At 40.8% G+C, this 269,199-nt stretch overlaps 9 protein-coding genes and 1 pseudogene across 22 annotated transcripts; 4 read left to right on the top strand and 6 right to left on the bottom strand.

Moving 5' to 3' along the window:
• Positions 1–14,484: 14,484 nt before the first annotated feature.
• On the top strand, positions 14,485–39,553 carry LOC133018479 (dual specificity protein phosphatase CDC14AB-like; annotated as a pseudogene).
• A 4,768-nt stretch (positions 39,554–44,321) lies between these two features.
• Positions 44,322–70,795, bottom strand: dnai4 (dynein axonemal intermediate chain 4). The gene is made up of 17 exons (XM_061085030.1): positions 70,737–70,795; positions 70,498–70,606; positions 70,253–70,416; positions 61,182–61,294; positions 60,759–60,924; positions 60,412–60,539; positions 59,803–59,967; positions 58,830–59,015; positions 58,540–58,694; positions 57,791–57,877; positions 57,515–57,669; positions 56,675–56,835; positions 52,161–52,279; positions 51,870–51,968; positions 50,864–51,090; positions 50,625–50,778; positions 44,322–44,366 (listed from the first exon to the last, which is right to left on the bottom strand). The coding sequence occupies exons 1-17, from the start codon at positions 70,793–70,795 to the stop codon at positions 44,322–44,324; spliced, it is 2,292 nt and encodes a 763-aa protein (XP_060941013.1).
• Positions 70,796–74,164: 3,369 nt separating this feature from the next.
• Positions 74,165–87,447, top strand: fam151a (family with sequence similarity 151 member A). The gene is made up of 12 exons (XM_061083701.1): positions 74,165–74,327; positions 77,047–77,196; positions 77,290–77,439; positions 77,645–77,807; positions 78,203–78,260; positions 78,535–78,624; positions 79,922–79,998; positions 80,247–80,383; positions 80,903–81,064; positions 81,334–81,440; positions 85,545–85,724; positions 87,136–87,447. Exons 1-12 carry the CDS (start codon positions 74,165–74,167, stop codon positions 87,445–87,447), a joined length of 1,749 nt encoding a protein of 582 aa, XP_060939684.1.
• On the bottom strand, positions 86,392–112,626 carry LOC133017637 (acyl-coenzyme A thioesterase 11-like). Of its 7 annotated transcripts, XR_009682782.1 has the most exons (18): positions 112,565–112,626; positions 108,629–108,829; positions 108,429–108,498; positions 108,237–108,297; positions 107,030–107,134; positions 106,778–106,913; positions 103,773–103,861; positions 102,637–102,698; positions 100,826–100,945; positions 100,516–100,654; positions 99,003–99,058; positions 97,073–97,139; positions 91,619–91,702; positions 91,398–91,531; positions 90,114–90,281; positions 89,900–90,026; positions 87,421–89,807; positions 86,392–87,298 (listed from the first exon to the last, which is right to left on the bottom strand). XR_009682782.1 is itself a non-coding variant. In XM_061083765.1 (17 exons), exons 2-17 carry the CDS (start codon positions 108,819–108,821, stop codon positions 89,559–89,561), a joined length of 1,860 nt encoding a protein of 619 aa, XP_060939748.1. In that variant the 5' UTR covers positions 108,822–108,829; positions 112,565–112,626; the 3' UTR covers positions 86,392–89,558. The 7 variants fall into 7 exon arrangements, 6 of the variants coding, with proteins under 6 accessions (XP_060939748.1, XP_060939753.1, XP_060939752.1 ...); XM_061083765.1 differs by having other exon boundaries at positions 86,392–89,807; XM_061083770.1 differs by having other exon boundaries at positions 86,392–89,807; positions 100,573–100,654.
• Positions 112,627–114,746: 2,120 nt separating this feature from the next.
• mrpl37 (mitochondrial ribosomal protein L37) lies at positions 114,747–120,635 on the bottom strand. Its single transcript, XM_061084116.1, has 8 exons — positions 120,156–120,635; positions 119,583–119,766; positions 119,056–119,171; positions 118,195–118,383; positions 117,903–118,057; positions 117,542–117,673; positions 115,867–115,941; positions 114,747–115,047 (listed from the first exon to the last, which is right to left on the bottom strand). Exons 1-8 carry the CDS (start codon positions 120,538–120,540, stop codon positions 114,970–114,972), a joined length of 1,314 nt encoding a protein of 437 aa, XP_060940099.1. The 5' UTR covers positions 120,541–120,635; the 3' UTR covers positions 114,747–114,969.
• A 5,937-nt stretch (positions 120,636–126,572) lies between these two features.
• Positions 126,573–150,989, top strand: LOC133017841 (casein kinase I-like). 3 transcript variants are annotated; one of them, XM_061084062.1, is made up of 13 exons: positions 126,573–126,705; positions 129,761–129,868; positions 129,971–131,050; positions 131,285–131,354; positions 131,947–132,095; positions 132,323–132,557; positions 133,880–133,965; positions 134,539–134,623; positions 134,817–134,965; positions 135,639–135,719; positions 137,313–137,414; positions 138,030–138,136; positions 150,079–150,989. In XM_061084062.1, exons 3-13 carry the CDS (start codon positions 130,796–130,798, stop codon positions 150,131–150,133), a joined length of 1,374 nt encoding a protein of 457 aa, XP_060940045.1. In that variant the 5' UTR covers positions 126,573–126,705; positions 129,761–129,868; positions 129,971–130,795; the 3' UTR covers positions 150,134–150,989. The 3 variants fall into 3 exon arrangements, with proteins under 3 accessions (XP_060940045.1, XP_060940044.1, XP_060940043.1); XM_061084061.1 differs by lacking the exon at positions 137,313–137,414 and having other exon boundaries at positions 134,820–134,965; XM_061084060.1 differs by lacking the exon at positions 137,313–137,414.
• Positions 150,990–153,562: 2,573 nt separating this feature from the next.
• Positions 153,563–171,621, top strand: LOC133017663 (major facilitator superfamily domain-containing protein 12-like). Its single transcript, XM_061083803.1, has 11 exons — positions 153,563–154,114; positions 155,821–155,940; positions 160,473–160,683; positions 160,762–160,891; positions 164,800–165,030; positions 165,252–165,344; positions 165,439–165,531; positions 167,763–167,933; positions 168,054–168,148; positions 169,519–169,649; positions 169,921–171,621. The coding sequence occupies exons 1-11, from the start codon at positions 153,967–153,969 to the stop codon at positions 169,977–169,979; spliced, it is 1,482 nt and encodes a 493-aa protein (XP_060939786.1). The 5' UTR covers positions 153,563–153,966; the 3' UTR covers positions 169,980–171,621.
• A 7,435-nt stretch (positions 171,622–179,056) lies between these two features.
• depdc5 (DEP domain containing 5, GATOR1 subcomplex subunit) lies at positions 179,057–214,971 on the bottom strand. Of its 6 annotated transcripts, none has more exons than XM_061083780.1 (43): positions 214,912–214,971; positions 214,280–214,347; positions 214,092–214,179; positions 213,954–214,000; positions 213,460–213,545; positions 213,298–213,381; positions 213,169–213,218; positions 212,672–212,741; positions 212,024–212,102; positions 211,829–211,890; positions 210,069–210,138; positions 209,907–209,979; positions 209,699–209,805; positions 209,541–209,615; positions 209,157–209,291; positions 208,989–209,050; positions 208,833–208,906; positions 208,677–208,746; positions 208,560–208,596; positions 208,352–208,472; positions 208,032–208,273; positions 207,710–207,910; positions 202,817–202,952; positions 202,628–202,716; positions 202,378–202,437; positions 201,184–201,367; positions 200,510–200,670; positions 199,513–199,633; positions 199,161–199,328; positions 198,425–198,647; positions 197,607–197,740; positions 197,411–197,522; positions 197,087–197,149; positions 195,287–195,399; positions 194,962–195,042; positions 192,878–193,010; positions 192,283–192,382; positions 188,209–188,448; positions 183,963–184,132; positions 182,672–182,843; positions 182,527–182,587; positions 179,786–179,868; positions 179,057–179,706 (listed from the first exon to the last, which is right to left on the bottom strand). In XM_061083780.1, the coding sequence occupies exons 2-43, from the start codon at positions 214,335–214,337 to the stop codon at positions 179,408–179,410; spliced, it is 4,794 nt and encodes a 1,597-aa protein (XP_060939763.1). In that variant the 5' UTR covers positions 214,338–214,347; positions 214,912–214,971; the 3' UTR covers positions 179,057–179,407. The 6 variants fall into 6 exon arrangements, with proteins under 6 accessions (XP_060939763.1, XP_060939768.1, XP_060939765.1 ...); XM_061083785.1 differs by having other exon boundaries at positions 201,184–201,340; XM_061083782.1 differs by having other exon boundaries at positions 208,032–208,255.
• A 1,308-nt stretch (positions 214,972–216,279) lies between these two features.
• Positions 216,280–218,044, bottom strand: LOC133017589 (ras-related protein Rab-36-like). The gene is given in 7 exon segments (XM_061083700.1): positions 216,280–216,404; positions 216,511–216,601; positions 216,692–216,773; positions 217,705–217,756; positions 217,810–217,835; positions 217,906–218,038; positions 218,041–218,044. Coding segments are annotated over 7 exon segments (513 nt in total).
• Positions 218,045–221,126: 3,082 nt separating this feature from the next.
• On the bottom strand, positions 221,127–268,776 carry slc44a5a (solute carrier family 44 member 5a). The gene is made up of 27 exons (XM_061083699.1): positions 268,620–268,776; positions 267,671–268,058; positions 267,366–267,587; positions 266,926–267,220; positions 266,695–266,867; positions 265,098–265,519; positions 260,830–260,878; positions 257,123–257,196; positions 235,138–235,222; positions 230,615–230,699; positions 230,255–230,383; positions 229,859–229,919; positions 229,482–229,605; positions 228,443–228,526; positions 227,901–228,013; positions 227,590–227,721; positions 226,558–226,657; positions 226,359–226,451; positions 226,104–226,191; positions 225,172–225,440; positions 224,940–225,034; positions 224,551–224,654; positions 224,373–224,446; positions 223,643–223,713; positions 222,731–222,819; positions 222,293–222,377; positions 221,127–221,224 (listed from the first exon to the last, which is right to left on the bottom strand). Exons 1-27 carry the CDS (start codon positions 268,774–268,776, stop codon positions 221,127–221,129), a joined length of 3,759 nt encoding a protein of 1,252 aa, XP_060939682.1.
• Between the last annotated feature and the right edge of the window lie 423 nt (positions 268,777–269,199).

Genomic DNA, 269,199 nt, shown 5'->3' with positions numbered 1-269,199 from the left:
CAGACTTGGTTATGCTTAGCAGGGGGGTGGTTGTGAGTCAGGACATATAATAATACTGAGAAACAATGAAAATCTCTTGTAGGAAGTGACTGAAATACCATCAGCTGCATAAAGGTTCGCAGCTTTAGAGCATTTAGAATGGAAGGTGGCAAGTCTGGTGACATGGTGAGCAGCTTCAAATTTTTTGGGGTCATCAGTGATGACCTCAGCCGGTCACTAAACACCACCCAGCTGGTCAAGAAACTTCCTGAGGATGCTCAGGAAATTCTGAATGTCACCAATGATCCATGATGAGCAACTTCTACAGCTGCATCACCGTGTGGTATGGGAACACCACTGCGATGCAGCAAACTCCTGCAGAGCGTGGGAAAGACCGCTGAGAGGATTACGAGGACATCACTACCCTCTCTGCAGGACATCTACCACCGCTCCCAATTCGTACAAATGGTGCGCACATCTGTGCGCACCAAAGTTAACCATGGTGTTCCGCAGGGCTCTGTGCTCGGCCCAATTTTATTCTCATTATATATGCTTCCACTAGGAAACATTATCAGGACACACTGTAAATTTTCACTGCTATGCGGATGACACCCAGTTATATTTGTCAATAAAACCTGAACAAAGTAATCAATTAACTAAACTTTGAGCATGTCTCAAGGACATAAAAACCTGGATGACCCGCAATTTTCTCTTATTAAACTCAGACATTATCTAATGATATAGCTGCGCTAGACGACATTGCCCTTGCTTCCAATGAAACAGTCAGGAACTTGGGAGTGATCTTCGATCCTGATTTGTCCTTTAATTGTCACTTAAAACCAATTTCTAGGATCAGACATGTCCTTTCGCAAAAAGATGCAGAAAAACTAGTCCACGCCTTTGTTACATCGAGACTGGACTATTATAAATCATTATTATCAGGCTCCAGCAGTAAGTCGTTAAAGACTCTGCAGCTTGTCCAAAATGCCGCAGTACGTGTCCTGACGAGAACCAAGAAAAGAGAGCACATTTCTCCAGTATTAGCATCGCTACACACACTGGCTTCCTGTTAAATCAAGAATAGAATTTAAAATTCTCCTCCTCACCTTCAATGCCCTTAATAATATGGCGCCTTTTTACCTTAAAGAGATGCTAGTACCTTATCAACCTACAAGAGCACTCTGATCCAAGAACTCAGGCCTACTTGTCGTCCCTAAAGTCTCTAAAAGTAGAGTAGGAGCCAGAGCTTTCAGCCATCAAGTTCCACTCCTGTGGAATAATCTCTTACTTTCAGTTCGGGAAGCAGACACGATCTGTTCGTTTAAGAGTAGGCTTAAAACCTTATCGCACGCAGATGCCGGGCCACAGCTGTGGCCGCACCATGGATTATGATTGTGGATCGCGCATCAGAGTTTGCAATGGTGGATCCAGTTTGGTGGATTCTGTATCGTGCCGGCTGATCATAGTGGGAATGGCGGATCCTTTGTCGCGTTGCCATCGGATGGTGGTGGACCACGACCGAGGCAGCGGCCTCTAACTGGCGACAGTGGACAATGACCTCGGACTAAAGTGGATCCCATCCTGATGCTGGATCGTGATCCTGCTGGCTGCTGACCAGAGACTATGATTGCAGCAGGACTGCTTGACATATAGTATTGAAGTTATCCTTCAAAAATGTTAACCCTCATCGATGCTGCTAAAAACTTTAATCCCCATGATGTTTTCCTACACTTGACATCTATTGCACTTCTGTCCGTCCTGGGAGAGGGATCCCTCACATGTGGCTCTCTCTGAGGTTTCTACGTATTTTTACCTGTTAAAAGGTTTTTTAGTAGTTTTTCCTTGCTCTTGCTGAGGATTAATGACAGAGGATGTCACACTATGTTAAAGCCCTATGAGACGAATTTTGATTTGTGAAAATGGGCTATACAAATAAAATTTGATTGATTGATTGATTGATGGTAGAAGGTACAGAAGTGTGAAATGCAAGACGTCCAGACTGAGGAACAGCTTTTATCCAACTTTTTAATGATCACTGGCCCTTACACCATCCTGGACTAGACCTAAACACAGAGATCCTTCACTACAATGCAATTTACTACTTCATGTACAAATTGTGTACAGCCAATGCTCACTGACCAAAGTCCATCCACACGGAGGCTGCACATACTATTAATACCATTATATTGCACCCAGTTGGAAGATGGGAGGTAATCCCTGACACCTGGTTCTTATCAAAAGGCCCACATTTTACTTTGGCAAACATAGTATCAATTATATATAAAAATGTAAATGAAAAAAAGTAAATACCCCTAAATATTTCTTATATAAAGGGAGGATTTGCCCATGAAACACTAGCATTGAACTAATGCGTGCTGATTGGTCAATAAGGAGTACCAGGAGGAGCTTTGCCAGCAAAATGTAACATTGGTTTTTTCAGCTCTTAATGAGTCGTGGTGACAAAAAAAATAACTATTTGGGTTCTGCCTCTGAACAAGGGCCTTAATACATTTTCTCAAACTGACTAACTGACTAATGTTTTACAAATCTGTCTCATAATACCATTGTGAATACTGTCCTCATATTTATTTATTTACCTCATAGTCATTCACATTTGCTCTCAGTGTTAATCTAAAATACTGTATCTATACATTATGTAGATAGAATCACATAGTAAATAGAAGGGTGACATTTTTTTCATCCAGCATCAAGTTCGGATGCCACTATAGTCCACAGTCATTGTCCACTGCCGCCAATAAGGAGGCATCATCAGCCGCCACCTCGGTCGTGGTCCACCACCACCATCCGATGCCAACGTGACAAAGGATCCGCCATTACCACTACGATCAGCCCGCACGATATAGAATCCGCCATACTGGATCCACCATTGCGACCTCTGATGCGCGATCCACAAATCCTAATCCATGGTGCGGCCACAGCTGTGGCCCTGCATCTGCGGGCGACAAGGCACAGAAACTCCGGGGAAGGGGTCAAGTTAGTAACATGTACTGATGAGATAAGATTTACTTTGATGTGATAAGGATGGAGAAGAGGAAGGAGAAGCTGCTCCGTGTGTCAGGTGTCATAAATTTCCTTTGCGCCTTAGCGTCATCAGGAGTTTTTGCCTTACAATGATACAGGCCACACTTGAGGGTACACTGAGTGTGGCTTATTTCTTGGCACATTTTCCATCCTTGATCCAAGTTTGGGTATACACACAAACAAATAAACAAACAAAGGGGATAGGGGTTTGAAAACATAACCTCCTTGGGGAAGGCCACAATCAGTTGATAGTTTGCATTGCACATATTAGGAGAACCTTATGATACATTTAAATGCGTTCAAGTTTCTATAGAGCTCTAAAATCAACCCCCTGAAACATACATTGTAATACTGTCTTCTCATTCATCTCTTTTCTTGGAAGATAATCTGGATTTCTCAATCCTAATGCTCTTAGTGTATGATAACTAATTTGTTTTATATGCATAATGATACACAGGTTTAACTCATGTGCCTTTGTTTCTAAATTATATTGTAACTAACTGAAGACTCACATCAACTTCAGACTTTAAAATGTACTGTGTTGGCTGCAGTTTCCTTATTTCAAAGTTGCTGCAAATACCCTTTTCTTTCTGATGTTCTCCATTACACGTGGCATCTTTTCCACTTCTGTCCATCCTGGGAGAGGAATCGCTCACATGTGGCTCTATCTGAAGTTTCTACGTTCTTTTTACCCTGTTAAAAGTTTTTTTTAGTAGTTTTTCCTTACTCTTGTTGAGGGTTAAGAGCAGAGGATGTCACACCTTGTTAAAGCCCTATGAGACAAATTGTGATTTGTGAATATGGGCTATACAAATAAAATTTGATTTGATTTGATCATTATTTTGTTACATAAAATGCAATTCAAAATGTGAGCTTAGTGGATGAGTGTAAGCATGTGTATGTGCATACAGCATAACTCTAAACATAACTTTATAGACAGGGCCTGAACACTGATTTAACACAGTGTCTCTGATATGAGCTGCTGCATGTGGAAACATCCAGAGAGGCAGCAGGACTAAATGTAGAGCAGTCATTAGTGAGGATTAACAGCCAGCAAGGGCTAGATTGGGTTGGCTCGCCTTTTATAACAAAGCTGTTCAGATGTTAACTAGCTGTTGTCTGCAGTAAAAAAAAAGAAGGTAAATAGAGTAATTCCCAGGAATTTTCATTTTGTATTGTCATTGTGTGTGTAGGTTGCATTTTCATATTTACTTTTGATTTTTTATTATCTTCTTTTTATATTTTCAGATATTTTCTTTTTCTATTAATTCTGCTTCAAGGTTATTTAAATTTATTACCAACAGTCAAAACTCAGAAGATCCTTGTTGGGACCATTATGTCTTTATTCATTTCCTTTTTGAGGATTATAATCTATTCAGTGTGATTTATGCCCTTCAGCCAACAAAGAAAAATTATTATTGTAATATATCACAAAATGAATTAATTGCACGAATTGGCAAAGGACTGCAAAGATAAAAAATACTGTTAGCTTTGAACATTAAAATTCAATTCTTCAGCAATTCAGCGTTGTATTTCTACAAAACTTGCAAGGGAACTCATTTAAATAATAATAGTCAAAGCAAGAATAGCAGAGGCTGAGATATTTTGCAAGAATGTTGTGCCTTTATTCCTCCTAACAATTCTGTATTAAAGGCATATAATGGGGGCTTTGTTGTTCAAGCATTAAGGAGGCACTGGAGATAGCTACAGAGCCAGATCCGTGTCCATGAAAAAGATCTGGAAAGACGCTGTGTTACACGTTATTCCTCACTGCTCGGATTCCAGAACTTTGGTAGCTACTTATAAAATCACACTGTGGGGCAATACACCAGCTTTGTTTGGTTCAGTATAAAATAGTCAGCAATATAGAGGTATCCCTATTTTAAAGACACTATAAAAGCTTGTTCTTACATTTCCCAAAATGCCACACAAAAGCAACTTCTGTTTGAGTATGGTTGCCTAGTAAACTCTCATTTAGCCTTTCTATACGCCGTACCCCTGATTTGTGATACAATATTTCAAGATCCAGGTCTTCAAGTGCAAGGTGAGATAACCGTAACTACATCACTATGAAATCATCTTCATCGTACGACTCCTCAAGATGAGTAGAAAATAATATTATGAACACATAATAATATATTCAGGTCTTTTCACATATCATTTGGTTGCTTTAACCCAATGATATTCTTTAATCTCTGGTCTTCTTTAAAAGGTCAAGAAACATCACCTCTCAAAATTAATTAATTAATTTATTAATCAGATGAAAACATAGAGTACAGTAAGCGATTTGGTTAATACATTGATAACTGAGTTCAGAAACCATTAAAGAATTAAATTAAGTAAAAATATTTAATCTTGAATGACAAACTGGAAGTAGCACTATACAATGAAGTACTCTGTACGAAGGAGAAGGTCTTGCATTAAAAAAATAAAGGTTCAATAGTATTTACATTAAAGTATATTTTAAGTAGCACAATTAACGATGAAATATGTCATATTAAATAAAGAGATAAATTATATTTATATTTTGATCATGCATAAAAACATTTGTTCTCGGCATAGCAGAGCCTGGTACAGTACAATATATTACATACTTATAACATTCCACAGAGAGGCATTTCAACATTTGTAGCTTTTAGGGTATTCCTACCATTCTGTAGCAGTGAGGCTCCTCTCTTGGCATTCACCGCGTGCCTTAATTGACTGATTTTAAATCAAGAACCACTGTGAACACTTAGAGAGGGAGCCCAGAGTGACAAACAGGGACAATAACCTTGAGGAAGAATGCGATGAGGTTCAACCTACTGTGCATCTATTGAGTTTCTTCTTACTGTGTATTGCTCTGAATACCACTCATCTCTGTGGAATGTCCAAAATAAACAATCTATTCAGGCGTACAGCATGTTTTTCTGAAATTCTTTAGCACTGTCACAAGTACCTCACAGGCATCTAGGAAATTCTTTATAAATGACAAGAGACTTTTTCGAGAAAAGCTGTGACTAAATGGCAAATTGTTTTTGGAAACACTATTCCCGACTGATAATATGTAAAGGTTACACAAATACCTCCAGAACATTTCCTTTTTAATCTGTAATTTATGGCAGTCATAGACTGTTTATACCTTTGCACCCTACACAGTCTGCTTCAGCAATGCAAATTATGCACACATCAACAATATATTCCATCTCTCTTTATCATGACATGTCAAGGACACATCAAGCAGGCAGCCATTACAGAGTGGAGCCCAGTCTGCAGGCGCTAAATGACGACGGATTGTATGAAGCCCCATCAGAATGTCAACAAATGGTAACCAGGGCATTTCAACCATTTTATAATGATGGATAAGAGATTATTAATGAACCAAATTGTGGGGAAATTTGTTTTCATATGGAAATCTCCTCCTCTTTGCTTGTGCCAAATGTTTTTCCTCATAAAACTGAACTATATGCACCGCAGTGAACTCATAGTTTACTACAGACACATTGTCCCTGGTGGAATATTCAGTGAATAAAAAACGCATATATTCAGTTGCCACAAATTCTCGATAAACCTAATGGTGACAAATCCAGACAGACAAAACATTCCTTCTGGGATATAATATTATCATGTCACCCCTCCCAGCATGAGCTGAAGCAGATTATTACAGTGTGTGGTCAGGGCTATGCAGCATTAGCCCATATGCTCCACTAAGGCCTGAACCACCACATTCTGCCAAACAATAGGAATCCACAATATGTTCAATTCAATAGAAAGGAGCTATGGGATATACATGAATATATCAGTTTACAGTGGGAGGAATCCGTCTGATGCAGCAAATGTCAGGCTGTTCTGCACACAAAGCAAACTTCTTATCGTAAAACATGCTTTAAAATAACATGCAGGAATTTGCCTAAGTATGTTGAGCGTCGATATCTGCAGTGAAACATGGAGCTGCTTGTCTTGTCCATGTCGCATGATCTCCTCAAGGATCCATCCCGAAGCCTTCACGCCTTCACATCCTTCCTCTCCTCTCCTCTCCACATCCTGTCATCCTGGAGAAAAAAACAACAACACATGCCAGACGGAAAAATAAAAAGCAGTCTCTTTTGGATGAGGCTCAGTGTCGTATCAGTTTCCTCGTTCCACAGCCTGGATGCTGAGACGTGATCTTGGATAATTGGTTCAATTTTCGAGATAGATTTGTTAAATGAAATCAAAGTGTTTGGATTCATCCTCCCGGACAGTGTGGATTACGCACAGAGGGCTGGGATGAGGCGAGTGACGTCACTATTCAGACAGATGCTCTCTCTCTCTCTCTCTCTCTCTCTCTCTCTCTCTCTCTCTCTCTCTCTCTCTCTCTCTCTCTCTCTCTCTCTCTCTCTCTCTCTCTCTCTCTCTCTCTCTCATTCCCATCCCCCCCTCTTTGCCCTTGACCAAGATATGCCTCATGTACAGTTGATGCTGCCATTTAGATCTGTCACTTTGCACTGTTTTCCAATTATACAGCAGTTTGGTTTGGAGGGACACAATGCAGTGCTCATTGATAAAACCATTACAACTATTAGTCAGAGATAAGCTGTAACAAAGAGCAACGTTGTGAAATGTAAAGAAACACAATTTGCATCTACGATCACTGCTTGCATTGTTGGACTTTGCATTTCTTGGTTTGTGAGACACAGTTTTAGTTTCAGAGTTTGGTCATGACTGTAAATGGAGAAGATTCTCTCTGCTGAGCTCTATTGGTACAATAAATTGTCAACCATGTCCTGCAAAGATAAAGAGCATTTGGCCCAGACAAAAAAGTAGTAAAACAAATGTAAAAATGGAGATGGTGATGTGTTCACTGTCTAACTTTTACCTGCTCAAGGTGGACAAAGGCCCTTCCTCAGATAAGGTAAGAGTTTAGAAGCAAGAGTAAGAAGGGTCTTTACCCACCTTGGATAAGAAAAACATAATGCATGTTGAAAAAACGTTTCTTTTGCAAATGAACACTGCTTTTTTACAAGTCCCCTTCTAGTAACAAACTGTACTTACTGTGAAATAAATATATTTCTTTATGCATACAGACATAAATGCACTTAATTCTTAAAATAAACTTTACTAAACTACATTTAGAAAAGGTATAATTTGCAAATATAAAATATTTCTTAGAAATTGTAGGCTTCTATCGTACAAAGCTACAGTTAACATTGTTAAAGTGTGCATGCTGCTAACAACCACTTCCTTCTTCATTAGCCAAGCATTTTTTTAAATTTGTGGTTCAAACCAATATACGAAAAGTTATTTTGCAGGCTTAAGAGGGACTAAACTTTCAAAGTATTAGATATATAAAGTTGCTGGTGCAACCAAATCTAGGAGGTTTGGAAACACAGCACATAATTCCCTGAAACAGCAAACTAACATTTTACAATATATGTACTGCTACTGTGACCTTTAGACGGATTAACTTGTGTCTTCTTTCTGTTGTCATATACTCATATCTGCATCACAACTTAATCTCACAAAAAGATAGTTTGTCCTTGCATACATCACAGCTCCTTTGACAGCTTTATCTGCGACTAAGATGGAGCAGGCTATTGTTCCTGTCAAATTTAAGTCAAACTCTGCTGTTACAATGCAACAAAGTCACAGTCGTGAATTTGGCTGCAACAGTGATGATTTATTCATTCAAGAGCAAAGGATTATTTTCAGACTGAAGACAGAGCCAGGTAATGGACAGAAACCAGGAGGTGGTTGGAATCAAGTGTGTTCCTCACAGACGCATTTGGACAATGGGAATTTGCCAAATTGTGTCATGTCAGTATGAAAGGCAGCAGCAGTAACATAGAGACTTTGCTGTCCTTCAACTCTTGAAGGGACTTTGTCAGATCACCTAAATTACATAGATTTTCTGTAGAGGACATTCCAGCATAAAATGCTTTGTGAACTGATTCTGACTTCTGATGGTGAAAGCAGTCTTTGACAGCTGCACTGCTTCATGCTGTGAGGTAAGTGCTGTTGGACTGGGAGTCAGTCCAGCATTGACGGACTAGAGTGGCCTCAGGGATGGAGAATCGTGTTTCAGTGATGTTCAGTTCAATTCCGCACACAGACTCAGGTAGATGAAGTTAACTTTCTGGCCAAATGGAAACTTGTTTTACATCAATCAAAAGAGAATCAATAAAAAGTTGTTTTGGCAGCATGGCTGGAGAAGAGCTGATTGGAAAATTTAATGACGCTTCAAACCAACATCACTCTCTCTCTCTCTCCGGAGAGAGAGAGATGTATCAGCTGAAGGCAGCTGAAGGCTGGAGCAGCAAATTTGACCACGTGCTTTTCTCTTCTTTCTTCTAATTGTCCTTCCTTTTCATCCTTCATCTCCTTCACACCCTCATTTTTCATCTTCCCCTCTCCTATCATTCTCTCTTTGGTACCCACGTCATTAACAAAAGTATCTGTTCAACTGATAACTGTCTCTTTCTTAAACAAATGTTTGTTGATCTTTAATCAAGACACATTTTTTGTATGTTGCTACTTCTCATTTCAGAATAAAATGTATTTTCTACTTCAATTTTTTTAGCAGCTATAATTCCCTGTTACTATAACATCTGTTATTTAATTTTCATGCATTTTAGTTTGTCACTTCCTGTTCTATTTGTTTTTCACTCAATCTGTTCATGAACTCCAGCTTCACTTCATCCCATTGTTCAGGTGGTTCACTGCCCTCACCTCACCCGCACCACATCACCATCAGCATACTGTATATACACACCTCCTCATACACCATGTGTGTACTGATCTCTCTCGAAGTTTTCCTAGTGTTGCATCTGAGTGTATGACTTTTGCCTTGTCTCAGTTTTTTGAATTTTGTTGCCTGCTCCCTTTTGATTTGTCTGCTTGGGACCTGAGTGTTGTCTGAGTGTTTTGGTTCCAGCATTGTTACAGTTACCTTTCACACTGAGGTGTTGAAAACATAATACTTCTATACTTTTTCACTCGCCCACTAATCACTTCACAACCACCGACATTCATCATGTGAGCCTTCGGAAAGGTCCTACAGGTTGCGTACCACTTGACTTACTTTACTCTGGGTAAATTGTAATGTCCGTGCTAAGCTCAGAGCACAGTCCTCTGCCTATAACTCTGGTGACCCGGAGGCTTTGAAAAAGTCCAGATGGGACCTACGGAGGGCCATCAGAGATGGAAAAAGAGACTTCAGGGACAAGCTGGAATCCAACTACTGTCACAAGCAACACATCACAGGCTATAAAGGGAGAAATAGCAGTGATGATCAGCCTGCCGCCTCTCTACCTGATGACCTTCACACCTTCTACACATGGTTTGAGGCAACCAACATCCTTCCATCCGCGAGACTGGCCGAGGACCGAGCGACTGCACTCTGTCACTGACTGTGGCTGACGTGAGGCGATAGTTTCAAAGAGTGAACCCTCGAAAGTCATCTGGGCCCGATGGAGTTCCAGGCCGCGTCCTCAGGGGGTGCGCAGACCAGCTAGCAGAGGTATTCACCTCCATATTCAACCTCTCCCTACATCTGTCAATAGTCCCCACCTGCTTCAAGCAGGCCACCATCATCCCCATACCTAAGAAACCATCCATCACCTGTTTAAATGACTACCGCCATGTAGCACCGACCTCCACCATAATGAAGTGCTTCGAGCGGCTGGTCAAAACCCACATCTGCTCGACCCTTCCGAACACCCCTGACCCCTTCCAGTTTGCATACCGCCCAAACAGATCTACGGATGATGCCATCGCCCTGACAACACACACCACCCTTTCCCACCTGGAGAAGGCTTACACATATGTGAGGATGGTGTTCGTGGACTACAGCTCAGCGTTCAACACTATTGTGCCTGCCAAGCTTGTCCCTAAGCTCAGGAGCCTGGGTCTTAAAACCCCCCTGTGTAACTGGATCTTGGATTTCCTGACAAACAGACCCCAGGTGGTGAGAATGGGCAACCACACCTCCTCCTCACTGACCCTGAGTACCGGGGCCCCTCAGGGCTGCGTACTCAATCCCCTCCTGTACTCCCTGTACACGCAGGACTGTGTGGCTCCATATCATCCTTAAATTTGCAGACAACACGACCATCCTGGGTATCATCGCTAACAACTATGAGACCGCCTATAGAGATGAGGTAAGGGGCTTTGCAACATGGTGCCAAGAGAACAGCCCGTCTCTCAACGTCTGCAAGACCAAGGAGATGATCGTGGACTTCAGGAAGCTGCAGAGGGGGGGGTCAAGATCCGATACACATCGACGGAGCTGTAGTGGAGAGAGTCTCCAAGTTCAAATTCCTCGGTGTGTTCATCACGGATGACCTTACCTGGTCCAGACAAGCAGACTCAGCGGTCAAAACTGCACAAAAGCACCTATACTTCCTGAGGAGACTCAAGAAGTTTGGCATGGCTGCAAAAACACTAAACAACTTTTACAGGTGCACCACTGAGAGCATTCTCTCAGGCTGCACTACTGCCTGGAATGGTAGCTGCTCTGCTGCTGATCGCAAGGCCCTGAAGAGGGTGGTGAAGACAGTGGAGCGTATCATCGGCTGCCATCTCCCCTCCGTGCAAGGCATCTACAGCACAAGATGCCTTAGAAAAGCAAGGGACATCATCAAGGACCAACACCCACCCAGGCTGTGGAATTCTCACACGGCTGCAGTCTGGCAGACGTTACCGGAGCATCCGAGCACGGACTACCAGACTCAAAAACAGCTTTTTCCCCCAGGCCGAAAGGCTTTTGAATCAGCAACACTGACCCACTGAACAGTTACCATGTACATTCTTCTCCCCCACTCATACAACTACACTTAGTACTTACTTAATACACATATATTCATATCATTTAATTTAATATTCCTCACTCCTTCACCCTGTACACTGCTGCTTCATTTTAATTTTGTTGTCCTATGTTCTATGTTTCTATGTTACAAGGTTATATGTTATATGTTATATGTTATGTTATTTTTTTATCTTGTAATGCCCGTCTACTGCGTTGATGTTGCTTGCCAGGTCACAAGAATTGCACTGCTCCGATGACATTGTTATTGGTGCATGTGACAATAAACTTGGATTTGATTTGATTTGACTAATACGTGTGCATTTTGCATCAGTGTTAACACTATAATATAGTGATTTGACAGAAAAGATCAGTCACAGGGCACATTTTTGCAGAACCCACCACCATACAATACTCTATAATAAATAAACATATCCTTTCCCTAGCTTCTCCCATCCTTCTTTCTCTATAGTTCTCTATTAAATGCCATTTACAGGACACAGATCAGACTATTCACATCTATCTCAAGTTCTCTGATCACAGCTCTTCCATGTGTGTATGTATATATGAGTGTATATGTGTGTGATATATGAAAAATAGAACAAAATATTTTGTTGATGTGTGTCAGTATTTTGATGGTGGTTACAAATAAAACAATGCATGTGAAACCCTGACAGGTGTAACTGAACAGCCACAGATCCTATTATGTGGATGAACAGCAGAGGGCAGCGTTTCATTAGCAGAATTACAACTTGAGACACATAAACTTTCAACATAACATAACAACTCTTGATTTGATGGAAACCTCAACAAAAGCAGGGCCGTCGATTGGTTTCTATTTCACCCCTGCATTTCAAAATAAAATAAAAAGCTTGAAATTTCCAAAAGTTAAAAAAAAACTTTTGATACATTAATTATAACATTAACTATATATTGTTTGATTCCCCCCATTTTGAGTCTCAGCTCGCAAATCTTTGATGATAAAGCATGACCAGGATCATTAAGTGTCTCGGTATATCTTGTGTGTCATGGTGGGTGTCCCCAGCTATGACCCTGCACACTCCCTTACCCTCTGTTAATCTGATGTCTAATTGGCTAACCAGAAGAGATAAGGCTAAATCCGGGAATAGAACTGCATCCTACAGACAAAGATCTGAGTGCATGTTTGAAGTAAGACAGAATGTAAGGTTGTTGCGTTAAAGATGAAGTCAATATATTATCATTGAGAGACACAAAGTCTTATCTCATGTTGATCCATTCATTCAGGAAGTGCGAAATAAACATGAAACCAAGAACCATTTTCATCTACACTGACATTTTTAATTTCATTTTGGGTAAAAAAGGGATTACTTCAGTATCTTAAGTCCTCACAAACATGCACACCTTATCTCACAGACCATAAGGCTGCTGTGAAACCAAAAGAATGACTGAAATGGAGAAAATCAGGTTTGGTCTGGTTTTACAAAAGCTTTATAAATGTCTCCTGGTGCTCTCTTCTAACGTATAAAGATCACACTGATTGACCATTTGAGGTGTTATTAAATAAGTAAGTTGGCAGCTTTTAAGGCTGTATGACACTGGTAATTTGAATTACAACATTGATTGTGTGTTGTAAATGTATATGTACAGAATAATGCATCCCTAGAGCCATCTTGCTAACACTAATGAAAAGAGAACTCCAACCATTATGTCTGCTATGTATATTTGAAATGATGGAAGACTACCAAAATGTTTTTTTAACATACATAGTATATATTAAATGACTACAGCATACTGACTATTGAGACCCTGCCCAACATGGTAATTCCTACCACATTGTACCACTTCACTGAGAAAATTCTAGGTGCATTAGTGTCTCTACAAATAAGTGACTTTTGTTTCACACTTATTGTATAATCACCATCTCACTGCTGTGTGATGTAACTGCAGATTTAGCTGAAACTCATTGCTCAGTCAGGCTAGCGGGGAGCTCAGACTTTTGGCACATGGGCCTTTGGCTCCACACCCTTGGATAACAGGGGCAAGCTACATTCCTTCGGACAAATGAATCAGCCTTCAGAGTAAGGCATTTAAAATAATTACTGTGGTGTGCCATACCAGATGGAAAAAGTATGTTTTGATAGCAACACTCAAATGTATTATATAAATAACCATAACGTGAAAAGGGGGATTAGAGTCTATAGTTACATGTCTATGGTTGTATGGTTGTGTGTGTGTGTGTGTGTGTGTGTTTGTGTGTGTGTGTGTGTGTGTGGCCACAGACAGAGCATGTGCAACAGAAAGATTAACATGCTCTCCAACATTGCAGACTGCTCCGTGTCCTCAGCTCTTACACAGTGTGCAGGAATGTTTTGAGAAACGTTTTAAGGCACACGTGAAGGGACTCTCAGTTGGAGCAGAGTCTCGAGACGACTGAGTGAGGGGAGCTGGAGGGCGTTGGCTGGATTTCACTTTGGAGACTTTTTTAACACGAGAGTACAGCCTGCTCAGCTGTGGACACAGGACTGGAATTTGTCTGTTAAAGACTTATTTTGACTTTATTTTATGATCATTTTATGACAGACGCGCTGAAGTTGGATAGTGGACCTGGTAATATATGGCCTCAGATAACCCCCCAAAATATGGTTTGACTTCCATATAGACTTGGATAGGACTATTTGTAACTAAATCTAATCTGAACAGTGGAGGAGACAGTGAGGCAAATGGCAGAGGAATATGAGATTTCCTGTGCGTCAGAATTTATTAAAGGTAAGTGACACACACATTTATGGTATCGTATAATGAAAATCACATTAATTGTTTGAACAATATACTGATATATTACTAATAAATTTCATTTAGTACTCAATAATCACACTCTTTTTAGAGTCTAAACTCAGTCAAATCTAAACACAGAGGGATAACATGTCAAGAATAATGGTATTTACGCTGTTTCACAAGTTTACACAACGATGTCATTATCCTCAACATCCATTCAGAAAACAACTCTCAATTTAAATATAACAGTAATAATTGTTTGTACATTCATGCCCAGTACATGATGGGTATACAGATACTGATACAATACTGGTTTTGCTTATATTAAATGAGTTCAGTTTGCCCAAACCTTAACTTAAGGTACTCCACAACTAGCAGGTGATTTGTTGACTTTGTGGGGGACTCAGACTTTGAAATAACTAAGACATGTGTTGTGCAATAATGGTTAGGAATGATACCATAAGCTAGTGGGCCTTTAGGCGTTCAATAAATTTGGTTATCAAAAATAGAAAAATAAAACATTAATATTTAAAATATTAATATTAAATCCTATCTTTAGTTTGACTAAGTTCTCGCGGGGCACCACCCTTCATAGAAGGGAAAAGATAGCCAATTTATTGATTAAGATCAGTCTCATTTAGATCTAGTTCAATTAGAAATCTTAATATTTACTATTAAAGACTATATAATGAACAGTTAAGGTTTATAGAGTTTTTGACAGTGTAGAGGTTGGCAAACTTCACTTATGCAACATTAATGACAGGACAAGGTTAAAAGAAAGCATTTATTATAAACATAATAAGTATAAAACACCAATTACTAAACAATATACTAACTAATAAAGATGTGTGTGTGTGTGTGGGTGTGTGTGTGTGTGTGTGTGTGTGAGGGTCTCGCTGGTGGCTAACAAAGAGAGTCACACCTTCCTGTGATCTTTTAAGATCTCTAAGCTAGCAGGCCCCCCCCCCCTCCTTCTGGTCGGGGGACGTAGCTAAGTAGGTGAAGAGATATGCGGGATCTGTGAGAATGCTAATCAGAAAATGGCAGGGTCTGTGTTGAGCCCGACTTACATTAACCTTGATTTAACTTGTAACACAATATCACCACATATATCAAACTTATAAACACCACACAGAATCAAATAAACAGTCTTGCTTAGCCTAGTAAAATTATTAAGCCCAGATTATGTTACCAGTCCAAGGACAGGGAGAAAGTTGCTGTGCAGTTCGGTTAGCAGTTCAGGCTTTTGAAGTCTCTGGTTCGTGTGGTCTCTGCTTCCGCGGTTCTGTTGAGCTGTGCAGTTCAGTTGCTTATTGAAGCCGTAGTTCTTACCTGCAGGACACCGAGTCGCTGCAAGGAGTTTAGAAGAAGCTTGAGATGCGTGGAGGTTTTCTTGAGAAGATGAGCTGGAAGCTCGACCTTTGACCTCCAGTTGTTGGAAAGAGAATATTTGAGCTGGAGGAATCCGGTTCCTCCACTCGCCGATGCAGGAGGAAAGGCCAGCGGCCTGCTGTCCTCAGTGGTGGTCGGTGGAGAAGAGCGCTGCTGGAGCAGCCTTCGGCCCTCCGAGGGGTTGGAGAAAGAGAGTGACTCTGGGGGAGCCTTGATCTTTTATAGACCCGGTTGCCCCTTGGTCATGGGACCAGACTGACCAATTGGAGTTGACCCTGGTAGATATTCGCACCTATGTGCGAAGATGCTGAAACAAAGGGGACATGTTGCCTCCTGGGAGACGGAGTTATTTGACCTTCTCAGTACAAAGAGAACACATTGCACTCTGGGAGATTGAGTATTCTCCAGCCCATGCGGCTTGTGGCTTTCTCAAGACAAAGGCCATGTGCTCTCAGGTTTTGACTTCCAATACAGGCCTGAAAGAGAGGCCTGCCTTTTTGCACAAAAACCATGTCCCAACATCCCCCTTGCGGCGTCAGGATCGCACCTGACGTGTGTTCCTGAGGGCGTACTTGAACATGTTTAGTGCAAAGCTGGAAAAGTCAATTGTCAGTTCATTTGGACTGTAACATCTGGGCATTTGTATACACTATCTAGTTAGCTAAGCAAGATTCAAATTAGACAAATCATTCAGAGTTACAGTAACAGTACAAAATGAATAACCTGTGCTCTTCACTAGGTTTAAGGAGAAAACAGAAAATGTGACATTTGTAAATTGTAAGATAAGATGTAGAGAGAGACGCGTACAATGATAAGGTCATTTTTGAAATGTCCAAGAGTTTTGTTCACTCATTGGGTCTTACTCAATGTAGTACTCAGTCGTATCTGTTAGATTTAACAATTTTCCTGCGGAAGGATGTCATAATTTTCAAAATCTCAAAATTCAAATGACTGTATCATTGTTTCTGTAATAATATGCTAATGTAATAACCTGTGTGGTATGGACTACATTTATTGAGGAATGAAAGTAGTCGATCCAAACATATTTACAAAGTTGGCAGTGGTATGTAAGTTTTAATCAGAATTAAGGTTTTGAGTTTGCTGCTGTTGCTAACAAAACAGTTTTCCTATTTTAACTGCATTAAACTTACTACTGACTGTCAGTACAGTGTTTAACTGTGTTGGTTATGAGCGTGAGGGTCGAGCTCTGGATCGCCTGTGTCGTGGCTCGGGGCTGTAACGCTCTGCGGGGCCAGACTCTAAGTTGACTTCAGAGGCGCTGTCACTGTGTGCTCGGTCATAACCATATTTTGAGCTGTACTCAGAGATGCTGTCGTCATCTTCTGAGTGGTTGTAATATGTCTGGGCCAGAATGTCAGAGTACGGCTTCCTGCAGCTTCTACTGTGGGAATGCCGATCTCTGGGAAGGTGGTGAACAGAGCGCCTGCACTCTGTGTCCCCACGCTGCTTGCTGTCACCCCCCCTTCTTTTGTTGTGAGGGGGGCGCTTTGAGGCTGCAGACAAATTTGACACCTTGATGTTTGTTCTGACAGGCTCGGTTGCACCAACTGCTGCCTTGACAGAGACAACAGTTTCCCAAGCCACCTGTGACATCTTCCTGATCTGCTGCATTGAAGGTTTTCCTTCCTGTGTCATCAGTACAACGTGTGTGCGTATACATGGATGTAAGTTACGTAAGAAAATAGTCTTGAAGGTGGGATCTTCTTCTAGTCCTGGTGTGTTCTTTCCCTGAAAATAAACATGCCTCAAGCGTTTGAAATAATCCTTGGGATTTTCACGACGTGAGTGTTTAATTTGGGAGGCTGTAACAATGGCTGTTATCACATCAGGAGTAGAAGAGAATTCTTCGACTAGTGCTCGACAGAGCTCTGTGTAGTTACATGCGACGCTGGAAGGAAGTGACTGAATAAACTTGTGAACAGCTGTAGAGCTGGTTTTTAACACAAGTCTAACCTTCTCTCTTTCTGTTGCATTTGGCACATCGCTTAAGCTGAGATCTAGTTCCCTAAAGTAATTATCAATGTTGTTATCACAGTTGTCTGGATCAAATTGTTCAATATCTTTAGCTAGAAACTCAAGCAACTCGAAGCGCGGACACTGTGGGGTCCGGCTGCGTGCATCACCTGCTACAGGTCTCTCTGGTTGAGGGGGAGCTGCTGAAACATTTTGGAATGTTGAAGTCCCCCCTTTCAAGAGTTGTGCACGAAAAAATGTGTCATGCATCAGTGGATGAGAAGTGTATGAGGCACAATGTGTTCTTGAGGATAAACTACATGTGTCAGAGTCAGTGAGATGGGAAGTTAGGAAGCTGTTACCTCTTCCTGTCAGTGGAGGATCAGAAGGTGACTTAATTCCCAAAGACTTCGGGTCAGATGGGATTCTGTCCCATCTTGGGAGTGAAGAGGGAGTTAACCGTACACTATCGGAGGAGTTTGAATCGGAATAACCAGAATCACTTTGGTTCAAAAACTGATGTGAGGCCGCGCCTTCTATTCTAAGTTTTAACAATTCCTCCTTGTGTGAAATTAGATCTGACTCTGCTGAGTGCAGGTCTTCCAAATAGTGCAGAGTTTTCTTACTAGCAGTCTGGACCTCCTGGAGGAGAAAAGCATTTTGTGCTCTCAGGGAATTTACCTCCTGTTCCATGGCTGCTTTGCTCTGACAGGCAAGGTTGATTTGCCTGTGGAAATTTAGGATCATACATCTCAACAATGGGCCCTTTGATGCTGTTTGTGCATCACACCTGTCATTAAGAAGTGAATCTATTTCTTTAATGCACTCATTGAAGTTCAACTTGCTGATGAATTCAGGATAGCCAGGGGTCAGGCTCTGTGCTAGGGAAAAAACAAATTGTTCAACACAGGGGTTCTCCATTGTTGAAACTGAAATTTAAGGATTAGATTTAAGTTTATAAATCAAAAGCGTGTGGTTGGCTTTTGTGTCGCGATGGCAGACACCTTGTAGTGTGGATTCTATCTTACACAAGCCTAACCGAAACTATGGTGTGTTAAATAGTTCACCAAACTTTTAATAGCACTAACTGATATGCAAGGCAGTAAGAGTTAGGGATTCTATAAATTCACAGGGCTGGAAGCACGCTGTGGCTCTTTCTCAGGTTCTCTTTATCCAACTTTGGCTGATATGCTAGGCAGTAGCAGCTAGGTACAAGCTCTGTTACATATGGCCGGTGGCACGATATGTCTTAATTCAAAAGCATTTAATAGTTACAGGAAATTTCGCAGCTTGACCAGTTAACATTGAATATGTGATATTCAAATGTTAAAAGAAATTCTCAAAATTTCAACAACGAACATTCAACTAGAATTATTAGCAACAGGCAATCTTTTAGTGTAACAGTATGGGGACTTAAAATGGTAGTTATTAATAATTAATTATTAATAAACATTTAATTTATGAGTAAATTAAATTTAGACCACAATGCACTTGTTTGTAAATACGGTTGAATGTCTACTCCGGTGGCAGACTAGTGGAATTGAATTCAAACCTTTAGCTTGACTGCAAATTCCAAATTCAGTTCTTTCTGGTGTTGGCCAAAACTGAAAAACACATTAATATTGCATAGTCATGAAGTTTTGCCAACTGTACTCTGCCTCACACGGGGCACCATAAATGTTGTGCAATAATGGTTAGGAATGATACCATAAGCTAGTGGGCCTTTAGGCGTTCAATAAATTTGGTTATCAAAAATAGAAAAATAAAACATTAATATTTAAAATATTAATATTAAATCCTATCTTTAGTTTGACTAAGTTCTCGCGGGGCACCACCCTTCATAGAAGGGAAAAGATAGCCAATTTATTGATTAAGATCAGTCTCATTTAGATCTAGTTCAATTAGAAATCTTAATATTTACTATTAAAGACTATATAATGAACAGTTAAGGTTTATAGAGTTTTTGACAGTGTAGAGGTTGGCAAACTTCACTTATGCAACATTAATGACAGGACAAGGTTAAAAGAAAGCATTTATTATAAACATAATAAGTATAAAACACCAATTACTAAACAATATACTAACTAATAAAGATGTGTGTGTGTGTGTGGGTGTGTGTGTGTGTGTGTGTGTGTGAGGGTCTCGCTGGTGGCTAACAAAGAGAGTCACACCTTCCTGTGATCTTTTAAGATCTCTAAGCTAGCAGGCCCCCCCCCCCTCCTTCTGGTCGGGGGACGTAGCTAAGTAGGTGAAGAGATATGCGGGATCTGTGAGAATGCTAATCAGAAAATGGCAGGGTCTGTGTTGAGCCCGACTTACATTAACCTTGATTTAACTTGTAACACAATATCACCACATATATCAAACTTATAAACACCACACAGAATCAAATAAACAGTCTTGCTTAGCCTAGTAAAATTATTAAGCCCAGATTATGTTACCAGTCCAAGGACAGGGAGAAAGTTGCTGTGCAGTTCGGTTAGCAGTTCAGGCTTTTGAAGTCTCTGGTTCGTGTGGTCTCTGCTTCCGCGGTTCTGTTGAGCTGTGCAGTTCAGTTGCTTATTGAAGCCGTAGTTCTTACCTGCAGGACACCGAGTCGCTGCAAGGAGTTTAGAAGAAGCTTGAGATGCGTGGAGGTTTTCTTGAGAAGATGAGCTGGAAGCTCGACCTTTGACCTCCAGTTGTTGGAAAGAGAATATTTGAGCTGGAGGAATCCGGTTCCTCCACTCGCCGATGCAGGAGGAAAGGCCAGCGGCCTGCTGTCCTCAGTGGTGGTCGGTGGAGAAGAGCGCTGCTGGAGCAGCCTTCGGCCCTCCGAGGGGTTGGAGAAAGAGAGTGACTCTGGGGGAGCCTTGATCTTTTATAGACCCGGTTGCCCCTTGGTCATGGGACCAGACTGACCAATTGGAGTTGACCCTGGTAGATATTCGCACCTATGTGCGAAGATGCTGAAACAAAGGGGACATGTTGCCTCCTGGGAGACGGAGTTATTTGACCTTCTCAGTACAAAGAGAACACATTGCACTCTGGGAGATTGAGTATTCTCCAGCCCATGCGGCTTGTGGCTTTCTCAAGACAAAGGCCATGTGCTCTCAGGTTTTGACTTCCAATACAGGCCTGAAAGAGAGGCCTGCCTTTTTGCACAAAAACCATGTCCCAACACATGTAATAACTGAATATAATTCCGTAATTTTAGTTTTCTATTTTAAAAGGTTGAGATTTAGGTGGCATTATCAACAGAAATGGGAAGTAAAGGAGTCCACCATGTTCCTATTTTAGCCCAAATTAAACACTGGCTCTCACATCTTTGTGTTGCCTAAAGTCTACTATGGCTGATCCACTGCATGGTTTGAAGGGAAGGGCGAGGCCAGTATTTCTGTTTTAAATGATCAAATGTCATTTTTGTGTTTGTCAGTTGATCAAATCTTCTATTGTAAAGTTAATATATGAACTGTGAATCATATGCTTACGGATAATATGTGTAAAAAGAAAAAACAAGTTCACAGTTATTGCAGGATTACTCCGAGAGTTTTAGTGTTGATAGAAACTATAAGAGGTGAGAATTGTACAGTCTTATTGCTGTGGGCAGAAAAGACTTCCTCTATCTGTCATTTGTGGCAGCGGAGCTGAACTAGTCATCAGTTATGTCACTCTACACTATCTGTTAACTCAGTAGTATGATTTGTTTTGGGAAAAAATGGAGCCTGACGCAGCTGAACTCACAAAACCTGTGAACAATGCAATTTCCCCTTTCTGTCTGTCTGTCTGTCTGTCTGTCTGTCTGTCTGTCTGTCTGTCTGTCTGTCTGTCTGTCTGTCTGTCTGTCTGTCTGTCTGTCTGTCTGTCTGTCTGTCTGTCTGTCTGTCTGTCTGTCTGTCTGTCTGTCTGTCTGTCTGTCTGTCTGTCTGTCTGCCTGCCTGCCTTCCTGCCTGCCTGCCTGCCTTCCTGCATGCTGCCTGTCTGTGCCACAGATCGACTGTATTTTTCTACTCTTCACGTCAAACCAAAGAACACAGCCAACACACTCTACTTCAGCACAGATGACGAGTTCATATATGAGAGGTAAGGGTCTGTGATAAGCAGCTGAATCACATTAATGCTTGTCAATCAGCTCAGAGGTTGTGCTTATGCAGCATTATTACATCCTTCATAGAAACCTGACTGAGAATCATCAGGTTATTTCAGCCAACCACTCTTAATAATGCTAAAAACAACCCTACACCTTGTTTTCGAGGGTTATCTTGCCTCTTGAAACGGAGTCACAAGGGGAATTGGTTGAAAACTTCACCTACGAATTGGGACAGCCCTTCTAGATTAAGATTAAGATACATTTATTTGTCCCAAACACATGCACAGACATGCACAAGCACACTCATGCAATTGTAGGGAAATTTAACCTCTGCTTTTAACCAGGGGCGTTTCTAGGATTGAAAGAAAGGGGGGGCTTAGCCCCTAAGGATGTTGAATGTTTGCGCCAATTTTTTTTGAGCTCATATGGGGCTGCGGATATCCATTGTTTCAGACAGTTCATAGATTGGTTCAATCAGAAAGACTGTGATTTTTCTCTGTATCTTTGCTTGCATTCATTCAGTATAAGATAACAGAAGAGACAGAATTTCAGGGTCATTGTGAAATTTTACAACACAAATATGAACTTTTCTCAAATAGAGAGAAATAATTTTCCTGCTTGTTAAGGAAAGACGGATATACTAGTTTTGACTAGCATTAACTGATTATAAACATCAACATTCTATAGGCACTGATATTATTGTTTTAGAATACTAGAGATAGATATTAATGCAAAGAATAGAGAGCTGTCGATAGTTATTTCTTACATTTCAAATTTGCTCGTTCACACTCTTGCTCACTGGAGAAATTTTCTAACAAAATAGCTAGCTAGCTAGCTTAGTGTTAACATAGCTCATTACAATATTCCCTTTCATTTGCCTCAAGTAAACCTAAATTCAAGCAGGTAACAAACGTTAGAAACTACAGATAGCCACATTCTGTAACCACCTGTACTTACAATTTCACTCCGTGCATCATTTACTATGAGCTAAACTCCTTGGCTGTAATCCTGCTGTCTTGATGAGAGACGTTACTTGACAGAGTGAGAAAGCCAGCGCAGCAGCGATACAGACTCCCCAAGGTCCTAGTGCCCGGCCTTTTATTGTTAAGTATGATGAGAGGCTATTGGATTGTAATTTGAAGGGGGAGAAAACATACAAACCAGAAACCCACTCACATATGTAGCATGTTAGAGTTATAAATAACTTGTCCATGTGTAAAACAATAGTTTATTTTTGAAAAAAAATTATTATTATTATTTTTTTTAATCCCAATAATTATTTGGGGGGGCTGAACAACATTTTAGGGGGGCTTCAGCCCCCCTAAAACAGGCCTAACGACGCCCCTGCTTTTAACCCATCTGGTGCAGGACACACAGAGCAGTGAGCAGCCATGTACGGTGCCCGGGGAGCAGATGTTGGGGGAGTAAAGGCCGGCGCATGCTTCTGCGTTTTCACGGGCCCGGAGACGCAGGAGCCCTTCCGGGCCCCTCACGCCCCTTCGTACGTCCTTACGTGCGTCGGCCAATTTTTCTAACTAGACGGCAAAGCTTCGACAAAAAACATTACTCCGCCTAGTGTTCTGGCGTGGAATTGCATGGCAACCCGCGCAACGGTTGGAAAACCATGAATGACAACGAGTCCTGCGTTACAGCTGCGTGCCTGCGGGCCCCTGACAACGCAGAAGCATGCTCCAGCCTTAAGGCGCCTTGCTCAGGGGAACTAGACAGGGTAGGGAGAATCCTCTTGGAGTTTTGGACAGATCAATCCAGGTTCGTCTTTTTGTTGATTCTCCGTGGAGTTGAACCAGAGACGAACCAGAGACCTTTTCTGCCCATAGTCCAAGTTTCTGCCACTAGTCCACCGCCTCATTCAAGAAGCTGTTACATCATTACAACCCTGCTACTTTACGCGGGTTCAATCAAGTGCATTGTGTGTCTTCAAAGTGGGTGGATGCGACCTGAAATTATGTGTTCCTTTTTTAAGGTTGTTGTGAAAAAAATGCCCATATTGAAATTATACTAAGATATTATAATCATTATCATAATTTTTAAATCCTTATTAATGGTGAACATACTACATTTGTGGGTCTCTCTCCCAGCTTGCTGGTGATTCACAAGGCATTCTGGGTACCCCTTGGTTTAAAGTGAGGATCTGAAAAATGTTTGTTTCAAGGGCTGTACAGCCCTTACCCTTTGCCCTACCTCTCCATCCCAACATGTATTGCGACAGCCTACCCCTATACGTGAACGTGTAAAATGAAGGGGAAGGGCTAAGGGCCATACTATGTCCATTTAACCACAAGTTGATATGGTTCCTTGGGGTCTTATTGAAATGTCTGTAACATATTTTAGTCAAAATACCACAAGGATCATTTAAAACAGCACCATTTTTACCCTGTCTAAAAAAAGGCAGGCCCTCCTCAGACTGATCTGTTTTGACTGCCCGATCCTTTAAAAGCTAATGAGCCAGCTCCCCCCTCTTCCCCTCACCCCTCCTCCCTCCTCCACGAGATGCGAGCGCCACGATTTTTGGCTATCCATTAACTTTGTAGAAATATGGCTACTGGAGACGAACATAAAATCTTGCAACCATATGGTTTTGAACCAGAGTCAGGCGGGCCGAAATCTGCCTGCGACAGCCCCAGCCGCAGAGACACGGGGGTCTCTTAGTGAAGGAAAAGCGACCATCAGACAGGCGTAGCCCCCGGAGGAACCCAGAGACTACCGGGGCGCACACCAACAGACTTTTGCCAATTCTTACTGGGACATTACTTGATTTCTTCATTTGCTTCATGCTGCTAGCTAACTATTTAAAGTCAAAGTCAAAGTCAAATTTATATACTGAGGCAATGAAATGCCAGAACGGTTACAGAAAGATTACAGCATAACATGAGGGGAGAGAGGAGAGAAAAAAACACAACCCCCAGACTATGCTCCTAAAGGAGTACAGTGTGGGAACAGGAAAAAAACACCTCAGCACATACAGCAAAGCACATACATTTTAAACATTACTTGCAACGGGGAGGGGGGAGGGGATGGAGGTAAGCCAGTGACTGGGTTTTCTGAACCCAGCCAGTTGGGGGATGGAGGTAAGCCAGCCTGACAAGCAGCCATCCGGTCCTGCAGCCACAGGCGCTGGTCACAGACCCGCCTATCACACTGGGGGTACGGAGCAGACAAGGTGTGGGATGGGGGGTGTAGGGGATGTATATCTGTGTGTGTGTAGTATGTATGTGTAGGCCTGGGTTGTCGCCTTCCCCTAGGCCACATCAGACAGATTCTCATTCGCAAGATTGTCGTTGCCATGGAGACAGCCTTGATAAGGTCCTAGACAGGGACAACAATCCACAGGTGTCTGTGGGAAGGGGGAAGGGAATGTAAGAGAGTCTCAATGCAGCGCTCTTCAGGGTAGTTGTTGTTCCAGCAACGGCCTTGGCCAGGCTCGTGCTGGCTGGGGGGGCCGAATGCAGATAAGATTGGGAGTGTTTGGACTCCAAGTAGCCGCATTCCAATTTGCACGTCTACTCTTTCTCCACTTTCTCCAATTTTTCCAACAGGTCTCCGAATCGATCCAACTTCCTTTGCAGAGCCGTGAGCTTCTCCATGTTGTTATCCATCTGGCGGTTAAAAGCTGCAGTCTGAGTGCCAACAGCTCTGCCCAGCGCATCAATCATCATGGGCATCTTGAGGGGGCTTTTGACAGCTGTCACCGTTTCATTTATTTTTCAATAAACCAGGGCAGCGCCTAATCCAATCAGCAGAAATCCTGTAATCATGGTTCCGAATAGGTCGATGTCTTCAATGTCCTCCACGGAAAGGGCAGCTAGGCACACGACACGCCACTTCTCCCACGCGTCCCTCGAGTAACCAGCTGCGAACGTCCCGGCAGGTAACGAGTGAAGGGAGCGGAGGAGCGGAGTAGTGTGAGTGAATTTAGGACGGGACGGGACGGAACCTTGAGGGACCCCAGTAGTGAAGGGCAAGGTTCAGACACAGATCCTCTCCAAGTTACCTGGCGAGGTAGGATGAGAGCAGGGAGCAAGCAGGGTCTGAGACACCCAGATCGTGAAGGGAGGAAACAAGTAACTGGTCGTTCACTGTGTCAAATGCAGAAGAAAGGTATCGACGAATAAGGACAAAGGAGAGAGATGCTGCTCCAGCACTGTGAAGTTGCTCAGAGACAGCAAGTAGAGCAGTCTCCATTGAGTGACCTGCCTTGAACCCAGACTGGTGAGGATCAGGAAGTTTGTTATGGTGAAGATAGGAGTGGAGTTGATTAAAGATAACTCACTCGAGAGCTTTGGAAAAGAAAGGGAAGAAGAGAGACAGGTCTTTAGTTAAGTACTTCAAACGGGTTGAGGGTGGCTTTCTTCAGGAGAGGGTTCACTCTTGCGGCAGTGTGCAGTAACAGCTGTTCGTGCCATGACCACATCTCCTGGCAGAGGACCCCAAACAAACGGGAGTTAAGTGGACGAGCTTTAATCCTGGCAGCAAGTGCCCCAGCAATGTCTGTGGATTCGTCCAGCTGCAGTGCATAGTAAGGACTGATTTGAATGTAGTGTATTAGTTGCTCTTTGATATCACTAGACATTTCTGATATTTGGCGTGACACAGTGACATTTGACATAGGTATTGCGCTGAGTTTAGCAGCTGCACTCTCTCCTATCATTATTCTAAACATGTCTTGCGCGGCCGGCAAAATCAGTGTTTCAGCAATTGTATGGGTTTTGCCAAGCTTAGCAATTCTATGAGCAACTACATACAATGCCTCCAGACACTGCTTGGAGACAGTGCTATGCTTGGAGATGGTGGTTTGTTGTTGCAGGAGGCCATCACGTTTATGTTTAAAGAAGTCCACAGGCTTCTCTTTCATGTTCGGGTGTTTGGTGTCGAGGTGCCTTTTTAATTTGCACGGCTTCATGCTGTCATTTGCCAGCACCTCGGCACACAAAACACACTGAGGACGTTGCTCAGTTGTGCCAGTGACGGTGAAACCAAACTGCAAATAGCCCCCGTCATATTTGCGAAGTTTTGGCTTCTTCGCAACTGGCGCATCGGTTGCCTGACTTTTACGAATCAGAAACTTGTTCATGGTTGTGTTTGTTTGCTGATACAGTGTATGTGATGTTAATAAAGTTGTAATTGCAACGTCATGGTCTTGTGAGTGTGTTTGTATGTGTGGCTGTGAGCGACTTGCACACGAATAATGAATAAGGCTGTTCTAGGCAATGGTTCCTAACAAAACGAACAGTACACAACGTAGACAGAGACATCACAGAATGGAAAGGAAGGAGTGAGTCTTTAAAAAGACTGTTTATAAAGCAAGGAATATCTGAATAATAGAGGAAACAAGAGCAATCGCACAAGCTCTGAAGGGTGTCGTCTCAGTAAGGGTGAGCGCTGACCATGCCTGCAGTTACTTTTATACTCGGAAGCGTACGTGCAACTTCCATTCAAATTATAACACTCCTTTTGATTGGTGGATCAGGAACGAAACAGTATTTGATTTGTTTGTGTCTGTCCAGCCCCTTGCATTTCGCCACTGAGGGAGCTTTCACTAACCAGGACAGGCCAGTTGACAGGGAAGTGTTGATAAGATGGGTGAGGAAAGGAAGAAGGTCAGGAACAATAGACACGAGAATGTGAGATGGGATGGGGTCAAGGGCCCCCTTGAGTGGCTGGCCGGGCGGAGGTTACCAAGGTAAGAACTTGATGGGGAGACAGGGGGGTGAAAGAGGAGAGCGAAGGGGATGAATTTGAAGATAAAGTAGATGCAAATGTAATTACAGAAGGTGGATTTGAGAATGGGAAGCGTATGTCATCTATCTTTTTTGTAAGGTAGATGACAAAGTGGCTTGGTAGAAGGGTGGAAGGAGGATGGGGACCTGGAGGATCAAGGAGATTGGAAAAGTTGGAGAACAGCTTTTTGGGATATGAAAATGAGGATTGAATTTTAGTTTGGTAAAAAGAGCATTTGGCTGCAGAAATAGATGCAGAGAAAGAGGACAGAAGAGATTGATAAGGGACCAGGACAGCAGGGTGTTTAGATTTTTTCCATTTCCTTTCTGATGCTTGCATAGAGGCTTGGTCAACGCGCACCAAGTCAGACAACCACGGAGCTGGGGAGGAATCAAGAGCGGAGGACAGAGTAGAAAGGAGAGTGTCTGTGGCAGAGTTAGGATGAATGAATGAGAAAGAGTCAGATGACGGGAGGGCTGATAAAACAGAGGAGACCAGAGAGAGGGCAGAGAGGGAGCACATGTTGAGACGGACAGGTACAGAGACTGTTGAAGTGGTAGGGTTGTCATTGTGAGAGTGGGAGTGAGTAAGAGATAAATAAGTGGTCAGAGACATGAAGTATGGTTACAGTGAGGTTAGATGTAAAGCAGTTACTGGGGAAAATAAAGTCAAGGTTGTCACCAGCTTTGTGAGTAGAGGGTCATTTTCCGGGATGTTCAATAGGAGGACGTCTAATTCTTCCAAGAAATCTCCAAAAGGACCTTTTAGGCGGTAGAGAACAACAATTGTTAATTGTACCGGATGAGTAACTGTCACAGCATGAAATTCGAAAGACAATGGGGTAAAATGTGGCAGCGGGTAGAGAGAAAAACTCCATTTGGGGGTGATGAGTAAACCTGTACCACCACCCCTACCAGTGGGTATGGGTGTGTGGGTGAAAGAGAAGGCAGAGGAGAGAGCACCTAGAGTGGATGTAGTAGCAGGTGTGATCCAAATCTCAGTGAGAGCAAGGAAGTCAAGCGATTTATGGGTAGCAAGGCCAGAGATAAAGTCTGTCTTGCAGGTAGCTGACTGGCAGTTCCAGAGCCCCCCTTTGACAAGGTGTTGGATATGTGTGAAACGGGTTGGATAGATAAGAGAGGAAAGATTACGGTAATGTTGTCAATAAGTGCGAGGCCTATAGTTCTACGACAGGGATGGAAAGTTGGAAAAATATTCAAATAAAAGGAAACGGATTAACGTTATACTGTTACATAGAGTCTTCATCTGATGAGTATTCAATCAACAATGGTTGGCTACAGCTGTGCTGACCACATCCCCTGCTAATGAGTCAAATCAAGCACCAGGGGGTAATAGCCTAGCAATAGAAACTCAGCAGAGCTCAACAGCAAGAGAGATTTCTCATCTTAATCGGTGCAGAAGTGAATTTAACAAAAACTCATAATTTACCAACAACTGACTAAGGACAATGTCTATTTACCTCAAAGGTAGAAAGTCAAATACAACTTAGCTCTTGACAGAATTTTAATAAAATTCAAGGACTTTAACTCTAACTGGTTCTCTTTAACTTTCAAACACTTGAGTGAAACAGAATCCAACTCATACAATTCAAGCTAAGACACAACAGTACAAACTAGCAATCTAGTTAACCTAAGACAGCAGATAGTTTTTTAGCAGAGAGGGTTATTTAAGAATATACTTAGCCTAAATCCAAGTAGTCCAGTAGTATGAAACTCTAGAAGTCCAATGCACACTGTATATTATATATATATATTATATTATATAATGTTGCTTGCTTAGTGACCATACACTTCCTTTCACAACGCATTGTGGGATACTATGAGTCCAATATATAACAATTCTCACTAAACATTTAAACAGCAATAAAGAATGATGAAATCACTAGAATAAAATGGCTCTTAATTGTTATCGTTTTAAACAATGAAAATCTGTTTAAGTGGAGCAGTCTTATTAATGTCCTTCACATGATAATTATTGACCACTGTTGATGAGACTCTGCTATCATAGAGTTATTCAAATAAAACATTTCTTAAAAGCCTTGAATATTAATTTCGTCAGGGACAGAGGACAGAATAAGAGAAACATGCAGACATGGCATTTGAGGCAGAGGAACGTGGCTGGAAAGATAGTTTTTCCCTATGGAGGATGTCTGCAGAGGTTTCCTTGCAACATCCAGCATCAGGTTGCTAAAAAATCTGGGGATCCACGGACAAGCCCTTTGCCAGACCATAAAAGAAACATCACACACTGCAGAATGCTGCAGCCAATGGCTCTGTATCAGGAGGAAAGATCCCAACTAGGCCCCAATATGCTAGGGACAAGGACCCAGGTCGGATCAACCTGTGGTGGGCCTGCCTTAAAGGAGGGTCTTTTGTGGTTAAAAGGCCACAACACTTGATGACACTCAGGTTCATAACTGAGGTTATGTCCCTAACATTCACTGCTGGCGGCTAACACCTGGTAACTTAAATTGTCGAAAAGACCTTCACACATACCAGGGATATTCACCATTTTGCCATATGTTCTTAAATGATTCATCACCCCAGCTCTAATTTATATAATAATAAATTATAATAACATTATCATTCATTATCAACAATTATATTTTAAGGGAGTTGAGAAATGAGTGGAGAAATATATAAGATGCAGATTCTTTAACACAGTGCACCATGGGGCTCATTGGATGAAGATGGTGTTAATATACACCATCTCTGCCTAACTGTCTCTGAAGAATGAGGGGCACCCTATTCTGTGTCGAACTCCTGACACTTAGGAGTGTCATGTACAGCAGGCCAAGGATTTGGTCCATTCATGGTTAATCCTACTCTTCCTCTCTTCTGTAGTTCTCAAATATCTTCCTCACACAAGTGAGCCTCAACATCATGACCACTCATATGAATTGAATTGAATAAGACTGATCGTCTTGTGAAACATCTAGTTACGTATTAGGTGGTGAGTGAGTTAAGTGAGCAGCTGTTTCTCATAGTCAAAATGGTGGAATTGGGAGAAATAGGCAGTTGTAAAGACCAAGGTCAAAGGGCCCTTGAGTGACAACTGGTCGGAGCATCTTGTGACCATTCGACAATGTTAACCGATGTGTTTATTTCGCCTGTCACTGGTACACTCTCACCTGTTTTACCCAAAACCTGGGACAACTGGTTAGACTGAAGGGTTGTAAATGATACCACAGGGAACTTTCAGAGGAAGTTTCCTGGCCTCAGTGGGTCAGACCAACAGCATATAGGCAGGTGATCCTAATGTTTAGGCCCATTAGTATACTCTCCCCCTTTTCTATTTTTTCCCCATCCTTAATTATATGACACAGCTACTGCATCTGTAGATCATTCAGAGTAATACTTTTCTTGTTGTTCAAACATTAACTTTGCTTGTGTGGGAAGTAAGCCACTCTCTCTGAATGAATCAGTACATTACAGTACCTTGTACCCTAAATTGGATGAACTAATTTAAATAAACGCAGGCTAATAAGGAAAGGAAGATTTGTTCATTTAAGTATGAGCCTATGACTGAAGCCCATTGAGCTCCAGGCATGTACAGCCAGTGAATGATCACATTGAAAGATGTAGGTCAAGATGAGATCAGTGGCTGTGGCCCCATGATGGAAAGGGATTAGGACAAACACCGAATGACGCAGTCAGACTGGACACCTAATCATGCCATTTTTACCTGCAGGGTCTGTAGCACATAGTGTTTGACCTGGTACTCAAACCATTAGCATCAAATTGATATGACATTAAACGGAAAAGTGATTTATTTTTGAGAAAACATGTAAGCCTAGTGCTTTGATTTTAATAGCTTAAAATCCATGGCTGTCTATTTTCATATTGCTGTGCATTTAAAGCTGCTGTAGGCTTTAGACATATCAGCTGAGTGTGCCAGTAGGATCAAATAGAGAGATCAGCTTTTATCAGGAACACACTTAACCACTGATAAATTATGGAATAAATCTACATGGAAGCACAAGGTTTACATGAAAGCAGGAGGCAGTTTATTCCTTCTGTTTATAAAGTATGTGTATACTCAATTTTAATGAACTTTTCTGGAAGCTGGTGGAAGGCAAACTAAGGCAGCAGCTGATGTCTAATGCAAAAGATTTTAATGTAGACTTTATGCATCAAGGAGGCCAGAAGGTAAAACAATATACAAACGTTAACAGAGTAACATGAGCAATTGTCACCCGCAAGTTTGAAGATGTCTCTCACAGCTTCCCCTTATATCTTCCTCTACTTGCGTCACCCATTCTAACAGCACATCCATGGATGGCTACAATAGCTGTCACTCTATAACTTACATGCATCCTGTTGGATAGTTAAGCCTAAAGTATGCATAACTTAATAACATTGTGTCCTTCCATCTTGCCACTGTAGAAATCTGCAAAAGAGTTACAGTTCGGGTTGATTAATTAATTAATTATTTATTAACACGTCAAATTCAGACTGTCTTTACTGACTTTAGCAGCAGCAGGTTATGAGAAAACACCAGGGCGTATGCTCTACTGTCCTGTGACAATCGCCAGTAAACTAGATGTTTATTTGTGATTGTAGAAGCACATATGGTAGAAATATTCAGATCCTTTAGTCTGCCTTGTTTCAGTCTTGTTTCACATATAGGAGAAGCTTGCTTTTATTACTTACTGCTTAATACTTACTACTTAATTTCACTTCCAGATACAAGAGTTCACAAGCGCCAAACCTAAGTTTTCATCTTCAAATCAAATCAAATCAAAGTTTATTGTCACATGCATCAATGACAGTGTCATTGGAGCAGTGAAATTCTTGGGACATGGCAGGCAGCATCTATGCAGGCAGCATCTACACAGTAGACGGGCTTTACAAAAATTTTAAAAATTGACATACCATACAACATATAACATATAACGTATAACATATTAAAATGAAGCAGCAGTTTACAGGGTGAAAGAGTGGGATATATTTAATTAAATAATATGAATATATGTGAGGTAAGTACCTATTAAGTGTGACCTGTGATCTTGTGACATGGCAGGCCACATCTACTTCTAAAGCAGCAGTTTACCGGATGAAGGAGTGGGGAATATTAAATAAAAAAAAAAATATGAATATATATGTAGTAAGTACGTAGTAAGTGGGACCTGTGATCTTGTGACCTGGCAGGTAAGGGCTTTGCAAATAAAAATAAAATAACATATATAACATATAACCTCTAACATATAACATATAACATAGCAAATCAGTAATCATAATCAAATCATCTTAATGCAATGCAAACATATTACAAGCTCATCTAATGTATTTTTAAAATCTTAATATGAAAATAGTCAACAGGAAAGAGTAGTGCTATAAAATGGACATTTTCTTCAGAAACATGATCATAGTGTGAGACTGAAATATAGAAAATAGAAACTTAGATTATCCTGCCCTAAAGTTAATGTTTGAAGGTATCTGTAAACCATTTGTCTATCGGCCTATACAGCTGAGTGAATAATGTGTGTCTTTATGTTGCAGTTTCTACACTGACTTTGGACCCCTCAACCTGGCCATGCTGTACAGATACTGCTGCAAACTTAACAAGAAGCTTAAGGTAACACAGAACTTTCCTATGCACAGTATTTATTAAGGCAATCTTAGCAGTCTGTAATATGTCGAGGCAGTGACATGTACATAGTGATGTTGTTACTGATTATTGATTTGGCTTTGACTTTGTTCTATCACATCAGTCTTTCACAATGTCCAGGAAGAAGCTGGTTCATTTTACTTGTTATGACCAGAAGAAAAGAGCCAATGCTGCTGTCCTTATTGGTGCCTACGCTGTAAATACATTTCAATTTATCCATCAATAATCACTCTATCCATCTCTCTATGTGTCCATCTACCAATTATTTGTTTTACAGTATAACCTCTTCCCCACAGGTTATCTATTTGAAAATAAGTCCAGAAGAAGCCTACAGAACTCTTATCTCAGGAAACAACACAGAATATCTGCCATTCAGGTACACACACACGCACAAACACACACACACACTATGACTGGACTGTAAAAGGATATTGGTCGTTTGTGGAATACTTACAGCTTGGACACCATATGTAAGACAGGGAGTTATTTTACTTGACCTGAAAAATATGAAATCTGAGATTTTATCTCTTTGCAAACATTTGATGTTAATCATCAGAATTATAGATCACACATAGATAATGGTCTTTGTTTGTTTGTTTATTTGTGTGTGTATATATATGTGCCCAACAGGGATGCAGCAGTAGGAGAGTGCTCCTTCAACCTCTCTGTGCTAGACTGCTTACAAGCAATTCGAAAGGTAAACAACAATGATGTATGACTGACTTAACCACACTAGATCAGTTAGTACATCGAGAAGTATGCAACCCCAACAAACACTGACTCTAACCTAATGAACTATAGCCCACTTTTGTTACAACATATTAAAATGACTTTATCAGAGAAAAAGTACAGCTGACCTGAAAAAGTAATCTCTGTTTGCGCGTAGTTCAGAAGCTAAATACTTTCTTGTTCACTATTATGCGCTTTCTCTAAATCCTTTGCTCATTTAAAAGTTTAAAGAGAAAGAAACACAGGTCATACAGAGAGAAGTAACATCACAGTATCACACTCTATTAACTACCTCCAGTTTCTCTCTCCTCTCCAGGCGTTACAGTATGGTTTCCTTGACTTTGACAGCTTTGATGTTGAGGATTATGAACACTACGAGGTAAGGAGGATGATATCATAAACTGACAGAGCCCATAAAAACATCCAAGTAACTGTGTGCAACAACAGTAATAATAACAATTGACCATATATTGTATTAATATTACATATGATATATTCACAACAAATGTTATTTAGTTATAATTGCAGGTGGTGGCAGAATGAGCTGCAGGTGAGGTGGTGAGTTGTTCCTGGCCATGCCTCCGCAGAGCCCCCTGAATGGCATGAGACACACCTACAGAGGGGAGGGGAAATCATTATGTGTCAATGAAATTGTACACAATGGTAATTTTTGCATCTGTAAAATCATATCAAGAATTTAACTGTGGTATTGGTGTGCAGCATACATGCCATGCACACTACTTTTTAAAATGTCATGTCAAAATTTGACAATGCTAAATCTTACCAAACTGTCTTACATGACTCGAGCACAGTTTTATTGTTAGAAATATGATCAACCTATCATTACAAGTTTTAGTTATACCTGTATTGAATGTTTTAAAATGTTGGCATAATTCTCCCACCCACAATGTCTCCCTCTGTTGTCCCCATGTCTTTAGCGTGTAGAGAACGGGGATATGAACTGGATCATACCAGGGAAGATTTTGGCATTCAGCAGTCCACACCCTCGCAATAAGATAGATAATGGTGAGTTTGAGCCCTTGAAACAACTTCCCTCTAAAGCACAGGTATGTACAATGTCCACCCACGATCAGTCTGATACAAAGTATTTAAATGATCAAACAACTGTAACTGAGTGCCAGTAAATCACAGTCCACCTTGAATGTTGTTCCAGGTTATCCTCTACATGCACCAGAAGCATACTTTGCATACTTTGAGCAAAACTACATCACATCCGTGGTCCGTTTAAACAAGAACTTGTATGACAGCAGGCGGTTTGACGATGCAGGATTTGAACACCATGATCTCTTCTTCCTGGATGGGACCATACCCTCTGATCTCATCATTAGGCACTTTCTGCATGTGTGTGAAAACACTAAAGGGTAGGAGTGGATTTGTGCGTTTATTTTTTTATTTCTCATTTATTTAGATGATTAAAGAAAGTTCTCCTGCATAAAAGATTTAAAGTCTTACAAAATTTGGAAATAGTGTGTTGTAACTTTTGGTGTTAAAGCATTTTTTATTCAACCATAACTTTTAACTTAAACCTTCTCTCTTCAAACACTCCATCAAAACACAGCTGGCCTGGGGCGTACAGGCACTCTCATTGGCTGCCACCTGATGAAGCACTTTCGGTTCACTGCAGCTGAAGCCATTGCTTGGATCAGAATCTGCCGGCCTGGATCCATCATTGGCCCACAACAGAACTTCTTAGAGGAGTGAGTCTCAAGTCAGGTCTCCATTTAAATGTGTCGCCAATTTTAGCCACATCTTCAGAAAATTAGCTGCGGAAAATACAAATTCAGGCACGCATCCATCAATTACTGATATTTGAGTATACATATGTATGGTGTTTTAAGGATTCATGGCCAAAGTAGTAACCACTAAGCGTGAATCTGAGAGACACTGACAAGACAGGGAAGGCCAGGGTATTGAGATATGGACAATATCTCACTGGACCACACGTGTAAATCCATTGAGGAGGGATTGTGACCAAACTCGGCACAAGTCTAAATGTGATGTCAATCCACACACTAAATGGGTGGAAACGATTTTCACGAGCTACTGTTTCCAATCAATGAGATAGCAGGAGCTATTCTTCAAACAAAACACGTAAGTAAGGAGTGAAGACAAGTCCAACTATCTGCTTTTTACCTGGTCTGATAAAAGGATATTGACAGATCTAACGTGAGCTAGACAGAGCGAGCATGTTTCAGTCAGTTCTCCATGTGGATACTGAAGACATTAATACCATGTGTAAATGCAATCAGCGTAAAATTATATCTGGATACAATCTGCATACAAAATGTATTTGAACCCTTGCATTCATGAATTATGACAGCCTCCATCAGGATTTATGACTTATATATTTGTATTCCTCTTAAGGTATTAAAAACAAGATTTAATATGATTTTTTTTTCAACAGAGCTTTTCCAAGGATATTTTATCATGTCCTCTTGAGAAGAAAACATGTTATGATATATAAATAATGAAAACTATAAAATTATATAAACAGAAATTATAATACAGCTTGAATTGTTGCAAACACATATTACTCAAATATATAAGAAATATCATGGTTCCCTTTCCTCAACATTCACTCAAACTGGTTTTCTTTGGTAGACAGATATTTCTGCTTTGTTTTCTGCTTTTTCTCCTCAGCTCTGTTACATCCTCAGCACCCTCATTTTTAGCTCCCAATGCATCCCCTGCTCTCTCTGCATCCTTAGCTCATTTAGCATCGTCAGCTCTTTTTGCATTCTCATCTACTCAACTCCCTCAGCCTCCTGCATCCTCCGCTATCTCTGCATCCTCAGCTCCCTCAGAATCCTCAGCTTCAATGTCACTACTGCTATTTGCCAATCCTTCTTTTTCTTGTAGCCATTCATCATCACTGTCACTAGCATCAACGTCACTTGACCTTTGATGGTATTTGCTCCACAATCATTTTTACTTTCGATCTTTTTGTTGGATTAATAATAACAAAACAAGATGATAACAACAATTTTTTAAATAAACCAATGGATATTCTAAAACGTGGGTCTATATCTCAGATTTATCCGATGTTAAAGCAGCTTTCTAGATCTCTGTTATTTGCTGCAATGTTGGAAGACAAGAGTTTGTCAGGCTGAATGGGCTCTGTATGTGTGTAGGAAACAGCACAGTTTGTGGGTCCAGGGTGACGTCCATCGCTCCAAACTGAAACTGGTTCAGCAGAGGCTGAGCCGGCGGCAGCAGTGTCAGCAGCGTCAGCAGACTCAGGGCCCTGACTCTGAGGAAGGGAAACAGGAAACTATGTCCCGCCTTGTATCAAGCATGGATGACCTGTCAATCAATAACACCCTCTTCAAATGGGAAGTCAGTGGATTTCTATTATTGCACACAGTTAAACTTATAAAGACATTTGATTGATACAGTATATTTATCATTTGATCATGAATTGATTCTACTCTCCCCCCACCCCTCTCTCTGTGTGTGTGTGTAGAATAACTGCAAAGAAAGTAGTCTGACTCAGGGAGACAAACTGAGAGAACTGAAGGGGAAAAGATCAGTTTCTTCCTTCTCAAGGTACACTGCTGTGTGTGTATGTGTCATTGTCTCTCTCTTCTGGTTTCCTCTCAGTCTCTACTGTCTCAACTGTATCAAACAGTAGTATTGTGTTCCTACTATATTGTGGTTAAAAAATTATCGGTTCATGTTATCATATTTTGGGATCATCTCCCAGAATCCATTTCTTCAGGTTGTTATCTTGAATGCTTTGATAGCATCAGATATATTTAATATGAGTATTTTATTTATGTTTTGTGTGTATGCTATTGTGAATAAAAATGTTTTGCTTTCTTTAGTCAGTAAGCATACAGTTAGGTCCATTAATATTTGGACTTTGTCACAATTTTCATCATTTTGGCTCTGTACACCACCACAATGGATTTGAAATGAAGTGCCCTGAGGTGCACCAGTGCTGACTGACCGGGTGCTGGATGTTATTTCACCCAGCCAAACCTGCTGCTTCCTGTCTGTCACGAAGTTTTTGATCCACTGACAGGTGGAGACAGGCACAGTGAGCTGGAGGAGTTTGGTGAGGAGGACTTCTGGGATTATGGTGTTAAACGCCGAGCTGAAGTCCACAAACAGCATCCTTGCATAGGTCCCTGGGGAGTCGAGGTGTTGCAGGTTGAAGTGCAGCCCCATGTTGACAGCATCATCCACTGACCTGTTTGCCCGGTAGGCAAACTGCAGGGGGTCCAGCAGGGGGCCTGTGATGCCCTTCAGATGGGTTAACACCAGAGAGCGGACATTTGCCAGGTGTAACGCCGGGAGCGGAGTTCGGAACCCCCGCTTTCACAGTCTAACAAGCGCTCCAGCGTGCTTCCCTCGCCTGTGTCCCCTCCAAGCTCCACAGAGAGCGGCTGCTCCTCCGACCAAAATCTCCAAAAAAGTGTCTGGGTCTGTAAAGTCCGGTGAAAGGGTTTGAGGAATGGAACGTCGGACGTTCATGAGTTCTTCTCTGGAAAAAGTAATTGTAGAGCGAGTGCTGGAGACGTACAAATAAACAAAAACATGAAAAGCACGAGAGAGCGACACACCGTGGCAGCCATCAGCGGCGCCATCTTGCAATCGGGTCTTTTGGTGTTGCTGAGCTCACTAGTGCGTTCTTTCTTTTTTAGAATGTACCAAACAGATGATCTGGCCACATCTAATGTTTTTGTTATGTTTATCTCTCTGATAGGTTTGTTTCGATTTTTCAGCTGATAGTGACACCTCTTTGGACTTCATATTGAGAGTTGACAGCAACAGATTCCAAACCCAAATGCCACGCTTGAAATGAACTCTAGAACATTTATCTGCTCCTTGTCAATGAAATAACGAGGGAATAACACACACCTGGCCATGGAACAGCTGAGCAGCCAATTGTCCAATTACTTCTGGTCCCTTAAAAAGGGGAGTGCCACATATAAAATGTGCTGTAATTCCTACACCGTTCACCTGATTTGGATGTAAATACCCTCAAATTAAAGCTGAAAGACTGCACTTAAAGCACATCTTGATTGTTTCATTCAAAATCTATTGTGGTGGTGTACAGAGCCAAAATGATGAAAATTGTGTCAATGTCCAAATATTTATGGCCCAAACTGTATGTATTTTTCGTGTGTCATCTTATTTTATTATACTATTAAGCCATTATTCATGATTGTGTTTCTTATTCAGGTTACACCTGTCAAAGGCCTCTCATTGCTCCATCCTCCCACCACCGAAGTCCCCTAAAGTCCCCCTCTCCTTCTCCTCTTCATCCTCCTCGAAGAAGCTTGAGCTAAGCTCCTCCTCCTCTGTCACACATTTTAAGAGGTCAGTGTCTTTTTTTCCAACTTAGTCATCCAGATCAAAAGTGCACAGTGTGACACTTACCTTCTGCCTGCGTCTCTCTCCCCAGCCCCTTCAGTCTCCGTCTGTTCAGCACCAGGCCGGCTGTAATTCACTGACAGATGATTCATGTAAGAAACCCCACCAGTTCTCCACAAACATGCTGTGGCAATCCAGGCCTCGAAAGTCTTATCAGTCGTGCCATGCCTCACGTATATGTTTGGCACGGTAACAGTGTGTTTAATAGTGCAGGGATTCACAGAAAACGGTCAAATTCAAGATGGTGAATGGGTGACATCATGGTTGTGGGTCATTATTCATTTTAACCATGTGATTAAAGGGCTGGCACCATATCCTCTTATCTATTAAAAAAACTTGAGCCTGAGGATGATGTCTGTTATGTAATTACATGCAAGTATTGCAAGCTTTAAAATGAGAACATAAAAACATGATAACAACTTAACTGTCAGGAAGGAGAAACCAGAGAAAGTGAGGGAACTTTGAATTTTTCACATCAGTTGCTTCATAGTTCATACACACTTCACTATCACTCGTTTATCAATCTACTACTCAGTGAGCTTGGCAACATCCAATCATATATGTTCAAGTCCACTGTGTGGCCCCCACAGCAAGAAACTTTTCCTAATACTGTTGAAATGATCATTCATAATAACTTTGCTCCTTGGATTTCTTCAGAGCTCCCTCAAAGAACAGCATCATTACAATAGATTTAGTGTTTGGCGTCTTGGCTCCAACTTAATCACTCCCCCATATGATTACGCAGAATGATGGGAGTGATGAGCAAATACTTGTAACCCCCCCCCCCCCCCCGTTGGAGCCTACAGGTGGATGCTGGGGTGGTGGAGGGACTGAAGCAACAGGTGGCAATACTGCAGCAGCAGTGCGAGCAAGAGGGGTTGATGGGAAATGTCTCTCTAGTTAAACAGACCACCTGATAAGGTGGGTGTCTACTATGGAGGGTTATGGAGAGTGAGGTATGTCACATGATGTATGTCACATGATTGGCGCAGCTCGAGTTGCCTGCCAGAACTAGCTCGCCGGCGTCGCCACATTTCAGTTAGTCAACTCACGTTCGAACATTTATTGCAGCATTACAACAGATTTAGTGTTTGGCGTCTAGGCTCCAACTTAATCACTCCCCCATATGATTACACAGGAATGATGGGAGTGATGAGCAAATACTTGTAACCCCCCAAAACTGCACACATTCGGAGCCCGACGTACGGATCGGTATCTGCTATGTGTGCGCCATTCGCCGCCGCGGCATGGCCATTCTCCATAGGCGCATTGCCTACAGGAGAATATGCTACCTAGTGAACCTGTTTATGTGCGCCATTCACCGCCGCGGTGTGGCCATTCTCCATAGGCGCATTACCTGCAGGAGAATATGCTACCTAGTGAACCTGTTATGTGCGCCATTCGCTGCGGCGGCGTGGCAATTCTCTGTAGGCGCATTACCTGCAGGAGAATATGCTACCTAATGAACCTGTTATGTGCGCCATTCACCACCGCGGTGTGGCCATTCTCCATAGGCGCATGCCTGCAGGAGAATATGCTAACTAGTGAGCCTGTTATGTGCGCCATTCACCGCCGCGGTGTGGCCATTCTCCATAGGCGCATGCCTGCAGGAGAATATGCTACCTAATGAAACTGTTATGTGCGGCATTCACCGCTGGGGTGTTACCATTCTCCATAGGTGCATTGGGTCCCTACATGTCCCTGACAATTCACTGCATCGATGGTAATTTTGCAATGAAGAGTCGATGCTTACAGACGTCATTATTTTATTTATTTATTTATTATTATTTTTCCCCCCCACAAGAACCCACAGGAGAGTCGATTGCCCAGGGACTGAGCAAAGACGTGTGCATTAGCTGGAATGTAGCACAACATGGAAGTGAAAGCAGTGTTCTTGTGCATTTAAACGCGAAAATGCAATAAAAAGATATCGTTCCTAAAATGAATGAATAATCATGATCTTAATATTGATCTAAATAATCGTGTTGCCTGCCAGAACTAGCTCGCCAGCGTCGCCACATTAAACAATTCCTACATTAATGTGACACCTTGTTCAAACAATAGAACAATAACATCAAGAGTGCAGTGGAACAAGGTCATGTGACTCTCAACTCCAACTGCACTTAATTTTAGAAGTTTAATGCACTAAATGTTTCTCAACAAAAAAATTACAATAAATAGTTTATTAGCTAATTGCAGAGTTTGCACAGTTTATATTCAAAACTAATTAATCAAACAAAGCACAGGAACAATAATTATAATATTTTTTTCTGTACAAATGTGTTTTTATTTGTTGCTTGAATGTTTGCTTTGTAAATGCTGGAAAATGACTTAAGCATCACATAAAGTGTATATTCTGAGAGGGGTACGAGGTAGTGAGCAACTGGTAATGCAAGTGAGAAACACGATCCAACTTTCACTTTACATCACAGAACTTTAGTGTAGCAGAAAGTGACCTTTGAAGTTACAGCACCATAAAGCATTAAAACTGTCTCTCTCTTGTCAAGCTCAGTTACAAAATCTTTAAATGTTTGCTTTCAACAGTAACTGATTCAAAATGTCTACTGTGTGTGACTTATGAATGTATACTTTTTAATTTCTCGATATTTATCAGGAACATGCAGACATTTTCGGGGGCAGGGGCTCAAGCGAGAATAAGGGCACTTCTCATAATTATTTATAATTTTTTTTTTTATTAAAGTTGAATATAGTAGAACATCTCTGACGTATTTAACAATTTAGTTTATTACCCTCAAACTCACTCAATTGGTAAAGACATTGGTATCTAGTGGTCTTCTTTGGTATTCACTCTCACAAGATAAACAACAAAGGTAACAATGATGCATCTTGATGTATTTCAATGTATCACATCCAAAATTTCCTGTCACTGCACATTGCTGCTTTTCATCAGTTAATTAGTTAATAAAATCAGTCAAATATGAAATCTCTTTTTATTTGGAGAGTGCTTTAAAACGAATTATAGGCTGTTACTGTTATTACAAGTGTGCTGTAATTTACAGAACAAGGTTTTCAAAAATCTGACAGTAAGTGAATGAGATTGGTCAGTGATCTTCAAAGTGATTTGTCATTCATTCAGTTTGGACTTGTGTGCTACACCTAAGGATTAAATTGACAAACTCTTGTTTGAGCCTTAACTGTATCAATGTGGCCCCGCCTGGCCCCCCTTAGTAGCGCCACTGCACTGAGGTGCATTACTCCGCTACTCAACAAGTGACTGCTCCTCTGATGTCTTCTAATAATTACACTTAGAACTGATCTTTATAAAAACCTGTTGAATTTATATTTATCTTCCTGGAAAAACAGGGCGTCGCTTCTTCTGCAACAATGACGTTAAAACACAGCGTTACGTCTAACCCTTACGTCTGGTGTTGTGTAGCAGGTTAAACATGTGTGTTATAAACTCTAGAGCGATTCAAACAAACAGAAAGTAAACAGCAGTGCTGGTGTTTATTGTTAAAGTGTAAAGTTGTAGCGTAGGTTTTCTAAATTGAAAAAATAAAAGAGTTGGGCTCCAGACATGGATTCTTCATCACCTGTCAAAATTTTTTATATCTCCCGGTACGAGAGTAAACCCGGATAGCTTATTTACCTAACTACAAAAGGCATCAAAGAAAAAGAAATCACAAACAATTAATTCGGTATTCAATATATATTCAATTGAATTATTCAATCAAGTTAACAAACAAATCAAATAGTTATGATGGATAAACAGGCAAAGAACTATTTTTCCTATTTTTCTATTTTTTTTAACCATCCATTCGATAAACATATGAAAGAAGCTTCCATTAAGAGTTCATGATGAGTATAGTTTGAGTTCAGATCACGTGTGAGTTTGTGTGTGTGTGTGGGGTTGTTGGAGAGAGGAGTTAGGGTCCAAGGAAAATGTAAAGTAAGGGAAATGTGTGTTCTTTTTGGTGGTCCTTTAATCTCCAGGTAGAGGGAAGATTAGGGGTGAATTTTCCAGAGGCAAAGAAAACTCGGTGAAGCCAGGAGTTTCAAGAGGGAGACTTAGCTTGATTGGTTCATCAGAGGGACTCACGTTCCAATCCGAGCAGGTTAGATGGGGTTTTAACATCCACTTCCGGCTCTAGGGATCAGCTTTGTTGCCTCATGGTCCAGGACGATCGTGCAATAAATCCAGCCGGTTCTTGGATCAACTTTCCAGAAACTAGTTTATCTGTTTTGTGATCTCCTTCCTACAGTTACTCTCACGTCACATGTTTCCACTCCATGCTGCCTGTGTTTGAGTTTCCCTCCATCTTTTGGCTCACAGGGTGTCACACTTTATCATCTCCCTCGCCCCTCCTTTTCCTGTTGAGAGGTAAGGACCATTCTGTCCTTTTAGTTTTCTTCTTTCTGCTACAAAGTGAGCGCAGGAGTGAGGAGTAACAGAGACTCTGACACACCAGATCTTTAATGAGCGTCTGTCCTGGTGCTGAAGCAGCGGTGTTATAATTATTCAGCGGCAAGACATCACTAAAAAATAATTTGAATCCATTATGTTATCTCTTTGCATGGATGCAGAGTCGTCCGTGTCATGATGCAGAATCAAGAAATATCCACAGCTCTAGTGCTCACCACTGTGCAGGAAACGTGGGAGGGAGGGGAGGTCTAATCTCACAACTTCATATTTGAATTTTTTATTCGATCAATATATTTGTTGACATGGAAGCTGTGTACAAATAAGAGAATTCATTTAAATAAAATTAATAAAATAAAAAAGCATCCCAGAAAAAGGGCAGGGGCTCAAGCCCCCATAGATGTCTATGTGTGCACGTGTATGGTATTAATACATCTATTCCAGGGAGAGAGCCATTTGGTTTCTTCCTATCTGGAAGCTGCAGAGCGGATGAGGTCTTCTAGAATATCCACCTAAAAGAAAAGATGCAAAGACACCTTCAGTTGTCATCAGATATGTGTGTCTCTGACTGACTTCTAAACTGCATTTGACCTCTCAACACTAACTAATGCACATTAACACAAAGCAGAGTGGTAGCATGTCAGTAATATTCAAGGATTACATAGTTTAAAATGCAGATGTGTCACGAATAAATGGACAGAATTTAAACAGCTCTGGAAATAATTAAGACACCACTCCAAATTTTTCTTAAATCAGCATCTCTACGTGTTGGGCAGACATTCCATTCCAGTGTCTGTTGAAGTCCAATAAAGGAAGACCTGATTCTACTTAATGAGGTACTGATTTGGTGATCACCTGAACCAAATCTTATTCAATGACGAAAAATATAAAAAACAGTGTTGTGGTCATCACTATCCTCTTGCAATAGGACCAGCTGGAATGCAGAAATAGGGTTAGTAGTACCTCCAAAGTAATTTGAATAACAAAAACTCTGACAATGTTCCCCAACTCTGAGTGTTTTTTCCAGCAGGACAATGCTCCATGCCACACAGCCAGGTCAGTGAAAGTGTGGATGAAGGACCACCAGATCAGGACCCTGTCAAGGCCAGCCCAATCTCCAGACCTGAATCCCAGTGAAAACCTCTGGAATTTGATCAAAAGGAAGATGGATGGTCACAAACCATCAAACAAAGCAGCGCTGCTGGAATTTTTGCACCAGGAGTGGCATAAAGTCACCAAACAGTCGTGTGAAAGACTGGTGGAGAGCATGCCAAGACGCATGAAAGCTGTGATTGTAAATCAAGGTTATTCCACCAAATATTGAATTCTGAACTCTTCCTAAGTTAAAACATTAGTATTGTGTTGTTTAAACATGATTATTAACTTGTTTTCTTTGCATTATTTGAGATCTGAAAAGACTGCATATTTTTTGTTATTTTGACTAGTTGTCATTTTACTCAAACACATACCAATAAATAGGAAAACCAGAGAAACTGATCATTTTGAAGTGACCTCTTAATTTTTTTCAGAGCTTGTTTATCCAGTCGTATCACCCACTCAAGCTCTTTCCAATATAAGTCACATTCACACATCTCCTATGCCACAGCTGCCACACACCCAGACATTCATTGTAAATTGCCAGAGAAGTGGCCCATTTAAATGTAATTTCATTAAAGATATTGCATAATGATGATGGTGCCGGCGGACGGCTGCCTCGGTGTGTTGGTGCGCAATGTTTTGTCTTGTTTTGTAAGTTAATTCAGTGTTTTGCCTAAGAACCGGGAGCTCTTTCACCAGAGAGATGCTCATGAACATCAGGGACATAACTCCGGAGAATTTATTTCCGACTTTCATTGCCTCACCTGTAAAAATGGATTTGGATATTCTGGTCAAAGGTGCCCTCACATTAGTACACACAGTGAAGCGATGGAGGAGAGGTAAACGTGCCGGCTCGCTTGTGCGTCTCCACTGGCGGGGACTTCACACACCGCTACCAGGAATATTTCTCTCCAACGTCAATCACTGTGCAACAAGCTGGACAAACTCCAGCTACTAGTTGGTAGGAACAGAGACGTCTCCTCATCTTCCATTCTGTGCTTCACGGAGATGTGGCTGTATGGTTCGATACCGGACTCTGCGCTGCAGCTGGCTGGCTTCGAAGTTTTCAGGGAATCTGCTTCTATACTATTTGTGGCTGGTGCAACGATGTGACAGTGATTCAACAACACTGTTCTCCTGATCTGGAATATTTTTTTATCAAATGCAAACCCCTTTGAGTTCGTTTCATTCATTAATTCTGGCCGGTGTTTACATCCCACCGCAGGCTAACGTGCAAGAGGCACAACGAATGCTCGCCGACCAGATAATATGTTTGGAACGGACTAATCCGAACTCCTGAGTTATTGTCCTTGGCGACTTTAACAAAGGAAATCTCACCCGCGAACTCCCCAAATACAAACAATTTATTAAATGCCCGACCAGAGAGGAGAACATTCTGGATCCCTGTTACACCACTGTAAAGAGTGCTTATCACACCGTCGTCCGGGCTGCACTGGGACTCTCGGACCACATCATGGTCCATTTGATTCCTGCATACAGGCAGAAACTAAAACTCTGCAAACCTGTTGTGAAGACTTCAAAGCAGTGGACCAGTGAAGCTGTGGAGGATCTTCAAGCGTGCTTTACAGATTGGGAGGTGTTCAATATTATATATCAAATATTCAAAGTTGGAAACTTTCCATGGGAATTAACGGGAATTAACGGGAACTAAATGGAATATACGGGAATATACAGGAATTAACAGGAATCAGCATGCTAATGTATTTTCCCCAGTAATATCATCGAAACTTACCTGACTAGTCCTGCACACTACAGCAGGCCTCAATAGCCCTGCTGTCGTGTGCAGGATGCTGGGAATTATCTGTGCATGTGATGGAAGAATGCACAGTGGAGGGTTGAAACTCAACGTGCAGCGTGTTATGCATTCCATACATCTTTAAAATAGAGTTTTGAATGATTTTTTTATTGCTCAACTTTTAATTTGTGTAGTTTTTTTTTTTTTTTTTTTAAATTCCCAAAATTCCCGAGCTTTACTTCCCATGGAAAGATTCCGAAAAGTTTCCGGAAATTTACCTGAACTTTCCGCCCCTTTGCAACCCTAGTGAGGACATCACGCACCAGAGTGTGTAACAATAATGACAAACCCTGGTTCACAGCCAAACTCAAAAAGTTAAGGTTGGAGAAGGAAGAGGAGTTCAGTGGAGTCAGAGACAGGTTTATAGAGTCGAAATACAGGTTTAGCAAGGAGGTGAGAGAAGCTAAACGTATGCACTCTGAGAAATTCCAACACCAGTTCACAGCCAATGACTCTGCCTCTGTCTGGAAAGGGCTTAGGCAGAATACAAATTGTAAGCCTAGAGCCCCCCACTCCACTAACGACTCACGCCTGGCCAACGACTTGAATGAGTTTTAAGGCTGGCGCATGCTTCTGTGTTTTCAGAGACACGTAACAGAGAGCCCCTTGCCTGCTTGCGTACGCAAGCACGTGCGTGCGTCGCCCAATTTTTGTAACTATACGACAAAGCTACGCCAGCCTCACGCAGCCCACAAGGCTGTGATTGGTCTGCCACCTACATCCTTTTCGGAGTCACATTTTCGGTTTCATGCCCCATAATACTGGCAGAAACCAAGGAAGATTTAGAAGAATGAATATGGACCAAATAAAAGAGCGTTTGGCAGAAGAGATCCGAAAGTATGACCACTTGAATAACCCGTCATTGACAGAATACAGACAGAATGAAAAAAGCTATGAGGAGCAGCATTGGCGATGTAAATAAACAGTCAACGACGACTGCCACACAAAAAGAAGGCGTCTCTAAAAAACGTTACTCCACTTAGAGAATTAAAACGAGTCCGTCAACACAACTGTTTGTGAACTTCAGCTCTGCCTTCAACACCATCATTCCGGATCTGCTACAGGACAAGCTCTCCCAGCTGAGTGTGCCTGACTCCACCTGCTGGTGGATAACAGACTTCCTGTCTGACACACGTGAGGCAGGGGAAGCATGTCTCTGATTCCAGGACCATAAGCACCGGTTCCCCTCAAGGCTGTGTTCTTTCCCCTCTACTCTTCTCCCTGTATACAAACAGCTGCACCTCCAGTCACCAGTCCGTCAAACTCCTTAAGTTCGCGGCTCTTGTTGGAGATTGACCACCTGGTGACCTGGTGTGATCAGAACAACCTGGAGCTCAATGCTCTGAAAACAGTGGAGACGGTTGTTGACTTCAGAATTGGTACCCAGCCCCACCCAACCCCATCACCCTGAGAGGCTCCCCAGTTGTCACTGCGGAGTCCTTCCGCTTCCATCTGGTACGCTGCTGCCACTTCAAATGACAAAGGCAGACTGCAGCGTATCATCCGTTCTGCTGAGAAGGTGATTGGCTGCAATCTGCCATCTCTACAGGACCTGTTTGCCTCTAGGACCCTGAGGCGTGCAGGTAAGATTGTGGCCGATCCTTCCCACCGGGGTCACAATCTCTTCGAGGTACTTCCCTCGGCTGCGGTCCATCAGGACCAAAACCTCACGCCACAAAACTAGCTTCTTCCCGGTTGCAGTTGGCCTTATCAACAAGGCCTGCGACCCCCACCTGACTTGGACTCTTATCCCTCCCCCACTCCTCAAGTCTTTGTTACATAAACACAGATTACATTACATTGCATATTGCACATTGACATTGCACTCCTGTTTTGCATTTGCATTTGCATTTTATTTTACTTTATTTTATATCTTTTATATCTTTTTATTTTATATATTGTTTTTTTCTTATGTGTAGAACTTATTGTGTTTTTATGTTTCATTTTCATTGTATGCACCTTCAACCAAAACAAATTCCAGGTAGGTCTAAACCTACTTGGCAAATACATTCAAAAGAAAATTCTGATTTATAATACCACACCTGCACCTAATTTTCACTTTATAAATAACAGTCCACCTGGAAACGTTTGTACTTGGATCTGCCTCATACTCCACCCTCTACACAGCCACAGTAATCCATGAATGGTCAATGTAAAGCACCTCATGAATATCAAATCATGCTGCTGACCTATGGGTTACCCATGGTGAGTCATGACAGTTACGGCATCAAGCTATGAGAAGAGGAAGCAAAACTTTAACTGACATCGAGACGTTTGTTAGTGAGGTGGAGGTGAAGTGAGATTTTATGGGTCAGCAGTGATGTCATTAATAAATAAAATAGATGGATACACTGCTGCTGCTGTTAATACTGTGAGTGAGAGTGAGGATGATAGAGAGAAAGGAGCCTGAAATAAGAAAAGATCCAATTCATAGTTGGAGGCAAAAAAAGTCAGAATATGGGGGAACTTGTTGTATCTCATGTTTGTGTTTTAATCATCCAAAACTGCAGGATTATTACATTCAGAGACAGCAGTGATGTCCTCAATCTATAGAATTTAACAGAATTATTATTATATGCTTGTTTGTATTGGGATGGTTTGGTTCCGTCGGTCGATCTGTGTGATACCGGACTCAGTTAAGCACAAAGATCACAGATCACGCATCAATAGAATCTATATCAGCTGATCAGACATAGCTGAACCCTCGTTTCATCCTCATCCTTCCATTCGCGTGCATCCATCATGCGGAATTACGCACCAGTGTCACAGCAGTATTTCTTTATTGATAGCAATCGGACCAATTACCTCACATCAGTGGATTTCAACCTCCACTCTTGAATAGTATTTGGTGAGTGAATGGTTTTTCTTTATGTTTTCTAAGTGATCTCCAGGTCGCTCTGTATGCTCTGTGCGCCTAATGGCAAAGTCAGTGTTAGAAGATATTATTAAAAACTATTAATGACTTGGTTCTGTAACTCCGTTGTTTAATGGAATCTGAACGGAGTTTGCTGTAAGTTTTTTTATATATATTTGCAATTAAAAGGAAGTGTGGAAGGAGCACAATCAAAACTGTTGGTTTTCATGTAAATAATGAAGTGGATAAATAATCTGACTTCAATTAACCACCTCACGTCTGCATCGCCACATTCCCGTCTCCAAAATGTTCGTAACCATGGGTCAGAGGTTGTGTATAAATGTGCACATTTTCTCGTCAAGTTTGTTTTTATAAACCCCAACATGTGCGTGAGACCCCTGGTGCTTTATTTCTGTTCTTTGTAAATTTTGATGACCAAATTATATTGTAGTGATAGGTGAGCCAGTCACTCTGATTGGACAGCATGGGTGCAAAGGCTTATGGGACTGTTAAGTGTTATGGTTACATTTAGTTGGATGTTATTTTAGTAATGAATTAATGTTCTTTCTTAGTTTGTGTGATTTCTATGTTTATGTGTTCAGAATGAGAAGTTGAGTTTATGTTAACTGCTAAATGTAGCCAGAATGACTGTGGGGTATGGTGTCTTTGATTGTGTACATCAGAAAGAGGTGGTAAAAAAAATAATTTACACCATGTAAAATTCAAAAGGTAGGGCTTGGGAATTAATTTGACCTCAAGTCAGATATGTCAGTGTGTTACTGCCACATTGTCATAATAATCCTGGAAAATTCAGAGGACAAGTAACATCTATTGTGGTATAAACTACAGTTATTAAACTGATTCAGTGTAACTGAAAGTTGTTATGATGTCAATCTGATGATTATGATACATCTTGGTGAGACACAAACCTCTGCTCACTGTGTGTACTGGGCAACCCTGAGAATGCACTAGTGTGCCTTGTCACTTGTGTTAGAATTTTACCTGGCTGCTCTCTCCCACACTGAGGTTCTTGAGCTGGTAAACTGTCACTTGTCCATCGCTGTCTCCCACCAGGACACTATCTGTGTGTGAGGCAAACAGCAGGGACCTCATCATCACACTAGTGGCAGCAGGTTGCACAGCAACTGGGTCGAGGCTGAAGGAGAGAAACGGGATATGTCACAGAAACGGAAAAACGGCTTAACGTTAATGAGACTGGTTGTAATTTTGGTCAGACTCACACGCTTGAATTCAGGTCCCAGATCTCGAGCTGTCCCTCATTAACAGCCCCAAATACAGTGGCCCACTTTGGGGACCACTTGATGTCGTACACTGCCCTCTGGGTAGAAGTAAAACCTAACACGGGGTGAAGGTGGTCCTGCTTCCACAGCTGGATGGTCCAGTCAGAGGAGCAGCTCAGAAAAACGTCAGGACTGAGTGGACACCAAGCGACACAGTTCACAGGACACTGATAGGGAGAAAGATGTCAACATTACCGAGCTGCTGAGGTGCTTACAAATCAGAGAAGCCAGGACAAACCAGTGCAGACGTTTGTGTTGTAGTTGTGCACAAAGTGCCTCTGCAAAAACGTTTGTGAATTGAACAACCCACAGTAGTATTGTTGGAGCCATTATATTTAATGAGCATGTTTTGGCTGTGCCTGATGGGCTGGGACTAATAACAGCCAATGATGTAGCAGACGGCCGGCAAGAGGTTAATTGAACCAGGTGTGCAACAAAGAACAAAGGTGCCGCAGAGAAACAGTTTTCAGCCGCATGCCCTAAATTTGTTGATTATCTTGAATTACTGTTTGTTGTTTTGCTACTTTAAACTCGTACATCATTTTACTTACTATACGTAAAGCTACTTTTGATTTGATCTGGACCTAAGACCACCCCATATACACGCATTTAGACTCCATGCAACATTCATCCACCTAATCTGTGCAATGGGACCAGCAAGCAAATCAACTCACGGTAATCAGATGATAAATATATGCATGTCGGAAGTCTCATATTGCGTCTGACTGGTTTTAAAATGAAAAAGGCAAAGAAAGTGGTAATAACTGCGCGCAAACCTAACAAAAAGTCGCAACATCAGGAAACAGATGAGGGGCCACCAACTAAACAAAGCGTTGTGTTATTGAGCATTGATGGATTTTATGAGCACACACTCACAGGAAATAAAATATAATCTTGATTATACAGTTGTTTGGGTAGTACAGCTTTTCAACCCTGAAGGACTCACAAAGTGTTTCCTGAAAGTCTCCAGAAACTGCTGACTGTTGGAACAGGAGCACTTGTGGATGTGACCGTCCCACGTTCCAGCCAAGTAGAGACTGGAGTCCTGATGACATCATGACAACAGTCAAATCATTAATTCATCTATCAGAGTAGGAGAAACACACATCCTGTGCAACTAATAACTGTCACTGCATAAACATGTCAGCAATCAGAAACAATGTTTGTAGTACAGTACACTACTGTAAGCTTGTCTGCTCTAAGACTATAATCTGCTGGATCTCTGCTACAAACTTACAGTTGGATGGAAGTCAAAGCACAGACCAGGAGTCAGTGCTGATAGAACACTTTCTGTCTTGTCTTTGTTCCTTCCAGCCTTCTTCTTCATATTATGAATCCTCTTGAGCTTCATAAGGTCTAAGAAAGAAGATGCACCACTGATTTGGATAATCATGTAAAAACAATACACCAAATTTTATATCATTTGAAGTATTTTTTTTTTCTTTACAGAGAAGCTAAGTATGAATATTAACACATTCTCATAACATGTTTAACAAGACTAACATGTAAAATTATACAAATTCAAATGCAATCAGCTGTTGATTGTATTATATTGTACTTATTCTGAGCATATATGTTTCAATCAATCAAAATATATTTGTATAGCCCATATTTATAAATGACTGTTTTCCTCCCAGGAATAACAATATGTACATGGTTAACAGTGTTAACTATAACTATCAATGGAACTGGTCACTGGTCAGTGGTCAGTGACTCGAACAGAATGATCGGACCACTCTGATCAGCACACACTCTCACATTCGCACCCTACATACGACTATACATATGTACACATTGTATTTGAATCTCGCTCAATAAGCTTATGTAAATACAAATGTATCGCTTTCCAAATATTACAGTATAAATGTTGATAGCTATTTTAAATAATAATTAAAAACCAGACACCTTTGATGTCTGTGCTCGGGCCCTAATAATAATAAATTTTCACCACTTTCTAACTTTCTGCAAATTTTGGTAAGAAGTTGAGCATGTTAAAGCCCTCAAAAAGCCAATTCATTTGCCTGAATAATAATAATAAATAAAGTTTCCTTTGATCTAGGAAGACTGAAATCAAAGGATTCATGGTCCATGTATGTCCGCGTTACAGAACATCATGTTTTAATGGCGTGTAATCAAACTTTGACGCCACGCCACGGTCACACTGTGTGATTAAAAAAAAATCCGTCAGTCAGTTTTTATCTCCATCTTGTCGTGATGACACTCATCTCTATTTGAAGTTGATCCGATGAAAACCCTGGTACAAGTGTATCAAAGAAAAAATGTGGAATATGGCCAAAATGGCCACTAAATGCAATATAGCAGGCTTCCTGTTGTGTTTTTCCAATTGCACCCAGAGACTTTTTTGTTTGTCTGGTCATGATACACCTGTATATCGATTTTTGTGAAGATAGGTCAATGGGAACACCTTCCGGGGGTCTCGGGCTGTCTCGGGGGGCACCATTGAGCCATTTTGCGACGCCTATTGAAAATTCCTTCAGAATACGTAAATTTTCACCACTTTCTAACTTTCTGCAAATTTTGGTAAGAAGTTGAGCATGTTAAAGCCCTCAAAAAGCCAATTCATTTGCCTGAATAATAATAATAATAATAAATATAGTAATCATGGCAGCAGCAACAGTATATATAAATAATAATAATAATTAAAGCCCTCAAAAAGCCAATTCATTTGCCTGAATAATAATAATAATAATAATAATGAAAATATAACATTTTTAGGGCTGCAAAGCAGCACTGGGTGGGCCCGAGCACATCCATTTTGAAGCGTTGCATGCTTTTTGTCTGAAAAAAACAAAAATAACCAGTTCTGAGAGAGAGAGAGACGTAACCTTTGCAAGACATAAAGTTTCCTTTGATCTAGGAAGACTGAAATCAAAGGATTCATGGTCCATGTATGTACGCGTTACAGAACATCATGTTTTAATGGCGTGTAATCAAACTTTGACGCCACGCCACGGTCACACTGTGTGATTAAAAAAAAATCCGTCAGTCAGTTTTTATCTCCATCTTGTCGTGATGACACTCATCTCAATTTGAAGTTGATCCGATGAAAACCCTGGTACAAGTGTATCAAAGAAAAAATGTGGAATATGGCCAAAGTGGCCACTAAATGCAATATAGCAGGCTTCCTGTTGTGTTTTTCCAATTGCACCCAGAGACTTTTTTGTTTGTCTGGTCATGATACACCTGTATATCGATTTTTGTGAAGATAGGTCAATGGGAAGACCTTCCGGGGGTCTCGGGATGTCTCGGGGGGCACCGTTGAGCCATTTTGCGACGCCCATTGAAAATTCCTTCAGAATACGTAAATTTTCACCACTTTCTAACTTTCTGCAAATTTTGGTAAGAAGTTGAGCATGTTAAAGCCCTCAAAAAGCCAATTCATTTGCCTGAATAATAATAATAATAATAATAATAATAATAATAATAATAATAATAATAATAATAATAATAAATAATAATAATAATGAAAATATAACATTTTTAGGGCTGCAAAGCAGCACTGGGTGGGCCCGAGCACATCCATTTTGAAGCGTTGCATGCTTTTTGTCTGAAAAAAACAAAAATAACCAGTTCTGAGAGAGAGAGGACGTAACCTTTGCAAGACATAAAGTTTCCTTTGATCTAGGAAGACTGAAATCAAAGGATTCATGGTCCATGTATGTACGCGTTACAGAACATCATGTTTTAATGGCGTGTAATCAAACTTTGACGCCACGCCACGGTCACACTGTGTGATTAAAAAAAAATCCGTCAGTCAGTTTTTATCTCCATCTTGTCGTGATGACACTCATCTCAATTTGAAGTTGATCCGATGAAAACCCTGGTACAAGTGTATCAAAGAAAAAATGTGGAATATGGCCAAAATGGCCACTAAATGCAATATAGCAGGCTTCCTGTTGTGTTTTTCCAATTGCACCCAGAGACTTTTTTGTTTGTCTGGTCATGATACACCTGTATATCGATTTTTGTGAAGATAGGTCAATGGGAACACCTTCCGGGGGTCTCGGGATGTCTCGGGGGGCACCGTTGAGCCATTTTGCGACGCCCATTGAAAATTCCTTCAGAATACGTAAATTTTCACCACTTTCTAACTTTCTGCAAATTTTGGTAAGAAGTTGAGCATGTTAAAGCCCTCAAAAAGCCAATTCATTTGCCTGAATAATAATAATAATAATAATAATAATAATAATAATAATCCTTACAATTTCAATAGGGTCTCACCAGACACCTTTGATGTCTGTGCTCGGGCCCTAATAATAATAATAATCCTTACAATTTCAATAGGGTCTCACCAGACACCTTTGATGTCTGTGCTCGGGCCCTAATAATCCTTACAATTTCAATAGGGTCTCACCAGACACCTTTGATGTCTGTGCTCGGGCCCTAATAATAATAATAATCCTTACAATTTCAATAGGGTCTCACCAGACACCTTTGATCTCTGTGCTCGGGCCCTAATAATAATGAGGGGCGGGGGGGCATTGAATGACATAGCTAACGATTCGTTTGTCTCATTTGTTCCTATATCCCATATTGTTCATGTCCAAGGTTGTTTGTTTAATGCTGACTTTGCTTTTTCCTCGGTTTTATATCACCCATACAGCATGATCAAAATAATGCTGTATTAAATGGATGTTTTATCAAGCACCAATATTAATGCTGTCAATTACCATCGTTCTCCTTTCTTTACTAAATCTTAATTCCCTGTAAATGCAAAATATTAAATAATAATAAATAATAACATTTTTAGGGCTGCAAAGCAGCACTGGGTGGGCCCGAGCACATCCATTTTGAAGCGTTGCATGCTTTTTGTCTGAAAAAACAAAAATAACCAGTTCTGAGAGAGAGAGAGACGTAACCTTTGCAAGACATAAAGTTTCCTTTGATCTAGGAAGACTGAAATCAAAGGATTCATGGTCCATGTATGTCCGCGTTACAGAACATCGTGTTTTAATGGCGTGTAATCAAACTTTGACGCCACGCCACGGTCACACCGTGTGATTAAAAAAAAATCCGTCAGTCAGTTTTTATCTCCATCTTGTTTTGATGACACTCATTTCAATTTGAAGTTGATCCGATGAAAACCCTGGTACAAGTGTATCAAAGAAAAAATGTGGAATATGGCCAAAATGGCCACTAAATGCAAAATAGCAGGCTTCCTGTTGTGTTTTTCCAATTGCACCAAGAGACTTTTTTGTTTGTCTGGTCATGATACACCTGTATATCGATTTTTGTGAAGATAGGTCAATGGGAACACCTTCCGGGGGTCTCGGGCTGTCTCGGGGGGCACCGTTGAGTCATTTTGCGACGCCCATTGAAAATTCCTTCAGAATACGTAAATTTTCACCACTTTCTAACTTTCTGCAAATTTTGGTAAGAAGTTGAGCATGTTAAAGCCCTCAAAAAGCCAATTCATTTGCCTGAATAATAATAATAATAATAATAATAATAATAATAATAATAATCCTTACAATTTCAATAGGGTCTCACCAGACACCTTTGATGTCTGTGCTCGGGCCCTAAATATAGCAAGTGTATCAATGTATAAGTATTTATGGAAAAAGCTAAAGTGTCCACACGAAAGAGTGAGATCTAAATGAACTCCTTCATCAGGTTAGTGAATGCGTTAAATCTGAATTCATGTAAACTCATTGTCTCATTGTCTATCACCATGTACTCTGAGCTGAACTGACAGTGCTCAAATCACTGCCTGCTGCTCACTACACATACCTATGCAGTCAAGGCCACTGTTGAGGACAAACCAGATGCTGATCCTGCCATCAGCAGCCACAGAGAAGAGCACCTCCACCTTCTCCTCTCCTGTTAAACTCAGCTTTTGTTGAGTCCATCTGAGCTGCCGCACTGGACCCAAGTGCTTTTTGGGACACTCACTGCACAGAGACAAAGACACAAAGAGGACTATTGTACCTACTAGGGATGAGCGAGTACAGCATTATCTGTATCTGTATCTGTATCTGTTAACCATATGAATTATCCGTATCCGTATCCGTACTCGGAGTGGGCGGGGGCTAACCCGGAAGTGGGTGTGATTTAACCCGGAAGTGGGCTGGTTCAACATAACTTTCTTTTTTAACTTTGAATTTTTTTATGATTTTTTTATTTTTATTTTTTTTAAATTTATTTCCACACCAGGTGTGTTTGTGTGTGTGTGTGTGTGTGTGTGTGTGATGCGAGGGACGTTCACTGTCTCCCGGAGAAATGAACACTCTGTGTTTTTAGTATAGAAAGACGTAAATTATATTCGTTCACAAGTCATACAGACTGGTTTTGTTATTTTCACTTTACATTAACACTTAAAGTTTAGTGCAGTGTAATTGTTTACCGTGATAATTAAATGCCAGTGTGATAATAAATGACAATTTCAAACCATACAAACTGTCATGTTGTACTGTATTTAATAGAGGTTTACTTTACTGTAAAGTAAGTGTAAATGTAAAGTGAAAATAACAAAACCAGTCATTATGACTTGTGAACAAATATAATTCACGTCTTTCTATACAAAAAGCTGCACTGAAAACAAACGGAAACACGCACACACACAGTCCTCACCTGCTGCTGATCACATGCCACTTTTTGTCTTGACTCTGTATATTGTAGATAGCGATGCTGCCATCATGCATCCCCACAGCCAGCTGACTGGGGTTGTTAGCTGAAAAGTCCAGAGAGGTAACAGCGCTGTCACAGTGGACAACACGCTCCGGCCACTGTGGATGAGCACATATCACAACTCCCACATCAATTTACTTTACATTGTATGCGGCTGACTGATGTAGTGTGATGCCTGGAAGTCATGGAAAGTAAATAAAGGTAAAAAGAAACACTTACTGTGGGGTTTTTGAGTGACCAGCAGCACACCAGGCCAGGTTTCAGGTCACTGGAAACCAATTCACCATAACCCACGGCTAGGAGGTCCTACCAGAGCACAAGAAGATATCTCTTAATCAGTAGAATAGTAAAAATATTTAACATCCAGGGACAGATGCGATTTACTGTCTCACTTTCTTCTAATAGCATCTCAACCGAATGCTGTTTCTGCAGATGATGAAAAAGTACACTATGTCTGCAAAATGTCATTAGTGTTGTAAAATCTGCCTTTTTACATTCTTCGTGCAACACAATTGACATAACTGCTCCCCAAAAGTCCAGCCAAAGCATATCTATCGCTGCCTTATAGCTGGATGCAATTAAGGTCATAAATCCTGCTTCCTCCATATTAATGAATGGAACATGTATATGAGACTAACTTGTGAGTGGTTGAGCATGTGTACTGACAGGACCTCCCTAACACCATTCCATCCCTGATTACTAATGCACAGAATCTGGCTGCAAATGTGAAAGATGGTGGATATCCAGGATATTTTAGCATAATTTCTAGATAGTGGTAGGAGTGTGGAGACGCGTCATCCCTCTTTACCTATACTACATGACCACAACCCAGTGATTAGGTTAGTTCACTGATTAAATAGGTCTGCTGTGGTCAGTGAAAGCTGTTTGCTCTTGAATAAAACAACATTGATCATCCTCAGACACAGGAACAGGCACATCATCCTCCTACACAGATAGCTAGCCTTTACCGGGTTCTTCTTGTTCCAGGCCATGCTGCTTACACTGCGTCCTCTGCTGAGCTCACAGCTGAAAGTCCACAGACGCTGCAGAGCAGGAGACTGACAACTTTCTGCATCCTCCTTCCTCTGCTCCATGGTCCCAGGCTTCACCGGACTGTCTGGGTCTGAAACAATCAGTGATCACAGTCACAACTGGGTCTGACAACTAAGTAGATTCATTTACTTCCATTGCCACCTGTATACACACGCTTGAGCATCAGTGATTCTAAAGTGGAAGAATGTATGTAAATATGTGTTACCTTCCAGTACAGGCAGCTGTCTGTATACAGCCAGGTTAGGTTGAAAGATATTTCCAAGGATGCCTCTCTCCATTACCAGTAAGGAGTATTGGAATTTCTCTGAATGCATGATAAGCTGCAGGTCTGACTCAGAATTCAAGGTGTTTCCAAACACTTCCACATCCTTCAGTGAGCTAGCAGCACTGGCTGAAGAAAAATTTAAGAAAATTAATACATAACAGTTGTTGCAAATCCTAATCTGAATCATTACAGGATGATTATTCCAACTGGTAGAGGCGGATAGCCCCATTCAGTGGGACTAGAGCAGGGGTCGGCAACCTTTATTATCAAAAGAGACATTTTGCCCCTTCTTCCACCAAATAAAATTTGTCTGCAAAACATATTTGATAACTAACAGCTTATAATGCAAAACTTACAATACATGATTGTGAGTGTATGTGAGTGAGAGGTGCGTCAAGGCGCGCAAACTCCGCTGCTCAAGTGTCAAGCCAGTTTTGAGGATATATGAAGTTGAAAGTACCGAAATTTTTGTTCAAATGTATCGAGTAAAAGTAAAAAGTCGTCAGGAAAATAAATACTCAAGTAAAGTACAGATATGTGAAAAATCAACTTCTGTACAGTAACAAAGTATCTGTAACAAAGTATCTGTACTTTGTTACTTCCCACCACTGGTCTAGAGGTTCTGGAAGTTTCTTCTAGTTTTTTTCTCTCCACAGTTTCCTCGTTAACGGAACTGTTGAATTTCTCTTTAATTCTGTAAGGTCTCAACCTTACTATGTTAAGTGCCTTAAGATGATATTTTTTGTCAATTAGCCTTTCACAAATACAATTTGATTTAATTATGCTTTGTAATGATATAGTGTAAATTATTCTGTACATGTGCACCAGTAAATAATCCACAGTAATATTAATATATAGGCTAGAATTATACATGAAAAAACCCAGACAGAAGCAGAGTGTCTTTGATTGTTACCTATGCTGGCTGTGCTGCCCAATGACATGCCCCTCTCTGCACCTCTGCCGATGTTCACGACAGCATCTGAATAGTTAAGTTTCTCTGGTTCAGGACTGCGCACAGTGTCATCCTGCTCAGGGCTGCACAGAGTGTCATACATGTCCCAGTTGCTGACAGTCGTGGCTTTGTTAACAATAAAGTGTTGATTAAATACAGTACAGATGAAACAGTGAACATCCTCTATTTGTAAGTGTAAGGGAGTAGGCACAAACTTAAGCTGCAAAAACTTCTCAATATCTCAATTCATAATTGGGTAATTGCTTAAGAATAAGTTTGAGTATTATATACTATTTTCATCTTCTCAAATGTGAATATTTACAGATTTAATACTTTTCTGCTATAAAGTACTAAAGATATTTGGGTTTAGTACGAAGCAATGACTGTATCTTAGACACTGGAAAAAGGGTGTTGGACTTTGTTCACCAGCTACTCTCTGACCATAGCTACTTTTAGACATGCACTGAACTCTGATTGAACCAGAGCAGTGATATGTTGGACAAGAAACATCATATTAACACTCAATAACATTAAGATTGTAAACTGTGAGAAAAAAATAATGAGCCTAACCTGTGTCCACTATCACCATGCCATCGATCTGGACATGTTTGTTCTTCACTGATTCGTTCAGTGTCTGCATTGATCGATCATTGCCCATTCTGTTCCTGCAAACTTCAGCATACTGATTGTTTCTCTCTCTGTAATAACAAGGTGAATATGAAACCAACTTTTTTAAACCAAAAGATAAAAACTGATAAATTTGACTCACATAGCCACAGCTATCTGTGTCATCACTTTTAAATACCTAAGTCTCTGCAGTACTGCATTAGTATGTGTCCGATGGTATAAACTCTCTTCTTCAGTCAAAAAAGATTTAAAGTGGTGAGGAAATTCATAAGAAGGACTACTTTGCTTACAGGATAACTTCTGCATCATCAGTATCCACTGACACAACATAGCAGGGTATGTCAAGCAGTGAAATGCTGTCCGTCTCAGAGATGTAGACGTCTATGACTTCTTTTAACATTTCTTCTGTCATCAATTCTTTCACATTGTCTTTCTTCCCTTGCACATCTGGCAAGGGGTAAAACACACAAGAAGGACAAAAAGCACAGCATGTTAAAGCTTCCATAGATAGCTGTGACACTCAGTCATCATAACATGTAACTGTATTATACTGCATTTAGTTTAAATAAACGTAGTGTCATGAAACAATCTAAGGTTAATCTAAAAAAATGTAATAGCAACCAAGACCAACAAACAATAGAACAAAAGCAAGGAAATTGTAAGCATGCATGTTTGTGTGTGTATAATTGCTGTAGACAAAAGTGATTATTGTGTTGAACCTGGGAAGTTGTTAGGCATGTTTCGTTTGGAAAATGTTTCCTCAATGTCCTCATTCATAGAGTCTATTGTAGACTGGCTGGATATCCTGCTACTTCCCAATAGTGACCTAAGAAAAACACGAAAACAACAAGGTGGGACCTTGGTGTAACAAGTTTTTGTTATTCGCCATCAAAACAAAGGGTGGTGTATCTTGGACATATGTGATCCAATTGACTCCAAACTCCAATGTACGACACGAGTCCCAGCCTGACAACGTCTACACAGAAATCATAATTTAAAATCACAGCGCCCCATGGTGGCAACAGGAAATGTCTTTTGTTTTTAGATCTTAAACTTTGATGTACTTCTCCTCAGCCTTTGACCGCAACTATGTTAAACTTAGTAAGAAGGGCCTCAAGACATTGATGATGAAGTCTTATGAGAACTGTGAGTTCTTGTCTAACACCATGTTAATGGGTTGGCGTCAAATTTCAACAAGTCACCGTGAAACACGAAATTGCAGAAATTGCAGTGTACTTTGTTCAATCTCCCTCTTACTACATGTGTGTAACAACAGTCCCCCCGAAGACATTTATATGATTTTAAGGAATGGGCAGGGCAAATAGCTGAATAGTGCCACCTAAAGAGCAGCCCTAAAAACATGATTGAACATGTAAAAGCATTGGTAGGGATATGTGTCATTTCATTACGGACGAGAAACTCTCTTGGGTCGATATGCTAGACCAGGGGTAAGCAACCTTTACTATCAAAAGAGCCAGTTATCAGTGTATCAACCCTCTCTTACTAGTGAACACTAGTGATTTAGTTTTTTAAACTGAGAACTTAAAACCGCTAGCCTGACGTTGTCATACTCATGATTCTAGTCAGAGTATGAGTCTGAGACCGCTCCATTGGGCTGTGATTATGGGGCGTGTTTCAACCGAACCAGGAAAAAAAATGCCTCTTCGCTCAATTGGACAGACCTACAACCAATCAGAGCAACGTAGTATGTGACTTATGTTGAGCGACGCATCGGGGCCAGCTGATAAATTAAACATTTTCCGAATCCCGTAGGAAGGACGGCAAAAACATGCTCTACAAATGCCTTGAACGCGTTTCTCTGTTCCTCTTTCAAAATGAATGCACTGTCGATGTCTTCTAAAACAGACTCAATGGCAGCATCTACACATCTGAGCCCTCCAGCGGCAGGCATGTTTGTGGAAAACAAAGTCAACCCAAGCGCTGTTTGATGACGTAGTTGATTACGAAATGCTGATCACATATCTATGGTTGATCATCTGTCCATCATCGTATAAAGCCCGCCCTGACAATGTGATTGGTCCGAACAGCTTCTGTTTGGATCATAATTTCTCCCCAATGGAGCGACTCCAGACCGAACTTCCCGACCAAAAAATGTTGTGGGCGAGGCTAAGTTCTTCTGGCACCCAGGCTATAAAACCGCAGGAATATAGCCATTTTCAGCCACATGAATTTCCTCTTGTATTTTCTCCCATAATATGATGAATATTGCTTCCCCTTTCCAAAACCCTCCATCATCAGCAAAGAGGGGCCGCCCAATATTAACCTGAACTTGCGAGAACACATCATTCATCATAGTTGAAAACAATATTTGACTAATGACCCTGTCCTGAGGAGTACCATTTTTTCACAATATAGCTTCCTGATAAAGTTGTCCCAATTCTTACCTGAATAAACGTCAAATATTAAGTCTCTAATCCAATATGTCAATCTACTGTCTTCTTCCCCTTCTTCATTGCCTGTTTTTCTTAATGACATATCAAAGACTGTCAAGGTGTCTTTGATATATCCATATAGCCATCTAAGTCTATATGAAGCGATTTAAAGGGGTATATTAATGGATTGATAGATTAAAGGCAATGCCTTTGACCTTGCCTTGGAAGACACACGTTGACGTTGTGGCAACCTAGCGTGACACCACCCGTAGGTTCGTGAACTCCCGTTTTGAAGCCGAGAGTTTCGGAGTTGATCAGCACCATCTTGGCACTTTGGAGCCAGGCTGAGACGTAACAATATTTTGATCAAAGGGATGAGTCGGGTCTCCCCTCTGACCTCCAACTAGAGGAGTTTATACACGCCCACCTACACTGGCTACTGACCACAGACTGCTCTGAGAACTAGCTGCTAACTCAGTTAGCTTTGATTATCTGATGTAAATTTCATGTTTAACAATCAGAAAAGCCAGTGGTAACATGTCAACATATTTCAGAGTTGTAGCTGAAGTTAGTGTGTGAGCTAACGTTAAATAGTGTTGTGTAAAATAATTTCTAACACTGTGTTTTAATCTGCAGAACATGAAGAAACTTCAGAACAGATGTGAACTGCTACAAGAACTGTGATTAATAATGGCTCCTCGACTCTCAATTCTAACTTTTCTCCTGTAAATTCTACTCACTAAATGTTAAGCTCTAAAGAGGAATCTTCCTACAGTGACAATCAGCTTTACCTTGATCCGCCGCAATTGTATTTAATCTTTTGTTGGATTATAAATGTATTAATGTAGTTTAATGTGCAATATAGTTAACTATTTTACATACACGCTTTGAGTGGTCATCAAGACTGTATATAAATACAAAACCATTTAAATGTGCAAATACCAGGCAGGTCATGTGTAGTCGATGGAAAATGTTTTCCATTCTATGGACTGCTCAATAATGATCCTGAGGCTAGCAATTTGGTCACTGCATGATCTTTCATTCCTGAAACCAGCTTGGTTTTCTCTCAGTTCATCATCAACCCGCTGGCGCAGTCTCTCCAAGATGATGCGGCTGAACACTGCCTGTTGTTGATAGCAACATGATCCCTCGGTATGACAGAAATGAGTCCGTCCTTCCAGTCTGTTGGTATTTTTCCTTCTTCAATCCATATGGGCTTTATTAGCTGGTGGAGCATGGTGGTTGAGGTGTCGAGATCCGCTTGTAGAGCCTCTAATGATATGTCATCTGGCCTTGCTGCTTTGCCATGTCGCAATGCCTTGATGGCCTTCCTCACCTCAGATCTTGTTGGGGGGGGACACAGTTAATATCAAGCGTGTGCGTGGCTGGTGGGATCTCTACCTTTTGGGCAGGGGGCTGTCTGTTGAGCAGCTCCCTAAAGTGTTCTGTCCACCTTTGATGTTGTTCTTCCTTGGTGGTGAGGAGTCGTCCCTGATCTGAGTGTTTGTCTGCCCAAACTTTCCAGCTAGTTTCTTGGTGGTCATTTAGAGTTCTTTGAGGTTGTTTTTTCCAGCTGCTTCCTCTGTTTCATATTCTTCGTGAGCGGCTGCCTTTTTTGCTCGGGTTTTGCTTTTGTTTAGTTTGCTTTTTTTGCCCTGCTTTCTTCAATTTTCTTTAATGTGTTTGTTGATAACCAAGGTTTTCCACTACTTCTAGGCATGCCTCCTTCCATATGTTTTTCAGGTTGTTCCAGTGCTCTTCCACTGATTTGTGCTCTTCTTCTAGCAGGGCTTGGAACCTGCTCTGTAAGGTGGTCTGGTACAGTTCAGTTGTTCCTATGTCCTGGAAGAGCTGGATGTTGAACTTAGTTCTTGTGTTGATGGGGTTGTTGCATCGCTTCAGCTTGAGCTGGAGTTTTGAAGCCAGTAGGGGGTGGTCTGACCCAGCGTCTGCCCCCCTCTTCACACGGACATCTAGGAGAGAGCGCCTGAACTTCCTGTTTATACATACACAGGAAGTGTGTGTGGTCGATTTGGTTTTCGGTAGTTGTAATAGAAAATTATATAATCAATCTGTACTAGGGATTATCTCTGTGAAATGTAACCACACCAATATCTCTGCCATGTGTACCATGTGTGACAAGATGGCCTTAACATGTGTGACCTGACAAGATGACCGTACCATGTGTGACCTGACAAGATGACCGTACCATGTGTGACCTGACAAGATGACTGTAACATGTGTGACCTGACAAGATGACTGTACCATGTGTGACCTGACAAGATGACCGTACCATGTGTGACCTGACAAGATGACTGTACCATGTGTGACCTGACAAGATAACCGTTGGTGACCTGCATTATGGCAGATTTATCATGACCTTTATCTACTAGTGTCTCTCCTGCTAGTTTACACACACACACACACCACACTAATATCTCTGCCATGTGTACCATGTGTGACAAGATGGCCTTAACATGTGTGACCTGACAAGATGACCGTACCATATGTGACCTGACAAGATGGTAGTGACCTGACAAGATGACCGTAACATGTGTGACCTGACAAGATGACCGTACCATGTGTGACCTGACAAGATGACCGTACCATGTGTGACCTGACAAGATAACCGTTAGTGACCTGCATTATGGCAGATTTATCATGACCTTTATCTACTAGTGTCTCTGCTGCTAGTTCACACACACACGCACACGCACACACACACACACACACACACAAACACACAAACACACAAACACACACAGACACACACACACACACGCACACACACACTCTCTTTACCTCTTCACTAAATAAATATATTCTGTTCCTCTAACATGTTCTGATAATCAAAGTCGTGAAATTTTCAAACCCTCTTTCCTCATATCAGGGTGTTGTCCTTTTAAATATTATTATGTGTCATCTAGGGATAGGATTAATTTCCACTCCTGACGGCCTGCAAGTTGTAACAAGTTTGATCAACAATCAGCCTTTGTAAAACATGATCCTGACCTCCTGCTTGTGAGTGAGGCCCTTCTGAGAGAAATCCAGGCAATGCACCTCCCCTTCGCTGACACATACTACATGCAAGAGGACTCTCTGCATTGTATATCGCATATCGCATATGAAAAGCAATGGTATAGGGATGGATGCAAAAGTAAGAAACTTTGATAACACATTTATGCTCGGATACACGCCAATGTGTGGGTTTAGTTCGCTTATTAGAAAAACACTATGAAACATTCAAGTGTCAGACTTCATGCCACAAGTGTCACTCGCTAAAGAAGAAAAAAAAAAGAGGCAGAATTTAGGTCTCTTTGTTAAAATAGCTAAAAAAGTCACTTATTGGAAATGTATTAAGGATGAATCTGTACTCTATTCACCCTAATTGAATGCATCATCTGGTACCTTTTATGTCTTCATCTAGCCATTTCTTGTCTCAAGCAGATGTTGCGAATTTTTCTGAGAATACGATGGAGATAGCATGACTTCACCCCTGTGGGTGGGGCCATCCATGTCTGTTTCTATCTGTTGACAAATCCTTACTGCTGTTACAAGTGTGATTTCTAGTAATCAGACTTTTTAGTCTACTTAGTGCTTCTGTTTCTTTAATTCTATAGATAATTAAGATATTCTAAATGGTTTACAGGACTGTTGCCATTTTTGTGATTAATTATATATAATAATTTGTATTCAATTAAAATATTTATTTCGCAGTTTAAATTTTGGTCTGAGCATATCTTTTGTTCAATATCACTTTTAGTGCTCCTGTTTGACTAGTTACTACAGGGTATCAGTTTGTAATTGTCCTAAAAATTTTGTAATTGTACAATATTAGTGTTTAGATTTTAAAGATTCAATTAGAGCAAGGGTGGGGAACGTCCGGCAAGACTGTTTGATCCAACCTGGGGGGCAATTCAAACACCTCTTCTTGGTAGCACTACTGTTGGGAACATCCAACTCTCAGCTGCAGTGTATGCCACTGGGGCCTCTTTATTCAAACTTGAGAAGGTAATTGTTAATTGACTTTACCTTAATTCACAACTTAATTGACTTGTAGTAATTAATTGAACATACAGTAGAATGTTGTCATCTGAATTTGTGGAGTGAAATTATATATATTAGTTCATTAGTATATAAACACGCAATCCGAAAGTAGTACTAAAGAAATGAGTCCTGTGTCTTTTTTAATCTCAGATCTTCCAGGCAATGCAGTTGAGGATGTTTCATTATGACACATTTAGAAGGCACGCCTGGTTGTTCATAGAGCTTGCAATCGTACACAGCTGGAAAACAGTGCAGCATGGCATGTTGGACCAGCTATTTCAGCAACAGAAAGTCATCCTAGGTGGTGACTTGAGGGCTGACTCACCAGGTACGCAATACTGACTGTTACTTTTTTATAAATGGGTAGTTGACAAATAAGGGTGAAACAGTATTTTTTTAATAAATGTCTAATGAGGATTACAGTTATATGAAATTATAATGTTCAAATGCTGAAAAAACAAAGTACCATAATATGCATCACATCCATGTGTTGTTTAAGTGGTTAAATGCATCTAAATAAACATTCACACTTAATTACAGAAAAATAATTCGTCATGTCATGCACCCAAATATGTCTTTGTTTAGACAAAGGGTTACTAAGAAAACAACATATCATACAATAACATGTGAAATGACATATAAAGTAAAATAATTACATGTATTTTTGAAGGACATTGTGCCAGATTTGGCAGTTACACAGTGATGGACCTGACGACCAACACTGTTATTGATCTCCAGCTGGTTCAGGTGAGTAACATAAACTCCAATGTGTAAACTAAACTAAGTTATTGAAAATGTATCATATTTCCATGGCAAATTGAATGGAAAAGTAGTATGTCTTGATTCAGCCTGAATTAGATGAATGTACTGATGGAGTATGCATGGAGCTCATGAACTGCCAACTTTATAAAATCTCAGTAGGTTAGTGCATGCAGAAGAAAGTGCATAGCAATATTGCTTCAACATGATGTTCATGGAAATGTACAACACAGCAATAGCTAACATAACCTATAACTAGTGGGGGATAATAAGCACATCTAAACAATGACATAAAAGATTATCCACAGGAGTCTCTCTGGAGGGTCAGTTTAGGGAATGCAAGGTGTGAACAACAACAATTAGCTATAGTTTTGAAAGGGGTAGGGGGGGTAGGTGTGAATAACACCACAGACAGGAAGTCTGGGCTGCTTACAAAAACCTTCGCATGGTCACAAACAGAGGGAGGAAGATAGTCATGACTACTGAAATAATGAAAATGCAATGAAATAAATTCACTGACATTGTTCACTATGTGAACAAAGTCCAGAAATAAAGCTGTTCAACCATTTCTTTATAATCAGAGCAATGAAGTTGGAGGGAGTTACCACATCGAGAAAGACGGCCTAAAAAGGAGCCTTGCTTTCTTGGAGGCACGTGGTGTGACTCTGGATAGCATTGTCACAGACCGCCACCCTCAAATCCAGAAATTCCTAAGGGGGACCAACATCACACACTACTACGATGTCTGGCACATGGAAAAAGGTATTATTTTCTGTGTCTGTGTACCATGGGGCTCATCAGGCTAAGAAAGTCCCTGTTCACATGTTAAAACTCTATGTTGGTTAGTCTAGGTATGCTTTCTCCACACAGCACTTTTGTTCATTATCAAAGTCATGGAGCACATCAATAATTATCACAAACTGGTGATTTACTTATTCTATAATTAGAGCAGAAATTCGCATTATTGGCAATTTTGTAATTAATTCACTCATTCACACAATACATTGAAGGCATACCCTGTTTGGAATATTATTTAGAGTTTATGTTGGGATTAATTTTGTATTCAATATATACTGTGTCTGTGCATGACTAAATCTTTTTATTTTTAGGAGTGTCCAAGAAATTGGTCAAGATTTCACAGAACAAAGAATGTGAGAAACTGAAGAAGTGGCTTTGCAGCATAAAAAATCACATCTACTGGACAGCCGCTACGTCAACATCAGGGCCAGAGACAGTGGCAAAGTGGACCTCCAACCTTAACCATGTCCAAGACATCCACTCATTACATTACATTACATTTCATTTAGCTGACGCTTTTATCCAAAGCGACTTACAATAAGTGAATTCAACCCGAGGGTACAAACCCAGACAAACAAGAATCAAGAAAGTACAATTTCTTCAAAAATAGTTTCCGGCGGAAAATGTGTAAACTTTCTAATGTCCGGATGTCGATGGGGAGCTCATTCCAACATTTAGGAGCCAGGACAGCAAACAGTCGTGATTTTGATGAGTGTTTAGATCGCAGTGGGGGAGCAACAAGCTGATTGGCCGAAGCAGAGCGGAGTGAACGGACCGTGGGGGTAACGTTTGACCATGTCCTGGATGTAGACTGGACCTGATCCATTCGCAGCACGGTACGCAAGCACTAATGTTTTGAAACGGATGCGGGACGCCACTTGTAGCCAGTGAAGGGAGCGGAGGAGCGGAGTAGTGTGAGTGAATTTAGGCAGGTTAAAAAAAACAGTCGAGCTGCTGGATTCTGAATGAGCTGCAGAGGTCGGATGGCACTAGCAGGTAGACCAGCCAGGAGGGAGTTACAATAGTCTAGGCGTGAGATGCCCAGGGCCTGGACCAGAACCTGCACCGCCTTCTAAGTGAGAAGGGGGCATATTCTCCTGATGTTGTACAGCATGAATCTGCAGGAACTTGTTGTTACAGTAATGTTGGCAGTGTAAATGTAAGAATTTGCATTGTAAATGTAAGGTTTGTGTTTATACATGTACAATATATATGTATATAAATATATGTGTGTAAAACAAACCAAATAACAAATGCCATAATCGCTTTGAATCTATAGTTATGTTTCCCCCCCTTTTTTGACAGGGACACCAGCCTTCTGCAGATTAGACAGGTGTTGAGTTGCAAGAGGGTTCTGAAAGATGTGGGGAACCTGAGCCCTCACTACCTGATCTCGCCGTTGGAGTCTTTCCACAGCGTCATTCTGCGTTTTGCGCCCAAAAATGTTGTCTTTCCTTTTCTTGGAATGTTATGCAGGTAACAATACGATAATTTTTTGAAAGAAATGTACACCTACTATGTATTTTACAAACAATTATACACGCATACACACATGCTCTCATAAGTATTATTTTCTCCCCAAAAACTCTACCTGGCAGCCCTGCATTTCAATGAAAATACTGGGCGTCCCCGAGCAACAAGTTCAGCTGGTGAGCCGCTATTTAGAGTGAGTGTCACAGGCTTTATTTAAAATTCCACAAAGTCAAACAATGTCAAAAATCAGTACGTGAAATATAAATAACAAATAAATACAAAAAAGTGCAAAATGTGTTATGTTGTTGTGGTACCTGGAGAAGGGCCTGGTGAAGCTGCCTGTGGCTGTTATCTGGTCTGATGCTGATTCAGCACAGATTTCCTCCACAAAGAACCTACTGCCTTTAACCTGAACTGCTCCAGGATCAGCCTTGTACAGTGGCTGAGGAGTGACATCATTGTTCTCTTCATCCAACACCTGCAGACAGTTAGCCACCCAGTTAGCTCCGACATCACTGCTTCTACATTAGCCTGCTGCTACAAACATGCGTGAACTTACCCGAGCATCTTGTCTCGGAGTGTGGGTGGCGCTTTTCTCCAGAACTTTGCTCCCGCCGCCAAGACTGAAACTTCTCCTGCTGGACGAACCCAGCACGCTGCTCGTGTGTCTTGTACCTTGGTTGACTCCCGACGCGAAGACATTTACTGCTCGAGAAGAGCTGAAACACGTTAAAATAACTGATTAAAACTACTTTTAGATTGCAATGACTGTCCTGTTGTGAAAACATGTCAACTTACGGCCTCAGCACCAGAGTGCGTCTCTTCTTTCTTTCTTCGTTTTCCACCGACGAAGACATTGTTGTACTGTTGAATATCTTACCCACTACGTTGCCATAACAACGTGAGGCCACCCGACACTGTCGATTTCTTTCCCTACCCAAGGCGGGTGAACACCCGCCCCTTTTCTACCTCTGATTGGTTATATTACGGCATGAAAAGTGATGATTGGTTAGAGTTAAGTTCAGTAAAGTTGGCAAGACATTCACAGATTCGGACTTCCCGGATCAGTAAGTCTTAAGCGAAACGTAGTTAAAGCACAAACGCTGCATAATTCCCACCATAGTAATATGGACAACGGGCAACAGGCCAGTTTTCATCAATATGAGTCGTCCTCCGTGATGGACACATAACATGGGTGTCTATGTACAGCCTGCTGAGAAACGAGTGCGCAGGGACCGTCTACAAAGTGCAACACCGAAAAGAGATATTACAAAAATATTCAGTAACCTCACTGTAATACTGTATATTCTCAGCAAAATCATGTTACAGGTCCAGCGACTGCTGACTATGCTACACTACAAATAAAAAAAAACGTAATTTATCAGAATTTTTGGCAATATTTTTTATGAAGATTATTATATAGCGTCACTGTAATACTGTACATTTTCACCAAAATCACATCTTAGGTCCAAGGAGTCCTGCTGGCTATGCTGCAGTACTATGTTTGGGAAAAAGTGATTGAGCATAATTTTAGGAAATATTTATAATGAATATTATTCAATAACATCGGTCTAATACTGAATATTGTCCCCAAAATCATGTCACAGATCCAGGGTCTCCTGCTGGCTATGCTATAGTACTAAGTTGGGAAAATGTGACTTTGTATAATTTTGGAGAATATTTCTTATGAAAACTATTCAATAACCTCACTGTAATAAAATAATACAAAACACAATTTTTCCAAACTTAGTACTGTAGTATAGCCATCAGGAAATTATTCTCCAAACTTTGTACTGTAGCTAAGCCAGCAGGACATGTGTCGTGATTTTGGTGACAACATACAGTAATAGACTGAAGTTATTGAATATGTTTAATAGAAAATATTGCCCAAAACTATGCTAAATATTTTCTTCCCGAACCTATTACTGTAGCATAGCCAGCAGGACTCCCTGGACATGTGACGTGCTTTTGGTGAGAATAAACAGTATTTCAGGGAAGATATTGAATAGTTTTAGTAAGAAATATTTCCCCAAATCACTTTTTCCTAAACTTAGTACTGTAGCATAGTCAGCAGGACTCCCTGGATCTGTGACACGATTTTGGTGAGAATATACAGTATTACGGTGAGGTTATTGAATATTTTTGTAATATCTCTTTTCATATTGACTCATATTGATGACAACTGGCCTGTTGCCCATTATCCACATTACTATGGTGGGAATTATGCAGCGTTTGTGCTTTAACAACGTTTCGCTTATGACTTATTGATCCAGGAAGTCCCAATCTGTGAATGTCTTGCCAACTTTGCTGAACTTAAGAAGTTAGGTTAGAAAGGTTAGAATACCAGCCCCTGACAGTGCGTACCAACAGATACTGACTTTACAAAACTCAGCATTGATATTAACGATTAACAAATAAAGGAAAATAAAAGAGGGAGAGAAAGAAGGAAAGAAAAAGAGAGAGAGTGTTTGTCTGTGTGAACTAGCAGTTATTGAGGCAAATGGCAGAATGAGATAAGATGTTATTGCCTATAATTATTCAAATCAAAGTGACTAGATCAATGATTAGTGCATAAGTGCTATGATCCTAATCCAGATGTTGCCTACCTCAGCTGTGTGGACACAGTGTAAACAGTGGACATGGAATTACCATGTGTGTTTACATCATAGGAAATCATCTCATGTGAAATGGCAATGTCTGCAGCGTCTCGAAAACATACATAAACTTGTCAACTAAAGGCTGCAGGAAATAATGATGTCCCTTTTTATTTGTATGGCACCAGATCACAAACGTCTCAAAGCACTTCAACTGATTGATAGAGAAAGAGAACAGGATCAGTTGTGTAACAGTTCTATTTAAACACTTTTAGACTAGTTATTATAATGACAATATTATAATTGATTCTCAGAGATATAATGTTTATTTTTATAATAATCATAATAATCATCATAATAATCATCATCATCATTATAACATACTACATACAAAACAATAATAATTGTAATAATGTAGAAGCAGATCATTGTAACAATAATTCAGATAATAGTATTATAATTGTTGTTTTTATGCGATGCAGTAATTTGATAAGAATAAATGGGGGGTAGAGAATTGCTTAGTCCATATAGGTGATAAAAAGTTATCTATCCAATTCATAAGTGTGTGGGTTGAAGATAAGATCTCTCTCGGTCTTTCTCCCTATCTTCACTTAGCCCTTGTATGCAAACTCAGCAGTAAAGTGCTTACACTTCACTGCTTCCATATTTAATTAGAACTCTTGTTTCACGGTTCCAGGGTGGCCTGTGGTCAAGACACATATTATATGCACCAAGGGCTTTTTATTAGAAAATTGCAAAAGTGATGTCAGGCCAAGTCTTAACAGGTGTTATGTGTGAGTAGGATTTGAAATTTTACAGAATAACTGGATAATTACTTGAAGAAAAATCTGTGATGACACCAATTCTTTAAAACGGAATGATTTCAAGAGAGCCTTTTGCATTGGATAGACCAAAACTGTATTCTTGAACATCAGCTGATATCCCGGAAAGAAACCCTCATTTTAATTTCCATGTCAATGTGTACAGTTGTTGTAGTTGTCACAAACATTTTGGACCTCCTAAAAATATCTAATTTAGAGGAAAGTCATTAGATACAGTAGACTCTTGAGAAATATTGATTGTTTCCTCTTTATTGACCTGTTATTCAGCTCATGATCCTCCAGATTTACCTTTGTTACTTTGCATTATCAGAACAGTAAGTGAAAATGATGCAGACTTTAACTTTAATAAATATGTTTTTTTTTAGTTTTTAAAGGGATAATAAAGGCATCAGGACAAAGGACACACACTGCTAATCACTCTTGACCTTAGACCGGAGTTCTGACCGGATTGATCAAGGCTGAAGCGGAAGAGAAGAGACTGAAGTATAAGCATGTGCACCTTGTTATCTCTTCTCTTAAGATAAGGCTCAAATAAATGAAAAGGGGAGAATTACCCTGTCCATTGCCTCTGGTGTCGTTTGATGTAAATCAAGCAGACAGTTCAAGCACCTGACAGGAGAGGATGGAAAAAGGAGAGGAAAGTCGGAGACATGAAATGACTGGCAGAGGCACAGAGCAAAGCCAAAACAAGTAGGTGACAAACAAACACTATTTACTATTAGGCCATGTTCAAAGCTACACAATTTCAAACTTGCTGTTCCTTATTGTTACTTGCTGATTTTCCGCCAGGATGAGGCAGTCTAAACATGAAAGCTCAGGACCAAAGAAACAGCAGGAGCTTTACCTGGCCTTTATCACAAAGAAACAACTGATCATGGGATCTGTGACTGTTGCACTTGTCGTCCTGCTAATTATCATTACTATCGCTGCTGTGGTGCTCACCAAGAAGTCAGGTACATTCTCAAACACATTACGTCAAAAATGATTAGGTGGAAAATAAAGAAGTTCTCAAATATTGTACTCAAGTAAAATTTTACTTAGACAGAACTTGGTATATGCCTTCTATGCTGCTTTGAACTGAGGGAAATATAGTCCAATTTACTTCACTTCATGTATTTGTCTAGCCACTGATGTAATATGCTAGAGAGTGGAAGTTGGTGCCTCTCTGGGAATCTGTATTAGATATAAGAGTCCATGAGCGAAGATACTACAATGTACTGCTAGTTGCCCCTATATCTATAACCTGACCTTGGGTACTGCTGAGAGAGAAGGGAGTAGCTGTGGAATGAGTCTGGCTTTAGACTCTCTCATGGTGAACAGATTTACTGTAGTCAGTAAATCAGTTTCTGTGATGTTTAGCACCAGTCTAGCAATCTTCAGTAACAGTAACTTTGTATAAAGAAATCCCCAAAACACTCGTATTCAGAAATATTGAGCTAATGAATTTCTATTGATTTTACCTCTTTATGTACATTTGTTTCCTAAAAATTTCCCCTGAATTCATTTACAGAGACTATCCTTTAAAAAGAACAGAGGCTTTCGTGCAACAAACAGAGTAGAGCTTGCCATTTGCATGTTGATTTTCTCAGTAATTGTTCAGCCCTGTGGCTCAAGCACACAGACACCTACAGTACATATGGAGATACCTGCTGAGAGAGATGAAGTAGCACCTATTTCTCAAGGTCTGAGTATGTTGTATCATAGAGATGATGTTATATAAATGCCAGACAACTTGGCACAGGGTTCTGCAGCTTTACTTTCCATGATGGTTGCCAGAAAACTACAGGGCACATCAAATTTTACAAATGAAATTCAATTTACTTGCCATAAAGAGTGTAACTCAGCTTCTGAACACAGTATGTAATGCCTGCTACTGAATCAGTATTGCTGTCAGTCGATTCAGGCACTACACCACCCCAGCATCCACCTGAAGGCTCCGACAGGGGGGTTATAAATATTTGCTCATCACTCCCATGATGTCTATGTAATCATATCTGGAGGAATGATGAAGTCGGAGCCAAGCTGCCAAACCTTAACCATGTTCTGCTGCAATAAACATTTCCAAGGTTGCTTTTGTTTTTTTTATTTCTTGTGTTTAATTCTGGCATTTTAGGTAATTTCCTTTAACTGGTTAAGACTTAACACTGTAAATGTCGACCTTCATTTGATCTAATTACTAAATAGGTATTAATTATAGGTTAATAGTTCACTCTTTGATCTATGACTAAATGCAACAGGTTTTGTATAACATTGTACTAATTTGCATTTACATTGAAATGAGCCATATGTCTCATAATTATGTTACATTACATTATATTACATTTCATTTAGCTGACGCTTTTATCCAAAGCGACTTACAATAAGTGCATTCAACCACAAGGGTACAAACCCAGAACAACAAGAATCCAGGAAATACAATTCTTCAAAAAAAAGCAAAACTACAAAGTGCTATAAGTAAGGAGCCTTGAACATGACACAGATTTCAAAGCTGTTATAAGATAGAAATAGGTTATGAGTGAGTGTATCTCACTCACTGCCTGAGTTGAGTTGTATTTATTTTTTTGTTTAAAGATGAGCACTTGAGAGGTCTCTCGCTTTCTCGATGCAGACATAGCAGGTCTCATACTAGTAGATGTGGATTGTTGAAAGCAGCTGATTTCTCCCATGGTGCACTAGAAATAAACACAGTTTATTTATTTATCTGACATTTTTGTTGGCTAAATGTCTGTAAAAGTAATTCTCAAGACAAACTCCTATAATCCCAGTAATGCATCTGACTTAAAATTAACCTGACACAGAAGAGTCTCACATGAAGCACAGAAAGAGTTAGTAGGATAGAAGCATAAAATCTCTTATCTTGTGGTATCAACTAAGATTCATCAAGGTCACACTGGGTCCAATAGCAATTATCTAACCATGTGACCTGCAGTATGCATTGTTCAATGGCAGAATTAATCTCTAAGCTGTAAAAGCTGTAAACCATATTTATATGCACTTAAGTATGAATAAATGCTTATGACACTCAATATAAGTATCAGTTTCATCAATCTATTACCACAGCCACAGCTATAATCAAGAGAGAGGGGGAGGTTACAGTTAAAAAGACTTGTCTCAAAGATTTTTTTTTTATTCTGAAAAGTGCTGAAACCAGGTAGGATGAACGTAACGTTTATAAAAAGCTCTGCACACACCGTCCAGCAAACAAACAATAAAACTTGACAGTATATTGTAGAACAGTTTGAGGAGAGCTCACTAGTGACAAAGAATCATTCTGAAGAGGGTCCAGAGCATTAACACAGGCCAAGCAAGATCAGGCACTGCACTTGTTCCCTATATCAGTGAAGACATCCCAACATTCAGGTAGCACGCAGTACCCTATTTTTTTTAAGTATGAATTAGAAAGATATACCCTTTTTATGGTTCCCTGTGGCGTTTTTAATCTCTTGAATTGTGTAGCTGTGTTTCTATTCGAGAATCTCTTTTTCTCACACACACATGTACACAGGTGAGTTACCTGAAACACAGTTTAACACTGTTCGATTGAAAAACAGGTATTGTATAAATTCCCTTATTTTAATTTATAGAATATGTTGTTTGTAGAAAATATATCAAATTTTTGATGAATGACTAAGCCAAATGATGAACAGTTCACACACATGTGTGTCCAATCAGATTCCTCAGCTCTTCATCCCTCCTTTTCTACTGGTGGAGACATGCTGGAATTTCTACTTCAGACTGGTGAAATTAGCAAACCTGATGGATTGATGGCCACCTGGTTTCACAGAGCCAATAACAAGGAGGAAATGAACGAAGCTTTAGCAAGTAAAGACACACAAACACAACATGAAATGCATGATTTGAAAAAAATGTACCATTTATCTTACATCTTATCTTGCATCTTATGTCAACCCTGAGGTGATGCCATGATCCTGGAGGCTGACGTCACTCTGGAGGGTTATGGGACACCCAGTGAAAAGCCAATCCCTATCATGGCCCACCCCCCTGACCTCTTTAGTGATAACACCCTTAACCAATGGCTGGATGCGGTGTTGGCATCAACAAAAGGTTGTGAACTCAGATATCAGTGCTGTAGACCAGAACCAGTCATTCAGTATGTCTTCTAGATTAGAATTAAAAAATAATTTTAATAATCTGGGGTTTGATACATTTCAGATTTGATGGGTGTACTAAATACATTTGATCTGCTGTGTTTTAATTTGCAACTGAAAACTGTAAAAAGTACAGAATGATGCTTAGAGTCTTTCTGCAGGCGTGAAGTTGGATTTTAAGTCTCTGGAATCAGTGGGTTTGTCATTAGACGTGCTTCTTCAAATGAATAGCAGCCAAGGAATAAACCGGCCTGTGTGGCTTAATGCAGACATCCTCCAAGGTCCCAACGTACCAGACTTTCTGCCTCCAGTTAATGGAACCAGGTAAGAAATAATTTTTTCTTCTTTTCTTAGCACAATTACCTCTATTTGATGGTTAAGAGTTTTATATAGTAAAACATTGGCAAAGAGAGGTGGAGGGGGAGTAAGACATGAATCGTGTGACTTGTGGTATGTGGTGTGGTTTTGTGGTATGTACTAAACACCAGAAAGCCCACGCCTGCTGTTTATCTGCTTATAATCTTCAGAACTGTGCTACTCACAACTTTGTATTATACATATATTACATAAATGATTGCCACACTGCGTAATGGAGTCTAAAGTAGTGAGCAGTGTACAGGCAAAACAACATAAAGCGCCATGGTTTCATTTATTCACTACACCATCATAACTTGCAGTACATTTCTCACCTCTCATCTCTTTCCATCCATCTTTTCCAGATTTCTGCAGTTGATTGAAGAGAAGTTTTCAGACGTGACTTTGTCTCTTGGTTGGAAGGTATCACATGATCACAATCTGATGAGAATTCAACGTATTTACTTTGACCTACTTAGACAAGCATGTGATGTCAGTGAGTTAGTCTGCAGAGGAAAAACTTGTTTGATGTCATCATCAATATGGTCTTTAAATTCACATCAGCCTCAGCAGAGCACAGGCTTAACATCCTTTGCCCCACATGGGGAGTGAACCTAAGAGAAGCAAGGTTACTTTCTTCTGTATAGTTAACATCAATGGTTGTGATTTACAGCTTATGATACATTGTTTCTGATAGGTAGCCTATGGTCCGCAACTTTTCATTGAAACCTACACAAGGTCCATGGTGGAGTATATGAATAATTTGATGAGAGAAGTCCCACAAAAGGTGAGGGTGCATTAAAGTGATATCATCCAGTATTATCAAAGATCAAAGGCTGCTGAAGTCCTGATCAGTCTTTCAGATCAGACACTGAGAGCATGTCCACGAAGATGTAGTGGCTACTTGCAGGGCTTGCTAGCTTAGACATGAACTTCACTACAATATTTTTACCATACTTCATTCAAGTATTTCTATAAAACTAGGCTTGGCCTCTGTCAGCCAATGTGAACTTTCATTCTAATGAATGAATATTCATACTGCTTCTTTAATGTCTTAAGTTTATTATGTTAGTATACATTAAACACATATACAATAATGAACAAAAAAGACCAGTGAAAATACCTGGAATGCCTTCATTTGATCTAGCAGATCCACTTCAGAGGGAAAGTCTGCTGAATTACTTTGCAAGAGGAAACAGAAGAAAAAAAAAACTTTGAATGGAATTAACTATCTCTATAAGAATAAGAATCCGGAATCGGAATGTATTTATTGCCAAGTAGGTTTACACCTACCCTAACTGGAATTTGCTCTGGTTGTTGGTGCATACAATGAACATAAAAACATAAAAACACAACCTAACTAGTGTTTATCCAGCTCACCTGTTAACATTCCTCTGCTGTTGATGACGTATTGTTTACAGAGAAACTTAGAAATTCTCACTGAATTCAAGTAGAGAAACAATTTTGTCACATCACATTTCTGTATGTGTCATACAGTAAAAATTGTCATCTGCCTTCCTCTGCATGTGGATTGAAAGCATGTGGATGGAAGGTAAATGTGCCCCAGACCTTCAGGGGGCCTATGACATCAGTGTCACTGTGTGGCAAGTAGGTTGTGGTCGTTTGATTACTATCAGTTTTGTTTGTTCATATTTTTGGGGACCCCTTAAACATGATATAAACTAAAATGATACAGGCCAATAGGTAACACCTTATCTCCTAATCTAGACGTCTCTTTTTGTAGAGGGGCCTTTGGCTTGCATTGTACTTATATGGTGCACTAATAACAAACTAATGCATATACACTAAATAGGTCCACAGCATATTTTGCCCCTAAAACAGGTGATACCAGCAGTTACACATAGTTACAAAAGCCTACTGTATATTAGAAAAACTGTTCATTATACAATGTTTATATTATAATGATTATGTTTTTTCCAGTTGTTGCTGGTAGGAAGGATATGTAGCAACTTCAGCAACATAGTCTGATTTGTTCACTGGAGTTAGAACAAGGTATCAAATGTGACAATGGCTCACTGTATGTACAGCTGAAAGTCACTGATAGTTCTCTGAACTCTCTTCAGGTGACATTCCCAGTCCATGCCTTGTTGGTCCGCAGTGGCTGGCAGCACATCAGCTGGCTCCTCAGACAGTCACCACGGTAACAGTCTCAATCTGTAATATGCCAACGTCAGAAATCAATCATTTCAAGTGATTCCGTTTTCAAATAAGGAAAAAATAGCTCCTTGTTCAGAAAGCTTTAAAACTTGTTCTTCTGACCCTCAGAAGTAAAAAAAAAAGGTTCATGGATGGTATGACATACCAAATTATGTATGTTCAGTTCCCAGTGACAGTCAACAGGTCTGTGACACTGAGCTTGTGTTGTTGGTGCTGTGACTTTGTCTCTAGGTTCAGTCTGACCTTGTGGCAGGGTTCAATCCATCCAAACATCAGCGACCTGCTGTTCATCCGCGACAACACCCACCCTGCCAAAGTCTACTATGATATATATGAACCAACACTGTCTGCATTTAAACAAGCTGCAAGTAAGACAGGAGCAGTCGACCAGTTTTCAATGGACATTGATATGAAGAGCTGGAACAGAGAAGAATGTCTGGCAACATTCTTTATGGGTTACAAATGTTAATGAATAATATCTCCTATACTTACCGATTTAAACATACGTAGGCCTAATTACTTTTGTTGTACTCTCAGCGTTTAAAAATCACAAGGTGGTCTCTTCATTTATCATGGAGACATCCAAACAGATGTCACATAATTATATCTGCACTTTCATAAAACATAGGTTACGTTGTTTGTGGCATTTACATTTTGTTTATGGTCAAAAAGCTTAAAAAGGGACTGGTTTGTGTGGATAAAAATGTGAAAAATAATGAATAATGAATTATTTATTAATTTAGTATTACTAAGTAAATATCGAAAAAAATGAGGTAATGCTAAGCCAGGATTTGGAATAAAAAATATATATAAAATATAGATCAGAAGAGAAATAACTTACTTTTTTGGTTGCTGTTTACTTACTGATGTGTTGAATGTGTTTGTAGGGCAGCAAGGCAGTCTGAGGAGATTCTACCCTGGGGGAAACTTGATGGATTTCCTCTGTCAAACTCACAACTCAAACACCAAATTGTCCACACAATGCAGCAGCTTGGCTGTCCACTGGTTCACTGTCACTGACCAGAGCTCCCTGATGGCTCAGCTCTCAGGTACAGTTTGTAGATTTCTAATGGGAAATTTTTTTACCTACACATATGCTATCAGATTACCATAATTTGAAAGAGTGGCTTTGGCCTCTGTTATGCTCTAACATCCCATAGCTTCTGTTAACATGACCTTAAGTGCATGTACTCTGGCAATCAAGCTTAAACCTGTGTGCAGTGCTGCTGTTGAACCACACTTCCATTAATGTGACAGTGATGAAGATGTAATTCTGTTCACAATTTCGGTCTGGTTTATACAATGTGTGTGTGTCTAGATGGGGCTGGGGGAATGTTGGTTGTACAGGTGAGTTCTGACAGCAGCCAACTGGGAGTGCCACTGGTGGAAAGTTCTGGAGAGAGCTCAGAGCCCCTCACACTGCAGGTAAATAAACACAAAAGATGGTAAAGACGGGTAAAGCAATGGTTTTTTTGTTGTTGTATTTCTTTAGTTTTTTAGATAAACTAGTGTAGTGCCCGTTCTAAACCTGCCTCTTTGGAATGAGCTGGTTATTTGGTCTGTGTTAATGCTCTAGAGCTATACTCTAGAATTATTCACTGTCATTAGTGACTCCTCCTCAAACAGTTCTACAATACACTGTCCCTTTTTTATTATTTGCCTGCTGGACTTTGTGAGCAGAGCTTTTTTCTGATATGTTGAATGGTTTGCAAGACATGCATTCCACATACAGACAGATAGAAAGACAGACAGACAGACATACATCTGTGGAATTAGTATGTAGTTTGAATTGACACAAGGGCAGCAGGGCTTTGCAGTGGTTAGCGCTGTCGCTGTCGCTCAGTAGCAAGAAGGTTCTGGGTTCGAACCTGATGGCCAACCAGGGCTGTTTTTGTGAAGTTTGAATGTGCCCCATGTCTGTGGGTACTCCAGCTTCTTCCCACAGTCCAAAGACATGCAATTAAGGTCAACTGGAGACTATATTGACCACATATGCGCATGCGAGTGTGAATGGTTGTTTGTCTCTTTATTTCAGTCTTGTGATAAGCTGGTTTCTTGAGACCCTCAAAGGATAAGCAGCATAGATGATGGATGGAATATATTGTGACATTTCATTTGGATTATATAGTAAATTATTTCAATTCAGTTCAATTTAATTTGTATATCGCCAAAATATAATATACATTATCTCAAGGCACTCAAGGTGTAAGGTGCCCAACAGTTCCTACAAAGAGCAAACAACTGAAGAGAGAAAAAACTCCCTATATTAATAACAACAACAAAAACAACAATAACAACACGAATAAAAATCATAATTATAATAGTAGTAATAATAATAACAAGACATAAAGTTTCCTTTGATCTAGGAAGACTGAAATCAAAGGATTCATGGTCCATGTATGTTTGCGTTACAGAACATCGTGTTTTAATGGCGTGTAATCAAACTTTGACACCACGCCACGGTCACACCGTGTGATTAAAAACAAATCTGTCAGTCAGTTTTTATCTCCATCTTGTCGTGATGACACTCATCTCAATTTGAAGTTGATCCGATGAAAACCCTGGTACAAGTGTATCAAAGAAAAAATGTGGAATATGGCCAAAATGGCCACTAAATACAAAATAGCAGGCTTCCTGTTTTGTTTTTACAATTGCACCCAGAGACTTTTTTGTTTGTCTGGTCATGATACACCTGTGTATTGATTTTTGTGAAGATCGGTCAATGGGAACACCTTCCGGGGGTCTCGGGCTGTCTCGGGGGGCACCGTTGAGCCATTTTGCGACGCCCATTGAAAATTCCTTCAAAATACGTAAATTTTCACCACTTTCTAACTTTCTGCAAATTTTGGTAAGAAGTTGAGCATGTTAAAGCCCTCAAAAAGCCAATTCATTTGCCTGAATAATGATAATAATAATAACTATAATCTAAAACATCAAGTAATGGCCCGGTGGTGGTGTCAAAGAGCAACAGCTTGTGAAGTCATCATTTTACTCTGACATTTAGCCACCATAGGAGGAGGACATCGATAACAGACTCGTCCTATAGCAACAGCCTGCAGGGATTGAAATGCACTGCAGCTCCAGAGAGTCAGAAAGACATAGAAACACATTCTACACGTTCTATTTTGACACTGTTTGAAGTTTGAATAAATAAATAAATGCAGAGATAAGACTGTAGACTGTGTAAACCCCCTACCTAATTAACGTAGGGACACAGAAAAAAAAGTGTATGTCGAAATGAATAACTATATATATAAATATAGAATATTAATAGAATACAGAAGTTAATAATTATACAGAAATAAAAAAATGGGAAAATACAGAAATAAAATGCATGCGGCAATACAGAAATAACAAAATGTAGAAATACAGATATAAAAAATATAATAATAACTAAAATATATGAAAATATAACATTTTTAGGGCTGCAAAGCAGCACTGGGTGGGCCCGAGCACATCCATTTTGAAGCGTTGCATGCTTTTTGTCTGAAAAAACAAAAATAACCAGTTCTGAGAGAGAGAGAGACGTAACCTTTGCAAGACATAAAGTTTCCTTTGATCTAGGAAGACTGAAATCAAAGGATTCATGGTCCATGTATGTCCGCGTTACAGAACATCATGTTTTAATGGCGTGTAATCAAACTTTGACGCCACGCTAAGGTCACACTGTGTCATTAAAAAAAAATCCGTCAGTCAGTTTTTATTTCCATCTTGTCATGATGACACTTATCTCAATTTGATGTTGATCCGATGAAAACCCTGGTACAAGTGTATCAAAGAAAAAATGTGGAATTTGGCCAAAATGGCCACTAAATGCAATATAGCAGGCTTCCTGTTGTGTTTTTACAATTGCACCCAGAGACTTTTTTGTTTGTCTGGTCATGATACACCTGTGTATTGATTTTTGTGAAGATCGGTCAATGGGAACACCTTCCGGGGGTCTCGGGCTGTCTCGGGGGGCACCGTTGAGCCATTTTGCGACGCCCATTGAAAATTCCTTCAGAATACGTACATTTTCACCACTTTCTAACTTTCTGCAAATTTTGGAAAGAAGTTGAGCATGTTAAAGCCCTCAAAAAGCCAATTCATTTGCCTGAATAATAATAATAATGAATAAAAAGAAAGGAAGCGAAAAAGGAGGAAACAAGGAAGGAAGATAAGAAGCGATGGAGAAAAGAAGACAATACAACATTAATATTAACTAAAATTTTTAGGGCTGCAAAGCAGCACTGGGTGGGCCCGAGCACATCCATTTTGAAGCGTTGCATGCTTTTTGTCTGAAAAAACAAAAATAACCAGTTCTGAGAGAGAAAGAGACGTGACCTTTGCAAGACATAAAGTTTCCTTTGATCTAGGAAGACTGAAATCAAAGGATTCATGGTCCATGTATGTCCGCGTTACAGAACATCGTGTTTTAATGGCGTGTAATCAAATTTTGACGCCACGCCACGGTCACACCGTGTGATTAAAAAAAAATCCGTCAGTCAGTTTTTATCTCCATCTTGTTGTGATGACACTCATCTCAATTTTAAGTTGATCCGATGAAAACCCTGGTACAAGTGCATCAAAGAAAAAATGTGGAATATGGCCAAAATGGCCACTAAATACAAAATATCAGGCTTCCTGATTTGTTTTTACAATTGCACCCAGAGACTTTTTTGTTTGTTTGGTCATGATACACCTGTATATCGATTTTTGTGAAGATAGGTCAATGGGAACACCTTCCGGGGGTCTCGGGGGGTCTCGGGGGGCACCGTTGAGCCATTTTGCGACGCCGATTGAAAATTCCTTCAGACTACGTAAATTTTCACCACTTTCTAACTTTCTGCAAATTTTGGTAAGAAGTTGAGCATGTTAAAGCCCTCAAAAAGCCAATTCATTTGCCTGAATAATAATAATAATAATAATAATAATAATAATAATAATAATAATAATAATAATAATAATAATAATAATAATAATAATAATAATAATAATCCTTACAATTTCAATAGGGTCTCACCAGACACCTTTGATGTCTGTGCTCGGGCCCTAATAATTATAATAATTGTTTGTGTTGTCTGAATCCTGCAGCTCTGGAGTCAGAGATACCTAGACAGAGAGAGTGACAGAGCAAGAGAGAAAGAGAGACTATGGGAGGGAAAAGCCACACAGTCAGTGACATAAGTAATAAAATAAATAAATGCGTGGGCAGAGAGACAGAAAGAAGTGGAGATGATCTAATTGCATGATGGGAGTCCCCCAGCTGTCTATACCTATACCAGCATAACTAAGGGATGGTTAGGGAGGTCCAATTATTTTAGAGGTACAGTCAACACACTCATGCAGTACAGTAACTGATCCACATACTGTCTGATTTTATGTCAATTCGCAGTGGATGTTTTCTGGGGGATGTGGTATGGCTTCATGGCTTTTTATTTTATCATTTATTAGCACAGTTGTGCAGATGTTACATTTCCATAATGATCACTAGATGTATTGAGGTAAACATGTGGGTAAATGAGGCCTACTGTGTGTGAATGTGTGCAGAATGTCCTGCAGCTGCTTGGGCACAGGACAGATGCACCCTGGGGTGTTCACCTAAAAATCCCCACACAGCAGCTTCTGGAGGCTTCTCTCACACTACTGCATTCAGCTTACAGCAGAGACATGCTCTACAGGCCTGTTTGGATCAGCATGGAGGGTTTACTGGGCAGCGATGGCACAAAGGTATGTACCTTCATGGCTGAATTGTTACCTTCAACATCAACTTCTACTCAAAAGTAATTGTGTTTCAATTTTGACAAATTTTATTCCACAAATGTGAAGAAAATCTTTTTAAATCTCCACAGAAGTTGATTCCTGGGAGAGTTTAAAATCTGTTTTAGAACCAGAGGCTGCCTTTTTTATAGGCTGCATCTGAGGATGAATGACCTCAAATAATATTTGAACATCTATAAGCAAATCTGTGTAAACCATCACAGTAATGTAAGTAATATCTGTGCCAAGTATCCGACAGTACAATTTTGTGGATTCCTCCCCTAGCCTAAATGTTATATACTCTTGAAAGTACAGTTTAGCTATCCACACATTCATACAGTTCATCAATGTGGAGCACTTTGTCTATCAAACATCACTCATACACTGCCAGCACAGCCATCAGGGGCAATTTGGGCTTCAGTATCTTGCCCAAGAACATGTGGCAGGCGGGAGACGGCGATCAAACCACAAATCCTTTTTATTAGTGGACAGCCCGCTTTATCTCCTGAGCCAAAGCTACATGTAATATGTTGTTAAAAGATAACTGTTGTGTTGTGTTTTATACATCTGTAATGGAGAAATGTCCAATGTTTGTCACCTTCGTCTGATAATGTTAGTCTAAAAAAAACTGAATATGGGCTTTACAAATAACATTTTATTGATTGAATTCTCTGCCATCTTTATCAGGTTAGCATCATACAGAAAACACGGGTCATCTCATCACAATCATGACAGAAACAGATACAAAAAGTTGTCTATTCCACCACGCGCTTTCTAAACAAAATGTGATATAGTTTATAGCTGGTGTTGTGATGTGGTGTTCTCTGTTTTTTTCTGACTTCTATTTCCAGTTTCGTTCTTTCTTACAATGATGCTTGTGTCTATTTGTGTTTAATTATTTTGTATGGATGTATGCCTGTATTTCTTAGTTTTTTCACATTTACTCTTATTGACGATTGTTAATTATTGGCCAAACTGCACTTTGGAACAAGAAACATTTAAACAGTTAATCACTGGGGCAGTATAAATGCAGAAAGGGGTGTACTAATACCTCCTGTGAATGGTTTGGTACTGTGGTACTGTGGGGAAATTGATGGAGACCAAGGACTGCCCAACAAAAATACGCACATAAATATATATTAACATGCATTAAAAATGATCTGCAAAATATGAACTACATGGTTGGAAATCAAACTTTTAAAAACACTGAAAGTGTCATTTAAATAGCAACATCTATTATATCAGATGTGGATGATGAAAACTGAAAACTTCTTAATGAGAAAAGTTCAGGTCAATACACAGTATTGATATACTGTATTGTATGCTTCCCCTACATTTTGTTGTTTTTTTTCCCTTTAATCCCTTGTCGCATGTCTTTCAGGAGTATGTGTCCACAGTGGAGAGGATGTTCCCATACATCTCCCTCGTCCTTAAACAGCAGAACTGGCCTCCTCAGATCCCATCAACACTGGCAAACTTGTCTCAGAGGGTGGTGCTGTATCTGAACACAGAATCAGTGCCAAACGGAAAGGAGGAGCTTCACTCTGTCATGGGAATGATGAACAGATGTGACCTCATAGTGGAGAAGGACACAAATAGCAATGCTGAAGCTTTTGTGATCTTGAAAGAACTTTTAGCCCAGCATACAGGGAAAGCAAACACAAACCTGTATGTGATCTCTGACCAGTCTTAACCAAGGATGGATGTGACCTTACGACTGTTGAGAAAAATTCATCCCAAAACTTAACAAACAAAACATGTTTTACAAATTCCCTACCAATCACTTACAGTGTGGTTTGCAAATACAAAACCCCATTGACAAACTAATGGATTTTGTTTTTGCAAATATAAAACGTGCCTGACAAACAATTACACTTCATAGTAAGGGTAAATGGTTTTGTATTTATATAGCGCTTTTCTAGTCTTGATGACCACCCAAAGCTCTTTACAGTACAGTTTTACATTCACTCATTCACACACACATTCATACAGTGCATCTATTAACAGCACTTTGTTGTTCTATGGTAGGCAATTTGGGGTTCAGCATCTTGCCCAAGGACACTTCTCCGTCATCCTCTCGTCCACAATGTCGGATACGGTCTGATAGTGGCGGTTGGATTCAATCGGGTTCAATCTCTTGACTCCTGACTTCCTAGTGCCTGTAAATAGCTCAAAGCGCAACCTACTGTTGTGGCATGGAGAGAGAATTACTAAGGACGTTTGTGAGAAAATCCTCAGTATGACAGCATTTTATCTTTTTGGGTATTTTTGTACACTACATTACATTACTTATCATTTAGTTGACACTTTTATCCAAAGCGACTAACAATTAGTGTATTCAATATGTAAGAACATGAGTATTTTTTAAATTGTTTTTGTGAAACTAAATGTATTACTTTGTTAATGGGTGTTTGTATTTGCAAACCACACTGTTTCCAAATGAAAGGTAGGGAATTTGTAAAACAGGTTTGTTTTTTTCTTAATTTAGCTCTATAGTTTGATTCAGTTACTTTAATATTGTTGCCAGTCTGGATGACCACTAAAAGCACTTTACAGTATAGTTTTACAGTCACCCACTCACACACACATTCATACGGTGCATCTATGTGCAGCACTTTCTCTGTTAGTATGGGGCAAATTGGGATTCAGTATCTTGCTCAAGGACACTTGTAGGCATGCAGACTAGGGAAGACTGGGATTGAACACCCTAATTTCTGATTAGAGGACAACCGTTCTAAGCTCTAAGCCAATTTAACTGTTGAATGATGAAATAAAATGTGTCACAAAAATGTGATTGCAAAAAACAACATGTAATAAAACAAACTCCCAAAAAATGTTTGGTCACTATTATTAATTATTTATACTCAAAGATAAAATACCACAACACAATCAAATGATCATATATTGTTATGTAGTTAACATTAAAAGGGAGATTGGAAGAACAAAGAGAAAACACCTTTTGTTTTAAATCGTTTGAATTCCAATAAAACTCCTATGATAGAAGCTAGCTTGTGCCAACTGCAATCAGCAAATGGAGGCAATTCACCCCATTTAATGCCACTGTAGTGTGTCTCAAAGTAATTCCAATGTTTAAGGGTGCCAGATAGAGTTCATGAGTGACTGCCATATATTACAGAAAGACTGAAAAATGTTTCTGACCCTATGTGATGCATGTGAAAATTCTGTGTCCAAATCAATGTCTGTTTATAAAGATGGACAACACATCTCCACACCATCCCACAGTAAAAAATAAAGTTAAAACATCCCACATACCCATCAATACACCCACCTGATCCATTGCAAGTCAGTTTAATTTGTCAATCATACTGTCACCCAGCTTTATAACATCAAATCATTAAAACAGAACTAATCAGAAACATGAACACACATCAGTGTCATGAGAAGTACCTAAAATGAGAGAAGCATCTTTGGGAATAATGTGGTTCACGTGTACTTTGACCTCTCAGTTCAGTCAACGTGCCACCTGCTACCATTTTTCAAGTTGTGTTGATGACCTGTACTGCAGGAAGCCAACAGGGGTTGATCAAGGTGTTTTGGCTTCATCCCGCCTAACTAAAGAAGTCTTTCAACCAGTTGTGCTTATTAAAAGCATTACGCGCATACAGCATAGTTTTACTTTACTCACTTAATTGTAATCTTTTCTAATTTATCTTTTCCTATGTCTGTTAAAAGTTTTAAGAAAGCAAATATTCTCCTTTGTTCACTAATCATATCATGCTTCAGCAGACTCACCTCACCGTAAAATTTTTAAAGTAAACTGGTCTGACAAGTACCATTGACTGTCTACAGCTGTGTGCTGGGGAGACCCACTGACAGAGCATCTCCATTCTCACGGGGGGGGTCTGCGTTATTCGTGATTTGCTGCACAGACAAATTTGGCTCCGTTTGCTCCTCTGAGGTAAACTGCACCCTGTTCCGAGTAAGGTACTGGCTACACGAGCAGAACGTCTGGTAAAAAGAAAATGAGAGGCCAGCGATATCAGTGGAGATGTAGGGAAGGACCTCTGGAGACGCCTGGCTATAGTATCTGATCTGGAAAAAGAACCACATGATAATGGTTAAATTTGTCAAGTTGATATGTGCAGATATACTTATTTACTGAGATAAATTAATATTTGTCTCACCAGAGACATGTTGTTTTTGGTCTCCAGGATGGTAAATCCAGCACACAGAACCTCCCCTCTGTTATATTCTTCAGTCGGAGGGTGAGTGGGCAGAGTCACTGAACGCAGAGCAATAACGTACGGATCTCTGAGGAGGAAAAACACAAACACTGACATTAGGAGTGTATGATCTTTGACGTGCTACTAGGAATTTACAGACATTCACTCCTCTCACCCACTGCTACACGGCTTCCTCTTGGAAGCCAACAAGATGAAGTCCTGGTGAATTCCTTCTGCCTGATTGATGGAAGTTGGGTAACCTACAGCACCATGATAAACTGATGGAGTAACCACACGATACAGGAAGTCATCATCATCCACTCTTTGAATCAGCTCACATTTCCTGATTTAGGAAAGGACACAGAAGCCACTTTCAGAAATGCAGTAAACTACATATGTTCCACTTAAATTATTCAGAGGGAGGAGTTTTACTGCAATCCCCTGTAAAAGATTAGTGAGCCCATATGAGAATACAGCAGGTTATTTCCCAGAGAATCGTGTGTGAGTGGGTGCCTAGATGACATTTCAACAATCGCAGGATGAAAAAGAGGTGCCATACACAGAGAAGTTGCAGAAGAAGACGTTAACTTGAAAATATATTGAGATTCAATAGCTTTTGGTGATTAGCGCCTATGCTGGTGTCAACGTGCAAACCCAAAAAATACATGATTTCTGCAGCAGAATTTATACAACATGTCCTGCCTCTTGCATGCTCTACCGAGGCACCACTCCTCACCTGAACTCTCTGAAGATTTTTTGTTTTTGTGAAGCCGTCCATGTGATAGGCATATTCCAGATAATTAGTGATGTTGATAGAAAATGCAATATATTTGATATAAAATGAAAGAAAATTAAGCATTTTGTTGAAAGCACAGTTCCACATTTTGGAAAAATACACTAGTATGCATTTTTCCAAGAGCCAAGAGTTAGGATGAGAATATCACCTTCATGTCTGCATTATAAACATGAAGCTATAGTCGATTAGCCTATAAGCTGGTCAGCTTAGCATTGAGACTGGAGACAGGGGGATCACAATATTCACAAACCAAAAACTTGCTCAACAAATAACACATTTTATCTCCTTTGCTTGATCTCTATAAAGGCAGAGCCACCTCAACCCTGGTAGAACATACCTTCGCCCAGAAACTAAACTTATTCTGTTTTCATTAACAAAAACAAAACTATCCCTATATTTGATAATCTCATTGCATTGCAATTGTAGATAAAACGTCTCTCTATAAAGGATCATCTCTCTGCCTGATCACCATCAGTTCAAAACAACTTAGGACTCTGCAGCTCATTACAGTGTTTAAATTATTGATCAGTTGGATTGGACTGATTTCCTGCTCTGAGACACTGACACCTGTTTCCTCTAAAATCCTCCATGATCTTCTACATAACACAAGCCTGCATGCATGCATGTGTTTGTGTGTCTGTGTGTGTGTGTGCAAAGCAGTACTGATAATGTGTGTCCCAGCTCGGTCTTCTGCTTAGCTCAGCCAACAGACCAAAGGCTCTGTGAGCAGGAACATCCACCTCCGACTCCACCCTGAAACTCAGCATGGACTTCTCCTCCAGAGTGTAAAGACAAACCTGGAAAAAAAATATCTTGAATCCTCCAACTCCGCAAACGCCTCACATAGAAAAAACAAATGTATTCAAGTAGTGAAAAGCAGATACCTTGTCTTTCTCAGAACTGAGGCGCCAGTTGTTTCTAGCAGCCAAGATCTTCAGAGCAGACACATTGTTATAGCTCAGATACACCTGGAAAACACAAACAGGTTTACAACAGAGCACACCTCTGCAAGCATCTGGAGCAGAGGACATTACTTTGATACCATCCAATACATTTTCCATCTCCTTCAACCAAGAGCTTTAAAGCAGTGTTTATAAGAAGATGTAAAGGAGAATGAGTACACTATTGCCGAAACACATTTCACCCCTTGGCCCTACCCCTTAGCCCTTCCCCTTCTTTCTGCGTGTTCACATTTAGGGGTAGGCTGTCCCAACACCTGTTGCGACAGAGGGGTAGGGCCAGGTGTTAGTCCTCGAAATGAAGATTTTTCAGACCGATACTTGAAACCAAGGGGTACCCAGAATGCCTTACGAATCAGGGGCAAGGTGGTAGAGAGACCCACAAATGTTGTATTTTCTCTATAAATAAGGATTTAAAAATTAAGATAATGATTGTAATATCTCAATATCTCATCTGAATCTCATTTCAATGTATTAAGGTCATTTTTTCAACGACAACTTTAAAAAAAACAAAAAAGGTTGCTAGCATTTTTTTGCCTGATAACCCCGTATTTTCACATAATTTAATTTTGTATCCCCCCTCTTTGAAGACACACGATGCACTTGATTGAACCCGCATATAGCAGCGATGTTACTGAACTTAACTGCTCCTCTGATAACAAAGCATCCTGGCAGGGTTGACTATAGACCAGGGGTGGGTAAACTTTTTGACTCGCGGGACACAATGGGTTCTAAAATTTGACAGAGGGGCCGTGCCAGGAACAGATGGATGGAGTGTTTTTGTGAACTAATATAAATGACATGGAAAAATCATTACATGAAAGGATTTGGCCTTTACCAAGTAGCAAAGCACTTATTTGCAAGGCAATTTAACAAGAACCTGCCTTCAGAGAAAGGCTTGCTAGCCTTTGCTATTTCAAATGCCCCCCAAAAAACATGCCTTGGTAGATGACTCTTTAATCGCAGTTTGTCTGTGAAAAAAAAGTCGCCAACCTCTGAGCTGCAGCCACCCGTTGTTGCGTTGACTGCTTGCTAGCGTAGTTAGCATGCCTCGTAGCAAAGTGACGGCTGATGTTGTACTCCATGAAAACTGCGACAGTTTCTCGGCATATCAGGCATACAGCCTTCAATTGGACTTAAGTGAAAAAGTATTTTGTTGTTGACTCCGTTTTATCCAAAGCGACTTACAATAAGTGCATTCAACCCCGAGGGTTCAAACCCAGAACAACAAGAATCAAGAAAGTACGATTTCTTCAAAAATAAAGCAAAACTACTAAGTGCTTTAAGTACGTGTCATTTAAGTGCTACGAAATTGTTAGTTTTTTTTTTTATTATTTGGACAAGTTCGGCAGGCCGGATTAAAAAGCCCAACGGGCCGTATACGGCCCGCGGGCCGTACTTTGCACATGTCTGCTATAGACCATTAGCATAGATGTTATTTGGATATTAAATTTGTCACTTTAGTAACTGCAAACAATATATTTGTTTTATTTAAGATCTCAGCGATGTTATTTCAATGACATACTCTGCAAAACTTTTTGTCAAGTCTGTTTACATCGACAACTACTGATGACATGTTGGGTTGTCGCAACAACTACTGGTGATGTAATGGCTTCTTGAAGGGCTGTCCCAATTCGTAGCTGAAGTTTTCAACCACTACCCTTTGTGACTCCGTTTCAAGGGGCAGGATAAACCTCTAAAACTAGGGGTAGGGCCAGGGCAATGGGATCGGGGCTATATCTTGACAGTCATTTAATAAAAAATAACATAACATACCAATACCGGCAATATTGTGGTTGTTGCTTAATCAAGCTGTCCCAAAGCTCAAAACATTTGAGCCAAAGATCAGCCATTGATTTAGTAAAAAGTCTACCTCTACGCATCCACTCCTCACCACAGCAGGGTTTGACAGAGGTATTAAGAAGTTCCTCAGATTTTACGTGTAAAATGTATAGTTTTCTGCCACAAGGTGGCTATAGGGTACTTCAACTGATTTTCCACCCCAAGTTATTCATGTTTTTAACTAGAATTATTTTATTTTATTGTGTCTATGATTATTATGTGAAACACTTAATTTCTTTGCTGTAAATTATTTTCAGCATAATTTTTTGTATGAAAGGTGCTACAAGAACATGTTTGTTATCATTATTGTTGTTATTATTATCAAAAAATAAGATATATGTACTATTGAGCTTACATTATCAACATTGACAATATCTATTAACAACAAACACAAAACTTAAGTGCAAATACCAAATTATGCATCATCATCATGTCAACTCTCCCTTCTGAGAAGCTTTAAAATTATCTGCAGTTATGATCACATATAACTCTTTATTATTTTGTTACAGGTTATTTATTTAACAAATTAAAAAAAGGCTCTATCATCATTTTAATAGAATCTGGTGCAGGACAAACCCTCTTAATGTGTTGTTATATTATAAAGTATATGCTCATATTGCACAGCAGAACATTTTTATGATAGTTGCTAGGTATTTTTGACCATCCTCACACATTATTGTATATCCCACTGTATATTATGTATACATATTATATCTGTACCAACAGTACACTGTAGTGTCTGCGCTGAGGGACGTTCATATCTAACTCAGATGCGCCAGAAAGAGAGAAACCAACTTCAACTCTCACCATCTTCAACTGCTTTGCTTATTTCACCAGTGGCAAGACGCAAGGACACAATTTGATTTAGGAATGCATACTTTAGGCTTAACTATCCAGTAGAATGCAAACACCTACATGTAACATAGGGAGTGACAGCAATTCTAGCCAGTCATGGATGGGTATCGCAAGTAGAGGAAGATACTGTATATGGGGATGCTGTGGGAGACATCTTCAGACTTGGGGGTCACAATTGCTCATGTTCCTCTCCTAGCGTTTGTAAATTGTTCCACCTTCTGGTCTCCGTGATGCATCAAGTCTACATTAAAATACTCTGCATATCCGCAATCAGCTGCTGCCTGAATTATCCTTTGAACACCATCACTATATTAACGCCCACTACACAGAGCTATGATTATGTGTTATCCATAACAGCACATGCAGTTGTCAATGTGTAGTCATGAGTGATGTATGAGCTATTTCATTAGTTTGATATATTATGGTTATAATTATTTGCTATTTTTGCATTTTTATATTTGTAGACACAAGGGGGCACTACGCACAAGACCAGGTAGGATTTATAATAAAGGTAGCAGGTGTGTTAATGAGGGAATATACCAGGAAGGGAAAGAAAAGCTGCAGAAGAAGCACATGTACTTTTGCAATTGAATTATAAAAATAAATCAAACCAAATGTGATTTTTGCACTGACAATGGACTTCTTTAATTGAGTACCACCCAAATGAACTGGTGCCTCAGTGGCTTTTTGTCAAGTTTATTTAAACATCTTTTCACAAATAGCGACTACAAATCTCTGGGGTTGTCTGGCTTGGTGCGCGATGATGGAGCCACTATGTTGCCATCAGAAAGGAAATCCGCTGTGCATCAGCCAATCGGCTTGCTGCTCCCTCGCTGCGAGGGAAAGCTAGGCACTCAACAAAATCACGACTGTTTGCTGTCCTGGCTTCCAAACGGTGGAATGAGCTCCCCATTGACAGTAGGACAGCAGAAAGTCTACACGTCTTCCGCCCCAGGCTAAAGGCACATCCTTTCCGACTACACCTTGAATAAGAAGATGATGTCTTTTAACCATCGTCAACTCTGGCATTTGTACAAAAAAAAATGGAATTACATTTAGTTGCACTTATATATTGCACTTACATGTAGCACTTGTAGTTTAGCTTTTTTGAAGAAAATTATGTTGGTTATTTATAGTGATATGGACAGTTTAATGTCTTAGGAACAAAAGGATGCCAAATCTTTGATGTAAATAAAAGTTTTCAGCCTACAGAGGGCTCAACTTTATAGACACCCCGAAAATCATAGTGAAAAAGTGATGTGGCAGGCTTGTCCATTTTGCCAAAATTCAATTTCTGCAACTCAAAATGCTTCTCAATATCTTGTGTGGCCCCCACGTGCTTGTATGCATGCTTGACAACGTCGCAGCATGCTCCTTATGTGACAACGGATGGTGTCTTGTGGGATGTCCTCCCAGATCTGTCTTAGGGCATCAGTGAGCTCCTGTAAAGTCTGAGGAGCAACCTGGCGGCGTCTGATGGACCGAAACATAATGTCCCAGAGGTGATCTATCGGGTTTAGGTCAGGTGATCGTGAGGGCCATTCAATTGCATCAATTTCTTCATCCTCCAGGTACTGCCTGCATACCCTTGCCACATGAGGCCGGGCATTATCGTGCATCAGGAGGAACCCAGGACCTACTGCACCAGTGTAGGGTCTGACCATGGGTTCAAGGATTTCATCCCGATACCTAATGGCAGTAAGACTGCCGTTCTCTAGCCTGTAGAGGTCTGTGCGTCCCTCCATGGATATGCCTCCCCAGACCATCACTGACCCACCACCAAACCGGTCATGCTGAACGATGTTGCAGGCAGCATAGCGTTCTCCTTGGCTTCTCCAGACCCTTTCACGTCTATCACAGGGGCTCAGGGTGAACCTGCTCTCATCTGTGAAAAGCACAGGGCGCCAGTGGCGGACATGCCAATTCTGGTGTTCTATAGCAAATACCAATCGACCTCCACGGTGCTGGGCAGTGAGCATAGGGCACACTACAGGACGTCGCGCCCTGAGGCCACCCTCATGAAGTCTGTTTCTGACTGTTTGGGCAGAGACATTCACACCAGTGGCCTGTTGGAGGTCATTCTTTAGGGCTCGGGCAGTGCTCAACCTGTTCCTCCTTGCACAAAGCAGCAGATATCGGTCCTGCTGATGGGTTGAGGACCTTCTACAGCCCTGTCCAGCTCTCCTAGAGTAACTGCCTGTCTCCTGGAATATCCTCCATTTTCTGGAGATTATGCTGGGAGACACATCAAATCTCCTTGCAACGGCACGCATGGATGTGCCATCCTGGAGGAGTTGGACAATCTGTGCAACTTCTGTAGGGTTAAGAAATCGCCTCATGCTCCCAGTAGAGATAATGACTCTAGCTAAAGCCAACCCTAATGGAAAACCAGTCGAAGTGATCAAGAGGGAGAAACTTGGAATGGCCTCCACATGCAAAACCACTCCTATTTTGGGGGTCGTCTCATTGTTGCCCCTCTAGTGCACCTGTTGTTAATTCCATCAACACCAATGCAGCTGAAACTGATTAACAACCCCCTCTGCTACTTAACTGACCAGATAATTATCAAAAAAGTGCAATTAAATTCATGCCATACCCTGATAAAAAAGTGTTCCTTTAATTTTTTTGAACAGTGTAATATAATGTTATGCAATTCAAGTGATTTTGAACCTTTTTACTTACCTGGTTTGTGGGGTCCCAAGGCACAGACAGAGGGACCTCACTCTGGGTACGGGAAATTATATACTTCCTGAAACAAGAAAGCAAGAGAAATTAGAAGCATTTTGATACTGTGAGCTGTGAGGTGAATAGCCCAGGACAGTTTTATTGAAACTTAGGGTGAAAATGGTCAAACAAACCTTTGTTCTAATCAAAATCTACTGAAACCCAGTCTGGCATTGGCTTAAAGCAGTGGTCACCAACCTTTTTGGGCCGAAGACCGCTTTTCAATTCCAAACGTAAGGCGAGATCTACAACCCTGATATCTTCCCAAAAACCCACTTAGGAGGGTCATATTCATTTTTTTTTGCCATTTCTGTTAAAGGCTGAATGTACTAACATAAATATACAAAAAGAAAAGGCAATTTTGCAACTTTATCTATTCAATACACAATATGTAGCTTCTCAGTTCAACAATATGATCTGCAGCGAAGCTGCTACTGTAGCACAATGTTTTTACATATTTCATACACATTCATCAGATAAACATAAAAACTCCAGTGAAAGATAATTGTCTCTGTTTACTCTGCTGTGAATTACAACGTTTATCTGTCTATGACACAAATGTATTTACAACACTTCCAAAACCCGTTTCAAAGTAACAGCACTCCAGCGTTTCACTTTCTGAATCATTCATTTGTTATAGCAAATTTGGTTGTTATAGACAGACCAGAAGATGCGCGTCTTCATACTGTAGAGTCCTGACATTAAGCTTTGTACATAATCCGACTTGTTTTGAGGGAAATGCATTAGATAAACCAGCAGCACCGGACAAATAGCGCCTGGGGAAAAACAGACAACCGACACATAGCTGATCTGCGGCGCGACCACAGCCAGTTAGTCCAGAGAGTGGGGGGATTGACAGGGAAGACTGAAAGATCGGCCGGTAGATTGCGATCGACTGGTTGGGGTAAAGCGTGATAGTTTAACCACAGCATTTATACAGCTCCACAAGCAGCACTGTAGACCAAAGAGTGCATAATTCATGCATGCCTTTAGCATGTAGGGCGGAGTGATACACACCTCTCTCATTCTAAATAAGTTTTTTTCATACTCAGATGAGTTCACCGTAGCCTTTGACCACTGAAATCGAATCATCTTTGGTCCAAATGATAACTGGTTCAAATTTAAAGAAATTCCTTAAAGACTTGAGATATCTATATATTGAGGGCAAAAGGTTAAGGTTTTCTTCACAAAACATGACTTTGACCTTTGACCATACAAATCCTTCATTAAGTCCATGTTTCCGCTACATTCACTTTGCTGTGGCAGCCCGCTAGAGCTGTCATTATGAGACACGCACAACACAACACAAGATGCGCACAGCCAGCACATCAGGGTTAAATCGACCGGAATGATCCAGATTCAGGATCTCACATCAGTGATTCATTATTAAATAAATGTGATCGTATTTGTTTGTGTGAAGAGCGACTGAGACCAACGGACACAGGAGATAAATTCCTTCTGCAGATTATGACGCAACAGTGTTTTAACTTCATTGTTGAGATCAGTTCATCTCGTGAGTGATTAGAAAAGACCGACACTGCGTATTGCACCGTGATGCAGTGGCGATGCCTTGAGGGGCGCTGCCATGAGTGGCGCTGCCAGAGGGGCCACCTAAATACAGTAAAGGCTATAAGAGTGCATTGATATTGTATTTTAATATTGACACCACTATTGATGTTATTATTATTATTATATTTTTTTAATCAAATTGAAATAATTCCCATGAGGCATTCTTGAGATGTTCACAAAAATGAGACGGACTGACAACCTGAAAACATAATATCTTGGCATAAAAAAGTGAGTGACTTTTATGTATTTCTTTGAACATGACTAGACTAAAATGTGTAAGCTAATATGTGCTTGTTACATAAGTTTAAATATGGTCTACCTGTCTAATCTGATCTTCTTCCTGGCTATGGCTTCTTGAAACCTCCTCTCCCCCTCCTATCAGACAGAGAGAAGAACACACACAAATAGCAGTTTTGCACATTGTTGTGTTGTTATCAAAAAGGGGCATGACGAGTTGGGGGATTTACAAAAGATCACATCTTTAGTGACCACATCACACATTATTAAGTAACATGTCCATTGACCAATAGATAATTTTCCCCACAGCCACTTTAACATGAAGTGGGTTAATACATGTGTTATTTTGATTGAGCTGAATCAGTGTGGTTAGTTACATTTTCTCAGAGCCTGAGCCACACAGTGTGGTTGTGGCTCTTGATTTTTTGTTGTTTCTTCCTAAGCATTCCATATTTTTTTTAAAGTACAAGTCTTAGTTGTTATTTTTTACTCTAAGAGCTGCAGCATTGAGAAAACACTATAGTAACTTCCAAAAGGCAAACAAGCACATTTACCACCAAATGTCACACAGGCTGATACTCTTGTCTGGCTTGGTTGATTGATTTTTTAATGATGACATTACTATTATCTTACAATGAATATAGTAACCTATAAATTGTATTCAATACAGTGCAATTCAACCCGCAGATGATTTGTATCAATAAAAATGTAATAAAAAAGCACAAAGTCGCTCCATCAAAGCTTCATAGCGTCCTAGTCATCAAACATTGTGTCCACTTGTGAGTCAATTCATTTTTATAGCTTTGATCTTTGTTCACCCAAACCCTCACAACTCTCCAATCCCAACACCTTGAAACTTGTATCACAGGTTACATTAGGGCAACTCACCAGCTGTGTTACTTTCAGCTAAAATTGGTTCCCTTGGATTCAATTTTATTCTTTTGGTTCAGGTACCTTGACAGTTTCAATGTTGTGTTAACAGCCTGATCCTTTGCCCCTTAGTGGCCAAAAATGTTTAATGTTAAATTCACATCCAATTTAATGTTTCTCTCAGCAGCGTCAGAAATAACCAACACTGTACATTGGACAGAGTAATATGCATTTAGTCTTTCCTTATCTCACAATGCCAGGCAACAATAAAACTATAACCACTGCCAACAGGTGGTTTAATAATGTTTTTAGAAAAAGCTGTTCTTAATAAAAAAAAAGAATCAATTACTTACTAATTTTACTACTGATTGGATTTGGATTTGGTAACATGGTAAGATTTTAATTCAAAGCAAGCACTGCCAAGTATAAACTTGAAAAAACCTATTCAATGGAAGACATTCCAGTAAAGACATACACCATTATTTGCATCTGCCTTGTTTGTTACATATGCAAGTCAGAACACATTTTATGTGTCATCACTTGCTTGGAATCAGTAGAAATTGGTAATTTTTCATGCTACCAGAGAAACTGCCACCTCAAAAAATGTTCCTCTATATTTTACTCTACAGGATAATGAATGGCACTTTTCAGAATCACAGGTTTATGTGCTTGAATTTATCTGTAATATGACTAATGTCAGTAGTTCATTATGCTGCTCAACTTACTAAGGGTTCAGGTCGTATCCATGGCAGCATACATGGCTTTTCATGGTCATCAAGTACCTCAAATGTCATGAAGGCTGAGTTTATGTGTCGGTTAGGTCCCTCCTCCTGGTAGGCCTCTGCTCGCACCCCCACCTCCATGCTGCAGGACACGTTAAATCACACATTTATTTCATTCATTTTGTACTTAAAACTGTACCAAATCTTTTTACAGGCCCCGTTTTATACTGAGCCGTTATCTTGACCTGTTTTCCCCCACATGAATCAGCTTTACCTTCTGCATCTTCCTGACTGTTTGTGTATGCAGTGATACCTGTTTTTAAAGGCGTTGTTGACTATAGACCTCAGCAGCAGATTGTCCCCAACTTGAGAAGGACCTCTGAAGGTGAACATGTCAATGGTGCGAAGAGTCGGATGAGCCTGACACAGACGACTGTATAAAGAGAAGATCATACAACAAGATAAAAAAATAACATTTGAAGACACTGGCATATACTGGTGAGAATGAATGTAATTAATCAAAGTTAAGTTACATCGGTGGTTCTCAAACTATTTCAAACACCCCACTACCTCTAGCCTGACGTTGTCATACTCATTATTCTAGTCAGAATATGAGTCTGAGACCGCTCCATTGGGCTGTGATTATGGGGCGTGTTTCAACAGAACCAGGAAACCAAATGCCTCTTCGCTCAATTGGATAGACCTACAACCAATCAGAGCAACGTAGTATGTGACGTATGTCAAGCGACGCATAGTTGTTGTCAGTTGTCTGTTTCAGGAGTTTATTCACTCTCTAAATAAATCAATGGAAATGCTGCTAATGCCGCTCGTATATCCACCGGAGGCAAAGCCCCCAGGAAGCAGCTGGAGGCCAGGGCTGCTTGTGAGAGCGCCGGCCGCCGGCGGCGTGAAGAAGCCCGCTACGGATCTCTCTCAGAGCCTCGCTACCGGCCCGGGACCGCGACCGGCCCGGGACCGGGGCTCTGAGAGGGATCCGTCCCTACCAGAAATCCACGGAGCTGCTGATCCGCACGCTGCGTGGCAGAGCTCCGCTGTCATGGCTCTGCAGGAGCGTTTTACACTTCCTTGTTGCTCCAACATTAACAGCGTCCCAACATGTGTCTTTTGTCTCATATGTGCTGAGGAGCGTAGCGCCCCCCCCCCACTCTCTTTTTATTTATATGACTGCTTGTGTGGCTGCAGCATCGGGGCCAGCTGATAAATTGAACTTTTTATGAATCCCGTAGGAGGACGGCAAAAACATCTTCTCGATCTACAAATGCCTTGATCACGTTCCTCTTTCAAAATGAATGCGCTGTCGATGTCTGCTGGAACAGACTCGATGCAGCATTGACACATCTCAGCTCTGCAGGCAGCGCTCTCTGGTGACGTGGTTGATTACGTCACTGTAGATCATCTGTCAATCATCGTATAAAGCCCGCCCTGACGATTTGATTGGTCCGATCAGCTCCTGATCGGCCATAGTTTCTCCCCAACGGAGCGACTCCAGACCGAACTTCCCGAACAACAAATGTTGTGGGCGGGGCTAAGTTCGTCTGGCACCAAGGCTACACTACCTCCTCTAAAATGTATAAATCATTATCAACGAGAGTTAATTTGATTACGGGAGATTCAATCATATTCATATACATTCATTATGTTGCCAGTACACAAGTCTGCCTATCTGTTTGCTGGAAAACAGGGTTAGTAGAAAGCAGCAGGGTATATGTAAGTTTCTTCAAACAAATGTCTGAGTGCATAATGTTCAGGCGCTGCAAACAGAGTCACAAAAGTTACTGACTGAGAGGGCAAGCCTGCATTGCCTCATGAAGTATATCATAGCATCAAAAAGAAAAAAGGGGCATTTCACAGTGAAGGTTTCAAGCTGGAAGGACATTGATATATGTGTATAGCCTCTTCTGCTTGGTAGCATCAGCTTCATGTTCAGATCCTCAGTCAGTTCTTTAGAGGATCAGCTGTTTGCCGAGCTTTACTGAATTTTATCAGCCGACAAATCCTACTGACAACTCTATCTGCATCACTATTTTCCTTTCAATCAACTAATCTATTAACAATTTTAAATGCCATATTTCAAAGTGCACATAAATTTGCGAGTGACTGTACCTGGCAGCAATCGTAGCGACATTCACCATCCAGGCCATGATCTGTCCTCCAAATGTATTCACCTGGTGATCCGATAAACACAAGAGAGATTAGTCAGGGACAGTTCCAAAGATGACCCCTCAACACTATAATACAAAACTGATGAGACATGAGATTTGTGAATAAAGAGTAAAAGCCTTCGTTTTGACAGAACATTGGATACTAGGTAGGACATTCTTTAAAGCTACGTTTTAATTCTTGATGCAACATTTGCATGTTTTAAGTTATTATTCCGTTTGGGTTTTATAAGTAGCTATATATATGTTTTACATTTGGTTTTATTGGTTTTGATTTGTGTTGCATGGTTTTAGGAGTTTTTCTGTTTGCTGTTTTTACATTGCATGTTTATTTGGATTATGGATCAAAGTGATGAGAAACAGCTGTGACTAAAATGACCACACCTCACACAGCTCACGATTGGTCGACACAGGACATTGTGCTTTTTAGGATTGATATGGGACAGGTACGGCAGAAAGAAAGACAACAGAAAACACAGGGAAGATGGACATGAGGATGGCAGAAAAACTGGAGAGTTCTACACACCGCAGGGAGTTTGCAGTCTATGAATGTGGCGGCGAGGCAAAATAAAGCCAGGGACGAGGTACTGGACAAAGATCATTGAAAGAGTTGGACATGACGCGGAGGCCGAAAAACTTGGTTCAACTCCTAAGTAGGAAAGTCAACAAGAAAATGTAATGCGTGTGAGTGAGCATTCAATTGTGTGTGCCCATGACTCAGGGTGCTTCCTTCTCTTCCACAGTGGCCGCAGCATATCGAGTAAGCAGGGGCAGCGAGACAAACAGAGACATTTTAGTACCACCACTTCAAGAAGAGTCATCTCCTTTTTTTTAAGTGCACTGGTTATTATTTACCTGGGTACATTTAAGTAATTTCAGCCTTTTTAATACCCATTTTTTAAAACCTTTTGTTTTATATACCGGATCATTTTTTTTCGATGGTGTAGCTAAGTACCTTTTGTTTTTATTCTGTGGTATTGTATTGGTTGTGAAAAAAATATTAAAGTGGAATTAACTTTTGTCACTGGTAAAACAGAAATAGAACCTCACACACTTGATATAAATACAGAAATGCATCACCTGATGGTTAGCATGTGGGGGTAGAACCAGTTCAACACTCTCCACCTTGGTCTTCTCTGCTGCCACTGCATTGCCTACTGCTGAGTTAACTGTCACACACACACACACACACACACACACACACACACACACACACACACACACACACACACACACACACACACACACACACACACACACACACACACACACACACACACACACACACACACACACACACACACACACACACACACACACACACACACACACACACACACACACACGTCATATCTTTCTTCTCTGACACATATACACGTGTTAATTAAGATGATCCCTGCAGTTCTAATAACACCATACTATTATTTGTTAAATTGGCCAGTTGGGACTTTTCAGCAGTGGATTAATCCACATTTGGTGCTCGTGTGTATCTAGTGTCCTAGGACAGTGTGCGTGTGTGTAACTGAGTTAAGAGTGTATGTGTGTGTGTGAGAACAAAAGATATGACCTAAGTGCAACAGTGTGACTCACTTTTTTTAATAGCTTCAGTTTAGCATGCTTTAATATCTCATTTATTACCAAATTTGAAAAAAATTCATGTACATTTATAGATCAAACTTAGCTCATTACACCACCCAGTGTTACAAACAGTCTTGGACCAATGCTAACCTAGAGTCAACAGTTGTCTAGGGATGTCTCTACTTCATGACATTTATACACTCCTGATCAAAATCTTAAGACCAGTTAAAAAATTGCATGAATTTGCATTTTGCACTGTTGATTCTTAGGAAGGTTCTAAGTAGAGTTTAAAAATGCAAAAAGAAGAAATGGGAACAAGAGCCCAAAAGTTGTGAGCAGGCAATTTATTGAAAACACCAATTTAACTGAAGTAGGCTGTTCATCAGCTGATCAAAAGTTTAAGACCACAGCTCAAAAAAAAAAAAAAAAACTCCTAAAACAGAAATTAAAGTGTCAAAAACTGACTCAGTAATGAGTAGCTCCACCATTATTGTTGATCACTTCAAAAATTTGTTTTGGCATGCTTGATGCAAGTGTTTCCAAAAGGCTAGAGCGAATGTTGCGGCAAGTGGTGAAGATGGCTTCACGAAGGGCATCCACTGTCTGGAACTGAAGTCCATTTTTGTAAACTTCCCTTGCCATCCATCCCCAAATGTTCTCAATTGGATTAAGATCAGGGGAACACGCAGGATGGTCCAAAAGAGTGATGTTATTCTCCTGGAAAAAAGTCTTGGTCAGACGGGCATTGTGAATTGGAGCGTTGTCCTGCTGAAAAACCCAGTCGTTACCACACAGACAAGGGCCCTCAGTCATGAGGGATCCCCGCTGCAAAATCTCCACATAGCCAGCTGCTGTTTGACGCCCCTGCACAACCTGGAGCTCCATTGTTCCATTGAAGGAAAAAGCACCCCAGATCATGATGGCGCCCCCTCCACTGTGCCGCGTAGAAAACATCTCAGGTGGCATCTCCTTGTCATGCCAGTAACGTTGGAAGCCATCAGGACCATTAAGGTTACATTTTTTCTCGTCAGAGAATAAAACTTTCTTCCACCTTTGAATGTCCCATGTTTGGTGCTCCCTTGCAAAGTCTAAACGGGCAATTTTGTGGCGTTGAAGGAGACGTGGCCTTTGAAGACGTTTCTTGTTTTTGAAGCCCTTCCTTCGCAGATGCCGTCTGATGGTTATTGGGCTGCAGTCAGCACCAGTAATGGCCTTAATTTGGGACGAGGATCGTCCCGTGTCTTGACGGTCAGCCATTCGGATCCTCCGGCTCAGCGCCGGTGAGATTTTTTTGGGTCTACCACTTGATTTTTTTGTTCCATAACCCTGAGGATCTTTTAAGAAATGCAAAATGACTGTCTTACTGCGTCCAACCTCAGCAGTGATGGCACGTTGTGAGAGGCCTTGTTTATGCAGTTCAACAATCCTACCACGTTCAAAGACGGAGAGCTTTTTTGCCTTTGCCATCAAGAGATCTTCACAGTGTGATTACTTAACAGGAAATAACATGGAATCCAAATTTTTGCACAGATTTTGGCTTTTAAAGGCTGTGGTCTTAAACTTTTGATCAGCTGATGAACAGCCTATTTGAGTTAAATTGTTGTTTTCAATCAATTGGCTGCTCACAACTTTTGGTCTCTTGTTCCCATTTCTTCTTTTTGCATTTTGAAGCTCTACTTAGAACCTTCCTAAGATCCAACAGTGCAAAATGCAAATTCATGCAATTTTTTAACTGGTCTTTAGATTTTGATCAGGAGTGTATATAGCATATATGATAAACACCCTCTAATTAAAGGTGGTCGCCCCTTGCTAGTGACTGCTGTGATGATTCTGTGTTTGTTTTGTGTTGTCTCTCCCCCTCCCCTTTCTGTTCTTCTCCTACAGGTCACATGTGTGGTGGGGAGTGTGGCTGGCTTCTCCTCTTTCTGCAGCAGACAACACACACCTCCTCTCACTCAACTCATCAACCTCCCCATAAAGCCTGGCCTTGACTCCACTGCTCTGGCAGATAATTCCGTCTAGCTCTGTCGTTGCTCTGCATGTTGTTTGTGAACCTTCTATGCTCTTGTTTTTTGGATAATCCTCTCCAGTGTTTTTCTTCTCCGTTTTTTTTTTACCCAGATATCCTGTGTGCCTTGCTGCTTGCCTAAGATGAGATTTCTGTTCAGTGACTTTTTTTCATGTGCTCAGCACTCCTGCTGCTTTGTGGATCTCATCAGCCAACCTGCTCTCTGCCTCCACTGCCTGCTCTTTGTTGCTTCCTTTTTTGAGCAATAAAGACTTTATTTATCATCACCTGTATTTCAATATCTGCTTTGGGGTCCAAAGTAAATCAAAGCTGAACAGCTGGAATCTGGAAAACTGCAAAAATTTTCAAATCTGTCTTTAGAACGCAGTACCTTTCCGAACTGAGTTCTAAAGGCATTTTTCAAATTTCCAGGAAGAGGCCCCTCAGCCAGAATTTAGTCTGCCATAAGGGGTAGCATGGAAATGTGCATCACACCTACCTAGCTGGATCGAGCCATGGGATAGCAGATCTCTGATGATGTCATCATGTACCATCCTCACCCTCCGTCTCTCAGCTGCTATGCTGTATTCAACCTGCTCTTTCTGAGTCTGAGGTACAATGGGCTTCAAGGTAATCTGTGAGGAAGTGTCAGTAAATGTTACCACTGACTGTATCACACACAAACACAAACGCACACACCTCATCCCACACATTCTTAGATGATAGGTGGGTTCACACAACAACCAGTTACCTTTTTTCCATTGTTTGTGCGCTGGGTTACAAAAGTGGCGTAAGCATGACAAACTCTCCAGTGACGGTCAGTGAACAGGTCCTCACAGCTCACCTGTATACCCACCTGACATGGAATATGTGATCATTATTGGTCAGGACATAAGTATTGTATTTTGGGGTAATACAATCTGCGGTATTTATACATATGCATTATCACAAAAATCCAAGCTTGGCCTGGACACTTCATGTTATGCTCCTGTCTAGGGTAGGAGCTCAGCATAAAAAATTACAAAACGTGTTCCCCTCCCGTTCCCCAAAACCAGAACCAAAACACTAACTTATTCAATGAAGTGTGAATTTATTATTTACATAAACAAACAGTGAATCGTGATACGGAACTGGAAATGCTGAATACTCAGGGTGAGCCCATGCCAAAACAACAAACAAAATAAACTAACTCCACAAAGTAAACTGCTGTATAAACCCTAATGAAATAAATAGAAAAACCGAAAGACATAAACTAAACCTATCTCCCTAAAATACAACAACAAATTAGAAAATCACATAAAGAACACAGGCACCTCACCCCCTAATAACATCAGTGCTAACTTTAAACAGACAATGAGAATAATGTGACTATTCCAATATGTACAAATACTTACAAGTCTGCATCAAAGTTACACACAAAAAATACACACGAATGAAACGCGAATGGAAAGTGTGGGAATCAAGGACAGAACCGAGCTGCTGCTCGTCATTGTCCTCCTGATGACTGGGAAACCTGGATGCTTTAACCTGAGGCCTGTTATGGAGGGGCCAATCAGCAGCAACCAGCTCCCAGCGAAATCATCTCCATCCATCCAATTAGGAGGAGACCTGCCGGTGTCAATTCACAGATCCTCCCCTGAAAAGAACACACACTCACACCAAAATACAGACACACAAACCATAGGAACAAAACACAATACAATTGGCTCACCCTGAGTATTCAGCCTTTTAATTTCCGTATCATGATTCACTGTTTTTTTGTATAAATAATAAATTCACATTACATTGAATAGATTATTGTTTTTTTTCTTATTTTGGGGACCGGGAAGGGAAAAAGTTTTTGTACACTTTTTATGCTCCTACCTTAGACTGGAGCATAACAATGCATTATAACAAAAATCCAAGCTTGGCTGTAAAACAACACTATATAACAGGGACATAATGTGAACTCCTCTGACCTCCATACTGGTGTTAAACGCTCTGTTGACCTTTGCTTTGATGTTCACCACTTGACCCACACTGAACAAAGAGACATAAAGGACAAGACTATCAATATACACTGTGCAGACACACATCCACACACCCAAATGCACTCACACAATTTAGGTATTTAGAAGGACCCACACTTGTCTACACACTGTTCTTATTACCTGATGGTGTGTTCAAAGTGGATGTCATCCATCGAAGCAGTGACACAGGGACTTCCAGCATGTCGCTCAGCTGCTCATATGAAACAGAAACATTTCACATCCTTTTGGTCTGGACTGTGGTTACACCACACAGTGGACACACTCAGACGGAATAAAACCATTTCAACAAAACACAAAATGACAAATATTCTCTCTCTCACCAGAGAGGCAGGCAGTGGAGTCTATCCATTTGAGCAGTTGTCCCACGCTCAGCTCCTGACGAGGGTTACTGTGACACGGCATCACTATCTGACTCATTTTCACCTCTGTGGGGTTCATACTCTCGCCTTCTTTTTCCTCTTCTTCCTCTTCCTCCTCATCTTTCACCAGACCACCTGACACCCTAGAACTCATCTTTAAACCTGAGGGAAGTGTAAGAATAAACATAGGCCAGTTGTTCCTGAATTGGGAATTTCCACCAGTAACAGTCTGGATAGATTAGATTACTGTTTATGATGCTTGGCAAAGACAGATCGAAGCCCCCCACCCCGCGCCATGTTTCATACATTAAGTGCTTTAGATTCTGAAAATTGTATTTTGTCCGTGCAGGAGATAAAGATAGGCTGTTTAAACTCTAAACTGTGCCAAAGCAGATTAAAACAAACACTTATTTACTGTCTTGTAATAACAGTACCTCCTAAAAATGTAAAGCTGATAAAAAGAAAATGTTAGAACCATAAAGTGAAGACTTGGTACCCCATCACCTCACCCACAGACCTAAATAAGGGTAAAAACCTCAACCATCTCTCACAGTTTCAATTAAAGGCCTGTGACTGCACATCATCGTGGAAAACTATAAACTCTTCTTGCTACTAGCAGAGAGGCTGTTATTCATTGCTGGAGACATTATATTAACAGCAATACACAGTTTTTACAAAACACCTATAGCATTTAATGGAGGTAACTTAACTTAAATAAATAAGATAAAAAACCCTGAAGCACTTTCTCTGTCAATTTCGCATTTATGGCCCTCATTAAGCCCATAGTTCAGAAGTTAATGGTTGGGCACTGTACCAGAACAGTAACCTGATCAGGTGCAGGAAACAATTTCCAGTTTTTTTTGACTGAACATTTTAACCTTTCAAAAATTAATTAAAAAATATAACATATCTTAGTGCCCCCTGCCCTCTTGGACAGATGCTCACTGGTTTCCGTATACACCAGTCAGAGCAAGAGGGAAAGATACGTGTACGCTATTCATTTTGATAAAAACATTGTCTGAAGATGGACAGGAGCTCATACTGATGACTAAATGCATTACTACTTGAATTATTTCTGGCTGTGAACTGTTCGGAATTTGAGCCTGTGGCTAAAGGAATTTGAGCATTTTCAAGTTTTACTCAGACTGGAGGAATAACATTAATACAGTGTTTTAGTTTTCTTACATTTGAAAGTGTTTGTCCTACTTGGTTTGTACAAACATCTGTCAATTATCACCGGCCTACTATTTCAACAAACGTCTGTGTGCGAAACGCATATCTCATGCGATTGTTTTGAGTGGTCATGGCAAATGCAGTGTAAAATTTGGTGCAATTTGGACTCACAATATGTTTAATATTAATAAACTTTGTATAAACAGACCAGTGCTTTGTAGCAGTCAGTGGGGGCGGCACACTGTTCTTTCAGTTTGTGGTTCGAGTTGAACCTGTCTTCTGCTTGGTAACTGGCAGAGTTCAGGCAATAATATCTAAACAGCTTGATCAATTTGATAATCTAAATATTTTTATTTCACCATATGGCAACAACTTACATTAAAACACTTCCTCTTTAGCGAGTTTGAAGCAAGTCTTCAAAGTAATAGCACAGCGTTCATTTTATAGATTCAATGCATTAAATCGAATTGAATTACAGAGCTTTTATTTTGAAAAGTTGAGAACGTTGGTCAGAAGATTGTGACCGCAGTAATAATAAGGCTAATTGAGTTTCACTCATGAACAATATAGACTATGAAATCTTGATTCTGGAAATCTGGTTTGCAGATTAACCAGGTATGACAAACGCACTTTTTAAAAACTTAACTCTGAACTGTTTGTAGAGGACTCACTAATGACAAGGAACTTTTTGGAGTAGCTCTGGAGCATTAACACAGGCCAAGCCAATATCTCACTCAAAAGACGCAGGTTAAGAACTATTACCGCAACTAGGAAGTTCACTGACATAACTGAAAAAAAACATGCATGGGTGTATGTGCTGCAGAACTGATTAACAGTCTGTATTTACACAAAACCTATAAAATACTGTAGTGTAGACAACACGACCTCAACAGTCACTTCTCTATGTGATCCTATCTTTAAGATGCAATGTCCTCATTCCATGAGTCGCCAGGTCACATAGGTTGAGTGGTTACATGACAAGTATTGCGACATGCTGTACGTAGTTTATTGCAACAGCTTCCTGTTACATTATTAATTTTCAGTTGAATGTTTTTCTTTAAAAGCTGATTTGTTTTCCTCACAAGCTTAACCTACAAACACAGTGTCGAGACAGTACGAGTTAAGCTCTAACATGTAGGATTAAACAGAAAACATGGTAATGAATGTGTCATTGACTTCGTTGTTACAGGCACAGCACCGTGTGTGTAGCTAAAGGTGACATACTAGACCCATTTAAATATACATACTGACATTTCAGCTGCAATGGTATGATGGATGGTGGATGATCTACACGAAAACTGCTCAATCCTCAAATCGTTGTCGGCTCTCACGAGATTCAAATGTAGTAAGCCAACGTATGTTTGTGTGACACTCTGACTCGTATATTGATGGGAGCAAATCCGGGCACATGAAGAGCAGCAGATGACATCAACAGCACAACTTGTCAGCAGCAGTTACCTGGTCGTTAACTGAAACCCACTGAAACCCGACGCTATTACTCTAGGCTAACCAGTAGCTAGCCACGTAACTTAATGTTTGCTAACTAACCTCAAAAGTCTCCCATAGCTCTTTAGTTAGTAGAACAAAAGACACGTTTTAAGCCTGTCAGATTCATCACGCACATACAGAACTAGCTGTTAGCTATTTCGAGTGGTTGCTAATATAAGTGCTATCTAGCTCAGTTAAGAGTAACATTAAACTCTTTATCTTTAACGTTAGTTGCATAGAAAAATAACAAACCTGACAGCAGCTGGTAAATATGTCAAGTCAAACATACACAGCTTGATTTGTCAAATGTTATTCCGGTGATACCTTTCAAATTATAAGTCGTAGTAGCTTCCTGTGCTGGTGAATACAGTGTGTATTTGTCTGAGGAACCAGCCAAATGTGAAATATAAAGGGTTAAGAGGATAATTCAAATATTTACAGCAAGAAACACTGTAAAAATAAGTGCTACAAAAATAACATTTGAATAAGGTATGTTTTTGTAACTTGCATGAACCTCGTATTAAACAAATTGATTTACAGCCAAACAATTGCAATACCAGTCTGAAACTTTGGAGTGGCCATCCGACCTCTGCAGCTCATCCAGAATGCAGAAGCTTGAGTTGTTCTTTAACCTACCTAAATTCACTCGCACTACTCCGCTCCTCTGCTCCTTCACTTGTTACCAGTGGCTGCTCGCATCCATTTCAAAACATTAGTGCTAGCGTACCGTGCTGCGAACGGATCGGGTCCAGCCTACATCCAAGACATGGTCAAACGTTACACCACAGCCCGTTCACTTCGCTCTGCTTCCCCGAGCTAAACACTCATCAAAATCACGACTGTTTGCTGTCCTGGCTCCAAAATGCTGGAATGAGCTCCCCATGTACATCCGGACAGAATAAAGCGTACACTTCTTCCGCCACAAACTAATAACAAACCTCCTCCGACTATACCTAAAAATAAAAATGTTAAAACAAAAAATGTAGTAGCACTTAAGTATAGCACTTCGTAGTTTTGCTTTATTTTAAGAAATTGTACTTTCTTGATTTTGTTGTTCTGGGTTTGTACACTGGTGGTTGAATGCACTTATTGTAAGTCGCTTTGAATAAAAGCGTCAGCTAAATGAAATGTAATGTAAAGGCAAACTTCCGGTGTTTGTATTTTAAAACTTTGTAAAACTCTACAAAGTTGTCTTCAACTTGGAAACATTGCAACCCTGATAAAGATCTTACTCACCTGATTATGGTCGCCTCTGAGCGTGTGTCCGTGTAGCCATTGTCTTCAGGCTGTTTTTCGTCTATGAGTTTGTGTGCGTCATTTATGGGCGTGAATTGGCACCTCACCAGGTAGACAGGCTGACACGCACGCTGCCTAATGGCTTGCAAAACAAGGGCTATACTTTTTAATCATTGAATACCACATTATAGTCAAATGGCAAACTGAGTAAAATAGGTAATTAAATACATCTTTGATTTCTAATATTAAAACATGAAAGAAAATAAAAATAAATGAAAACATAAATGTAAATGATCACGTGGTGTATCTGTTGCTGTCATTGATACAGCTAGATAAAATCCTAACCTTGCTGCCAGCAGAAAGAAAAAGATGTTGTCCAATAAGGTAATGTAGTGGTTGAAACCTATTTTGCAGTTTAAAAGTAAGTTTTTGAAGACATGTCTAAATACTTTTATGACCTATCTAAATAGAAGCTATGTGAACTTTTATGACCTTTTCATTACTTATTTACTCTCCAAATAACTGAATTTATGTCTGCTTTATCTCCAAAGGAGACATATGAAAATCAGTTTGCTGTTTCTGATTCCTGTCTCAAACTGCGCCTACAGAACCAGTCTGAACTGGCTCAGACAAACAGCCTTAGTTCTCCGATATAAGATCCTTGCATTTGACTGTTTTGCATCTTCACTCCGAGATCCCTATGACTCTGTGTTGATCCTTTCTTCAGCAAGCCCCTATTAAAATACACGAAGACAAATTTGGTGTTCCAGCGTCTTGTATTTTCAGATTTTCATCACAGTAATAAAATTAAGAACAGTATTATGTACATAGAGCGGCACAGTAGTGCAGAGGTTAGTTTTCTCACCCCGCTTCTTTAATGTTACAGGCCTGTAACCTGTCCAGGGAGTGCCACCCACAGCCCTGAAACGTTAAGTGGTAGCTAACATGTATATAAATGGATCATAACAATGGTAGTTTAACACAAGCCTCATGCTTTTCCAGATTGGTATAAGGTTACTGTGACCTTTGAACACAGAAATGTAATAACTTTATCTTTGACTCCAAGTAGCGACTGATCAAAGGATGAATAAATTCCCTCAAGCAGTCTTGAGATATCACATATAAGAGGCCAAAAACAATATTTGAGTCCACCATCACCTTGACCATTGACCACCAAAATCTTATCAGTAAATCAGTGAGTCTAAGTGAACATGTGTGCCAAACTTCCCTTGAGAATTCCCTTGAGATGTTCCTGAGATATTTCATTCATGGGGCAACCTCCATATTGTAATCAGCTTATCTGTGAGTCAAACTGAATTGTGCCAGAAGTAATTAAACTTTCCTGAGGAAAGTCCTTATATATCACATCTACAGGAACATGAGGTCACTGTGACCTTGACCTTTGACCTCCAGGCACCTAAATCTAATCAATTCATCTTTGAGTCAAAGTTTGTATGAAAACATAGACATTCTTGAGCTGATCTTAATATATCACGTTCAAGAAAAAACAAACTTCATGAGAGCACCTTGACCACCAAATTTTATCCAGGTCATCCTTGAGTCATAGTCAATGCTTGTGCCTTATGTAATGGAATTATCTTTAGCCATTCTTGATAGGTTGAATTTTTCCAACATAACAAGTTAACCACATGGCAGTGACTCCCTGAAACCACATTAAATTTCAACAATCAATGTTGTACTATAAATGAGAGGTAAGGAGCAATTCTGTCAACAGGTGAAAAACCTTACCCGATTTGAAATTAGAAGTATCATATGAATTCACCAAAAGTCCAATGTCCCAGTTTACCACCAGCACTTAAGCACAGCCTGCATTTGTGGTCTCAAAACTCCACATGCATAAACACTTGATCTGTTCATGTCGACTTGAAAATCTGTTAATAAAGATAAAGGATTAAGTGACTGTTATTAGACAAGTGTTTACTCAGCAAGATTTTGAAAGGACAATTATTAGGTCTCTGAAGATTAAGTCAAATGTGTACCTAAAGTATTAATATCTTTTCATATTATGTGTTCATTTGTAAAATTGGTTTAAATGTGTTCATTGCTGTACATTTGTTTGGGAATTGAAACATGTATTTGTGAGTACTAGATATTATGCACAAATCACTATACAGATTTGTATAAGTAGTTTTTCACAAAAAGTAAGCCGTGGAAACGAATACTCAGATAGAAACTCAGAGTGACAGCTTTATTGACTAAACTTTAACAGGGTTGTGGCAAGTGTGTAAAATAAGAAGCAGTGAGCTTTTCTGGTCCAGAAATCAGAATATGTCATGGACGAGGTCATTAATCATTTAAAAGAAAGGAGTTTTCTAGTACGACACTGGTTTAGATCCAAGATAAATACCGAAACACAAGCACTCAAACTTCAGAGGTTAGCAGTCCTACACAGCTCCGTGCAGGTACAGGGCCAGGAACTTTCTGAATGTTTCAGAGTTGTATCCCGCCAGACCAGATGGTACCTTTCAGGGAGACAAAAAGGAACTAATGAGTCAGTAAAAATTTACACCACTGCTCCCCTCCCCTTTTAGGACAAAGTCAGCAGCTAATACACAAAAGCCATTTTCAGACATGAACAGACCAGGATGTCCGCAAAATTGAGTCCTAACTTTCTCTGGAGTTTGCGTTTCACACAAAAAACAAAGTAGCAGGATATTCTCCGCTTAGACACGTTACCAACAACCCAGGGATTTCCGAAGCATTAAGGTGAGAGATGGAACAGCAAGCGGAGACAGGATGTAACGCAATAATTCCGATGCGGAAATCACATGTTTTGTTAACAAAACATCGACACTAACATTGCCTTGTATCATCAAAGTCCTGACATCTTCGTCATTGTCTTTTATGAGTACGGCACTGTTTTTTCACCCTATGTTATTTGTATTCTTTGTTTTTTCCTTTTTTGCATCTGTTGCATATTATAAACATTATCAACACACCCACTCGCTCACACCAAGTCCTGGGGAGGATCTACCACTGTGTTCTCACATTGGCTACTTTGGACATTTTGCTGATTTTACGAAGGAGCTGACCGGAGAAACTCATCAGAATGTCCGGAGGCTCTCACTCACTCTCAGTCTAGCTATACAATGCAGTTATGGAGCGGGAGAACAGCGGTCGGGCCGTGCTGAACATGAACATGTTAAAATCAATTGTTGGATGATCTGTGAGGGAACCAACTGATTCAAGTCCTAAACCATTACAAATCAGAAGAGGTTATAGCCCAAAAGCACAGGATCAGCATTGATGACAGAACATGGCTGAAAAAGCTTGGGGATTACCTTCACTTGTTTCTTCTTGATCAGTGGTCGGACTTTTGCAAAATCGTAAAGATCAACATCTTCATCAAGCCACACCTGCTTGGAGCAGACAAATTTGAAAACAATTAGGAACACGGCCATGGTAAAGAAATTAGTTTTTTTTTATGTGACGGCTAATTTTGACTGTTGTTGTCTATAATGCAGTTTAGCTACTACACACACTTCTTAACACCAAGTCAGTTAAACTTCAGGGATATCAAGCTGTCTATTTAGGAAGCACAACTGATATTCAATCAATTTCACCTGCTTTGCTGCAAACGAACGTGACTATAGATGCAATAGAGAGGCAAAAGCAAGACAACAAATTCTCAGCACTGTGCACCTCGGTTGGCATTCCCCACTGGCGCCCAGTTCTCTTTATAGATGAGAGCAGGTTCCCATTGAGCACATGTGACATTTAAATCATTCATTACATTTTGTTGGGAAAAAAAAATTGGATCAAATAAAAAAATCGCATATTAAATCACAATCGCAATATTGGGGAAAAAAAATCGCAATTAGATTATTTCCCCAAATCGTTCAGCCCTAATTAAAACCACACCGAAAATCAAAGTAAAAGATTGAAGGCTGATTTAACTTGTGAGAATTTCATCACGTCAACTCATAAAGTATCTCATCAGGAGCATGCCCAGACGTTGTCGGGAGTGCATTCCGGCACACAGGTCATACACACTACTGAGATACTTTATGAGTTGACGTGATGAAATTCTCACAAGTTAAATCAGCCTTCAATCTTTTACTTTGATTTGCGGTGTGGTTTTAATTAGGGCTGAACGATTTGGGGAAATAATTTAATTGTGATTTTTTTCCCCAATATTGCGATTGCGATTTAATATGCAATTTTTTTATTTGATCCAATTTTTTTTTCCCAACAAAATGTAATGAATGATTTAAATATGACCAACACAATATTAGATACATTTAGTGTTAAATAATATTTAAAATTATAGTTGTCTTACTGCTCCCAAGTCAGAAACATTTCACACAACTGAAACATAGAATTTGCCTCTACTATACTTTGAAAATATTTTGTAAAATCAAAGTAAATAAAGTTATAAATAAAAACGGAGAAATGCACAGGCCACAAAGTCAAACAGTACAACTGCATGTATGAACAGTTTCCTGAAGTTAAGGAAATGGTCCCACTCCTCAGACTGTGATTTTTAACCCTTTCGAACACAAGTCACGTAACAGACAGAGTGTGTGTGGAGCTCGGCTTGCTTTTCCGGGGAGGGATTTTCAGGTCCGCCGCCGCAACGCGATCACCAGCGAGATGAGCTCGCTCTATGTTTGCGCCACGTAGGTGATGCCGGCATGCTTCGCTATCTTCTGGATCAGCGGAGTTGTGTTGTCCCGCGGCATTCTGGCTGCGGGTGCGGACGGCAGCCCGGTGCGCTACTCTCGTTCGCACGTTATAATCGGGCACGTTGAGATTAGGAAATCGCGTTTTATCATAACGCGATTTAATGGCAAATGCAATTAATCGTTCAGCCCTAGTTTTAATCCAGTAATCAATGGGTTGATGATCTTGGTTTTCTGTTACGTCATTTTGATTGCCTAACAAAAAGCACAAACATAATAATACAGTAACATTAATAATAATTATTGAATTAAAATGAAGTAGATGATCAAGCACCTGGTTCTTGATGCCATCATTTCCTGAGAGGTCTGTGGTGTTGAGCTGGAAAACCAAAAACTGGAATATTCTACCATTGGTCCCCACTGCCTGTACTGTTATTGGACAATCTAATACATGCTGGGGCTGAGTCTAACAAACAACACACACACACACACACACACACACACACACACACACACACACACACACACACACACACACACACACACACACACACACACACACACACACACACACACACACACACACACACACACACACACACACACACACACACACACACACACACAATGATTATTGCAGAAGAGAAAAAAATATATATATCTCAAGTATAACAGTTGACAGTCCACGTCCTTACCCCATACAGTTTGTGTGCCTGGGCCAGAGCATTTCCAAAGGTGAACATGAGCATGCTGGCTCTGAACCTTTCTGGGCGTAGCTTAAAGTGAGGATCAGCTCCCTCCATGAAGTAAATTGTGTGGGCATGAGGATACGGGTGGTCCCCCGTGAAACCTGATAGCATGGGAGAGGTACAATTTAATCAAATTCAACAGTGTTCCAACTTGTTCTGTGCTCAACCTCAGGAACCTACATGGTGCCAGTTCTTATTAGTCCATTATGAGAACATGGAGGACTTGGACTCTTCTCACCTGTGCAATTCACATTCTCCTTGTACACATTCATTTTCTGGAGGTCAATGGTAGGGGAGACTGGATAGAAGGTTTCCAGGACATGATCTGCCGTATCCACAACTTCCTGTTTCCCAGACACTACTGGGAGAGGATCCATTGAGCTGTGCAGTAAACCGTTCTGACCCCTGATCTGGAATAAGTCATCACCTGGTATCCAAGAAGTTGAATTTCATTAGCACGCATTCGGTCTTGATGCTTTTAACACAAGACAAAAATGGAAAAAAGCTAATACAAAACATGAAAGAGCGGTGACACACATGTAGTAGATAGACACTGACGAAGATCTCAATAGAGTGTGTGATGATAAGAGCTGATGACCTGCTGTAAATAAAATCACATGATCTACGCAGCAGAGTTAATACGTCACTTCCTGCTTATGTATGCAGCACCCAGTTGCTCCACCTCTCGTCTGGATAACACGAATAATTTGTTCCTGTTGTAAAAGAGAACCTCCCGCTGCATTGTGCATGTATGAAAGGCAAACTGAGTAAAGTACATTGCCAATTATCTGGAATTTATATGGTTCATGTCTGAAAAGGGTTTTGGAGTCAGACTGAAAGAGCTCAACTGTTTGATAGACTTACACACATTTGTCTTGACTGCATTTGATAGTTCAATTCTACATTTTACTGCAAACTGTTGATCTGTGAAAAACCATGAAACCATCAGCAGGAATGTGCAACCTGTATGCCTTTTAGCATTCACAATTATTATATTGGATTATTATACCTCATGGATGAAAGATTGGAGCACGCTGATCATAGTGTTCTTCAGGTATAAGGCTGCACAGAAAACACCTTACTATGTATAATACTGCACCTCTTTTCCATGTAGCTGCCAACGAGTACTTCTCAGCAAAGATCTTCCTTCCAATCGCAGGGTGACTGGACTGTAGAGTCGCACACAGGTGGATCAGGTTAGTGAGCAGAGTTTTGCTGGGGAAGAAACGGAAACAAACATTGACCTGTCTTTTCCATTAGCGCCAGATGGCCAGACATACATCTTCTACTTTCAAGTTACACCACTTTCACTAATTATAATCTTAAACCAAAGGATTTTAGTCATCAGATAGCTGGGTCTATCAGAGAAACAAGCTGAGTAAACGACTCACTGCCCTTCGAACAAAGCCCCTCAGAGATATGCTCGGTCCACTGAACATTATTGAAGAAACACTATTTTTTTTAAATACAGCTGCTGATTTCTGTATAATTTCAATTTAATCAGTGGATCTGTTTGTTTTGAAAAGGAGATATCAGACGATAAATCAGCTCGATTAAGAAAACCTCCTGAACCATGTTGTATGACATGTTGTGTCTTGGCAAAATATAAATGGATTGCAGTTGCACCTGTATTTTGCTTTTCCCGGCCGTTCCTCTGTTGTGTCCCAGAAACGGGCATGTCTGATGGCATTCTGAACGCGTTCATCCTGATCTGGTATTTGGTTGGCAGGACTCTCAGCCACTGAGATGAGCTGAGGGGGCAGGCCAGAGATCAGCTTTGTTTTGGTCAACCACAGAGCCTGTCGCACACCTGACAGGGAGGTTGCCAGAAGGTCAAGTCAACTCTCAGGACAGTCAGGTTGGATGTATACTTGTAAAATTATGCATGATAAAAGGGATTATAGAATTCTGTCAAAATCCATTTATAACAATCTCAAACATGCAAACTAACAGTTTTGTATTACCGAACTTCCATTAGACATTTACCCAGGCTCATCTGCCAAGCTGGGTTTGGTGGTTTCTGTTATTAGCTTAACAATATCAGATGTGTGGAATAGTGTATTAGTAAAACATCGAGCATAAAAAGACTCAATGTATCATTTGTCATTTAAATGTATTTGTTAACTTACTTCAAGCAGAACACAAGAACACGCAGAGTTATAATATTTTTCTTTCATTATATCAACATAGATAGCAAACCTTCCAGCGCGCTGGTCCTCTGGTTGTAAATATAGCACGGTTTCTCTTTGTACAGCGGCATGTCGTGGGGCGGAGGAGATCTGTAATATCTCGGGTCCTTGTAGTCCCTCTCCCACGCGGGGAACAAGGGCCTAGCCAGCCCTGGCACATAGTGCATCCTATCAGCGTAGGTGACCATCTCCAGCCCAGGGATATCCACCCTCTCCCTGGGTTTACGGGCACGGGGGACCTTGGCTGTCAGACGGTGGCTTACACCGAAGTGTCTCCGGGCCTGAAGGCGACTGGCTCCCCCATGTGCAGACAACCGGCTCAGCTCCTTTAAGGAAGTGGTTTGAGAAAACGGCGACAGAGCCGCCTTTAACCACCGATACGTTTCTGGAATCATTGGGATAATTCTTGTTCAAAATCTCAAGACTGACGTAATGTGTTTGACCTAAGTCGACGTTATGAGGTGCGACTGTAGGGTGCTGACATATTGAATTCTCTTGTTCTTCTTCTGCGGTTTTACTTCTTCTTCTTGTTATGGGATATGCGGCAGCCTGGATGCTGCCCTCCACAGGTCATTAGTAGAACTCCATTGGTTGAACTAAATCTCCAGCCACCGCGAAATATGAAAAAGTAGTTGTAAAACACAATGTCTATTGTAATTAGGTGTAAAATATACAATATAAAAGTTATTATAACACATCCATGGCTGTAGGTTTTCAAAGACACTCCAGTCATTTTAAGTTATTGTTTTCTGTCAATATAATCTTTGCATCAGTTAAATCAAACAGCGACATAAAATGTTGTAAATTATCCCATTGAAATAAATGAGTAATATTAACATTTATTTTGGTATTTTATTTGTTTATTTTTGAATATTGTATAAACATATGAATATAGTGTACTCTGTATGTTAGCATATGATACTCTACATTAGTTTGATCACATGTATCACAGACAGAATAGCTTATTTCATTAATGCGAACCCCTTGGTGTTAGACATTAATTAGTGCAGTAGAATGTTCCAAGGATATTCTCCATCTTACCCTATGTTCTGAAATGGGACACTGTTCAGTTTAAAAATGTATAAAGGTAATGATGCCACATGGCTTTCATAGTACTGCCATACAAGCCAGTAGCCAGTCAGGGTTGCCTTTAGCCTCAATGTACCCTCAAGGTAGGCCTGTATAATTTATTTAAATTAAACTCTTAATGATGCTAGGAGGCACAACGGAGGTTACGTCCCTAACATCCGCTGGAGGCTGCAGACACCTACTAACATCTAATGGTAGTTGGTAACTTAAATTGTGCAGAAGACCCACACACAAGGGACATTCACCATCTTTTCCTATAGTCTAAAATGATATGACCTTCCCATAAAATCCATTTTCACCAGAGTCTGAATGCATTACATATAATAGGTTTTAAAGATGAGCTACTTCTGAGCTGGTTGGTATTTAGAGATGCCTTCCAGTGCCGCTAAATCACACAACAGACAATGTTCACGTTCATGTCATGAGTGAAAGAGTTAAGACAAATATATAGATCATCCACTTCCCCACTGAATTATTAGATTTAGATTATTAAAACTCAGAAGGGTAACCAATCTTCCATTATCAATGTATGTCAGTTATTTAAGCATTTGTATCAAAACTTTATCCAGCAGGAACAGTTCTGAGGTATCATATGCCATGCTTTTGTATCTTCTCTTTTTTTTTTAATTAAATGAAACACACGTCATCGTTCCAGGCATCCAGATCTCAATGTTCATGCTGTTTTACAATGACCTGCAATTCTGCTCCCTGCATTTTCAACTAGTTACTCAAATCATTCTCAATAATTTTCTGTTTGCTACAAAACGGAGGGGTTTTCATGATCATGACATTAAGTAGGACTTCAGCAACATAACTTGTACGTTTTGGAGTTGGACTATTTAGAGGCAGGCCGGTTGATGGGTGTGAGCTTGAGAACACTTTTTTTCGGTAACATCAAATGGTCCTCTGACACAGATTACTAAAAATACTTCTTGTGGAAAGTTTTTTTTGAGATTCGTTTGAGCCTCCTTTTCAGGAAAATGTACATGCAAGGTGGGAAGGCACTCAAACATCGTAAAAATATCTATTTTAAACCCATCAACAAGCATGTCAGTCACTCTGGATAATGCACAGACCTCATTGTGGATTATCTTCATTTAAACCACTATCTTCTAAATATAAAATGATGTAAAAACTTGATTGCTACGAAGGCAGTGATTTCAAAACTGTGTGGTGGGATAACCGAGGGGAACAAAGAGACATTTTCTTGGGGAGGGGACAAGTTACATGACTAAACACAGGTGTAACAAATCTGGATTGGATTGATGGACAGGCTTTTAGGGGAATCTGGCAATGACATATCCAAAGTAGCAGGCACACTGTCTCTAAAAAGCGATGTTGCAGTTTAACTTTAAAGGAGACATATTATGCCCATTTTACCGCAGTTGATATGGTTCATTGGGGTCTTAATGAAATATCTGAAACATATTTTGGTCAAAATACCAAAGGATAATTTAAAACAGCACCCTTTTTACCCTGTCTAAAGCAGCCCTCCTCAGATTGACCTGTTTTGAGTGCATTTTGGGTGAACAGATAATTTGAGTAATGCAAGCAGCACATGTCACTGATGCCTTATTATATTCGCTGATCACAAGGAATGTGTTAACGGAGCAGGTGGTCTGCATATCTGCAAGGGATTAGCCATGTGATAGGTAATTGTTAATTATTATTCCTAACTTTTTAAAGTGACATTGGGTAACTTGAAAGGCACTATAGAAATCTAAGCTATTATTATTACTATTGCATGATATTTTTCCAACAGATTTTGTGTTGCTCGCCATACTAGCATGCCATTGGGAGCACTTCCAGTCACAAATAATTGTGACAATATTAATGTTCTCTGTTTGGATCATACTATGATTGAATTTAGTCAGATACCAAAAGCTGTTCAACAAGAAGTTACGTGGTTAAGTGGAGCCTGTACACAGTGAATTGGACAAGAATTATGGCTACATTCCTGGGGCCTCATCTATAACCGTTAGGTACGGATCTTTCAGACAACATTTTGAGCGTACGCCATTTTCAGCTTTTGTGCGCACGTACACTTTTAGTATGATTCCCACTCACTGTTTTTATATATGAGGGCCCTAACGACTATAGGGGCCATCCTCTAAAGCTGCACCACATCAGGCAGAGACATGCAGCCTGGGCTCATTGACCTGAGCAGTATGGTGGGCTATGTGGTGTTTCAGCTCAAAACACAGAGCTGACACAAGTCTGCCGGGGGTAAGGTATAGAACTTCCTTCAGTTGGCCTCTGTTTGTATATAATTCTTAAGAAACCCAATTTACATATTCCTCATCAATTCTAACACATACCACAGCTCATTTATTTTCTATTTTAGGGCAAAATGTACACTCACACGCTCCTGCAGACATTATATATATATAGGGAAGGGTGGTACAGTATATGCTATACAGGGGCAAAAGATGTATTATTGGTGTGAAGTTCGAAGTTTTAAGGTCATGATTTAGTTCAAATTTACCTTTTCTCATGCTTTAAGAGCAATGAATGGTGAGATGAAGTTTGCAGAATAGAAAAAAATCTTATTTTAGCTATGAAGTTTGCATTTAGAGTTTATTGATTACAACCAACTTTTTGGCAACTAAAGAGATGTGTAATGATTGATATATGTACGTTTAATCTCACATAGACACTTTGTCGTATAAATCATGTGGACACAGGATGAACTGCCTATTGTACAATGTCAGCAAAGCTTCTTTCATCCTATTCTGGTTAAAATGCAGGATAAAGTCAATTGTGGAAAGACTTGCACTGTTTATTCCTTCAAAATGCAAATTGTCTTCACTAATCTGCTCTTGTATTTTGTGCAGTGGAACTTCATTTTTTGAAAGACCATATCAACAATGAGAGTCTCCTGTGATAATATATGTGTCCTTATACCCTCAGGGTTGTCTTTCAATTCTACAAAAAGATCACATTGTTAGAGCTGTTTATTTGTAGTTTATTAGTAAGTTTCCCATACTACTGTGTGATACATTTCCCCAAAATATTTTAGTAGTATATAGTTTTTAATAGTTTTGGTGTAGTGATTTACTGAGACATTCTTCTGACCTCTGTTACTGCACCGTAACTTATAGGAACCAAAAATCATAGTAATTTTACCTGTTTTCCTCTCTGAATCCCCTGACTAAGGAGGCCACTGAGAACCCGCATAAAATTGAGTTGCACATATTGCCCTGCTTCCCTCATAGTCATGCCATGAACCAGACCATTATCTATTACCATTGCTCTAATTTCATCTGAAATTGCTGCTCTTGTTCTGGGTCTTCCTCATCCTCTTCCTCTTCCTCCTTGTGCCTTCTTGAACTTCATTGTTGAAATCCCAAACCAATTCACACATGACACTTGTATTTGACCTGGCTTATGTTCTGTTTACTGATTGGGCACTCATCTCTGATTGGACTAATTTATTCGTAGGATTTCTTACTTTTCTGTAAAGTATGTTGAACACTTTAATAACAGCTTAAGTGTTTAACTTTAATTTGGCCAAGTGTTGTTGTTCCTTATTGAAATATGATATGATTATATTTCTAGTTATACTTCTGCAACTACTAACACTTCATCCATTATTCATTATCATAAAACAAATGTGCAGTAAATGCTAAATTTGTCTTTCACTGAAATATATTAATGTAATTGACACTTTATCAGCAAATTGGGTCAGGGTTAGGGTAAGGGTTAGGGGTTGGAGGTAATATTGATGAATGACACTCCATCCTGAAGCAGCTAAACGGAATTCAGCCATAATTCATTTTACAATTTCAAACCTGTAGAAGTAGTACACAGTAGAACAAGTAGAACCCACGTGTTTAAACCCTTTTTTTAACATATCATTGCAGTATCTCAAGACTGAAGCAGCTACAGTATTATTGCCAGTGCTTAAAATGCATATAAATGCTTTTTAATACTATTTATATGAATCTACTTTTATCATTATCAAATTGATTGATACTATAAATGAATACATTAATACAAATTTATAATTAAAGTACTAATATAAAAAACGGTTAATATTTGCTATAAGTATATTTTAAGGTTCATGTTTTAATAGAAAATCTGAGGGGAAAAAATAGGGTTTTTACAATATTCACTGTAATGAACGGATTATAACACAAAGTGGTATTACTTATTAAAATACTGAACATTTGAACTTGACAATGACTACAAAACTCACCTTCAGCTTGCATCCTGTACAGCAAAGTGAGCTCCAGAACCAGCATGTCTTATTATTCTCTATTACTTTCTTTGCATCTGCCAGACTACATATGTATGAGCCTGGTTCCAGTGCATTTCCTGATGCAATATATGTTAGTAAGCACCAACAGATCATCTGACTAACAAAAGTTGTTGATAGAGAGATGGTCCCACACAGGGTTTACATCTCTGCATTCTGAAAGCTGTGAGAACCACAGCAGAAAAGATCTTTTGTTGATTACACTGACCACAAAATCAGACTGATCCACCTGCATACACCATAGATAATGGTAAAATTCCACATCTTCTTCTTTTGTTCTGAAGGTAGGCAGATAGCACATTTCTCAGAATGGGCACTACTGCTGACAGCAGCACAATAACAAAAACCTTTGTTGTAATCCATTCAAACTTAAAAGACAACTTTATAACAGGGCTAGGGCTAGCTAAGATGGTGAATTTTAAGATTAATTGTGCAAAAGAAACATAATGTTAGCTGACAAAATTTCAGAATAATAACAATTAGCTTAAACTTTATAATTGTGTTGTTAAGGTGAGACATTTACATTTCAACAAGCAAATGATAAATAATACAGATGTGATATAAAATCAGTCTATTTGTCTACATAGACAAAAAAGGAGGTGTTTGCCTCACCAATTTCCAAATGGATGTGATTCCCTTCTTGTAAACTGAGGACAAAAAGGCCCTGAGACAAGCGAAACCTGACGCCTGCCGTGCTGTGCAGGCAGTCAGAGTATCAGCAGGGAGGATATCAGGTTTCTGCTCATATCTGTGGCTCAAAGGCCTCATTCAATAAAACAATCTGAATCAAAATAGACATGTCGTGACTTTATTTAATTTTTGTAGCAACTAAGATGACATGTAAAGTATTGAACTCACAAGTATTTGTAGTGTGTATACTTTAATAATACACAAAATAAAATTGCCCATATTTTGATTTGAACAAGTGGTAATGAAAGTAAAAACAACTTTTCCCCCAAGTGTGCGTGTACCCCTCTAACACTTCTACGCGCACAAAACATTTCCTGTCGATATTCTTGAAAGCACTTTACGCCCGCTCTTTGCTCTTTCTAGTCCCCACTTACGCACATTGCGCAATGGTCACTGTCGAGGCTTCTCAGCTGGTTTGCCAAACATCCACAGAAAAAAAGAGATGAGCAGGAAAACGAGACGAAGGAAACGACAACAATTAATTTTAAGCAGAGACATAGCGACACATCTAAAATCTGTTTAGGTATGTAAGCTCCTTTTTTTTAACTTTGCACACACCTGTAAGTTACAATAGCTGTGTTTGTGAATGACTGTATGTATGGGCATAGATTTAGCGTTAGCCAACATCGGCTATTTAGCTGGTGGCTAACATGCTAGCCAACGTTAGCATCTACCAGGAGGCGTACAGCTGAGACCACAGAGGCTCGAAAACGCTGGCGATGTAGTTAGCTGTTTAAATGACATGCCAGCTCGCCTCTTTATTGCTACCCGTTCAAATTGTCGATTTATTCTCCAACACATTACGTGGCTTCATTTGCTGCCACAGTTTCCTCACTTCAAACTAGTTTCAATGAAGCTAACGTTGTCAAGCTACATTGAGGCCAAACACTCAAACTACTGTGGCCTAAACAGAACTTACTGTGCTACATAGCTTGATTAATCATTTGACGTACATCTTACACCATACTAGAAGATGTTCCAAAATAGACAGGAAACGTCAGCATCAATCGCAGACGAAGTTGTCAGAGTGAACATAAGCTACTCCTCGGCTGCGAGATCTACTGCAGTCGCACCATAGCAGCTCACGGTTAGCTCCTGTAGCCATTCAGCTCATCACCTCAGCAGCTCTGTTCCACAATCTGAAATGGTGACAGTTTGCGAGGATCTCGAACAAAGCTGTAGTCTACAGTTCCTTATGATGACTTTTACGTGTTCACTTCTTACAAAAGTCATATTCTGAAACGAGTAAAAGGGGGTGCAGCCAAGTTAATCGTTTGAGTGTAGGTGGTGAGTCGAGGCCATGTTGATACCGTTACATTATGCCGCATTTCCAAAATCTCATCAAGTACACACTGACTATTTAGAAAAGCTTGACATTTGTTCCCCAAAATTGTTTGTATAAAATTTACCTTGACATAAAGCCTCTGGTTCTAAATCCCCTCTTTAGTTGGTTACATTGAAAGGTGTCAAAGATGCATGACTAATGGACCTTTATTATCAGAGATATATAGTAATTTATACATTGTTTATATAATATCTACCCTCAGTTTAGGACACGTTGGACAGACAATGTAGAGAAAGCAGTGGTAGTATCAAATGAAAACAGAGTATCACATTTAACTCAAGTAAAAGTATATTGTGATCCGACATTGATATGTCTTGGAAAGCCATTCTAAAGTGGGCTACCTTGATTTGGATCAGCACTGTTAAGGACATGTATATAATAACTGATGTGAAGCTATGGTTCCTGGTTCATCTGTCAGGAAATTAAGTTTTGTATTTGTAAACAGTGCTGATTGTAACACAATGCATATTGTGTAAGTCTCTGGACGGATGAAAAATATTGGATAATTGGTGTCTAGATAGGCATACCTTTAGAATTTTGTCCTCTGTATCACTGAACAAGCTGTTCAATCTGTTTTCTCTGATTCAGACTAAATAAATAACTTAGAGTAAAGAGTCTGCTTCCTCCTCACTCCCCCTCTCCCCTACTTTACACTTTAACAATAAACACCATCACTGATCCCAAGTTATTAGGACACGTACAGGACTGACGTTTAGTTTCTGTTTGTTTGAGCCGCTCTAGACTGGTTTATGAGACACTCGTTTAAACCTGCTACACAACACAAGATGTAAAGTGACACGCACAGTCAGGACATCAGTGGTAAAGTGACCAGAACGATCCGGAGTCATGATCCGACAGCAATTAATAACTAAATGCATGTGATGATGATCAGATCGTGTGTGAAGAGGGTCAGAGATTAGCACACCGCACGCACGCGCGCGCACTCGCACTCAAACTCACTCTTGCTGACAGAAGTTCTGCCCGCAGATTACGACGTAATGCAATGTTTTAAACTTCATTATTGCAGAAGAACCAACGCCCCGTTTATCCAGGAACATAAATATGAATTCAGCTGGTTTAAATGAAGATCAGTTCTAAGTGTGATGATTAGAAAACATCAGAGAAGCAGAGTCACTTGTTGACCAGTGGAGTAATTTGACTCCGTGCAGTGCCGCTGCTAAGGGGGGCTAGGCGGGCCACATTGATACAGTAAAGGCTCAAATCAGAGTTTGTCCTTTTAATCCTTAAGGCGCATGCTTCTGCAACTGCGTCTGCGGCCTTTCACGCAGTTGTGTCGACAGACTCGTTTTAATTTATGGTTCTCCAAGGGTTGCGTGTGTTGCAAAGCAATTCACCGCCAGAACACTAGGCAGATTAACGTTTTTTTGTCAAAGACGACCTTAGAGACGCCTTCTTTGTGTGTGGCAGTCGTCCTCAACTGTTTATTTATATCGCCACTGCTGCTCCTCATAGCCTTTTTCTGGCGGACAAATTTGTCCCATATCTTCCGTTATACAAGTGGTCATACTTTCGGATCTCTTCTGCCAAACGCTCTTCTATTTGGCCCATATTCGTTCTTCTAAATCTTCAGGGTTTCTGCCAGTATTATTGGGCATGAAACCGGAAATGTGACTCGGTTCCCAACCCTAACTCGAATCCAAAAGGCCAAGTACCCGGTACCTGTAAATTTGTTAAATTTTGGTTCTGCGTATTGGTTCCTAAACTGCAAGGATGCCGTATGCATCTGCCAGGACCTGCCTATGTGACTATGCACTGCGCACTACGCAACAGCCTGTCCAGTTGTTTAGACACCATCTAGCATTCATGGCTAATGTGGCTAAGATGAGCCGCAATAAATGGACAGAAGTACACTTCAGCTAGCACTAGTAGCACCTCACTAGCACTTTGAGTAGAGCTAGGGAGAGTGAGCCGCGATGGCAGCGACTCACCATTCTCTCTGGAATTCAAGTGAAAGCTGACTTAAATAACCTGAATTAATTATGTCAGTTGGTTTCCTATAAATAAGACGTGCAACAAGCAGCTCAAAACGTTATTATCCACAAATGGTTCAACTGCTACTGATTTCCACTGTGTTGTTGTGGAATATATGAGACATTAATATTCATCACAGATCTTAAGCTCAGGTGCAAACAACACACTGAAAAATCCTAGTTTTGACAAATATTTGTGACAGGAAATTAATTCAAGTTTTCCGCTTCGTTCATTGTTTCAGCGATGTTCCTCAGCTGAATTATTATAACCACCGCTGCTTCAGAGAGACGCACATTCAAGGTCCGGTCATCCCGCACAGTGTCGGAGTCTCCTGTCATCTTCAAGATTGGTCTGATCACCCAAAAGCTGCATATTAAATGTAACAATGGTTGAAATCTTATGAAAAGCAAATCATGTAAATGTCATTTATTTTTTCTCCTCACTCTTTCAGGTGTTCCATTACCTGGGGGCCAACACTTGACTTGCTCTTCCATTGGACCAAGCAGTTATGTGACAGATTTAGAAGCATCTATTGACATTGGATGTGTAAAAAGGTCTAGTAGCAGCTCTGAAACCAATTCGCTTACACCTATGGCAACAAATCACACAACAAAAGCATTTGGTCATAACCGAATATCAGATATACCCAAGAGAAACTTCTGAAGTTCTCTGTTATAAACTTATTCCTGCTGTCAAAAGTCTTCACTGAGTTTGAGTGTATGGATATAGTGCTGACAACAGGCTTTTGTCATGGTGGCCTGGTATGTCTGAGCTAGTGTGGTGTCTCCGTTTCTAATAGAATGTTAGCATATGGCTAGCTACGTATGATGACAGTTGATGCCATTATTCTATTCCTTTTGATCTCTGGCCCCTACAAGGGGGTATACACTTGTTTGCAGTGGTACTCCCTTACCCCATCATCTTTTCATTTTTCTTTCATTCAATCATCCATCCACCCACCCAGCAATCCCCAGATGTTATTTTTGCTCCATCATTCACCCACTTCAGTCCTCATCACTTTTGTACGGCACTAAGCACTCTAGCTCAGCCTAACTAAGCTCTGGGTCTTTATGTGATCCAATTTTATCCCTTGAATTCATCTCACATCTGTCCCATTTCCTTGCCACAGCCCTGTCTTGGCCAACCCCACTCAGAGTCTGGCCCAGCAAAGACCATCCTAAAGTCTCATAGTGAAGCCACTAGGCAGTTGTTTTGGTGGTTGTTTTGGTTGCATGGAATCGGCTTAACCGTGGAGAGGCCAGGCTACCACAAACTGATGGACTTTGACAAGCGAGGAGTTGGGGGAGGTGGAGGAGGCGGCGGAGGGAAGGTGGAAACAGAGGAGGGGAAGAGGATGTCTGCGAAGACAGGGAGTCGATCAGGGCACGGTGGCCGAGGTGCTGGCTCCAACTCTGGAGTTCTGATGGTCGGCCCAAACTTCCGAGTAGGAAAGAAGATTGGCTGTGGGAACTTTGGAGAGCTTCGACTAGGAAAGAACCTATACACCAATGAATATGTGGCTATCAAACTGGTAAAAATCTTTTCTCTATATATGTAGAGCAGCACTTATTATTGATATAATGGTCACTACTCCATATTTCATAATATAATAACTGAATTGAACATAAAAGTGACATCTAATTATATATTATATAGTATTATTTAGATATTATCTCTTTACTACCCTGAGTATGTCAGTGTTGTTCAAAGAAAAGCTTACTATTACCAATTTAACTGCCTCCATTATTTGATTAAACATTTGTAGGAACCCATCAAGTCCAGGGCGCCACAGCTGCACCTAGAATACCGCTTCTACAAACAGCTGGGAAGTTCAGGTGAGAACCAGATTCTCTTCTGGTCCTTTTCTACTGTGAGAGTGAATCATGTAATAATTGACCAAACATTAGAATACTGCATACAAGAATGAAAGCAACCATGCAAACTTATCCCGGTGATTTCTTGTGCATCATAATGCATAGCTCTACAGTCTGATGACATGAGAAAAGACATATTTTCAATTTGTTCTTACTCTACCTATTTTCCCTAAGCCTCTATATTAAAGTTAAGTTACCATTTTCATAACAAAATCTCTCTCTCTCTCTCTCTCTCTCTCTCTCTCTCTCTCTCTCTCTCTCTCTCTCTCTCTATCTCTCTATCTCTCTCTCTCTCTCTCTCTCTCTCTCTCTCTGTATCTCTCTCTCTGTATCTCTCTCTTGCTCTCTCGTTTTAAAAACATCATCTGTAATGTCATCAATGTCCAGCTGTCTTTTCCACATTTTTTAACGTAATGATGTATTTTTTACTATTTATTTGCATTAGGACCTTTGTTGTTACCTACAGATTGTAATGATGAAAAATATGTAAATAAAGAGTTTTAAAAAAATATATATTTATTTTTTATCTCTACCTCTCTATCTGTCCATCCAGAGGGTGTACCCCAGGTGTTTTACTTTGGACCATGTGGTAAATATAATGCTATGGTTCTGGAGCTACTGGGACCAAGCCTAGAGGACTTGTTTGACCTCTGTGATAGGACCTTCTCTCTGAAGACTGTACTCATGATAGCCATACAACTGGTAAGGCACACGTGCACACACACATTGACTTCCATTGGTTACCTTCAGACTTTGCCTAACCTTAACTAAGATATCTGTACCCATAAGAAAGACAAGTCCCCATACTGTGCCTCTGTAAGCAGATTTGGCTTCCCACAACATGAGCAATACCCGGACCACACATATTCAAGAAAAGCAGTTTTACCCCAGATTTCATTGTTTTTACTGTACTCTGTCCTGTCCTTTAGATAACACGTATGGAGTTTGTCCACACCAGAAGCCTGATCTATCGAGATGTGAAGCCTGAGAACTTCCTGGTGGGCCGACCTGGCTCCAAACGGCAGCACACCATCCACATCATTGACTTTGGCCTGGCTAAAGAATACATAGACCCAGAGACCAAAAAACACATCCCATACAGAGAACACAAGAGCCTCACTGGAACTGCCAGATACATGAGCATCAATACACATCTGGGGAAAGGTGAGCGGCTCACTCAGGTCACATATGCATATACAGTATGTACCACCCAAACCATAGATATTTAAGGTCTAGTAAGAGCTGATTGAATCGTGTGTCTAAGAAGTGTCTCAGAAATATCATGAGACATTTAAACAATAAATAAAAAGAAGTGAAATACTATGCGCAATGGCTATATTATTTATTTAGCACATTTCATTCAAAGAAGCCCAATGTGCATCACATTATGATAATACATTTAAACAAAATACACATATGTACAGAAACAGGTGTAAGGGTGGGATCCTAAAATACAGTATGGGTGAATGGCAAACTGTACTGTAAAGCGCTTTGAGTGGTCAACAAGACAAGAAAGCCCTTTATAAATACAGACCATTTACCATAATACTTTCTTATACAGCAGCTGAACAGGAAACATGCATCACAAACGGAGAGACTAGATACAGAGAATCAGGGAAAGGCCAGAGAGAACAGAACTTTTTTTGGTTTGCTTCTGAAAGTTGACACTGTTGAGGCAAATATCAGGTCAGCAGGCAGCTTTTCCCAGAGAACAGGGCCATAGTAACTGCATGCGCCTCTTGTTCGCAACTCTTGCTTTCTGCAATAAGTTACCATCTCCTGGTTCCAGACATCTGCACTGCTGCCCACATTTTTAGGTGTGATGTTGTTCTCATTAATGCTGTTTCTATCATGCCATTCAGAACTTTTAGGCAGCATTCTCAACTGCCCTGTTCGTTGAGGCATGTAATAAAAAAAGAATGTGCACCAACAGCATTGTAAATTGCTTGGCATCTTTGTCTGTGTCTTCTATGTTTATGTCACCGCTTTTTCACCAGGAGATATTTCATTTCTTTTTGCTTTATTAATTTAAATTTTTGTCTTTCACGTGTTAGAAGCATCATCAACCCCCCCACTCGCCTGCGATGAATCCAACAGATGATCCCCTTCTGTGTTCACACATCAAATTCTCCTGAATTTCTACCGACTTTAGACTTTTTAGTTCTGTGCATGTCTGAAAGCAGCTTTAGTAGATCCACACTGCATTTTGGCCATGAATTTCAGTTGTTTGTCTCATGTGATGCTTATGATACATCGGATACCAAAAGTATTGAAAAAAAGGTTCTCTGCATTTTACCTTTTTTTAAATATCACCATAGTTGTGGTGAAGTACCACAAATGCATGAGACCATAATGAATATAACGGGGCCCCTTACTCGCAGCCGTAGTAGTGTAAGTACCAGAATGGGTTTACAAGAGTGTCAGAGGTGATGCACTTTACACAGTCCAACAAGTGAAGTCTTTGGTTGTTCTTGGTGTTTTTTCAGAGCAAAGCAGGCGAGATGATCTGGAGGCTCTAGGCCATATGTTCATGTACTTCCTTCGAGGCAGTTTACCTTGGCAGGGACTCAAGGTGAGGAGATAGATGACCACATAGTGGATTCACTGTATGGGTGCACGATATATTGAAAATTGGTCATCATCGCGATATCAACATGCAAGGCTTGAACTGCGATAAATGGCGTTCCATGCGCCATTGCATTCACACTCTGCATGTCAATATAGTATTTGGCCAATGATAGAGACACCGTGAGGGGCATTAACTTACTGACAAAGCTTGTAATAACTAAAAAAATTACTTTCACGGTACACACATGTATATTAGTGGACATAGTGGAGCACTGCATGGCTCCCTGGTTCCTGCGCCGGACCTGAAGGCGCTGTGGCTGGACTGTGCACCCTTTCCCTCGGGGCGTGGAGCCGCCCATGGTCCCTGCGTCAGTAGCCAGGGACTGTTTATGTTTATTTATCGCAAATCATATCTACATTGCAATATTCAACAAGATTATTGCATATCGCACTTTTCCTAATATTGTGCAGCCCTACTTCACTGGTTCAATCATCTACGTCTTTTTGGTTCCTTTCATGTGTGGACCTGTCTTTACTTTTCTTTGAATAAACTCATCCCTGTCTCTCTCCTCATTAGGCTGACACTCTGAAAGAACGTTATCAGAAGATAGGAGACACGAAGAGAGATACACCAATAGAGATCCTTTGTGAGAACTTCCCAGGTTTGTATACATACATTTTTACAAAAAAACTGTTTCTATGAAGCTGTGGTATATAGGCTACAGCATTCTGAGGCTAGCATATGTTGATCCAATTTTTGTCTGTGTGTATGAATCTATGCATGTATGGATTGGGGTTTGGGTGCTTGTGTCTGCCTGTGTATGTGTGAATTGTGTCCCTGTGTTTATGTAACAGAAGAGTTGGCCACCTACCTGCGGTACGTGCGTCGGCTGGACTTCTTCGAGAAACCGGACTACGACTATCTGAGGAAACTCTTCACAGACCTCTTTGACAGAAATGGATTCATCTTTGACTACCAGTATGACTGGACTGGAAAGCCACTGGTTAGTGCGGACTGGGTCTTTTGTACAGCACACACACAGTGAGCTGTTTGGGCTGAACCTACATATGAGTTTGAGGCAGGAGCAACTCTGAGGTCAGTTCAGCAAGGACTGAACTGCACAACACATGCTTTTAAAGCATCTAAACATTACGCAAAAACATTATCCTTCAATCAAAGCTTCAAAGACCCTGTACACAGCTCTTTGTTTTTAAGTTTACACTTTGCATTAGAATGTGTCTCCACATCTCTGCGGCAATCATTTGTGATCAGATCTCATTTTCTTGCTCTATTTGCAAATACACATAAACATAATTTCTGGTACAGACCAAATTATATTGATAAAGTCAATGTGACGGTACAACTGTGCCCATTGTAACCATGGCCACAACAGTGTTTACAGCTAATAAGGAAGCCTATGGGTAAGGGATGTGACATTTTTGACACATGCTCTAAGTGGTTGCTAAATCACAAAAATGTGATTTTGCTAAAAACCCAGTCTGCCCTGACCAGACCTGTCTATTTTTTAATAACACAAGACTTAATTGTATAGGGCTTCTAGTATAAAGTGTAAATGTGTTATCAATAACATCAATTATAGGTTATCAAGGCCACATAAGAAAATTATATATTTGCTTTCTCTGATCCCATGTTGATCTCACTTCCTGTATGTTTAGCCCACTCCTATTGGTCCAGTGGCCAGTGAGACTCCACTTCAGACGAGCAACCGAGAGAAGGCACCACAGACCAAAAACCAGGTACACAAACCCATTCAAAAAGATAGTCATGTCAGCGTAGGTAGGTAGGGTCTGAATATTTGGAACAGACTACAGACTAGTTAATTGTCAAACACACAGAGCTGGCCATGTGAGGCTTTCCTGCCTTGCACTGCTGCTCCCTCAACTTTAGTCATTTCTTGTTTGCTTCATCTTAGAGTAGAGAAAGGATGCCTTTTTACAGGGATAGCTTGCTTGGTTGCTTTGTCTGAAAATAGCAGTATGGTCACAAGCATACTGAAGCAATCCAAATTAAGGCCAAAAGTTAAAAACACTTGAAGTCTAAAAGTAGTAGAAACCCTCATTGTTGGGGTTGAGGATTTCATTACCTCAATGCCACTATTACCTGTCAAGCTATAGTATAACCTGCGTAAAATATTGACTCAGTGGATGGAAGACGTTTTGAGACCCTTATCAAAAAATAGATTAGCTTGTGTACTCAGTACAGTGTCTGTGATCTCCTGTAGACCCAATGATTTGTTTGTGCCTCTTCACGGAGGATGTCAGTCGTACTTGCACTGGATCCAGGACAATTATATACTGGGTGTATAGTCACCTCTGGGCAGGGGGAGTTACCATTTACCTTCTTATACCAAAAGATGTGCATCACAGCTCAGATCATGAAACCTGAGGTCAAACCTGTTACAGTCCTAACGTGTTCTCTGGTGTATATTGTAAACAGAACAGAAAATTGTTTCACGACTTCTCTGTTGCTTTTGACACAATGTCTCCTTTTAGACGACAAATTGTAAGTATTCCCATCAATCAACAACAAAATGTTGGGAAGAATGGAGTGAAGGTAAAATGTCTAGCTAATTAAGCATTTACTACTATAAATATGCTGCAGACACACCAAGGCCCTTTATTAAACTTTGTAAACAAATTGGATGAAAATCCCACTACTGAGAATTGCAGGCATTAGTGTTGATTACCTTTTGGAGGAAGTATTTACATCCTTTACTTAATTGAAGTAGTAATACTACTGTATTGAAGTACTCTGTTACACAACAAGTCCCTGAACTTCTAGAGTCCACCGGACACACACCACTGCAACACTGACACTGTCAAATAACATGAGGAGATAAAAATGTTGATAACAGAAATCATTGTGCTCTCTTTAGACCTTAATCCAACAAAACGTGTATTAGGGAAGCGAGGTAGAGGGAACAGAAACTCAGAAAATGGTTAATCGTTGCCCCCTTTGGCATGGGGCCACCACGTGTGCACAGTCACTGCACTGCACACTGACGTGCTCACCCTCCTGTTGCTCCTCCACCCAAAAACTGACTATAAACTCACTGTTTCTGTTTTCTTTTTTCTTTTTACCTCATTCTGTTCTCTCCTTGCGGTTCTGCTCTTTACCCGACCACTCCTCTTCTCCACCTACTTATCTTTTAACTTCTCTCTCGGGTTTCTGCTTACCTTTTTCTCTATTTCCTTCTGCTATTCCACCCTATCTCGTCAACTTTCCAATATAAATTTCTTCCATTTCACCTGTCCTCTCACCTCTCACCTTTCCCCTCCACCTCCCATCCCTTGTCGTTTCTCCTGCAATTGGCTTCCCATCTCCTCTAGTCTCCAGAGGGGAAAGGCAGTGAGTCCCAGCCCACTCCAGTGACCAATCGAGAGCTGCTGGGCTCCCATCTCACTGCTGATAGGCTGGGCGGGTCTGTCCAGGTACTGAGAGGAAGGGTTAGCTCTGCTGGCTTCCTGTCTGTCTGCCTACCTGTCTATGCGTCTGCCTGCATGACCCTATCTGTCTCTGCAGCAGGGCTGACCTCTGTTTCTTCACAACCTCAGCTGTCCACTAACTTGGGAATATTTAATAGAAATTCCAAATTTCGTTGCCCTTGTGTGGACTTGATGGATATCTTTAAAAACAATTCCCAATTAGGCTACTGCCATACTAACATGTTAAAGTTTTGAAAACATGGCATCAACACTGCTAACCCCATTTTAGTATGAAAACTCACAGACACAAACGGAGACTTTTGGAAACAATGACTTCCCCATTCTCTTCCTTATCAGTCATGACTTACCTACCATTGGTAAATGCTGTTTTTTTTTATAGTATTTTCTGTAACTAAGCAACCAACTGCAGCGTAGACAATCTGCTTCCTGTTTACAACGCCATACGCATGATCAGTGTATGTGATGGGAAATGTGACGTGTGTTTTTAGGTGTCAGCCCGGATGGAGATTGTTTTAAAAGGAAAACGTACTAGTGTGGATGTAGCCTTAGATGTTGGTTGAACACTCTATGCTCATTCTTCATTCCATGTCTCACCTTCAGGTGATGAGCTCAACCAATGGGGAGCTAAATACAGATGACCCCACTGCAGGACACTCAAATGCACCAATCACAGCCAACGCAGAGGTGGAAGTGGCTGATGATACCAAGTAAGGACACACGCACGCATGCATGCACACACACACACACACACTGTGAAAGCACTGCTTCATCTGATTTTTTATTTGATTTTATATAACAGCTGTATCAATCTTGGTTGAGTTGAGTTGACTTTAGTTCTATCTGACTGCTGGAAGGCCCAGGTATTTAACTTGTTAGGAATCATTGAGGTTACCTGAGAGATAACTCTGCTGGCCTAGTCAGTGAAAATAAATCAGGTGAAGTTAGAAATATCTCTTTGCCGCCCTCTGGGTGAGTTGTTTGTGGCACTCTGTCCAAATCAGCTCCCGTGTGTAGACGTCTATGGTGTGTGGCTGTGAGATTCAGTGTAGCTTCTAGTCTTATTAGAAGTGTGGGACACAGGTCAGTGAGCACCTGGCTGTTGAAGGATGGATCCATATCATATGTCCTGCTTCAATCAGCTGTAAACACAATCAGCACAGTTCACACAAAAAAACAAGAGCTACGTTGTAGCACTAACGGGCCCGAGCACAGGCATTTTGAAGCCTCTTGACGTTCGTGGAGAGAGCGATCGAAGCCCAAGCGCAGGTCACTGTGTTGCATGCGTTTTGCGCTCTGAGGCAAGGATAAACGCTTCACTTCCTGCGTCCCTTGCGTGATGTCGATCCTTGCCTGCTAATTGCTTGTTACGGTCCACAAATAACAAAGTGCTGCAAATAGATGCACTGTATGAATGTGTGTGTGAATGGGTGAATGTAAAACTGTACTGTAAAGCGCTTTGAGTGGTCATCAAGACTAGAAAAGCGCTATATAAATTAGGGTTGGTAATGAATATTTGAATATTCGTCATTAATCAATCAATCAATCAAGTTTTATTTGTATAGCCCACATTCACAAATCACAATTCGTCTCATAGGGCTTTAACATGGTGTGACATCCTCTGTCCTTAACCCTCAACAAGAGTAAGGAAAAACTACTAAAAAAACCTTTTTAACAGGTAAAAATATGTAGAAACCTCAGAGAGAGCCACATCCCTCTCCCAGGACGGACAGAAGTGCAATAGATGTCAAGAATAAGAAAACATCATCAGGATTAAAGTTTTTAGCAGCATCGATGAGGGTAAACATTTTTCAATACTATGTGTGAAGCAGTCCTGCTGCAATCATAGTCTCTGGTCAGCAGCCAGTAAGATCACGATCCAGCATCAGGATGGGATCCACTATAGTCCACAGTCATTGTCCACTGCCGCCAGTTAGAATCCATTATCAGCTGCCGCCTCGGTCGTGGTCCACCATCATCCGATGCCAATGCGACAAAGGATCCTCCATTATCACTGCGATCAGCCGGCACGGAAAGGGGTCAAGTTAGTTAGTTTCATCTTTTTGCGAAAGGACATGTCTGATTTTTGAGATATTACGCAAGTGGAAAAAGGCGGTCCTAGAAATTTGTTTTAAGTGACTATTAAAGGACAAATCAGGATCGAAGATCACTCCCAAGTTCCTGACTGTTTCATTGGAAGCAAGGGCAATGTCGTCTAGCGCAGCTATATCATTAGATAATGTTTTGCTAAGGTGTTTAGGGCCGAGTATTATAACCTCAGTTTTATCTGAGTTTAATAAGAGAAAACTGCGGGTCATCCAGGTTTTTATGTCCTTGAGACATGCTCGAAGTTTAGTTAATTGATTACTTTGATCAGGTTTTATTGACAAATATAACTGGGTGTCATCCGCATAGCAGTGGAAATTTACAGAGTGTGTCCTGATAATGTTTCCTAGTGGAAGCATATATAATGAGAATAAAATTGGGCCGAGCACAGACCCCTGTGGAACACCATGGTTAACTTTGGTGCGCACAGATGACTCATCATTAATTTGTACGAATTGGGAGCGATCAGAAAAATAAGATTTAAACAAGTTTAGGGCCATTCCTTTAATGTTAATTAACTGTTCTAGTCTCTGTAATAAAATGCTATGGTCAATTGTGTTGAATGCTGCACTGAGATCTAACAGAACGAGGACAGACACAAGTCCCTGATCTGAAGCTATTAGAAGGTCATTAGTGACTTTTGCCAGGGCTGGCTCTGTGCTGTGATTGTTTCTAAACCCAGACTGAAAGTCTTCATATATATTATTTTCCTTGAGAAACTAACACAGCTGATTGGCTACAACTTTTTCTAAGATTTTAGACAGGAAGGGGAGATTAGATATTGGCCTGTAATTTGCTAAAACCTCTGGGTCTAGGGTGGGTTTTTGGAGTAGGGGTTTGATTACAGCTATTTTAAAAGACTGTGGTACATAACCTGATGATAATGACAGATTGATTGTGTTAAGTAACGAATTATCAATTAGGGGCAGAATTTAGTAACTTAAGTAACTTAGTTGGAATCGGATCTAAGATACAGGTTGTTGGTTTAGAACCTGAGATTATTTTGGTAAACTGATCACGGGTGATCAGAGAGAAGCTGTCTAAGTAATGGGAAGGATTCTCAGCCGTTTCTGAGATCTCTGTTGTTGGGTGGATATTAGTGCCAATTGAGGGCAAGAGATGGTTGATTTTATTTCTAATAGTTAGAATTTTATCATTAAAAAAGGTCATAAAGATATTGCTATTTAGGGATCGAGGAATACTGCGTTCGGTGGAGGTGTACCTCTCTGTCAGCCTGGCTACAGTGCTGAAGAGAAACCTGGGGTTGTTTTTATTCTCTTCTATTAGTTTTGAATAGTAGGCAGCTCTTGCTTTGTGGAGAGCCTTTTTATATTCTTTAACATAACTCTTCCAGTCTAGGAGATTTTCAACATTGTTGCTGGAGCGCCACTTCCTTTCTAATTTTCTTGATATTTGTTTCAACTCATGTGTCTTGAAATTATACCACGGAGCTAATTTACTATGTTTTACACATTTCTTTTTTAGAGGCGCTATTGAGTCTAAGCTTAATCGTAATGAGTCTGCAGAGGTGGTCAATCTCAATAGAGCTCGGGTTTTTAAAGAATTTGTTGTTTATGTCGACGGATAATACGGTTTTAAATGTAATTGGAATTATTTCCTTAAATTTAGCTACAGCACTATCAGGTAGACATCTAGAAAATGAGTTTTTTATTAGGGGCTTATATTCAGATAATGAAAAATCGAAGGTTATTAAAATAAGGTCTGATAGTACTGGATTGCGCGGGAGTACTGTTAAATGTTCAATTTTGACACCGTATGATAATACAAGGTCAAGTGTGTGGTTACAATACTGAGTAGGTTGATGTACACACTGACTGAAACCAATTGAGTCTAGTATTGAAGTAAATGCTACGCTCAGGCTATCTTTATTATTGTCAACAGGAATATTAAAGTCACCAACAATAATAATTTTATCGGTCTTTAGGACTAGGTTTGATAAAAACTCAGGGAATTCTGTTAGAAATTCAGTATAAGCCCCAGGAGCACGATAAACTACAGCAAATATGATTGGCTGTTGGTGTTTCCTGGATTGATGTGGAAGATTAAGAACAAGACATTCAAATGAGTTGTAGCGAAGTTTAGGTTTAGGATTAATTGATAGACTGGAGTTAAAAATAGCAGCAACTCCACATCCTCGCCCGAGTTCCCTGGGAACGTGTGAATTTATATGACTGGGGGGAGTAGATTCATTTAGACTGACAAATTCATTAGGATGCAGCCACGCCTCAGTAAGGGACAATAAATCTATATTGTAGTCTGAGACTAGTTCATTAACTAAAATAGCCTTTGAGGACAGTGATCTAATGTTTAAAAGACCACATTTGAAAGTCTTAGTTTCCTGTGTTGTTCCAGAGGTTGTGTTAATTTGTATAAGATTATTGTGTGGAGTTCTCGCGCTGTTATTGTTTAATTTAAATAATTTAATCTGACGGTAGACAGAGACAGTCTCTATGCGGTTGGGTGACTGATCCAGAGGGAGCGCAGAGAAGTGTTTAGCACTGCAGCTCTGCTTCCTGGTCCCAGCTCTGGGTTGTCATGCAATAGACTGGGTAATATTCCTAGATAAGAGAGCTGCTCCATCCCAAGTGGGATGAACGCCATCTCTCCTAACAAGACCAGGTTTCCTCCAAAAAGTTTGCCAATTATCTATAAAGATCACACCATTTACAGGACACCACCTCGACAGCCAGCGGTTAAAAGACAACATGCGACTAAACATGTCATCACCTGTTGTGTTAGGGAGAGGGCCAGAGAAAACTACTGTGTCCGACATCGTTTTTGTAAAAGCACACACCGACTCAACATTAACTTTAGTGACCTCCGACATACGAAGCCGGGAGTCGTTGCTGCCGACGTGAATTATTATTTTACTGTATTTACGTTTAGTTTTAGCCAGCAGCTTCAATTTGGATTGGATGTCGCCGGCTCTGGCCCCCGGGATACAATTGACTATGGTCGCTGGTGTTGCTAACCTCACTTCTGAGAACCGAGTCGCCAATAACCAGAGTTTGTTTCTCAGCGGGTGCGTCGCTGAGTGGAGAAAATCTATTTGAAACGTGAGCTGGTGGTTCTTTAATCGTGGGCTTTCTATGGGTAGCACTATGCCCCCTCCGGACCGTCACCCAGCCACCCTGGGCTCCCGGCTGCACGGAGCAGGTCGAGGTACTGCTAGCTGAAGCTAAGCTACGGGCTGAGCTAGGTGGCTTCGCTGCGGCTAGCACGGGCCGGCTAACTACAGCTAACGAGGGTTCTAAGCTGCGGAGCCGAGCTTCTAAGTCGCTAAGCCTTGCCTCCATCGCTATCAACACACTACATTTATTACATGTACCACTACTGTTAATGGAGGCAGAGGAGTAAGTAAACATGAGACACTCGGAGCAAGAGAGAGCAGTGGAGCGAGAGGGAGAGAGAGAACACATCGCTGCTAAAACTACGAGGGTGGGTTTTAAACAGAACACAGAATCACAAAGCCCCAGAGAGTAGGGGATGGTATGTGAGGGTCCTTAACTATATACCGGTGATTTTAGCCGTAGTAGTACAGAAAGACAGTTGTGTTTAGCGGAGGAGCTAATTCAGATAGCGACCACACCACCCGTGGCAATAACAGGAAGTGACGAAATGACGCAGCACGCTTACCGTAATGACGTGAGGAGGAGGCTGGAGGAATTAAGAATTTATTCGAATAAAAATACAAGCCTAACGAATATTCGTTCTAGCCCCGCGCATGATGAGAATAACATCTCCCGGTATATTGCGCGAGCACGACTTCCTACAGCAGATGAGTGTAAAGGGTGCTAAATCCCCGTAAGTAGTGGTGTGTACATCTAAAGAAAATATGTATTCACTCTAACCGCCCTATCCCTTCCCGTAAACTCACAGACCAAGGTTCCTTATCTGAAAAATAAACACATTTATTTATTGTATATGTGTATATTTATTTATCATTCAGATAAGGGAACATTTAACACAATTCAGTTCAAGCAACAAACTTCAGTATATATTCAAATTTAGTAGCAGCGAACAGAGACTAACCAAATATTACTTCAACACGTCATTTAAGTGCACTGCACCATGGTGGGCATGAAGTCAAAATATCGCAATGCAGTAGGCTAGCCTGTAAGGTAGCTATAGCCTACATCACCCGCTAATAAGTTGCCATGACTGTCAGTTTAAAACAATGATCTAATTTGGCATTAAGCCATGTTTCGTTATTATTCTTGTGTATTTGTGTCCAGTCTGATGACCAGTCAACTTCGCTCATAGTTTTACGTTAAGTAGGCTAAGTTAAAACTCAATTGTCAAAGATTAAGGTTGCCGCCAGCGTCGGGAAGCCTGACGTTTAAAAGGATGGATGTAAGTCATTAGACCATGTTTATTTCTTTTTAAAATTATTTTCCAATGTTATTATTATTTATTAATTTTTCAAAGGTCTATGCTGTAGCCAGGCAGTGATGCGTTGCAATCGCTACCTGTTAAAATCCGTCGGATGGCATAATGCGCTGTGAAAAGTTAAACTTGACTACAAAATGGCGTATTTCCTTGAGACATATGAGTCCTGTTGTGTGCGTGTTTGACCTTAATGCGTGAGGGGGTGATGGGTGGGGGGTCATGAATATTCAAATAATTGTTCAATAAAGTTATGAATGTTCGAACATGAAAACTCCTGTAAAGTCCCATCCCTAATATAAATACAAAACCATTTACCATTTACACTATCAATTGCACATCACACTCTGTCAATCTAATGATAGTTGTAAAACAAAGCTTACTTCCTGTTGCCAGTAGGTGGCGCCATCACTATTATTACATACACTATATAGATATGTTCAAGTAGGGGCTTTGATGTAGTGTGAGCAATCTTGTGTCAATTGGACAATGTTACAACAACTTCATTTTCACACTGATTAGCAGAGGTGTAAAAAGTACTCAAGTAAAAGTACCTTTACTTTGATGAAATTTGACTTAAGTACAAGTAAAAGTACCCATCTAAAAATCTACTCAAGTAAAATTAAAAAGTAGTTCATTTAAAATGTTATTTAAGTAAAAGTTACTTAGTTACTTCCAACCACTTGATACAGTGCAAAAAAGGACAAGGAGTCATAAATCCAATCCAGAAACAGTTATTTTTAATTAAAGGAGATCTTTACAAATTTAAGTGCAATGACATTTAACATGTCAAACATTAAACATTATTTACACGAACCACATGACAGCTAAAATAAAAAGTTAAAATGCTGCTGTCCCACTGTATATTTCAACTTTTGGTTAAACTACGGTCCACCTTTCGAGCACTAGTCTACAAACTTCTTGTTGAGTTTGAGCAGCAGCTGATTTTCAAGGTGAGTAGAGCTCATCCGGACTCGTTTTGCGTTCATTGAACACGTTCATTTTTATGTATGAGAACGTTGAACTGAATGCAACTTAATGACAAATAATGAATTTGAACGGTGAACACGTTCATATTATCTGAGGTCTTGCTAAAACGTTACATAATGTTTTCCTTCTCCTGAGGAGAGACGCTGTCTAAAATGAATGCTTGCGCCATGTCGTAGCGATCGTTGTTGTATTTATTTGAAAAGAAATGCAGTCTTACAGGGCAAAATACTGTCTGAAAGTTGCAATTCCGTGCAGGAGTGGAGCTTGCATAGAGCGCCAAATGTGCTAGGGCCGCCCCTGTGTAGCGCAGTGATTCTCTGTATGGTGCGCCCCACCAATGGGGCGCGGAGTCATAACAGGTGGGACACGCGACCAGGAGGAGGAAATGCGAGGCGAACTAATGTTTTGAGTCAGCATCTCTTTATCGGCGAAGCAGTAAACAAATCGCTCTTTCGCCGTAGCCAGGGGTCTGCAACCCGCGTCTCTGCAGCCCCTCTGCAGTGGATCCCTGTGCAGTGTTGTGCATGTCGCACATATTTTTCGCGAACAGTGAACTTTACGATCAGTTTTCATATGTTGAACTTGCACATTAGGGAACGTCATCCACTCTATGCAGCATCTACCACTGCAGTGAGAATTGCCTTGCACCCTGAACTATGTTTTTTTTTTACTCAGTAACGGATGTAATTTTCAATGTAGCGAAGTACAATACTTTGGTTAAAATCTACTTAAGTAAAAGTAAAATTACTCATTTCAAAAACTACTCAAAAAATTACAAAGCACACGAAAAAACTACTCAATTACAGTAACGTGAGTAAATGTAATTCGTTACTTTACACCTCTGCTGATTAGTAGGTGGCGCTATGACCCTGCACTCTTTATTTTACGGCGAGTTGATGAACTTTGATGCCACGCCATTAATATGGCATTTGACAAAAAGTCACAGTAATCTTATGCCTACATTATCAATTTCTTGAGACCCTGTCGACACAGGCCCTGGGACATGTACATCAAAGTCAAAGTGTAAAAAACGGCCTAAATGGCCAAAAAATCCAAAATGGTGCGTTTCCTGTTGCTTTTTCCAATTGCACCAATTTACTTGTTTTGTTTGTCTGTTCATGATACACCTGGGCTACGATTTTTGTGAAGATCAGTGAAAGCGAACTGAGGGGCTTTTCCTTACATGGCGCTGTTGAGCCATTTTGCCAGGCCCATTTCAAATTAGTCCAGAATACAATAACTTTTTTGGGGTTTGAATTCCCTGCAAACTTTGGTAATGGGTTGGGCATGTCTAGGCCATGAAAAAGACCCAGAATTGTGAAGACGACGGACCTTTCCTTTAAAATATAATGGTACGAATTCTTGAAAAAGTTACTTTTATGGAAAAGAAACTCACAACAAATTTAATCAGGTTTAATCAATTTGTAAATATTTAATTGACACTTGTTCTGATCAAGTACTCATTGCTCTCTTCTTCTTTTATAGTAGGGTCCGAAACCTCAATTCCGTGACCATTCTCTGGCAAATATGTTTTAATGACTGATTTGACATCTATACAACATTTATAAAAAATTTAGCCCCCATGTCCCTCGCAAAAATGTCGGCATTTTTCGCTAGAGGGCCGAATCCAAAATGGCAGCCGGCACTATCTTGTAAAGGTTACTTTTTTACCAGAGCACCTAGAATAATGTATGAATACACTTTTTGTGGCATATTGACCATAAGGATTTTGATTCTGACATAATTTTTACATTTCGACATCGTCTTGACCCCGAAATCCAAGATGGCCACCATCTGGTAGAGTGAAAACGTAATTTTTGATACACCAATTAACTTTTTAACCAGAGCACCTAGAATAATGTATGAGGACACTTTTTGTGGTAAATTGACCATAAAGATTGTGATTCTGACATCATTTTGACATTTAGACATCCTGTTGACCCCTAAATCCAAGATGGCCACCATCCGGGAGAGCAAAAATGTAAAGTTTTATACACAAATCAGCCCCCAGGTTTCCAGGAGATGGTTGATCTATGGCCTTTATACATTACTAATTATGGAAGGACAAAAACAAAGAATATCAGAAATAACTTTTATTTAATAACTGTAACTTAAGAAACAAACGAAAAACACTTGAAACATGCCAATGAGAAATCATTGTACCCCAATAATTTTACCTTTTGGTCATTAAAAAAAGACATACAATAGTAAATGACAGGATGCTTTCATGTTGTTAAATGCTACACATTATTCTAACAATGTAACTGGTGAATAATAAGGACATTGATATATTAGATTAGTCCAAATCTGAGCATTCTGCCTCACTAGAATCTAAATCGCTACTATCACAATCATACTCACTCTCATCTTCCTCAACTGGCCTTGATGCAGGTAGATGTGATGGAAGAGCAGGTTGTGTGTAGCGGACAGGGCGACAATGACCATCCAGCAACTCCCATCCATGTCCGATTGGCAAGGGGTGGTGCTTCAGGGAGGGATGGCGTACTAGATATGCCAAGTAGTTGGCACGGAGGCAGTGTTGGCGTAGGCTATCTTCATCTGGGGGTAGACGGCTGAATGATTTATTTTTCATGCTCCTCCACTTCACTGCACGGGCCTCAGCCATGGTGCTACTCTTGTGGTCACCATAGATGACATGTCTTGTGAACTTGAATAGCTCCTGTAACACCTCCTCCTCAAGGTCAAGGCTATCTCCGCACTGTGAGAGCTGTTGTCGTGCCACAGGACTCTTCGCCACCTGGTCATACACTGACTTCTTACCCTTGCCATAGAATCCTGAGTTAGCATCACATCCTGTCATACAGTGCAGCTGCACAATGGGCTATGTTGAAGCGCATCAGAAGCAGGCGTGGCTGACTGCAGGGTGCGGAGTGTAGGTGAGGCTGGGTTGAATGGGAAGGATTCAAACTCATTCATACATGCAACCAGGTTCTGTACGCACTGCTCATCTTGTTGCAATCGTGAGGGGCGTCAGTCAGCCAACTTTCTAACAATAGCACGTTAGCCTACGTCAGATAGCCTAACGTTTCAGCGTACCAACGCCACACGTCATCGTACATGCTATCTTAAAAAGGACGTTCAAAACAATGTTTTTTTAAGATACCTTCACCCGTAAGATATCTTGCATCGCACCTGTCTAAATGAGAGATCAAGGATTAAGACAGCTATCTAACTTTTAAGAGTTTTGAACACAGCCTACGTTTTTGCTCTACCAGATGGCGGCCATCTTGGATTTTGGAGTCAAGATGATGTCAGAATCACAATCTTTATGGTCTATTTACCAAAAAAAGTGTATTCATACATTATTCTGGGTGCTCTGGTTAAAAAGTTAATTTGTGTATCAAAAATTACATTTTCACTCTACCAGATGGTGGCCATCTTGGATTTCGGGGTCAAGACAATGTCGAAATGTAAAAATTATGTCAGAATCACAATCCTTATGGTCAATATGCCACAAAAAGTGTATTCATACATTATTCTAGGTGCTCTGGTAAAAAAGTAACCTTTACAAGATAGTGCCGGCTGCCATTTTGGATTCGGCCCTCTAGCGAAAAATGCCGACATTTTTGCGAGGGACATGGGGGCTAAATTTTTTATAAATGTTGTATAGATGTCAAATCAGTCATCAAAACATATTTGCCAGAGAATGGTCACGGAATTGAGGTTTCGGACCCTACTATTACCAGCTTTCTTGCTAATCCCACAGTTGTTAACACGCTATTCAGATCTGCAAGTTACTTAGCTTAGCAGTTAGCAATGGCTTCGCTCTATAGCTTAGGTCTTACCGCAATTTGGGGATTTTGGGCACTTATTTTCCGCCAATTTTTTTTACATAACTGAGTCATTCACTGAACCTTTAAACAACAGCCTGGAGCTACCTGTTCGCGGGAGACAGATGATTCATTCATGAGGCTGTGATTCGATGAGTCCTTTAACGTTATGACGTTGATGACTGACGTGGCATCTTCAGGAATGGACGTATTCATGTGCATTTATAGAAGTGTTTAAATTGTACTTTAGATTTATATAGATAGAGTATGTGACTATTGATCAGTTGAAATTTAGGAGGACAAATGTTTGGGACTTTCTCACGCAATGACACAGCTGAAATGCTCTATCTGAAGCAAAGTGTTTTGGTGTCAGCAGAAAGACTTCTCTTAGAAAACTGTACAGTGGTGCCACTATCTCCATTCCAACAGAGCTTGACAGACATGTAAGGTTAGAATTTATCATCAGATGTACCCTGAAAAAGGTATCACTGATTACACTCATTATAGAATACTTACTTATATAATGCAAATCTATTCAAGCTACAATTTATGATTGTGTAATTATACTAAGCCTGATGTATTCATAGGAGATTTTCTTAAAAGGGAGTAAGTCTCTTTTAGAAAAACGTGTAGCTCTGTGAAGAGTGGAACACAAACACATACACACTCTTGAAGTCAGGAGAGAATTCCCCCCCTTGCAGATTATGAGACAACACAGTGTTCTTTCAAAAGTTTAGGTTGCAGAAGAATCGATGGCCCGCTTATCCAGAAACATAAATAGTGATTCAGAAGGTAATCTTAAAGATCAGCTCTATGTGTGATTGTTTAGAAAAGAGCAGCTGAGCAGAATCGGTTGTTAACCTTTGACGGGAAATGCAGTGGTACTGCCAAGGAGCGGCTAAGCACCTTGATAGAGTAAAGATTATAATTTTATGTTTTTGAAAGTAATAATTCAGATTTTTTCCCGACATCTCAAGGCATAGGTGCAGCACACAAGAATAAAGCATCAAAATAACTTAATCACTATAGTGGTCAAGTTCACGGTAGCCTCAAAAAACATGATATCTCAAGACTGCGTTCAGATAATTCACATTTTGATCAGTTGTCACTTGGACTCAAAGATAATCTGATTCGATTTCTGTGGTTAAAAGTCACGTTGAAAAAATGTATATAGAATGAAACTGGACTAGTTGACAGAGGGATAGAGTCGCACAGGTGTTTTAAACTTATTACTTAATCCATCAATATTAGAAGACACCAATAAATCTCAGAAAACTTGGTTTCTGCATGAAATATTTGGGGCTTAATGTGTACAAGTCTAAGTTGGTAAAAATAAAGTAATCTTGTTTGCGTTGCAGGTGCTGCTGTTTCTTCAAGAGGAGGAAGAGGAAAGCTCTCCAGAGACACAAATGAAAATAATAGGAGAGAGAAACACCTGCTCTCCTTTTCACTATTTCTTTCTCATCTCCTGTTCTGTCATCCTCTTCATATAACCTCTCTCTCTCCCCCTGTCACTCCCCTTCTACGCCTCCTCCTCATGGGGGTCCTATAGTCCTCCGTGAGTCATCATAGACTGGCTGGATCAGCAGGCAGTAGAAGATTCTAAGCTGACCTCCTGGTATCCGCTAATCTAAACTGACCAGACACAGTAACATGACTATGCTGTTCCACCCAGGACTTTAAATGTGGACTAAACTGAACCAGAGGTGGACTCTTCTTGTATTTATGGTCACAAACTGAACTAAAACTGGATCAACACATACTGCTGTGACCACAAATTAACAGTTGATAGACTTTGAAAGGCATGGCAATTGGCGGACGGTGAGGATTCAGCTTGTTTCCTTGGAGACTGGCTGACTAGTTTTCTGTTTTTTCTTCCTTGCTGACTGGTTCAGAGGAGAGAGACGAGAAGACAACAAAAGGATGTGATGCAAGTAGACTGTCAGACCACACACACACAAACAAAACACATGCACACACGTAGAAATACACTGCACACTGTATTGAGCTCATCGTGAAGAGATTCCTTAGACAAAAGGTTGCATCTCTCAAACATTGTCGATAAAAATGTTATTCCCTGGGGTAAAAGGAAGTACACAGTGTTAAATCTCCTGCAACAGATTGGGCTCAGTGTACTTAACAGATGCATTCACCCCTCAGAGGAAAACCTCACACCAACCAGAGTCAAAAGTTTAAAAGAGATGTTTATGTAAAAACTATGCTTTTTTCTGTTTTAATTTGTAACTAAAAAGTCTGTCTGCAATTTGAATCCTGTGTTTTTTCTGTCATTTTGAGTTGTTCAGAAAGTTTGTTTAGTAGCTTTTAGTGTGTTCCTCAAAATGTAATTTTTTATTGACTTGTATTTTTAATTTTCTGATGTTAATTTTTCCTCTTTGGGTTTGAGGATGGGAAGTCAGATAACTACATTAAAAAACAACCAAACAAAATAAAAACTGATCATTATTTAAAGGAATCATTAACAATATCTTGTGTTTTAGGAGAGAGATTTGTTTGCCCATATATGTGTTTATGTATGAATATATGTATTCACCTTGCTATCACTGCAGATACAGTATGGTCAGACAGGCAGATCAGGACTTTGATCTTGAAACAGCATTATTCTTAAGCATGAAAATTTTCACTAAATGTTTTGAGATTACAGAAAAGGACTTATCCAACAAAATATAGCACAGACCATCTTTATGAAAAGGTGCAGTCATAAAGAAAACTAAATTTTATTACGGACAAAACATTATCCTCAGCAGTCAAACCTGTAAATTAACACCCACAACCCACAACAAAACACATTTTAACCAATTCAGTATGTCATCATTGATTAATCTGTGGATTAATTTCTCAGTTAATCGTTTTTGTCCTGTCGGAGCTCAGTGTATGGTCTTCAAATGTCTTGTTTTGCCTGATCTGTCGGAAGCCAAAAATATTCAGTCTACTCTGAAATGAGATAACAAGGCTAAACATACAATCCTCTGGTTGGAGAAGCAGGAAAATGAACATTTCTAAATGGCAGTTGATTTACCTCGAGATTAATTAATCAATTAGAAGAAACATTGTGTATTTTTCTAGTGGTATACTCAATGGAAGAGGGTTTGAGACTAGATTAGATATATAGATTTTTTTTTTCTTTAAGGATTCTGACATTAACAGAATAGTTCACCCCAAAAATGATAATTCACTCTATTTACTCGTCCCTATGCTGATAGAGAGGTGGGTGAAGTGTTTGAGTCCACAAAAAACTGCTGGAGTTTCAGGGGTAAACATTGTAGCAGCTCAATATGCATGTCAGCGCTAGTGGAGACTTGGATGACACCACAGTAGCAGTATGGAAGCATGTTGTGTTTTTTTTCATTTTTTTTACGTCTGAAGATAAGCCCCTTATATCTTCAGTTGTATTGGATTTGACTGCTACCTGGCTGCTACTCAACACCTCTCTATCGGCATAGGGGTGAGTAGATAATGAGTAAATAAAAATAATCATTTTTGGGTGAACTATTCATTTACTGATGATACATGGCCCTAATCCCCTTGCATAGTATTTGGGAGTGTCTAACTACAATTATTATTGTGACTCATTGACACATTGGGTGGCCTGTTTACACATGTCTGCAAATAACTACACTTCCTCCCAGTCATGTACCACTGTAGTCCAGGCAAAGTAAGTCATTTTGGAGCCAAAAATCGAATTAATTGTAAAATATTTTTTTCAGCATAGATAATTTCTGTGTCCATAACAACATACTAGAAGTTCTAAGAAATCTTAGTTGAGGAAATATGTTTAATTCGCATCAATCTGAGATGTGTGCCAATAAGGCCAGGCAACAATACACCAGACCCTGAAGACTATACCGGCGGGGGTTATACCCCTGGCAGGTACTACCAAGCCAGGCAGTTTTCAGGTTAGAGGCCAGTCTAAAAGCAGCTTTGCCATCACCCATTGGCAGTGGGATAATTAGATGTAGATTGGGCCGATGTATTTGTCATACATATGAATGGTGTCTCTGCCAATGCAAATTAGTGTGGAGCTCATGTGCATATTCTAATTAATTTAAAAATAACTTGTGATACAAAAAAAGTTTCTTTTCATGTATACTTTTACTATGTAAAGTTTTATTGGGGTAGGAGTAAAGGAAAAAATTAATCCTATTTAAGTGTATTTTGGGTATATTCGATTAGTGTATAGCTCATTTGCATTTTAAAATTCATTTTCAAAGAAACTTTTAATACAAAAAATGTTACTTTTCATGGGTACTCTCAATGTGTAAATTTAATTTTGATAGGAGTAAGGAAAAAAATAGCCCCATTGGGGTGTATTGTTGCCTGGCCTTATTGGCACACATCTCGGATTGATGAGAATTAAACATATTTCATAAACTAGGATTTCTTAGGACTTTAAGTATGTTGTTATGGACACTTCATAGAAATTATCTATGCTGAAATTTTTTTTTTTTTTACAATTAGTCGGTAGTAGAAAGCTACTTTGCCTGGACTACTATGACAAAGAACCTGAGAGTGAGGAAGCTGATGCTTTACTTCTGGAACACAGACTGTTATCCTGCTTTATAGGCCGAATTCTGCTCTGATTTATTTAATAATAATATGATTGTGTGACAGAAAGTTAACATGACATTTGTGCCTCGATCCTCTAAACTAGAAGCTTTTAATTTGTAATATATTTGTTTTATGGCGAAACAGAATTTAGTTTGACGTGTCACCCATCTCTCACACACACGATCTTTGGCTGGTCATGTGAGGAAGTGGAGCCGGTGAGCCTTCCGCTATTGGCTGATTGGAGCAACAAGAGTTGTCATTGGTCCGTGTTTCTGACTTATGCTTACATCACCACAGAGGCGCCCATGGTTATTGTTTACGTGTGTGTTAACCTCAGATGTACTTAACTTGTTTTAAAAGTGGATTATTTACCCATCACCCGCTGATTGTGTGTCATGATCGTACTGTGGGGGCGGTCTGAACCACTCTGTGTCCCCGCGGCTGTCACTGACTTTGACTCTGCTTTCTGTCATCACCTGATGGCCACAGGACATTAACAGTGATCCTGTGGTGGAGGGGACATGTCTCTGTCCTCCCAGAGACAACATGACACAACACGATACGTCCTCGTAACGCTGTGAAGAAGGGGAAGTGAAAGCTCTCTCCACCTCCCTCTGTAAGAGCAAACTACCAGACATTAGCTCTGTTTTAGCAAATGAAGAGTGTCCTGTGGTCTTACGATGCCGGACACGGAGAGGCCCCTGTCTGCTGCTGGAAAGCTCAGCTATGCGCTGGGACACTTCCTGAACGACCTGTGTGCGTCTATGTGGTTCACCTACCTGCTGGTCTTCTACCACTCTGTGCTGGGCTTCCGGAACACCAACGCGGGTCAGTCTTTCCGGCATTTGTGATGCCTCGCCGCTTGTAATGTTTTGTATTTATATCGGTACACCAGCAGAGGGGAGCTCATGCGTTCTCTGTGTCAATGAGACGGACGTGAATGTATCCGTGCTCCGTTGCATTTCTCTGCCATTTTTAAAGACCGTTCTATATAACTTGGATTGTAGTGATGTTCTCAGTGTCAATGAGCGCATCTCTCTTTTTAATCAACCTGTACAACCACTCTGGACTCTGGTGCTCCTTTGAGGACGAAACGCACTAAAGCACTTTCGAGCCATGGCTAAAGAACTACCCGCGAGGTTCTTTTTGTTGTCAAAATTTTGCTTCTTATATCATCTTTAACTATGTCCACTGACCAGCAACCGCATCTCCCTCATAAGGCTCCCAGCGGTCTTTGGTCAATTCAAGCCAATATCAATATCCCTCCTATCTGAGTTGGTTCTGCCCTTCCTGTTCTGCCCTTCCTGTCCAAAATCCTAGAGAAGATAGTTCTCACCCAGTTGCAGATATTTCTTTTCAACAATAATGTATATGGAAAGTTCCAGTCAGGTTTAAACCGCATCACAGTACCGAAACAGCTCTTTTTAACATCAATATCACGCCTGGAAAACTTTGTAGGGATCAATGGTACAGCACTCAGATGTCTCCTTTCACTGCTTTGCAGACAACATTCAAGAATACTTGCCCCTTATCCATAAAACTAAGACATAACTGCAGCCCCTCCTTGAGTGCTTAAATTACATAAAATCATGGATCGATTCAAACTTCCTCAAATTAAACAACAATAAGATTGAGGCTATCATATTTGGACAATCACAACTGCAAGATGTGGACAATCTTGGGCCTTTAGCTCCTAACACTCACTCCACTGTAAAGACCTCTTGGTTTACCTTTTGACAGGGCTTTGAGTTTTGAAAAGCAAATTTCCTCAAAAGTCAGAGGGAGCTGCGACAAATATCCAAGGTAGAGGCCTAGCTCTCACAAAAGGACCTAGAGAGAGTTTACATGCATTCATAACCTCCCGTCTTGATTATTGCAATTCCCTGTATGTAGGCTTAGACAAATCCTCCATTAAAAGCCTGCAGCTATTCCAAAATGCTGCTGCTTGCCTGCTGACTAGGAAAAAATAGAGAGACCATATCTCCTTCACTGGCTTCCTGTTTGTCACAGGATCATTTTTTAAATCTTACTTTTAACTTTTAAATCTCTTAACTGACCAGTACCATCTTACTTATCCGAACTTCTCTGTATGCACACCCCAGTTAGGGAACTGAGATCAGTCACTCAACTGCTCCTTGAAAAACCTCAGACATGGCTAGTAACCAGAGGTGAGCGCGCCTTCGCAGTAGCCGCCCCAAACCTGTGGAACATCCTACCCCAACATTAGATCTACCCTGTTAACACACTTTAAATCACTACTAAAAACACACCTGTTCTCCCGGGCTTTCTCCTTGACTTGAGTATGTTTCATCGCAGCTTATTTTGTTTATCTTATCGTATATCTTCTAATCTATTTTATTTTATTTTTTTTATTTTTATTTTACATTAATAATTGTATTTGTATTACTTGCACTATACTGTATTATGTTTTTTAGTCATTATGTTGTACAATTACACCTGTAAAGCACTTTGGTCAACCAAGTTGTTTTAAATGTTATGTATAAAATAAAATTGACATTGACATTGTGCTTTAGGTGTCTTGCTGCTGGTGGGGCAGGTGGCTGATGCTCTCTCTACACCTCTCATCGGCTACGAGTCTGACAGAAACCCCGGCTGTGGAAACTATGGCAGGAGGAAGACATGGCACTTAGTGGGTAAGTCAGTCAGACAGATGCAGTAGATGTGAGAATGGAGGAACAGACAGAGACATACACTCAGTAGGTTATCAATAGGCAAGCTGGATTCCAGTCTGCGACCAAATATTTTGGAGGCAGCGCAAATAAACTTAACAACTACTCGCACCACTGTGACTTGCAAATATGCCCCCCTGTTTTTTGTTAAAATCATCATTGTTCCCATGTGAAATACCAGGAGCAAGCAAACCATTTTCTGTGTGTGCTCTTCTTCAGACTGAGAGCGGGGTGGAGTCTATACACACACGCACACACACATATACACACATACAGGCCCCAGGGCCCCACCCCTACTCACTCATACGCAATGATCACAGCAGAAGCAGCTGTCGGTTTGTACCGAGCTGGAGTTTCTGTGTCTTCCACTCTCCTGCTGACCTGCTCTCACTTTAACTAATAAACACTAACACTCAACACTAGTTATTAGGACCTGATCAGAAATTTAAGTTAACTTAGTGTTTGTTTGATTTGTTCCAGTAAAACTCCCCAGACTAAAGTGACCGGAGCGACACTGATTCATGATCCGACACCATCGATTAATAAATAAATATATGATCATAAGTTTTTTTATCTCAATCATAACCATTCCATCCTGTTTACTGAGCTTGTAACATAAACCAAGAGCTAAATGTTTAATATTTATTCAAGAGCAATCTTTGTTAACAGAGCCAGAGTCCCTTTTATTAATTGTTTTGGTTGTGTGTGGTTTATTTTATTTATGGTTTATTTATTGAGGATATTATAATTTTTATAATTCTAACTCAAATTTCCGACTGAATATTGTAAGATTGACATTTCATTACTCTTTGAAAAGGGTGTACCTGCAAGATTTTTCTCTAATATTCTTTTTTTGAGGTATGAAATTTCTAAATGATGACAATAATTTCTGGAACAATATATCATCCAAAACATTTTTAATCTTAAAACTTAAATCTTGAGTTCCCTGAGAACTCTTTCATATTCAAGCAAAATTGGTATTGCAGTCTGACATATCCCTAACTAAATCAATGTTGAATCGAAAACTTGTGATTCGGAATCAAATCTATTCGGGAAATTAGTAGCGATGCCCAGCCATAATCGTAATACTTAATAAAGTAACAAAAATAAAAGTGCAGACTAGCAAATTTCAGGGTAATATATGACAGGATTTTCAGCACAGAAGGGGATTACATCTGATGTCAGAGGGTCCCTGCCTGTGGACACAGTGGAGAACCTGATTAGAATAAGTCTTGAGGGAACTAGCTTGAAGAAGATAGATGCCAAGGAGGCTAAACAGATGAGGTTCAGTCAGGGCAAAAGAGCTACAGGGCCCAACTACAAGGGTTGGCCTTTAGAAGTGCAATAGATGTCAAGTGTAGGAGAACATCATCGGGATTAAAGTTTTTAGCAGCATCGATGAGGGTAAACATTTTGAAGGATATTTGTGTTAGATTACAAATATTTCGTTGCTTAGTAAAAATGTGCTACACAAAATAAATTCAGCCACTCATTGGCTGCAGCTGATCATGCCACATTGCTTAGCTTTGATATCTGTGCCGCAGGGAACTTGGTGCGCTCAGTAGTCGACTTGTGGCTGTTGTGATTGTACGTCATTTGTGATTTTCTTTTAATCTTTCAATACCTTCATACTAACTGTCGAGCAAAAAAAGAAAGTGGTTGGACGAATATGTACAATATTGATTCACGTGTGTAAAGAAACGTGATGGTTGTTAGCGTCCTCAATGCATGACTTGCAATGCCAAGTTGAGCATTTCTAGTCTAGCACCGGCAAAACTAAAGGAACACTTCCTAAAGCTGCATGGGGATGGGAAATACAAGAACACAATGTGAAGAGAGCCAGATTTGATGAAAAGGCTACTTTGCCTGTTCTCGGCTTTGTACCCATCGACAAACCGATCCTCACAACATCGTACGAAGTTGCGTACCTGATTGCAAAGCAGGACAAACCACACACCATTGGTGAAACACTCGTAAAACCAGCTGCGTTGAAGATGGCGAATATTATTCTGATATGAAAGACGACGTGATAAAGGAAGATATTTTATGTTGTAAGCTTCTGACAACAAGGCAGTTGATGTGAAGAAACTCATGGATGACTTCTTCAGAGCCAACGATCTTTCGTGGAATATGTTTTCTGCAGTTTGTTCTGACGGAGCTCCAGCCATGCTGGGACGACACTCTGGTTTTGGAGCGCTGGTGAAATCCGATGCACCACACATCATTGTTACGCACTGTGTTCTGCACAGGCATGCATTGGCAACAAAAACCTTGCCTCCAAAACTGGAGGCAAGTATTAAAAATTGTAGTTGAATGTGTGAACTACGTGCGAATAGTGCTATGAAGCACCGCATCTTCATAGAGCTGTGTAAGGAAATGGGCTCTGAATTCAAAGTACTTCTGAACCATTCTTAAGTTCGGTGTTGAATCGTGTTTTTGCCATGCACGTGGAATAGCCCTGTTTTTGCGAGAGTACGAACATTGTCACGCAGATTGCTTAGAAAATTCTGAGTTCATTCTCATTTTGGCTTACATTGCTGATAAATTCGATTCGAAAAAATCATCTCAATTGACATATGCAGGGCAGTGGAGTCAACATCATCGAAGCGGAAGAAAACCTGAAGGCTTTTTAAAAAAAGCTACCTTTATGGAAACGACAAACAGAGAATGATAACTTTCCAAACTTTCCCGTTCTTGACGACTGTGTAAGTAAGATGGAAGACGTGTCTGGAATTGGAGACTTTTCTGTACCTGGGGAGCTGAAGCAAGCAATTGCCATGCACTTAGATGACCTCGCAAAGTCTCTCGACGGATACTTCCCCACCACAGAGACAAATCCAGCAGGGGTGAGACAGCCGTTCACGTTTACTGTTCTAAACAGCAGATGTCCACGATGAAATCAAAATCATTGAACTTCAGCAGAGCCAGCTTCAACAGCAACTCTTCAGAAAAACAACGCTCTCAACGTTTTGGTGTCACCAAATCGTACAATACCTTCTTATTGCTAAGAAAGCCCTTGAGATACTCACCCCGTTTGTTACAACATACCGTCGCAAGCAATCCTTTTCAAGGATGGTAGACATGAAAATTAAGAAAAGGAACACACTTTGTTGCGAAATGCTATGAGAGTGGCACTTGCCAAGGTGAAGCCGCGCATTTCTGAACTTGCATCTGAAAAGCAACAGCAAAAGTCAAATTGATTTGCAGTAAATATTCATTGAGTTATGTTTTTGTTTGAAATTCATGTTTTGTTGGTTTTGTTCTTTGTTCATTTTTTGCACTAATAAAATATATACCTATGTTTTGAAGTAATCATATTTTTTTTTTCCAATTACGAAGGGTTCATGAATGCACTGATGAAGCTTGCAGGGTTCAGTACCTCCAATAAGGTTAATAACCACTGCCTTAGTGGTTTAAGGCTAGTTCCGTTAACTTGTTTTGTTGTGTTTGTTATTTAGTTAATTTTCTATTTATTACCAAAACATTTATCAGTAAAACAATTAAAATGGGAAACTAGATGAATGTGTTGTTTTTGTCGGCCAGCTGTTATGCAGATGCTCCAAATAGGGGTATTGATGTTACAAAAGTCTGCTGTTTGGACCTTGCACTTATACCAAACGCTTCCATATTTTATTGAGTAGGTCACATGATGCTCTTCCCGACTGTGTAAGTACAGCTAATAGAGGTTTATACAATGTGGTCCAGAGGTGATCCTTCCTTTACTTGTTAAATGACTCCAGAGGTTAAAGTAGCCCAGTGACAAACATACATGCTCACAGCGAGAGCTAGATCGTTAAAAGTCTACAAAGTCCACAAAGTCCGTATTAACTCCATACTAAGTCCGTGGCCAGACAGTGCTCTGTAGTAGTATGGCTCGTGACGCAAGTCAGTCAGCTGAGACAACTACAATAAAGACAGAGAAGCATCCTAGTATATCTCAGAATGTATCAGTCTAGGTGGATACATTTTTGTTGTACCTAGGCCAGTAAATATATACTGTTATATTTACAGTATGTATACTGTTAGTTTAACTGCTAAAGTAATTCCAGTGGTCAATGTCTATTCACCATAACAAAATGAACACATTACAGCTCTACTACATCTTCCAAACTGATCATACTACATCTGAACCATAACCCCGGAAGTTCAAAATACAGTGATTGAAGAGTGACTTCAGTGGATTTGTTAGCCAATCTAATTGAATTGTATTTGTATTGTGCCAAATCACAACATATATTATCTCAAAGGCCTATACATAGTAAACATGAATTACTACTAAATCATGCAGAAGGCTGGATGTTGTGTTCATCATTCATTGGTATTTTGGAGCAAAAATGGCAAACTTTGCTTGATGAAGTTTCTGTTTGTTACTGTCATGTGTGTGGAAACGACTCAGCTGAAAATAGTTATTTTTAGTATAAATGAAAACAATGACGTATTTGTCATCATAGTATACCACCACACTCAAAATGTCTTTGTCTGTGTGTGTTTTCCAGGCACAGTGAGTGTGGTGCTGTCCTTTGCCTTCATCTTCAACCAGTGTCTGGGCTGCAACCCCCTTACCCCTCAGTGGGTCAGCATGACCTACTTCATACCGTTCATCATCGTCTTTCAGTTTGGCTGGGCGGCCACACAGATCTCCCACCTCTCTCTCATTCCAGAGCTGGTCACCTGTGAGGATGCTAAAGTAGAGCTCACTGCATACAGGTAGGTTTTTTTACCCAGCTAACCCAGAAGGGTAATCTGCTTGTCCTGATTCCACTGTCTCTCCCTGTGTGTTTGAAGATACGCATTCACAGTGATTGCCAACATCACAGTGTACGCTGTGGCCTACCTGCTGTTCCACATGCAAGCCAGTGAGGATGGCAACCCGCTCAGCGATGCACTTGGACCAGTTGACATCCCCATCTTTAGGGTGAGTAGCATCCCCTGACATTTAATAACGTTCAATAGCAGTGGGTAGAGCTACTCAAAATTACAATTGAACTCTGATAGACATTAACAGTACTTGTTAAGTCAATTAGGTTTACAGAACTGTAAGTATGATCAGATAGGATAAAACGTTAGTGATCCACACACTGGGGAAATTCACTTGTTACAGCAGCAGACAAGTCGGAATGATGTAGAGCAGTGGATCCCAAACTTTATACAGTCCCTTAACCCTTCAGACATTCAATCTCCAGCTACGTACCCCCTGCAGCGCGTGCGATAGGACACGAAAGATGGTGAGCTATGCAAAACGCAAATCAAACATTTCCCCGTGTACCCCCTGAACCACTTAGCGTACCCCTGGGGGTACACGTACCCCACTTTGGGAACCAATGATGTAGACAATAAAAATATAAATAATATAAACATAATATACACCTTTCACGACACAGGAGAGTTGCACAAGCATGTCAATTGTATTTGTGCATAAGTACCGGTAGGTGTGAAAAGTGTGAAGGGTGGTATATCTCAATCAGAGGTATAATACAAGTAATGTGCAGAGGAAACTAATGTACAAACTTAAATTTTCTGTTAAATAGTGCAAGGCATGATAAGAAGTGTGAAATAAGAAAAAGTGAGAATGTCATTTTTTAAATTTCCTATTGAAGTGTGAATGAAGGACCTACGGAAGCGTTCCATCTTGCACTATGAGTGCATCAGTCTGCTGCTGAAAGTGCTGCTCAAGGCCCCCACAGTGTCATGTAGGGGGTGAGATGTGTTGTCTATGATATAATTCATAATTCTCCTCTCAACCACTTCCTCAGTGAAATCTAGAGGGCAGTCGAAGTGTTTATAATGTTTATCAAAAATAAAAGGTGTCAGTTTGTGGCTTCAAACAACAGATGTGTTACTAACCTGCCCGGTGAAATTCCAATCATTCTATAAGTCACACACATAAGTAAGTCTAGGTACTTGCACACATAAAGTGTCTCCTGAAATATTTATATACAGTACATGTAAAACACATATTTTTATAACTGACCGACATATAAATTATTGCTCCAAAAAATTATTTAAAACAAAACCGAAAATCAAATTGAAATCACGTAAACTCATCATGTGACTCAGTTGTGTGTGGGGCCTCAACGTGCCTTTTATGCACTCCTCACAACATCTGGGCCTGCTCCTGATGAGTCGGCTGATGGTGTCCAGGGTAAACTCCTCCCAGACCACGATAAGGGCATCAGTGAGCTCCTGTACAGTCTGTGGCGGTACTTGGCGGCGTCCGATACACTGATACATAAGGGGAACATGAATGCCTTCATCATACAGGAACTGCATGATGAAGGCACATGAGGCCGGGCATTGTCCTTCACCAGGAGGAACCCAAGGCCCACTGCACCGGTTGAGGTCTGACAGTCAATCTGAGGATTTCATCCTGGTACCGAACAGCAGTGGCTATTGTTGAGGAATTTTTGACCATCCTCACACATTACTGTTTATGCCACTATATATTATGTATAAAGTATATAACATTTTATCTGTAGAGGAGAATAGTGCCTGTCTACCTTCCACAGATACTCCATTCTCTCTTTAAGCAGTAACAGGTCAGGTTATAGATAAAGGGCCAACCGAGTGGGCATTGTAGTGAGAACTGTTGGGTTTTCTCTACAAACCTAAGGTCTCAACCTTTTTATGTTATTATTTGGCTTTTGAATTGGACTGAACAAAAATCATTTATAACAATTGATTCTTCATTTTGCCATAAACTTTTGTGTGAAGCACTTTGTAACCTTGTTTAGATAAGTGCTATACAAATAAAGTTACTATTATTATTATTACGAGAGGCACCAACTTCAACTCTTTTGCGTATTTGACCAGTGGCAAGACATAAGGAAACAATGTGATTTAGGAATGCATACTTTAGACTTAACTATCCAACAGGATGCGAACACCTACAGTGGATATAAAAAGTCTACACACCCCTGTTAAATGCAAGGTTTTTGTGATGTAAACAAATGATAAATCCTGTCCAAACCTTTTCCACCTGTAGTGTGACCTATAACGTGAACAATAAATTGAAAAACAAACTGAAATCTTTTAGGTGGAAAATAAAAAATTTACAATAACCTGGTTGCATAAATATGCACACCCTTAAACTAATACTTTGTTGAAGCACCTTTTGGTTTTATTACAGCACTCAGTCTTTTTGGGTCGGAGTCTATTAGCATAGAAAATCTTAACGTGGCAATATTTGCCCCCTCTTCTTTGCAAAAGGGCTCCAATTCTTTCAGATTGCGAGTGCATCTCCTGTGCACAATCCTCTTCAGATCAGCCCACAGATGTTCAATTGGATTCAGGTCTGGGGTCTGGCTGGGCCATTCCAAAACATTAATGTTCTTCTTTTGTTGATTTGGATGTATGCTTTGGGTCGTTGCCGTGCTGAAATGTGAAATTCCTCTTTATCTTCAGCTCTTAACGGAGCCTGAAGGTTTTGTGCCAAAACTGACTGGTATTTTTTGACTGTTCATAATTGCCTCCACCTTGACTATGGCCCCTGTTCCAGCTGAAGAAAAACAGCCCCAAAGCATGATGCTGCCACCACCATGCTTCACTTTGGGTATGGTGTTCTTTGGGTGAATGAGCAGTGTTGTTTTTGCGCCAAACATACCTTTTGGAATTATGGCAAAAAAGTTCAACCTTGGTTTCATCAGACCATAACACATTTTCCCAAATGCTTTTTGGAGACTTCATGTATGTTTTAGCAAAATTGAGCCGGGCTTGGATTTTTTTTCTTAAAAGAAAAAGCTTCCGTCTTGCCACACTACCCCTTAGCCGAAACCCACGAAGAATACGGAAGACTGTTGTCACATGTAGTACACAGCCAGTACTTGCCAGACATTCCTGCAGCTCCTTTAATGTTGCTGTAGGCCTCTTGGAAGCCTCCCAGTTTTCTTCTCGTCTTTTCATCAATTTTGGAGGGACGTCCAGTTCTTGGTAATGTCACTGTTGTGCCATATTCTCTCCACTTGATGATGGCTGTCTTCACTGTGTTCCATAGTATATCTAATGCCTTAGAAATTATTTTGTACCCTTCTCCTGACTGATACCTTGCAACAATGAGATCCCTCTGATGCTTTGGAAGCTCTCTGCGGACCATGGCTTTTGCTCTAAAATGCAACTAAGAAAATGTCAGGAAAATCCTACTAGAACAGCTGAACTTTATTTGGGATTAATCAGAGTCACTGTAAATGATGGCAGGTGTGTTCTGACCACTATTTAACATGAGTTTGAATGTGATTGGTTAATTTTGAATACAGCCACATCCCCAGTTATAAGAGGGTGTGCACACTTATGCAACCACATTATTTTATTATTTTTATTTTTCCCCCTAAAAGATTTCAGGTAGGTATTTCAATTGAATTGTTCACATTAAAGGTCACATTAACGGTGGAAAAAGTTCTGACTAGATTTATCTTGGTCCCATTTTTCACAAAAACCTGGTATTTTAACAGGGGTGTGTAGACTTTTTATATCCACTGTACATGTAACATAGAGAGTAACATAATAATAACATAATTGTAGCCATTCATGGATGTTCTGTTAGATGATGCAAGTAGAGGAAGATATAAGGGGATGCTGTGGGAGACATCTTCAGACTTGGGGGTGACAACTGCTCATGTTACTCTGTTAGCATTTGTATATTGTTTCACCTTCTGGTCTCCTTGATGCATCAAGTCTACATTAAAACCTCCTGCATAAGACATCAGCTGCTGCATGAATTATCCTTTCACCAGCTTCCATAAAACTCCATTCACACAGCTTACCACTTACATTGTACCTTTATATAACAGACTTGTACTTGAAGCACTGCTATGTTGTGTTTTTTGACAGAATTTGGCTCTGATTGTTCTTGGTATCGGTGCACTCTTCTCCATCTTCTTCCACCTGGGAACCAAAGAGTCAGGGCACAGAGCCGAAGGGGAGGCGCTAGAAGAGGATGTGAGGAACAGGATGGAGAAGGAAGAGGAGGAAAGTGAGCGCAGCCCCTTGCTCCCTCACTCCCAGACCTCCTCATCTCTGCTTCAGTGGAAGTGTTGGCTGCAGCAGCCTTCTTTCTACCAGGTAGGACATCTTAATCACATCTGACCTAAGTTTCACTTAAAGCTACTCATCTAGTTAGCAGGGGTTAGAAAAGTATTTTGCAATTAGCAGTTCCTATTCCAGCAGTTTGACGTTTACCACATTTTGTGTTTTGTCGAACTTCATGCAGTAGAAACATAAGAGTGTAGAGTGAGCTGTCACTTGTTGAAAGTTGTGTCGTGTACTTTTTTTTTATTCTGTAGGTGGCCTTACTCTACATGTCTACCAGGTTAATAGTGAATCTGTCTCAGACCTACATCTCAATGTATCTTATTAACACTCTGGGGCTGCATAAGGTAACCCAAACTCACCCTGTTTTATTCATACATTTGTCAATTTGCATGCAATGTTCCTTTCCTGAAGATGTTTTTCTTTCATCTCCTCCAACAGAAGTTCATAGCAACGATCCCATTAGTCATGTACATGAGTGGCTTCCTGTCCTCCTTCATTATGAAGCCTCTCACTAAATTGATTGGAAAATGTGTAAGTAGAACCTAAAAATAATTCAGTCTGTCACACTGATTTCATCTTAACCCTAAACTAGTAAAAAAGATTTAGGTCAGGTTCATTATTATTCTATAGCTGATCATTTCAAATCCAGATAAATTTGAAATTTAGGACGCAGAGTAACCTTATGAAATAAATGTTTGAACTGTGTATGATGTTATTTCCTGTGTCCATTGTGACTTCTTAATAACATCATTAATCATATGATGTCATATGATGGGGAATATTTATGTGAAAAGTTTAAGCTTTCGATTGTCTATTATTTCATATTATCTCGGAAAGTGTGATTTTGGGGCCTTGTTTTGTTAATCATCACCTTTGACCAATCATCTCCAAATGTTAATTATCTACCCTAAAGCTTGCTACAGTCACCCCCATACTTAAAAAACCTGGACTTGACCCCGACATCCCCAATAACTGCTGGCCCTTTTCCAACCTGCCCTTCCTGTCAAAAGTACTGGAGAGAATCGTTGCAAATCAGATCAAATCCCACCTTGACTCCAAAAACCTCTACGAACCCTTCCAATCTGGTTCCTGTAAAAAAAACACAGCACTGACACTACTCTGATCAAAATCACAAATGATCTGCTGTTATTCTCAAACTCCGGTTCAATCAGCATCCTCATCCTCCTCGACCTCAGTTCAGCTTTTGACACCATCAACCGACAGAAATCAATTAATTTCAATCAACAACTGCAAGTCCATCACAGTTCCTGTCACCCACGGTGTCGCTCTGGGTTCAGTGTTCGTTCCCCTTATCTTCATCATCTACATGCTAACACTTAAGCAGATCCTCCGCCGCCATGGCCTCCAGTTCCATGGTAATGCCGATGATACTCAGCTCTACCTCTCCTCCAAGACCATCACTGCTGCCACTCAATCCACCCTAACCAATTGCCTAATGGACATCAAAACTATCATTGGCCCAGACTCCCTTACCCGTACACTCTGAAATTAAAACTCAATCTTTATGGCTCCATCGTCACCCCATCCACCCAAATCCGCCTGCTTGGAGTCATCCTCGATACCACCCTCACATTTCTGCCCGAAGCCAACAATATCACCAAAACAGCCTTCTTCCACCTCCATTACATCGCCCGCCTCCGAACCTCACTTATACCTAATGCTGCAGAATAACTCATTCACACATTTATGACAGCAATACTGGACTACTGCAGCAGCTTACTATTTGTTTCCATTAACAAAGTCCTTCACAAACTCCAATATGTCCAGAATTCTGCCGCCTGCCTTCTTACCAGCACCTGATCAACTGATCACATCACCCCAGTCCTCCATGACCTTCACTGGCTCCTGGTAAAATACAGGATAGACTTCAAAATTCTACTCACTACCTACAAGACCCTCAAAATCCTGGCCCCAGCCTACCCCTCGGACCTCCTCCACCAGCACACCCCCACCCGACAGCTGAGATAGTACTGATACTCTCCTGGAGCTCTGTATTATAAACATTTGTATACATAGGTATAAAACAATTTTGATAATTTATAAGTGGTTTCTTTAATTTTTTACGGAAATGCCAGGCATAATTCTGTTTTAGCTTTTCTTTCACACTGTGAATGTGAACTTAATATATTATAGAGTCTCAACTCCTGGTAATTGTTTTTAACTCTTTTCTGATATTTAATAGACCAAAAATGAATCAGTTATTTGAGAAATAATCTGCAGATTGACTGATCATGAAAGTTATTCTTTGTGATGTATAAATTACCTAAGACAGATGTATAGGAGCTGTGTCAAAACCCTGTTAAGCTCCTTAAAACGAATGATGGACTTGTGTATGAACACAAGTTTCATCTTTGACTTTGACTGTATGTTTTTATTCTCACTGGTTTGAAGTGGGAGGGAAAAGTGTTATGTCACATATGGTCGTTCCGTGCACCAGATCAGAATTTAGTGAGATTCAAATGAAGATCTAATGTCATGTACACAGTCCTGATGGTGCACATTAACTGACTCTTAAATAATAATATTTAATATTTTAATATTCATTGCTGCTCATTAAGTCATGCTTTCTTTATAGAATAAAGAATTGATTTAAAAAGTTATCAATTTTTAGAAAGGTCTGGAGACGAGAGAAGTTGTGAACAGCTGAACCTCTTATCACCATTCACATTCAACAAATACAAACATCAAAGTTTTGTATATATTTGACCTGATCTGGATTTGTGTCTCTCTATCTGGTCCAGCTCACCTATTTTGTGGGCCTGCTACTGATCATGGCCTTCTCCTACTGGGTGCTGCTGGATGACAGGATGGGTCAGCAGGTCTACGGGGCAGCTGTGCTGCTGGGCGCAGGCTCAGCCACCATCCTGGTTATATCGCTTGCCATGACTGCTGAGCTCATTTCCGATCAGACTGTAAGAGTCTCTTGTAAATACTGTGTGTGTCTGTGTGCGTGAGTGGAAGATGTATATCTTCACTCATAATGTCCCTGTAAACTGTACACTGTCTTCATCTCTCTGTTGTTCTCTCTGCAGCAAAGTGGAGCATTTGTTTATGGAGCCATGAGTTTCACTGATAAGTTGGCTAATGGAGTTGCAGTGATGATCATTCAGGCACTACATCCTTGCCAGTAAGTACACGCACGCACACATGTACACACACACACACACACACACACACACACACACACACACACACACACACACACACACACACACACACAGGAGTAACGTATTAGACTACATCTATTTGGTGTTCCTCATAACTTGGTAAATTATGTCTGCAGAGATGGGGTCCGAAGTGCCTCTATTAGGGAGGTAGGTGTACTTTTGGTAACATTAAAGTTTGGGTAACTTTATTGTTACCAAAAGTTGTTGACAACGGGAAACAATAATAATGCAATAATAATAATAAAAAACCTAATTTCTGTAGTACCTTCCATACAAGAAATGTAGCGCAAAGTGCTTTGCATACTATAAAGATAAAGTATAAGCATGTTAAAAATGTGATTCATATAAGAGAAGAGATTTTAAGTAACATATGAACATGTTTAAATGACATTTAAAGGTTCAGTGAATAGAATTTAGTGACATCTAGTGGTGAAGTTGAATGTTGTAGCTGAATAAACCTCATGTCACCCTCCCCTTCCAAGCATAAAAGAGAGAACCCGTGGTATCCTTAAATTGTCATAAAAACTCAAAAGATTTTTAGTTTGTCCGGTTTGAACTGATGAAAAGAACATGGCAACCTCCGTAAAGAGGACTCGCTCCCAATGTTAACATAAAGTATGTCACCTCCACAAGTGTTTAAATATAAAGGGCCCATTCTAGGCTAAAGAGAACAACATTTTAGATTGCGATGAAACACACTAGTGAAAACTAAAACTTATTTTATATTCAATATCTGCCAATAGATCCCTTTCACCAAAATTTTACACACTGGAACTTTAAATAATTAAAAAAAGAAAGAAAATTACATAAAAATTGCAGAAAAGAAAGAAAGTGACACACATTATAAAAGCGCAAAATGTGGGCTGAGGTACAGAGAAATGTTTAAAGTTTCCTTTTTGAGACGTTAACTAAACTAGTTTCTCTGATGTCAAGCGGCAGTCTGTTCCTTAACTTTGGACCGTAGTTTACAAAAGCTTCATCTCAGATTTTAACTATCCAAACAAACATTCTGCACACATGATGCCATCCATTAAGAATAATAAAGGTCCAAGGCAGCTCCAAAACAGCTGTCATGTTTGTCAGAAACCTGATCTCCAATGCTGACGTAGAACATCCTCCTTTTAATGTATGTTTTTAACCGTCAACAGTATGAACATTATACAAAACACACTGAACTAAACAAGATTCCTAAACTAAATATTGTACAATAATAAAAGATAAACATTGTTCAGACACAATAAGAATATGCATGCCATGTAGTTAAGAGGGATAATGTCCCAAAAAATTGTAAAAAATGTTACAAACATATTGTGTTGTCGATCTTTCTCAGCACTGTGGTATGTTGTCCGGCCTGTGTCTGGTTCTATCATTACATCATGGTCATTGTGACAGGAGGCGTGGCTGTCGTCGCAGCTATGGCTCTCTGCTCCATCCTTATCTGGCCAATAAGCATCAGACCACGTGAGTTGTACAACCACACAAATTCACAGTTTGTGTGTTTTCTTTAGTGTAGTAGAATCATTGTAGCTGCTCCTTTAATGTGTGCTTACCAGTTAGTGCTGTTAACTGTGTGTGTGTGTGTGTGTGTGTGTGTGTGTGTGTGTGTGTGTGTGTGTGTGTGTGTGTGTGTGTGTGTGTGTGTGTGTGTGTGTGTGTGTGTGTGTGTGTGTGTGTGTGTGTGTGTGTGTGTGTGTGTGTGTGTGTGTGTGTCCACCTCTCTCTCTCTATGCAGGTGGTTTGCCTGTCATCTCTGATGATGTCATCACTCATAATGCAGCCAGTGTCAACTAATACCCCTGGAACTGACTCCATCACAGTGCAACTGAAAGGATCATACTCTGGACAGATTCATGTTAACTTGCCAGGTGAATTCCTGAGTAGCTTCTCTACTTCATATCGTAGAAGATTTTACGCTTCAGGGCTGATGAAGAAAACAGGCAGAATTGTCAACCTTTTAGTAACTGACCATTCCAACAATGTACAAACTTTTCCCTAAAACTATATTGACCCATCAAAGACTGTTTTTTTTACAAAAATCCAGAGAATATAGGTTAATTTCATTGAAGTAAAGGTATGAGTGACTGCATGCTTAACACTGGACTATATTGTTATAATGTTTGTCTTTACAAATTACTTTACTGAACGTAGAGACACAGTCACACTTTAAGGGATAGTTCACCCAGAAATGAAAATTCATGCATTATCAACGGATTATCCACTATGCTCATCGAGGCGTGAGTGAAGTGTTTGTGTCCACAATACACTTCTGGAGTCTCAGGGGTAAACAGAGTTAGACATACTGCTCGTTAGGTGTCATCCAAGTGTCCGCAAGCCACGACATTCATATTCGACTCTAAACGAGTGAATTTACATCCAGATGAAAGTTATATGTAACTTTGGAAAATTGTGCGAAAAATGTCTCCAGAGGTAAGACTGGGAATACTCGCATAACATTCTTGGAAAAACCTTTTTTTTCACGAGTGTAGACGCAGCTCACCTCAACTGGACCACTACCAAGGACAATGTGATCTGTGATCCAGATCATCCGTTCATTTGATAAGGGACGTCAGCCAAACAAAAGGGAACTGGCCACAATATATGAAGTAGGAGAAAAACGGACCATTTAAAATCCTGTCCTCCTGTCAGCTTGTCAGGTATGGTGACAGAAGACGCTATATTGCTTCAATAACACGTTGTTGCACTACATCTTCCCCCATAGATAAACCACTACATTTACAGACTGTCATTGGTCACATGAAGAGTCACCCTGAACTCCACAGACTGGCATGATGAATGCACAAATGACACTTAAAAAACAAATGAATCTTAAACTTTCAACCTGACTTTGGGAGCAAACAGGCAGGGAAATTGAGCTTTTCTCTGCTGACTAAGAGACTCTCACTTCACTGGCTGTTGAGTGACTTAGCTTCATGCACTTGATTTTTTGGACACGTGCCTGGATACCAGTAGAGAATTGTTCACTAGAGCGCTGCAGTTTTAAGAGATGCTGACGTTCATTTAAAACCTGTTCTGCAGCACGGAAGGATTGAGGCATACTGGGATATCTTGAGATTTTTGAGGGTCATCTTATTAAAGAAATTGGTGGTAATGTTTCTATTTTTATAATTGTATTTTTATGATTAAAAGACACACAAACAACAGAATGCCATTTGCTATAACCAAACTTTAATGTGATCAATAGTTTGTTATGTGAGTTTATATAAAATATAATTATGAATATAAGGGAATCATGCAGCTAAATTATCAGAGCAGGTACTGATGTTTGACTGGTCGCTGTGTGAAAGCGTCCGTCTGTAGTCATGTTCTGACAAAGCTTCTCATAATTTTTCATATAATTTACATTGACGTTTGTTTGCCTTTTTTGTGTCTTTGCTGCTCTGATGACAGCTTTCATAAAGGTATATTAAATATGCGTCATGTGTCTGTGTTTGACTTAATTTCTCAACTGTTAGTCATGTGAAGCACATATTCTTCTTCATTAGAAGAAAAGATGAAATAATAAACTTTAAGAAAATAGTATAGTTTCAACATCACTACTGGGATCTAATCAAATTCTTTTATACTTCATAACTTTATCTTAGTTTTTCTAGCCATTTTTCTTACATATCCACCCAAACACTACACACCGAACCAGATATCATATTGTTTCATCAATATTAATCACATCAATGGATCAGCTCAACACTTTACTGATATTAAAAAGTTTCATTTTAATATCTATAGTCTTTGTATTTGCATTGTCTTTTCATTTTTTGTCGTATTGCGCCAATTACCTAACACTTTTGCACTTCAGCATTAGAAAATCAACTATATGCCAGTTTCTATAGACCTGTCTTAAGTCATCATCTCATCTCACTCTCTCATCGTCATCCGCTTATCCGGGGTCGGGTCGCGGGGGGAGCAGCTCAAGCAGGGGGCCCCACACTTCCCTTTCCCGGGCCACATTGACCAGCTCTGACGGGGGGATCCCGAGGCGTTCCCAGGCCAGTGTTGAGATATAATCTCTCCACCTAGTCCTGGTTCTTCCCCGAGGTCTCCTCCCCACTGGACGTGCCTGAAACACCTCCCAAGGGAGGCGCCCAGTGGGCATCCTTACCAGATGCCCGAACCACCTCAGCTGACTCCTTTCTAAGTAAAGGAGCAGCGGCTCTAATCCGAGTCCCTCACGGATGACTGAGCTTCTCACCCTATCTCTAAGGGAGACGCCAGCCACCCTTCTGAGAAAACTCATCTCGGCCGCTTGTACCCGCGATCTCGTCCTTTCGGTCATCACCCAGCCCTCATGACCATAGGTGAGGATAGGAACGAAGATCGACCGGTAGATCGAGAGCTTTGCCTTGCGGCTCAGCTCTCTTTTCGTTACAACGGTGCGGTAAAGCGAACGCAATACCGCCCCCGCTGCTCCGATTCTCCGGCCAATCTCACGCTCCATAGTACCCTTACTCGCGAACAAGACCCCGAGGTACTTGAACTCCTTCACTTGGGCTAAGGACTCATTTCCTACCCGGAGTAAGCAATCCATCGGTTTCCTGCTAAGAGTCATGGCCTCAGATTTAGCGGTGCTGATCCTCATCCCATCCGCTTCACACTCGGCCGCCAGCCGATCCAGTGAGTGCTGAAGGTCACAAGCCGATGATCCAATGAGGACCACATCATCCGCAAAAAGCAGTGACGAGATCCTCAGACCACCGAACTGCAACCCCTCCCCACCACGACTACGCCTCGATATCCTGTCCATGTATATCACAAACAGGATTGGTGACAAGGCGCAGCCCTGGCGGAGACCAGCACCCACTGAGAACGAAACTGACTGGCTGCCGAGGACCCGAACAAAGCTCTTGCTTTGGGAGTACAGGGATTGGATGGCCCTGAGGAGAGACCCCCTTACCCCATACTCCCGCAGCACCTCCCACAGTTTCTCCCGGGGGACCCGGTCATACGCCTTCTCCAGATCCACAAAACACAAGTGGACCGGATGGGCATACTCCCAGGCCCCCTCCAGGATCCTTGCGAGAGTGAAGAGCTGGTCCGTAGTTCCATGTCCGGGGCGAAAACCGCATTGTTCCTCTTCAATCTGAGGTTCGACGATCGGCCGAACCCTCCTTTCCAGCACCTTGGAGTAGACTTTACCAGGGAGGCTGAGAAGTGTGATACCCCGATAATTGGTACACACTCTCTGGTCCCCCTTTTTGAACAGGGGAACCACCACCCCGGTTTGCCACTCCTTTGGCACTGTACCCGACTCCCACGCGATGTTGAATAGGCGTGTCAACCATGACAGCCCCTCAACACCCAGAGCCTTTAGCATTTCTGGCTGGATCTCATCAATCCCTGGGGCTTTGCCACTGCGGAGATGTTTGACTACCTCAGTGACCTCCACCAGGGAAATTGACGACGAAACACCATCAACCTCGAGCTCTGCCTCCAACATAGAGGGCGTGTTATTCGGATTCAGGAGTTCCTCAAAGTGTTCCTTCCAACGTCCGACGACCTCCTCAGTTGAGGTCAACAGAGTCCCATCCTTACTGTACACAGCTTGGATGGTTCCCCGTTTCCCCCTCCTGAGGTGCCGGATAGTCTTCCAGAAACACTTTGGTGCCGACCGGAAGTCCTTCTCCATGGCCTCTCCGAACTACACCCGCTGCTTAGCCTCCGACACGGCAGCAGCTGCAGCCCTTCGGGCCTGTCGGTACCCTGCAACCGAGTCAGGAGTCCTCCAGGATATCATATCCCGGAAGGCCTCCTTCCTCAATCGGACGGCTTCCCTGACCACCGATGTCCACCACGGTGTCCGAGGGTTACCGCCCCTTGAGGAACCTAAGACCCTGAGGCCACAGCTAGCCGCCGCAGCTTCAGCAATGGAGGCTTTGAACACCGCCCACTCCGGCTCAATGTCCCCAACCTCCACAGGAATGCCAGAAAAACTCCGCCGGAGGTGTGAGTTGAAGATACCTAGGACGGGGGCCTCCTCCAGACGTTCCCAGTTCACCCGCACTACTCGTTTGGGATTACCAGGTCTATCCGGAAATTTCCCCCATTCCCTGATCCAACTCACAACCAGATGGTGGTCGGTTGACAGTTCCGCCCCTCTCTTTACCCGAGTGTCCAAAACATGCGGCCTCAGATCAGATGACACGATCACAAAATCGATCATTGATCTTCGGCCTAGGGTACTCTGGTACCAGGTACACTTATGAGCACCCTTATGTTCGAACATGGTGTTTGTTATGGATAATCCATGACTAGCACAGAAGTCCAATAACAAACGACCGCTTGGGTTCAGATCAGGGAGGCCGTTCCTCCCCACCACGCCTCTCCAGGTATCTCCATCGTTGCCCACGTGGGCGTTGAAGTCACCCAGCAGAACTACGGAGTCCCCTACTGGAGCCCCATGCAGGACTCCATTCAGGGTCTCCAAGAAGGCCGAGTACTCTGAGCTGATGTTTGGTGCATACGCACAAACAACAGTCAGAGTTTTCCCCCCTACAACCCTTAGGCGCAGGGAGGCGACCCTCTCGTCTACCGGGGTAAACTCCAACACCGCGGCGCTCAGCCGGGGATTTATGAGTATCCCCACACCTGCCCGGCGCCTCACGCCCTTGGCAACTCCGGAGAAGAATAGAGTCCAACCCTTATCCAGGAGTACGGTACCAGAGCCGAGACTGTGCGTGGAGGCAAGCCCCACCAGATCTAACTGGTAGCGCTCCATCTCCCTCACAAGCTCCGGTTCCTTTCCCCACAGCGAGGTGACGTTCCACGTCTCCAGAGCCAGCTTCTGCCGCCCGGGTCTGGTCCGTCGAGACCCCTGACCTTCGCTGCCACCCATGTGGCTGCGCACCCGACCCCAACGGGTCTTCCCACAGGTGGTGGGCCCATGAGATGAAGAGAGGGGGGGTGCCACGTAGTTTGTTCGGGCTGTGCCCGACCGGGCTCCGTGGCAAACCCGGCCACCAGGCGCTCGCCATTGAGCCCTCCGTCTGGGCCTAGCTCCAGACGGGGGCCCCGGGCTTCCTCCGGGCTGGGTCCCATCTCCTCTCGTATCGATATTCATTGGGGTTTTTGAACCATTCTTAGTCTGGCCCCTCACCTGAGACCACTCTGCCATGAGAGACCCTACCAGGAGCACAAGGCTCCAGACAACACAGCCCTCAGGTTCACAGGGACACACAAACCTCTCCACCACGATAAGGTGACGGTTCCGGGAGAAGACCTGTCTTAAGTGTTAAATAAAAATGTAATCCAAATTTAAAACATGTGGATTCAGGTTTAACACAACAAAGTAGAAGTCAGCTGCCTTCATAGAGAACCATCACTGATTGTCTCAGGGGGAAGAGCGGCCTGAAGGTCATTAGTTCGATCCTATCTTCCGCTGCTGCACTCCATGTCTTTGGGCAAAATTGTGTCTGACGGCCATTTCATTCCTAAGGAAAAACTGCAAACTGTAAATGGCAAAAACTGTTCTATAAAGCACTTTAAGGGGTCATCAAGACTAGAAAACTGCTAAATAAACACAGACCGTTTCTCTTAGTCAATTCATGACTGTATGCAAATATATGGATCCTCATATCATCCGGGCCTGTCTGGCATTTACATGTTGTAAAAAGCTTCTCGTTCATTTGGGAATTCTCTGATTGTGTGTAACATATTACATACAAACCAAAATAATTTTCTTTGAATTGTTATGGTAATACCACTACACATCAAACAATCTCATTTAATTTCTATAGCCCATATTAAAAAATCTCAATTTTTCTCCATAGGGCTTTAACAAGTTGTGACATCCTCTGCCCTTAACCCTCCAAAAGAGTCAGGCAATATCAAAAAAACACAACAGGGGAAGAAATATAGAAACCTCAGAGATGGCCACATGTGATGGATCCCTCTCCCAGGACGGACCGTTACTAAGAACATCAGACAGATAATAGTATTTACCACATTGATTAGAAGAAACAGTTGTTTAATCCACAATCAGCTGTCAACACAATCAGGATCCACCAGCACAATGAGATGCATCCACCATCAGCTGTCACCTCTATCAGGGTCCACCACCGTTATCCGCGATCAGTTGTCAACACGATCCACGATCCGCCATCATGATCTCTGATTCATGATTGTTCATTTTCATTCAATAGGCCTCAGTCTTGAGGAAATCTCTCATATCTACAGTTGCATCAGAAATATTCAACCCCCTCACCTCAAAATACATTATAGTGATGTTGATGATAGATAATGACAATAAATTACAAAAAACCTCATTAAATAACAAAAGATATTTATTGATACATATTTGAGTTATTTTGACAACAGAAGTTGACTTAACTTTGAAGTTCAAATGGAAAATGTAACTCTTTTAAAAGCATGTGCAGTATTATTCAACCCCCAGCTTCAGTACTTTGTGGCGCATCCTCTAGCTTTTATAACTTCTAACAAAGGTTTTGGGTAAGTGCTGACAAGCTTCTTACACCTCTTGATCAGAATCTTTGATTCATTTTTCACGTGCAAAAGTCTATAGCTCAGTGATGTTTGATGGCTTCCGTGCTGCAACTGCCTTCTTTAAATCCCAACAAAGATTTTCAATCGGATTTAAATCTGGTGACTGAGAAAGCTACTCCAGGACGTTCCAGGATCTTTTTCTCAACCAAGCTTTGGTTGACTTGGAGTTGGGATCATTGTCTTTCTGGAAAGTCCAATGATCACCAAGGTATAATTTGACAACAGAAGGCATCACATTCCTCCTTAAAATGGCCTGCTATTTCTGAGAATCCATGATGCCAGGTACACGATCAAGATTGCCAGTTCCTGCCGCAGAAAAACCGCCCAACATCATCAATGACCCACCATCATGCTTGACCTTGGGGATGGTATTCTTATGGTCATAAGCCTGGCCTTTCGCATGGCAGACATACCGCTGGTCCATATGTCCAAACAGTTCAAGTTTGGTTTCATCAGTCCATAGAACTGTCACCCAAAACTCAGTCATCATATCCAAATTCCACCTGGCATATTCTAGTTGACTTCGACTTTCCTTGTTGTCAAGAGCTGAGTGCGTCTTGGAGTCCGGCCATAAAGTCCTTGTTTATTCAGTGCACGTCTTATAGTTGCCACTGAAGCACTTGTACCAGCCTTCATCAGGTCGTCCTGTAGGTGTCTTGCAGTCACACAGGGGTTTCTCTGAGTTGTTCTGACTAAGTTGCTGAGGGCCCTTGATTAAATGTTGGGCTTTCTTCCACGGCCAGGCAGGTTTGAAGCTGCTCCCTAAGTTTTAAACTTCCTTATAATGCTCCCAATGGTGTCTCTTGGAATATACATTTTTACATCTTCTTATACCCAAGGCCCTTCAGGTTTGATGAAATAAGCTCCTCTCTCAGCTTTTATGGAAGCTCCTTTGTCTTGCCCATGGTTGCAACTCACCTTGAATACCTTCATGGGTGGGGTTTATATATGCATCACAGCTGAACAGAGTTCCCAAATGCTTAATTATGTTTCAACTCCACTTTAGGCCAAAATAACTGTCAGACAGCTTTAAAAACAACAATATTATAATTGTGACATGGCTATTTTAACAAAATATACTGTTACACACAAATACTACATCATGCATTTTCTGTGTTGATTTTATGTATCACTCAACTCATAAAGAAGTCATCCGAAGCACAATCTTGCTCTCTGAAAAAACTGTAATTGATAAATCCTTAAAATCTTTGGGGGGTTGAATATTTCTGATTGCAACTGTATTGCATTGTATTGTACATTTCATGTATATATATTTTCATGGCCTCTGAGTTTCTCTGGCTGATTATTCAGGTGTGTTACCCAGTTCAGGGTCAGGGAATGTCACAGGAACGGACATTTTCCCCCTGCATCTCATTTTGTTTGGTTTAGCGATAACACAACTAGCAATGACACAATGTAGAGATTATCAGCTGACAATTGCTGTATGGTTCAGTCACATGATTCAGTGACAGATCTGTTAAGTCACATGACACTGCCTGTGGCTGAAACATGTGTCAGGTGGGTGTGATACAATGAAACAAGGAAGTACTAAACCATCTGGTTCACAGGCAAGCAGAGTGTTCTCTGTTGAACTGGTTGGCCTTGTATTAAAGCCGCAGTGACAAACTTCACATCTTAATATTTATATTGTGAGGATAGACATACAATAAAATTTAATTGTATTTGTATAGTGCCCCATAAAAACATTCATTATCATTATTCATAGTAAGGTCAAGACCTGGAACACAATCTCTGCTCCTAGGCCGCTGAGGCAGCTGTGACTGAGGGGGTAGAGTGTAGTGTTCATCCTCTCACCAATAGATAAGCGGTTCCCCATTTTTATAATATGGGGGTCAGCCTAACCAAGTGTATCGATGTCAAAGAAAGTACAATGTGGAGCCCTTAAACTGACCAAATGTAGTAAAGGGTTATCAAATGAGCAAAGAAAAAAGTACTGAATGTGGCATGTACACAATCTCCAAGCAACTGCTTGATTAAATTAATTCATTTGATAAATGAAAATACAGGATACCAATGTGCACAGAGTATAGCTTAAAGATGTGTGCTGTTTTTTATTTACAAATTTGTATACATACTCAAAACTAGCAAGAGTCTGAAATCTGAATTTAGTGCTCACTACAGTGTAATCTGTCGAGACTGTGTTCACTGACTGAACAAACGCGAAAATGAATGAGATTATATGGATAATCAATCTGCTGTGGTGTATATCAGTGAAGAGACTGATGTTCTGTTTGATAGTGTGGACAGGAAAAATAAATGTTGATATAATGTAGTAGAGCAGATAGTTGGAAAAACTAAATAGCATTAAAATAAAGTGAGCTAGAGAAACGCAGTGAAGTAAATAAAGTTTTTATTTATTTAATCATCTAAAAGATCTAAAGTTAAGTATCAAGCTTTTAATATAGTTTTTATTTTAAACTCCATTTTGCATATTTATATAACAAGAATATTCCCTAATGCGTTGTTATATTGCTCAATCGTCGGATTTACAGGCTTTTGTCAGTTTTGACTCATATATATATATCAAACAGCAGCAACAATACATTTTAATAATATTCTTCTCCACTTCAACAGTCATCAGCAAAGTGTTTTAATTCCTTATTGTTGCTTTGTCCAGTGTGTATTCATGAAAACTGCTAAAACATAGAATACATAATTTTTTCCTCCAGCCATCTTTCGTCCTATTAGGGAGCGCTGGTGTTCATTTTCTCCTGGCAGCTGTCCCAGAAGTTCAGCAGTCTACTGTCCTTGTTGCTGCAGAAGTCAGTGAAGTCCCTGAGCAGGCGGTCAGACAGCCTCTCGTCACCCAGCAGACCTGTCCTCCAAGCTTTGGTCAGCATGGTGTTGTAAGCCCAGTAGTAACCGACCTGCTCCTCGCTGCCGAACGGGCCCTGGCTGTTGGAGGTGGTGGAGTTCCGGCGGCGGCGCTGCTGTCCACTCGAGTACTTCCTCTTGGAGTATGGGAGCTGTAGGACTAAGGTTCCTGACAGGAACAAGTGGGATTTAATCTTCATGTCTAGTGACCAAAAAGCAGCAAATGTGACTTAATAAAAGAAATAAACCTGTAACGTGAATGTACTGGGGTTTGTTCTCAGAGGGGAAATTAAAAGCAGCAGCAGAAAACTTGTCGTGCACGAAGCCAAATCTGGAAGAAAGAGAAACATTTATACATTCCTGCATCATATGACTGAGACATTTCGAAAAACAATTGCTTTGAGTTTGAAAATATATTTGTGCCTCATTCCTGAGCCTGTAGAGATATTCAAGGAACAGAATGTTTATTAAAATGTCAGTTACATTTTGTAAATTAATTTTTAAAGGTTTAAACACCTACTGTGAATAAAAATGTATTTAAATCTTAGATACAATTTTATTTTACACACGTGGCACAGGGTTTAGTGTGGTGGTCCTCTAACCAAAAGGTCATTGGTTCCATCCCAGTCTTCCCTTGTCCATATGCTGACGTTTCCTTTGGCAAGATACTGAACACCACATTGCCCCTTCTCATAGAGAAGGTGCTGCACATAGATGCACTGTATGAATGTATGTGTGAATGGGTGAACATAAAACTGTACTGCAAAGTTCTTTGAGTGGTCATCAGGACTAGAAAAGGGCTATGTTAAAATATACCATTTACGATTTAATCTTTTTTTTTAAGTTCGATTCAATTATTCAATTAAATTGTATTTGTATAGTGCCAAATCATTACATAAATTATCTCAAGGAACTTTACAGAGTAAGGTCAAGACCTTAAAAAGGTCGCTAAGGGATGAATAACAGCAACTAGTATGTTAAAATGTATAAACTACATAAAAAACTAATGCACTACTGGCAAAAAAAATTAAGGCAAAGTTCTTTTTCTACAACAAAAGGAAGAGACTAGGAAGGAAACCTATAAAATAATGACCTCCAGGTACGAAATTCCAATTAGTTCATCTTTGACCTCAATGTTTGTATCGAATTTGAAGACATTCGCTCAAGATGATCTTAAGATATCCCACTCAAGAAAACATACTTTGGTAAGCCAATGTGACCTTGCCCTTTGATCTACCAAAATGAAATCCAAATTCAAGTGAATGTTTGCGCCAAATGATAAAAGATGCCAACTTGGCGACTTTGTTGCTAAATCTGGCGACTTTCAAATCCTCATGGCGACTTTTTTTGTCAAAAGCTACTAGCGACAAATCTAGTGACTTTTTCTGGTGTTATTGGAGACTTTCTGGTGTTTTGGAGACTGACGTGAAAGCACATATCGTTCTGCAGTTACTGTCCTCAACGAGCAGCGGGGGCCGCCGTGAGCCCCTCCGCCGTCCCAAAGCACTCACAGGGGGTCAGTCTCCCAGCAGCCTTGCGCAGCAGTCCTAGCTGCAGTCAGAGCAGAGAGGAGAGCCACACTCCGCGTCCTCCAGACTGCAAATGAATTGCGCATGCGCAAAGCCGCCACTGATCCTGCCCTGGCTTACAGAGCGAGATGTAAGTGTCAATTTATCGTCACTGGAAAACATGAGTCATTGATTTCAGTCTCTTCATCGATGCAGAGTCCACATCGTGATGCATCTAAGAATCAAGACAATTCAACACCTCTAGTGTGGAACGTGGTAAAACTGAACTCTTTCAGGGCCCTGAAAACTAAACCAAACTTAAGAAAAAAAAAAAAAATGGCTCTGCCAGAGTGTCTCTTTTGGATAATTTTGTCGGTCCCAAGCCCGGATAAAGGAGGAGGGTTGGACATAGAGCTAGCAATCCCACCCCACTTAACAGCCTTTTGATTAAATTTGATATTCTAACATTTAACAATACAGGCCAGAATTTGTTTATGCATGTGGGTCTAGACACAGCATTAAAGTCAAGAAGTTATTTTGAGAAATGATGGGCTATTTCAATGGCAAGATAAAAAAAAAAAAAAACAAGAATCAACAGAAGAATACGGAACTGATTGCATTCACTTGGAAATTGTTTATTTTTTTACTTAATTGAGAACTTCTCAAAAAAATTAAATTTGTTTTCTCAAGTGAATGCAATACGCTTCCGTAGAAGGAAGCTCATTTGTAGTTCTAAACATATTTAGGGTGATTTTTTTCTCACTTTTTGTATGTCCTACAGCGACCATTACAATTATGCAAATGTGGCGAATTATCACTCTGCTGCCATCTGGCAGACGTTATCGGAGCATCCGAGCACGGACTACCAGACTCAAAAACAGCTTTTCCCCCAGGCCGTAAGGCTTTTGAACCAGCAACACTGAACCTCTGAACAGTTACCATGAACATTCTGCTCCCCCACTCATACAAATACACAGTATCACTTACTACACATATATTCATATTATTTAATTTAATATTCCCCACTCCTTCACCCTGTAAACTGCTGCTTCATTTTACTATGTTATATGTTACGAGGTTATATGTTATATGGTATGTTATTTTTCATTTTGTAAAGCCCGTCTACTGCGTAGATGCTGCCTGCCAGGTCACAAGAATTTCCCTGCTCCAATGACGCTGTCATTGGTGCATGTGACAATAAACTTTGATTTGATTTGATTTTATGTACTGAGGCTCAGAGACAGAAAAAGATTATGTGTAATTTTTCAAAACACTTCCGTCTACATATGGTTAAAAGCAAACTTAATCAAGGAGAGGGAAGACTATGGTTTTCTCAAGTTAAATTATTTGTTTGAATTATAATAATTTCTCTCCCAAAAATAACCAAAGTTATTCTGAGGATATCCCATTGCTAAGGAAGAAAGCACAAATATAATGTCCAAGTTAACTTTAAATGATGAAAATCCCAAAACAGCAACAACCTGTACAGTATGGCCTCCTGAAAGAGCTGCATCCTTTCCCAGTATGTCTCTGGTTCAAAACCTGTTAGAGATGTGACAACACACAGATAATAAACTACTATCACACATCACACACACACAGCATTTAATCTAAGGGCTTCTATACCTTCAAATAGCTTGTCGCTGCCGTTCTTCAGCAGACACTGGATGTTGAGAGGGATGAAGAGCTGGGCTCTCAGTGGGTCTCCATACAGGTAGGATGTCAGAGCGAAAGGAACCTCCAGCACTGGAACCAACAGGAAGCCGCACGAGGCTGCTTTCCTATGCCACCCTTGAACCTAACAGACAACAGCTAATTAAAAACTGGCAGTTGAGTATGAGACTTTTAGTCTTTGTAGAGTTGTTATAAATTTCATTGAGCGAAACTACAGCCGAATTACAGAATCCTCCAGCTTTGTGACAAGGTAAATTGTTTGTGACGCACATGCACATTCAACTTAAACAAGTATTTTATATAATTTTTTATCTCTAATTATCTGTATGGCTCTGTAAAGTGCCTGCAAATAAATTGGATTTTGAATTACAAGGTTCTATCTGGAACCAGTTTTTTTTAAAGATATTGAGCTTCAGTTTTCACATTCTGGTCAGCAAAACTGACCAAAGGAATTATTGAAATCCTAATCACTGTTTTAATTGGTTTCTAGATCAGGCCCCTTTCAAAGCTATTAAGAGATTATTGAAGGAAGGACATACAAAATTCTGATCAATCATATAAAATAAATGGAACTTCTAAAACACTGATGCCTCTAAATGTTCATATAATTTAGATAGTGGTTAATTTTCATCAACACTGATGAACTTGACAAAGAAAGTTATATATATATTATTTTCAAGTACTTTGCTCTCATAAACAAACCCAACAGTTCCCACAATGGGCAAGCACTTTGGTGACTGTCCATAATAGAGATCTAAGCCTGTGACGTCACTGAATATTTACAGTGAGGGGAAATAAAAATATTGAAATGATGTGGCTGCAACTTCGACCCGCAGCTTGACCCAGTTGCCGACCAGTGGGGTAGTTTATCAGAGGATGTAGGAGAGGACATGTTCAACTTAGTCCACAGTGAAAGCACACTGATTATAAGAGGGTAGCCTTTATATTCAATTTTCTATAAATATTGAAAGTATCACCTATCCAAATTGCACCAAAATCAACACTTCACTTCCATGGTCAATTAAAAATACATATACCAAATGTGAAATCGATAACCTGTAGACAGATGGTCCAAATATATTTTAACAGGCCTAGGCTACATTGGGTTAAGTGTTTTCTTTCAAGGGTTTTTACTATCTACTTTGTCAACTATGTATGTATAGGTAGTATCTAAGTACTGCCGCAAAATTCCGCAACAAGATCTGTGTTGATGAGACAGGAAATCAAATTTTTGTCAAGTTACCATCTCAAAGAGCACTGCAGCAGTGACAGCCATCCAGTGCAGTTTGATCTCAAAGGCAGCTGTGAGAGAGAAGTTTCCATGGTAATAACAGCTGCACCATTCAGTACGGTCGCTGCGGTTGTTAACATCCACATCCAGCGTGACTGTCTTCTGTTCCGGGACTGTAGCAGCTGGAGGAAAGAAAGAGCCAGAGAGAGAGAGATGGACAGACAGGAAGACCGGCAGCAAAAGTATGAGAAGTGGATGGCATGATAGCTAGGCAGATGGAGGAATGAAAAGAGGCTCAAGTCTGTCAACACGAGTTAAAGAATATTATGGATATATATTTATTGATCCACAAAAACACTTTAAATCCGCTGTCATCTTGATTTAAAAAAGAAAAAATGTATTGAACGTTTTGTCACCACACATAACAGGAAAGTGCAGAGCTGCCAGTCATGAAAAGTGAAAGATATAGTTCAGCGAGAAACTAAAATTCACTTTATATTCTTACCCTAAGGAGATAAGGGAGTGGGTAAAGTGTTTCGGGGGTAAACAGTGTAGCTGATTAGTAACCTATCTTCAGACGTAAAAAAACAGACAGACAGACAAACAGACATAAAATGCCTTCATACTGCTCGTGTCTGGAAGCCTGAGATTCATATTCAACGCGAAATGAGTTATTTCAAACCAAGTTTTAACTCCACCAAAAGTGGTCAAGCCGCTTTGAGTAAAATATGAATGTCGGAGCTTCCGGACACTTGGATGAGACCACAGGAGCAGTATGGAGGCATGTTATGGTTTTTCTGTTGTTTTGTTATGTCTGAAGAAGGACTCACCATTGACTTCGATTTTATTGGATTCTGCTCTAAAAAAGTTTAACCTGAGACTCTAGAAATGTTTTGTGAACTAAACACTTCACCCACCCCCCATCGGCATAGGGGTGAGTAGATAATGAGTGCATTTTCCTTTTATGATGAGCTATCCCTAATGCAGCTTAGCTACATCACACACTATACAGTACAGGTTTTCCAAACTTATTTTTTATATTAATGTATGACTAATTTTGTGTTGAGGTACTTTTTAATGATGCTAGTTTAATTTTAAACAAAGTTTACTTTAATTATGAATTGAAATATTTACCTTTTTTTCATTATTAGTTTTTAAGTATTTTTCATTCCTGTAATGATGCCCTTTTTATATACTAGTCAATTAAATCATAATTCATGGGATCCTAATCAAAAATGCATTTCCACATTTCCTTTGTCTCCTATACAACTTCAACATTGACATTCTATCATTTAACCAGTTTTTCTCACATTGCAGATTGAGAAACGTTATAACAAACAATGCCATCTGTTAACCCAGTTTAATTCACAAGACTGACACCTTATCATGGTCGAAGTGAAATTAATCCAGAAAGATATATAAGGTTATAGGAGAGACGTATTGTTCTTAGAGCTCTCAGATTTCCAAATGGAAAATAACGACATGAAAGTCATACAGATGCTTCAATTAATTTCATAAATCAATGTAAGTAAGATATTGTTGTTATTTTTGTGGAATTAAACTACTTTTTCTCCTAACTGTGTGAATGTGTGTGCTGTAGAAGCAATTCAAAAAGAGGTTTCCTGCTAAAATTAATAACCATTTGAACAAATAAGCGGTGAATACAGTCATTAGACACTGACAGTAAGCATTAAAGCTGTTGCTTTAAAATGTGCAAGCATTTTCAAATAAGCTGAGGTGACAAATGAAGCTTGTAGTATAATAAAGCAGTTGTATGAGGGAAGTACGGAGCCAGAGCAGAACACAGTCACAACGTGCTGTGTTGTGATGGAGCTCTCTGTTGAAAAGCCAGCTGGAGAGTTACAGGCGAGGACATTACACACAACAGCACTACTGAACCACAGGCACTAACACCACAGCATGCACACCAGCTTCTACTGCTCCTGGATCAGCAACACACTAACCACACAGCATGCACTGATTGGATGGAGGGGCTGGAAAATGTGTGGCCACATCAGACAGATGCCACTGTGGGCAGATCAGTACAACTACTACTACAGACATGCTCTACACATCTGGAAACACAACCATGTTTTCATTGCAGATCTACAGTCCACTGGTATCAGTGCTAAGTCCAGTATCTGTATCACAGAACAGGAAAGAAGAAATGTTACATAGAATCAGATCGGTGGTGAGGGTAAGAGTGTGAGCAGGATGAAAAACGACAGTGGTGAGTGTTAATGTCTGTGGTAGCTATGCACATATAGGTATGTATTGGTTTTTTTTTGCATCAAACACAGTGTCATACAACTGTAACCATTGCATTTTTACAAACTTTGAGGGATCAAGCAACTGATCTTAATTTTTTTCTCTACAGATCATAATAATGGAAGCATTATGACCTGTTCAATTATTGTGGTGCTCTCTGTTGAAAACATAACATAACAGTAAAGTAAGAGAATAGGGGGCAGAGTGGGTCTAATTTTCAGCCTGGGAAATAACACCACAGGTTGGGGCCTACCTCAATCATTCAAATGTTACTGAGAAGGCATTGGGTAAACACCTGATCTGACATGGCTCCAAACCAACTGAAACACATGACACTCAATTGAAAAATTAATTATAGTTCAGGAAAAAAAAAAATTAAACTCCTGCAAAGACTATGGGATTGTCATCTGTATAAAGACCATTTTGACAAATGTGCTTGACAGTTTATTATTGAGCCCACAGATTGACCTCCATCCAATAGAACTATCTCTCTGATAACTTTCACAACAATAAAGTAAACTCAGTGTTACGTTGTGCTAACTCAGCTGTCTCTCTCATTATTAAAACTAATGATGTCTACTGACTATTTGTGTAAGCCGTTTTCACTTGATCTCATGTTCACAATTTATTGAAAAGTTTTCAGCCTAACAAGGACGGCTAATAATGAAAATCAGACAGACTATTTTAATTATAACCGAATCCAGTAATAACCTTTGCAGTTGCATTGCCTACCTGCCCATACGATAGTTAGCTGCACTTCATCCTGTTTTTCTTTTGTTTCTCAATACTTTTCTTTTCCTTTAAATGCATGTTCTTTTTTTTTGATGAATACTGAGACAAACTGAAAACAATGAGCCTCAGCTAGATCAGGGGTTCCCAAAGTAGCGATCGCGACCCCCCGCGAGATGCCGTCTAAATCCGCTGGTGGCCCTAACCATCGTTACAGGCCCGGTATCGTGGCTCTGAGAGAGATCCGTCGCTACCAGAAATCTACGGAGCTGCTGATCCACAAGCTGCCCTTCCAGCATCTGGTGAGAGAAATCGCTCAGGATTTCAAGACCGCTGTCATGGTTCTGTTAGAGGCCAGCGAGGCTTACCTGGTCGGCCTGTTTGAGGACACCAACCTGTGCGCCATCCACGCAAAGAGGGTCACCATTATGCCCAAGGACATCCAGCTGGCCCGCCGCATCTGCGGAGAGAGAGCTTAAACTGCTGCTGCTCCACTAACTATAACAACGCCGCAGTAATCCAAGTTTTCAGAATACGTTACTCAGATTAGTTAATGTAAAGGAATATGTTACAGATTACATTTTTTGGCATGTATTCTGTATTCTGTAACAGAATACGTTTTGAAAGTATCCTTCCCAACACTGCTTACAGCAAATGCTCACTCAGCCCTGCTGTTTACAATGGGAGTTTCCCTGTTTTCTGGTTATATTCTATTTCTTAAATTGCTATAAAATAATATCATGGCTGTAAGGCTGTTGTTCTTTTGTGTTGTATGCCTGTGTTTGCATAGGGCCTAATAGTGGATGTGAGTGGCAGTGCGCAACATTATATAACACATCCAGGGTCGGTGCCGGTCGCCAGTCTCTGGCACCGTTATTTTGGGGGACGCAGGCTGAAAAGTGTCGGAACCCCTGAGCTAGATGAAGATAATTGTTGTATGGAAGGCTGAGAGCTCACTTGAGCATGGTATATATACCTCCAAATGAGGGGATGTGCGGAAATGGGCCAGAGCAGATTGTGCTGCCATAATATACACAATAATTATCATCAGTGACAGTAGAACAACCAATAGGATTTCTATTGTAACTTTTGGATGAACAAGATGCCTTAAAAAAACACTCTCTCTGCTCTGTGTTACATGCTAATACTGGACCCACACAGTCCTTCGAAATAGACTTGAGTGTGATTTGCATCAGACTGGAGGAGGGAGGTGACCATGTTTCCTCTATGGTGTGGGCTGTGAGGATCAGGCTGAGTGTACCTAGCAGTGCAGCGGCCTGGCTGCGTCCTCCAAAGCTGCGGCTGAAGGAGCTGTGCCTACTTGCGTAGGAGGCTGGCCGGCTGGGCAACCAGGGCAGGAGGAAAGTTGGGAGGTCGCAGGGTTGCTGCTCCTCTAATACAAAAGCCACTTCGAACCACTTTCTCTGGAACAGGGCGAAGTCCTCCAGGGCTGCAGTGGACCAAACTCCAGGTGCTGTGGGGGGGAGCTGGGAGATAGGCCCTGCAGAGGACAGAGACTGCCATGACAACACCCTCTCAAAACGTCTACATGGGAACAATGACATTATTTTTTCTAAGTAACTCACAAATCTGTCTGCATAGATCTATAATTGAGTGATTCTATGAATCTGCTGTCCACAGCTGTTCACATACAGCTTCTCCTTCAGGTCAGTAAATCCCTGCAGCCATGTGAAGAAGCAGTTCACATGTTGATGAAACTGCACATGGGAGGTGTCAATCTAAAGCGACACATACATCTTGTATCAATGCCTCTGTAGCAGCAGAATTTAATATTTCGTTTTTTGAGATGCATTATGGTACAAATGTTGCTGTGTAACATTTTAAGAATGAAAAACTAAAAAAATGTATCTATCTTGTATCTTGTAATACAGTTGCAATCAGAAATATTCAACCCCCCCAAAGATTTTAAGGATTCATCAATTACAGTTTTTTCAAAGAGCAAGATTCTGCTTCGGATGACTTCTTTATGAGTTGAGTGATACATAAAATCAACACAGAAAATGCATGATGTAGTATTTGTGTGTAAGAGTATATTTTTTTGAAGATAGTCATGGCATAATTATTTAACCCCTATATAATATTGTTGTTTTTAAAGCTGTCTGACAATTTGTATGGCTTAAAGTGGAGTTGAAACATAATTAAGCTTTTGGGAACTCTATAATAATCCTTAATTTGCTTAAGCTGTGATGAATATATAAACCCCACCCATGAAGGTATTCAGGGTGAGTTGCAATCATGGGCAAGACAAAGGAGCTTCCACAAAAGCTGAGAGAGGAGATTATTTCATCACACCTGAAAGGCCTTGGGTATAAGAAATTTTCCAAAAAGATTTATATTCCAAGAAACACCATTGGGAGCATTATAAGGAAGTTTAAAACTTATCGAGCAGCTGCAAACCTGCCTGGCCATGGAAGAAAACCCATCAAGGGCCCTCAGCAACTTAGTCAGAGAAACCTCTGTGTGACTGCAAGACACCTACAGGATGACCTGATGAAGCCTTGTACAAGTGCTTCAGTGGCAACTATAAGACGTGCACTGAATAAACAAGGACCTCATGGCCAGACTCCAAGACGCACTCAGCTCTTGACCACAAGGAATATCAAAAGCCAACTAGAATATGCCAGGAGGAATTTGGATAAGACAAGAGAGTTTTTGGTGACAGTTCTATGGACTGATGAAACCAAACTGGAACTGTTTTGACATATGGACAAGTGGTATGCCTGGCGTGCAAAGGGCCAGGCTTATGACCATAAGAATACCATCCCCACGGTCAAGCATGGAGGTGAGTCATGATGTGGGGCAGTTTTTCTGCGGCAGGAACTGGCAATCTTGATCCTGTACCTGGCATCATGGATTCCCAGAAATATCAGGCCATTTCAAAGAGGAATGTCCTTCTGTTGACAATTAAACCTTGGTGATCATTGGACTTCCCAGCAAGACAATGATCCCAAGCACACCTCCAAGTCAACCAAAGCTTGGTTGAGAAAAAGATCCTGGAACGTCCTGGAGTGGCTTTCACAGTCACCAGATTTAAAATCCGATTGAAAATCTTTGGTGGGATTTAAAGAAGGCAGTTGCAGCACGGAAGCCATCAAACATCACTGAGCTAGAGACTTTTGCACGTGAAAAATGGGCAAAGATTCTGATCAAGGGGTGTAAGAAGCTTGTCAGCACTTACCCAAAACGTTTGTTAGAAGTTATAAAAGCTAGAGGATGTGCCACAAAGTACTGAAGCTGGGGGTTGAATTATACTGCACATGCTTTTAGCAGAGTTACATTTTTCATTTGAATTTCAAAATAACTCAAATGTGTATCAATAAATATTTTGTTGTTTAATGAGGTTTTTGGAATTTATTAGGGCCAAGCATCGGATGGTGAGAGGCCCTTTTGAAATTGTAAGGATTATTTTCTTCTAACCCCAATTAATTGGCTTTTTAAGGGCTTCAACATGCTCAAAAAGTTTCTAAAGTTTGCAGTAAGCTAGAAAGTGGTGAAAATTTACATATTCTGGAGTATTTGGAAATGGGCGCGCCACCTGGAACGCAGCCCCTAGGTTTTCCAACGACGATCTTCACCAAAATCGCAACACAGGTGTATCCTGACCAGTCATAAAAAAAAGTCTCAGGGGGCATTATGAAAAACGCAACAGGAAGCCCGCCATTTTCTTTTTAGTGGCCATTTTGGCCATATTCCAAAATTTTACTCTAAAGCACTTGTCCCAGGGCTTTCATCAGATCAACAAGATGGAGATAAAAACTGATTTAAAGATCGATTTTTCGTCACACCGTGTGACTGTGGCGTGGCGTCAAAGTTTGATTAAACGCCATCAAAACACAAGCTTCTGTAATTCGGACATACATGGACCAATCGAGTCCAAACTAGACATGTGACAAGAGTCCCGGCCTGATGACATCTACACAGAAATTATGACTTGAAAACACAGTGCCCCTGGTGGAAACAGGAAATGTCTTACACTTGGATGTATTCCTCCTCATCCACTGACATTAACCATGTCAAACTGTATCAAATTGGTCTCAAGACATTGATAATGTAGGCATAAGATTACTGTGACTTTTCGTCAAACGCCAAACGCGTGGCATTAAAGTTCATCAACTCGCCGTGAAACACGAAATTGTTGTAACTTCAGTGTTCATGGTTCTATCTCACTCAAACTACTCAACAGCCCCCCCCCCCCGAAGATATTCATAAGGTTTTAAGGCTGTGTGACCGTGGCGTGGCGTCAAAGTTTGATTAAACTCCATCAAGACAAGAGTCCCGGCCTGATGACATCTACACAGAAATTATGACTTGAAATCACAGCGCTACAGTGGCTACAGGAAGTGACATATTTTATACTTTGATGAACTGCTCCTGGCTGCTTTACAATATACAGCTCAAAAGAGCTCAGTCAAGTCATTGGATCATGGTCAGAATTGTGACATTTCCTCAAACCGTGTAAACATTGATGTGCGGCGAAGGTGTCCTTAGCCAAAGGACACGATGTTGCCATAGCTCCAGTGTTCATAGTCCTATCACTATCAAACTTCAGTCACATGATTAGAGTCCAAGCCTTCACAGCTCTTTGTGTCAATATATCCTCCATGTCATAGTGCCTACTGATTTGCCATGAAACAGGAAGTACTTTGTTAATCCACTCTTCATTATCTAACCGGCTCCAAACTACTGACCTACGATCACAATCCTGATCTGAACAGCTCCATATATAAATATTAGTTCACGATCATAGTGCCACCTACTGATCAGTGTGAAAATTAAGTTGTGGTGACATTGTCCAATTTACACAAAATTGCTCACGCTACATTAGAGTGCCTACTTGAACAGATCTATATGTCTGTGCAAAATAATAGTGATGGCGCCACCTACTGGCAACAGGAAGTAAGTTTTGTTTTACAACCATCATTCGATTTACATAAAATGTTCACTGTGTGATGTGCAATTGAAAGCGTGGACCGTTATGTGCAATTAGCCGGCAAGGCTCGACATTGCATGACGGATGCAGGAAGTGAAGCGTTTATCCTTGCCGCAGTGCGCAAAACGCATGCAACGCGGAGACGTGCGCTTGGTCATTCGAACGCTGTCTCCACCGACTGCAACAGGCTTCAACGTGCGGATACTCGGGCCAGTCAGTGCTACAATGTAGCCCTAGATGTTAATATCTTTCATCCACATCACTATAATTTATTTTGAGGTGAGGGGGCTGAATATTTCTGATTGCAACTGTCCACGTTCCACTTTTTACTTGTTGCACTTTTGCAGATAAAATCAGGCCTTGTGGGCATTTTAAATCATTTACCATCCTTCTCTCCAACAATCCTGTAGAAGTAGAAACCGTAGACGAAGGTGCGCATTGCTTCTCCAGAAGCATGGGTCACCAAACCTTCATCCAGCATTTTCTACACAAACCAAACAGATAATTAATAGACAGGTGCATATATTCTGTTTATTATACTTAACTTAATTTTTACTACAATGAATTAAGCTCACACACAATCTTTTTAAAACAACATTTCCAAAGGGCAAGTTTTTTTTCTTTCTGATGGAGTGCAACCATGTAATGACAAACGGTTACTCTTAATTTAAGTATTCAGTATTGAGATATTCAGACCCTTCTCAGTACTTAGATAAAGCATGGCAACAATTACATTTTGACAGCCTGAGAACCTCAGTGACTTTGGGGTATACAAACTACTTCCCTTTGTTTATCTTTACAAATACTGTAAATCTGTCTACACTTCCTGATCATCTTCAAGCGATGTTGCTGCATTTCAATTGTGTTCAATAATTAATCTGGCAAACAGAAAATTAAACCTTTACTCCTTTTGAAATCTGCAAAACTTTCCTTGATGTCATAAAAAATGTCATTCAGTGCAAGGAAAATTTGGACTCACCTGCATTTTATCCACAGCCAATGCCTGTGTATCCACTCCATCCACATTATTGACCAGCCAATGAACAACCTCAGCGCTGATAAAGCAGTTGAGTGGGAGACCTTTCTGCTCTGGGAGAAGCTGTACACCTGTCCTGTGATACCAGAAAGCACAGACACTGCTATCGGAAAAAAAATAACTGGGTAAACAGGTCACCAATCCTTATTTGTGATATTCATGGTAAAGATTTCAAGTTGCAGCCGGGATGTGGAGGGCGTCCAGTTTGTCAACCTTGGGATTGTGAACCTTCTTCATTGGATGGTGTGATTCTGAAGGCCTCATCAGAAAGGGATCTTTGGTGCACACTGGGGCAGTCTTAAGTGGTCAGAATGAGAATCAGAACCTTAAAGTCCAAGGTTGGGGATGGGCTGCAGCCCAAGGGGATGAGTTTAATTAACTTGGGAGTCTTGTTCATGAGTTTGGGGAAGATGGAGCAGGTGAGAAATGGTGCGGTGTCAGCAGTATTGAGCGCATTTTGCCAGACCATTGTGGTAAAGATGAGACAGTTGCACCCCAGAAATTATAAAATAAGGTTGAGGCCCCTGAAAATCATGGGGTGGCCCACCAAAGTGAAAAGCCACTGAATTTAATTTATTAATTCTATATTGTAGCAAATAGAATAGTTGAAAACTATGTCAATGTGGCCCACAATCACAACTTTTCAGAAAAAAAAATCCAGCTCATTATGAAAAATTGCAGCAACATAAGAAACGTTGTACTTTTACCTTGCAGACAAAATGCAAAAGAGTATGTGATTTTATGAATATTATTGCAATGACAGACATCTACACCTACAGTATGATATCTCCTAATTTCTTTCATTTCGAACAAAAATAATCAGTTGTGGACTACTGTTTTAGAATTCAAACGAAGAATCCACTTCGTCAAAAATTACCATGTCAGAAAGTATGGATAACTGGATACGGTAGTTTACTTTGTCAATGCTTTCTGGAACATCCTGTGAGATAAGAATGCCAATATGGAATGATAAAATAACTACTTACGGTTTACAGGAAATTAGGGCTGCTCGATTAATCGAAATTTAATCGTGATTATGATTATGGGGTCAAACAATCTCCAAACTACAATAATCGAGTTGAAGCGATTATTTTGCATTTTTTTCAAAAGAGACGCAAATGCGCAATTCAGTCTCTCCCCCAAAGCATTGAACGCGGCCCAGCTGACTGGCACTCACTCTCAAGCAGCTGTAAAGTGAAGGAGACGAGTTGTGTGTGTGGTGACCGGCGGTATATAAAAAACAGCGTGAGTGGAAAATGGCAGAGGGAGGGCAGCTCAGTGTGATCGACAAAAAGGGTTGAAAAAGTTCTCTTGTATGGGAACACTTCGGATTCGAAGAATCTGACGAGCAGCAGAACCACACAATATAGCGGCCGCGCAGCGCTATTCTCCGGCGCGCCGCCGCCGGGCTGTGTATCGCGTTCACCTGCAATTCTCCGCTTATTGTTGTACATAACCCGTTCACTGTAGGGGCTCAGGGGTAAATGATGATGGTCCTCGTAGCCCCCCCCCACCCTTCTCTTTCTCTCTCTGTCTGTGTGCCTGTGTGCTTGTAGTGGGTGGGCAGATGGGGACATTTAATAATGAGAGGACATTTTAAAGTTCTTAGTTACAAAGTGTTTTTTTGGAGAGTGTTAGGGTTGCCAACATTAAGGGTTTAAATAACCGGGCACCGATATCCTGGTTTCACGGAGGAATAAGACACGACATCATCGGTGTTAACCGGAACCGGAATTGACTGCTACTTCCGGTTATGGTCATTTCAAGAATAAAGCATAGACTTCAGAATAAGGGCACATATTAATAATCGTTTGAATAATCGTGATTTCGACATTGTCCAAAATAATCGTGATTAGGATTTTTTCCATAATCGAGCAGCCCTAACGGAAATTATAACAGGTTTTCCTTACAGGTGTCAAATCAATTAAAGAATAACTGGACTTTTTGTGACCTGATGTAACCACAACTAAAGTAATTGACAAACATTTCACACAGTATGTCAGGACACAAACAGCATTAAATATTACGTGGGATGTTTGATTGCTTCCAGGATCTCCAAGGGAGGTGAGGAGGAGGACAGAGAGACGACTCCCGTTGCAGACTGGCCACTGTGAACAGATCAACGCAAAAGGATAGAAGGAAAATCATCTATTTATTAGCAATTTTTCAGCTACACTCACTGAGGACGAATGATAGTAATAGTGTAAGAATCCATGAAGTACAGCTTAAATGTATTTACTGATATATCTTAATTGAGTTTTGGAGCATAAAATATAAATATGTATGATAATGTATGCAAGACTTTTGTGCAAGTTGTTAGGAGTCCCTAAAGTACATTAAGTAAACAGTTACCTGGTATCTATGCTGCTGCTGGATGCAGTCTCTCCTGCCGGCTGTGCTGCTGCTCCACCTGTCACTCCAGGCTGGACTCCCTTGTCTGCAGCCTCGCTAACCTCAGCAGGCAACTACACAATTAAAATACTTCATTAAATTAGCTGTTTCAGTTTATATGTTTTAATGATTTGCCTCTTACTTATATCTAGTGGCATTCAGCCATGCAATTCATTTTTTCATGTTTCTGAAAGTTACACTTTCATGAAATTGTACTTAAGTTAAGTACTTGAATAAGTGAACTTAGCAAAACACCTTCAAAAAACAAGATTACATTCACCTTCATTGTATTGGGGTAGAGGCAGAAACCTCAGACAGATATTTTGAACGCTGAAAAAATAAATCTAAATTATCAGCTTAGATACCACAAGAGCGAAGAGAGAAAATATGCTTATTTAACAACTCAGTCCTGATATCATGTATGGAATGATGAGTGAGCCTCAAACGTTTATCTGAGTGAATGAGTCCTGATACATTGCATGTAAGTTACACCAGGATCACACTTTACGTGCATGATTAATTCATCTCCAGAACTGGAGAACATTGAGTTTCCAGAGTTTCTGCATGGTTAACTAAGTTATTCAATCATTTTTTAATTATTCATGATCATACCAACCAAACTTTAAGCACTTTGTCATGATGTGTAGTAATAATTCTGAATGAAGACTAACCTATCACGAATGGGTGAGCTACCTAGCTGCTGTTGCTAGCAACAGTGAAGGGTGTTTTCGATCATATTGGACAAAACATTCTCCTGTAGCATTACAATCCCATTTGTCTCCAATATTCAATTTTCTGCCACTAGGGGTATCTGAAACAATAACCAAAGAGAGTTGGCTTATATTAAAGTGGTGTAGGATCATGGGAGTTTTTGCCATCATTGCAGTCAGCTCCACCTCGTTAGGATTCTTCCAGTGTTAATGTTTCAGGAGATGATTCATCCTCACAGGTAAAAATAAAAAGTTAAAAGTAAATGTCACTTTAAAGAACAGCCTCATGTTAAAAATAAGTTTCTCAGACGCTGTTTGTCAGACACAGGGCGTCTCTAAAGGGCTGTGAGCCAAGCTGCCACTATCCAGACATCCAAAATTAGTCCATCTTGACTCTTCCGGCAGACAAAATTGACCATGCCCTAAACAGATATGGTGCCACTGACTGGCTACCTGTCAGTGGCAATTAATCAAAAATATATATAACATAGTTGTTTTAAGATATTTTAAAGTGGAAAAGATTTATTGCACCTTTTCTAAGGCCTACAGATTCCATGTTTTAGAATTTAAGGCTATTCACTGTTCACATCTCAAAGCTGGATAATGCTAACTTGCTATTAAAGCTGCAGCTATGAATTAAAAAAAAAAAAAAATGCCACCTCGATCCTATTGGCTAAACTAGGACTGATCAGGACAAATATTTGCCTCTATAAACTATTCAAAGTGAACATCTTGCAGCGATGTTACACAGCTGTGGGGTTTTACACAGCTTGAATCATCACAAATACATTATGAATTACACATGATCCTAGTATCACAGTGAACAGCGTTAATCTAAACATGCAGACAGCACAATACTGGAAACAAACTACACACTCAACAAAAACAGGATGGGAAGGAGCACTACAAGTGGAGGTGATTGTCACTCGCATTGGGTGTTTCTGCACAGCATGCTCATGCAGTACTACAGAATAGTTAGGGGAGCTGCAGCAAAAAGACACATACAGCAAAACACTTAACTTCATTGTTGCCCAGGGACCTCATAACTGACCTGAGAGTGATAGATGTAGGAGGAGCGTGGGCTACGTATAAAATCCAAAATAAAGGCAGCGTCCTGTCAGCATACACAAAGAACACAACCCAGGATCAAACACCCCAAGCCCAGTAAGAAAAAGAGACAATAGAAAAGAGGCCTGAAAAAAAAAAAAGGTAAATGAAAGGAGAAAAACAACAGCAAAAGCCCAACAGTGAAGCACCAATAAAGAAAAATTAACAGTGCCTGTTGCTGACAACAATAAATCTAGATGTCTCAGCAAAAGCTAAATGGCAGAAGCAGAAAAACGTATTCTGCTCCACCCATTCAAAAGACGCTTACCTTGCGGGGACTGTCTATATGTGTGGGAGCTGTCGCTGCAGTGGTGGGGTCACTGACAGCTGCTGAGGGCTTCACCTGCTGCTGCTGCTGCTGCTGCTGCTCCTCCAGCGTCCTGACAGGATGCAGAAAAAACATAGTGACGAGATTCATGTCTCTATTGCAAACATGTTGGCCTGCGGTTCTTGGGGACGCTCACTTCTGATTCTGATCCATCTCCAGCAGGGCCGACAAAGCCGATGTGCCTTTCTTGCCTGGTGGGGCAACAGGCTCAGGAGGATATGTAGGAAGAGGACTCGTAATTTGCAGTCCTTTCATTGGTGTGCCTTTTGGCTATGAGAAAATGTGAAAAAAAAAGGGAAATGTCCATCAGCATCTAAAAATACTATTTACCACCGAAACTCCTAGTGTTTTGTAGACTCAAACACTTCACCCACCCCTCAGTCGGCATAGTGGTGAGTAGATAATGAGTGAATTTTCATTTTTGGGTGAACTATGTCTCTTGTTAGTGTTTTATAATTGTACCGTAGAAATAAAGCGTCTGAGACCAGGTGAAAGTGCTTTGATTAGTGTTGCATTCAAATGTCGATTTTCAAGGCAGAGCCAACTTTAGTTTAGTTTTTTGGGGGGGTTGTTGTTGTTGAATTTAATTTATACAATTATATATTTCATAACTAGTGACTATAAGTGTCAAATGAATGTAGTTAAGTAAAAAGTACAGTATTCCTCTTTTAAAAGTAGTGGACAACAAGTACAGAGACAGAAACACAGAAAAAAAAATGATCTTCACAACCTGTATTTATGTTCAGTTGGTCAATGTTACTATAAACCACTGGAAGATGTGGATCTTTCTGCCACTCTCAATTCAAAAAAATGCGACAGACAGTGAGACTTAAATGTGTTTTGTTCACGTAAAAATGTATAATCACAGATTATTTATGTGTGGTCAGGTATAGATCAAAGCACAAATAGTTAGGAGACAACTGCACAGCTTAACGTAAAATAAGAGAGCTTCACCCTGATTATCCTGTCAGAGCGGTGGCGTCGGCGAATGCGATTGAGACCCTCTAGGAAGCGGACAAAACCATCCAGCAGTAGCCAGTCCCCGCTACCACCAACCCTTGCACTTGCTCCCTCCCCATAAATATCCCAGTGGCCCTCCCCATCTGCCACTCGGCGTGCACCTCCAGCTGGCAGCAGTAGGAAGCGAGTCCTCCAGAACTTCAGTGAGTCGATCAAACTGGGGAGAGAGAAGAAAAGAATCCCATTGTATTTGACAAAAATTGTTAATTATTTTCAAGAATTACTTTTAAAGCAGTTTCTGTCTACATACATTCCCCCCCCCCCCAAATGTATATAAGGTCACATTGACCTTCACCTTTGACGAATGAAATCTTGAGGTATCAGCTTCAAGAGGTCAAATATATGTTTTGTGAGGCCACATTTACTTTTCCCTCTGATCACCAAAATCGAATCAGTTAATTTGTGAGTTTAAGTGAACCTGTGTGCCGAATTTGAAAGAATTCAATCTAGATGTTCCTGTGGTATGACATTCACAGGGCAAAACAAATGTTTTTGGAGGATAAAGTGACCTTGACAAAATTCTAATCAGGTTATCCATGTGTCCAAGTCAATGTTTGTTGAGGCATACAAATTTAGCAAATTATATCCAGAATCACAGTAGTATAGTATTCCACATATTTAGCTAAAACAGTATCTAAGTGTGTAAATGCATGTATGCGTGTGTGTGTACCTGAAGTCCTCTGAGCCAGCAGAGCAAATGTACTGGTCTAGGTAGTTCCATTTGTATTCCTCCAGTCTCTCGTGACCAAACTCCACCCAGCAGGAGACAAACTGAGCATCAGAGTGTGGAGGACACAGGCTGTAACTGTACTGGATCTGAGCTGACTCATATGGGTACCTAAAACGCACACATGGACGTACATAAGTATGCATGCATACAGACATAGGCAGACCCGCTCACACACATTATGAAATTCTCTTGGACACCCAGATCTCATTGACACATTATCCACAGGTTGCACATGGCATAAATGCAGATTTGTGTTTGTGAATGTGTGTAAGACAATATCAGGTGCCCTCACTTTGGCAGGTAGCGAGTAACAGTGATTATTTTGTCTTTGAGACAAACTTTATGGAAGGTTCGGCCCATACTGAGCCAGTACACTGTCTCCTCCTCCTCCGCCCGACGCAGAGACACCAGCCCTGGAAAAAAAAGAAGAACCGGTAGTTTCCCTTCCACTTATCACGAATATCCATGTCATCTGAAAAGTTGGGCTTGTTGATAAAGTTAGAAAAGTATTTTTACAGGAGTTTTACAATTATACATATGCAACAGAATTTTCTTGTGTTACTTGAAGATGTTTCATCCTCTAATCCAAGAGGCCTCTTCAGTTTCAACTGACGTTTGGAAGCTTTCATCCCCAGGTATTTAACCTCTGTGGGTCTGTGTCTATCCTGACTAAGTTGTTACACATTTCTTAGCTTTTTTTGACAAATAATTGTATAACAATTTGAGTTGTTTGCACCTGAGGTAGTAATATAAATAATAAGAGGTCTAGAGGGGAATTGTGTCTGATGAAATGTGAACAAATCTTAATATGAAAAGGAATAAAAAGGCCTACACTACTGACTGCTTTATTGTCAGCCAAGAAAGTTGGGAATTGCAGATTTATTCTTGATATATCTTGTGTTTTTTAAAGGAAAATCTATCGAGTAACTCCAGCTGTCAGATTAAAGTTGTGAAATATCAGTACAAGATAGCATACAATCTAAATGCTCCTGTTAAGGACAAGTACATCACAATAATACTGTACTTGAGTAAATAAACAAGAAAATAAATAATAATTAAATGACACAACCTGAGGCAGAAGCAGACGAAGAAAATTAATCCCAAGGGCATTCTTCTAATAACTAGACCTCATTTAGAATTTCCTCGGGATTTGGTATCAAGCAATACAATAAATAAAAAAGGTACTTATTGCATTGGTGATGGTATTTAAACACTATCAAGCAATGGACACAGCGTATAATGGAAGGGATTTAAATAAATATGTAGTATAGTATGTACAGAAACTTTACCTCTAGAGTAAAGAGGGCTGCTGCCAAGAGGTGTGGCTACAGCAGGCTGTGGCTTTCTGTTATTGGGCTGGACAATGATCTGGTAGCCCTGCATCAACCTCTGACAGATAAACTCCTCAAATACCTGAGACGCACTCATCACTGGCGATTCATCCTCCCGCCTGGGGGACAGGCAGAAAAATTAAAACAGAGGGGATTTGTTTGATGTTAGTCAAGAGATACTCATATTTGCATGATGTAATATATGGATTAGCAGCAATTTGGTTTCTGTAACACATGTTTTTTTTCCAGAGTCCACAAAATGCATTATAATATTAGCAACAGCCTTTTACTGATCCTCAATTCATGTGTGATCTTGTGTGACTTAATCATTTCTTTGTACCCAAATAATGCAGAAAATGCAGCACTACTTATTTCAGTTGTGGGTAGGACCTTTGATCTTAACATTCATGCTGCATATGGACCTACAAATGTTAGAAGTATGTTGCCTAGGACGAAAGACCCAGGGCCAAAGAAAGCTCTCTCTCCACCACTTACTGCTGCTCCCAAGAAAAGAAACGTGAGGGGGGCCTTGAATGTAAACTATTCCCTGGAGCAAATGCATTTCTAAAAGATATTGAATGGGCTAGCCAGTTGTAAAAACTCTTTTACTTAAATTACAGGTAGATGTCTACCTCTCCAGGTCACTGTGCGGCAGAAGGTCGTAGCAGCCCTCGGTGTAGTCGTTCTGTAGTGCCTGGCGGTCGGGGAAGTAATCGGTGGTGAGGGGCAGGCAGGCCGGTGTGGTCAGAGACTTCCAGTCTACCCCCACTGTGCAGCAGAAGCTGGGCACTGTCGGGGGTGCAGACAGCAGCAGGGCTTCAGGAGCACCCACGCCATGCATATGCACAAACAAAAAATCCCCACAGCGAAGACAAAAACATGTACCCAGAGTGGAGCGGTACATGTGTGTGGGGGAAGGGGTTGGGGCGGGGAGCACAGTAGAGTGATGAGAAGAAAGGAATAGAAAGGATGAAGACATGAGGATGTAAAGGAGTGAAAATAAGGATACAAACATGACATAAAAAAGAAAGTAAAAGAGAGGGGAAGAAAAAACAAGTATAGGGTTATTTTTACTGGCCTCATATCCCTTGCTGATGATTCCCGAGGAGCCTGTAGTTGTGGAGCAGTGATTAAACATGCAGATTGTGGCATTGTGACAGTCAGTCTGTGATCACTTAGAAGCAGTGGAAAATTTGTCCTGAGCTCAAGAGAAGTGTGAACAGTAATGTGACTAGAGTGACTTTAAGCAGATATATTACATGCAAACATTCAGATCACGAGCAAACTCTCAATTCAACATACTGTGAGAAAGAGAGAGATTCGTTTTACAGAAGCCCCGAGCTACAGTCAAATCAAGCAAAATATGGACTACACATACCATCATGCAGGAGAGAGATTTACACACAAGGCTTCTTGAATGCAGACAGGTCATGGTGTAGGTCAGCTAATTAGGGGGATTTGAAGACCAGGTAAAATTGTATCTTATGAATCAAGTAACAGATCAGTAGTAAGGCCCCGAAAAAAGAGAGAAAATATTCCAGTAGACAAAGAGAGGATACTGAGGGAGAAGAAGAGGGTTACCCCAAATCACACGACCTGTTAGAGCTGGTTATACCTGCGAACCCTGGAGACAGACACCCACTGGAAAAACCTGCCTGCTGAAGCTGAATAAGCCCTCACAGGTAAAAGACACCTTTGAAGGTTTATTTCTATCATGCATTTTGTGATAAAGAATATCAGCCCGATCCTGATGTAGAGCTACATGACAATGTTGGCCACTTATCAATTTACATGTCTTTGTTTTTATGAAGGCAACATGGACTCACTTGGATCAGCACTGAGGAGGGAAAAGTCTTCAAAGTAGGAGCCATGGTTAGCCAAAGTTCCTGTACAGAGATCAGAATTTAAGCAAGAGCCGTGATGTTACAATTTTTATAACAATGATTATTTCCATTGTTTATTCATTATCATTGATTCACTGTTAAGTAAAAAAAAAGGAACGACCACTGATCCCAATTCCCAAGCATATGTGTTAAATTGTTTGAAGAGGAAACTGTTTTAGACTAGATATATCACCACTGTTATTGCTCCCTGGGCTTCCAGTGAACTCATCCATCCCTCCACCAATGTAAAGGCCCTCTCCTGCTTGTCTAGATGTTGATCGCCTAAAAGTTAGATACACATAACAAGCATTCACATTACTATGTGTTACTGCTAATGATGTTTAGGAGGGAAACATTATTCCGTGTGGTAGGTGTGTGTCACCTTCCAGTGGCCTCGTGATATGCCAGCTCCAGCAGCTCGGCGGAGGTGTGGGCAGGATCTCTCTGCTGGCTGCCCTGCAGTTCAGCCATGTTTTGTCTGGTCTGATGATGGATCTGGATGGCCTCTCCAGAAGGACCTGAAGAGAATAAGTGGCACATACAATCAGCTGCTTAGATGGATGTCAGCAATAAAGCTTTTATTTCTTCACAGGGCAGAAACACTTCTTCGTCAACATCCAATCTTTTAAAACATTATACACATTTATAAAACTAGATGCACCCAAAAGTATACATATATATAATAGGGCTGTCAAACGATTAACATTCTGATCAGATTAATCACAGGGTAGCTGTGATTAATCACTATTAATCATTAGTTCTAAATGCATGAAAAATCCCCATTTTCTATGTATATTGTTGTGGAAATGAAAAGATAAATGACAGAAGGCAGATATATACGTATCATAGTGTATCAATAGTTGGCGACAATTGATGGCGTTTAATCAGCCTTTTTTTTTTTTTTGCAAATATAGGATGGTTGAGTTAAACTTATTTTCTTATTTAAATCAAACAACCAAACCTTTTCACAATTGAATATGAATGTGAAATCTGAATCTGAGCCAATCTGCAACTGCAGTGTTGAGCCAGTTCACACTTCAAAAGAACGAGTTCCAAGTTCAGCTCATGCAGATGAAAATTAACTAGTTCACCTTCACCTTCGCTCCACTCATTTTAACACTGAGTCCTGACTGTGAGTGTCACGTCTCATGTTGTACTGAGCACAAAATGTTGATGAGTCATTTTCACAAGGTTTAAATGCAGTCTCATAAACTCTGGAGCGTATCAAACAAACACTAAGTTACTTCATGTCCTGATCAGGTCCTGATATCTAGAGATGAGTGTTTATTAGTTCAATTGAGAGCTGAGTGGAGGAGGACACAGAAACTCTACAAACCAACTGCAGCTTCGGCTCTGATCATGACGCAGCTGATCACTGAGCAACTGTGACCAGAGAAACTCTGTACTTCACTGTTCTACATAGTCACTGATGAAGCATGAGCAATTTAGGGTAGATTGGACAATTTACAGTCGAGTAACAACGTTATTTTCACGCTGATCAGTAGGTGGGGCTGTGACGTTGAGTTAATATTGACATATGGAGCAGTTCAGCCCAGGACTGGGATCATAGGTATACATTTTGGTGCCGATTTGACAATGCACATAGGAATTAAAAATAACTTCCTTTTTCAAAGTGAATCCTTAGGTGGCGCTATGACTCTGAGTTAAAATTGACATATGGACATTGCTGTTCAGGCCGGGACTCTGATCATGTGACAACATTTTGGGGCTGGTTGGACAATGCACAGTGGGGTTGCAACAACTTGCTCAATGGAGTTAAAAAAAAAACCGTCCTTTTCGCAGTGACTCTGTAGGTGACGCTATGACCCCGAGTTAATATTGACACATGGACGTACACAAAAAAATCAAGATCGTTATAATCTCCATGGATTTGAGATGACCCTCACCAATTCAAAGTTCATCTGATGAAAGGTTTAGCTCTAATGTGTAAATGGTAAAAATTGGCAACTTAATTAAAAATGGCCAACTTTCTGTTTGGTCTAGCATATCGATCCAAGAGAGTTATTTGTTAAGTATTAAAAGACACATGTCCCCACTGATTTTTGTACATGTCGGTTGATCGTGGTGCCGGGGCTGCACTTTAGGGGGCACTATTAAGCTAATTTGCCGCATCAACTTCTTAAAACCATATGAATGCCTTCATTTGTTTTTGTGGCTGGCTGTTACACAAATGTAGTGTGAGGGAGTTTTAACAATGTACACTGAAGTTACAATATTTTTGTGTGTCATAGCATCATGTTGAAATTTGTCGCCACGCCACTAACATGGTGTTCAACGAAAACTCACAGTTTCCAGGTGATTTAATTGTCAATGTCTTGAGCAACCTCTGACAAAATGTCACATGGTTGCGGTCAATAGACAAGGAGGAATGATTTCTGTGTATACAACATAAGGCTGGGATTGTTGTCATACATATCCAGTTTGGAGTAGAATAGACCATGCATGTCTGAGATACAATAACCTTGTGTTTGGATGGCAAAGCACCAAATTTTGACGCCACGCCGCATTTTACACCATGTGACAAAAACTAAAAAATTTAGGTAGTTTTAATCTGCAGCTTGTTAAGATGAGCCTCATTGAATATGAAATTGATCTGGTGGAAGCTCTAGGAGAAGTTTGTTAAAATGCACAAAGTGTCAAATGGCCAACTTTGGCACTAAATCCAAAATGGCCAACTTCCTGAGACTTTTTTGTTCATGTGATCTAGGGGTGCAACAATTAGTCGACGTCGTCGACAAAAATCGATGACAAAAATGTACGCGTCGATGAATCGTTGGTGACGTCATAGCGTGTGTTTCTCGTGCCGCGCAGCGTAACTAAACGTTGTTTTACCGGAGGTGCTGATGGAAGTAGCTGAGGAGTGAGCCATGTCGCTCCCTTCCTATCTCTGAAAGTGCAATAGCGACAAAACATGGACCAATGGCGGCGTCCGCTGCCTCGCGCACCAGAAAGTAAAAAGTTAAGGAGAACTTCGCTCTTAACAGCCCGAAAAAAACTACCTGCAATATCTGTACGGCGGACCTGCTCTCCATGGAAGCAGGACACGGAGACAGAGACAATGCAGACTTGCCTCTGTCAGATGTTATATATACACGTATATACCTGCGTGCAGGATTCTAGAATCCATTACAAAAATATGGTTTAAACTTTTTTTTAACGAGTTTAAAAGCAAAATGTTATCCTATTGCCTGACAAACGTCTTTTTTTAATCACAATTATTTAGTCTGAAGACTGTGGTTTCGTTTGTTGAATTTTTTATTATTGTTATTTTCCCTGTCCTTTTTGTTAACACAAAAAATGGATACTTGATTTTTTATTTATTTTTAGTATCAGCACTTGGCCTGTTCTTGGTTCACAGTAAAAAGCGAAACTTGAATTTAAATTAAAAAAATGTATTAGCAATTTGCCTGTCCTTGGTTTTAAATGGACAAAAACTTGATTTTTCTTTGCTTTTGTGTCAACAGTACCCTTATATGCAGCAAAGTTTATTAAAATAATTTTTTTTTAATGAAGTATCGATCTTTATTGTCTTTATTTTCAGTCACCACATGCATTGAACAACCTCAAGCTAAATTTAAAAGCTGCTTGCTAAATAATAGCAATTGAGAATTTGTGTCATTCATAATCCGATTAGTCGATTAACTGTTTCAATAATTGGTGACTAATTGACTATCAGAATAGTCCTTAGTTGCAGCCCTAATGTGATCATGGTACACATGGAACCCACTTAAATTACTTCAGAATACGTACATTTTCGACACTTGAATTTTCTCTGCAGTTTCATAAGTTTTCAAAAATGTTTATGCCCTCAAAAAGGCAGTTCAATTGCCTGAAAAATAATCATTAGGGCCCGAGCACTGAATGGTGAAAGGCCTTATTGAAACTGTAAGGATTTTTATTATTTCCCTTTGGGGGAGTTTTTCAGGGTCTAGACATGCTCAGAAAGTTATGAAACTTTGCAGGAAATTCAAGACCTACTGATATTTTACTATACTGGAGTGATTTGAAATGGGCGTGGCAAAATGGCTCAACAGCGCCCCCTGGAAAGCAGCCCCTAGGTTTCCCTTTAACACAAAAATCGTGGCCCACGTGTATCATGACCAGACAAACAAAAAAGTCTCAAGGGGCATTATGAAAAACGCAACAGGAAGCCCGCCATTTTCTATTTATTCGCCATTTTGGCCATATTCCACATTTTTACTTTGACGTACTTGTCCCAGAGCTTTCATCAGATCAACTTCAAATTTAGATGAGTGTCATCACAACAAGATGGAGATAAAAACTGATTTAGAGATACAGAACCTCGTGTTTTGATGGCGTTTAATCAAACTTTGACGCTACGCCACAGTCACACGGTGTGACGAAAAATCAAGATAAAAACTGATTCAGTTTTCATCTCCATCTTGTTGTGATGACACTCATAAGGGCCCGAGCACCGAATTGTGAGAGGCCCTTTTGAAACTGTAAGGATTTTTATTATTACCCTTGGGGGAGTTTTTCAGGGTCTAGACATGCTCAAACTGATTTAGAGATCGATTTTTCGTTGCGTGGCGTCAAAGTTTGATTAAACGCCATCAAAACACGAGCTTCTGTATCTCGGACATACATCGTCCAATCGAGTCCAAACAAGACATGTAAGACAAGAGTCCCGGCCTGAGGAAATCTACACAGAAATTATGACTTGAAATCACAGCGCCCCCTGTAGGAAGTGACATGTTTTATACTTGAACTGCTCCTGGCTGCTTTACAATATACGGCTCAAAAGAGTTCAGTCAAGTCATTGGATCATGGTCAGAATAGTGTAATTTCCTCAAACCTTTTAAACATTGATGTGTGGCGAAGGATAGTCCTTCGCTAAAGGACACGATGTTGTCATAACTCCAATCTGCATTGTCCCATCACTACCAAACTTCTGTCACATGATCAGAGTCCAAGCCTGAACAGCTCTATGTGTCAATTTTTCCTCAGTGTCATAGCGCCAGCTACTGATTAGCCATGAAACAGGAAGTACTTTGCTAATCCACTCTGCATTATCCAACCGGCTCCGAACTACTGACCTATGATCACAATCCTGATCTGAACAGCTCCATATATAAATATTAGTTCAGGGTCATAGCGCCACCTACTGATCAGTGTGAAAATTACGTTGTGGTAACATTGTCCAATTGACACAAAATTGCTCACGCTACATCAGAACGCCTACTTGAATAGATCTCTATGTCTGTGTGTAATAATAGTCTCTGCATCACCTCACCGACAGGGAAAGTGTGCATCCAGCGCCGGCGGTTAGAGGTGAGCTTCATGGGCATTCTGGATGGTGTGAAGGGGTTTATCAGAGCCCTTTGTGGGGTGTAACCTCCCGGTCGGATGTGCAGCGTCGACTCCGCACTTCCCACTGTGAACCTGCCCGGGGCACTTGAGTCTCGCTGAGAGTCCATCATCTTCTCCAACAACTCTGAACAACCAAATGACAGCACAACATGACTGGGATTAAGGGAAGCAAATATGGAGCGCACTATAACAAATGATAATCAGTAACAAGGCTTAAGGGTTAGACTACACCCTGGAATTGTTACCCCTGGTGCTTGTGTATCCAAGAGAACTGCTGACTTCATATTGGGCCGGAGGCATGCGAGGTATCAGCAGCATGTTGGACACTGGGCCTAGACTATCATCAGAGGCCAGGCTACGCTTTTCCTCAGGACCCCCAGAGCGTATGGGAGGGGACGCTCCAATGCTTGCACTGACGTCCACAGAGCCCCAGCTCTTCCTCCCACTTATCTCTTTGTCTCGACCCATCCTGAAAGACACATTGTCACTACTATTAGTTAGGACTCAAAGCTCAATCAAAAATCTTATTCTCTCCACTTTGTCTAATGGAAGGAAATTTAGACACCTGAAGTTGGTGCTTCTCTGAATTCGCGAAGGAGCAGGAAGTCTGAACACCTGAGCGTCATAGGCATCGTAGTCCACCTGTATAGGCAGGCTGTTATCAGAGTCCTTTGGAGCACAGAGAGCTAAAAGAGCAAGGTTAGGCAGAAGATGAAATCATTATCAAATCCATGCTTCAAGAAATTCAAAGGATGTAAGAGAGATAAACTCACTGGGGTCTTTGCTGCTCTTGAATTTTTCTTCATGAATCTAGAAATTTTTATAATTTGAATGAGATTAGAACATGCAGAAAACCTTTTCTGAACTTTTTAACCTGAACGTGAAGGTACCTTGTGACCAGCCAGTTTGATTCGAGGGGTGAAGGAGCTACAAGAGTTCAAACTTTTGGAGGTGTAGAAGCTGGGGGCAGTTAAAAATAAAAACAAAAGATAAATTGATCTGACCTTTGCATAACATGGGCATTGGTGTGTATATTCATGTCTTGCCTGTGGTTGATCCAGTGGGGCAGGTTATAGTCATCTCCCACACGAGAGTCTCCAGAAGTCAAACTATTGTGCAGCTACAGAGAAAATGACAGTGTACAGTGACAAACAGGTACAGTATAAGTCCTGATGTAAACACTGAGACTGTCGATATGTTACCTTGAACAATGGTACTGCGTGCAAAGGCTGTTCCCCCATACACACCAAGTCTACCCCAATACCTAAAGAGGGAAAAGTCTGTGTCAACAGCAGAATTTAAATTCTTACGATGGTCCGTTAGTGCTCTTTGCCTATGTGTTGGAAGAGTGTTTGAATCATCAAACTCACCGTTGTCAATCATTCTTTGTTTGGTGAGAATCATCAGTAGACGGTCCACTTCAAACACTCCTACCCCAGGTGTAATAACAACTGACATTTGTCCGGTGCGGTCAAAGTTTCGGTTGATGTAGTGCTTGTCAAATACTGTTGGATACATGAAGACACTCAGCTTGTGAACCAGTGTAGTCAGAGATGAAACAATAGTCTTACAGATAGTGACATACAACAAGTTACATCTAAATATGTTAATTGTTCAGTTTTTTTGTGCTCCATATATTTGCTAAATGATTACAACAAATTTTTTAGTGGTAAATATGATGTCAACTAATCTGTTCTTAACCCGGCTCCTGAATACACTTGATCACAGTTCTACTTTGGGATTAGAGGACGTACCGTTGAAGGACAAGTTAATGGCCTCAAGGTAGTTTCCCTGGGCAGCAGTTGAGTTATAACCCACAGGAAAACCATCTGGTAAGAGAGCAAAAAAAACACAAGGTTTCAGGTACCTTATTCAATGATCCATTATTCAGGCACATGCTCGACTTACTCACTACCTGCTTCTTTCAGTCGCACCAGGACAGAATACTGGATGAAAAGCTTCTTGATAGTGACCAGTAAAGATGTCCACTCATCCCGCCTCTCATTCTGAGCCACAACCCTGACCACAAAACAGTTATGAGTCATCATAAGATACATTTTCGGTCTGTAATTCTGTTGAGCTCTAATCAATGGCTGGTAATACTGTGGCAGTATGCTTACCTATAGAAGTCTTCATAAAATTGTCCCTCATGATCCTGCCTGATGGAGCATCTCAAAATCTCTGGAAATTCATCTGAGGAACATCATATCTCAAATGAATTAACATCCCACATCATCTGTGCCAAGTGTCACTGTGGTGATAAAGAAAGAATGAAGACTCACCTATACTTTTAGCATTGTAGAGTGTACGTGAGAAAAGAACGACTGTCACCTCATGACTACAGTTCTTCTCCTATATAAAAAAAAACATAGCTTTGTTATTAATAATCATTAGTGCTGTCAAACGATTCAATATTTAATCACGATTAATCGCATTTATGTCATAGTTAACTCAAAATTAATCACAATTAATCGCAATTTTTTATGTATTCTAAATGTCCCTTCATTTATTTTTTTTTAAATTGAGGTCGTTAAAATGGGTTTGCGTTTACGTCGTTAATAACGCGTTTAACTGACAGCACTAATAATTATTCAAGCAATTATGGTTTAAAAAAATGTTTAAAGGTTCAGTGTGTAGTATCTTGTGTTGAAGTTGCATGTTGCAGTTCAATAACCCTCACCCTCCCCTGCCAAACATGGGAGAGAACCTGTTGTCGCCTTCAGTTGTCATAAACCAGTGGTGTCAAATTCAATCACAGAGAGATCCAAAATTAAAAACTGGGACTACGTCGAGGGCCAAACAGGGTCAACATTTATTAAACGGCCTAGACCGGACATTGGATAAAGTGCAAAAAGATAACATGAGGTAGGCTACATTCTTCCTTTATGTACATGCGCCAGAGCCAAATGTTTAGCATCTTCTCTTGGCTGCCGGTTCATTAATGTTTAGGGTTTGGCTCTGTGCTGTGGAAACCCTACTTGATTGAAGGTGTGCATCGGTGAGATGATTCCTGTGTGTGTTTTTGTTTATCTTCATCACAGAGAAAAGCTGCTCACACAGGTATGCAGTGTTGTGCCAGTTCACACTTAAAAGGTTGAACTAGTTTAACGGTTCAAAAATGAATAAATGATTAGGATGACAAACTTACGGTCTTGTGTTGAGTTATTAATCGATGGTGTGGGATAATGTTTGCGTGTCACTTTTGCTAATTTTAACACTGAGTCCTGACTGCTTCACGTCTCGTGTTGTACTGAGCACAAAATGTTGACGAGTCATTTTTCAGGATATTTAAATGCAGCCTCATAAACTCTGGAGCGAATCAAACAAACACTAAGTTACTTCATGAACTGATCAGGTCCTAATAATTACTGAAGGTTGAGAGAGCAGATCAGAGTGGAGGAGGACACGAAAACTAAAAGCTTGGTACTAACCAACTGCAGCTTCTGCTCTGATCACTGAGCAGTTGTGACCAGAGAAACTTCCTTTTTCTACTGTTCTTCAACAAAGACACTTACCGGCCGCTTCACGTGAACGAGCTCTGATCTCACTGCGTGTGTATCTCTGAGCAAGTGAGTGAGGGCTGGGTGGCGGAGCCCAAGGGACTGTGTGTGTGCGCTAACCCGCTCCTGGTATTTCACATGATGACCTGATACGACGTAACTCACGTTCACGTTTATCATATGAAAACGTATTCATTCAGTTAATCGTTCACGATGCAGGCCAGTTAAGATAGACATATGATATTTTATCGTGGGCCGGATATAATTGTACCACAGTCCGGGAGTGTCCTGCGGGCCTTGAGTTTGATATTTCTGTCATAAACACTCAAAAGGTGTATAGTTTGCAATAAAGTAAGTAAGGTATAAAGGGCCATTTCTTGGGTAAAGAAAACAACAATTCGTACAATTTATATGATTAAACACTGGTGAAAACATCACTAGGATTATCTTATAGTAAATTTCTGTCAAAAGATCCTTTTCACCTGAATCCTACAAACTGAACCGTTAACAGTTACAAAGTCAAATGAAAGGAGATCACAAACCTTCCACTTGGCAAAAAGGTCAGACAGGAAACCATTTACAGCCTTTTCAAAGTAGAGATCACCTGAAAAAGACACATTCAAATAAAAGCTTCTTCTTCAAACCTACATGAGAACCTGTTTCTTAATGAAAACAAATATATTCAGACAATGTCAGCTCAGAAAGTGTGAAAGACCAATCAGAGAAATTTAACTAACCATAGATGTCGAAGTCCCACATCTCACAGCTCATTTGGATGAAGATGTACACCATTGCAGATGTGGATCTGAACACCACCTGTGTCATAGGATCACATGAGAATTAGGAGTTAATGATTGCAGCAGAAATAAAAGATTTTTAAGCATATAGAGCTCTGCTTGTTTGATAACATCACATCCATTTCCATGAGACTAAGTCTATCTTTTATTATTACTAATTTAAGTAATTTATCTTCCAACGTTTGACTGATTCCAGCTCGTTGAACATGCAAATTTTATATCTGTTTTCATTTAGCATCATATTTAAATCTCTTGCCGACCTTAGTCTTGAAATATTTGTGTTTTAGTATTAAGTTATAATTGTTTAATTAATGACAAAGACTGTACATACCCTCAAGTGCACCGCAAAAGTGAGTGTAAAAAGTGTAAAATTTCCAGTGCAATTTGTAAAACCACCGTTGTTAAAGGTTTATTCCTGATTGGGAATAATTCCTCATCGTCAAAGCCCTTATAATGTGTCAGTAAGTTCCGACTTATTGTTTTATGAAAGGGCCAAATTAATACATTTTGAATGCTCAGTATTAGTGATCAATCATGTATAATCAATCAGCATCTGCCTTACAAACTGTTTATTATTGAGACCCTTACCCTGGTGTCTTCACTGATGTAACCACAGGTCACTTTCTCTCCTTTTACCCAGAGTTCACTGGCCTGGGCTCTAAAGAATCAAAAACATGCATGTTACATAAAAAAGGTTAAATGGAAGGTTAAGATGGAACACCTTAAGTGTCTTATCTGCATACATTTCCATTCTTGTTGTTTTAATTTTTTTTTTGTGAATGTCTGCCAGTTTGAAAGCGGAGAGAATGACAGGAAAATAATTGGAAAGACATTCATCAGACCTGGACTGTTGTGGTAAGGCCTTAGGCTTGATAAACAGTACACAATTAAGAACGTTACCTAACAGCATGTCATCCACTTTTCTTCCTGAACCGTGACTGCCCCCTTTGTCTTATCTTGTACACTACATAAGTTGGGTGCTAATAATTTCGGGGAAATGTTGTACACCCATATTTATCCCAAATTAAATTCATACTGAATGTATTTATGCAAAAGGAGTATGTAAGAGACACTTGTGTTAGTACCTGATTCCTGCAAACTCCACTTTCTGTGTCACATAAGCACATGTGGTGACCTGTTGTAAAGATGGAAACAGTTATATCCTCATATGCTATCCCACATTAGCCAGATATATAAACTTTCACATAGCCTACCAGGCTCTTCTTTAGTCTCCACATATCTCCTCTGCCAATGTACTGGTCCTTGAAAGTCAGCTCCACCAAGTCGAGTGTTACATCCTTCACAGACACAACTATTTGAGATTGTCTTTACAGTAAAAGACATGTGGAGGAACTGAGTTCTAAGAGTGAACCTACCTTTGGGTCGACAATGTTAACAACAACATCCTGGTATGCACGGAGTTTAAAGGCTTGTGCTACAGTCTGGTCCACACTGATTGTCTCTGAATAAAACAAAATATCCATCATAGGTACTGAACAGGTAAGGCAACAATCAAGAACCGTTACATTTTACAAGTAGGCACAATATCAAAACTGTTATAGTAATTGTATGTGTTCTAATTACTGTATTTTGTAGCTGGGATGAACAAAATAACAAAAACACACTACTATTTAATGCGACGAAAACAGTAACAAAACCAACTACAGTTTAAAAATGACCGCAGGGTTGAATGCCAACTCTATTCACAACGAAACACTGTACAGTAGTCATAAAGGCAGGATGAGCTGTAGGGCTGTTGTACTGGACGGCTTTTTCTGCAGTTCTATTGTTGCAGCAACAACCAGTTATCTGTGGGGACCCAGGGATCCTTACAGTTTAACTTGAAATAGCCTAGAGTTAGATACGTTACCTTTCTGTAAATCCTCCTTCAGGCTCTTCACTTGCAGCAGGAGAGGACTGGAAGATAAAAAAAAAAGAAGTACTCAGCGATGGAAGCATAAGTAGGCTGAAACATGCCTGTTCAATCCAATACATTATGCAAGCTCACCTGTATTCATCTGTGGGGTGTGCAATCTCAATTATATCCCCAAGACTGACTTGAGGGAAAACCTTTGAGTTGACAACCAACTCATCATCTTTTCAGAGAGACAAAATATGAGAAGAATAAATACATTGCTCATGGAAATCTTTCACAAAGAAAACAATTATTTTGTAGAATGACAAATTACCACTTACCACTTCCAGCAAAACCTTTCTTGTGCAGCACAAGCTTATATGACTTGTTGGTCTTCATGATAAAGCTCCTGAGGAACACAAACATGTCTGACTTTTCAAACTAACACGAGCCATGGAATGTACTGTCTATACCTACTAAACTCAATTACTACATGTTGAGTTGTAACTCCATGGAATGCAGTAAATTTGATTTTCTTTTAGTCTTACACTGGAGTGGGTAACGTTAATAAAGGGGCTTTGTCATCGGAAAGCATTGCTATGTCTCAACTAAAGTTGCAGACACCAAAATATCCATGATAGAATAAATCAGAACACGGATGAGCTAGCTGACAGACTGTAGCTCAAATAAAATAAAGAGTGTCAATATTATATGAATTATTTGTAAGTATTTAATGAACGAAGACAGACTAGGCAGAGCCAGTGAACACGTAAACCACTCAACTATACATGAACCGTCTCTAGTCAACAGCTCGACCTGCTACTGGATGTTGACGCTTGAGAGCCTAGCATCTGGCTTATTTGAGACAACTTGTAGCCCGGGAACCAAACCAACCACAAATAGCGACAAATAGCAACAACAATAAATTCTTGCATTGAAAATACAACAGTATGGCGAAACAAATTTGAACTACCTTGTATAGTATGGGAATACACGGCGGCGTACTGGCTAACATTAGCCAAGTGTTATTACTTCCTCCTAAACATGGAAGGGTGACGTGATTGGTTCGCGTCCGTTCAAAGAGTATATTGGCAAAACAAGAGGACTCACTACTCTCATTTCCACCCTTGCTTCTTTTTAAGATGAAAATTGCACATTTTGTTTTTTTTCTGTATAACCCAGCATACACATAAATTCCCATATATTACATCTATATATGTGAACATATGTCAACATATTAAATACAATTTACTTGTATACAATATCTAAATAAATGCTATTATAATGTTATTCTTGAGTTGAAATTAGTTATTATTTGTGTGAAATTCATCCTGGTTTAGATGTCTGGACCAATGCATCACGTAAGCCAAGCCTGAGTCCTTATATTTTTGCATATTCATTCCTAATAATGTAGAATATTATTAATACAGAAGAGTTCTATCAGCTTATAAACTGCTTTATTAAATAATGGTGGGTTCTGACAAAATACTGGTCTTATAAATGCACTGTTGCTTACATCATTTATTGTTCCATTTTATCAAGATGTGTTAGTAGCAGTCTAATTTACACTTTTATTACTTGAGAGGAAACATAAACATTTGGTTTAGCTGCTCTCGGATTCCACACCCATAATTGTGGATGGGACAATATTCCACAACAACACTGTATTAACAAACCAACACTATTATAGTCATAAAGACAATCCTATAGGTGTCAATTCAACCAGAGATGATGTTGACTTATGGCCATCATGCTATCTGTCTACATCTTAAATGATGTACGCAATAGATTTGTTATAGACATTGCAGAACTGAACAATACTACATGATCAGAATCAAATATTAGTTATAACAATGGTATGAGAAGTTTCTCAACATCTTAACATTTTTGTTCCACTGAAAGTATTTTGGACTTGTATGCTATGAATATAATCAAATCCATAATATTTAGTATTAACAAAAATAATGAATTATTGATGGCTTCAGTCCAATTACAACTGACTTCTAAGAATACACACTGATCTCCACAAACATCTCAGTACATACATGGCTGTTTTGTTTAGTTCTGTTTTGAAAACAGAACTAAGGGACATTTCAGTCCAGTCAATGGTTGGTCATTTTGACGACTGCAGCTGAAAATCAGAACACAGCTCCTGTCTGGCTCTGCTCTCTTTAACAGTTTTCAGTCCCTCTTTTCATCAGCCTATTTTAGGTATTGGGATGTGGCTTCATCCAGATTGGCATAATCTGAATTGTTTGTGTCAAAACACAAACATTTTTTTATTGATATACCCTCAAGACAGCCATTATAATTTTCATCTCTTCTTGTTGGGAGTTAAGAGTCATGACTTACTGATACTGTCTCCTCGTCCGATGCTAGCAGGGATCCCAGTTTCCATGTCCTTCAATATGCACTTCTCAAGAGACAAAGCTGCCACCCTGAAGAAAAAACCCTGCACGTTCTCCCCTGAGTATCAGAAAAGGGTATAGGTTCTTACAGCGGCTTTCTGCTGTTCTTGGATGCACTTTAATGTATGATACTCCAACAATTTACAAGTGTCAGCTGGTTTTACCTGTTTTAGCCGAAACAGCCCAAAACTCTACATTCATTTCTGTTGCTGGTCTAATGGCATCTTTCTCTGTTCTCTCTCTTTCTTCTAGGGGCTGAAGAAAGAGAGAGAGGTGTGTACTAGAAAGAAAAAATGTAGAATGGGCAAAATTTAAATGTAATAGAAATAAAATAAAAATATTTACCAGCAGGTCATTCTTAGGGCCAACCAAGAAGATAAAACATGAGTTGGGCTCATTTTCTCCAATGGCCTCCTGTAACTATTGGCTAAAAAACAACTTAACATTATCTTACAGTGAAACTAGCTCTTGCTGTTGATGTTACTCAGTTTTGCTATTTGTATGAGTTTCCTACAGATACATCAACAACATGAGTTGCTATTTTTTTTAATCAACTATACTGCAGACAGTGATCAACAAAAACTGTGCAAAATGTTTTGACAAGCTACGGACACCTTTTGATTCTTTCCAGTTTGTTCAGCAGTTTTAATGACTGATGGTTGAATTAAGTGAAATGTAACATTTGCCTGATTATCAGCCTCTTGATCTATACAAGGAATTGAAACTGGATATTTACATTATCTTTATTGTGGAAAAGGACACGTGGATACATTGAACCAAGACATACATCAGATTCAATGTGAAATTAAATAAAGTCTCAGCCATTCAAATAAAAAGATGAGACATGGAGGTTTCGGAACATTAACTAATATTCATTAAGATATTTCTAACTGAATGTGCTACAGCTCAGAACCTAAAGGACGACAATCTGTACCTGTCCAAATGTTTACTAGGTTGATCACTTCTGGTGGCCAATTTTATACTCAAGTTGTCAACTAATCTGTAGCAACTTAAAATGAGTTATAGTAAATGGTTTTGGTAAATGGTTTTTATTTATATAGCGCTTTTCTAGTCTTGATGACCACTCAAAGCGCTTTACAGTACAGTTTTACATTCACCCATTCATTCATACAGGGCATCTAATAGCAGCACTTTTGTTGTTCTATGAAGGCCAAATCAGGGTTCAGCATCTTGCCCAAGGACTCTTCGGCATGCAGATGGGAAAGACTGGGGATCGAATTACCGACCTTCAGGTTGGAGGACCACCGCTCTACCCCTCAGCCACATCCGCCCCCTAGTGTATTAGGTTATAGACCCTAGTAGAACAATCCCAGAGATAAAGCTACAATCATACTTACCGTGTGTGATCAAGGGATTTAATGTCTGCCATGTCAAAGACTGTGATAATGACTGAAAAAGATTAACAATGCATTTCAGAATTATTAGTTTATCAGACATACAACATTTTTTCTGTCCAGCGGTATCCCAGCTTTAAAATATTTTATAAACGTTAAACACAGATGTCGAGAAAACAAAGAGCACTCTAAAGTTACATACACTATAAAAATAAATTTCAAACTACTTTCATCTGAAGTCAGACAGGTATTCCAGATATTTCAAACCTCTCAATTTCAAAGTCTACTCCTATAGTGACCTTGTAGTCTCTGTCAAATACATTTTTGCAAAACCTGAAAGCATCAAAACCAAGTCATATATATATATTTATATATTGAGGTCTCCAACAACCACCACTTTTGACATTTCTTTCAGTGTTTGAGAAAAAGTAAGAATGATGCATCAAACCAAAACAGTAGACTCACAGCTGATACCAGGCAGCTCTGTCTTTACAGGTTACTTTAGCCTTAATGTCCCAGTCTTTTTTCAGCTGCAGAGAGGCCTCAGGTGTGTAGCACTGAAAAGGACAGGATCATATACCACTGACATTTACTGATCACAAAGCCATTAAATGCATGTTATAAAAGCTCTTAATAGCCCTGCTATGCAAGCAACTCAGTGTGCTGCACTAATAATATGCACAACAGTGCTTTGAGCAAAAATCAATTCAATTCAATGTTATTTGTATAGCGCCAAATCATCATACATTGTCTCAAGGCACATTACATAGTAAGGTCGAGACCTTAAAAATTATAAAGAAACCCAACAGTTCCCACAATGAGCAAGTTTGGTGAGAGAAAAACTCCCTCATTAACTGGACGAAATCTCGAGAACCAGACTCAATGTGGGTAGCCATTTCATTTAAATCAAAGAATTGGTGAAACTCAAAGTTTGACCTGATGATTTCTTGGCAATCAAACTCATCAATATCTGTACAGAATTGTGTCTAAATCCATCAGGTAGAGACTGAGATATTTACAGGATAAGTGAAAAGTTAGGGACAGTCAGGGATTCTACAAAATCATCAGAAATCATCCTTTGTGCAACACAGGTATCTGTAGTAAAGTTATTGGTGATCAATGCAATCGCTGACATTTCCTTTTAGACCAAGAATGTGAACCTCAAGGTGGTGCCAGAAGAACAGTTGAGAAAACACCTCAGTCTGGAAGATTAATTTTCTATGGAGCAAGAATGTCTGTTTAAATTTCATGGCAATCATCAAATGGTTGTTGAGATATTTCAGTTCGGACCGAATTTATGAACCATCTGACAAAAAAATTAACAAAACCATATTTGTGCATTTTCACTATGGCTAAAACATGCATGTCTGGTACTTATCTCCTAATTTTCAGCGGCAGAAACAATGCAAATTATGTCAACAAGTGACTTAGCCGACATTTGAAATGTTACAGTGTAACTGGGTTAGGATAAATTGTGTTAACTCACATAATTACAAGAAACCCACTTAAGATGCCTATAAAACTGCTCTACCTATGGTTCTCAAACTCAGGACCACAACACTGTGGGTGCATTTTTATGTCACCCAAAAACAGACAAATGTGTTAATTTGACCTGCTCATACTACACTCTATGCAAAATTAAGCATCTCCAATTTTAAACTTTTATATGTCAGTTACGATGGAAGTCATTTTTTTCAATTAAAAAATTTGAAAAAAGGAAACTGATTGATCTTATTAAACTATTAAATTAAGGAACAGCCAAACAAAAATTCAAACTTTTATAGACTCCTTTATTTAACAACATTCATAATGTTTAATTGACTTAATTATTGTGGGCGGCAATGTGAAGCTTAATTTTAATATGAAAATCCTGAACGGAAGTCCTGCCATTATTTGTTTACAGTGACAGTGGCAATGATGAGGCCGATAACACAACCAACTCCAGCAGCTATTATTCTTATTTTTTTGCAGATATGTCTCTTTGTCTCGCCGAGGTTCAATTCACTCACACCAGGAACCAGGAATAGGCACCTGGGCTTTATCACAGCATGATAATATCCAACTAGAAAGCAAAAATCCCCCTGCCCTAAATCAATGTATGTGATGTCTGCAGAGTGCGCACCTTGTTAAGATCTCTAAAGCAAATAGTGATTTGTGAAAATGGGCTATGCAAGTTAACATTTTAATGATCGTTGGTTAAATACTCATGAGAGCAATCGTGTCCTCCTTCCCGACTAGTGATTAAATGGACAAAGGTTACCAGCAGATGTCCCCCTTGTTACCAAATTCCTTAGTCTAAAAACATGACCAATTATTACTTTTAATAGCCATTTCCTCCTTGGCTATGACAATAGGCCTACAAAGTGGATAAATCAATGTGCCATAGCCAAATTGGTCATTGTATTTGCAACAGGTTTAATAATAATTATTTTTAATAATTATTATTTTATGGACCATGTGTAGGTGCTATTTCCATTACTACCCCACCCCACCCCTTACATTACACTACATTCTTGAGCTTCAAATACTTTTTTGGTCAGTGGTTGCTTTTTGTATCATACATTAATTAAAGTAAAATAAACAGGGAGTATATATAATGAGAAACTCAGTACATTAACCTTGGTTTACATAGAAGAAAAAAAACATCTTGACCCATAGTGAGGAAAACTGAATATTATTTTCGTCTTATTCCTTTTGCTGTGCAATGTGGACAATTAAAAATCAACATATGACTTTTCTTGGTTTCTCATTTATACCAAAATATTGCGGAATAAAAATGAATAATATATACTTTGTGAGTGTGTGGTTGTTGTTTGGAAACAGAACTGCATTTACAGTATGTTTGTCTTCAGTGCAGATGGGCATGGAAATACTCAAAGGACAAATCCTTTTGAGCCCTGGAATTTGATGTCAAATGAAACTATTTGTACAGACCACACTCTTTTCCATCTAAACAGATTTTCACACACTTTAGATTTACAAAACAGTTAAAAACATTCATTCATAGCACATGAAGGTAAGAATTCTTCAAACACCCACACACTGAGTCTTAATACAAAAAACCTTCTCATTTAAGGTAAAAATATTCCAAAGAAGAACCCTATCAGACCAATAATGGCACAATGTCATAAAATGTATTCATTTTAGTGGTACAGCAGAGACCCTTCAGAAGCCTCAAGTAGAGATAAAACGCAAGCAGCTGCCTGCAAAAAAAAAGCATCTCGCCGTTATGATATTTTTTTAGTATTGATTAGGTTTTAAAAATTCTTCAGACACTGGTTTTACTATTGGGTCCCTATTGTTCCCTACATGTTGCTACTTTACATCTCATGAAATATCCGCCCTGTGTATTTACATATGTAGGGACCAGCCAACCAAAGCTGAGCAGACTGGCTGCTGATGGAGTGGATATAGATGAAAGTATATCAGCAAAGCGGACTGGGTTTTCCCAGGATTCTGTGCAGCTCTGGAGACATGAGGAAAGGTTTTTCTGCACTACCATCATTCCTCTCCAAGTCATCACCTGGTTGGCCCGATAAATGGATGGATCGAGAGAAAGCAGGGATGAATGAAGGAAAAGATGGACAGAATTGGGGAGAATCAATGGTTGAGATTGAGGTCCAATGTCACATGAAGATATATGGAGGGGAGGAAGAAGAGCAGGACAGCAGGGTGATGATAAATGAAGAGGAGACAAGAAGAGAAGCACAGGTTAGTGCTTTTAAACAGCTTTGTGTAAACCAGATGAAAAACAACTAATATTCGGTCAAATCAGAGCAGGTGTAGAATGTGTGACTTGTTAAAACAAAGGCTGAGACATCCAACCGAAGCATAAGAGGAAAACATGTATCAGTAATATTTAGGAAAGAAGAATATTTAGGAAAGAAAAGAGCTGATAGTACCATATCAACCCACTAGAGCACTGCGCTCCCAGAATTCAGGCTTACTTGTCGTCCCTAAAGTCTCTCAAAGTAGAGTAGGAGCCAGAGCTTTCAGCTATCAAGCTTCTTTCCTTTGGAATCATCTCCCACTTTCAGGAGGCAGACACCATCCGTACGTTTAAGAGTCGGCTTAAAACCTTCCTTTACAATAAAGCTTGTAGTTAGAGCCGGTCCAGGCTTGTCTTAGACCTGCTCTTAGTTATGCTGCTATAGGTCTAGAATGTCGGGGGACACAGGACACATGGAGCTTCTCTTCCCAGCTTCTCCTTCCTCTTCTCCATCCTTATCACATCAAAGAAATTCATATCTCATCAATACATGTAACGGACTTGACTTCTTTCCGGGAGTCCCTTTGCCTTGATCTCGTCATCTACCTGCATAATCTTGTCGGTATTAGTATGTTGTAGTAACTTGTAGTATGTTGTTCCAAACTGTATTCCTCAGAAAATGTAGATGTAGAAGCAGGGGGTTTGAATTTGACCCTCAAATGATAAAGTGGTATAGAAACTGGCTCTATTGGTTTTATTAATATTGTGCCATTATAACCATAGGAAAACGTTAAACCAGTTTGTTTTCATTTCACAGTAGCCCAATATGAATAATTATAGTTATGTTCTGTAGTAGGAACAAAATTACAGTTTTATACTTACAGAAGCAGAGGAAGAGTGTGTCCACACACATGGCATAGACACTGAAGAATCCATGCGCAATCAGGTAAGCACCCATGACCACAGTCTGATGTGAGAGATATACTTTAGAGAAGCTACAAAAGGTCTGAGGGGCAGCTCTGATGGCAGGTCAAATTATATTAAGAAACCTAAAACACAATCTTTATGATTTCTTATGAGTTTTGGATTAACATACTCCAAAAACACAAAATCTAACCCAGACACTGTTGGGTGTTGTTTTTACACACATCTTAACACTGACCTAGTAGGGTTCAAAACCATTGTTTTGAACTTGTGAGGACCAACCCAAATTTTCTCACAAGTTAAAATGGCTTAAAAGGATTAAGACTTGGTTTTAGGGTTCATCTAAGAATTAGCTTTAGATTAGGGTTTAAACATTTATTAGAGAGAGAGACTGACCAGCAGGGGGATCCAATAGTAATTGAGATGGGGTACTTCTTCCTGGATAACAGGGATCTTCATAGTGAAGAAGAAGAAGGCAATGACACCTGTAAAAAACACACACACACGCGCGTTGCAAGTATAACACATCATCACTGGCAACTGACTGTTGAAAATGGTGCCATAGACCAGGGGTTCCCAAACTTTTCAGCCTGGGACCCCCAAAATAACGGTGCCAGAGACTGGGGACCCCCAACGACACTGGAGGTGGTTTATAATGTTGCGCACAGCCACGCACATGCACTATGCATGCGTGCGTGCGTGCGTGCATGCTTGTGCATGTCTGCTCAGGTAGCCTCTCCTTCTCCGCTAGTCTGTCCTGTTCCTGTGGCCTCCTCGATTTGGTTGGTATTAACCAACGTTTCATTGTGACTGTCAATAATTTTCAGCTGCTTTCCAAAAGAGTTTTGGCCAGCTACCGTGTGACTGGTGCTGCTGTAAATTGAACTGTCGCTAACCTGTGTCGTAAGATAAAAAAAGGAGATGTTTTTTTTTGTGGAGGAAAAAAAGGGGAGAAAAAATAAAAAAACTGATGGGAAATGTGTAAGCTATTTTATTTAGTGACTCTTATTTTGAAGAGGGGTTTTACCGGAAGGATGTGCTGTACTAAACGGCTGCTATGTCTCCTGTGTCTTCTTTAGGCTGAGGCCTTATTCAATACAACAACTAAACGCTCGGCTACAATTGCATGGTTTTATTCTCAACTCATATGTATATATTATACAAAAAAAAATATATATATATATAAATAATTGTATTTTTTTTTGGAATGCATTTTGCGACCCCGCCTCTGTGTCTCGCGACCCCCCCGGGGGGTCGCGACCCCCACTTTGGGAACCCCTGCCATAGACAGTGTAATACTTTACTTACCAACTCCTCCTGCTATCAGCAATTTGCCCAGAAACAACAGGAAGTCTGCCACTCTGTCTAAAACTGCAACCCTGTAGGGGGAGTGAGTTATTTCAGCATGACCACTCGTCTAGCACATGATCCGCACAGTGAAAATCAGCACAGGTATGACCCTGCTTATAGTCTGATATATAGGGCCCATATTGTGTAAAATATATTTTCTGGGCTTTTACTATCCATAATTACATGAAGGGGGTCAGTAGGTAACCTCAAAGTAAGAAAACAGTCACTCTGCTAACTTTTTCATTCAGTCCATTCCTAGAAATATCTTATCGAAAGGTCTTGTTTCGTACTTCCTCTCCATATAATGTCATCATGGAATCTCACTGTGCTCTCAGCCCCGCCCAGCCGGTTGCAAATCAATTTGAGCTGTCAATCATTACTCTTCACTCTGTTTTTATAGTGTCAGATAACTAATTCAAACAAAACTTATCAAAAACCGACAGAAATCATTTATTTGGAACACTTTATTCGTCATGTTCTTACATGTCCCATCTGCTAACTAGTACTGCATCCAATCAAGATAATTTGGCTTCCCTATTGGGGAGTTGTCAGGTCCATCCATGTTTAAATACAGTCTATAGTTGGAAGCCACTGCTTGTTTTAATGATCCCAGTTACAGATAGAAGGATCACGTATCAGCTAAATGTCTCCACACCAAAAACTGAGATAAGTGATCTGATCTCCTTACCTGACCACATTTCTCATCAGTAGGAAGAAGGCCTCTTCGGCTGAGGTACAGAAACTTTTACCATAGATGGCCACCTGGTGGAAAATAAAGAGGAGACAGTTGACAGTTAACAAAATGAACAGTGCATTGGTGCTGTTCATATTACTCATGCCTCAAAATGTTACTTTAACCAGCTTACCATGATATAAGCATTATGGTTCAAGTAGCGGATGAATTTCTCCAGACACCAGAAACAGCATTTCAGACAGCAAATTATGAACCGGGACAGGCTGTTGTCAATACCTGCAAGGATAAAAGCACAGCATCAGTCCAATGATTGTGGTAGTATAGAAGTAAGGAAGTAAGGAGGCATTGTGTCAGAGTCTACATGTCTACAGTTTGGTTCAAAACTATCCTTGAGAGGATATTTTGGTCAGTCCTCATGATTTGTAAGGGCTGTTTGAGAGTTAAGACTTGATTTTAGTGTCAGAAGGAAGGAAAGTTAGGTAAATGCTTAGTTCACCATCGAGACCTATAAATATGTGTGTGTGGTTGTGTGTGTTTATATGTGTCTGTGTGATTGTAAACCTTTTAGTTTCTGCTCTAGGTATTCCAGGATGATCCGCAGAAGTTGGACAACGGAAAGAATTAAAGCGCCAAATGCCAGAGAGCCTGTGTGATACCTGCAGATAGATAAAGGAAGATATTAGTAGATTGTTAGACACAAAACTGTTATTTCCCTCTTTGGATAAAATATTAGATACATTGTACATGTTTCCATAAAGTTCGAAAGACGATGGTCCTGAGAGAATGTACTGACCTGACAGCCCTAATGAATGACAGCAAGAGCGGACATGCTGGGATATCCTGAGGCTTCCTCTTGGCCCAATAGTAGGTGGCAAATGTCCCTGCCAGGGTGCACTGCTCCAGGGCCAAACTGAAGTTGACCAGCCAGAGGAAGACAAGTAGGTTGAACAGCTGCAAAAGGAAGAGGTAGCGGTGGTAGGATGTCTCCCCACCATAGAAGGCAAACTGACACTGAGTACCAAGACACAACGCTGATGTGGAGATGTTGGTTCTGTTGAAGGTCTGGCAGAGACGTGAGGGGAGAACACAGGGTAGTCTCTCAGTGAGTGTATGCAATACACATCTCAACCATTAATATATTATTAATTTAGTGTCGAGGTTGTGTGTTATCTTAATGTGAACGGTTGTGAAAGATACAGCATATACCTTTCCAAAATGTGTAAATATGAATGTTTTAAAATATAAATGATATCTTTCTTATAGTTGCCTGCAACTTCTTGTCTGATAGACTGACTGACAGAGACAGAGCTTTACTGGATACACATTACTTATTAATTATTGTGCAGGAAGTCAATTATATTCACTAAAGAAAAATGTAACACATTTTGCCTCCTGTCCTCAGGACATCTGTTGAGCAAACTTATTGAGGAGCTTTACAATACTTTACCAAATTTCACCAAGTTTGTGTTGCTGCATTTTTCAAAGGTGAAAAGTCAAATATATAAAGCATGAGCCAAGAAACAAAATTCCTATCTGCCTTTTTGACATTTTATCAGTTTTAATAGGCTATAGATACTTGGAAATATGGGAAAATGTAGTTTGACTGTTCAATTTCCCAAATGGTTCTTACATCTATGTCAATCCGTTCAATTCTAAATAGGTATATGACTATTCTCACTACAAAAGGGAAAGCTATACAATTTTTTTCTACACAATATGTTGTACCTCAGGATTGCATGTGCTGTTGGTGTAGGGGCAGCTGACATTAGGAGACGTCACTTTGTAGATGGGTTCACCTGAGGATGCAAGATAACTGGTTTCACAGTGCTGGTTAAAGACCCATCTGACAGGCTGATTGGACAGCTAATGATACAAAATATCCTTATATTCTGTACATAATTTAAATTGGTACGAGTCCTTCAAACAAATCACTAGGCTCTTAACAAGAAAATTATGTTATGTGAACGCAGTGAAGGATACACAGCAGTAACTGCCCAGTAGGAGATGCACACAGTCAACAAGAGGAAGGTGACAACTGGAAAGAATAGTGTGGACATGATGTGACCGATAGCTCTGCAACATCAAACCAAGAAAACAACCATTACTATAGTGCAGTTTAAAGACTCTGATAATTTGTAATTTTTTAATGATTTTTCTTTGCTGTCTTCACAGGTCATACTTGCTGGCCTCTCTGAGTAGGGCAATGGCCACTCGGACTCGTCTCCTTAAGAAGATCAACATCGCCAAGATGGAAGCTTCAGTCACTCCCAGAGACACCACTGACAAACACAAACAATAGTAAATTCACTTTTGTAGTGGACACTTGTGATAGACAGAATTCACCAAAGACTGTTTGCAAGTTTACTTACTCCTATAAGGAGCTGTGGGGTTACCATGGTAACAAGGACACCGGGAGGGGTTAAAAGCAGATGTTTTGATGACAACAGTCTGTGGCCGTAAAAAAGGTTTGTAAATAAACGCACACCGAGAGGTGTGCGTTTATTTACAAACTAATTTGTTAATTAAGTCACAGGCATTGTTTCAAATAAATCGTTTTTTAATATATATAATAATAATATATATAAAAGTAATAAAGTTACAACTTCTTGTAGTGTTGTTGCAAATGAAACATGATTCAAGAGTAAAGCAGACTAGTTAATCACAAGTGCTGCTTCACAGTCTTTTGAAGAGTATTTGTTGGTGTTAAATGATACTTCAGTCCCATCAAAATGTAAAAGTGATTTTTATGATTGACACAAAAAAATCACAGTGGGGAGTTTTTTGTACGTCTGAGTAGTCCCTATCTGAGGTTTGTTTCATTCAACAGGTTTGAATTTGAACTGCGCAAGAAGTATCAGGTGATTAGACTGATCCAAATGTGCTGCTCAGTCCCCAAATTGATAGAAATAGAGCACATGCAGTCATCTTACTTTCAAGGAAAGAGATCTTTAAGAACACTGGAACTACAAAAACGTTTTCTATTGAGCGAGAGTTTCTGTTGTTAATTCTTGTTTTTTTATGTATTTTTGGAGCTATTTATCGCCATTAATGGATAGGACAGAGTAAGCTTGTGAAAGGGGGATAGAGAGTGAGAGAGTGGGGGAGACATGCATACATGACTCGAACAGCCTTTGCCTCGTTTAAGCTGCAGCTCTACCAGGTGAGCTATACGCCGCCCCCTGTTGTTAGTTCTGACTGAACACAGACTCACATAATATAATCCATGTCTGTCTAAGTTGTAAGTAGACCTGTACATCAGTCTGCAGGCCGACCTCTGTAATGGCAACATCAGAGCCCGGTGTGTGTTTGAGCTGGGACCAGACCACAGAGCAGTACCACATACCTGTAAACAAACACAAACACACACACACGCGCACACACGCACACGCACACACACACACACACACACACACAATTCATTTTTAAAGATGCTAAGCCCATGTTATCCCAGCATGATTGGATAACAACAGCTAGATTCAGGTAGAAATTGCTCTAAAACTATGTGATGGCCATAGTACACACCATATGCCAGCAGTAGTATGAAAGTGATGATAGTAGTCCACAGCAGCAACCCAGCTGTGAACCTCAGCAGCAGGATGAAGATCAGACTAACAGCCAGGGATATCAGCAGACCTCTATCAGCAGGTTTTAAAGTACAGGGGGAAAATCATATGGTTTAATAAAGGCCTATGTAACATCTGCTAAACTGCAACTACTGCAGCCACAAGCAGTTACAAGCAGCATAATGGTGAATCCGAATAAGTAGTGAACGCTATTATGCTAACATTTGTCCTTCTATTTAAACAGCAACATGAGGCTGTTTTGCTCAATTGTCGATTGCCTATAGAATAAAATCTCAGTCATCATGACACTGGCATCAAGAAACTAAATTAAACCAAACTCAGGAGGAGTCTTTTTCCAAGCTTTGTCTAAGGGGAGGACCACAGTCTCTGCGTTCCATTCATTGACGATCCGTCTAAATATTGAATGTGGCAAAAATATCTGTGAGTCCCGAGTAGATGCTTGGGTTTAACACAAAAGTAGTTTATTGTTTTTGTAGTTACATGATAATCCATGCCCAGGACTGAGAATAATCCTCCATTATCTTCATGCCCATCTCCTTAGTGTCCACAAGTCCTGTTATAGTCCTGTTCAGAGGAGAGATACATTACTTAATCTGTGGATATGAACTCTGTATATGAGTCCATAAAAATGCCGGGTTTACACCGGGCGCTGAAGCGACGCGTAAACGCACCGCCATGCCTTAAATAACAGCTGACTCTCATCCACTCTCATGTTAATCCTCTGTGCCGGTCGCACCAGACGCTGAAGTGCAGTGCTGCGCCAAGGCTGCCGAGCGCAGTGCAGCGATCGTTTCGGCGTCGAGTCTATTTTTTGCGCTTGACGCGAGCGTATCGCTGCAGGAAACACACTGAAAAATGATTTTAAACGATATTGATGACATATTTTATATGATATAAATGATCAAATATGCATCCCATAGTTTGTATTCCCCTTCTGTTGTCCTGGAGTTTTAATTTTACCAATTTTACCGATCACATTATTAAATGTCCCCCTCTGCCCCCCCACTACAGCCACACAAGCAGTCATAAAGATAAAAAGAGAGGGGGGGGGGTCTACGTACTCTCCCCATAGGCTTGATCGGAGAATACGTAATTTACCCTCGACACCCGACATTGAACGGAGCAAACAGCGGAGAAGTTCTTGAAGTTCTTGACATTAAATTAATAATTGATATGGAGAAGTACAGTGCGCTGTATGATCCTCCGCACATGTTGTATAAAGACAACATTAAAAAGGACAAATGCTGGGACGCCGTTGCAGTTAATGAAAAAATATCAGCAGTATGTGTGATCACGGAGAGGAATCGCAGGATGACCGCCGCGGAGAAAAGCGTGTCTCTTGTGACCAGCCTGGCGCCTGCGCACTAGGGATCTACGCGGCGCTTACGCGAGGCTTCAGCGTCCTGTGTGTCCAGCCCAGCGCCGGCGCGCTAGGGCGCTGCGCTTACGCGACGCTTACGCGACGCTTCAGCGCCCGGTGTAAACCCGGCGTTGAGTGTTAAAGAAGAAGTTGCAGTACTTGGTAGCACGTTGGAGTTCACTGATACTGTGTGGAATTTCTAGAGCATCCTTAAACCTAGTTCTGTTCACTACGGTCACAGTCCCATTCAGAGTGGTGAAGTCTGGCAGACATCTCTGGAGAACTGACACACAAACACAAACACACAATGATCAGTACTCCTCTGAAACTCCTTTTACAGCAGGGGGTAAGAAATATTAAGCTGATAAGCAAATCCATCCATTGTGTAAATACATTGTATAATAGTGAAGATTTATTTGAGTCAGTAGATGTTTTTTGGCTTGTGGACTTCTCTTACCAACCTTTCAATGTAAACACTGACATACAGTAATTAGTTGAAATGTTGCATGAGTTGTGGGAGAAAGTCTAATCCTTACATGGTCTACTGGGTATGATCATGGAGGGACAATCCTCATCTCTTAGAACCTGAGATACTGGCTGGAAAACACAGGACAGACAGGAAAGTAAGAATAACAACCTATGCATCCATGTATGTACTTGTATGTGCATGTGTGTGAATGCGTGTGTTGTGTATTCTGCTTGACTTTGTGAATGAATGTGTTCTGTGTGTTTTGCAACAACACAAAGAAGAAAAACAAAAAATTCCAAGAGAGAGCTGCTGGTCTGAACCAATGGTCTGAACTTTAAAAAAAGGTTACAAGGTTACTCAAGATTACAGTCACTGCTCATCACCTGCAAAGATGCTTTAAAAAAACAACAGTTTATCATGTGTGTCTAAATGATAAATGCTTGTCATATATCAACATCAGTACCTTTTCAGGGTTATTAAATCCAGGCTTACAGAACTGTTTATAGTATTCCCAGTAAGCCTTGTTGAGTTTGTTTTGCAGCTGCATCTCACTGTAGGTGGCAAACTTGTCAGGGCACTGTGACACACACATCTGGAATACAATTAACACAGACAGTAAGTTTGCTGATGTATTTAGGAAGATATCGAGCTGTTGTTAAGGACATGTTTACTGTCATAAACATCAAACTACTTTAGCTCAGCCTCAAGTTTGTGTTGTAGGTGAAGAGTCCTCTCTGTGTCTGAGTCCTCTCCTAGGTTAATTCTCTTAATGTTTAATTGATATGATATATCAGGAGCCCTATGTGTTATTATGTGAAGATACCTGCGTTGTGGGGCACTGCAGGCTGATGAGCATTGCTGGGTTGGCACATTTTAAGATGTTGAAGTAAAATAGGATGGGTTTCTTCCTGCAAAAAAAGTGTTTAAATCCATATGTGAGCACTCTGTTACGTTTGACAAGTCCAGAGTTATTTAGCCTATTTCTAACAATGCTGTTTCACTTTTCTATATTTGCAAGCAATAGCAGAGCAGAAAGAAGAAATCGTTATTTAGCAGGCTAAGTACATATAACCTTTGGGATCTGACCTGCTTCGTATGAATCTAACCAACTAGTTTGGTTGCCTAAACCTGGAAATGGCAACTGAAAATAATAAACCAACAAAGTCTGAAATTATCAAACACCATCTTTTTATTTCTCACAGGACTCAAACCTTTGTCTCCTGAATGGACGTCCTGTACTTGACCCATCATGTCTGCTACCCACTCTTCATACAACCTCATCTGACCGCCTATAGGCTTTCTGCAAAAATGCAGGCACTTAAAAAGCACCTGGTGGCAGCAGTTGTCACCAGCGTCCGTATAGTGCTTATTCAATGGCGCACTTCATCATTTTCTCTTTTCTCTCTGCTTGTTTTTAATGAAAATGCAGCTAAAAATTGCTTAAAAAGGAGCCATTGATCATTCTATACAGTTGTATATAGCCTTATAGTTGCTGTGTGACTACTCGCAGCTGGGTGTAAACAGACACATTCAATCATATAGCTTTTTGTTCTCTTAGGCAACAAGCAGGTCTGTTTTTTCTTCATAAAATAAAATTCCTACGAAGAAATTTTAAGGCAAAAAATATGTCAAAATATTTTGTGGCTAAACTGCAGTGTGACCCAGTTGTGAGAGTAAAAACTGGAATCTCCAAAAGAGAAAAACATTCATTGTAGATGTGTGTAAAAGGAAAACCTGTAGAGCTGGTGGTGTCATCCAAGTGTCAGCAATCCCCAACATTCATATAAGACTCGAAACAGCGTAATTTACACTGTGTCCAAGTCCGCTAGCTTTGCCACTTCCGGAGAATGGCGTGATGATGACTGTGCAGACACTTGGATGACACCACACTTGCAGTATTGAGATATGTTGTGTTTTTTCTGTTGTTTATTACGTCCTAAGAAGAGGACACCATTGACTTCAATTGTATTGGATTCTGTTTCAACAAAGTTTACCCCTGAGACTCCAGAAGTCTTTTGTAGACTAAAATACTTCACCCACCCCTCCATTGGCACTGGGGTGAGTAGATCATGAGTGCATTTTTATTTATCGGTGAACAATCCCTTTAAGACACTAAATAACATCAGAAAATATTATGAGGGACTTGCACATTCAGAAAGAGTCACATTAAGTCCTAAAGTTCTTTGGGCGGCCTAACCCACAGCTGCATTTCCCTACCAACACCTCTGCCTTTTCTTCTCTATATTAACTGTCCCTGTCTAAGAAAGGCATGAAATATCACAAAATCCTCTATTAAAAAAGTCATTCCTACATATTTATTTATTACATGGAATGCAGTTTTCTGGCTTTTAATTTGAGTGGTTAGAACGTGAACTGTTATTGTGTCATTGTGTCAGCAGGAAGTTGATTATCAATCTCATCATCATTGTAGCTGCACATGATTATGACTCATAGAGGCAGTTAAAGTATACTTTTAAACCCCTTAGAGCCCAATGACTGAAGCGTGCTGCAAAGATCCTTCTCATCCCCAGAGTCGTACCTCAGTGTGACTCATCTCTAATGTCCAAGCAAAACAATCATCATTATATCCACTTTTCCCCTTTTTTTTCCAACTGTTGTTTTGTTTATCCATTAATGGGTGAGGGGTGCCCAGCGTCAGGCTTTAAAAACCCCTGACATATCGGACCACAATGAACCTTTTCTTTTTAAAGCCTGTTTTTAAATGTCAGTGGTCCTCTGCTGTGCCACTTACTGTTCATATAATATTAATATTTTCAATAGATAGAGCAAATTCTTTAGTCTGTAACAACCAGGAAGCCCCTGTAGATGGCGATGCTAACAGGAGAAACATACTGCATGTCTTTGTTGTGTGTCTGTATCTCTCAGTACACCAAAAAACACTCTTATCCCTCTCCTGAAGCCAACAGCCTCATTTATCACTGTAGTTACATCAGATTCATGAGGAGAAGTTTAATTTTGGATCTGTCACAAGTAAAATCAGTATCTCTTGTTAAAGTATGTGGACGTTAAAGAACAGAAAACAACTGTACAATTGAGTTTCATTTTAGATTCACTCAATTAAAGCAGGACAAGCTCTGGTGTAACTGAAAAAAAATATTATTGGGACACTTGAACTGAACAAACATCTTTAATGTTTTCAGTGACACACGCTTTTCCTTCAATGCTGCTGTGAAAAAGACATATTTGTGCACAGGTTCACTCCGAGCCTCAGGCTCACTGAAGAACCCACCATCCCAGAAAAAACCAGAGTGATGCTGTCCTTCAGAATAATGTTTAGGTAAAACCACTCGAACAGCCTTAGGGACAGGCCAACATGTCAACATTTTTCTGAATTATGCATCTGACATCCTACACTGCTAATTAATTAGTTCTATGTGTCAGAGATTAGAATAGGTAAATTGTTTAGAGTTCATCAGTTCTGTCAGCAATATCCCACACCAACATCATCACACCATCAACACATGGTGAAATTACAAGGTTTCCTTCCCAAAGGTTCTAAACAAACTCTTCAAGAATCATTGAGTTATCATGATGCTGGGAATTGAAGTGAATTGTTGAGACTTGAAGTGAGCTTGGCCCATGTTCACTAGCCTGGGTGAACTTAGCCCTGCCCACAACATTTTCGGTCGGGAAATTCTGTCTGGAGTCGCTCTGTTGGGGAAAATTATCTCCGAAAAGAAGCTGTTCGGACCAATCAAATTGTCAGGGCGGGCTTTATACGATGATGGACAGATGATCAACAGTTACGTAATAAACTACGTCATCAAAGAGCGCTTGGGTTGACTTTGTTTTCCACAAACATGCCTGCCGCTGGAGAGCTGAGATGTGTAGATGAAGCTGATCGTGTTGGTAAGTTCTCTGTATATCCTTAACTTATTTTTACAACAGCGGCAAAAATCGTTCTTCATCTTCCTCTTCTACTTCTTCCAGCGTGCGTGCAGTTGAGTTCTGTTGACAACAACTATGGGTCGCTCAACATACGTCACATGCTACATTGCTCTGATTGGTTGTAGGTCTATCCAATTGAGCGAAGAGGCATTTTTTTCCTGGTTCGGTTGAAGCACGCCCCATAATCACAGCCCAATGGAGCGGTCTCAGACTCATATTCTGACTAGAATAATGAGTATGAAAACATCAGGCTACATGTTCACTTCAACTAGCAACAACTACTTTCACCTCTACTCTTACAACAGCTATTGTTAGTGTGAATATTACTCCTAAATATTCACCTATAATTTATGATCAACCGATGACTGGTTCACCTCTAGTAGGATGAACTAATTAAAGAATTTGTTTCTCGAGAGTTTGTCAAGCTAACATGTACATGTCAGGAGCTCTAACTAGTCAGTCAGTCAGTCATTTAACTGACCCAAATACTATCACAAAATTGTTGTAAAATAATAGTTATTTACAAAATTTCACGTGTTTTTTTTAAATTTGAATTCTTGGACATTCTGATATCTGTTTTACACATGAAATCAACATATTATACCTTTCTGTAATCCTAAGGATGTTTTCTAACCACACCAAGAAATGGATATATCATACTCAGAGGAGACATGCCACAGCTATTAGTGTTCTTTCTGCCTGAATTTGATAATCTGGACAGGTAATTAGGTAATCTGGGACCCATTGTATTAAAATAGAAACATAAATACTAAATCACCTTGCTTCATGAAAAAAATACTGAGAAAATGTGAAATAAAATGTATATTATTAATCGAAATGTCATTAATTCACATTACCCTAGCCTTAAAAGAGAAAATGTAATATTAATTAAAAACTTTCTATTAAAGGTGTATCACATTACAAACGACAAGCAACAATAACAATAACAGAAGTAATTTACCATACTATTGGGGCTATTAAGGGAATAAAACGATCACGCCATGGTCTTCTCCACATGTTTCGCGAAACCAATGGATGCAGACCACAGCACAGACACTCTTCTGTGCTTTTGGATCTTTTTTGTCTTGGGGAGCTAACTGATTGGAGGATTGAGGGCCTCTTGACTAGATTTTGTTAAAACAGGAACTCAAATTTAAGGTGTCCCAAATAACCCAAATTCACCTTACACACTACAATTCTGCCAACACAATACAATTACATGAAATGAAATCCCATATCAGTTTGTCCAGGAAAGTATGGAATCAAACTAATTCCTTAACCCTTATGTCTTGAATAAATTCATGTGAACCTATGGAAAACTATTTAAACAAAAGTCTGGTTATAATGATAGTAACGTTTTGTGAGCTCCTGCACAGCTGTTTAAAAGAATTTGGAAAAAAACAGCGCAAAGGGTTAGGTGTTAAAACAGTGACTTACGCATTAGAAGTTCCCTTCTGCCCACAGAACTGGCCATAGCTGTCTGTCGGATGGAGAACCTTCCTGGGGTCCCCATGTAACCAGGCTGGACAGATGGACAGAGGAGATTATTTGCCGGAGACAATCATCAAATAAGCACTTAAATATTCTGGTTATTGCGAACTATCTGATATCTTGATATTTATATATTTAATTACACATTGTTGTTGTTATTGAAAATGTTTATGATATTAAAATGTCAAGAGAAAAGTAAAAGTAAAAGAGTAGCTTCTTACTATTTGTTGAATTTGCAGAATACAACAGCGAAGGATTTGTGTGTTGGTGCGTGAGTATGCGTGCATGAGCGTGTATGTGTGCACGTGTGTGTCAATGATGATTTGACTATCCTTCAGTGCCAAAAATATAATCAGTCAAACAAATCTTCTTCTTAAAGTGTTCATGACTTGCCAATCCAGCATCATTAAACAGGATGACTTTTCATCAATGAAAGCTCCAAGTGCAGTAAAGCAGCTCATGTTATTAATGGCAGTGGAATGAGTGACGATACGATAGATTGTGCAGTAGTGATGGAAGGAAGGAGGAATAAGAGAGATGCGGTATATGGACAAACAACAGTCAGGGTCTATGCATGAGAGAGTGAGGATGATGTCATCAGGAATGATGTCATCCATGTCTGGTAGTAGCAAAGCTGAATTTGGAAAATTTTTTTTAGAGTGTGTGCACCTCTTAGTGTGATTATGTGTGTTTCCCTGTGCTAGCCCTCTATTAAGACACATGCAAATGTGTGTTTGTGTGTGTTTGTCTGTGTACAAAGTAGGATTAGCGGGTTCATATCCTATTTATGGGATGATGTCACCAGTAACCCCCCACCCCTTACACACACACACACACAAACACACTAATGGACGACTCCTTGGTAACTGCATCTGGCCTGTACTAACAAAGGAATGAGGTCATACCTGTATATGAGGCAACCCACACACGGATACACGCATATGAAAATAGGAACACTTAAGGTAGAAGGGATAGGAGTAGTCGGGATCACACCTGCAGTTTTGCAGTGGTCGTCATAAAATTGTGAGGTACATATGTCCTCCGTTCTATTTGCGACCGTTTCAATGAGCTGCTTCAGATATTTTAACACTGACAGCATTAAGGATAAGCACGCTATGCACAGATTTAAGTGTTTGGATTTCTCATTCAGACTGACAGGATCTTAGTGTGTGAGCTCTTTTTGTGTCTCAGGGCAAAACATAGAAAAGCCTTGCAGTGATGTGCTTCCTCTCACATCCTTACTTACTCTCTTGCTTTCTCTCCTTTCCTTTTTTCTCTCTCCTAACAAGCAACTATCTACCAATACGATCAAGATGATTGAGGCACAAAACGGAAGGAAAGAAAACTGGGAATCCAGCTCCCACAACAAAAAGACAGTGGAAGAAAGAGAGAGAGAGAGAGAGAGAGAGAGAGAGAGAGAGAGAGAGAGAGAGAGAGAGAGAGAGAGAGAGAGAATCGAAGGACATAACAAGAGAGTAATTCTACATAATCTGTTCAATATGATCAGACACATGATCAGTAATTACATTAAAATAAGTATTTTTTTCTCTGCTCTGATACTGATTTAGCACAGTCAGAATGCTCAGTGGTAATTTTCCTGGATGGTTCTTCTAGTGATGTGCATAGCAAGCAGCATTCTTGTTTTCAGGTCTCAGCACTGGAAGCTGCATTAATGAATATTCTTCGGGGACGGCGTAACTGTAACCTTACACACAGCATCTTATCAATTATTATCACCTGGTCTGTAAAAAGTGGGTTTGGGGAATCTCTTGCGTTTGTCTCTGAGTTTCATGTCCTACAAACCGAGATCAAGTTCACTTAAGGTTACTATAGTAACTTACTCTCTAATCTAGATTCTTTTAATAAATGATTTTAACCTGAGTACAGCTATACCTATAATATGTGTCTTCATTGAGATCCAATTGAAATCGGATTTCTCTCTTTACGTCACATCCTCCTCATTTCAGCGGCTTCATGAAAACAACAAACGATAAAAAGATATAGGTGGAAGACGAATTCAATTCCATTTTTTTTGTATAACACCAAATCACAACTTCATTATCTCAAGGCATTGCTGCTATATTGCTGGTTTGTAGCTGTGATATATGATTATCATTTCCACCTATACACAGCATTGAGTCTGTTCAGTGTGGTTGAACGTGTTCCTGACCACCTTCAGAGCAGCTTAAAAATCCATCCTCAATGCATCATGGGAGCATTTACACCTGTACTTTCATGTTGTCAAACACTTTCTTATTAAAATCTGATCATCCACATTTTATAGTGTATCAGTCCTCTGGGCCTGAAGAAGCTGTCTGGTGTTTATGTCCATATCAAAGATCTTAGAGTGCATTCATTTGTAGAATTTTACCTCTGGAGAAAAAGATCAACACCTGATTTTGTTGTTATTTGTCATCCAAGTCCTAGCTTTGCTTACATTACTGCCTTTATGATAAGTCAGTCAGTCATGTAGACTGAACCTAAGAGACTATGATCTCCGTCCTTATATTAAAGTTCTACAAATCGTGGCTTCATCCTCATCATTTAAATCTATACACTGTCAGTCTTTATAGGAGCGAGACTCTGTGGATATGGAGACCGGTCAATTCCCTGCACTGAAAATATAATAAAAAGTTTGAAGCTTTAGACACCAGACATGAAGAGATTTTAAAACTGCATTAACTGTACGGTATGAGTGAGTTTTTGAATACAGACTGCAGGTTTGTTTTAACGGCATTTCAGAGAATAAATATACAACCCCAAATCAGAAAAAGTTGGGACGTGTTGAGATATCTATGTTTTGTTCTCTATCTTATGAATATATTTTACTACATTATATCCTGTGAATCAATATTAGCTGTGTAGTCTATAGAATTAACAATATTACAACTGTTTCTTTTATCCTGGAGTGATATATAATTTCTGGACTCAGATACAGGGTCAAACACAGCGCGCAACCATTTGAGTGTTAATATGACTGCAAAGTGCAATTTGGGGAAAGCGTGAGAAGGAAAATTCATCTTGAGATTTGAGATAATGAAAGCACGGATTCTCAGGAAGGAGAGAGGATGTGCCCGGACTAACACAAAGAACCATTTCATGAATTATTATGGGAAAAAACATATGAAATCCTCCTCTAAAGTATAATCTGCTGGGTCTCTCCACTGTAAAAAACTCCCTTCTTGATAAGGGCACAATGGTGGGAGACACCTGGTGGAGTGGACCTTCTCTCACAATGATGTGCTTGCAAAAATTGCACTTTGAGAGACAGTATACATCTGGCCAATTGCTGAGTGCCCTCAAGAAAAAGAACCGCCTCTGTGTTGCACGCTGCGTCTTTTACAAATACTGTGGACTTGGGAAAGTGGGAGCTTCTTCTCGACATGATCCAGTCACTGCATGAAAAGAAGCGTTTGTGTCAATCTGTGTCGCAGAGAAGTGTTGGCACATCCTTCGGTTAACGACTTTCACACGTATCTGCAGGCAGCAAAGGAAACGCTCAGGGTTCCTGCAGTTGTCAAGCCTGTGAGCTGTTGAGATTTGACCCCCCTGCTCCAACGCCTAGAGGACGCTTTCACATGCAAATGACAATGCTCTGAGCTTCACAAATGCAAATCAGTTTCCCTGAGAGCAGATAACACCAATGTGTAAGAGGCACCAACAAACTATCTGGCTGAGTAAACCAGGCTTAAAATAAATATTAAACCTGAAATTTTAAATTGTTCTTAAGTAAGTAAGTGTGCTATAATGAATTATATTGTATACCACGAACAAAGGTCAATGCAGTCAAAAGAAATGAAACAATGCACTTTATTTCAAATTTTTATTGTCATCCAAAACAATCCTAAATCTCAACAACTGTACAGAGTGGCATGATTACAGTCACTTTTTCAATTGTGCTGGTTAAATGCACAGAGGAAGTGTTAACCACACCTCTACCAGCAAATAAATGATGCTGGGTATGATCATCTGTGTCCTGTAAGCTCCAAACTTCTACTGGCTTTCCATAAAAATATCTGTCCTCCCAAAATACTGGCATCAAATTCACATGTCAATGGCAAACTAAGCTGTTCCATGAATTATAAATACAACATACATCTCCACTCAGTTTGATTATTATTTTAAATATAAAGAAGACACAATATAGAGCTTAAATTCCTTCATAATTTGAACTTCAATTGTCTAATTGTTGTTATTAAACTTTCTCAGTATTCCATTAAAACAGTCAACACTTTTATCCAAAGCGACTTACAATAAGTGCATTCAACTATAAAGTTACGAACACAGAACAGCGTGAATCATGTGTGTAAATGTACTAAACACCACAAAAAATAAACCTGGCCTCAGTCAAATACTCATCCCATATGAAGTAACCGCTGCTCACGTCACCCGCTCGCGTCATCAGCTGATGGACTCGTCCAATCACAGCCTCGTAAACACAGTGCAGCAGCGTCGAGTGTCCCGCAGACAGGAAGCGGGTCGTGTTTAGCTTGTCCTGTACGAGTGACTCTGTTTTCGGGGGAAAATAACTTGCTGAAGTCGACACGACGCTGTTCCCTGGAGGAGAAGATGAGTGCGTGGGAAGCAGAGCCGCGGGCCCGGTGTGGACGAGTCGAGCCGGAGAAGACGGGCGCACAGTCCCTGAGTTACGGTGAGAGCTAAGCTAGAGACGCCATGCTAACCACTAAGCTAACCCTATATCTGAAAGCATGTCCGCCACTCTTTGGGATAGCGAGAAAGTTGCTAAAATACGAATACAGCATCGAGTGCTGGAGCAGATCTAGTGCATGTGTAAATATGTATGAATTACTTAGATGTAACAGTTTTTTCATCAACGTGACTTTTCTGTATGTTTTCACAGCCTCAGCCCCCCCCCCCACACACACACAAACAAAGAGGCGTTAGGCTGAGACGCTGAAAGTCCAGATTTAAAGTGCAGAAAATTAAGCCATTGAATGTAAGTAACTGTTTATGAATTGTTTTGGTGTTTTTTTGCTGTGGATCTTCCAACGGTGATGCAGCGCGGCTATTTCCGTTTATTAATAATAAAGTCATGTTACATGTGTTGTTTTCCAGCTGCCTGTCCATGACGTACAAAGACACACTATGAGCCAGTATGATCCGACCAGACCTTACATCAGCATTGAGGAGTTGTCGGAGAAGAAAGAGGGTAAGGTTATATTCATTAAATAATTTTCCAGTTACATGTAAAGGTGTATGTTGTCATTGAACTGTGCTAATTTTACTGAATGTGTTTACAGCTGACTGAAGCGGGACAAATGACATGGATCCATCCTTCCACAGCCAGGAGCGCACCGACCTGTGTCCCGCACTTCATATAAGACTGGAAGCTACACTGATCTCACAGCTACACACCACAGACGTCTACACACTGGAGAAGATTCAGACAGAGTCCCACAAAGAAGTCATGACCCAGAGGCTGCAGAGAAACATTTCAAGCCTCATCTGAGTTTTTGTACAATATTTTTGCTGTATGTAAATAAAGCTTTCACTCCACATATACCTTGTTCACATTTGTTCCCTGTACAATATGTTCACCTATTACATCAAGCATCACATGAATGTTTAGTTTTAATTAACTGCAGTGCTTTTGGTAAAGGCTTACTTATAAATAATAATAAATATTAATATATACATTTTTATTATTAATATTGTGTGGGAGGGGCTTACCCCACGTGCGGAATGCTGTGACCCCACGTGTGCACTGCAATGACCCATAAGGTGACCAATAGCAACACTTCTACCAGCCAATCACGAGTGACATTAGTTTCAAGGGTCTGTGGTTTCCTCCAATGGTGAGTAGAGAGAGGTTCTAGCCAGCGGCTGGACTCCGATTCATATGCTAATTAGATCACACGTCGCGATCGGTCTGCGCGGCGGAGCGAGCCCTCCCGCGGCTCTCTCCTTTGTTCTCCAAATCCCCCTTAAGGTCCGCAAACGCCGATAGACCCACCTTGTCTTCACTGGCGAACGCCGAGGTAACATCATGGAAACAGTTGGTTACAGCAGGGGATTAGGCCTGTCCGAAGAGGTTCACTGTGACAATAATACTGCTTTTCGTCTAGTGAGTGACCTGGTGACGTGTCCAGCAGAACCCCAGAGATTCTCTGTAAGTATTGATCTTATATAATAAACGTATTACTGTGAAACTTTTGAACACTGAACATGTCTAAATTATTTACCTTTCCCACTTGAACCTCGAATCAACGAACACGCTGTCCGGTCCGGATGGGACCGGGCTCGACAGACAATATGTCACTTTTAAATTAAAACTGAGAATAGTGATTTATAAATGATCTTTGACTTGATTACAATAAAAAAAATAAAAAAGCACATTATTTGATTTGTTGACCTCATGAATTGTAGCCTGACGTTGTCAGACTCATAATTCTAGTCATTCTAGAATATGAGTCTGATACTGCTCCATTGGGCTGTGATTATGGGGCGTGTTTCAACCGAACCAGGAAAAGAAATTTCTCTTCGCTCAATTGGATAGACCTACAACCAATCAGAGCAACGTAATATGTGACGTATCTCAAGCGACGCATAGTTGTTGTCAGTTGTCTGTTTCAGGAGTTTATTCACTCTCTAAATAAATCAATGGAAATGCTGCAAATGCCGCTTGTATATCCACCGGAGGCAAAGCCCTCAGGAAGCAGCTGGAGACCAGGGCTGCTCGTGAGAGCCCCGGCCAACGGCGGCGTTAAGAAGCCCTACCGCTACCAGCCCGGGACCGTTACCGGTGTTCCAATTTAAATGGCGGCCAGATCAACTGGCGATTTGTTTACCTTTTTCCAGATGTTGATGGTGGGTTGCAGTGCTGGTCGCAGATTCGTCATTTTCACAAAGCACCTGTGTGTGAAGTTCGGTGAGCTATTGAAGGTCTCGCTAAAATAAAAATCCTACAAAAACCCTTCACGAGTTCATGTGTCCGTGTCAGCATCACATTGAGACAGCAATATATATTAAATGGTTTAAAAAAAAAGAAAATAGTACAAAAATCTTGACCGGCACTCGAAACAGTGAGCCGATGCACTAATAACTTCTGGCCTGATGACGATCTCGTTACGCCACGGAACCGCAGAAATTTCCATCGCGCAATAGATAATAGATGTCTCGTTCCTTGCTTTGTCAGCTGTATAACAACAGATGTGCTTTTAGGTAACGCCCAGATCATCTGGTGATAGTCCCAACACAGACAAAACGCATATATACTTAATACCAGGCTTCACAATCTGATGCTCCTCTTCGTAGGAGACACAGGGAGTTCTGAAGAACACACGCGCGTGACCAGCTCCACGCAAAGTGCTTGTGTTTGACGAAAGCAAAGCAGTGTAAGATGCAAATCTGGAAAACGAATTTAGCGTCCTCATTGTTGAACAACTTGTTATGTATTTCTTCTCTTCTGTCAGATGGCTGCGTGCTTTTTTTGGTGCTGTGTCAGTCCAAGGAGTAAATACAGTTCCCAGTGTAATTGTGACAACTCGTGGCAAATTATAATAGTGATAAATAATAATAATAAAACTATTTATATTTTGTTGTATTTTCACAAACAATGTGGTGTGGTGATACAAGCAATTGTGGACGCTTCATGGAACATCATCATTAAAAATAAAGTGTCTTTTGTGTCAGTATCATCATATCTGTGGTCCACGCCAACCATGATATCAACGAGCACATGAAACGCCCACTCATAGTAAGCAGGCAAACTATTTGTGGCTTTTGCTTTGTCTGTGCCCAGGATATAGCAGGTTTCATGATGTCGTATATACGTGTGGTAGGCACACGGGCGCAGCGGTGTCCAAATGTGTCAAGTATGAATGATAACTCAAGAGTTTTTGGGGAAATTGTGACTGTCACAAGTTAACCTGGGCGTGTTCCCTGACACAATAACTCATAGTAAGATGTGCACAGGCTTCACAGTGAGCGCAACATAAAGGTGACTCAGCATATCTCCCGATCAGTGGCGCAGTGGGCAGTGCCATTGTCACAACGTAAATTTTTATGTGGACCACACTGCATCGATTCCTGTGGTGGGATTTCTTTCACATTTATATTTAGTCAGAAGATGTTACTAACACAATTCACTTTATTTTTAATGATGATGTTTCATGAAGCATCCACAATTGCTTGTATCACCACACCACATTGTTTGTGAAAATACAACAAAATATAAATAGTTTTATTATTATTATTTATCACTATTATAATTTGCCACGAGTTGTCACAATTACACTGGGAACTGTATTAACTCCTTCGACTGACACAGCACCAAAAAAGCACGCAGCCATCTGACAGAAGAGAAGAAATACACAACACGTTGTTCAACAATGAGGACGCTAAATTCGTTTTCCAGATTTGCCTCGTTACACATGTGTTTTAAAATCACGTCTGCTGACTTTAACCAGCATCGACAGGAAGACACGTGAAGCTTCAACCGTCCATTAGAAGCACGTTCACCAACTTTACTCATAAAAACACCACTGGAGCTTCCGCATTGTTGTTGTGAGGCGATGTTTACATCTGACACTGCTTTGGTGTGTGCGCGTTGTAATGATCACCAGCGTCAAACACAAGCACTTTGCGTGGACCTGGTCAAGCGTGTTTGTTCTTCAGAACTCCCTCTGTCTCCTATGAAGAGGAGCATCAGATTGTGAAGCCTGGTATTAAGTATATATGCGTTTTGTCTGTGTTGGGACTATAACCAGATGATCTGGGCGTTACCTAAAAGCACATCTGTTGTTATACAGCTGACAAAGCAAGGAACGAGACATTTATCTATTGCGCGAAGGAAATTTCTGCGGTTCCGTGGCGTAACGAGATCGTCATCAGGCCAGAAGTTATTAGTGCATCGTCTCGCTGTTTCAAGTCCCGGTCAAGATTTTTGTACTATTTTCTTTTTTTTTTAAAACCATTTAATTTATGTTGCTGTCTCAACGTGATGCTGACACGGACACATGAACTCGTGAAGGCTTTTTGTAGGATTTTTATTTCAGCGAGACCTTCAGTAGATCACCAAACTTCACACACAGGCGCTTTGTGAAAATGACGAATCTGCGACCAGCACTGCAACCCACTATCAACATCTGGAAAAAGGTAAACAAATTGCCAGTTGATCTGGCCGCCAGTTAAACTGGAACACCGGGCCGGTAGCGAGGCTCTGAGAGAGATCCGTCGCTACCAGAAATCTACGGAGCTGCTGATCCGCAAGCTGCGCTTCCAGAGCTCCGCTGTCATGGCTCTGCAGGAGGCCAGCGAGGAGTAAAAACGACAGCTAATCGTTTTTTTCAAGCATACACTTACTTGTTGCTCCAACATTAACTGCAACAGCGTCCCAACATGTGTTTTTTTTGTCTCCTATGTGCTGAGGAGCGTAGCGCCCCCCCCCCACTCTCTTTTTATTTATATGACTGCTTGTGTGGCCGCAGCATCGGGGCCAGCTGATAAATTTAACTTTTTCTGAATCCCGTAGGAGGATGGCAAAAACATCTTTTCGATCTACAAATGGCTTGATCGCGTTCCTCTGTTCCTCTTTCAAAATGAATGCGCTGTCGATGTCTGCTAAAACAGACTCAATGGCAGCATCGACACATCTCAGCTCTCCAGCGGCAGGCAGCACTCTTTGGTGACGTGGTTGATTACGTTACTGTTGATCATCTGTCCATCATCGTATAAAGCCCGCCCTGACAATTTGATTGGTCCGATGAGTTTCTGATCGGGCATAGTTTCTCCCCAACGGAGCAATGCCAGACCGAACTTCCCAAACTCAAATGTTGTGGGCGGGGCCAAGTTCGTCTGGCACCCAGGCTACATGAATTGTATTGTTTTTTCAAAATAAACACTTATTAAATTTTGAATCTTGCAACATATTTCAAAAAAAGGTGGGACGGTAAAACGTTTACCACTTTGTAATTTTGCCATTCCTTTTCAGAACACTTTAAAGACGTTTATAGACTCAAGACACCAAGTGATGAAGCATTTCATTTAGTTCCATTCTTCCTGCAAACAAGTCTTAAGTTGTGCAACAGTACGAGGTCCCTGTTGTTGCATTTTGCGTTTTAATATCCCCCACATATTCTCTATTGTGGCCAAGTCTGGACTGCCTGGCTTGGCCTGCGTGCAGCACCCCCACCCTCCTCTTCCGTAGCCATGCCTTTGTAGTCTGTTCACAATGTGGTTTTGCATTGCCTTGTTGTAATATGCATGGAAGTCTCTGGAAAGGATGTCGTCTTGAAGGCGGCATATGCTGCTCCAAAATCTCTATGTACTTTTCGGCACAGAAGGTTAATTTACCTTTAACAAGGGCACTGACACAACCCCATACCATGACAGACTCTGGCTTTCGGACTTGTTGATGGTAATAGTCTGGATGGTCCTTTTCATCTTTGGTCTGGAGTACACAGCGTCCATTCCTTCCAAAAAAGACCCTAACTACTGACTCGTCTGACCACAATACACGTATCCACTGTGTTATGGTCCATCCCAGATTTCCTCGAGCCAGAGAAGTCGACTGCGCTTCTGGACACATTTGACATAAGGCTTCCTTTTGGCAAAGTAAAGTTTTAACGGGCATTTGTGGATGTAACTGTGTATTGTAGTGCTTCACAAAGGTTTGCCAAAGTAATCCTGAGCCCATGTGGTGATATTGCTTATAGATAAATAACTGTTCTTGATGCAGAGTCGTCTGAGGATCGGAAAGCACGGTTAGTCAGCTTAGAATTGCGCCCTTGCTCTTTATGTAATGAGAATCCTCCAGATTCCCTGAATCTTTTAATATTGTGATGCAACGTAGAGGCAGAAATATCCAAATCCCTTCCTATCCTTCTTTGAGGAACACTGTTTTTAAACATTTCATTAATTTTCTCCGACATTTCTTTGGCTAACCCTAACCCGCTTTGATCCTGAAGAGCTAGGCATTTCCTGGATTCTGCTTTTGTATCAAATCATGATAACAATCACCTGTTGAAATAACCTTTTTCAAATCATCATGATTCATTTTTGAATCATTGTACGTCATTACTAGCCCTAAATTTCCCCGGCCCCAACTTATTTTGGAATGTATTGCAGGCCTGAATGGCAGGAATGGATGTATATTTACAAATAAAATGAAGTTGACCAGACAAAACATAAAATATCTTATATTTAGAAATCATTGCTGTCTTTTTTTAGTTGCATTTTCCATACTGTTCGACTTTTTCTGAGTTGAGGTTGTTGTTGAGCAAGACTTTTAAATGTAAAAAATCTAAAGCTGGCTGTAAGATGAGTGTGCAGGAACCATCTACAAAGTGCAACACAGAAAAGAGACGTTACAAAATAACTAGAGCTGTCAGTTTAACGCGTTATTAACGGCGTTAACGCAAACCCATTTTAACGCCGTCAATTTTTTTAACCCGAGTTAAAGCAGAGCTGCAGTTGCAGCTTCAGTATCTGTGTTCGGATCCAGTCTGACCTGCTCTCGCTTTTTGTTTTAATATTTCGCCAACTAAAATATATATTTTTAATAGAGATGAGCCGGATACTCGGCTGAAACGAGTATCCGGTACGGATAAAGCACTTTTGCCGAGCACGAGTATTATACGAGTAATACGAGTCAATATCTGTGCTCGGACTGAATGAAAATCGTAAGTTATGACCATAACTATGGATCTATGAGACCGACCGATGACCGTCACCACGGTCTTAACACGAATGATGTCCTCATCTCCCTATCCTCGAGACCAAATATCAACAATGTCACGTGAGTGACCTTAAGGGGGCTGGGCTCACCGCCCATAAAGCTCCCCGGTGAGCGCGGCCGCCTCCTCCTTGTCTGAACGCCTCAGCCCGTTCTGAGTGACAAAAGAGGGTGACGGTCATCGGTCGGTCTCATAGATCCATAGTTATGGTCATAACTTACGATCTATTTCGACCTCCCTCAGACCGTCACCACGGTCTTAACACGGATGACTAGTATCATCAGGGTCACGAAGAACGGAGGACTCTATCGCCTCACATCCTCGCCCAGCAGCTGAGAGCAGCACTGCGGAAGCCAATGGTGTGGGGGAAGCCACATTGACCCTGTAGAATCTAGAGAATGTGCAGGGGGCACTCCATGTTGCTGCTGCACATATTTCTGAAAGAGGGACCCCCTTTAAAGCAGCCCAGGAAGTGGCCATACTCCTGGTGGAATGAGCTACCAAGGAATCTGGGACTGGTATGTTCTGTCCAGAATAGGCCTCAGCGATAGTATTAACGATCCAATGGGACAAACACTGTTTAGACACAGGGTGGCCGACTTTTTTACCCCCAAAACAGACAAATAACTGAGAGTATGAGCCCCTCAGAGACTTTGTGCGTGCAATATAAGCCTTCAGTGCCCTTACTGGGCACAACATAGGCAGGTCGGCTTCCTCCTGTAGTAGAGCCGGATCAGGTTGAAAAGTGCTGATCTCGATCACCTGATTTACCGTCTGATGGTTTATGACCTTAGGCAAAAACGAGGGGTTTGGCCAGAGAGACACACCTGAGTCACCTGCCCTCCATCTTAGACAATCGTCACTTATAGACAGAGCATGCAATTCACTCACCCTTTTGGCAGAGCATATAGCCAGGAGGAAAGCTGTTTTGTAAGATAGAGACTTAAGGCTGGATTGCCCTATGGGTTCAAAGGGAGACTGCATCAGGGACCGTAATACCAAGGGGAGTTGCCATGATGGAGCCCTGGGAGCCCTGCTTGGTCGCAGGCGGTGTGCTCCCTTAATGAACTGAGACACTAGAGGGTGTCTACCAACTGTAACATCTCCCACTGTCTCATGGAAGAAAGAGATTGCGGCAGTGTATACCTTAATGGTGCTAGGTGCCCTGTTAGAGTCCAAAAGTGACTGAAGGAAACGGAGAATCAGCTCAATAGGACAAGCGGCTGGATTTTCCTGTCTGTTGCGACACCATGTAGAAAACACACTCCATTTATGGCCATAGTTAGCCCGAGTGGAGGGAGCCCGGGCATTGTCTATGGTCCTCAGGACAGCCTCATCTAACCTTTGAGAGAGGTACTGAGAAGGGGCCAAGCCCAAAGCTGCAGGATGTCTGATCTGGGGTGCCATATCTGAGCTTCTGCCTGTGAGAGGAGGTCTGCCCTGACTGGCAGGGCCCATGGTTGACCGTGAACCAGGCGAAGGAGCGTTGGGAACCAATGCCTCCCTGGCCACCTGGGGGCTATTAACAGCACCTCGTAGTGGCCCGAGGCAACCCGGTTGAGTACCTGGGGAATCAGAGGGAATGGAGGAAAAGCGTACAACAACCCTTCCGGCCATTCTTGAGATAGTGCATCTAGGCCTAGGGGACCTCACTGGTTTTCCAGAGAGAACCACATCCTGAAATGGGTTGTCTCTGCTGATGCGAATAGATCGGCCTGAGCCGTGCCAAACCGACTCCATAGGAGGGATACAACCTCTGGATGAAGTCTCCATTCTCCTGGGAGAGGACCAGTCCTGGACAAGAGGTCTGCTGCTCGATTTACAATCCCTGGGATAAAGATTGCTTTGAGTGAAGCCAGATGCTGAAAAGCCCAAAACAGAAGTTTCTGTGCCACCTGGAGGCAACGCAGGGACCTTGTGCCTCCCTGGTGATTTATATGATACACAGTTGAAGTGCTGTCTGTCCTTATCAAGACATGCCTGCCCTGGATGGAGGAAAGGAGAGCCTTCAGAGCAAGGTGAACCGCTCTCAACTCCAGAACATTGATGTGTTCGCCACCCCAAGGGGGTATCCACGGGCCACGCACCATTCTGCCTTCCCAGACTGCTCCCCAACCTGTGAGGGAAGCATCTGTCGTCACCACTGTCCTCCTCGAGGGAATGTTCCCAAGGGGGACTCCTTGGAGCAAGAGCACCCAGTCTGCCCATGGGCGTAAGGCTTGGAGACATGTGCGTGTCACACGAAGTTTCACGTGTCTGTCCAGCTTCGGGTTGAGCTTGAAGGCATTCAGCCACCTCTGAATTGGCCTGGCCCTGAGGAGGCCCAGAGGAACAACAGCTGCTGCGGCTGAAATCATCCCCAGCATCCTCTGAAAGCTGATAAATTGTAGCTGCCTGCCGAGACGGAATCGTTTCCGGAAGACTAGAATCTTCCTCACCCTCTGAGATGTGAGGGATGCAGACATTGTAAGGGAATTCAAGCAAAGTCCCAGAAAAATCACCTGCTGCCTTGGCTCGAGGTTGCTTTTCGTCACATTTACCTTGAAACCCAAGGACCGTACATGCGACAACACCCTCTGGGTATCCTCTACAACTTGGCCAAGAGATGGAGCACAAATCAGCCAGTCGTCCAGGTAGGGAAGGATTTTTACTCCTGACAACTGGAGAGGAGACAAGGCCGCCCCAACCACTCTGGTGAACACCCTTGGTGAGAGGGAAAGGCCAAATGGCAGGACCTTGAACTGATAGGCTTGCCCCTGGAATGCAAACCGAAGAAAAGGTCTGTGGTTTGGACAGATGGGCACATGGAAGTACGCGTCTTCCAGGTCTATCGAGGTGAACCACTCTCCTCTTTCGATAGATTCTAAGATCTGACCCGTGGTCAGCATCTTGAAAGGAAGTACCTTTATGAAGGCGTTTAATCGCCTTAGGTCCAAGATGGGACGTATTCCGCCATCTTTTTTCGGCATGAGGAAATACGTGGAGTAGAAGCCAGTGAGCTGTTCGTCTGGATCTACTTTCATAATTGCATCCTTCTGCAGAAGGGTTAAAATTTCCTGTGTCAGGATTTGAGCCTGGACTGGGTCCGTGACAATCGTCATGCGGATCCTGGAGTAAGGGGGGGGCCGCCGCCGAAACTGAATTCTGTACCCCTTTGATACTGTAGCAAGCACCCATGGGTCTGACACAGTTTCTTCCCAGCTGTCCAGGCATAGCCGAGAATGAAGTTCGGCGGGTGTCCCCCCACCCCTAGGCTGTACCGCCCCGAGGTCCTTGACCTCTGGGGGGGCGCCTCTTCTGGGGAGCACCTCTAGTCGAAAAACGGGGATAGAACCCACGTCGACTTTGTGAAGGCTGTTTGGAGTCACCAGAGGCTGTGAATCCTGTAGCCTGTCGCCTGTCATTCACCCATGGCTCCTTACGGGCCCAGGATGATGATCGGTGGGGAGGCTGGGAGCCCCTAAGTTTATACCTGGTAGACGCAGCCCCTCTGAAAGTGCGCTGTACTGACTCTCTGGTACGCCGAGACTGTTCAGCCTTATCTAACACACCCTGGGAGTCAGGATGAAAAACATGTGCCGGCACGACTGGCATATTGGTCAGTTCTTTCCTGATATTCTCGGGAAGAGTTGTCTGTGCCAACCAGATCTGCCTCCGAGCTACCATGGCAGATGACATAGCTGCACCAATGTCCCTTGTTAACTGGGAATGAGTGACCAGGGCAGAGTCTATCAGGCTCATGGTGTCCTGGTCCTCTGGGTTGGCTGTTCTCCTAAGAGCTGCCAATAAAATGGCGAGTGCATTGCCCGAGCGGGCTGCTCGTGTGGCTGCATTATAAGTCCGAGACACCAGTCGGTCTGACTTATCACACTCTTTCAGGGGACAGCGTGGATTGGTGGTTACCCGCTCTGGACCCAGAGATGTTAAGGCTGCCATCTCCCGCTCAACTGGAGGCATATCCCCCATACCTGTTTCAGGAGCATACTGATTCTTAGTCAGTCTCCGGCAACCTGCATTGAACTGAGGTGCCCCACTTGGGATGTTCCATGCTTTCCTGAGCATGTGCAAATAGTCACCAGCCACAGGTACAGTAACTGATTGCTGGGTCTGAGTGATGCCGGCCCAAATCCCATCCATTGGAGCAGGAGCCTCAGTTGGAACATTGAGCCCCACAATTTTTGCCGCACTTGAAACCCTTGAGATGACGTCCATGGGTGAATGCTCACTTTCACCCATGTTGCTGAGGTTGGACGCCCCCTCACATTGTGTGGATTTAGGCTGTTTTAGCCCAGCAGCACCCTCAGACTGCCCATCACTTTCAAAAAGGGAATTTTGAGCATAGAGAGAGAGAATGTCAGGGTGAACCACATTCTCCTCCTGATAGGAGGGTAACCTGTCCGGGGAGGAGTGCCCATGCCTCGATGCCCTAGCTGTTGTGGCCGGGTACTGGGCCTCAACTCTACCCAACCTGTCTGACAGACCACGTATGGCCGCTAGGATTTGCAGCTGAGTGTCATCATGCTGACCAGCTGGGTTCTGTGAAGGTTTTGGAGCCTGTGTCTCGCTTGAGTCCCGCCTGCGAACAGGGGTGTGCTCATGCCCACGTTTTCGGGGGGCTTTCCTTGAGGTGTGTCCCCTTTCATTTAGTTTGGCTGGTAGAGGCTGCACGGCCCCAGCACGAACAGACTGCTCCACCCATCTGGCTCTTTTAACACGCTCCTCCACAGGCAGTTCCACTGCTGCCACACAGGGGTTCTCAATATCATCCATTAAATGTGCCATGCCCAAACAAGTCGGGCATTCACGGTGGCCATCTCGGGGATCCATGATACCCCGGCAATAATGGCACAAATGTGAGGACATTTCTGTGTTACTTTTGTGATTTAAGAATAAATATATAAACAATAGCGCCCAGCAGCTACGGATAGCTGGTAAAGGGGATCTTATAAACAGGCTAATCACAGCTGGCCAATATCACATAAAACGAAGGAAGGGGTGAAATAACTAATTCACCTGAAAATGCCCACTGTATGCCTGCAATGGCAGAAAACAAGGGGGGTGGGGGGGTGGAGAGAGAACAACATCCCAGCCACTGCGAACAGGGCTTTAAGGGAAACAAAATAGCACCTACAAAGGGTGATAACCAATAACCAACTGTATTTTATACAGGGAACACAGGCAAACAATCCCACCTGCTGCGCACAGAGGCGAAAAGGGGACACTACCTGGCCTCAAACACGGTTTATTTATTCATTTTTGAAAGGCAAATAAACGTGAAAAGGTTGGCTTTAACTCACCTCCACTCATTGTGCGCGAACGCACGAGGGGGAGTTGGAGAAACCCCACTCCCTGCGGACAGCGAGTTACGGGGTGCCTTTTTCAAGGGGGGTGGGGGGGTGGAGAGAGAACAACATCCCAGCCAATGCGAACAGGGCTTTAAGGGAAACAAAATAGCACCTACAAAGGGTGATAACCAATAGCCAACTGTATTTTATACAGGGAACACAGGCAAACAATCCCACCTGCTGCGCACAGAGGTGAAAAGGGGACACTACCTGGCCTCAAACACGGTTTATTTATTCATTTTTGAAAGGCAAATAAACGTGAAAAGGTTGGCTTTAACTCACCTCCACTCACTGTGCGCGAACGCACGAGGGGGAGTTGGAGAAACCCCACTCCCTGCGGACAGCGAGTTACCGGGTGAGGAGGGGGGGGCACCCCCGATCCAAATCAGTTTTAAGGGATAGATTATTTATTGATTAAGCTTCCCAACTTTTCTACTCACTCCTGTAAGAGAACAAACTCTGTATGGACACAAACAGCACGAGATAAACAATACTTACCCAAAGCTGTGAACAGTAGTTAGTGCCAGGTGCAGCTAATTAAGCTGCCTGAAACAAAGAGCAGAGCTTAACACATGCAGTGTAGCCCTCTGCCTCACTTTTAGAGAAGGGGAAAACCACAAACAATCCTCAGGGACACAAGGCGCCTGCACAAAAGTGTCGGATTGATAAAAGTGGAGTCCCAAAATATCTTACTTACCTGTCGGTCTCGGATGAGGCGAGTGAAGAAAAAAGGAGGAGGCGGCCGCGCTCACCGGGGAGCTTTATGGGCGGTGAGCCCAGCCCCCTTAAGGTCACTCACGTGACATTGTTGATATTTGGTCTCGAGGATAGGGAGATGAGGACATCATTCGTGTTAAGACCGTGGTGACGGTCTGAGGGAGGTCGAAATAGATCCTCACACAGCGTCATAGCGCTCCTCCCCTTCACACACCGCTCTGCTCGCACACTCACAGAACAGCTCTCTGTCTCTCAGTCACTCAGGTTCGCGGGCCTTTTCCGTTAACGTTTAGGGTTTCTTCAGCTTGAAGTTTGTTTTTATTTCAGTTTGTACTTACCTTTTAACCAGTAGAGTTCGGTTAAACGTGGGTTCGATCAGACGTGGTGCTGGTAGAAAGCGACTCGCGTTGCGTCTCTGCCTGTCGGAGATTTTTTTTCGCTGCATCGCTCTTGTTCACATGAATGTGCTTATACCATGTATGTTTTAATTATCCTCATCCGAAGCAGGAGAGACCCGCGTCTCCTGTCAATCTTGTCCCCGGGAAACACAGTCTCCCCGCCCCCCTCTCTCTCTCTGTCTCTCTCTTACTCACTCATACACACACTCACACACACACACACACACCTGGTGTGGAAATAAATTTAAAAAAAATTAAAATAAGCGTCCCCGCTTACACAGGACACGGAACTTCTTAGTGGTTTAGTAGCTTTTATTATCCTCTACACGGACTCGCACACATCAACAACACTTCACTTCCTCATTGAGCCCCGATCCCCAAACAACCCCACACTATTGGTTCAAACAGTCACATGTTCCACCCCGAACCCTTCACTGACCCTCAGACATCAGAACGCTCCTTCAACACAGTGTTTTACTGAACAAACGTCAAAACCAAACATAAACATAAACCCAGTCCGTTACACTATTAGGCTGCAGCTATATGGTTTTATTTATTTAAAAATAGGGTACTTCTTATTTCACACAAATATGGGGAGGACTCAAATAGCCCTACAAAGTTCTGTGTTTAATTTATTTCAAAGTAGGCCGACACTTGCCTGTTTATTTTGTTTGTTTGTTATTTTGTTGCTTGTCTGTTTGAGTAGCTGGCTGAAAGCAAAGAAGTAGTAGGCTTACCTTTTATTGGTAACCTAACTGTTATGGTTCATTGTTTCTGAAATAAGAGGCCTGACTGCTATGTTCACAGCAAACTTGAAAAAAAAAATTATTAAGCCATGGTTTAACTGCACTATAGGCTGAGTCCTCTTTTACCTGAAATGTGCCCTTTATAATTTTATTTTGTAGCGCCCTGTTTGGCAATGTTGTTTTTCAATAAAATAAAACATTTGCATAAAGCAAGCCAATCCACTTTTCCATGTTGATAAGAACATTAAAAAGAAAAAAAATAAATGAAGGGACATTTAGAATAGATACAAATTTGCGATTAATTGCGATTAATCGCGAGTTAACTATGACATAAATGCGATTAATCGCGATTAAATATTTTAATCGTTTGACAGCACTAAAAATAACATTACTGTAATCCTGTGTATTGTCACCAAAATCAAGTCACACATCCAGTGTCTCCTGCTGGTTATACTACAACACTTAGTTATGAAAATATTGATTTTGCATAATTTATTCAATAACTTCACTCTAATACTGTGTATCTGGAGCCTAGATGTGTAATGTAATTTTGGTAAGAATACACACTATTAAGTTAGGGTTGGAACGTCTCGTCAACATATTCAACATTATAGATTGTGTAAAATAAATCGACTCGCGGAACGTGCGTCCACAATCATCTAGCATAAGTCAACAATAGTCTGACAGCGGTCCGGAGCGGACCAAAAGAAGCCGCTCTATATGGACTCAGACCTGTTATTAGATTGTGATGGCGCATATTTAGGGGTGGTCACTTTTTATTGCACTTACGGTAGTACTATTTTAAACTGCTCAGCTTTTTTCGACAATTATGGTATCAAATCCTGGCAGCGAACGGTAGAGTTTCCTTCACTGAACCAGAGAAAGTGTAAACAAAGAGTTAACGCTGTTTAGTTGTTGAGATTGTTTTTGTGTAATGAAGTTTCATATTAAGAAGAAATGGGAAAACTCAAACGTTTTTAATTCTTAAATTAAGCAACTTATTTTAAATGCCATTTTCAAAAACACTTTATTTTTATTTTTTAAAAGCAAACCTTATTTTACTTGAAATGAGAAAATAAGGGTAGACTTCAGTTCGGTATGAAAAATTAATAATAAACATTGTTGAAATACTATTAAATTGTACTTTTTGTTTTTGTTATTGACTTCATACAACTACTACGCTACTTCAAGATCGTTTTTTTGATAGACTGCTATAATTGAATTCACAGTGTTGATATTCCTCCAGAAAGGTACTTGAATTTTACTTTGGTTTTAATTTAATTTGTTAATGGACAGCTTAATGAATATTTATATATTCCTTTTACTTCAATAGACCAAGATCTTTCACAAATTTTATTTTGGAGATAGTGGACTGTAAAAGGCAGATAAGCAGTTCAGACTGGGCAATTTTTTGTTGTGGAATAATGCCTTGCAGTACATATTTTGGCAAGTTTGTTTGTATTTAAGAGAAGATTATTAAATAAATATAAATTATAGAAGTTTAAAATTTTATTGTGGATAAATTCATGTTTATATTAATCAAGAAATACAAAATAATCGTTCGATTTATAGAAAAAATTAAATTATATTAATCAAAAGATAATCGTTAGAATCATCGATAAAAAACGCCCTAATTCCTGTGAAGTTATTGAATATTTACACTACCGTTCAAAAGTTTGGGTCACCCAGACAATTTTGTGTTATCAATGAAAACTCATACTTTTATTTATCAAATGAGTTGCAAAATGAAAATATAGTCAAGACATTGACAAGGTTAGAAATAATGATTTTTATTTGAAATATCAATTTTGTTATTCAAACTTTGCTTTCGTAAAAGAATGCTCCATTTGCAGCAATTACAGCATTGCAGACCTTTGGCATTCTAGCTGTTAATTTGTTGAGGAAATCTGTAGAAATTTCACCCCACGCTTCCTGAAGCACCTACCACAAGTTGGATTGGCTTGATGGGCACTTCTTGCGTACCATACAGTCAAGCTGCTCCCACAACAGCTCAATGGGGTTGAGATCTGGTTACTGCGCTTACCACTCCATTACAGACAGCATACCAGCTGCCTGCTTCTTCCCTAAATTTTTCAAACTAGAGACTCTAATATACTTGTCTTCTTGCTGAGTTGTCACCTGGGCCTCCCACTTCTCTTTCTACTCTGGTTAGAGCCCGTTTGTGCTCTTCTCTGAAGGGAGTAGTACACACCGTTGTAGGAAATTTTCAGTTTCTGCGCAATTTCTCGCATGGAATAGTCTTCATTTCAAAGAACAAGAATAGACTGGCGAGTTTCACATGAAAGTTCTCTTTTTCTGGCCATTTTGAGAGTATAATCAAACCCACAAATGTGATGCTCCAGATACTAGAAACTAGCTCAAAGGAAGGACAGTTTTATAGCTTCTCTCACCAGCTAAACAGTTTTCAGCTGTGCTAACATAATTGCACAAGGGTTTTCAAGGGTTTTCTAATCATCCATTAGTCTTCCACAGCGATTAGCAAACACAATGTACCATTAGAACACTGGAGTGATAGTTGCTGGAAATGGGCATCTATACACCTATGTAGATATTTCATTAAAAACCAGATGTTTCCACCTAGAATAGTCATTTACCACATTAACCATATATAGAGTGTATTTCTGACTAATTTAATGTTATTTTCATTGAAAAAAAAGTGCTTTTCTTTGGAAAATAAGGACATTTCTAAGTGACCCCAAACTTTTGAATGGTAGTGTATGTGCAGATTAGGTTTGTAACCTTGGAAATGGCAGTTGACAAAAAAAAAAATCCACCAACAGAGGTCAGTGCCAACATATTCTCTTGGCAACATGGCTTAACAAAGTGTTGCTCTTGAAGTGTATACAAACAAACTTGTGGTATTATGTTGTGTGTGAGTGAGATCAAGAAGAAACAACAAAGACCATACGTGTATATTAAGATAATACACTGCAAGGACAGTCAGAGCAAAGAGTTTTTTTCGTTGTGCGTGTGCGTGTGTGTGTGTGTGTGTATGTGTGTTCACTCACCCACTATCCCCAGGGACAGATATGAAAGGATGACAATAATGAAGATCAAACACCACAATGTATCAGTGCAGCTTCTAAAGAGACAGAGAAGAAACTAGTTATAAACCACAACAGAAAATATATTTTTTTAAAGTCTCTATATGTCCATGATAACTGTTCAGCCAAGTGAGTGTTTGCAAATCCGACTCGAGTCGTGAATCATTACAAGCTGATAGTGAAGATAAAACATGACACATAGTACATTTGTTGCTACACTATCAAAAAACGATCTTTAAATACTTCTGCCTGTAATGCATACATTTTTTACATTTTTGTTAAGAATGTATAATTTGAGCATAACCTGTGTCTCTAAGGTCCCCAGATATAGAAAGTACAAGAGCATTTATTTTTTGGACTGGACCATGACCTCTGTGTTTGTCTGAAACTAGCAAAGACTTGCTTTGATAATAATTATTATGATAATAATAACTTACATTTTTATAGCGCCTTTCAAGGGACCCAAGGCTGCTCTACAAGGACAGATTCTATCAAATTCTGTCATATGCTTTCTTTTCTAAGTTTTTGGAATGTCCAGAGGGATGTGGACTTGCAAATCTCGGTTGGCAGAGCATTCCAGCAGGTGGGGGCCAACACGCTGAAAGCTCTGTCCTCCACAGTCTGTAGACTCTGGTCAAAGTATTGTAGATTTCTGGACAGGAAGTATAGTGCCTTGCATAAGTATTCACCCCCTTGGACTTTTTCCCATTTTGTACTGTTACAAACTGGAATTCAAATAATCTTAAATAGACTTTGAAGGTGCAAAATACCTTTTATTGTGACAAAAACAATAATGAGAACAAAAAGTTGATATCTGTTGGATGCATAAGTATTCACCCCCCTGAGTCAATTCTTGGTATAAAACCCCCTTTCTCTGCAATTACAGCTGCAAGTCTTTTGGGTATGTCTCTCCCAGCTATGCGCATCTATGGAAATGTTTGTTCATTCTTCTTGGCAAAAAAGCTGAAGCTCAGTCAGATTGGATGGAGACCGTCTGTGAACAGCAATTTTCAAGTCTTGCCATAGATTCTCAATTGGATTTAGGTCTGGGCTTTGACTGGGCCATTTTAAGGCATGAACATGCTTTGATCTAAACCATTTCATTGTTGCTCTGGCTGTATGTTTAGGGTCATTGTCCTGCTGGAAGATGAACCTCCGCCCCAGTCTCAAGACTTTTGCATACTGCATCAGATTTTCTTCAAGGATTGCCCTGTATTTAGCTCCATCCAACTTTCCCTCATTCTTACCAGTTTCCTTGCACCTGTTGAAGAGAAGCATCCCCACAGCATGATGCTACCACTACCATGTTTCACTGTTGGGATGGTGTATTCAGGGTGATGGGCAGTGTTGGGTTTCCGCCACACATAGCGTATTGCATTGAGGCCAAAAAGTTCAATTTTGGTCTCATCTGACCAGAGCACCTTCTTCCACATGTTTGCTGTGTCTCCCACATGGCTTGTGACAAACTCCAAATGGGATTCCTTATGGTTCACTTTTAACAACGGCTTCTTGCCACTCTTCCATAAAGGTCTGATTTGTGGAGTACACGACTAATAGTTGTCCTGTGGACAGATTCTCCCACATCAGCTGTGGATCTTTGCTATTCCTCCAGAGTTACAATGGGCCTCTTGGTTGCTCCTCTGATAAATTTTCTCCTTGTACGGCTTGTCAGTTTTGGTGGAAAGCCTTGTCTTGGTAGTTTGCAGTTGTGCCATAATCTTTCCATTTTCTGATGATCATGGTGCTCTGTGAGATGTTAAAAGCTTGGGATATTTATTTATAACCTAATCCTGCTTCATACTTCTCCACAACTTTAACCCTGACATGTTTGGTGAGCTCCTTCATGATGCTGTTTGATCAGAAATTATTTCTAACAAACTCTGACGCCTTCACAGAAAAGGTGTATTTATACTGAGATTAAATTGCAGACAGGAGGACCCTATTTACTAACTATGTGACTTGCAAATGTGAATTGTGAAGGCAATTTGTCACTCCAGCTCTTTGTTAGGGGTTTCACAGTAAAGGGGGTGAATGCATAAGCACTCAACACTTTTCAGATTTTTATTTGTAAATAATTTTGAAATCCATGTAATATTTCGCCCCACTTCCAAATGATGGGCTATTTTGTGTTGGCCCATTACATAAAATACCAATGAAATACATTTTAATCTGTGGTTATACCATGACAAAATGAAGAAAAGTCTAAGGGGGTTGAATACTTGTGCAAGGCACTGTAGGTTGGATATGTATTCTGGCGCCAGGCCCTTGAGGGATTTGTAAGTGAGTAACAGTATAGGGCCCACAGAGTTTTAATTATCAAGTTTCATTCTAAGGGCTGCTGCACACTAGAGGATTTTCAACTCTTGACTGATTTCAAAAACGTGGAAGACCACAGACATACTGACAGATTTACCTATTCTTAATTTTATTATCGTCTGAACGCACAAACTGGATGATTTGGCCAGAACATCAGACCACACTTGATGTTTGTATGAATCAATTTCACAGTGTCGATGTCCTGAGACTTAAAATCTCACACATGCAGGAGGAACGATGTCGTGTGAAAAAGGAATAAAAAAACTATGGATGTAGTCATGGCTGAGAGGGCGTATAAATTTTGCAGCACGCCCTGGAGGTGAGTTGGAAAGGTACTTTTGTTTTTTGTCGAAGCTTTACAAGTACGCAGAACGTGTCACGTCTTTGACATTTCCCAGAATGCTCGCTCACTCTTTCTTGCTCACTATTGCAGGTTTATTTCGGAGCTGATTCAGGGAGGCTCCGACTTATTTTGTAAACCCCCCACACTCGAAGATTATTTGGGCAGATAATCGGCACAGTAACCTCCAGTCAGGAACGGACCTATGATTGTCGGAAAGGGCAATCTGGTTTAAAATTGTCCCCATTATCCTCTAGTAAACAGCAGCCTTAAAGGAAATATGCATTTGTATTGGATTTTGTTTTCTATCAGGGCAATAAAGCTCTGATATTTATTTACATATACAAGAAAATAATACCTTCAGATACTGCAGTAGAACATCCACTTGTAGAGATCATCATTATTAGACTCTTTAATGGTTCTGTTTAGACTCTCAAAAAGTACTTTTTGAGGTTGGGGAGGGATCCTATTTTCTACTTTAATACAGAAAAGGTTTACTGACTTCAGATACAATGTGTTTATTTTCATTTAACCAGCAACACTATCTTTCCCCAAGTTTCATCCATTTACCATAAGAAGACATCATTAGACATTACTGGAGATCAGTAGAGATCCTTCCAGTTTTTGAGTGTTTACCATTTTGAGATAGTAAACATAATACCTGAACAGGATACAATGTCAAAGCTGATAAAAAATACAAATTCAGATAATTTTAGTTTCATTAGTTTATTCTTCATTGGCATCACTGATGGGTGTTAATTAGCTGAGACTCAGCAGACGACAGCTTGGGTGAATCACTGCAGACCAGATGTCAGCTGTATTGCACAATTTTGTTGTTTCCTGACTGAGATGATGACCAGGGAGAAGATATTTTGTTGTTTTCCCATTAAGTAGACGGTAACGCGTGAGCTTTGTAAAAATATTCTGGCAATACTATTCTAGATAATATTTTATAAATGAGATACACTCTATTATCTCCGCTGCTTTATGTAATGAGAAGGGGTTATGTAGTTACCTTCTGCAGACTGGACCTCTGAAGGAAGGATCAAACCTGTGTGGTTCTCCTAGAAGACATAACATAAGTAAAATTGTTTATAGGTCTCGGCCTAGCCAGATCCCAAAGACACCTGAAGAGAGGGGAGGAAAATAGCTGAAAGTTCCTGAGGTGTGTAGCAGATGGTTCATCAAAGCTGACTGGTCCTAGTCAGGCAGCAGATTTTGGAAAGTTAAATTGCCGTCTGATCTGTTTGCCAAGCAAATCCCCACCTTTATTGGAACTTGTTCACTTCTGCTTGAATGTAAATGAATAGGTAAGAGGCAATGTAACCTGCTGATTGTCAAAACCATGAGAGGTAGAACCAGTGATCGTAAAAACATCATAAACTATGTTTGCTCCATCAACCATCACTGCCATTCATCCGCATATGCATACTTTCACCATCGAAGATTGATGAGATATTAATTTCTTTGAAGTGATAAGGAGGGAGGAGAGGAAAGTGGGAGATGATTCCACAGGAGAGGAGCTTGATAGCTGAAAGCTCTGGCTCCTACTCTACTTTTAGAGACTTTAGGGACGACAAGTAAGCCTGAATTCTGGGAGCACAGTGATCTAGTGGGTTGATATGTTGATATCAGCTCTTTAAGGTATAATGGTGCCATATTATTAAGGGCCTTGAAGGTGAGGAAGAGAATTTTAAATTATATTCTAGATTTCACCAGAAGCCAGTATAGTAAAGCTAATACTGGTCTGGTTCTTGTCAGGACACGTGCTGCAGCATTTTGGACAAGCAGCAGAGTCTTTAACGTCTTACAGTACTGCTGGAGCCTGATAATAAAGAATTACAATAATCAAGTCTGGATGTAACAAAAGCTTGGACTAGTTTTATGCATCTTTTTGAGAGAGGACATGTCTGATTTTTAAGATGTTACATTAACACAGCACAAGCACAAGCCATTGGCATAAAATCAATTAATGGACTTTGATCCACCTCTTTTTAACCATAATCTTTAAAGCATATTTAAAAAGCAGTCAAAGGACTTAACGAAAGTGGGGAAATAATGGGTCAAACTGATACTGAATGCTGTTCAAATTTAGAGGTAAATGCAGTTTATGAGACATTGTAGGATGTAGTTTCCAAAAGCAAAAGAATGTGTTGAGTTAGTCCACTAGATTCAAAAGGCAGAGCCAAGAACAAGTTTAATACTTAATTGCATGTTTCAATTCAATTACATTATATCTGATTTGGCTAGAGCTAAATCACACATTACCTCAAGGTACCATATTATGGCTGAGACATTCCAATATTATGGAGAAATCCATAAGTTCCTGCAATGAGCAAAGCCGTTTTGTGTAGCACGTGAACTAATTTTCAGACAGAATTGAACCTTCTCCTTTTATTACTATGATTATGGTGGAGTCAATCCCAGCCGACATTGGAAGAGAGGTGGGCTGTACCCTGAATAGACTGACACCCCATCACAAAGCGGACATACACTGTGTGCACAATTATAAGGCAAGTTGTATTTTTTATTTTTTAATATTTTTATTAAATTTTTTGACACAACACAAAACATACAGAACTGCTCAGACACGACAAAAAAGGGAAACAACAGAATGTGGGCATGTGGATACAGTAAATAGAAAATAATTAAGAAAATAATTAAGGAAATAAGAATAAATGACAGTGGGCACATTTTCCATCGCAAGTTAACTATGACATAAATGCGATTAATCGCGATTAAATATTTTAATCGTTTGACAGCACTTACTAATAGCAATACAAATAAGACGCATCTCCGTATGACTGAACTTGTCAGCGTGGCTGGCTCCTGCTGCAGCGGACGAGGCACACCTGCACTCAATCTCATCTAATCATCTCCTCCATAAGTACCTGGTCTACTCACCACTTCGGCGCCAGATTATTCCGTCTTCTATGGTATTCAGTGTGTAGCTTAACTCGCTATGGTCATGCCTCGTGGATTATCTTCTAACCATTGTCTCTTCCTCAACCCAAAATCCTGGTGTGCCTCGCCGCACGGCTCTTCTACCTGCCGTGTTCTCTGCCTGCTACCTGCTTGCTATCTGCCTGCTACCTGCCGGCTACCTGCCTGCTACCTGCCGGCTACCTGCCGGCTACCTGCCAGCTTCCTGCCGCTCCAGCCTGCTTCCACCTCTCCAGCCAATAAACACCGTTATTATACTACCATCTACTTTCCGTGTCTGCTTTGGGGTCCAAACCTGTACTAAACCTTAACAGAACCCTGGTTGAATAAACCAAATTGTTGTTGCAACTGCTGGAAGGATAGTAAAATATGGCCTTTAAATAGATCACCTATTTTCTTCAGCCCTTGGCTGCTCCACAATTTAAAGCCCTGATCCCTACAGCCTGGCAGGAAGTCCGGGTTATCAAGAATGGGAGTGAGAGGAGACGATAACTGAGCCCGGCCTTCTACAGCCTGGCAGGAAGTCCAGGTTATCAAGAATGGGAGTGAGAGGAGACGATAACTGTGTTCTTTCTGTGTTGCGCCCTGTGGTTGTGTGTGGTAGGGGGCGTGGCTGGCTCCTGCTGCAGCGGACGAGGCACACCTGCACTCAATCTCATCTAATCATCTCCTCCATAAGTACCTGGTCTACTCACCACTTCGGCGCCAGATTATTCCGTCTTCTATGGTATTCAGTGTGTAGCTTAACTCGCTATGGTCATGCCTCGTGGATTATCTTCTAACCATTGTCTCTTCCTCAACCCAAAATCCTGGTGTGCCCCGCCGCACAGCTCTTCTACCTGCCGTGTTCTCTGCCTGCTACCTGCTTGCTACCTGCCTGCTACCTGCCGGCTACCTGCCAGCTTCCTGCCGCTCCAGCCTGCTTCCACCTCTCCAGCCAATAAACACCGTTATTATACTACCATCTACTTTCTGTGTCTGCTTTGGGGTCCAAACCTGTACTAAACCTTAACAGAACCCTGGTTGAATAAACCAAATTGTTGTTGCAACTGCTGGAAGGATAGTAAAATATGGCCTTTAAATAGATCACCTATTTTCTTCAGCCCTTGGCTGCTCCACAATTTAAAGCCCTGATCCCTACAGCCTGGCAGGAAGTCCGGGTTATCAAGAATGGGAGTGAGAGGAGACGATAACTGAGCCCGGCCTTCTATAGAGCGAATGGATCTCCAGGCTCTGATGGTGCTAAGAGTGACAGGGTTAGAACAGTGTTTTTTAACAGATTCAGGATATTTCATAAACAGTAGATTCGACAAGGGACACTTTGACTGAGAGGCTTCAATATCGTGCCAAATTGAGGCTGGATCACATTTGTGCCAGCTTGCAATCACCTGCAACCTGCCATTTGAAGTTTTATCATCTTGAGATGGGGCTTCCTTTTGCTCCAAATGAAGGAGCTTAACCAGCCTTCAAGCACCTTGATAACCTTGTTGGATAATAAGAGGGATCATTCGCAGTAGGTACAGCAGTCTGGGCAGGACGTTCATTTTTATAAGAGCAACCCTACCTAGCCAAGAAAGAGGGAGAGGGGCCCAGCAGTCCAAGTCCGCCCTTATAGCATCCAAGAGGGGGGGGGAAATTGAACTTAAACATCTGACCAAATGCCTTCTCGGCGTCGAGAGATAGCACGAGGGCAGGGTCCTTGCAGTTTTGAGTTAGTTGAATGATGTCAAGGAGCCTCCTCACATTATCACAGGAGTCCCGGCCCTTGACAAAACCCATTTGGTCTTCCTTGACAATATGGGGCAGAACCTTCTCCAGGCGTAAGGTCAACATTTTGGAAAGCAATTTTTGGTCAGAGTTAAGTAAGGCTATCGGCCTGTAAGAGGCACAGCTGTCCCGACTTTTTATTTTTTTAAGGATGAGAAAGATGTTGGCCTCCCTAAGGGATTGAGGTAGAATCCCATTTTCAAATGAATGATTGAGCATAGACAACAGAGGGTCTAAAAGAAGATCACTAAACTCTTTATAAAACTCGCAGCCAAACCCATCTGGCCCTCGGGCCTTACCGGACGGCATAGATTTCAAAGCAGATAGCGCTTCCTCTCTAGTAATTGGGGCATTTAGTTGTAATTTTTGATCATCCGTAGCTTTGGGCTAAATCCGCAAAAAAATGACGCATAAGAAACAAGGCATTATCAGGCTGTTCAGAACCATAAAGGTCGGAGTAAAATGATGCAAAGTTTTTATTAATAGTTCTAGTATCAAATGATCTAACACCATTAGAATCAATATAAGTTCCGTCCCGGCTCCGTGCTCGCGGAAGCAGCTCCGCCCTCGTACCTGGAAAAAACACCAACACGTTCCTGGGCTCGCGGCTGCCGGCCCCCGGCTCGTGGTGGCTCCCGGCTCTGTGCTCGCGGCTGCCGGCACGCGGCTGGCGGCTCGTGGTGTCTCTCGGCTCCGTGTTCGCGGCTGCCGGCTCCTGGCTCTGTGCTCGCGGCAGCCGTGGTGTCTCCCGGCTCCATGCTCGCGGCTGCCGGCTCGTGGTGTCTCCCAGCTCCCGGTTTCTCCCGGCTCCGTGCTCGCGGCTGCCGGCTCGTGGTGTCTCCCGGCTCCCGGTTTCTCCCGGCTCCGTGCTCGCGGCTGCCAGCACGCGGCTGCCGGCTCGTGGTGTCTCCCGGCTCCCAGTGTCTCCCGGCTCCGTGCTGGCGGCTGCCGGCTCGTGGTGTCTCCTGGCTCCCAGCTCCGTGCTCGCGGCCGAGCTGAGGAGGGGGCTGTGGCAGGTAAATCACCCCGACCGCAGGCTCTGTTTCCTCCGCCTCTCACTCAGCTCCCCGGCTGGTTAGCGCCCCCCCCTCGGCTAGCTCCCCAGCTAACCCCCCCCCCTCGAGTTGAGGACTTTACCCTGGTGTCCTCCTCTGCCAGATCTCCGCCTCCGGGGGGGGGGGAGGGCTATGCCATGTAGATAAACTGTTATGTCCACAACAAAGTCCCACAACAAATCGCGGGACTTTTTTTTTTCAAGAGTTTTTGGGACGGTAGACACGCCAGATACCCAAATTAACGTGTAGAAGCACTACAAAAGTGGAATTTTCATAATATGTCCCCTTTAATATCTGTTGGACTAGTTGTTGTCCAGCTTTCAGTTTCAATATCAGTGATAGCCCTTTCATTTTGCAGTTTTTTAATCCGCCATGCTAGTAATTTACCCGCTGATTCTCCCTGATCATAGTAAGTCTGCTTTAACCGAGTGATACTGTTTAAGGCCTTACTTACTGTAACATCATTATGTTTAGCTCTTAATTCTGAGAGCCTCTGTACATTCTCCGGTGTGTTATTCACTGAGAGCTCCCTTTCTAGGTCTTTGATATCTCGCTCAAGTTCAGTCATACGGAGATGCGTCTTATTTGTATTGCTATTAGTAAGTGCTGTCAAACGATTAAAATATTTAATCGCGATTAATCGCATTTATGTCATAGTTAACTCGCGATCAATCTCAATTAATCGCAAATTTTTATATTTTCTAAATGTCCCTTCATTTATTTTTTTTCTATCATTTTTTTTCGTTTTAATGCTCTTATCAACATGGAAAATCAAATCAAAGTTTATTGTCACATGCACCAATGACAGCGTCATTGGAGCAGTGAAATTCTTGGGACATGGCAGGCAGCATCTATGCAGGCAGCATCTACACAGTAGACGGGCTTTACAAAAATTTAAAAAAAGAATTGACATAACATATAACATATTAAAATGAAGCAGAAAAATATTAAAATGAAGCAGATGTTTACCGGGTGGAGTGGGGAATATTAAATTAAAACAAAAAAATATCAATATATATGTAGTAAGTACGTAGTAAGTGGGACCTGTGATCTTTTGACCTGGCAGGCAAGGGCTTTACAAAATAAAAACAACATAACATATAACATGAGGTAACTTTTGTGCAGTTTTGACCACCGAGTCCGCTTGTTTGGACCAGGTCATGTCATCTGTGATGAACACACCGAGGAAATTGAACTCGGAGACTCTTTCCACCACAGCTCCGCCGATGTGTACGGGATTGTGACCCCCCCTCTGCAGCTTCCTGAAGTCCACGATCATCTCCTTGGTCTTGCAGACATAAATGCGATCTCTTGTTCTCTTGGCACCATGTAACCAAGCCACTGACCTCATCTCTATAGGCGGTCTCATCGTTGTTGGAGATGAGGCCCAGGATGGTGGTGTCGTCTGCAAATTTGAGGATGATGTTAGAACTGTGTGTTGCTACACAGTCCTGCGTGTACAGGGAGTACAGAACGGGGCTGAGCACGCAGCCCTGAGGGGCCCCGGTGCTCAGGGTCAGTGAGGAGGATGTGTGGTTGCCCATTCTCACCACCTGGGGTCTGCTCGTCAGGAAGTCCAAGATCCAGTTACACAGGGGGGTTTTAAGACCCAGGCTCCTGAGCTTGGGGATGAGTGTTTGCCTTTTCCAGGTGGGAGAGGGTGGTGTGTATTGTCAGGGCGATAGCATCATCCGTGGACCTGTTTGTACTGTAAGCAAACTGCAGGGAGTCAAGGGTGTTCGGAAGGGTTGAGCAGATGTGGGTTTTGACCAGCCGCTCGACGCACTTCATGATGGTGGAGGTCAGTGCTACAGGGCGGTAGTCATTTAAACAGGTGATGAATGGTTTCTTGGGTATGGGGATGATGGTGGCCTGCTTGAAGCAAGTGGGGACTGTTAACAGATGAAGGGAGAGGTTGAATAGCTGGTCGGCGCACCCCCTGAGGACACGGCCTGGAACTCCATCGGGCCCAGATGACTTTCGAGGCTTCACTCTTTGAAGCTCTCGCCTGACGTCAGCCACGGTCAGGGACAGAGTGCAGTCATCGTCTCGGCCCGTCTCGCGGATGGAAGGGTGTTGGTTGCCTCAAACCGTGCGTAGAAGGTGTTGAGGTCATCAGGTAGAGAGGCGGCCGGCTGATCATCACTGCTATTTCTCCCTTTATAGCATGTGATGTGTCGCAGGCCACCCCACAAGCGTCTGGAGTCAGAGCTGAGGTAGTTGGACTTCAGCTTGTCCCTGTAGTCTCTTTTTCCATCTCTGATAGCCCTCCGCAGGTCCCATCTGGACTTCCTCAAGTCCTCTGGGTCACCAGAGTTAAAGGCAGAGGTCCCTGCTCTGAGCTTAGCATGGACATTACCATTTACCCAGGGCTTTTGGTTAGGGAAAGTCCTGACACTGACCCTAGGGACGACATCATCGATGCATTTGGAGATATATGAAGAGACAGTGTCTGTGTATTCGTTGATGTCCCCATCCGCTGCAACACGGAACATCTGCCATACTGTTGTTTCAAAGCAGTCCTGGAGAGTGCTAATGGCTTCAGCACTCCAGCGTTGAACTGCCCGAAAAACCGTTTTTTCCTGTTTTAGGCGCTGTCTGTAGGTTGGGATGAGCATAATGGAGGTGTGGTCAGACTTCCCAAAAGCGGGGCGGGGGAGGGGTTTGTAGCTATTCCGTATTTGTGTGTAACAATGATCAAGAGTCTGGTCACCCCGGGTGGGAAAGTTGATGTGTTGCAGATATTTTGGCAAAACTTTCCTCATATTAGCCCTATTGAAGTCACCAACAACAATAGAGACTGCCTCAGGGTGTGCATCCTCAAGTCCATTAATAACACCGTACAGATCGTCTAATGCGCACGTTTTGTTTGCCTGCGGTGGAATGTAAACAGCTGTGATGATGACGGAGCTGAATTCACGGGGCAGCACTTTTATCGCTAGCAGCTCCAGGTCTGGTGAGCAGCGTGTAGAAAGCACAACAACATCCGAGCCCCAGCGAGAGTTCACCATCAAGCACACCCCTCAACCTCTGCTCTTACCCGACTCGGATGTTCTATCCTGCCAGTAGATGGAAAAACCGGCCGGAGTAACCGCCGCGTCAGGCACCATGGGATCCAGCCAGGTCTCCGTGAGCGCCAGCACACAGCAGTTTGCGATGTCCCGCTGGAAGTTAATCCGTGCATGTAGCTCGTCCATTTTATTGTCCAGGGACTGGATCCGAACACAGATACTGAAGCTGCAGCTGCAGCTCTGCTTTAACTCGCGTTAAAAAAATTGACGGCGTTAAAATGTGTTTGCGTTAACGCTGTTAATAACGCGTTAAACTGCCAGCTCTACTTTTAGTATAAGAAATCATTACACCTCTAATATAGGCTTTAAAGGCTTCCCATCTAATAGATGCTGAGGTTTCATCTGTATTTATGAAAAGCTCAATATTGATCATGGAGCCATCTCGGGCTAAGCCTCCACACAGTTTGGCACCTGGCATGTGAAGTAAGGCGGTAATGCAAAAACAGTAGTGCATGATCTGACTAACAATGCCTTTGTGTCCACAGTCCTCTACATTGGCCGCCAGAGTCCCAGAGATTAAAAAATAATATATGCGGGATTGTGTTTGGT

Source organism: Limanda limanda, chromosome 13, assembly GCF_963576545.1.
Source record: "Limanda limanda chromosome 13, fLimLim1.1, whole genome shotgun sequence".
NCBI classification, from domain to species: Eukaryota; Metazoa; Chordata; class Actinopteri; order Pleuronectiformes; family Pleuronectidae; genus Limanda; species Limanda limanda.
Note: the sequence above shows the minus strand (reverse complement) of the source record. Positions and strands in the feature narration are given on the sequence as shown.

What these genes read in the sequence shown, in the direction of transcription:
- dnai4 (XM_061085030.1), bottom strand. Translation starts at nt 70,795, where the DNA reads ATGTCTTCGTCGGTGGAAAACGAAGAAAGAAAGAAGAGACGCACTCTG. An exon ending in GGGCAGCACAGCCAGCATAG is followed by an intron (nt 59,016 to 59,802) that starts GTAACAATCAAA and finishes ATTTTTCTTCAG; the next exon opens with CCAGTGCTGCTAGCTCACTG. An exon ending in GCTTTGACTTCCATCCAACT is followed by an intron (nt 51,969 to 52,160) that starts GTAAGTTTGTAG and finishes TGATGTCATCAG; the next exon opens with GACTCCAGTCTCTACTTGGC.
- fam151a (XM_061083701.1), top strand. Translation starts at nt 74,165, where the DNA reads ATGAGGCAGTCTAAACATGAAAGCTCAGGACCAAAGAAACAGCAGGAG. An exon ending in GGTGCTCACCAAGAAGTCAG is followed by an intron (nt 74,328 to 77,046) that starts GTACATTCTCAA and finishes GTGTCCAATCAG; the next exon opens with ATTCCTCAGCTCTTCATCCC. An exon ending in CAGAGCCCCTCACACTGCAG is followed by an intron (nt 81,441 to 85,544) that starts GTAAATAAACAC and finishes GAATGTGTGCAG; the next exon opens with AATGTCCTGCAGCTGCTTGG.
- LOC133017637 (XM_061083765.1), bottom strand. Translation starts at nt 108,821, where the DNA reads ATGAGTTCTAGGGTGTCAGGTGGTCTGGTGAAAGATGAGGAGGAAGAG. An exon ending in GCACAAACAATGGAAAAAAG is followed by an intron (nt 106,914 to 107,029) that starts GTAACTGGTTGT and finishes ACTTCCTCACAG; the next exon opens with ATTACCTTGAAGCCCATTGT. An exon ending in CCAAAAACAACATGTCTCTG is followed by an intron (nt 89,808 to 89,899) that starts GTGAGACAAATA and finishes TTCTTTTTCCAG; the next exon opens with ATCAGATACTATAGCCAGGC.
- mrpl37 (XM_061084116.1), bottom strand. Translation starts at nt 120,540, where the DNA reads ATGATTCCAGAAACGTATCGGTGGTTAAAGGCGGCTCTGTCGCCGTTT. An exon ending in CCGGGAAAAGCAAAATACAG is followed by an intron (nt 119,172 to 119,582) that starts GTGCAACTGCAA and finishes TTTCTTCCCCAG; the next exon opens with CAAAACTCTGCTCACTAACC. An exon ending in ATGATGGCATCAAGAACCAG is followed by an intron (nt 115,942 to 117,541) that starts GTGCTTGATCAT and finishes TGCTCCAAGCAG; the next exon opens with GTGTGGCTTGATGAAGATGT.
- LOC133017841 (XM_061084062.1), top strand. Translation starts at nt 130,796, where the DNA reads ATGGACTTTGACAAGCGAGGAGTTGGGGGAGGTGGAGGAGGCGGCGGA. An exon ending in TCATGATAGCCATACAACTG is followed by an intron (nt 132,096 to 132,322) that starts GTAAGGCACACG and finishes CCTGTCCTTTAG; the next exon opens with ATAACACGTATGGAGTTTGT. An exon ending in CAATACACATCTGGGGAAAG is followed by an intron (nt 132,558 to 133,879) that starts GTGAGCGGCTCA and finishes GTGTTTTTTCAG; the next exon opens with AGCAAAGCAGGCGAGATGAT.
- LOC133017663 (XM_061083803.1), top strand. Translation starts at nt 153,967, where the DNA reads ATGCCGGACACGGAGAGGCCCCTGTCTGCTGCTGGAAAGCTCAGCTAT. An exon ending in AGCAGCCTTCTTTCTACCAG is followed by an intron (nt 165,031 to 165,251) that starts GTAGGACATCTT and finishes TTTATTCTGTAG; the next exon opens with GTGGCCTTACTCTACATGTC. An exon ending in ACACTCTGGGGCTGCATAAG is followed by an intron (nt 165,345 to 165,438) that starts GTAACCCAAACT and finishes CTCCTCCAACAG; the next exon opens with AAGTTCATAGCAACGATCCC.
- depdc5 (XM_061083780.1), bottom strand. Translation starts at nt 214,337, where the DNA reads ATGAAGACCAACAAGTCATATAAGCTTGTGCTGCACAAGAAAGGTTTT. An exon ending in TCAAACTGGCTGGTCACAAG is followed by an intron (nt 208,597 to 208,676) that starts GTACCTTCACGT and finishes AAAAATTTCTAG; the next exon opens with ATTCATGAAGAAAAATTCAA. An exon ending in CCGCACAGTGACCTGGAGAG is followed by an intron (nt 200,671 to 201,183) that starts GTAGACATCTAC and finishes CCTGTCCCCCAG; the next exon opens with GCGGGAGGATGAATCGCCAG.
- slc44a5a (XM_061083699.1), bottom strand. Translation starts at nt 268,776, where the DNA reads ATGGACGAGCTACATGCACGGATTAACTTCCAGCGGGACATCGCAAAC. An exon ending in AGACCGCCTATAGAGATGAG is followed by an intron (nt 266,868 to 266,925) that starts GTCAGTGGCTTG and finishes TATGTCTGCAAG; the next exon opens with ACCAAGGAGATGATCGTGGA. An exon ending in GATTTAATAACCCTGAAAAG is followed by an intron (nt 229,920 to 230,254) that starts GTACTGATGTTG and finishes TGTGTTTTCCAG; the next exon opens with CCAGTATCTCAGGTTCTAAG.